At 42.2% G+C, this 288358-nt stretch overlaps 1 protein-coding gene across 50 annotated transcripts; it reads right to left on the reverse strand.

Moving 5' to 3' along the window:
• Positions 1-29920: 29920 nt before the first annotated feature.
• On the reverse strand, positions 29921-238625 carry SVIL (supervillin). Of its 50 annotated transcripts, none has more exons than XM_008162892.4 (42): positions 238400-238599; positions 180333-180433; positions 120252-120318; positions 113134-113225; positions 104511-104568; positions 104230-104381; positions 102108-102786; positions 97009-97092; positions 93951-94871; positions 93444-93614; positions 92772-92806; positions 88407-88468; positions 87915-88054; positions 86935-87030; positions 85544-85787; positions 82147-82726; positions 79710-79914; positions 77063-77195; positions 73759-73806; positions 73124-73201; positions 72419-72487; positions 62868-63018; positions 56636-56725; positions 56456-56542; positions 55101-55278; positions 54514-54686; positions 52895-53050; positions 51969-52105; positions 51317-51464; positions 51038-51183; positions 49451-49626; positions 48805-48949; positions 48123-48399; positions 45825-45976; positions 44391-44496; positions 43420-43627; positions 42614-42747; positions 41547-41702; positions 40344-40487; positions 33441-33562; positions 31752-31907; positions 29921-31597 (listed from the first exon to the last, which is right to left on the reverse strand). In XM_008162892.4, the coding sequence occupies exons 5-42, from the start codon at positions 104516-104518 to the stop codon at positions 31511-31513; spliced, it is 6834 nt and encodes a 2277-aa protein (XP_008161114.2). In that variant the 5' UTR covers positions 104519-104568; positions 113134-113225; positions 120252-120318; positions 180333-180433; positions 238400-238599; the 3' UTR covers positions 29921-31510. The 50 variants fall into 50 exon arrangements, with proteins under 50 accessions (XP_008161114.2, XP_065442902.1, XP_065442896.1 ...); XM_065586830.1 differs by lacking the exon at positions 97009-97092 and adding an exon at positions 237833-237894 and having other exon boundaries at positions 238400-238494; XM_065586824.1 differs by lacking the exon at positions 120252-120318 and adding an exon at positions 237833-237894 and having other exon boundaries at positions 238400-238479.
• Positions 238626-288358: the final 49733 nt, after the last annotated feature.

The following is a 288358-nucleotide window of genomic DNA, read 5'->3' on the forward strand; positions in this document are numbered from 1 at the left end:
TCCAGCTTCCACTGAACTAAGAAAAATGCAATTTATAATAGGACACTAAATCAATTTTGTCTTCTAAAAACAAATGATGGCAGGGTTTTTGTCCAGGGAGGCCATGAGACAGTTTTACTGCCCACCTTTCAGGGCACCTCAGGCTTCCCTTAGGATGATTTATTTTGGCTTTACTTTGCATTTCTTAAATGGTTTGTTTGATGCATTGAGAGACGTTGGAAACCAAACAGAAAAATAACCTTTTCCCATGTGCTGCAGTTCATCAAATACATGAAAAATTTGGTACAAAATATCCCTGCAGAGAGGATTATTGTCCAACACTCATTTCTTTCTTGAGTTACTTACATGGGAAGGGAAAATTTATTGAAGTGTTTGTGTGTTTATGTTGGACAGGGCAACATGAAAACTGAACTAATGCCGTTAAAGGAGTGCAATGTAACATTAGTCTGGTCACTACATCTCATTATAAATAAGATTGGGTGCTTTTTTGTACTCCCCAAATGCCCACTGCCTTCATTATTCATTGAAGTGGCAATAGGAATTTTGAGAGTGCAGCATGAAGCTCTACATTTTTATGGACCAAAGTCCTGATTTTGAGAGGTGCTGAATACCCACAGCTTCCATTAACACCTACAGATTTTTTTGCCAGTTTTGAAGTCCACTGGAGTTGAGAGTAGTCAACATCAGAGAGAATTGGGCCCCAGATACTGGGGCCATTGTTCAGGGCTTCGTTATGCACTTAGAGTGAGTAAAATGTGAGGTGTAGCTTCTGGATTTGGCCTGATATTTTGAAAATGTCTTAAATCGACTATTGCTGAATCACTAGCAGTGAAACAGGAAGCTGCCACCTTGAAGGTTTGGTTATATAGATGGTGACCCAGGAACTACAACTCAGCCATTGAATGCCAGACAAAGCAGGCAACGTCCAAGGTGGGGTATGAAAAGTTTATTTTAAAATGTGTTTAATTAATCAACCCTGGAGAATGAACCACACCTGAAACAATAGTTTTTCTACCAAAGGTTCTGCTTCTGCTCCCATTTAAATCTGTGGGAGTTTGCCCAGTGACTTCATTGGAGGTAGGATTAGTATTGATTTACGTTGGAGTTGAGGGCACACTAAGCACCTCGCAAGAAGGGCCTAGCAGCCTGCGGGATCAAGCTTTGATACAGCAAATCTGTATTTGAAATCTCATTTTTACTGAGCTGCCTCAGCTGGTGTATTCTCACGAGCGTGCTGTGCAATTCCCTGAAGAGGGATCTTTGTTTCTTGGGGGTGATGAGATTTTCCATTTGTGAAAGGTGGCTTGACAGCCCTGCAGACTGGAGCGCTCTATTTGCCACAGAAAGGCTGTGTGCTTCTCCCACACCTCCTCTCCAAGGTGGTTTCATCTTGGTTGGGGAGAAATGCACCTCTAAGAGCAGGGCAGGAGTCAGATCAGTTCGCATGGTCCATTCAATCCTTGGCTTCTTTACTGAGGCTATCAACAATGATCTTAATTCCAAGGTTTGTGATGCTGGCCTTTATGATGAGGTCTCTTATCAATTAGGGAAACTTTAGCCCACCAGTCTTATTTTGTATTTACATGGCATATGCCATGAGATAATAACAATATTTGATATATAGGGTCCTACCAAATTCACGGCCATGAAAAATGCATCACAGACCATGAAATCTGGTCTCCCCCCGTGAAATCTGGTCTTTTGTATGCTTTTACCCTATACTGTACAGATTTTACGGGGGAGAGCAGCGTTTCTCAAATTGGGGGTCCTGACCCAAAAGGGAGTTGCAGGGGGGGTCGCAGTATTGCCACACTTACTTCTGTGCTGCCTTCAGAGCTGGGTGGCCAAAGAGTGGCAGCTGTTGGCCAGGTGCCCAGCTCTGAAGGCAGCAACCCACCAGCAGCAGCACAGAAGTAAGAATGGCAATGCCATACCATGCCACCCTTACTTCTGCGCTGCTGCCTTCAGTGCTGGGCAGCCAGTGCTGACTGAGGGCCCACGTCTGCAGACAGCAGCGCAGAGTGAGAGTGACAATACCATACCATGCCATGATTACTTCTGCGCTGCTGCTGGCGGCAGCTCTGCCTTCAGAGCTGGGCTCCTGGCCAGCAGCCATTGCTCTGAGGGCACAGGCACTGTCAGCAGCAGTGCAGAAGTAAGGGTAGCTGTACTGCAATTCCTCGTACAGTAAGCGGGTGACAATCCCGAACTCCTTTTGGGGTCAGGATCCCTACAATTACAACACTGTGAAATTTCAGATTTAAATAGCTGAAATCATGAGAGTTATGATTTTAAATTTTAAATGTTTTAAAATTCTATGACCATGAAATTGACCAGAATGGACAGTAAATTTGGTAGGGCCCTGTGTGTGTGTGTCTGGGAAGTCTTGCCCACATGGTCAAGGTCTAGCTGATTCCCATGTTTGGGTTGGAATTTCCCCCCAGGTCAGATTGGCAAAGACCCTGGGGGGTTTTCACCCTTTTGTGCAGTGTGGGATCCACGTCATTTGCTGGTCTGAACTAGAGTAAATGGTGAATTCTCTGGCACTTGAAGACTTTAATTCAAGATTTGAGGACTTCACTAACTCAGCCAGAGGCTATGGGCCTATTACAGGAGTTGGTGGGTGCGGTTCTGAGGCTTGCGATGTGCAGGACTAGGTGATCATGAAAGTCCCTTCTGGCCATAAAGTCAGAGTCTGAGTGTGCTGCTGGGGTTCTACTCTGCTGTGTGCCAGTGAACCCACTTGCCGTAGTGTTTTACTCCTGGATTCTACAAGGCCATGTCAGAACTTTATCTAAACCAGTTTTACATGAGCCAAGCAAAGGGAGACTCTTCCAGAGTCTGGCGCATCACGCCATTCAGTTTGTGCACTAGGGAAAATACAGATTTACTTGTGTGTAAATTCATCCCATTCCACCAACTTTTATTCCACATGAACTGCTGTGGGTGTTTATAGCCTTCATAGACTTCAAATACTTGTAGATGGTTATCATATCCTCCTCCCTTAGTCATCATTTGGCCAAGCTACTCATATTGAATTCTTTCAGCCTTTCCTCATTTAGTCATTCCCTCCAGCCTCTTAATTATTTGTCGTTGTATTCTTTGAAATCTCTCCAATTTGTCAACATCTTTGTGGTCCTCAGAAATGAGTGCAATATTCCAGGTGCAGTCTCAGCAGCATCCTGTAACCTGGGCCTATCGCGGCCCTGCTCTGTGATGTGATACCTCTGTGTATATAGCCTCAAATCACACCAGCTTATTTTGTTTCCATGTTGCAACTCCAGGTCATATCTAACTTGTTGTCCACTATCAGTGCTCTGCTTTCCAGGTTTCTCCCTTATATTGAATAGCTGTGTTTTGGATTATTTTCCCCAGATGTATTAAATTCCATTTTCCCAGGCTCAGTCTAATTCTGTTATTTCCTGCTCATATTTCTAACCTCTCAGTCCCTCTGCATTATTTCTGTATCCTCCTCTGTTTGTTTCAAATTGTTTGGGCCAAAATCTGGAGAAAATGGAGATGAGCCAGCATGTGAATCCAGGAACTCTGCCAGCCGTTTTGCAAAGGAACCATCCAGTTCACCAGATTTCATCCCTTCACGGGCTACAACAACAAGAAGCAAGTTAACAAACCTTGCTTTCTTTTTCTAGCATAGCCGTCTGATTACCAAGAGATGTATTGTAGTGGTTTGCAGGCATGCATTTGTGATCACAGACGCTTTCAGAACTACATCTCCCAGAATAACCTGCAAAGGGTCCCATGTGTCGTAAGGGGAAAGGAGCAGACAACATTTTCAAACACAGTTGTTTAAAGTTAAACACCAAAATGAACATGTCCTGATTTTCGGAGTTGCTGAGCGCTCGTAGATCCCAGCAATAATTTTGGCTATAACGTCTACTTAAGAAGGGTTCCTCGCAGGGCATTCTGGGAGATGCGGTTCTGATTGCAATGGGTGTTAGGTGCCTAAATATCTTTGAAGCTTAGGGCCTGAGAGTCTGTGCCATTACTGCGCTTCAGGGTTCTAGCGTGAATGGTGTTACATTTTTCTCTTCAGCAATGTTCTCTACCAGCTCAAGCCCACCCAAAATACCTTCCAGTACAGCTACCGGATGTCCCAAACCTGACCATTGAGTCAGCTCTGGCTTTGCTTTTATTTTATTTCTTTTAACAAAGGTTACTCTCAGTTCTTGGATGTTATCAGCTGCTTCACGGCCTTTCATCAGTGCCTCACTCACTTCCTGAGGGCCTGTTTTCCACTCGATGACTGAGGAGTTGCCTCTGCTGCCAGGAACTGAGCATTTTTAATTTCACTGCCTTGAGGTTTGAGGAAAATGGATCTCTTACAGGAAATGGTTTCTGTTTCACCATTTCACTAGGCTGTAAAGGATTCTGCAGACTAATATTCACTGAAATCAGACTTAATCCCTAGAATGGTCTCTAATATCCCGATGTATGACACCTGGAAAGTAGGTTTCAGGCTGTGGGAGGCGGTTCGGGATCACACTGAACAAGAGCTGGGGAGTGGAGGGAGAGGATAGCCCCTGCTTTGTGGGCAGGGATCCTCTTTACAGACTCTGATGGAATGGGGTTGATCAAAACAAGAGTACGTACACTATTCAGAGGGCTCAAAACCAAGTACGCTACAAGCACATTTTCAGCTCCACAGGCAGCTTCTGCCAAGAGAAATCCTACAGTCCTAAGCCAGGACCATGGAAAACGTGAAGTGTTCGATCTTCTGTGCAGCTCTAGCAGCTGCAACGTCTCATCCAGCATAATTGTTTCTGACTGTAAAAGGAGCTTGCCAGCGCCGTGTGGCTCCAGTGGACTGCCTGGCACTGCCAGGGCTAGATCCACAAATGGATTGAACTGCCACTTCTGGCACCTAAATCCAAAATTCACACCCTCAAAACCTCCACTTGGCTGCTGCCTCACTTTGTAGGTGCCTAAATTTTTGCTGGTAAAGTTCCTTAGGTAGCTAAAAATTGGCCAGCAGAGATGTGGACAGATGCCTTGGTTTAGTTGCCCAGACCCCTAGCTCAGGCCTATGTCCCAGCAGGATCTTCAAACCCGGTGTTCTCCTGCTTATCTCACTTGCAAGCCCTGGTTTGGTGAGCATTCCCCCAGCTGCCTGATGGCTCAGGCACCACACAATACAACACAACATTGCTGCTGGTGCTGCAGCCACCCTCCTTTAGCTCAGTGATGAGAATATTCACCTGCCCTGTGGGAAACCAAGATTCAATTCCCCCCTCAGCCTGCTCTGGCGAAGGAAGCTGAAGTTGTCCCTCTCCCCTCCTGGAAGAGTGCCCTAACTGCTGGGCGATGAGGGATTCTGGGATAGGACTTCCTCCCTCTTTTCTGTTGATATGGTTCTACTTTATATAAATACTTAAATATTCATAGAGCCAGAGCATAGGAGCGTGACTCTATATCCGGTGTAGGGTGTTCACCTGAGATACAGGACAGCCACGTTCAAGTTCCCCAGTGCAATGCATATTTAATTCATTATCCACAGTGGAGCTGCTGCAACAGGACAGACTGAGCAAGGCCTGCCCCAGACTACCCTTAACCCGCTAGGATTTATGGAAGGGGGCTCAGGTACTATAATCATCTCTGTATCATTGAATACTAAATGGACTCAACCTCATTCAGTCATATCAATCCCTCCACAACTTGCCCCTCCCCCATCTCTGAGGACCATTCCTTCCATCCCTTTCTCCTCCCTACTGTTGGTCATTTCTTGCCCTGTGCCCTTCAGTTGTGTTGACTCTGCCTCCTGGCTCAGTGGCTGGGGTGAGAGCTGTTGGAAGGAAGCAGCCATATTCTGGGGCCACCCTGGTATAGGTGAGTGTTTTGGCAGCTGGGAGCTAAACCAGCTCAGCCCTTCTTTGGGGAATAGTCCCAGTCCACCCCCTCCCTTTTGGTGGAAATCCTGCCCTAACTCCAACACAAATACCACCTATTCCTCTCCTAAAACACTCCGAAATTTACCCCGTTCCCAAATATTAACAATCGACACAGGGGCTAAAAATAACACACTCCCCCACCCAGAACAAAAAGCACAAGCAATACCTGTAAATGTTGTAGAGCCCAAACAATCTACAGCTCTGGAAACACACTATGATGGTAATGTATTGTGAGATGTATAGAATTTATAAATGTAATACAATAACAAGACAGATGCTTAAAAAAAAATCCCCCATTGCACAGTATCCCGCCAAAAGTATAAGGGACTCAGCTAGGAAATACTGAAGCTGTTCAGCACAACTTTGTCTTTAAAGAAATTCAACTTTTTGCAAAATACGATGGCTGTGAGGTGACAAAGTACCTCACAAATGGAATAAAAAGAAATAACTAGTTTATCCCGCACAAGAGCTCTTGTAAAGCCAAGAGCTAAAAACTAGCAGCAGGTGTTACGTCCTCCCCCAGACTGGGCTAAATGTGGGTAACATTTCCTGACAGTTTTGAAGGCAAGAGACCACAAGGGTGACTCATGGAGAAGTAGAGGGTGGAGCTGGGCACTTGAGGGAGGAGTGAGAACTGGTGGCTCTCACTCCAGCAGGGTTTGGCAAGGTGATTCTTACTGGAATTAGTGTTAGCAGTGGACTAAAGCAGCTCTCTCTCTCTCTCTTTCTGGGCAGCACAGCAGGGTGAAAAATGTAGCAAGCTAGCAAATCCCGAATCGAACAGCTGTGGGCCAGATATCCATAGCTGATATGTGCCAGATGTATGCCACTGCTGAACTGGTCACAGAACTGCCAGTTGCTTTGCTTGGGCTTGAGAGGAAGATCGGCCGGGGAGGGGGGCGAGTCTGCAGCATAATGTTACATGTGCACACACTGCCAAGTCACACAACTCGCTTTTTTCCCTTCACTGTTCAAATTCCCTTGTGCCTTTCATTTAGGATGCCCTAAGTGAGCTTCACCAATGTGCATAACAGGGAAATTTTTCCAAGCACCACCCCCCTCTCTGAGAGCATCCATCAGGCAGCCCTTCCCTTGAGCTCACCCAGGCCTAATTACAGCTAATAACTGTAAACAGAGTAAAAGCCACATAACTGTACTGTGCTGCTAAAACACAAGCTGGCCTGCTCTTTCCCGTTACTGAGATGCCTTTAAAGTGAGAGGGCCTGATCCATGCACTCAGCCTGCTTTCGGCCCCAGTGAGTAAGCACAAGCGCTGAAATATTCAAAACAGGAATGGTGAGCAAGGGTTAAACGGCCCTGGGACATTTTTCAGCCAAGTTTAAGAGGCAAATGCCCGATAGGCCAAAGCATCTCCCACAAGCCAGAGCACACTCAGCGTCACACCAGCCTGCATAAAGACAGACATTAGCGTCAATGTTACGTGAGGAACAATGCACATTCTGTTGCTGGCAGGATGCCACAGTCTTCCCCCTCCCCGCCCCCCCAAACCTACTGGATTAGTTGAATCAATAGTTCCATTATAGAAGAAATGCCTCCCTGGTACAAATTGAAGGAGTGGTCTGTGATTTCCTTATATGTAAACCAGCCACATATTATATAATACACTGGCCTGTGTGTGTTCAACAGTGCCCTCTACTGGATGGATTATCAAGCTGCTCCAGTATTTATAAATGCTCCATTTATAAACATCTTGCTTCCCGGTGACTGACCTGAAGCCAGATAATAAGTGATAATATTACAACCAGTTACCAGAGAGTCTGTGGTTTTTGGAGCAAAAGACCATGACTAGCACAGGGTGAAGAGAGGGCGAAAATATTTGTAAATATTTTGGCAAATGAGAAGACAGAATTTGTCCGTGATAATGATCATAGAGAAAAGGACTTTGGGACTGTGGCTGTATTTCATTTAGTGACAAAATGCACTTTGGGAGGAAGAGTAGAACTGCCATCTTAGACTTTAATTTGTGGGGTGTATGAAGGAAGCTGCTGCACTTATCACGCAGATGTGCCCATTTCAGAGAAGTTGCAGGGGACAACCCCTTTGTAATTTCCATAAAAGGCAGATGAACTGATGTGCCCAGTGCCTCATCACTGGGAGTTGAGCTGTTGCCTCAACACTGATAGGAATGAAAGGTCCCGATAGGGCTTGAAACCTGGGATTTCTGAATCTAAAGGCAGGAGCCTCTACTGCTTGCCCTAAACAACCAGCTTGATTAACTTTAAGGCAGAAAAAATCTCCTACATGGTCCAGCCACTAGAGAGAAACAAAGCCCCTTGTTGCATTAGTGTGAGCTACAAGCATAGAATCCTAGACTCTCTATAGCCACTGAACACAGGCAGAAATAAACATGGTTTTAAAATCCTATTTGAAGCCTGGGTCATCTCCCTGTACAGCACAGTGTCAGCAATGGGGATAAGCTCATGTCCTAGAATGGGATTTAACCACAATCCCCTCCAAGCCTGACTTGTGAATGCTAACTGCCCCTGCGGAATTGTAAGAATGCCAGACACCTCGAGAAAGCAGCCGCTAGCAGGCTCCAGTAGTGTTGCTGAAGTATTCCCTCCAGTATCTGATTTTTTTTGGACAGTTAATTATTGATGCTGCTGCTCTGTGCTGAATCATACATCACTATGTATCATGCCATCATGACGTAATTGGCACGCTGAGCGTGTACATTTTTGGAATCCAAGTACGGTACAATAATTAAATTATAAATCTTAAACGTGAAACATTAAATTATCAGTTTTGGCAAACAAACCAGAAATGGCTGCCCATGTTCAGACCCCCCACCCCCCCCACCCCCTTGGCAATGGCAACTGTGACATGCCAACGTTGCCTAGCTAAAGCAAGACTCTTCTATGAGATCACATTTCCTTTTTCCTGAATTTCCATGCCACCCCCGTCTCTAGTAAAAGAGGGTGGCTGATTGCTACTGCAGGGACGGTGTTGTGCTGTCCTAGCTGCTCGACCCCTCTGCCGCACAGAAAACAAGCCGCTGCTCTGTGATTGTGTCCTGTTAGCAGGGGGAAGTCAGTGTGAAAGCTGGCTGCGTGCTTAGGGCTGCTGGGGTTAACATTCCTTACCAGAGTTAGTATTATATAACTCCTTTAACCCAGATTGTATAAATTAGCAATCTGGTGGTTTTACTGTATGTAATAGCCTTAACTAGCGCCAAGTAACGATCTATCTTGGCCTGGCCTAGTACAACTTGAAAGCTTAGCAGCCCATGTTAATTTGCTGTTTCTTTCCTTTTATTTTGTAGTCTTTATAACTGTTCAGCACTTTCCAGTTTACATTGCTAGTTGTACAGCACACGGTATTCACACTAAACTAGTAGCCAGCACTTTTTTTCCCCCTATGGAGAACCTGAAAATAGTTTTCTGACCAACTTTATCCTTCTACATGTTAGTACCGCTTTCGACAAAAAAAAACCCACACTCTGTTTCTTCGGGCTGCACCCTGAGTTGTTCCATAGCACTTACTAGTGCACGGAGCTCCAAACTAGCTCTCTTAATTAGCCTGAAGTGCCATCTGCTGGTTGTATGTGTCAACGTCACATTTCTCTGCCACCCCACTGCTATTTGCAAACACCCAGTGATTCTGATTTCAGCCATGAGGCTGCAACATTCAAGGTTTTAGACCTCAACTTGGAATATGCCAAACGTAATATTTTTCTGGCAATCCTCAAAATGGTGGGATAAGGACTCAAAACATTTAAGTGAAGAGGCTGTTTAGATAACTACACAGTTTTGGGCTGTAGCTTTCAAGAGAATTTATGGGATATAGAATTAAACGAAGGAAATAAATTACTTTACTAGAACTTAAATATTTGCACAACCCAAGAGATGCTGAAACCTCTGTATATTCACTCAGTCAGTGCAACCATAAGGTGGAAAAAGTGATAGCTGCCCTTGTCTTTAAGGAAGAGCTGAAGTAAGGAAGGTTTTTTTGTTTTTGTTTTAAACCTCCTGGGGTTTTGAAGCTGTTTGGTGAAAAAGCACCTTGAAAGATTTCTCCACTTTGAGCTTTTGCCTAGTCAACTCCGATGAGCAACAGGTCACATATGGACAGGCAACGGCCAAAGTAAACCAAAAAAGACCATCTGTTGCCTTTAATCTTTGGCTGGGCGGTGGGGGGACAGGAGGGGGAAGAGAGAGAGAGGATTTCCTGATGCTAACAGCAAGTGCAGTAGCAGTGAGACACTCCATTGGCTGTTAGCATCAGGAAATCCGGACTCCCAACACCATTGCATTAAAACAAGCTCCACTGCACCTAAATAACAGCCATGAACAGAAGAGCAACTTCACAGGATGTAATAAAAGAATCTGGGGGAGGGGGTGCGAGGCGCACGAGAGGTTAAAAAAAGCAGTCACTAAATCCCAGCTTACAGGAGTTATACTGAAAGCCAGGCAATGACATTCTCAGGCTGTGTTTGAGAACGCAAGTTTTTTACTCTTTGGCTGTAGTTTAATACCAGTGTTGTTAATTGCATAGATGTACTCATACATACACTTGTAATACAAAAGTCCAGTGACACATAGGCCAATACTATGAAATCTGTCTAGTTACATAAAAGTGGCCAGATTTTCAAAGATGCTGAGTACGAGCAGCTCCCAGTGACTTCAGTGGGATTTGTGGGTGCTCTGCACTTAACACCAGGCCTCTTTTATTTCAGGTGTCTAACTCTGGATTTAGTGGCCTAAGTTTAGACACTCAGATTTTAAAATTTTGGCCATTACCATCTTATGACACCGTCTGAAGTCTCCATGCTTCGATCCGCTGTAGGCTTCAGCCAATGAAGGGTGACATGACCCTTTGCAATGTCATTCTTGTAGAAGTTTTTAGCCACTCTGACATGCTCAGACACTCTTGAGCAGGTCTGACTTTCCATCCAGTACAGATGGTGATATTGTGGGAGAACTGAGACACAATCACACTCATATACATTATGTATTGCCAATGTTCCCAAAGTGGCTGGAAAGGGTATTGCCCTCGAATCAGCTATATTGTACAGTACTGTAGCTACTCATCTGTCCTCACAAGATCTCATGATCATGCATCATATGATGAGACATGAGCTATTACTGCATGAAACAGAATGCTCTCATATTAAATTCAGACAAGGATAGCACATTAGATTGGCTTCTTGACATAAAATACAAGAGTTATATATATATATAGAGAGAGAGAGTAGTAGCTTCAAGCTTTTTCTAAAACAAAACTAACAAATTCAGAAAAGAAAAATGAAGACATGGATGACACTTAGAAATGGATTGAAAACATGTACAGTAGGTAGTTCAGGGTGGTGTGTGTGTGTGTGTGTGTGTGTGTGTGTGTGTGTGTGTGTGTGTGTAAAATAACACTTGCATTAGACTTGATAGCCTTTCAATAGTATGCCAGAAGGTGGACGAGCAATATAGGTATAATTCACTGCAAATGAAATGGTTAAAGCAAAGTGACATAGCATTAGAACAAAGGTGGACAAATGTATGCCAGAGGAGTTGTCACCCAGGTGGATTGGACAATTGAATTTAGGTGCCTTATGCCATTCCTAGACAGCATGTTCTTGAGCAATGTAGTAATTAACACTGAAGGAAACTTTTCGTGACTCCTGAGGTGCTAGGAGCCAAGGATTTCACTCCGCTGGGAATGAGGAAACACAGAAAAGCAGTTCCACCACTTAGCATGCAGGTAGATGCTGACGCAATCAATATAATAAATACTGTATTAGCCAATACTCCATGTGTGACCCTAAGACTCCTCAATGAACCATGGGCAGAGGGCCCACCATACTGTAACTCTCATCAGGCCTGACATGCCCACTGCCCCTACACACTGTTGACATAAGATGTACCTAAAGGTGGCTTGTAAGGTATCGATTTAGACTGGTGATGCACTGGTCAGGAATAGCGTTGTGACACATATGTACTGGATGTATATAAAGACTTTTGAATGCGTGCTGAAAATATGTTCTTAAAATGTGATTTTTGAGGCAATGAATAGATCAAGCCGGCCTAGGCAAAGGACTGTGGCATTACATGGCTGGATTATAGACAGAGGACAATGATAGTATATTTACATATAAGGTAAACAAAGCAATCAAACTAACAAGTGGCTAAGGAAACAGCTTAGGAAGCACACCAGGGGCCAGAGTCTGAACCCCCAGGAATCCATCACTTAGGGAACAATCCCCCTCTGGGCCTGTGAACAATGGAGTCTCTTGGCCCAAAGGCTAGGAGCTGCTGATAGCTGTAAGTGAGAAACAGTTTTAGGGAAAGTTCTAGGTTGCTAGAATTAAGTTTTAGGCACAAGCAAGCGTGTTATTTTTGTTTTGTTTGTAACTCTTTTCACTCTCTTTCTTAATAATCTTTGTCTTGTTTTATTACAAAACCAGCTCAGTGCTGTTATATCAAAGTAAAAGGAGAGTCCTCAGCTAAACTAAGAGACTGGTGGTGCATGCTCTGCCTCTGTGGAGACAGCGAGCTTCATTATTCTGAGAGTGGCCAGTGAGAGGGCCTAGACACTGCAGGGAGACGTCTCTGGAGAACTCGGGAACTGGAGTTCCCTGATTGATACCCGCAAGGCAAGGTTTTGAATGGCAGCATCTCAAAGAGTTTGCTAGCAATGCTGGCAGGCTGGAGTGTTAGGGAGCTAACACAGAGGTTAGCAATAGCCAAACTGTTCACGTGCTGAGGCAGCAGGGTAACACAGCGGCTTATGGTTCTGTATCCCCTGAGCAGAACATCATATCATGATCCTCACATTAGACAGTTATCTTCAATCTATAGATGACACATTGCATGCTCTGGGCATGACCACTGCACGCTCTGGGCATGACCACTGCACTCGTGCTGGTTCCTTTGTATGAATTGTTTAATTTCTCTAAGCAATTTCCCTTTGATGCTGGATAGAGTCTTGAACACTTGTTCTAGGTACCAACACCCCACTATCATTCGGATTTAACTTGACAACAGCCCAGCTGATTTCAGTTAATTTGGCTTAACAACGAATAAATAAGTTTAATTTAAAACACGCCGCCAAGCAATGATGGAGCACACCTTTGGGACTTCAAAAATGTAAAGCTGGTGCTTGATTAACAGGCCAGGCCCACTACGAATGGTTTTAGGAAAAAAGAGTGCAAGAACTTTGGGGGCAAGATGTGTTTTGTGCTGCACAATAAAGCTCCTCTTGCAGCAGAGGAAGAGAAGTCATTAAAAACCAAGCAAAAAGAGGAAGCGCTAACAGAGGATAAATAGAGAAAATATTGAGGAAATGAGATGTGACCATGCTGTGAGCCAAGAGAGCTTAGACGAACATGCCATTGAAATCTTGATTTTTCTAATATTTGTCTTCATTTTTGTTTTGTGTCCACAAACAAAATCAAAGACAAAACATGGTGAGTGATATAGAATTGGTTTCCTGCAAGAGACCTGGTACTCCAAATTCAGTTCTGTATTTGGCCTTGTCCAACACTGTGTTTGAACCTGCTTGCAACAATCCTGTTAAAGTACTGTTGCTAGTACGATTTCCCTGATTGTCTCAAATAGGGAGTCCACGCCCCTTCCAAAGAACCGGGTGATAGATTATCAGTGTAATAGACACTCTCTTCCCCGGTTAGTCTAGCACAGCATGGTTTGCAATGTGGTGAGCTTTAGGATCCTGTGGAGTTCAGTATTTTGTTAATCCAAATTCTTATAAAATCGCAAGAGCTCTACGCCCATTGCAGATTCTCATCCCTGCCCTCACTTGTCAGGGAAACCATGGTGCCCTGGACAGTTCAATCATGTCTATGGCATAGCTTCAACTCTGATGTAGGCAGGAGTTGTGGCCTTTAGGGTGAGACAAAAAGTAGCCTCATGTTTACTTGAATGATCCAATAGAAGAGAGCCATTCCCCGTCTCTTGTTCCCCCAATAGATTTCTATGTAAGATGCTTCTGTTCTTAGCACTCTGGAACATGCTATTAAACTTCCCAATGTGCTATTCAGCCACAGGCACAAGCACCACTAAGGATTGCTCTAAAAAAACGAGGCATTCTGAACTTGTTACTGACCTGCCTAATTGTGGCTGTGTTATTCCTGATGAGGCTTGGCTTTTGTTTTCTTAGGAGTTTCCCTCAAGTCGTTCTCACTGAATACTTTTTACTGCCAGTTCTTCTTCGCTGCTGGTCTAATGGGGCAGCGGGTAGGTTGCCAAACATTTGTTGGTCTTGCTCATGGCTGGTAGAATGTTTGCATAGCTCTGTTTTCTAACTTATGATTAGTATAGTCAATAAGGAATAAAGAATTTTAAAAAACATCAGGCTGTCTATATAGGTTGCTCCCAACAATTAAACTTTTTTAACTCAAGCCACCTCCCTGGCCATTGTAAATTTCACAGCCCACCCACTGATTCAATTGCTATCACAAAATGTTATTATGACAAATACAGCAATTCCTTACATGGAACTGTTATGGGATTGTTGTTTTTTTAATGCTATTTAGTTTCTGGAACGCAGGAGGAGCTGTAGCCCATGGCTGGAGAACCATTGAAATACAAAAGGAGTACTTGTGGCACCTTAGAGACTAACAAATTTATTTGAGCATAAACTTTCGTGGGCTACAGCCCACTTCATCGGATGCATAGAATGGAACATTTAATAAGGAGATATATAGACTCATACAGAGAACATGAAAAGGTGGGAGTTGTCCTACCAACTCTAAGAGGTTAATTAATTAAGAGAAAAAACTTTTGTAGTCATAATCAAGATAGCCCATTACAGACAGTTTGACAAGTAGGTGTGAGGGCTATCTTGATAAGCAAGACACATTGCTCAGTGTCTGCCCTTCCAGACAGTGCTACCACTGGGCCTGTGGGGGCCTTGGTTTGGATTCAACCCTGTTTTACTGCTCCACCTATATTTCCCCTTGTTGTATTTCTCCTCTCATCCCTCTGTAAATAAATATTTCCCTTTCTTATATCCATTGAACGTCTCCTGTGGGTGTGGGTGTTCACTCTGTGGGGTTTGGAACAGGTGCCCCTGGGGTGGAAGGGATTTCTCCTGCTGCATTCCTGTGTGCACCTTCTCTTGGCCAGAGCTGCCTGCAGAGCAGACGCCATCTTGGCTACGAGGTCACTAAAGTTACAGGTGGATTAAGGTTTCCTGGGCCCCTGGGCCACACCAAGTGGGGGGAGCCCTCCTCACCCCTTCTGCCTGTTCGACACTGGTGAGATCACACCTGGAGTATTGCGTCCAGTTTTGGTCCCCCCACCACACCAGGGATGTGGACAAATTGGAGAGAGTCCAACAGAGGGCAACGGAAGTGATTAGGGGACTGGGGCACATGACTTACGAGGAGAGGCTGAGGGAACTGGGGTTATTTGGTCTGCAGAGGAGAAGAGTGAGGGGGGATTTGATAGCAGCCTTCAACTACCTGAAGGGGGTTCCAAAAAGGATGGAGCTCGGCTGTTCTCAGTGGTGCCAGATGACAGAACAAGAAGCTAGGGTTACTAGTCGTCTGGATTTTCCCGGACATGTCCGACTTTTTCAGTTAAAAATAGCATCCGGGGGGAATTTGTAAATAGCTACAAATGTCCGGGATTTCCCCCCCATGCAGAGCGCGGCAGGGCTGCAGGAAATTCGGCCGCTTGCATGGGGCTCCGGCAGCCAGAGCCCTTCCCCTGCAGCTTCAGATCAGCTGCCGGAGTCCAGCCCAGCCAATGTAGAGCTACTCTCCTCCCCTCTCTCCCTGCATTCTCAGATCGCCGGGCCGGGCCGTTCGCATCGGGCCTCGGCAGCTCCTCCTCCTCCTCCCCCCCGTTCCCCCTCCTCTGCTGCCCAGCGCCTCGCTCCGGCAGCACTGTGCGGGGGCAGGGACCGGGTTGTGTGTTGCGCTGGGCAGTGGCGTAGCCAGCTTCTAAGAAGAGGGGGAGCAAACATAAAAAAGGCGCCCCCCCTTGGCTGCTCCTCCGGCCGCTCCGCGTCCCCCCCCCTTAGCGCCTCCTCTGCCCGCACTGCCCTGCCGTGCCACCCCTTTGTCCCCCCCTCGCTCCTCTGGCCGCGGCTGCTGGCCGCCATGCTGCGCCCCCCCCCCCGGCCGCTTTTGGGAAGGCGCTACTTATGGAACATGTGCTGAGGGGAAGCGGCTACTGGCGCTGGGGAGCGCAACCACGTGTTGGGCTCTGCGCGGAGCCTGACATGCTGTTCTGAGCAGCAGGGTAAGGGGGCCAGAGGGCTGGAGAAGGGCAGGGAGTTTCTGGAGGGGGCAGTCAAGGGACAGAGAGTAGGGGGGATTGGATGGGTCAGGAGTTCTTGAGGGGGCTGTCGGGGCGGGGTCGAGGCAGGCAGGGAGCAGAGAGGGTTGGATGGGTCAGGAGTTCTGGGGGTCCTGTCAGGGGGTGGGGAGCAATTGGATAGGGCATGGGAGTCCCCGGGGGTCTGTCTGGGGGTGGGGGTGTGGATAAGGGTTAGGGCCGTCAGGGGACAGGTAGGGTCCTAGGGGGGCAATTAGGGTGGGGGGTTCTCAGGAGGGGGCAGTCAGGGGACAAGAAGCAGGGGGGGGGTTGGGGATTCTGAGGGGGGCAGTCAGGGGATGGGAAGTGGGAGGGAGTGGATGGGGCGGGGCTAGAGCGGGGCTTCCCCCCCCCCGTCCTCTTTTTTGATTGTGGAAATATGGTAACCCTACAAGAAGCAGTGGTCTCAAGTTGCAGTGGGGGAGGTCTAGGTTGGATATTAGGAAACACTATTTCACTAGGATGGTGGTGAAGCAGTGGAATGGGTTACCTAGGGAGGTGGTGGAATCTCCATCCTTAGAAGTTTTTAAGGTCAGGCTTGACAAAACCTTGGCTGGGATGATTTAGTTGGTGTTGGTCCTGCTTTGAGCAGGGGGTTGGACTAGATGACCTCCTGAGGTCTCTTCCAACCCTAATATTCTATGGTCCTGCCCCTGTTCCCCCCCCCCCGCATCCCCACCCTATTCTTCCCCTTCCCCCACAGCCCCACCCGTTCTACCCATTTTCCTACCCTATTCTGCCCCTCCCCCCCCCCACGGCCACACAACCCATTTGCTCCTTTCTACCACCTCCCCTGTGGTCCCAAGACCAGAGAAGCTCTGTTCCTCTGCCACCATCCTGGGGCTGCAGCAGGGAGTGAGAGGTCCCCCAGCCCTGAGGCCATGGCAGGGAGCAAGAGTGCCTTCAGTCCCAGGGCCGCAGCCAGGGTCTGGGCACTGGGGCTTGCCCGGCCTGATGCTTCTGCCAGGAACTGGGGTCAGGACGCTGAGGCTTCCCCTACCTGGTACTTCTGCTAGGGACTGGGGTTGTGGCACTGGGGCTTCCCCTACCCTGCACAGCCAGCGCTGTTGGGGTGCTGGGGCTTCCCTTGCCTGCCCTGCGGTTTCTGCCAGGGTTCCGAGCTTCCGGCGCCCTGCAGCAGATTTCTGCTGGGGAGCCCATTTTTCCAGGGGCCCCCAATTGGCCAAGATCCCTGGGCATGGGCCCCATTGGATAATCTGCCACTGGTTTAACCCTTCCATCTTTCTTCTACTTTTGCTTGAAATCACTTAAATCTATGTTCTTTGTTAATAAACTTATTCTTAGTTTTCCTACTAACCATCTCAGTGCTGTGCGTTACGGTGGAGCTTATAACCCCAGCTGAGCTCGTGAGGTGCTGTACACTGGCTCTTTGGAGAGAGCGAACTTGGTGTCACCTCTGTGAGTGACCAGTCAGAGGGACTGGACACTGCAGGAGCTATGGTTTTGGGGGGATTGTTGCGGTTACCCTGCAAAGAGTAAGTGGGCTGGTTGGAAGCCAGGGTCAGAGCAGGCTGCTGGTGTCAGGGCTCCGAGCCAAAGTGGCACAGTGCAGAGGCACCCAGGGTTACAGGACAGATGATGACAGAACTCCTAACTGGTCTTGGAGAACCCCCAAAGCATCACAGATGCGTTGTAAGGATAGACTGGAGCTCAAGATTGTGTATTCCTTCAAGTAAGTGACACGATGCTATGGGTAATTGTAATCTTTGGTTGCTTGGTAAATGACCTTTTTTACACAGCAACATGCCCCCGCCACCCCAGCCCTATCAGGATGCTACAGCTTGACCCTTGTTTTCTGTGGCCTCAAGTGAGAGTAGGGAACCACAGTGTGGGTTTGAATGTGCTGGCCCCTCACTGGCTGAAAGCCCATGATGTCACACAGGTTTAACTTGTAAATTGTGTAAAAAATAAATAAATGCCAAGAACATAAAGGTGAGCACTAACAGCCTGTGAGTTCCCATGATAATTGAACTTGTAGCTGTGTCTAGCACATCTCACTGACTCAACAGACATTCTAGACTCTGGAGTGATGGTGGTTATTGTGCATGCTGGTTGTGTTGATCTGTGTCTGGGGGCTTGTGCTGGGAGATGTCGGTTGAGTGATGCAGGTGGTAGTTAGATGCATGGATGTGGCAGTTGGGCCAAATAATCCACGACCCGTACAGTCTCCCGCCTACAACCAAAGAAATTATTGCATGCAAATTAGCCATAGAGGAAGGGTGGTGATTGGTTGAATTACCTCAGATATTACAAAGTTCTAGGATTCTTGGTATGGCATAGATATATACCTTACTGTAGCTGTACACTACACAGGGGTCATTCATAAAGTCAAAACAGCTGAGAACTTAACAATTGGACAGTGATACCCAGTGATATTCTGAACAAAAAGAGCTCTCAGCCATGTTTATAGCCTCTTCCATCACTTCATACTGACTCCGATATTCTAGGCCAGGGCCGGCTCTAGGATTTTTGCTGCCCCAAGCAAAATCAATTTTGCCCCTCCCCCCCCGTTTTTTTCTTACCCGACCCCCCGGCCCCGCCTCAACTCTGCCCCTTCCCCAAATCCCCAGCCCTGCCTCCTCCCCCCAGGCTCTCAAGCCTGGGGGGGGAGGTGGAGCAGCGGCGCGCGAATCAGCTGTTTCGCGCACCGCGGCCACTCGGGATCTCCCCCTCTCTCCCAGGTTTGAGAGCCTGGGAGGGAGGGCGAGCAGTGGCGTGTGAATCGCGAGCGGCGGCAGCAGCGGATGTGAGCTAGGGCAGCCGGGGCACATTTTTAGGGGCAGCAGGGGCGGCATTCTGGCACCGGCCATGCCGCCCCTAAAAATGTGCCGCCCCAAGCAGCAGCTCATTTTGCTGGTGCCTAGAGCCGGCCCTGTTCTAGGCTTCAGAGTGACACAGACTGCCAATCTGGAATCTTACTCTACAGCTATATTGAAGAGGAGGAAGGGCATGGTCCTTGGAGGTCTTTTTACCTGGGTTTGATTTCCTCTTGCCTTTTCCACAGCATTTGGGTGTCTGTTCCACAGTAATCATTTACAAGCAATTCCTCAAAGGCTCCAGCTCAATTTTCTAGTGGTTAGCACAAGGACTGTAAATCAGGACTCCGTTCTTTTTTAAACTCCACCACTCACTTGTATAACTTTGGGCATGTCACTGTGTGCCTCAGTCTACCTATCAGTTAAAAATATGTGAATAACAAATAGCAATGTAGTTTGCAAAGGGAGGGGGCGGGTTGTGAGGCGTAATTAGCTCACATTTGTAAAAAGTAGAGCTGGTTCGAAACATTTTGACAGAACCATATTCCAAGAGAAAATATGGTTCTGCTGAAATCAAAATTGGGTCAGATTCTTGGGTCAATCTGCTTCTAAATTGGGTCATTTTCCTGGAATTTCATTTTGGAAGAAAAATGGAAAAAAGGTCCAGCAGTGTTGCAATATCCTATCTCGCTATTCTTGGAATAAAACATTTTTATTTTTTGAAACTTTTTTTCAAATTCTATTTTTTTGTTATATATTAATATACTTTCCTTTGGAGAATTTTGAAATTTCGATTTTCATTCTGATTCAAAATGAAGTCAAAATTTTAAATCTTTTAATCCTTCCAGAAATGAAACTTCATCCTCTCCACATCTCTAATAAAATGGTTTGAGACACTTAAAAGAAAGTTGCTATAAGTGCATTATATTTATTGACCGACAGCACCAGCAGTAGTTGTGTTTCTTGAGAGAGAAATGGTAATTTCCTTTTCGTCGAGGACAGATGAACCTGAAATATTAAGGACACTGGACAAGCAACAGAAGAGTTGGAATGCTCAGCAACTCTGAGAAGTCACTAAAGTAGCAGAAACAAAAACTGTGCCACCCACTAGAATCCCTTTAGCAACCAGAAGTGCAGACTTGGTGCCCTGCTCATCAAACATAGGTAAGGACAGAACATGTGGATCATGAAAGAAAGGCCATATTTTATTCTTTAAGACTTTACATAAATGAAAGTAGTGCTCTCAGTGGGGAAAAGATGGAGAAACAAAAGGAAAAAGCAAGAGGATTTTCTTGAATTTTACATGAATAAAGAACTAATTACTTGAATGACTCTCCAGAATAACCATGATTCTTTTAGTGAAAAAATTATACAAGTAGATAAAATTTTGCATACTCAGTAAATAAAACAAGACAGATTAATTTATTTGCTCTCTCTAAGTGATGACCAATTTATCAATCACACAGAAAACAATGGTTTTCCCTGGGTTCAGGGGCACTTATAACACAGTGTTACCACTCCAGCTGCATTATAAATAACATCCAATTTATGAAGTTAGGAAGCAGATGCATTTCCTAGTAATATGTCACCATTATCTAGACTAGGCAATAAAATCTAGGATACTATATATTTCCTGGCTGCATAAAAACAATTAATATTCCCATAAAGTAAACTCAACCACAAGTGCAATTTAAAAATTAGTTGTTCAATAAGATGATTGCATGTCATAGACTGATCTCATTACAGACCAAGATATTTGACAAGGGTCACATCTTTAAGGAGCAGCTAGTGTAAGAGTCTGGAGCCCAGAGATTTAAATTGGAGGGCTTGAACAAAATACCAATTTGGGATAAGAGTAAATTTAAACTCAAAAACTAAAATACTAAGTGAAGATAATCAACATTTACCAGACAACTGTCAGGAAGGCTCTCCTGGCCTTTTTGGAAAACTGTTTCTACATTTGCTCTTCTCCAGTCTTCCTGCATGGCACCTCCTCAGCTCTCCATGGCTTTTCAAAACTAATTCAGAGATACAGTAAACGTGGTGGTTAATCCCATCAATAACTCAATGCAGCCTTGTGAAAATGCTTCAAAATGACCAAGATTAAGCCAAAAATTAACTGTCCATCTGTGCCATAATGTTAATGAAAAAAACCCTATATTTTTGCTGCTTGTCAACAACAAAAATTGCTGGGCGACTAGAATATTATGAGTATGTAAAATAAGCATGGTGGATGCATGGAGTGGCTATTCATCCATGGGAACATTTTCCATCCCTCTCCTTCCCTGTTTTGCACGAATCATTATTTGTTACGAGCTGGTTCCCTTCATTTGTTAGTGAAGTACACTTCTGCTGCCAGCCCCCTGTATTAGTTAAGCCCTATAAAAGGGCTGCATGGGGAAACCATTCATGAAGAAGAGGTTACTCATCCTGTGCAGTAACTGTGGTTCTTCAAGATGTGTGTCCCTATGAGTGCACCACTTCAGATGTGTGTGCGTTCCAGAGATTTTCATTAGCAGTGTCCATTTTGCTTGCATATGCATCCTACACAGCCTCCTACTCAGCATCAAGGCTATATAGGTCTGAGTGGGTGAACAACCGTTAGTTCTTTCTTACTTGAAAAGGCCCACAATGGAAACTCTGAAGTCGAAGGGAAGGAGGGTGGGAATGGAGCCTCCATAAGAGGACACATTACCAAGAACCACTGCACAGGGTGCACTCCGCTACAGGTTACTCCTGAAAGCCGTATCCCCAAAGGGAGAAGGGAGGCACTTTCTCACTGAGGTTTGAATAATCTTGGATAGATTTGACAACATGAATCTGCCCATGGGACGGTAGGCCCTGGCTGCCAGCGAATACAAGGATGCTGCTATGAGTTGTATTTGCTGTACAGGGGTCAAGATGGATTTTTTTTTTTTTACATTGAGTTGAAGACTCAGTTCCAGGAACAGCAAAAAGAACCTCTGCATGCCTGCCAGCCCTGCTTCGTAAGACTGACCCTGGAACAGCCAATCATTGAGGTACAGAAATAACTACAAAGGCCTCTCGACAAAAGTAAACGGCCACCACCACAAGAACCCTTGAAAACACTCTTGGAGCTGCTCAAGGGCAAGTCCCAGTCCCAGGTGCAGCAGCAAATATCCCTCTTGCTACGCACCTGCTCAACTCTGGGCCTAGTGGTAAATGAGGAGAAATCCACGTTAGTTCCTGTCCAGTGCATAGAATTCATAGGAGCGCTGCTGGATTCCCAGGCGGCCACGGCCTACCTTCCAAGGGACAGGTTCGAGGCGCTCAAAGGCCTCATCGCCTCGGTCACGGCCTTCCCGGTAACCACGGCTCGGATATACCTTCAAATCCTCGGCCACATGGCAGCATGCACCACGCCAGGCTCCGGATGAGGCCCCTCCAACTCTGGTTGGCCTCCCGCTATTCCCAGGCCAGGGACAGCCTGGACAAGGTTGTCACGGTGCCGCCAATGGTGGTTGCAGACCTCCAATGGTGGTCCCTCCCAAGCAACATGCTCCGGGGTATCTCCTTCCGATACCCCTGTCCCTCACTAGATCTAGTATCGGATGCCTCGGACCTGGGCTGGGGAGCCCACGTGGGGGACATCAGGACCCAGGGTATGTGGTCACCCGAGGAACTGACCCTGCACATAAATGTCAGGGAACTCAGGGCAGTGTGCCTGGCGTGCCTGGCTTTTCGCCAGCACTTACAAGGGAAGTTGGTCAGAGACCTCATGGACAACACCACCGCAATGTATTACATCAACAGGCAAGGGGGCAGTGCTCCAGGGCCTAATGCCAGGAAACCCAACTCCTGTTGGAGTTCTGTATAGCTCACAAACATCCTCCTCCGAGCGTTCCACCTACCCGGCGAGAGCAACACGCTTGCAGATTGCCTGAGCAGGGTGTTCTCACAACAACACGAGTGGTCCCTGCACAGGGAGGTGGCAGAATGGATTTTCCTTCAGTGGGGCACTCTCCAGGTAGACCTATTCGCCACTGCCCAGAATAGCTTGCGTCCCAGGTTCTGCTCCAGGGTGATAGAAGGCAATGGGGCCATGACAGACGCGTCCCTGCTTGATTGGTCGGGGCCCCTCATGTACACCTTCCTGCCCTTCCCCCTCATAGGCAGGGTCCTACAGAAGGTGAAGTCAGACGGGGTGAGAATTATCCTGATAGCCCCGGATTGGGCCCGTCAACATTGGTACGGGACCTTACTGCAACTCTTGGCAGCCCCCCCTCGCAGGCTGCCGCTCCGCCCGGACCTCCTCTCCCAGGAGGAAGGTCGTCTCCTCCATCCCAACCTGGCCCCGCTCCACCTGACGGCATGGCTGCTCCGTGACTAGATGCGGAGGAGGGGAAGTGTACCAAGGCTGTTAGACGGGTCCTGCGTGAAAGCAGGAAGCTGTCCACATGGAGGGCCTACTTGGCTAAGTGGTATCAGTTCTCCTCATGGGCGAGGGAGAGAGGTTCCTCCCCTGCGTCCGCTCCGTTCCAGCTGGTCCTGGACTACCTCCTGTCCCTTAGGACCCAAGGGCTAGCTCCCTCCTTGATCAGGGTGCACCTGGCAGCCATTTCGGCCTTCCACCCTCTGGTGGCGGGACAGTCAGTGTTCTCCCACCACATGACTTCCAGGTTTTTAAAGGATTTGGACAGAGCGTTCCCTTATGCTAGACCCCTGGTTCCCCCTTGGGACCTGAACCTGGTACTGTCATGCCTCACGGGACCTCCCTTTGAGCCCTTGGCCACTTATCTGAGAAAGTGGTGTTTTTGGTGGCTATCACCTCAGCCCGCAGGGTTTCGGAGCTTAGGGCGCTGACCTCGGAACCCCCGTACACTGTCTTCCATAAGGGGAAGGTCCAGCTTTGCCCGCACCTGGCCTTCCTACCGAAGGTGGTCTCGGCGTTTCATATGGACCAGGACATCTTCCTACCTGTCCCGTGTCCTAAGCCCCATTCCTCCAATGAGGAACGACACCTACACATGCTAGATGTGCGTAGGGCGCTGGCCTTTTACTTAGATCGAACAAGGCCATTCCGGACATCACCTCAGCTTTTCATTGCTACGGCCGAACACATGAGAGGGCAACCGGTTTCCACCCAGCGGATTTCCCGCTGGATCACCTCGTGCATACGCACGTGTTATGACCTGGCTGGGGTTCCCCTACGTCCTATTGTTAAGGCGCATTCGATGAGAGCCCAGGCCTCGTCAGCGGCCTATATAGCTCATGTCCCTATTCAGGACATCTGCAGGGCTGCTACGTGGTCCTCTGTCCATACTTTTGCATCACACTATGTGATCATCTCCCAAGCAAGGGACGGTGCTGGGTTTGGTAGGGTGGTGCTCCGCCTGGGTAACCCATAAACCTTTATCATTTAGAACTCCTACCCACCTCCGTCAGGTATAGCTTGGAGTCACCTACTGTGGAATACACAGGAGCAATCACTCGAAGAAGAAAAGACAGTTACTTGTTCCGTAACTGGCGTTCTTCGAGATGTGTTGCTCCTGTCTATTCCACATCCCACCCTCCTTCCCTTCTGTTGGAGTTGTCTGGCAAGAAGGAACTGGGGGGGGGGAGCACGCAGCCCCCTTTATGGCACGATATGTCGGCGCCACTCCAGGGGTTGCAGCGGTGCTCCTCCACTACAGATGCATCTAAGGGAAAAACTTCCGGCACCGGTGCACGTGGCGAGAACGCACACCTACTGGGGAATAGACAGGAGCAACACATCTTGAAGAACACCAGTTATGGAACAGGTAACTGTCCTCTCTCATAAACTAGACCTTCCATGGAGATATAGGGCTAGATAGCTGCCACCCGATTGAGGCCGCCTTGCACCATGTTGGCAGTGTAAAGGGGCTGAAACAGTCCATGGGGGAACACCCCTAGGGCAAGCGTGTTGGGGAACTGATTTGCACAGCTCTTTCCTGGTCTCAGTTTAGGGGCATGCTGAGGCAGCAGCCAAAGCATGGTCTATGCTTAGCCAATGCTGGGCTGCAGATCAACAGGTTAGCAGCCCCCGGGGCACCTCTGACTTGTGCTCGGGGTTGTTGTGCCACCTTGGGGCTGACTGTAATCAGGAGCCACAGACATGGTGTAAAGCCACCTTTGCCCTCACTTCCTGAGAGATATCCCAGAATCTGGCCTATTATCCTGGAGACGCTGCCCTGGGAGGAAAAAAAAGTCTTGTTGTGGAGCACTTTGCATGCCCAGACCATATGTTTACAGCACAGAGAACTCAGATTCCCCAAGGCCTGGGGGTGGGGGGCGACTGGAGGCAGAGCAGGGCTGTAGGAAGCCTGGAACACAAGAATCTACATCGTTTATGCAGCACAGAAGCCCCATTCCATGACTCCATTCAAATACACTGAATGGTAGCAGAAACGTTCTCCAGAGATCAAAAATTAATCTGCTACAGCACCAAGTCCACAGCTTTGCAGGCTGCTTGGGGCTAACCCTCAAGTGCTTTTACCATTATATAGAAATGTAGCAGCTAAATTGCACTGTTAGGAAGATCAGACAAATGTAAGAGGCTGTGGCCTGCTGGCTCCCAGCCCAGCATGCTTCCCTCTAGGAGACGGTGGGAGACAGTCTCTGTCTCTCCAGGACAGGGCTGCCAAAAGCATGTCATGCAGGATCCATAACACTTGTCAGGTTTCCCTCCTAAATGTCTCAAAACCTGATCATCCCACCTGGCACTGTCCCTGACAGGGGACGGAGACCTGCCAAGCAGGCAGTGGAACAATTGGTGTGATTTGATGTGTCAAGGGACTACAGGGCAAGCTGCAGGCGTTTCTTGCCAGACAGGTAATGCAACGGGTGTGAGCCATGGCCCTGGGGAATCAGCGGTCATTGCTGCCACTTCAGAACAATGGGTTTTCAGGAAAAGAGCAGTGGCGTTGGCTACTGTCCTAGAGCATGGGGAGTCAGTTCAGCAGGTTAAAATCAACAGGCACACTGATGATTATCTACCAGCATCGTCCCTGGGTTTGTGCTGGTGACTGCTGAATAGAACATTTGTTACCTAATACTCTCCATTCGTGGGCTGACCTTGCTGTCATTTGGGCTGTGCCTCTCTCTCCAGCTACTCTCAGGGGGAAGGAGCGATCAGGAGGCGGAAAGGATAGACGCGTATGGTCCCATGGCAGCGATACTGGGGAAACAGGCAGGCTCATACCCTCAAACATGAATGTGGAGAAAAAAGAAAGGAAGCCTAGGACCCCCCCTTTCAGCCTTTGCTGCAGGGCCAGGCCCCTTCACCCCTAGTCAGACACCATCCTGTAAGAACGATGCAGTTTGACATTATGAGTGTAACATTGCACCATGGCAACATTTAACCAAGCTTAGGTGGGGCCCTTGCACAAATTTAGGGGCTTGCCCACCTCCTCCCTTGGGCTTAGGTTCTGAATGTCCATTTTAACCCTCTGGTGGTCTAAAAGAGGGGAAGCTGGAGGACACAGGGGAGGGTAGGAGATGCTGGATGAGTCTCCAATTCTTGCACTATTCAAATCAAACCAGAACATTTCTGACTCATGGAGTTATTCTAGGGTTCTGGGATCACCATCATCTGCTCTGACACTGGGAAATATTATCTACAGACTTCTCGGGGCATTTATAGCACTATTATTCACAGTCAGCTCATTGGTCTGTGTGCTACTTTTACACTGCCCCATCCAACCACCCCTTCTCCCTGCCCCTGATTGCCCCCTGCGGCCCTATCCAACCCCCTCTCCTTCCTGACTGCCCCCCTGGGACCCCTGCCCCCATTCAACCCCCCCTGTTCCCCCCCAACCACCCTGCCCCCTATCCACACTCCCAGCCCCTGACCACCACCCTGAAGTCCCCTGCCCTCTATCCAACCCCCTCTGCCCCCTTACTGCGCTGGCTGAGGCACCGGTGGCTGGCGGCGCTACAGCCGCGCCACCTGGCTGGAGCCGGGCCACGCTGACGCCACCACCACGCAGCACAGAGACTGGGTCAGGCCGGGCTCTGCAGCTGTGCTGCCCCAGGAGCTCACAGCACCGCCACCCAGAGCATTGCGCCAGAGGTGGAGCGAGCTGAGGCTGCAGGGGAGGGGCTGGGGCTAGCCTCCCAGGCCAGGAGCTCGGGCAGGACGGTCCCGCAGGCGGGATGTGGCCCACGGGCTGTAGTGTGCCCACCTTTGGATTAGATACAGAGAAACAGACTATGAGAAACAATACAGTGGCAGCCACTGTCAACAATGGAAAAAGTCAAATTGGAAGGCAAATGAATATAAACATGGGGGTAGGCAAGGAAGATCTGTGCCAAAAACTACCTTCCTGTACGGCACTGTACCCAAAAAAATCCAACCCCCTAACAATGCCCAGCTTTTGGTCTGGACAAGCTGCAAAGTCAAATTTCCTCCCACAGGAGGAGACATCTTGGGCATATATGATCAATCCAGTCCCCGTCTCCTCTCCGGAGGTATGTAATGGTACCTGTACCTAGCACCGTACCAAGCAGCATGGTAGGGCTTTACTCAGTTTTAACACTGACCTCTTAGAATAGAAAAATCTGCTAAAAAGGTAAAGTATTAGCTTCCTTAGTGGCACTGGTCGTTGGCGACTGGATGTCCTTATGCACTTGAGCAGGTGGCAGCAGGTCTCCATGCTGCCTTCGCAGCCATTTCTTAGGTTGTTCGATGATATCTACCAACGCATGCCCATATGCCTCTACATAAGGGAAAGTGGTGTGCTCTCCAGCTATGTACCAGGGTTGACATACTAGTTTTAGCACTGCTCATCTGCAACCGTATACAAGTGGCAACAGAACATTTTAGGTAGAGAATGCAAGTAGTGGAGATTCTGTCCCGTTATTTCCACCCTCTCTCCAGTTCAGGCACTGGCTGAGCCGCATAGCTGGTATGTAGAGTGAAGGCGAGAGTTCAGGGAGCCAGCTCCAGACAACTATGAGGCAGGTGGTAGAGAGATGCAGGCGTTCCCAGTGGAATTTCTCTCTGCCTGCTGAAGTGCCTTTTTAAGAGTCTCCCCCTCCCCCAACATTCAGCTCATGACACCTGGAATTCAGAGAGAAGTAATCCATTAGTTCTTTTATAATATAGGAGGCACACTTCATGTAGACTGAAATGAGTGGTCCACGTAACTTACTGACCAAGGCCACTAACATAGTGTTATGGTTTCTTGTTCATGGAGTCCCGCCCACCCCATTTTGCATTACCTGTCTCCACATCATCCAGCCATCGTCAATTGATGACGCAGAGATATTAGTGCATTCTTTTGGAGGCGTTTGGATGACGCTTTTGCCTTCAGTAAGGGCCTGCCCACAATTCTTGGTACCAAATACTGAAACCAATTGGAGAAAAACAGTAATCAAAGGTAAGATTACTTGTTTCTTTTCCTTCCTATGCTTCATTAGCCTCCTCTTGTAGCTGAAACATACCAGCTGTGGGTTTTTCAAGCATAAAGTTATATTTGTTTTGGTGTGTTTGCTTCCAGCCCATTTCACACCTAACAAATCCTTACATAAACATTCTTGCACATGCAAGCAGGGGGAGAAAAAAGCAACATTGCTACAGATGTCTAGATCGCGTGTGTACTTAAAAATAAATAAATAAATAAATAAATAAATAGCTAGCCTTTGACATCAAATTCCTAATTATGACACATTTAAGTCTGCAAGCTGGAAGTTACGAGAATTTGTGAGACTATCCAGAATGCTGCTTTCATCTAATAGCTGAATAGCCAGCCAGGATGACACACTGAAGCTACAATTGTCTTTTCCACAGAGCCCAAGTGCCAGGCATTAGCTCTTGCCTTATGGAGGGCACTCCAAAGATTTAGGTGTGCTCTCACGAGACTGCTCATTGGCGCTTGCACTTCCATTTCATTGAGAGCTGCAATCACAAGAATTCAAATATTTTAAAGGCTCCTCCTCCTTCATGAAAGGACAGGCCATTTCTAACTACATCACAGTGGGCAGATCTTCTGTGAAAAACCCATATGCAACGATTCTGCTTTATAAGGGCACATGCTCAGTGATGTCAGCCTTACGTGTTCAAAAAATCTGAGTCCTCCTCCCCCCAAGTATGAGTTTTGATCAAAAATGAAAATTAAATAATAATTTATAGGTTCTTTTTATTTGCCTCCTGGTTTTTCAGCCGTCCGAGTTCACATTTTCAAACTTTTTTCCCCTGCAACCATAAGAACAAGAAATTTACCTTTTTTAAATGAAAAGCTCAGAGTCTCATACGATCACTCCAGGTACTGGGACTAAGAGACACTCCAAACAGCATAAGAAATGTCAAAAATCATGAGCGGACCACACTGCATTCCATATTATCCGCCTCTGGATTTCTGTGCCTGCTTCTCTAATTGTTTTTTTAAGACTGTAGAGCAAGGGGCGGCTATTGTCTGTGTCTTGATCAGCACCCATAACACTGTTGGTGTTTTTAAAACAAACCAACCAACCCAAAAATCTAGTGATGGTCTCCCACAGTGGGGCAAAAACAAAGTCAGACTATGCAGATTAGCTTTTTATTGTAGAGACAAAATGAAAACAGTAAAAAAAAAAGTGAATGCATGAATAAATAGAACTAATCCTTAATTCTAGCTTGATCCTATCACTGCAAAGGGTGAAAGAAAAAGTGTTTTCAGGGGTTGGAAATATTGGCAGTATTTCCCCTTGGGCTATTATTTCTAACTCTTCAAAGAGACCAGTAACAAAAGAAGAGATACTATTTGTAAAAATCCTTTTGCTGTAATAACTGCACATCTGTTGAATGCAATTTAACATGGTACTTATGCCAGAGATGGAAAAAAAATTTTTTAGACTTAAAAAAAAGGGGCGTGCTAATTTAAAACTTTTCACTGATCTGTCAAAATACTTACAAAGCCTATTCTTTTTAAAGCACATGGATAATCAGGTTTTGTATGGAGGTTTGACAAAACATACATCCCACTACACTCATGATCCACTTTATTTCCCTGTGGTCACAGTCAGGTCAAGAGCAGCAAATTATCAAAAATACAAAGTCACTTGGCACTGATAGGTAACAAAGGTGTTATAAGTAGAAAGGAGATTTCCAGTAGCCTCAGTCTACAAGGCAAGTTTTCTGGGTTTACAGGTAGTATTTGAAAGGTACAATGATATTGCAAAGGTAACAGTAGCAATCCTTACAGAAATTCAAGGTCAGAGATAACAACTACCTGAAAATAAAGTTTCAAGCAATGACAAAATCTGACATCTGATTAAACAGTTGCTTGCCCAAAACTAATGCAAATGGCCACATTTTCAGTTCTACCACTTTCTTTGAGAAGGAAAATACAGTTAATATTCAATACCATGTTAATTTTGTTTCAAGAGCTTTACTCACCATCATTCATATTCTTGGTAGGTTTTCAATTGGCCAAACATTTTACATCAAGTATAAAAAAGGGGCAATTGAAAAGAATTCAATAGTTCTATAATTGTTTCAAGAGGTAGCACTAGTTAAGACTGTTGTACAGTCTAATTTTATCTTTGTATAATCATAAAGTTCTCTGTGTTATCTGCCACTCTGAAATCATAACACTGTAAAATCCTCTAAATGCCTCAGGTTACAAATCGTTCAAATGTAAATACAGTGTTATGGAACGTTTCTCAATGATAGCATAGGGTATATGTGTAAAGAATGACTAGTCAGAGCATCACTGAGTTTATTCTGAAGCTTTTACTTTAAGCTCTTATATAATGAAAGACGTTTAATCTTTACAACATGTATTAGAAACTGAGATGTTTTTATTTCTACTATTATAAAAGTAATATAGGAGACCGTTCTAAACCATCTTCAAAATGCAGACCAATCTTTTTTGTATATAAACTGTACACAAAAACAAGGCACTATACATTTTTGGATATTGAAATATAAAGGTTGATTTGCAGAGTTTCTAAAGAAACCCATGCCATAAATACAAATGCTTTGTTCAGTTTAGCACCTGAAGCAGCATTGAGAACAATTCATTACCTATTGCAGAGAAACTTTTCAGAATGCATAAGATATATATGGGTGGTATAGCTAATTCAGTATAAGCAACTGCCATCCAACTACCTTTCTGTATAGAGAATTTTTTTTTTACATGAAAGTCTTGAAAGTGAATACATATTGCATTGTTAAATACATACTTGTTCTATGTGTTTATATAAATATAAATTCTTTGTAATCCACAAAAACAAAATAACACTTTACAAAGAGAACATCTTCAAAAAACACATGGCAAGTCCTATATATAGCCAAAGGATTGTTGCAGTAGTAGCTTGAGAAACTACTGTTTAAGTGCACAGGAGAGCAAAGTTTAAACACATTACCCTTGGAGTTGAACAAAGCTTCCAAAGAGTTCTCTTGCACATTTACAATATTACACAACTCAAGATCAGGCAGTATCTAAAAATTTAAGATCATCTCTAATTTCTTTTTTGAACACTAATCCAGAGCAATTCATTTTGCTAATTCCAAGGTGTTGAAAGTGACAATACAGATCCCTCTGGTACTATCACTAAGCGATAACATTACTTAGAAAAGTCCTTTTGCCTTTTTCACATTAACCTGCTTCCAAGAGGGCAGTGCATTGTACTCGTCTCTTGTCATCTCTAAGGCGACCTGAATTTAAGACAAAAAGACACATCGCTGTTAGGAAAGTCATTTACTAAACTCAAAGTGCTCACCAATCGAGTAGTGAAGCTATCACAAGAGAGGTTTGGAATAATTCAATACATGCACGTACACAATAATTTATCTCCCCCTCCCCCCTTACCTCAAAGTCTTCATCTGAAAGATAAATTTCAAGTTTCAGTGGATCAGCTCCCTCAGGTAGAGGCCTAGCTAAAAGATCTGCTAGTGGATACACAGTTTTGCACAGCTTGGCTAACACGTCCTCTACAAGGATTATCTGATTAGAAACTTCAGCATCCTGGAGGAGAGAAAGGAATGAAAGGAAAGAGTTTAGAAACATGCTACTGAAATCAGCAATTGCTGATTTTAAATACAGCCTACTACAGAGCTGGTACCAATTCTGCCCTAGCTGGGAATGGTTAGCCGGCCCCTGTATTTTAGAAGTAAACTATGCACATTTGGTGCTAACCCAGTTCCTTGGCTGGAACAATCTGCTGCTATAAAATATTTGTATTTAAGAACACAAGGGCACTCCTCTTCCCTAAGAAAACCCATTTCACCCATTTTTTCACTCCTGCCACCACATTTTGATTAAGGAGGAAGACTTTCAGAAAACTCCTGGAGATAGCCAGTGTCTCTTCTTGGTAATAGTTTACACTTAAGAACACCCTGCATCTGAGGATCTTAAAGTAGTCACATGGGCTGGAATTAACTTCATTTCCCTGAAGGGGAAACTGATGCAGAGGCCCAAAGAAATCCCTGTAGCATGGCAGTTTGACATGGTAGTATGGAGATTGTGATTTGAATTACATAAAAACAGGGCCGGCTCTAGGAACCAGCAAAACAAGCTGGTGCTTGGGGCGGCACATTTTTAGGGGCAGCATTCTGGTGTGGGCCATGGTGTGAATCAACTCACCTCCGCTGCTGCCGCTCGCGCGCCGCTGCTCGCCCTCCCTCCCAGGCTCTCAAACCCGGGAGGGAGGGGGAGATCCCGAGCGGCCGCGGGGCGCGAAACAGTTGATTCACGCACCGCGGCCGCTCGGGATCTCCCCCTCCCTCCTGGGTTTGAGAGCCTGGGAGGGAGGGGGAGACCCCGAGCGGCTGCGGCGCACGCTCTGCTTCTCCCTCTCCCTCCCTCCCTCCTAGGCTTGAGAGCCTGGGGGGAGGAGGCAGGGCTGGGGATTTGGGGAAGGGACGGGGTTGAGGCAGCGCCGGGGGTGGGGTAAGAAAAAAACGGGGCGGGGGGGCAAAATTGTTTTTGCTTCGGGCGGCAAAAATCCTAGAGCCGGCCCTGCATAAAAAAAAAACCATGCTGCTGCCTGTTTTGTTCAGTTACACTGAGACTTTTCCAGGTGGGTCATCCCCACCAAAGAGTATGCGATATTTTGTATGGAAACAGACAATATTCCAGTCCATACTTTCAAAGAAAACAGGAACCTACCTTGTTGGGAGACAGAGGCAGAGCTTAATCAAGGTTTTGTGCAGCTCAGAGGTGGCACCCCTATTTTATCTTACTAGTTTTTAGGTAGGATTCAATGTTAAGAGTCAAGTTAAGAATCTTTTAGTTCCACTTCTTAAATCTTCAAAGAATGAAACATTTACTAGAATGTATGAAAATCTATAACTCATTGAAAATATCTATAATGCACTTGTCAAAATTCAACCATGTAATGATATTTATTTCTTCCAGATTCCTGAAGTGCATTATTTAGGTTAATCCTCTGGAGTTCGGGACTTCCCAGCATAAAGCGTGCTGGCTGTTACTAACAATAGCAAACAGAAAAATACAAGCGCAGCAACAGGAAACAATTGCAATAGAAGGCTTGTTTACCATTTCTGTGATCTCGGCTATGTCTTCTCTGTGTTCCCAGCTAGGGAACATATTGGTGAACGTCAGGGGTTCAAGACCAGCATGAATTAGGTAGGATTTCGGAGGTTTCTTTACATTTTTTCCTACAACATCCAAAATATAAAACGAGAGGTGTTGTAAAACATGAATTATCTTGCAGGCTCTCGGTCACTCTATATTGCCGGGTAAAATTTTAGGAGGGCCTTTCATCTAGACCAGAGGTTCTCAAACTGTGGTCTGCAGACCGCCAGTGGCCCACAAGCTCCATTCAGGTGGGCCGCAGTGAGTTCCCTCTAAGGTGCATGCCTGGGAGACTTCACACAAGAAAATAAAGGGCCACACACCTAATTAGTGGAGCCATGCAGGCATGGCTCCCCAAGGCCACCACCTCACCTTACATGTGTCTCTTCTCCAGGGTCCAGGCACTTAATTAGTTTGGAATTTGGGACGTTCAGGGCCGCAGCGTCCAGAGAAAGACAACTTTCCCCAGCTCCAGGGCTGCGGCTGCTGGGGAGAGACCCCCGCTCCTTCTCAGCCCCAGCTTGGGGGCTGCCGCGGCAGGGGAGAGATGGTACATCCATCGCATTAGAAAGGTAAGACTACTGATATTAAATTATGAGCTGTGAGCTTTTATTTGTAGAACAAAAAACATTAATTATTATAAAGTTTTTTTTAATATAACACTTTTATCCAAAGCGCTTTGCAATAGTTAGCTAACGGTACAAACAACATTTGGAAAGATCATTAAGTGGTCCGCCGAGACCCTCAGCAATTTTCAAGTGGTCTGCGAAAAAAAAAGTTTGAGAACCACTGATCTAGACCAGTGTTTCTCAAATGTGGCCACCATAGGGCTTTTCTTGCTGCCACAGCCTCCTGGGCTGTGATGGGGGCGGGGAAGAAACGCAAAGCAGCAGTCCCTCCTCCAAGGCCGCCAGTGAGTTCCCCACCTTCTTGGGGGCAGAGGGATCAGGCTTCAGCCCTGGGGTGGCTAGCCACGGGGCTTCAGGCTCCATTCCCTGGCCACACAGTGACGGTCTCTGGCCCCAAGCTCATCACCCCCCATTGCCCTGGCCCCCACTGCCTCTGTACCCACCTCCTCATTCAGGGCTTAATTTGTCCCCAGGCTTGCTGGGGCTGAGTTAGTCTGTTGTGTAAAGGGGCTGAAACAGTCCCCCCCCTTCAGTTAATTCAGTATTTTAGGAAAAATTGTCAGAGCGGCCACCAGCAAGAGTTGGTGGCCGCACTCTGAGGCCACCAAAAAATGTGTTGTGAGAACCCCTGATCTAGACTGTGCTCAACAAACTTTCTTTTGCACATCAGAGCAACTTTAAAGGGTGTATTGTTCAATATTCTAAAAGTGTACCTATCATGTCATCTCTGGGCATATGTACAAATCCAAATACGTAGCTTACTACTGAAAAAGAACAAAACAAAATGGACTCCTCTCATAACATGCACAATATAAGCCTTCCCTCCCTCCCCATGCCCAATCCATCACCCTGCAAAAAAGCCTGAGTGGAAAGATGAATTTTGCATAATGTTCTGAGGTTACCAAAAGAAGGGAATTCCAGAACAGAGTGTCCGGCATTGAAAATGTCAGCAGCATGCAAAATTCAAGTTTGGAGACCCTGGTGAGAATCTCTCAGCTGCCCACAATGTCACTGCAGTATGTGGGGAATGCAAGGTGGTAATGGTGGTTAGAAGCTAAACCATACAGGCCTTTAGAAAGCAATACAAACACCTGGAATTGTACCTAGAAGTGAACAGGAAATCAGTGCAGTCTATGCAGCACTCATAATATGCTCCCGATGGCCAGCTGGACCATTGCAATTTGCTGCAGTTGGAACTTACAAAGGCGCTTCAAAGGATGCCCTGCACACCACACAGAACACTGCAATAATCCCATCTGGAGGTCAGAAAGACATGCCCATAGATAATGACTGCAGTTATTACACCAAGTGCAGACGAAAAAAGGCACTCTTGGCCAGCTCAATTCATAGCAATGAGGGACCCACGAATGCTCCTTGATGGTGAATACTCCTGAAGAAGGGTGGACAAACATCCTTAAAATGGAGACAGGCATGATTTCTCAAAACAGCCTCATACCATCTTGTCTGGAGCCTCATCCAGCTCTCTCTACCCCAAGTGCCTATCTCAGGTAGGCACTGAGAAAGATGATGACAACACGGCAACTCAGCTTGTCATTGGCATAAACCACAGGAATGAGAACACAACCTTGCAAGAGATCACACTTGAGCTGTTACCAAGCAGTCTAGGATCTCAGAGGACATACAGCACCAATCCAGGATCAAGAGTGATCCTGTCTATTGCACTCACTGTCTGGACTTAAAACTGTGTGTGGTTCATGGTCATAAAAGCAGCAGGCGGATCTAGAAGAGTCAGCATGGATACCTTACTAGAAAGTCAGTCACGAAAACTAGTGCCAGCTTCACACTATAGCTACACGTAAACCAGACAGACAGGGATCAATGAAATCTGAGGAGTCCAGACACTGCCAGAGTTCTCTTCACCACTGTGACCCAAGAACCACCTAATGCCAGTTGACAAGGGGGAGCAGAGGGGTTGCAGAAATCTCGTCAGTCTGGTGTGTACATTCTAGTCTACCAAAGAATGTCATGGGAGGTCTCAAATGAAAGCCAGTGTCAGCTGGGTCATTAATATTGTTGTGAATTCCATGTATAGATACAATGTAAGGAGTTATGTACATATACTGAAAATGTGGTTTTCATGTCTGTATCAAGGCATTAAGCAATAGTAAAGGTGCAAAACAGGTTTTCCTCCAGACAGGAGGGAAGGTGAGCAATGTCACTGTTTGGGATGTAAATCAAGCATTGTATGCTAACACAATGGATGCCCATTTACACATGAAGTCAAACTTCAGTTAAGGAAGAGATGTGAAGTCAATATGGAAGAAGCACACAGGAAAAAAAAACCCAATCCACAGGGAGGAATAGAGGGGGGGTTTACTGGCTAAGAGTAAAGAAAATGAACTTTGGGGGTATACCTAGAAGGCAAATAAGACACAGCCTCACCCTGTACCTAGGAAGTAAATGGACAGCACGTTTGCATTCATAAAAATGGGCTCTCAAGCAGCCTTGGTTGAAAACGCTGCAGAGGACTTTGGGTCAGATAAACTTCTTTAGACAGGTTAACTTGTTAGTTAAGCTAGAGTGTTATGATTTTATTTCATATGTAACCGTTTGTTTCCAGTATTCCTACTCACTATCATTTGAAGCTTTGATGATAAACTTCTCCTTGTTTACATTATAAATATATCCAAGTGTGATATTAAGCAAAATGCTAATCCTGACTTGACTCTTACAAGTTGGTGTGTTCTGATTGGGAACCTGGCAGTTCTGTGAAAAGCCAGCATGAGGGGCTGGATATCACAGAGGAACGCTTCAAAGGGACTCAGAGACTGGGGTGCACCTACTGTGACACTGCAAGGCAAAGCTAGGGCTGGCATAGCTCAGGGGATCGTGTTTGGGTGGGTAACAGGCTGGTGGTATTAGGAAGCTGACACCCAGATAGGCACAAGGAAAACTCTCTCCTCAAACTAGAGGTGGAGGGTAACAAGGTGACTCTCAGTCCGGTGTACCCAGAGAACCATCACAACCACTTTCTCAATAACTCTGCAAACTGTGAGCACTCCATGTTTTGTTTGAGGTCAAACATTTGGTAGCAAACAGATTAGAAAGAATTTAGTCGCACGAAACAGACTAATCTACAGAGCTTTAATCTCAAGTATCCCAATGAACAAATTAGCAACAAATCAGAATCCTTCAGCTACACAATTTAGACAAGGGATTTATCATCTGAATCCTCCAGTTCCACAATCGCATTGTGGAAACTGCTTGAATTTGCTATATAATACTACGACAGCGATTTGAAACTCTGCAATTTGCAAAATTTGTCAGCCTAGTCTACACAGTAAGCAACACAGATCAGTGATACTAGTGGTGGAGTATAGGAAGGATTGCTTGTGCCAGATAATGCTCTAATATCGGCTTAGCCATCTGGTAGGACAATTTAATTTTTGAATGGAGAAACATTTTCATCATTTCAGTTAATGAAGTGAACTCTGCCCTCTACTCAGGCCGGTTTGCCTTTCTTATGCAAGAATCCAAACTGCAACACACACTCTCCCTCTCTCCTATGCGGGAGCTCAGTCCTCCAAAGCAGCCTGCTGATTTAGCAGACAAAGCTTCAGAAAGTTTCAAGAAAATCTGACAGGTTAGATAAAGAGATTTGTGCGCAAAGAAGCACCGAGTGCCGCTAGGAATATTCAAGCTGTTATCCAAGGAGACAAACCAAAGTACTTCATATCATCTTGTAGTTTGAATGCTGGCTGTAAGCCAAAAAAAGTAATAAAACACACTTAAATTCTTCTGATTATCCACTTAACTAGATCCCTTCTTGCTATTCTCTTTTACTTTTAGGATAACTGCAGTATTTATATTTCTTGCTATTTAATTGTGCCATCTTATTAGGGCAATGAAAGACCAGCGCTAGTTAACCCATGAAAGATTAATTCCTGTAAAGTTTTCAGCATATCTGACAGGAGAATCACTCAACCCGCAGGCCCAAGAGGCTAAGAAACCAATAGAACATCATAGTCAAATGGTACCTGCTCCCACTGACACCGTGGCCACAAAGCTAGCTCCTTCTCCTTCACAGCGATTGAGATCATCCTGGGATTCAGATTGATTTTGGAAGGGGAAGTGCATAAGTAAAATATTAGGACTTCGATGGTGGAAAAACTTGCTACATCAACAGCACAAATAGCTCTTGCAGAACTATACCACACCTGGAAAAGGAGCAAAGGGAGCTTTCAACTCCAAAGCCACCGCAGCTGAAAAATCATAGCCAGCAGAGCCTACTGCACTTAGCGAAGCAATTAATCAGTTTGTGACACATAATCCCAAGCGCAGACCACCGAGGAGCTCTCATCCTACTTTGCATTCAAATACGGGGGAACAGAAAGGCAGAAAATCCAAACCACTGCAGACAGCATTCGCCACCCTGCTACCGTTACAGCCACTGAAATTCAAGAAATCCTGAGGCACATTCAAGTCACAACCTGCCCCCTGCTCTTTGATGAAAGCCGGGGGAAAAAAAGTTTTCATTAACATGAGGCTGTATTGTCTAGCAGCTGGAGCACTGGACTGTGTCTCAGGAGACCTGGATTCTATTCAAGGCTCTTCCATTGGCCTGCTGGTTGACCTGGGCACTGCACCTCCGTGCCTCATCTGTAAAATGGGGATAATGATACTGACCTCCTTAGTCAAGTGCTCTGAGATCTACAGATGGAAAAAGCTATGTAAGGGTTAGGTAGTATTGTCACCGTGTCCTTCAGAGTCTCAGAACTGCAATAGCCTGCCCCAGTCCTCAAAAAACCAGCATGTGGTGCAGAAGGGCCTTTCCAACTACTGCTCCATTTTTAACCTCCAATTCCTACTCCAATTAGAAACAACTCAAGGCCAACACGTGAAAAAAATCTGCCAACATCCTGGATGTACATCAGAATTCTGCACAACGAGTGCTCCAGTGACACAGGAAGAGGACCTCTGCATAGCAATGGATACACGTCATGTTTCAATGCTCAGCTTTTTGATAACTTTCCACACTCAGCCACAAGGTGTTACTGATCCATTTAGGTGACACAACAGGAGTAGATGGCACAGTAGTATAATGACAATCATTCCTCTCCTACCCGGACCCAGAGAGCAGTGATCAGTCACTGGCCCCTTCTTCCCCAAGGGCCCACACACGTGGAGTTCAACATTTATTCCTCCCGCCTCTTCAGCTCTTTCACATATATGAGAGACCACTGGAGAAGCTGGAAGGTGCCACTGACTCAGCTGTGAGTTGTACAGTTCATTTACCACAGCTGAAACCAATACCATCGAGGATGTCACAATGCCACAAGAGATCAGCTCTTTAGTTGTAACTGGAAAGGGTTGGCTCAAACCAAATTGGGGTGATGCTGGTGAGATGGAGGAAATGCTCTGAAATAACAGCTGGGTCAATGTGCTCTTCTTCCAATGAAGATATCCCATCATCCAACCCCTATTTGTCAGAGAGGTGAGACGCCTCAAGGTCCTTTTCTTCTCATCTCCAAGCTTGAGCCTTTTTCTATCTCCTTCTTCCAAGGAAACTCCATCCCTTCATCCGAGATCAGAATCCAGCCACCGCAATCCACGCATTCATCAGTCCAAGCTTGGATCACTGTATGTGGGACTAAATGTGGTAACAGTGCAGAGGCTCTCTAACTTGTGCAGATCATATCTCGTTGTCTCCTTTGTGAGGCAGGCCACTGTGAGCACATCACCCCATACTTTGCTCCCTACATGAGCTCCCAGTCAGCTTCCAGCTTGTCAGTTCAAAGCCTTGTTCCTGATTTTCAAAGCCATCAACAAATCAGAACCCAGTTACATCAGCAATTGCATCTCCAACCATTCCTTTGGGACAATACACTTTACAAAACCCAGGACGAAGCACATTAGAGCTGGAGCCACAGCATTCAGCATTAAAGGGGGTTCTGTAGTAGCATGAATTTCCAGAGATCAGACTAATCCACCATCTGCCCACTTCCCTCTTTGAGGAAGTACACTCACATTACAAGCAAGATGATTTAAATACAATAAAACATTGCTTCCCAAGAGAGGCCTCTAATCCTAATGGAAGGATTGATGGAAAGAATAGACAAATTCCTTGAAGTTTACTAGGGACCTCACCCTAGTTTACTAGGGACCCTTGCTGATTTATTTTACCTGGGGAGCACTTAAATACTCTGGTGAGTGTTACTATAGAAACCTTAAAATAGTCAGGATCAACACTGGCACAGAGTAGCTTTCTTATTACCTCTGCAGTATTGGAGTACTGTCTCCATGGCACATTTCCTGTCTGTAGCCCATCGGATTCGAGCTGATCCAGTTATTTTGTTTTCTACAGGCCACCAGCCTTGCCAAAGATACACTTCATGGTGATTGTCAACAAGGAAGAGTGCTATACAGCCAAAGAAGATCCAAAAATACCAGAGATTTAGTCAATATATGTTTTACTAGTTTTTTCCATAAGATAAACTGCATAGCCTTGATTAAATCAGCCTATTTTGGTTGGACAAATGAGACTCATCTTAGAGTCCATCAATGTCATTTGTTATCCATCCACAGAGATTTCTGTAAACCCAAGAAGCAAGGGGCTGAGCTCTGGTTCCCCACAGGAAACAGTGTGCTTTCTTTAGTAATAGTTTGGGTACAAATACTGCTATTAATTAAATCTGAACAGACCCATACTTTACTCCTGGGGGAATTCTGTGCCACTGCACAATGCAGAATTTGTGCAGAATTAATGTTCTGTGCAGAATTTCCGGCTGCCATTAGGGACAGCTGGACCAGGCAGAGCCCAGCTTCCCACCTTGCAAATACAGGACACTGCTGGGGCGGAGGGGGAGCTGGAGGTGGGCACTGGGGAGAGGAGGTGCGGATGTCTGGGCTGGGGGGTGCCCTGAGGCTGGACTCTGGGTGGGAGGGATGTGGGTGTCTGGCTTGCAGGGGCCCCATAGCTGGGCTCTGGGGGGGGGAGAGGGCATGGGAGTCTGGTCCTGCAACGGGGCTTTGTAAGGGAGGATGCAGAGAAACAGGAACTGGGTTGTCGTAGGGATTTCTTTAACTTTCTACTCCTGGGGGAATCTAGCGCTCAGAGGTACTTTGAAATAAATCACCAAAATAACTGAAACTGGTGTGATCATACGATGTTATTTTGACAAAATATGAAGAATTTTAACGTATTGCGCGCAACATTTTTAGGTGCAGAATTCCCCCAGGAGTTCTGCTTACTGCATCCCAGTGCAAAGCAGTGTGGGACTATGCCTTTTCCCTCCCTACTTGCTTGTTGCATTAATACTTTTATAGGTCACCATTGTTCAATAACTCCTGTCAGTACGTTTCTCTACTTACATGTTAGAATAACTTTATACTAGGGGTCTCTGTATTCGGGACATTTATTCCTGGATATCCTAGCTGGGATCAGTGCAGTATTTACATCAATAGTCTGCTTCTGTACCTGGCTGTGGGGCAGTGTAGAGATCCTCCTGCAGAAATGGCATGGAATTGACAACAGTGGGATCTCTTGCAGGATATATATATTCAGTGGCTGAGAAGTCTCCTGATGAACTGCTGAGGATGAACAGGCGTGGGGTGAAGTTAAACTTTCCAGGATCTAATAGAACAAAAGACAAAAATGTCTAGTACAGCAGGACAAAGTTAATTTGAAAAGCTGCATTTACGCTTGCTACATTACACTTTGACTTTTGAATAATCAGGAAAGGAGATTGGCAATGGCTGGGATAGAAAGCATTTTAGCTTTAGCCACCATTTTGAATCCAACCCTGACTAGCAGTGACCAGCCATTTGAGGTATGTCCACACTACAATTAGAGTCCCACCACCTGAGTGGGACTCATGGGGTTCGGGTGAAGGGCCTACTTAACTGGGGTGTAGACGTTCAGGCTCAGGCTGCAGTCTGAGCCCTGGGGCCCTCCCATCTTACAGGGTCCTAGAGCCCGAAATTCTACACTGCAATTAAACAGCCCTGCAAGCCCAAGTCAGCTAGTATGAGCCAGCCATGGGTTTTTAATTGCAGTTTAGACATACCCTTGGTGGCTGACTGTTCTGTGGCTTTGTGAGACAGGCTTACTTCACATATCTACTACTAAACTGACAGATTTTCATATTGTAAAAATCTGTCCCACAACTACTATCTTTGTTGGCAGTTCCAGAAGAGGGGTCAATGATTAAACACAAAACCATCATCCAATCCCTCCAGAGGAGAACTGCAACATATTTGGTGGGCTAAGAGTTAACTGCTGCTCTGTTCTGTGGGGGAGGGGGGGGGGAGGAGGAGGACACTTCACTCTCCGGCCCCTTGCATCCCCAGACACCAATAGATTCACTTGTGTGTGGCAGGAAGCATATTTTATTCTCCAGTGATTTCTTTACTTCACCTTGGCCCTGACTATTGCTAAAGTTTCACATCAACAACGGAAATGTGTTCAACTAAAAAAAAAAAATGTATTTTATAGTCCTACAACACAATAGCATGTAGGTAAAGATCACTGGACTGCAACACTACCTTGCAACATGCAATCATAGGCTTTTCGATCTCTCCTTCCTAATGCATCCCAGAATCCCAATGGCTCTGACCCTTCATCACATTCATGTATTGTCACCTTGCTGCTGCTGTGCAATCCAGCTTCCAGTGGACATCTGCAATACAAAGAAGTGATGTGAACCCAATACCCTTACTTCCAACAACATACAGCTTCATGCACTTGTCAGCAACCCAAGCCAGTCCAAAGACTGACTCTCTGGACACTGGCACTTCCTTTTTGCCAGCCTAATCCATATGAAAATCAATACAGGAAACAACAATGTAAGGTCTGATATTTCAGGAATGGTATTTATTTGTACGACTAATCATATATGCAGAGCGTGAGAGAATGCTCATGTGAGCTCTTTACCAGTTCTTCAGTTTCTCCTTTCCATCCCCCATCAGTGCCTCTTGCAAGCTTCCTTCCCTGGCCTCGTCATACCCTCTCTCTCATAAGGCTTTTTCTTATCCTATCACCTCTGTTAGGTCATAGTTGAATCTTTACTTTTAGATGCTTTTCGGTCTCCCATTCTTTTACAGTAATGGCAATTCAGTACTGCAAGAACAGTAAGTATATCTCACCCTATTGGGATTGTGTGAAAATCAGAATATGCACATAATGAACTAGGTGCCCTGTTCATTCCTCCTCTCCCAACACGCAGCCTTGCTGCAACCTCTTAACCCACTCCCGATCAGTGCTACTGGAGGGTTGCTGTTTTTTTTCTGGCAGACAGCTACATTTAATAATCCAGCTACAGAATACAAATGTCTATAAGTCAGCTACTTACTGTTCTTTTATTTTATTCGCTGCTGTTCTTCCTACATCCTTTGTGTGAGACTGTGCTTTGCAGCCATGCCACAGATAGATAAGGGCTTTATTTATATTGAGGACAATCATAGACGTCCTGGACCTTAGGCTGCTGCAGTGACATGCTACTTCAAGTAAATTTCCTTCAATGGAAACTTCTCCTCGTACACAGTACAGCCTCCAGTCACCTGGAATGGGCACAAACAGGACAAAAACTTTATTACATTCTGGCAAAGTTACTTCTAATTCAAGATCTTTTAGGATAAATGGCAAGCACTGCATTGCATTACACAATCTTAAACTGTCACAAAGTGATAAAAGGAAATTCACAGTCAGTTTTATCACTGCTCCGTAACCCTCCCCCTTTTCTATTTAGGGTGAACAAGGGACCAATATACTAATGGTACCTTATCTTTTAATGTCATCTCCACTTGGTGAACTGCAATATTTAGGCGTATCAAGTCAAGTTCAGATTTATCCCAATACAATTGCAGCCTTTCCAAGCTGCCACTGGATTGAAAAGAATTTGCCTAGTGTTCACAGAATACACAGTAGGAATTGCAGTGCATGGTAAAAAGGTCACAGCAGCTTTGTTTTGTTTGAGTAATAGAAGTCCAAAATGACAACATGCAAAACTGCAAGTTCATAATCAAATAATCATTTTTTGCCATGTAAAACAGAGAAGCATCTTAAAGCAGAGGGGACAATTTAAATGTATGTACAGCAAAATGAATTTGCTCCTGGGTTGACAAAACACATTTTAAGTTTAAGTGAGGAGTGAACTAAAATGAAAGCATGAGTATAAGCCCCGTGACAAAGATCATCTACAGAAGAAGCTCCACTATTCCCGTTGTTATAGAATGAGTACTAGTTTAGCTTTCATCTAAAATCCATTTTTTCCAGAAAAGGAGGACCATGAAGCAGAAAAAACATATCTAATAAGTGATTTACTTTGTGTATTTTCTTCTTCCTCTTCCCTTCTTCCAGCATGCACAACCATCCCTCCCTGGAAGCACTGCAGAAAGCATGGTGGTTCTTTTCCTTGAAGCACTTGTACCTAGAAATGGAGAGCACCACAATACCGAAACCACAGCAAATGAATTTAAAGATTGAGGAAAAACTGCCTCTTGGCAGAGTATTAAAAATAGTATAGTCCTGGCCACCCACAAGGGTGGTTTTTCTAATATGTTAAAACGCTGACTATTGTTTGAGCTGCCAAATACATCAACATTCAGTGGGACTCATACATGTTGTTCTGGTTAGGAACTGCATAACTAAGAGGAACCTATACCCATGTTGCAGTGTTCAGCAATCTTAAATTTCAGCGGATAATTAGCACTGACTATATTGTAATTTAAATTGGTTTATTTTCAAACAGCATTGGAGTCCATTAATGGCAGGAGTCATCTTCTCAAAGAACTGAGACATTTTGAGACAATAGTTATATGGCAGCCCTCTGAAGATTGTAAAAATCATATACAGACGCCCCCTGGGTTACGCAAACCTGACTTACGCAAATCTGCACATAGGAAAAAGTTCCGTAGAAATAGGAGGTTTTTGGGGGGGTGGGGTTGCGTAATGGTCGGGTATACGTTTCCGACTTACGGAAAATTCGAGTTACGCAAGGCATTCCAGAACAGAATGCTTGCGTAAGTCAGGAAGCGTCTGTACAAATATGCTTTAATATTGCTTAAAATGCTGGCTTCTATGAAGCCTTAAAAAGTTTTGTCATTATTGAACTGACATTGCTGCTTATTAAACGGATAGGACAGACTGGTTTACAATCACTTGCACAGAATTTGGTATGGGAGGTGTCAAATGAGATCATGTCCTTTGCTCCCCTTCACCCCATGCCTGCTCCCCAAGCTATGTCATTACAATACTTTGCAAATACAATTCAATTTTATATCTTGGCCTGGCAGAAAATGCTTCTTATGGGGCTTAGCAGAATGGCTGGAGCTCTTCAGCTACTTGTAGTGTGACAGAATATGAATTCCTTAATTGGATTCTGAACCTGAAGGCAGGGGATGTATCTACAAGTCATGCCTTTTCCTACAGCAGGGGGAAGGAGAGAAGGAACATTCTTCCTCAGACTTCCCAGAATGCAGATCTTGGAATTACATAATCCACAAAGAAGCAAATTTTTTACAATGCTGGAATGTTGTTCTGCAAGTCCAAAGGGGACTTTGGGGGGGCTGTATATGTAGTGGCAATAGGTACGACTTCTGCATTAGAAGGGAGCAAAAAAAAAAAAAAAAAAAAAAATTATCCCCAAATCTCACCACCACATTTACTCACCAAAGGTGGGCATTTGGACAGTACTAGAATTTTTTACTACCAATTTCCCATAGCAGTTTCTACATAGTGGATACGTCGACAGCTCACCTGTGCTCCTCTCTCTTCATCAAGCTCCACAGTCATCAGTGCTGATGTGCCCTTCTCGCTCACTGTGGAGTGCCTCCCTTGCCAAAAGAAGTACACACACTTCTCTTTTCCAACAGCCCTTCCTTGCTGTTCTCCCTTTTGTCTGCTTCCAACTGCAAAACAAATGGCTCACGTTGAAGGAAAACAGCTATTGCTAGCGTTGTGGAGTGCACAGCCAGCCAGCTCAGTGATGTGAAATCCAGTGCAGCACTGACTACCCGCACAATCTGAGAAACATTAAGTCAAGCAGTGCAAGATGCATGTGCCAATCCTTCACAGGGACATCATCTGGTGGAAGTAAAGCCGCACGCACAGACTCCACTGACTGGCCAAAGGCCTCCAAACCAGAAGAAGGATCATGTAATATAATTAACATCACTTGAGAGAATCAGACAACGTGGAATGGTGTAGCCAGTCATGTTACCAAACAACAACAAAAACACAGCGTCTCATTTTCCATAATACACTGTTCTTTGGCAGCAAGAGATTAGCTGGCTGCTGAATGATATTAGAAACAGCAGCAGTTGAGACAGCTACAGGCAGAACACGAACATTCTTCTTGGTATAATTATATTAAAAAAGGAAACTGCAAGAGGATTCCAAGTTATGACAATCAGAGAACACTAAGTTAATAACTTACTTTCATGAAAAGAGTCTCATGATTACTTGTAAAAGTTTCATTTTCCAATTAACTAAATGCTCCATGTTAGTCTGAGCAGAGGACTCGGAGCCAAGAATATTTTTTTTTTAGAAAGACCTTTATTCATTATCTGAATATTACAATTAGTAATCAAAAGCATGTGTGAAGAAAGACAAGTTCTACATTAAAACCCTTGATGGATAGCTTTACTTTAGTTAAAGAACACTCTGAATAACCTGACACACAATTAGGACAAGATTTTCAAAAACTGTTTAAAGTTACTCTCCGAAATCTATTTTGACACCTACCAGACATTCAGAAGTGCTGAACAATCACTCTGAAAATCCAGGCCCTCTAAAGTCATCTCAAATTGGGCACCCAAAATCACTAGTTACTTGAAAATCTTGGCCTCAGTCTCCTCCTAAACCCTTCAAAACAGTGAAAGGCGGTGCCTCCTTTGACAAAACCAGCCCAACCGAGCAGATTTGTACTTTCAAACTATTTGCAAAGTGTAAGGAAAAAAACAACAACCCCAAATTCTTCAAGGAGTGAGAAGTTGGTTTTCTCTTGTTTTGTTTACATATGGAATCAGTTCATGGTTTCATGTTTAAGTCAGATAGTTTTCTATTCAAAAGTTTCTGCAACAAAGCATACGTGTCTGGGTTTACTTCATCTACAGCTACTCTCAGATTCAAATTTCACAGCCTTTTGTCCTCTAATTGGATTCTCTAGTATCTTGACTCCACAATCACACATTAATCTGCATTTTCTCACTACTTTTAAGAGTGAAGCCATATTTGTGCTGTGGCTGATTAGGGCTTGCCCCCTTGGAACACACTTTTCATTTGTGGGGCTGTTCGTACTTTATTTACCAATGGGCCATCTCCTGTTCTGGAGTTCATTCCCCATTTTGAAAGCATGGAGTGAGGCACAGCCCTACCAGTCCCCTACCTAAACAAAGATCACCCTGAGTTGGTTGTTTGCTAGAGATCTGCCTAATCAATCAGTCTTTTAATTGGAGCACAGTTAAGAATTTTCAAATCAAGGCTGAAATGCATTGATGAGTGTTTGGAGAGCCAGCACAAAGAGATTCCTTCCCTCCTGGCACTTCGGCTTCACAGTCTAGCACAGACTTTTGCTTCCCCCTTGGTTCCTCTCTCCACTACCTGGAAAAGGCTTCACCTGGAACTAAACCTAGATCTCTTGCAAGTCAGTTCAGAGCACTGCCACTAGTCCAGCTCCCTACCTGATTCAGTTCTACGTTAAAGAAGATTACAATTACTCTTGATATCATCACTCAAGCCATTTTGCAAACCAAAACTATGCGACTGCAATTTGGATGCAAGTAAGCCAATACATGGCAAACTGCTGTATGATGGCACAGATTACATTTTGGTGTGAGGAAGAGGAAAAACAGCAATAGTTTTACCAGGAATTCTACTTCATATCTTGCTTGCAAAGTTCGTTTAATGGCCACATGCTGTAAGTGAATTCCTGTCATTTTGCCTAGTGGGGTGCATCACATGCAAAGAAATTTAGCTCTGGATTTTGCTATAACATTAGCTGTTTTAGCCACAGACATCAGTATCTAGCATGAAGAAATTCAGTTGTTCACTAACCTGCAGTGCTCACCATGTACTTCCATTTAACCACATACGTGTCTCCCTCATGGAACTGTCCAATGCTTTGTTTAGGCAGCCTACTGTAATCAAATTCCAGGATGTGCCAGACATCCACGGAGGCAGTGATAATTTCAAACTGCCTCCCATCTTCTCCTTCAATAAATCCATAGCCACGGCCAATATTTATTCCATCCAAGACTGTGCCAACCGTAGTTTGGGGCACCGGTACCATTAGCATGACATCATATGGTTTAAAGTCAGACCTGGAGTCTTCCTGTGATAAGACATGTAACAGGTTGGTTCTTTTTGGTCTACGTTTAGATTTTTTTCTTCTTACCCAATGATTTAATGATAAACATACAAGGAGCAAATGTATGCGATACTTTGTGACACAGTGGTACGGTTTTCCTTTTGTACTAAAGCCAGTTTTGAAGCATTGATCAACCCCCCAAACATTAGTCGATTAAGAGCATGTATGTGGGTTTACCATCAATGATATTGTTCTGGTTGACATTTTAAAGACAGACTGATCAAGGAAGCAGTTTAGACCACTGAATACAAAACTTACGTCTCTGCTGATGAATATCAGTCATTTATATGTTTTGAATTCAAAATTGTCTTCCCATTACAGACACACAAATCAAGTATTGAAAATACTCAGTAAGTTTATTTGCTCTACCTTCTGGTGAAGAGATTCACTCGAGTTCTTCTCATTGTGTTTCTTCAATTCTGTCCAATCAAGAAATTTTTCTTTGAACAATATGGTCTCATTATGTTCTGTGAGTCTGCCAAAGATAGCCCAGTCAGGACGCCCTTGTCCTTTTCTGTATTAGAAAAAAACAAAAAGCTGGATTAAATTACACACTGTAACATATATGCAAGAAATCAAATGGTTTAAACATCCCTGAGAAAACTCAAGTTCAATACAGGTTTCTAAGTCTTTACTCTAGTTTGCAAATTATAAAGTTTGAAACTATTCAGATATCAAACGTTTGCCAGTGACTTGATGTAGGATTTTAAAGGTGACCAGCAAAGGAAAGCAAACGGCTGTGTACCTTCTTCTTTGTACAAAGGCAGCCTGAAAGATTTCGCCTCCCCGAATGTTTATTTGCCAATACACAGCTCCCCAGCTGGCACAACTTTACATGTTATATCATGCTGGCTCATGGCAACTAAAAGCCATTGTTTCCACAAAGAAAAATGGCAGCTGGCATTTACACACTGACCCAGTCTAAGGGAATTCAGTTGCATTAACTCCCAATAATGTATATCCCCAGTATATCAATAAGAGAGCAAAAGTACTATAACAGCTGCAAGTTTGGTACCTTGGTATAAGGGGATTGCACTCTCCAGGGTCTAGAGGATTTATGTCACAATTGGCGTAGTCAAATGTTCCATTCCACAAATGTTTGGCCAGCTGGAATGCTACTTTTCTCTGTGCTAATGTGACTTCTTTCCCATGCCACACATATACTTCGCTGCCGAAATCAAAAACCAGAACCTAGAAATAATTACAGTAGTAATTTAACTGCAGGGAAAATATGCTCAGTTATACCAAAAACTCTTTAGTAGAACAATGGCCAGGTTGTGATATAATTAATGTAGCGAAACAAATACTTACAAATGTCCTATGTGACAAAAGGAGCCGACAATGAAATAGCAGCCACAGCATAGCATTTGGGTTTGACTTATGGGCCTGATTACTTGCATATTTGGTAAGCAAGTACAGTAACTCCTCACTTAACGCCCTCCCGCTTAACGTTGTTTCAAAGTTACGTCGCTGCTCAATTTAGGGAACATTCTCGTTTAAAGTTGTGCAATGCTCCCTTATAACATAATTTGGCTGCCTGCTCTGTCCACTGCTTGCAAGATTCTGTGGAAGAGCAGTGACTTTACAAGGGAGCATTGCACAAGTTCCTCTTCTCCGCCTTCCCCCCCGCCCCCAGCGCTTAGGACTTGGGGGGGGAGGGGGAAAAGAGGAGCAAGGACGCGTTGTGCTCTGGAGAGGAGGTGGAGTGGGGGTGGGAAGGGGTGGACCTGGAGTGGAGCGGGGACAGGAAGAGGCAGGCCTGGAGCATCCCCCAGCAAAGTCGGCGCCTGTTCTTCTCGGGGAAGCTGCCGCTGCTGCTGCAAAGGTGCTTCCTAGCATCCTTGCCTGCAGCGGGCTGTGCCTGTGTGGGGTAAGCCTGGGGCACTTCCCAACCACAGTACAGTACAGTACTGTACAATATATAATGCCTTTTGTCTGCCCCAAATTTTTTTCTTGGAACCTAACCCCCCGCATTTACATTAAATCTTATGGGAAAATTGGATTTGTTTAACATTGTTTCACTTAAAGTTGCATTTTTCAGGAACATAACTACAACATTAAGTGAGGAGTTACTGTACTAGGAATGCTACAGAGGAATTTGCTTACGAGGGAGGGAGTTCATAGGAGAACTGAAAGCTCTCACTGATCACAAAGCAATACTGACTTGTTCTAAGAAACTACTTTCAATTCCTCCTGGTTGGATGATGTGGCTGCAGTGAGAATTTACTGAGGGTGGAAAAGAGTTTTGGGAAGGGGAGACGAAAAAAAAGTTAGGACCATCTGGTTTAGACTTGGATGGACTGGAAGCAAAAGAACCCACCATGGACAAAAAGGGTTGGAAGTCTTTAAAAGTTGTCAGTGTTGAGATAATACATTCTAATTTTTCTTTACTTTCTTGGCACCAAGGGCTCTGCAGATGGTCAGTCTCTGGCAGCGAAGGGTTTAAAGTACCAGAAGTACAAAGGACCTGATTTTCAGTAAGTGTGCAGATGTGTATTTGCAATTGTGTGCCTACAAACTTACTGAAAATCAGACCATCAGTATTTTCCAGAGGAAGTGTTAAGTGTTCCAAATTCAAACTCCTAAATGTAACTTACTGTACCTCTTTGGATTGTAGCAGAGTACATCTTGGCATTTTCCCCCAGTAGTCATCATCAGGAATAAGTTTATCATCTACTAAACGATAGATGCAATTTGTTTCTATTATTGCAGCTTCGTACATTTCATCTTCCTCGGGGTTTCCAGCAGCTTGAAGAGAAAAAAAAAAATCAAGTACTCAATGTTCTAATATTAAATTTCTCTACATTGGAACAGTCAATTCAGCTATTTTACGATGATAAAACATCAGGGGCTGAAATAGTGAAAATATAAAATCTCTTACACTGGTAACTTGTCTGGCCACCGAGGAGTTTCCAGAAGTCTTTGGCAGCATGAGTATGGGTATTTATCCCTTCTTCTATGGTCTGTACATAAGAAGCTCTACAGCCGAGTTCCCTCTTTGTCTGAATTAAAGTTGCAAGTTCTGATGCCTAAGAGATTAACATAATTATCTGAATAGGATCGGTTAAGTCATTTGTGCACGTTCAGTCGAGGGAAAGTGCAGGAGTGAGAAAGGGGACAGCACGGTTGGTAACAGTGGTAATGGTCATTACTTCTCTTTTATTAAACACCAAGAAGCTAGAGAAAAATGACAACTACACCAGTGCTTTTATTTGTAATTCCAATGAGAACTGATCCTAATGAATGCAGAAACAGAAAGGACATCCTGCAATTCATACTATTTTTCTGTTTGAATACAAATCCCTTTCCTGAGGATTTCCTATTTTCTATTGTGGTTTTGCAACTTGCATGTCCCACGTCAGCTTCCAATAAATGCAGAGGTTAGGGGAATAAGACATATTTGCCTCCCACTGATTATCAATGATATGCTACTGTGCACATATTCCAGCACTGGACTATTCAGATAATTGGCATCAAACGTGATTATGTGAAAGGAAGAAATGGCCTGTGAGATCTCATTTTAGTGGACTAACCTTAGCTTTTTCTATGACGTTTGCAAACTCTCCTACCCAAAGGAAACAGTAATGTGGAGTTAACAACAGGAAGCAGTCACCACTGTTCAGTGATGAAGCCCTTGGTTCAACTAATCTTGTTTGAACATGTCTTCTTCCTAAAATATAAAACCAGGATAATTATATTCCTAAAAATACTGCCATCAATCTTTGAAGACCTAATTATTTTGAATGAAAGACAAACTTGATCCCATTGCACTAATAATCCATTCCCCAAAGTCTTTCATTAGAAGAATGAATAAAGAACAACACAGGGTTCATACTTGGGGAAAACAATTTGTTTTCTTCTAACAACTGATATTTCTATATTGCCACTTGTTCCTGCCTTGACAATTTTAAACTCCACTGGAGAAAAAAAGAATAATAATAAATGGCATAAAAAGCAGCCAAAATCCATAGCCTTTTCCATTTGTGAAACTACTTTATTGCCTTACTCGACAATCATATGATTTAAAGATTCTGACTTGCCAAACAAGTAGTATTTAGCAGAGATTAGGCTCAGTAACAATGTGTTGCACGAATTGAAATGGCATTATGGTATTTTTACTGCAAGTGGAAAGTGGGTAGTAATGGGTACCAGAATAGAGGCGAATATTAGGAAGATAAAGCAAAAATTTAAATAAAACCCCACAGGACAGAAAAACAGAAATCCTGAAGTTTATCCTCTCCTCTTTCCTTACCAAAGCCGTGCCAGTCATCACCATGTTCATTTACGTGGCATGTTATATCCATGACTCATAACCTTACCTTGTTCTTGAATCTTTTAGGTTGTAAACTTTCCAGGGCAGGGGGTTCTTTGTCAATATAGTGGGGCTCCAATTTCTAGAGGAGCCTTTGGACGTTACCATAATGAATACATATTGATAATATAAAACCTTCTTGCATACCTTTAATTTGCAACAGCATCAGTTTCTTGTATGGCACAGCACTGTTGTTGGAGTTTTGTTCAGTTAGATTGACACTTCGTAAACTGACGCTGCTGAAGTTTTCTTTGCTTGCTAAACCAGCAAGTGCTACTTCTGAGAAATTTGAGTTTGTAGACACTTACACACACAAAACAAAACAAAAAACCAAACAGGAGACACAAAAAGCAAAAAACAAAAACAAAAAAAAACACATTATGTTTCGTTTCTATATTTTATTAGATTTTTTTCTTGCATGGCTCATTTTCAGCTTTTTTTGTTGTTGCCACTGAAAAAGACAACAAAAAACAGGTTGAATTTAAATTTAACAGCTAGTCCAAAGACTCTGCTCGTCTTAATCATTAGGCAAGTTTCTAGATATCATCCCATAGTAAACTGTCAACGATCAGTTTACCAAACATATTTTATTTTCAGAAATTCCAACTTAAGAAATATCTTACTCAATATTTTGGGAAGTGCAGTGTACATTTGTGATGCAAATATAAATGATTAACAATGCTGAGAGAGAAGCCAAGACTAATTAGTTGCAATTCCCCGCAAATTTATCTCAGCCACTGTGATACAACAGGCATTTACACACTCCAAAGTCTCAGAGTCAGCTTATTATAAAGTTCTAAAAGAATCTCAATTCTTCACCATTAACGCCTATTTCTCAACCAAAACAAATGATTTCAGAAGTTTATAATTCAGATTAATGCTTCTCTTTACATTACATCACAATACTAGAGAGACAAGGTGGGTGAGCTAAGATCTTTCATTGGACCAACTTCTGTTGGTGAAAGAGACAAGCATCTGAGTACACAGAGCTCTTCTTCAGGTCTGGGAAAGGTACTCAGTGTCACAGCTAAATACAAGGTGGAACAGATTGTTTAGTATAACACTGCAAAGTACAATACTACACAGAATTTGTTTTAATCGATATAGGCAACATAAAGATTAGTTCTCTTCACTGCAGTGGCAAAGGGAAGCTCTTAACCAATGCACTGTAATGATAGTTTGCCAAATAAACTTTGAAGAAGCATTACACTACTGTGACTTGTTAATACTGTGGTTATCATGAGAACACAATGTCACTAATGCACTTCACTGCAAGTTCCTTCTGTAAGGAAGCTAATGGTTTGGAGTTACGAGGTCACTTTTGAATTCTTGAGGGATAATTATGGCCATGAGATTGAGGGAAATTTACAAGAATAAAAGTTGGTCAATTTCTGACAAACTAGACTTGCTCTCTTTTCCCAACAGAAGAATAATTTGTCATCATACTAAACATGCATTTTATCTGCTCCTTAGCTGCTAGTGGCATGTTCAGCCCCTCTCCTCCCAACTCGACCCAATCTCTCAAAAACTCAGTGTTGTTCTCTCCTCACTGGTTGAATAGACTGGAAAAGTTGGTATCAGAGTACTGAAGTCGGTAACCTTCCCTCAAGGTTCCCCCACTTCTTTCTTGTTCCACTGGGGTTCAATATTTTACCGATGTTCAGCCTTCTAACTGAAAACCTCTCAGAGAGTGTTATGTGTATATTTTTTTTAGCTCTTCACTACTAGAAAGATACTGGCACATAAGAGCCATGAAATTGACTTACTTTTTTCTACTTTCATTCGCTTTGACTCCATGAAGGCAATATTTAATCTTTGTTCGGTGTATTCATGAAGAATGTCCTCTCGTGCAGCCAGCAATTTCAGGGGGTTCCTTGAAGCCTGAGCTCTGCGCATAGGTCTCACGGCACGTTTGTGCTCTGCTACAGAAGAAGTTAACCTAAGCAGCAAATGAAAGTTTTATAATCTTCAGATGACATAATTGGTCTTAGTCAAAAGCCACTAATGATTACAGACTTGCTCTGTACTGGGATGATATTTAAAGCTAAAGTCAGCTCACTGATGCATGCGTAAGCGTATTCCAGAAATCCAGAGAAGAATTGGATATGGCCACTGTTAAGAGACATCTAAAAAAAAAATTTCTACAACTGAACATTTTGGCCAGCTCTGCATATCTGTGATTAAAGTTAGCCAACTCTGGGCAAAGATTTGGTTAAGTTGGAAGGTTTCTCCTATTGTGGTAAAGATGGGAGTGGAGGGGACTGGTAAAAAGGGGAGACCAACGGCCATTTGTAAAACATCATGGAAAAATTTATATTTATTCATTCAGAACAGCGAAAGAGAAGGAGCTCACTTTGGTGCATAAGGATCAAAGATGGCATCAAAGTCCTCATCAAGCTCCAAAGGCACTGTGGAAGTTGGGCAATCCATGTGACGGTAAAATTTGGAAAAGGTTTCATCATCGTCTAGCTTCATCACCTCTTTCACTGATTTTCCTGTGACCGTTAGCACGGTTTCTTGCATCCCACCAACTGCAGATACAGATAAAAGAAAGATTCTCTTAAATACTATGCTGGGTTTCTGACCTTAAAGTTGTGTGTGGCAGTCTTTTGTTTTTCTGTGCATTTTTTTTTTTTTAAACAGAGATGAAATGTAAAAGCTAGCCTAAGATGAGATAGCTTGACACAACGGTGATACGTGCAGGGCCTGTGGTGCTCAGTAGCATGGATTTCCTACACTAAAGAATGAAGGCCAAATTCTGCCATCCTCACCTAAAGTAATGTATCAGGGAAAGACACTACTCAGGGTTAATAAGAATGGCACAATCCAGATCTTATTTTAGTGCCTCATCACATTAAATTGCTCATTTTAACCTCCTCCAGTGAACAGTAAACACTCTTATTTATTTCTGACATGCTTGACAAAATGCCAAATATGAGAATAAGGTCTTGGTCCCAAAACAAAGATGGGAAAACTTGAAATGTCTAGATGTGCGGACAACTTAGTTTATAATCAAAGACACCAAGTTATAAAGTGAATTATAAAAAGACACTATAAAAAGATTTTTAAAAATTACTTCAGTGAAGAGGGTGGGGAAGATGACCAATGCACTGGTTTGGTATTAGTAAGATTAAAACAATGAACCAGCATTGGAAGCCAGATTATCATAAGTAATGATAGGTTCTTATGCAAAGTCCAAAGTGGTGATACGATTTTATAATGTTATCTGGATAATTTGCTAGAAGCAGTTCTAAAATTTGTGCCAGGGTTTGCCAGGGCTGAGCCTTGGCACCTCTAAACTTGGCAATTCAAAGCCCCGGCACCTCTGGGCTTATTGTATCAGTTATGAATGTAAAAAAATTGCTTGAGCCCTGGCATGTCTTTCATTACAAATTAAGCACTAACTAGAAGCAAGAATGTAATGGGAAAAGATGTGGGGTGTGTGTGTGGGGATGAGACAGTACTAAAAAAGAATTACTATTTTAAAAAAGACTTTTTGTTGTCTACAAAACAAATAGAAGGTGGTGACTAACAAAATTTTGCAAAGACTGAATCATGAAAAAAGTGTACAACCTTTGCTATGGTCTTGGTGAAATGAACAATACAAGTACACAAAGTTCTGCTACCAGGTACTGTAACTAAAATACATTAACTGATTTGAAAAATCAGGTAGAGAGTCTATTACATTCTTAAATTACTCTTACATACCTTTGTTATTCAGCCTTCCCAAAAATGTTTCCAGCTTGTCTAGCTTCATGTCTGATTCTAACTGCATATCAGGCCTGGCTTCTATTTCTAAGCAAAATGAAAATATTAAAAATAGTTACAGTGTGATTAAAGCACGTATAAAAGCTTCATCATAAGTTTCAGCTATTTTTGATTACCTACCTTCCAGAGGCTTTGAAACTGGAGTGGTAGACTTCAGCCTGTTACAGAAAGGGGATGCTACTGGAGTTATGGCAGTAGGTGATGCCAAGCCTGCAGAATAAGCAGAGTCTTTCAGAATGCCACATCCATTGTAAACTAGGAGGCTTTATTACTGCAAACTAATGCCTGTTAAAGTAACCTAGTGTGGGAAATGGGTTTTCTATTAAAACAACCCTTTGTGCTTATTTTAAAATTTATATGGTTTGGATTGTATGTACCATTGTGCATATCACTCAGACACTTGTAATGTTTTTGAGCAAAATAAATGATTTGCAGGGAATCTACTGAGCTCTTGCTCAGAACATTATCTATGGAAATAATCTTCACACATCTACTAAGCAAGGTAGCAAAAAGAAAGGCTTGAATTGTCAAGACAATTCCCTTCCCCATTCCCACCAGCAGCCAAAGTCCATGGGGCTCTGTGGCTTTCATATGCAAGTGTGGAGACAGGAGTTACAGGGGAAGCAAAGCAGTAGACTCAGATTCAGGAACTGCATCCTGTATATTTCAAGCCCCAGTCCCAATTCAATATGCACTTTAATAACTAGCACAAGTTTCAGAGTAGCAGCCGTGTTAGTCTGTATCCGCAAAAAGAACAGGAGTACTTGTGGCACCTTAGAGACTAACAAATTTATTAGAGCATAAGCTTTCGTGGACTACAGCATCCGAAGAAGTGGGCTGTAGTCCACGAAAGCTTATGCTCTAATAAATTTGTTAGTCTCTAAGGTGCCACAAGTACTCCTGTTCTTTTAGCACAAGTTTGACCAGAACAAATTAAACTCAGTACATAAGAACTTTTTTTTTAAATGAACATATGGAGATTCAGTAAGAAGTGATACTATTTGGGATTAAGGTTCGCCACATCAGTTGGGATAGTATATCACAACACTGAATTGTATCCCTCACTCCTTAGCTTAAACAGTGAAGAAGAAAAATCTTTATACCTTTTAAAAATGTAATGACTATTTTTCCATGTAGTAACTGGCTGTTAATTACTGAGGAGCTCAGGTTTAAGTCTTGTTTTGGAAACTTTACTGTTTTCCTCAGATAATATAAATTGAAGCTGCATCAGTTTAACAACTCTTTTCATTATCTTTATATGAAAGACACATCACCCTGGAGCAAGCCCTAGCATGCAGTAATTACCAAAACACTGAACTGAATATAGAACACAATTGGGCATCTTATTAATGAAGACACATTTTGCTACTAATTAACGAGGCCTGAGCTAGGGGCAGATTTTAAAGTAGCCAGTAAAGCCTTTGACCAATGGAGTATAGGTGAGAGAGTGCCTGGACTGATCACACAACTCCCCCTGCTGCTGGATGAACAAATCAGTGCAGAGAGGAGCTCCTGAGGGTGATAAACGTTCATTTGCCAATTTGGAGACACAAGAATCTTCAGCCACAAAGTGATTAAGACCGAAGGAAAAAAAAACAGTGATTTAATTTTGTATGTTTTGTTGCGTTTTTACCTTGCCGTTTAATTTAAATCCGATCTTTGATAATTCCTTCATCTAGGCAATACATAAATGATGCATATATGTAAATAAAATCCAGCCCAGACTACTTCTAACCAGTACAAATGTCAGTGGCTCTCCAACTTCCTCCACAACACTAACATCCACAGCAACTGAGCAGTTCCCCCTCCCCCCCCCAATTTTTTTCTTCTCTCTGTTTTTTTTTTGTTTTTGTTTTTAAAGAGCAACTGCTAGCTTCAAGCACTTAGGATGTTTGGCTCACGTTCTCAGCCTTCAATCTGTGGCCCACTGAGCATTTGCTGAAGGCCCACAGAGAAATGCTGGTTCACATGGCACTGGCTCTCCAATTACCAGCAGCTAGAAATAAATATTTTCCTAATGTTACTTCTCCATTAAACACCTAATGCAGTTCCCACAAGGATGTTACACAATCACAGATGGTAGGGTGTGTGGAGAAGGTCTGGGAGATCACAAATAGGACAAGGAAATGGCCAATGAGAAGAGCTGGGTGAAATTTTTCTGAAGAATAGTTTATTCAGCAAAAAAAATGCAGTTTTGGTTGAGCTGAAACAATTTACAAATTTGACACAAATTTGCTGAACAGTTTCAGCCAAAAAAATTTGGGGGGGGGGAGGAGAAGAGGGGGGAGAGAAGGTGTCTTAGGCACCCTTCATAAAACATAAAGGAGGTACCACCGCCTCCCCCCTAACAGCTGGAGAGTGGCGGCAGCTGGCCGGGTGCCCAGATCCTGGGGACAGTGCAGCTGCCAGCAGCAGCAGTGCAGAAGTAGGGGTGGCAATACCATACCGTGCTGCTGCTGGTGGCAATGCCACTTTTGGAGCTGGGCAGCCGGCCTGTGGCTGCTGCTCTCCGGCGGCCCAGCTCTGAAGGAACAGCTGAGAGTGGCGGCTGCTGGCCCTCTGCCTGGCTGTGAAGGCTGGTGGCTGCTGGTCGCTCAGCTGTGAGGGTAGCTCAGAGGTAGGGGTGGGAATCCTGTGACCCCCCGCTTACACAGTGGACTTGTGATCCCCTTTTGGGTTGGATTCCACAGTTTGAGAAACACTGTGTACTTTTACCCTATAGTATAAAAGTACACAAAAGACCAGATTTCACTGTTTGTGATGCAATTTTCACAGCTGCAAATTTGGTTGACACCTATCTATATCTACATCTCCAGGACCTGACTTTTCCTTTCTACTCCTGCTCACTGAAGTCTTGTTCAGGCCCTAATTCTCTCCCTGCTTGAGGCTTGCAACCTTCTCTCTGGCCTTGATGTTTACAACTTTCCCCCTTAAATACATATAGAATGCTGCTACTAAAATAATTTTCCTGGTTTGTCAAGTGTACTATGGATATAACTAAGGCTATGAGTTGGTGACAGATTCTGTGATTATACCTGACCTTCATGATTTCAGCCCTGCTAAAAGTTCTGGGTATGGTGCAGGAACTACTTGGTGAAATTTTACAGCTTGTGTGATGCAAAAAGTCAGACTAGATGATCATAATAATGGTCCCTTCTGGCTTATGAAATTAGCACTTTTTAAGATGAAGGGCAGAACTTTGAGTTTGACCCTACAAATTACTGTCAATGCCATAATTGAAACAGAAATATGAAAATATTAGAAATCTTATTCTGGTCTTCTAGCAGCTCTTCAGTGTGACAGTTTGCCTTTGCCATTGTGTGTTGAAAACCATCTGTCATGTCATTAAAGCACTAATTCTATGAATCAAGGAATTATCATTTTCAATCTTAGACCCTAGTGGAAAGAAGGAATATCATTTTATCTCCTGGTTCAAATGAATCTAAAGATTTCAGGAAGTTTGAAATGATCCCATGTAATTCAGTTATTTTTAAAATTAACATACTCTAAACGAAACTTGAGTTGTCTACACAAGGAATCTACTGTGCATGTTATTTTTTAAACATACCATCATGCAGTATTTTACTTTTGGACCTAAAGTCCCTAGTGCAGGACTGGACAATTATGTCCAAAGCTAGAGAAGTTTGGAGGTTGCACCCCATCATCAACAGGTGGAACCTTCCAACCCTGCATTGTGAGTGTACTCCATAGTTTTGCTGTCAGTTACATTTTTGGCATAGAGATGAAGAGCTTCCTCTGGCTGCTCCAGTGAGCAAAAAACCAACAATAACGTTTAGCCCAGGCATTAGGGCACTCACCGGGGATGTACGAGACCTTGGTTCAATTCCCGCTCTGTCTGATGTGGAGCAGGTCTCCCACCTCCCAGATGAGAACCCTAACCTCCAGCCTAAGGGTCACTCATGTTCTCTGGCTCAGTGACTATTCAAGTCCTTTATACCAAACAGAACTGCTTCAACAAGAGAGACTAAGGGCACGTCTTCACTACCCGCCGGATTGGCGGGTAGCAATCGATCTATTGGTGATCGACTTATCACGTCTAGTGAAGACGCGATAAAATCGATCCCCGATCACTCTGCCATCGACTCCGGAAATGCACTGCGGCTTGAGGCGGAAGCGGAGTCGACAGCAGAGCGGCAGCGGTCGACTTGCCGCTGTCCTCACCGCCAGGTAAGTCGACCTAAAATACGCAACTTCAGCTACACTATTCACATAGCTGAAGTTGCGTATCTTAGGTCGACCCACGCCCCCGTAGTGTAGACCTAGCCTAGAGTGACACCAACACAGGCTGGCTGGCCCTTAATGGTCCAGCCTGTGACAGATCAGGTTGACTGGAGAACAGGTGGCTCAACCTATTTATTGGACAAACCAGGGGATTCTCATAAAGAGCTGGGTGAGTCCAGCTGGAGGGGGGATAACCAGAGGAGAGGAGGGGGAAGTGCCTATTTTCTGGCAAAGAGCCTGAAAGGAGGCTGGGAAGCAGAGAGGGAAAAAGAGCATACAGGCTACCCCCAGGGTGAGCTGGAACCCCGAAGAGTGAAAGCCTGCTTGAACCCCTGAAAAAAGGGAAGAGCCTGCTAGCCTCTGGGGGCACAGGGGCATGGGACTAGGCGTAGGGACAAGTTACAGTGGCCAAGGCATGCCTGCAGGAAGAGGTGGCCTGCTGAGCCCAAGTGGGCTGAATATTCCATCGTTTTGAGTATTTCTCCTGGACTTCGTTAACGGGGTACAAAAACCCGCGGCTGGTCCAGGTCAGCTGACTCAGGCTCATGAAGCTCAGGCTGCGGGATTAAAAATTGCTGCGTAGACGTTCAGGCTTGGGCTGGAGCCCAAGCTCTAGGATCCTCTTATCTTCACAGGGTCCCATAGCTCAGGGTCCAGCCCAAGCCTGAACATCTACACAACAGTTTTTAGTCCCGCACCTGAAGCCCGCTGACCCAGGCTAGCCACAGCTGTGCCACGGGGCTTTTAATCCCTGTGTAGACATACCAGCTGACTCAGGCTTGGGTTGCAGGACTAGAATTGCTGTGTAGATGCACAGGCCTGGGCTGGACCCCTGTGGGGCCCTGGAAGGGATAGGACTCTATGAAGTAGTTTGGCCGAGGGCCAGGAGACTTCTACAGCTTGAGTAGGCTAAAGGACAGTAGGGAAAAACTGAAGTACAAGGTGCCACAGCTAGGCAGGAGGGGATGTACTGGAGTAGCAGCTTTGCCACAGACCCATGCTAGATGAGCCTATAGCACAGTGGTTAGGGCACTCTCCCGAAACATGGGAATGCCAAGTCCAAATCCCTCCTTTACTTTTACATTACAAAACTTCCCACAAACAGAAACAAAATGTTTCCTTTCGGGTCAAACAAAGTTTTCATTTGACCCAAACCTGAGTGTGTTGATTTTTCAGAACTGCCAATAAAAACAAACAAACAAAAAAAATCAGTTATACGCCCAGCTCTGTCCCGGAGATCAGTTCTATTTTCTATTGCGATGTGGCCCGCTCTGTAATATGGTGACACACAGGAATGCTAATAAGAGTGATATTTCTGGCCCTGGTCACACAACATAGTGAGGATGGCAGAAAGTTAGCGTGGCATGGACCAGCATCTATTGACACCAGTGGCTACCTTTCTAGGTCCACTGACTAAAGAGGGTGAGCCTTTCTTGATATTTTGACCTTTACATGGACAATCTGTACAGATCCCTATGCAATTTAGGATCAAAAACAAGGGTTTTGTGGTTGGCTGATTCTATGATGCTAAGATACCCCAATTATTTGTTCTGTGCAGAAAATCTGCTGTAAATCCTTCAGCTGATTATGGTATCTCAAGGATACCAGCATAACAGTAAAGTTACTGGTGAATTCTGTTTCATAGCCTAAATACAACTAAAAAAAAAAAAAAAAAATCAGTAGATGTACATTTGCTAAATATTTTGAGAGATTCTTGCAAAAAGAAGCCAGTTACAGGTCAATAGCTAACTCTCTCAATTCTTAATGAGACAGAGCACTTCAATTGTCAAATGAGAGTTATGTAATAAAGGGAAATCCAATTGTGCCCTCTGGGTAGGACTGGGGACAAAAATTGAACATTAGTATGAGTGTACAAACAATTTACTATTGAGCTTCATAATAACTGGATGCAACTGCAAACAATGCAGGACAAAATGACCAACAGAAGCACTCACTAGAAGTTACAACAAACAGCACAATGACATTTAGCTGAAGCTAAACAGTCCTCTCTTGCTAAACACGAATACCATTTCTGTTTAAGATTAGCCCTTTATTTTGACCAGATAGAGAAGCAGTGGCTTATTTATATGTGGATGATTTCTTTACAGACCTTTTTTTACCATTCGGCCAGCTACAGTGAATTGGGTAGAGTCATTGGCTGCTCCTTTACCCTTTGTCTTCCAGGCTTCTTCCCGAACAGTAATCAGGTGTTTTCTTTCTTCAATACTCATTTGACTCTCATGGCTATCTGCCACTTTCTGCTTTTTTGAGAAATGAAGAAATAGAGTTTAACTGCTGTAAACTCTGCAATACGTAACAATGAATAGGAGAAACATTTCAACCACTATCCTTTAAATTGAGAGAAAAGCGATACATGTTACAAAGGGACATCCATAGATGCTACAGCTCAAGGACCCTGCACCTTAAAAAGCTTTATAGTTTTGCTATCCTATTACAGTAGTAAGATGAAATTTCAGTCAATGGCATATCTTGGTTCAGGAAATTGACATCATTCACTCACTGCAAGACAATTAGCCTAGCTTTAATAAAAATAAACAAATTGATTAATAATGTTAAAACTTTAGGTGATTTAAATTTTCTAAATTATTGTACTGCTGAGATATTTTCTGCTAATCTGTTTGACTGATTTCTGTGAGAAGCTTCCAAATGTGAATTCCTAAGTAGCACAGTGGATTATAAATAGAATTTTTAACCTCCGAGTTTAATGATTTTTAATTCAGTCTCTAGCGGTACATTCTCCAAACCGGCTTAGCAGCCTTGTCTCTAGAGGCTGATCGCTTTGGGATCTGCGCCAGCTTGTTCTTTTTGAATAATTTTATTCTGTGATCATTCAAATGCCTTTTGTCTCACCCACATGGAGCTTTTGCCAGTTTGCTTTAAGAAAGACATTCAATAGTGTCAGTGATTAGAAACAGTTATGAGCAGGAACTATTTCAGTGCCCTCCATCCATACAGGAAACTGGGGAAGAAGGTACATTAAGTAGGAAAAAAAGCCACCATAAATTTCTCCCTCCTCTTAGCTGAGTCAGATCAGAGAATCAGTTCAGTTTCTACAAATCAGTTACCTTAAAAAGAAGCTAACATTTTTTGGATTTGTGTTATATAGAAATCATGAACAGGACACACCAAAGAACAGCATTGCCAACCATCAATTTTATTGCAACTCTTAAGCTATTTGGTGCTTTTCTTAGAAACCCAGCTGCTGTAATCAAACAATGGCATGAGAACATCAGCTCTCATTTAATTTTTTTTTTCTAGCCCTCACAATTACAGAGAAAAGCTTGAAAACTTGAAATGAATGCACCCTACAGGCTCTGAAACCAGAAAGAAAATAGGAAGACCCAATTTATATAGCTATATCTATATCTTTAAAAAAAAAATCACGTTTTAAAAAAGAGCCTGACTCATGATTTTTGAATGCTTGAGTTGACAATACTGAATGAATTAAACACAGTTCAATACTTTTAAGGGACCAGGAGCGTGACTATAGAGGCAAGTTGACAGGGAAGGAATTCAGTGTAACTAAGAATTTATCTGAAAAGATAAAGAATCATCCACCAGTAGCAAGAGGAATTACAGAGTAAGAAGCAGCTAACACAAGGATTGGAAGCTCCCGCTCTTTCCCCAGATGTTTGTGCCTCTTCCACAGACCTCTGCACAATTATGTTTGTTTGGAGTTCAATAGAAATGTTAACTGGCTGGGCAGCCAGACATTTTGACATCAAGAAATATGACAACTTAGATAAAATATTCAGAGTGTGGTCCAATCTTTTCAATGTTGTGGGCCAGATGCTAGTTTTGGGGATTTCAACCTGGGGGACATACGTTGGAGGTTTCATTTTTCCTCTGGTCAAATATCTTTGGAGTTTCTAAAATTATAGTTGATAATTTTCCAACACAAGAAGTATTGCAACCAACTTGGGGTAATTCCATATTCAACCTCATTCTGATGACATTTTTCTTTCTACACATTATGGATAAACGTTTAAGGAGGTGCTTATCCTGGTCCCTTGTCTGATGTGGTAGTCTAAACTCACCACTACCCACCTCTTGAAGTTTGTCAGTACACTGATCCATAAGCATTCCTGTTTCTGCCCTTCTGAATTTTCAGTGGCCAAGAAGCACAGGTGCAATCCTTCAGCCAAAATTAAATCACTTGGGGGTTTTTTGTGTTTTTTTCCCAAAAAGCCACTTGATTTTTTCCCACATAAATAAGGTTGTGTTAATGCCAGAGTTCTTGCCAAATTATAACTTCAATATTCACTTTGCATATAAAATCCCCCTTGTGGTTTCAGTAGGATCACTATTCATTTCCTGTCCACATCTCCTATGGAATGTTGCTGTGATCTAGGAAACCAACAATTCACTCCAGAGGTAGCTGCACTTCCTGTGGGGGATGAAATGTTTCTTATAGTTTGTAAAGTATACTGGCCTCTCCCGCAGCGGCAGCTGTCTGAAACAGAGCATTTGCACAGTGAGTGAAATGGTGCTCTGCAGCACAATCAACATATGGAGACAAAATGGCATCCTCCATGAAGCATGACCTCGCAAGCACTATACGGGATATGTCATGCCATGCACGGGATGCAATGTTGTAGAGACGGTCTTCCGCCAGCACACGCAGTAAAGAACAGCACTTCAGCGTAGTAGCAGAAGGTGAAGGAAGATAGCTGGTGAGCTGCAGCAGCAGGAGAGTAAAGGTAGCCGTACCCGGCCCTTCCTCCGATACCCACACCTAGAACCCAGTCTCCTGTAGCACTCAGTCTCAGATAGTGAGGACTGACCAGTTTCTCTCAAGTGGAAGGGAGCAAGTAACTGTAATGGCTTCTAGCAATAAAAGAAAAGTGAATGCAGAAAACGAAGCATTTCAAGGTAAATGGGAAGAAAACAACTTGTTCATTGAATGTAATGGATAACCACAATGTCTCATGCACTTGAAAGTGATAGCTGTGTTGAAGGAGTACAATATCAGTTGACATTACAACACACTTGGGCCAGATGCTAGTTTTGGGGCACCTTGGTGGGTCACATACAAAAATATAATTCCAGAGTTTAGAATCAGATTTTTATTAAGGTCATGATTTATTTTAGCCATAGAAAAACATTAAAATAAAATGAATCTATCAGAGAATAGCACATCTCAGTGAGAACACTGAGGAATTTTTTCCCCTGGCACTACAGTTCCAATGTCACTATCAATATTCTTAGTGGCAAGCCAGAGACAGCAGCAAGGGTGTCACTCTCCAACATCTTGTGATGTTTTGACTTCACATGTTATTTCATGACAGAATGTGCTTTTGCAAATGTCTGTGCTTCCCAATATTGAGCACAGCTTCAGCACAAGAAGCCTTTGAACTAGGGACAAGTTTCCAGAAGTTTTCACATACTCCATTCTTCTTTGAAAGAAACCAAGGATAAATCTGCCGTTCACACAGCTGTAGGTAAAGATCTTGTGGTTGCTGCTCAACTGGTACCTCCACTGGATTGTTGAACAGTTGAATGCTGGATCTCAGACTCAAAATCTGCAAATCTGGTGCTGAACTCTGCTGAGATAGCCAATATAATTGTCAAGAAGCTGTGAAAACCAGCCACAACAGTCTCAGTTGAGAGATCCTTGCGTGATGGAAAATGGGTGATGCCATTCCTCTGAAGAGTCCAAGTTTTCTGTGGAAAAATGGCCCATAAAAGTGTAGAAATATTCTGATCTCTACCTTGCTGCCAGAGACTGAGTGAATTGAGATGAGCTGGTTACATCTGTTAAGAAGGCCAGTGAGCACAGAAATGCTCAGTCTTCCAACTACTCTTGACACTGGGCAGCGTTGCTTACATTTTCTTCTTTCAGAACAGCAAGAATCTCCTTTCTGAGTGAAAAAAAAATGTTGCAGGTACTGCCCCCCACTCAACCACTGAACTTGTGACCGGAAATGCAAATCCCACATTCTGAATTCAACTCAAGGAAGCAGATACATTTCTTGTGCCTCTGTGCTCTGTTTCCTCCATGGATGATGTTGACTGTTTATATTACACTGGTCATCACACCACTAATTTTAACAGATTTCCCACAAACTGCCTTCATTTCCAATTTCATTTTCTCTCAGCAAACCTACAAATCCACTTTTACTGCCAGTTGTGGCTTGTGCACTATCTGTGACAACGCAACAGCACTGTTGGAAACCACCATATTTGCTCATAGCAGAAACAAGTAAATATCTGCCCCCTTTGTACTGCACTTGTTTGGAACTAGCTCCAGTAACTATTAATGCATGAAGAAATCCTCATAAATGCTTCAGATGAAAAGCAATAACTGTCTGGTATCACCGATGTCAGTACTCTTGTCTAGAGCTAATCTAATGAAAAGCACTTACAATTTTCACCAACTGTCTTCAATTTTGAGGACACAGGATCATTCATGTCATTTACTCTCCTAGCTACAATTTGCTGAGGCAATGACACTCAAAATTCTTTGTCATTTTTCCATTCCCAATGGATGAGCCAGCTTGATAGCATACATTTTTACCACATCACCATCCTTAAAAAGCTTTTTAGATTTCACTAGCTCAAGGCACACCTCGTAAGAGGCAGCCAGACTTGAAGTTAGTACAGCTGCAGGTTTCATCAGTATGTTTCTCTGCTTTTGAAGTTTGCTTTTCAAGTCCTTAACTAGAGCGGCAAGTGACTCTCCAGGGTACTCACATTTTGCCTTGTGAAGTGTGTTGTAATGTCAACTGATATTGTACTCCTTCAACACAGCTATCACTTTCAAGTGCATGAGACATTGTGGTTATCCATTACATTCAATGAACAAGTTGTCTTCTTCCCATTTACCTTGAAATGCTTCGTTTTCTGCATTCACTTTTCTTTTATTGCTAGAAGCCATTACAGTTACTTGCTCCCTTCCACTTGAGGGAAACTGGTCAGTCCTCACTATCTGAGACTGAGTTCTACAGGAGACTGGGTTCTAGGTGTGGGTATCGGAGGAAGGGCCGGGTACGGCTACCTTTACTCTCCTGCTGCTGCAGCTCACCAGCTCTCTTCCTTCACCTTCTGCTACTACGCTGAAGTGCTGTTCTTTACTGCGTGTGCTGGCGGAAGACCGTCTCTACAACATTGCATCCCGTGCATGGCATGACATATCCCGTATAGTGCTTGCGAGGTCATGCTTCATGGAGGATGCCATTTTGTCTCCATACGTTGATTGTGCTGCAGAGCACCATTTCACTCACTGTGCAAATGTTCTGTTTCAGACAGCTGCCGCTGCGGGAGAGGCCAGTATACTTTACAAACTATAAGAAACATTTCATCCCCCACAGGAAGTGCAGCTACCTCTGGAGTGAATTGTTGGTTTCCTAGATCACAGCAACATTCCATAGGAGATGTGGACAGGAAATGAATAGTGATCCTACTGAAACCACAAGGGGGATTTTATATGCAAAGTGAATACTGAAGTTATATTTTGGCAAGAACTCTGGCATTAACACAACCTTATTTATGTGGGAAAAAATCAAGTGGCTTTTTGGAAAAAAACACAAAAAACCCCCAAGTGATTTAATTTTGGCTGAAGGATTGCACCTGTGCTTCTTGGCTACTGAAAATTCAGAAGGGCAGAAACAGGAATGCTTATGGATCAGTGTACTGACAAACTTCAAGAGGTGGGTAGTGGTGAGTTTAGACTACCACATCAGACAAGGGACCAGGATAAGCACCTCCTTAAACGTTTATCCATAATGTGTAGAAAGAAAAATGTCATTGGGGATTTCAACTTGGGGGACATATGTTGGAGGTTTCATTTTTCCTCTGGTCAAATATCTTTGGAGTTTCTAACATTATAGTTGATAATTTTCCAACACAAGAAGTATTGCAACCAACTTGGGGTAATTCCATATTCAACCTCATTCTGATGGAGAAAGTTTAATTGATTATTGAACTAAAAACTGTTGGTTACACATATGAAATTGTTCATGATCTGATTTTATATACTATCTGCAAACAGAATATAGTATCAACCAGTAATATATACACACACACAATCTTAAAAAAAAAAAAATAAAAAAATAAAAAAAAAAAAGCCAGTTTCCCAAAGCTGAAAACTATTATATGAGTGGGAGGAAATATTTAAACATAAAAATGTGAACCATAATTGGGAATTAATGTTTTTAGAGGCCCAAATAAGACAATTCCAGGCATGGAAGACGACTTCTTTGGTTAAAAACAGCCTGGTGAAAAGGGGAGACGAAGACAGCAACAGAAAAGAAAAAAATATCTAACACATGGAAAAATGGAGAAGCTTATAGCAATGAGTACAAATCAGTATTTAGGAAATACAGACAACTGATAAGGTAAGCTAAAGATATCAATGAAAAATCTTCAGCCAGTAGGGTTAAAAACAATAAGACATTCTTTAAAATATACCTGGAACAAATTAAATTCTAGCAATGGTATAGATCCAACTGTAGATGAGGATAATAAAATTATCCATCAGGATGCAGAAAAGGTAAAATATTCAATACATATTTCTTTTTTTGTATTAAAAAAGCAGAATCATGTATTCAAATCTTCCAGTAATAATGAAACAATTTCTGTTTTATCACTAACGAGGGAGTATGTTAAACACCAACTATTAAACATTTTTTAAATTGGCATGTAGAACTTATTGTTTTTGATGAGATCACAAGTTTGCCTGATGAAGGTAATTGTGTGGACATAATATACTTAACGCTTCTGTAAGCCATTTGACATGCATGATCTTCTGAAAAAGTTAGCACTATACAAAAGTCAACGCAGCACATATTACATAGATTTAAAACTGTTTAACAGATAGATTGCAAAAAATAATTGTAAATGGGAAGTAGTTATTCAATGGCGGTATTTCTAGTGGGTTGCTGTAGGAATCTGTTCTTGGCCCATAATGAGGAGACAGGTCATTTACATTGACTGGCCTTGATTGCTTGGTAAGGAGGACTCATTTGAGTAACAGTCAAATGCAAGATCTAGGAACCAAGAACAGGATGGGGGACTGTATCCTTAAAAACAGTGTCTCTGGAAAAGACTTAGAGGTCATGGTAGATAAATAATGGAGCGTGAGTTCACAGCATGCTGCTGTACTTAAAACAGCTAACACAATCCTGGGATGTATAAATGGGGAAGTAGGAGTACCCTAATCTGTATAAGGGATTAGTGAGACCACTGCTGGAAAATTGTGTCCAGTTCTAGTGTTCACACTTCAAAAAGGATGTTGACAAATTGGAAATGGTTCATAAAAGAGCTATGAGAATTATTTGACATCTGGGAAACATGCCTTATGATGAGAGATAAAGCAGCTCAATCTATTTAGTTTATTCAAGAGACGTTTACAAGATGACTTGATCATGATATACAAGTACCTTCATGGGAAGAGACTTTAGATACCGGGGACTCTAACAGAAAAAGGCATAATGTGACCCAATGGTTGAAGCTGAAACTAGTCAAATTCTGACTTAAAAATAAGGTAAAAATTTTAACTGTGAGGGCAGTTAACTATTTGAACAACTACATGGAGATGTGGTGGATTCTCTATCACTTGAAGGTTTTAAAGCAAGACTGTATATGTTCCTAAAAGATATGCTCTAGCTCAAAATACAAGTTACAGGCTTGAAGCAGCAACTACTAAATGAGGCAGAACCTCCTGTGGAGGTTAGACTAGATGATCATGATGGTCTCTTCTGCATTAAAATCTATAGCAGCACAGTTCCAGAACATATTGTGCTTCGACATCTATTCAGTACCAATTCAGAGGAAGGAATGGCTTACAACTAAGTAAATGCGCCACTTCCTGCAACACTGGATTTTCCCATCCACATCATGTCTCTCCTTGCCTTATGAGATCACAACCCAAGGTGATACGGCTGCATGTATGTTTGAATGCAAGAGATAAGAGAATTAATGGATTGTAGTTAAAGATGGCAACCTCTAGGATTGTCTCTGTCTGAAAGGAAGAGACCGAATGAAGAGATGAGAAACATCAAAATGTAGTTTTCAAAAGAACAAGAACTTCCTTTAAACTGTATGCTGTGAATTATGCAGAGGAGTAGGAAGAAAGGTGCTAGTTTAGCTTGTAAAGCAGAGAACAGCAGGAACAGAGCTTCCAAAATACGTAGTGCACGAGAGAAAGCCAATGTATTTAAGAATTGGAGGGTGGGAGAGGATTACAATTTAGGAATTATTTTTGTTTCCTATGCGACTTTATAGTAACATAGCCCTTTTTCCTGTTCACAAATGGTCTCTGTAAACAAAAGACCATTTTTATTAGATTGTTTGCTATTTGAAGTTATTTGATTAATGTTTTGTGCAGATACCATGCAGACTGCCCTTGCAGCAGTTTGTGTATACCTTGAAAATTTAATATTACCAGTCCAATATCTGAACAGAATTACATGTACTTAAGGTGTAGCTTAGTGGTTTGAGCATTGCCCTGCTAAACTCACGGTTGTGAGTTCAATCCTTGAGGGGGCCATTTAGGGATCTGGGGTAAAAATCTGTCTGGGGATTGGTCCTGCTTTGAGCAGGGGGTTCGACTAGATGACCGCCTGAGGTCCCTTCCAACCCTGATATTCTAGGATTCTAAAGGTTAATGTATCTGTTACCTTATTAGATGACCTGTTTTTTTACAAACTATGAATTTAATGTAGTCACAAAACTAGTTTTAGCAAATTTCAGCTGCAGGCCCAAAATTAGAGGTTTTATTTTGGGTAAACCATTGGTACAGACAAAACTTCATTCATACAAATGGTCATGAAAAGCTAATAAAAGTGGTATGGGTTGTGATCAATGTGAAGCTTTATTTAGAAACTCCAGAAGTGTGTGGACAGTTTCTGATTTGTTCTATCGGTTATTACAACCCATACCACTTTTATTAGCTTTTCATGACTATTTGTATGAATGAAGTTTTGTCTGTACCAATGGTTTACCCAATATATATATAGATATATATATGTGTCTTACTCAAAGGCATGCAGCCATACTACAACCATGTATTTTAAGTATGACAATCACAGCACATGCTGCAACTAGTATATAATCTGGAGAAAAGCTCAAAGGTTTTCCTATAATGCTTCAACCATAGATCCGTGCTGGGAGGTAGAGGACAGGGTGATGATATAAAACAAGATCAGAGCTGCCAGATCGGCTCAGACCTTCAAATTAATTGTTCTTGCTCCTTCTTTCACTTTCTTTCAGATTTCTTTTAACTCTATTTTATATGTTCAGTCCTCCTTCCCCACCCTCCCACTCCCATTTTTCGCTTATCTCTTCTGAAGGAGGGCTGGTATTCTGGTTCTGCTCACTCTGACTGCTGTACTAAGCTGGTTAAATAAGAGGCTGAGAGAAAGTGAATTACTTTAAAAGCCCTCATTAACTATTAACTGCTTTTAAATTAGTTCTTTAAAACTTGTTTAGAATATGGACCTGGAATTTCTTTATATAGACATATTTTGCAATGTCACGTGACACACTCCTAACATTTACTAGAACAGCAAAAGAATGCTGTTACCAACCAAAGCATCCATTTGGTCACGCTAATTTGCTTTGGGAATGTGTCTTGAAATCATTTTATTTTCTGTCTCACTCCTCCTTCAACTAAAACAGGAAGTTTATGCAATATTTCACCTTCCATCTCCAAGGATGCCGTTCATCAAAGACCAGGGGGCTTGATTCTCTCAAACTAGAACTACTGACCTTAAAGGAAGAGAAACAGAAGAGTGAGGAAAGACAGGAGAGGCAGAAAACAGAAGCAGGATGTGCCAACCTTAACAAAATCTTTTAGAACAAAAGAGTAGTGAATGCAACGTAAGAAAAACATGTCTGGAGGAAACGAGAGCATGAAATAAAAACCATCTATGACAGACTGCTTTGTTCATTTAATGAATTGAAATGTGATCAGTTTTTTAATATTATATATTTTTTATAGAAACTTAATTCAAAGAGAGGCAGGATGCACTGCAGTTATTGTAAGAAGCAAAAATGCATAGCACTTAGGAACTACTCCATTCATAATCCTATTTAGTGAGTTTCTAATGATTCATGGTACTAGAAGTGAACACACTAACATCCTTGGGCAGATTGTATTTAGCCTGATTTAATTTATCATCTATAATCTAAAAGATAAATGCAATTTTTAGAGATGTAGTTTAATAAAAATACTAATGGAATTTAAGTTGGTGGAAAGTACGTAGTATAGGGACTTCTTATGGTACATTTCTTTAGCGAAGTATTTAGTAGGCAGAATATATAGTAGTTTCCCACATAACTAAGTACTCTTTAAGTGATCAGGAATTCCAACAACCATGTAAAAGTGTGCAAGCTTTTGCTCACCTGATGAATAGGTACAAAAGGATGAAATTTATGGGCAACAGGTATAGCAGGAGAATAAGTAGAAGCATAGACAGGTTCCTATGGTAGGGGCAAAAGCACAGCAAGAGAATTAGAGGGGGAAAGGAAATGATTTGTCAGACAATGGAGGAAAAATCAAGTGATTTCTTAAAAAATTATGTATCAATTCCAACCCTAATCTTTTAGAAACATTTTCCCTACTGAAAAGTCAGTGCAAGAAAAAGTTTCACATAACAGCATGTTTACCACAGCCATTTCATGCAGTAATTAAACCAATTAGTGACAATATTGTAGCAATTTGATGTGAAACTGAGCTGCACGCACAGGAGAAACATTTTTCACGCTCAGATGTTTTTAATGGTCTCTGCTTTCATGATCCATTAAATTACTGAAGCATGTCTATCGCAACATAGATATTTCCACTGGAAGTGCCCTCAGCCCTTACTGGAATAAGGAACCATGTATCTTCCAGATAAAATCAAGCAAAGTTTTCTAAAACTTGAATACAAATTGGAAAGATGTCTGGAGGGAAAAACTAACACCCAGCACCCAGCAAAAGCGAATTCACTACTTTAGCCAAAGTTTAGAATAACTCCTAACAGTACAGTCAGGCTTACCCAAAGCTGATTAGACACGGTATTATCATCTGTAATTCCTCCTTCTTCCTACATGTTAAAACAAACAGGAAACATTGCACAGAACGTTGGAAATGTGCAGTTCAATAGAGAGCACCTCACTCACATTCCAGTGACTAGTGCTTCAGATACAATGAGAACTATGTACATGCACATCCAGTAGATGCTATGTATACATAACTTTATCTCTTGCTACCAAAACAAGAGACAAATTATTTGTCTGGAGGCACACATGCTTTTTTATTTTATTATTATTTTTTTTAAAGGGCTTACCCCATCAGGGTTTTACAAGCATCATCCTCAGAGTAATTCTGAATCATGACAACAGTAAACAAATGCTTTTAGCAATGTAACAGATTACAGTACAAGTTTGCAGGAATGTGCTGTGGGAATGAAACATTTCAAACTTGATTCACTGTTTTAAAACTACTGCAGCATAGTTGGGGGAAAAAATCATACACTAATTTGGGACGCTAAGTAGATTTACACTTAAAATGGCTATGACATAGGAATTTTCATTCCAGTAAAATTTTGTGCTTTTGATGCTAGAAAGCGATTTGTGTTTTTATTTTTCGTGGGAAACAACCCACCAATCCCCTGAAAACCAATGACCTATTACCCAACCTGATAGACTGATACAACAACATACTAAATTCAATCTGTTACATCTCTAAATAATTTGGATTCCGTATGTCAAGGCACTTCATCTTTTTATCAGGCTGGGAACTATGCAGACAATCTACTAGTATACAGGGTACTCTATAAATTGTATGAATAGGCTCCACAGTACACATGAAGAACTAAAAATCCTCACATCAAATTTCAACATTAAATAAACATATACAGAATACACTAGGATAGTTTATTTTAAAAAAATGTTTATTTTTCTTTTTGTAAACCGTAACTCTTCCAGAGCTTATCAAGCTCCTCCATTTTATCATTTCTTCTCTATATTATTCCTTCATCTGAGGACATGAGGGCAAGTTCTTCTGGAACTGTATGTCTCTTCAAAGTTTTAAACTACATGTAAATTAGTGGAATATTTATAAGAAACTTAATTTCTGGAGTATTGGAAAGATCTGATCTGTAGGCAACTAACTGCCTATTGATAATTTAAGCATTTTGATTAAAATGTATTGACTGTACACAGTGCACCCATTCTAATTTGTGGAATTGAATCTTACTACCTGCATGGTTTATTTTTTTAAAAGGCTTTTGACAAACTCCACAACTTATACCATGCGACAATAATCAAGTCCTCTAAAGCAAGGTTAGTAAGTTGTGCCATACGCTCTTTAAAACTTCATCCAAGCATGTTAATCAATAAAATTGGACAAATTAGTAGCATTTGGAAAATCCATGTCTTATTCTGAATAAGAACAAGCATGTGCCATGAATGTAACTTATTCCCTGCTGTTGAGACATGATTCTAGTAAGCAAAGATTGTATTCTTTACTAGTTCAAAGCTTAGCGGTCAATACAACTCCTGTACTCTTGCAAATCCAACAATAGACAGACTGCACACTTTTTAAAAGGAGAATGCGAGCTATACCCAACACACAGATGTTTTGTAGAGTGAAGTACTGTTTTGTGGTCTTCCGGAATCGGGACAGTTTTACTGTAACTGCCATTTTGGCTTCAAGGCCAGTTAGTAACATTTACAGTCGATTCTAATGGAAGACAGTAAGGTTAAAAGTGATTTCAAAACTTTACAGAGTCAGACAGTATTCTAGGGATCTGTAATACCTTTAGAAACACAAACTACTTCTAGTGAAACTTTAACGTTTCAATTGCTTTGTGCACCAGCATCACTGATGTCAGTACAGTTCTAGGAATTATCAAATGCTGCAGTACAAGTAAGACTGCCACAAAGTCAGATTTTTGTACTGTGTCTTCATTCAGGTAGGCTCAGGATTCATCAGTAGCTTGGTAGGAGTGATAAACCTTCAACATAGCGCCTGCCTATTTTGAGGCTAATACCGTGCAACTCCAGAACACTCAATTTTTCCTGGGGACAAGTTGCTAGTATGATCACATCCAGGCCTAAACACACTTCAAGGCACTTCATTTTGGCCTGGTGTTGAACTAAGTCCTAGCACTAGGAATGATATGCTCATTGATAGCTGCTGGGGAGCCATCTGCAAGAATGTTCTTTTTGGATTTACATTACCTTGGCTACTTTAAGTTCATTGGTGATTCTCTTAAATTGCTTTCATCTGGAGGATGTTACTAGTGTGACCTTAAAGGTGGTGAAATGTAGACTGAACTGTTACACTGTGAGATCAAATTAAGTCTGCTTTATCAACCATGCAAAGCACTGCATGTTTTAAAAATAGTCTACCGGAGAAAAATACAGCCATGAATGGTTCTTTAATTCTTTTCTTAGTCTTATTGTGCAGGTAACAGATGTTTCAGACACATTCACTTATGATTCAGGTGCTCGTGGATACACAAAAAAGGTTATTTCAGTAAGGACAGATTGATCACCAATCCTACCCTTACTCATATACTGATGGGAATAGGACATATATTCTACTATTGGCTGGGTACCTGCATTGACTAAATAATAAAAACAACATTTTTATTATTAACTAATGAGACAAAGATTCTTGACCCAACTGATAAAGAGCATATTATAAGCAAGACAAAAAAACCCCACTAGTCTGAAGGTTACTGGTGGCCCTGGCTACCCACTAACAGCCAGGACTATATAAAGGTACTCATAAAGAGAAGTACTTCATGGGTATTCTAATATTTGTACTTTAATAACTAAACCTTGGTTCCATCAGAACTACTGAAAATGCTTTTCTGTGCATGAAGACAGCAAAAGGCCACCCAAAGATTTAAAAGTTCTCTCTCATTAGAAAATCCCTAAGCTTAAAACCATTTTATATTAAATAGCAAGAAATAATCATATACATTAAATAGTTAAGCTGAAACCTGTTCTTGATTTTGTGAACATGTGAAATCCAAATGTTTCAGAAATTATTTAACCTCCCTCAAAATCTTAAAAGCCCATTTACTTCTTGGTAATCTGCTGATGAAAATAACTCTCCCCAATGCTGAAAATACTAAGGCAGCAGACAGTCAACAAGACAACTTCTCATTTAAGAGCTCTTGTGACAGAGAAATTTTTTTAAAACAAACCCTGAAGCAAGTTAAGGATGGCTGTAATCCTACAAGCTGTAGCTATGAGCCAATGTTAGGCATGCTTGTCTAGTTTGATGCATCTCCAATGCAGTAGTGTTTCGAGAGGAATACTTTTTCCTATCATAGGAAGCTTTACCTTCTTCTTGAACAACTGCTCAGCTTCTTGCAGTTGTGTGCTACGCTCAGTGATGGACACTTTCCCATACTCCTGCTTTTTGTTAAGCCTGCTTTTCCAGCTTTCTTCACCACTCTTCTTCAACAGCGCCAGCCTAAGAAGGAAAAATATGCCAACCATGTAGATTTCAACATTACCCAGGAAAGCTGTCTGCATCATTTCAAGAATGTTTTGGTCAGAACATTTTTAAGTAAGCCTCTGACTAGGCTTCTAAATGTCTTACCATTAGTCTAGGCACGTGAAACTCAAAAAACACATATACAGGGCTTGTCTACACGCTGAGTTACTGCATGGCAAACCAAGGTGTGAATCTTCAGGATACCAACTTGCCCTACGGACACTGCTACGGTGCAGTGAAATTCCCACAGTACAGCTTAGTCCAGTAGGGCACTACGCTGCACTTCAGGACATTCGCTGTGCTGCAGCAGTGTTTACACAGGACATTAGTGAGTGGCAAACTGACGTGCTGTAGATTCACAGGTTGGCTTGCCATGTAATTGAGCCCAAAGCCTGAAGACAAAATATTAAAGATGTTATTTGGACATTTTGTATTTTACACTTGACAATGTATTAAGGAGATTTTTAGGTTCTCTGAAATGCAATAAGGAGGCAAGTTTGTCCAGCAGCCACTCAATTCCCTAGTTTTTCAGTCAGTACCTGGCCTAAGACACTGGAAATTTCAAGGTAAGCCCCTAGGAAATAGGGAGTGTTTCATATGTATCTTAGTGCTATCACAGTCGCATGTAAGCAATAGTAACTAATCATATTTCAGCAGTTGCATTTAAGTTTGTCCAGCTTTAAAAGATTCAACTGCTTTGAGAGATATTCTTTAGGCCTTGTCTACACTACAGGGAAAAGTCAATCTAAGCTACGCAATTTGAGTTACGTAAATAGCCTAACTCAAGTCAACATAGCTTAGATCTACTTACCGCAGGGGTCCACACTTCATGATGTCGATGGGAGATGCTCTCCTGTCGACCCCCCTTACTGTTCTCCATCCAGTGGAGTACAGGAGTTGACGGGAGAGTGATCTGCGGTCGGTTTAGCAGGTCTTCACTAGACCCGCTAAATCGACCACTGATGCATCGATCACTGCGCGTCGATCCTCTGTTAAGTGTAGACAAGCCCTTACATTTAAAATGGAGAACACCAGCAGAACCAGTTTTCTTTCAAACTACTATATTTACTCGTGAGCAACCACCTCTGGCTGAAGTATGAAGAGGTGCTGACTGTCACTGGAGGGCATAGGATCTAGCTCTATTCTACTGGAAGGGGAACTGCATAGAGGAATCTCTGAAGACACTGGGGGACAACGAGAAGTAAAAAGGAGGGGAAAATCCCAGATTTCTACCCTAGCTCACCAAAAGTACATTAATGTGAAGTTTGTAGCTTTCAGAAAGTAAGGATTTTATGGGACATTAAAAATATGCCATCAGTTGTGCTTATCCAAGTGCCAGGACTTGCCTTCCCCCCGGCTCCCTTCCTTCAGCACCCACTAAGTAAGTTTGGCTTTACAGATCCTTCACATGAAGGACATGCTTTTACAAATGAAGAATACAGAGGGCTCCTGATCTCTGATCATGTTACAGCAAGTTCAGCAGTTTAAACTTTTATAGTCTAATTTGAACCATAAAATGTGGTGGCTTGTTGGTTTTTAAAATGAGATGATTACGGTTACTCCCCACATCAAACTTGCCTGCCAACTACGCAGGGAAGGAAGGAAAAAGTCTGAGAATAACTGCATCGAGAGAGGAATCATTCCCACTGAAGTAGAAAACTATGCCACATATTTAGGTGCCTGAAAATGCATTTAGGAACCAAACTTTAGGTTCCCGTTTCTGAAAACCTTGACTTGGGTGTCCAGACTCGAGGGTCCACATTATTATCTGTATGACCACAGCACCTAGGAGATGTAGTCAAGGACACCATCATGCTAGGTGCTGTACAGACATAGGACAGTCCTTATGTTTTATTTCAACACAATGTCATTGGGTTTTGACAATGAGCTTATAAACACTCCTATTTCGACACAGATGCTTAAATGTTATCCCATACAGCAGTTTCCTAAATCAAAATGAACAAACTGAAGCCACGTACACATTTCTAAAGGAAAGGCCAACACTTTTTACACACAGATTCTACTGCTAAATTCTCAATATTCTGCTCATTAAAACAGATTGCTCCAGATCAAAAAGCACACGATTACTGTACAGTACAAAACAGTCATAATTTTCTACTGTAATTGTGTTGCAAATAAAAGTAGAACCTGAGAAAATTCATTAAATACACTACCACAAAAGGTACCTAAAATTTGCATTTAGAGTTACTTGCTTCCTTAATTACTTCTTGTCACTCAGTTGGCACTTTTAAAATTAGATTACCATGTTCTCTTTATGGTAACTGTGATTCACCGTTGTCTGCTTTACAAGTCTAGTGTCAGACAGATGAGCTGCATGTTTTCACTTTTAGTTGTTTGACAAGTAAAGAATCTGGTCATTAGCACATATGTAGCTTTTAAAAAACAATCCCAAATAAATGATCCTGTGTACACTATGACCTTATAAAGGAGTATATGCAGAGATCACTTCAAAAAGAGAAACCTAATTACCGTTCTTTAATTGACAGTGTTTTGCTGGGTGCGTCCAGGGTGTCCTCAGTTGTTTCTGTTTTGTTGTCTCCAGCAGCAAACAGCTCACAGGGGTTCTTATAGAATTTTTCCTCTAGTTGTTCAGAAGCCTCCTGCTGTCTATAGGATACCACCGTTACTGCCTGTGTTGCCGTCGTGCCAAGTTCAGAAGTAGGCTCAACATGGTCTGCGTATTGAGAAGTGCAGAATTAGCACTTACTGCTGTAACCAAACATTTCTTATATTATTAACCAGGAACCAGCCGATTTGCTATTTATCATTCAGATCATACATTACCTTAACTAACAAGAATTTTCTAGCTAAATTATTTTACTAGAATTAAGAATTCAAAAAGAACCATTACCCCAGGGGTAGTGTGCTCACTATAAAATCTCAGCCTTGCACTGACTAAAAAGGGCTGTAAGGTCCCCTTCATTTGAAGAAAACAGAACTCATGCTCCAGCTCCCATATCAAGAGAAACAACGGGAGGAGAGAGAAGGGACCAAGATGGGAAAGGAAGAGAGAAAACCAAGGAAGTGGAAGAGGCAATGGTAGGGAGGCAGGGGGAACAAGAAAGGGGAGAGAAAATGAATTGTAGGTAAGTGGATATGGAGTGAAAGTGCATATTAGGACATCTGTAAGAAAAAGAGGGGTTTTACAAAAGAATGCATCAACAAAATAGCTTGTGGGAAAAAAATCTCTTTACAACCATGTACAATGGGAAAACCCAGTACTGAAGAACCACCCATTAGGATGATATGGAGTACCTTCCTTTTCTTTTTGAAAACCTGACAGGCACGCTATAGCTCTGAGGTACAAAGGAACAGGAATAATTGCTCCTATTCTAGTGCTCTCTCTTCCCAATACTGTCTGGGAAATTAACTGTGCAGAATGCATGCTGGGTGTGAATAGTAAAGAGGCCCTTCCGGCATTTTTGTTTTCGGAGATGAGTTTCATTTATACTGAAGTTAAAGAACAAATTCAGAGAGAAGACAACACATTAACAATGCAGGGGCCAAATTTTCCCCATTAATAAAACAGAAGCAAATCAATTTACATCTAAGAATCTCCTACAATTCAAACAATAATATAGGCAGATTTTGTGTAATTACTAGAGTGTTATTGATTGCATTGATCATATGCCAAGAAGCCATTTAAGTAGGGACAGGCAAACTTATTTTATCTAATACTGAATCCACACAAACATCATTGGTTTAAAAGTTCTACTACTTTGAATACGACTGGTTTTACATATCACTTTGAAGAGACAAGAAGAGAGGGGCCTCAAAAATGATTAGGGGTCTGGAGCACATGACTTATGAGGAGAGGCTGAGGGAACTGGGATTGTTTAGTCTCCAGAAGAGAAGAATGAGGGGGGATTTGATAGCAGCCTTCAACTACCTGAAGGGGGGTTCCAAAGAGGATGGAGCTCGGCTGTTCTCAGTGGTGGCAGATGACAGAACAAGGAGCAATGGTCTCAAGTTGCAGTGGGGGAGGTCCAGGTTGGATATCAGGAAAAACTATTTCACTAGGAGGGTGGTGAAACACTGGAATGCGTTACCTAGGGAGGTGGTGGAGTCTCCTTCCTTGGAGGTTTTTAAGGCCCAGCTTGACAAAGCCCTGGCTGGGATGATTTAGCTGGGAATTGGTCCTGCTTTGAGCAGGGGGTTGGACTAGATGACCTCTTGAGGTCCCTTCCAACTCTGATATTCTATGATTCTATGATTCTAGGGGCAAAAGAAAATGTAAGGAAAATAAGTTATGTTTGCATATTGTACTTTGTATACGTAAAGGGAAAGTTTAGAAAAAGATTTGTCAAGGTGGGAAACTGTTTCTGTCCTTGTCTCATTTAAATTAAGATAGTTAAAAGCAACATTTTTCTTCTGCATAGTACAGTTTCAAAGTTGTATTAACTCTATGCTCAGTTGTAAACTTTTGAAAGAACAACCATAACGTTTTGTTCAGAGTGACGAACATTTCAGAGTTAGGAACAACCTTCATTCCCAAGGTGTTCATAACGCTGAGGTTCTACTGTATGTACAGATATTGAACATAGGTCACCATTTTGGGATTGCTTAGCTGTTTGCTGGGGGTGGGGAGTAAGGGGTTCTACCCCCAATACAAAGCACTATTTTTTCCTCACTAAGAGAAAGCCTTATTTGATTACTAAAATCACCTTTGAAGACCAATGAGTTTTAAAAGTTATTTTAAAAGAAAAGGGGGCCTGGATGCTGAAACTAAAGAAACCCAGATGGTTGCCAAAACCTCAAACTCCACAAGATTTGTTCATTACTTTTTTTTAAAAAGGCTTAAAGATAAACAACAAATTTTCTATTTTGGTGAATGATCACACTAGGGGGCTAGAAAAAGCTCCAGCTTATGTCAGACATCCACAATGAAAGCAACTATTTACTGTACCTCTCAGCAAGGTCTTGCTTTTCAAGACACTCTCCAACTCCATCTTTTCCTCCAAGAACAGTCCTTCTGTGACTTCCTGTTTACCCTGCAGGACAGTATCAGAAACAAATTCCTTCTGTTCCGCAGGCTGTAAAAGTCCTTGTTGGGTAAACAATTCCATACTGCTCTTTCTTGGGAAAGTGTATTTTGTCTCTTTGTGGTAGTCCTCTGTTTTACTAAGAACAGGATGTGTGGTTACTTCTTCAAAAGAACTGTACTTTTTGACATCATTATCTTCATATGCTAAGAATCTGTTTGCCTCTCCCTCTTCATGCTCTCTGGATGCTCGTTTGCTTTCCATTACTTCCACTGACGGCTGCCAATGTTCTGATTTCAGAATGCCTTTTACTGGAGTGTCTGCATTTTCTACTGAAGAGTGGACTCTCAAATCTGGTTTACTGGTAGCACTTACACTTTCATCAACTGTTGACTTCGCACGCAGATCCCCAGCATACATTGGAGAAATCACAGACGCCATAGTTGACACTGATGTTACAACAGTAGGTGACAAGGGAGTAATTTTTCCACTTTCATTTTGTACCTATATATAATAAAACCATTACTGAAAAAAATGTGACCTAAACAAAGCTTGAATAGTAATTCACAAGTACAGGTTTATAAGCAGCTTATAAGTTCTTAAGGGCAAGGAATGTGTGCCTGTGCAAGTGTATGGTTCTATCAAAATATATATAGTGGGAACAGATGATGAAGGCATGAATCGTGTCCTTACAATTTGGCTTGGGGACATAATACATAATAGCACGTAAACAAGAAACAACTCCATAGGTAATCAAAATGCTAGCATCTTCAGTAGCATGCTGTTTCTCTTCCCCTCATAATTGAGGAAAAAAGCACACGTCTTTCTCGATGCAAGTGACCACAAGACACTGACATGAGACCATTATTGGAAAACATTTGGAACATCAAAGTTTGCCTTTTGTTAGTCCCCTGTGCTACAAATCAGTGTGTTTGCATCTTCAGTAATATAAAGGTTGAACCCTCCTTCCCCCCCTTGCAAATACTTAATTTGTTCTGAAAACTGTTACATGACTTGGCCTTTATAACATAGCATGTTCTCGATCTTTTCTATCATCTAGTTTGTTATACTATTGTTTGAGAGACTAAACATTCCATGTGAAACTGAAATAAAAGGGCTTAATTGTGTCTGCCCAGAAGAGAATAAAGCTGCACAGGAGTTGACACAAGTCACTTTTATATGAGGGACATTAGTCATTTAAGGTCCGGCACTAGACCTATTAAGTGTACAGTATGCAAAGGGAGTTGTCTGGCTCCACGCAGAAGGAAGAAACTGCCTTTAAAAATATAAAATGCTTGAGCAAATTCCATAACGCCACAGAAGAAGTGGAACCCTGAGTGAGATGATTTTAGATTAAACCAGGGGTAGGCAACCTATGGCACGCGTGCCGAAGGTGGCACGCGAGCTGATTTTCAGTGGCATTCACACTGCCCAGGTCCTGGCCACCAGTCTGGGGGGCTCTGCATTTTAATTTAATTTTAAATGAAGCTTCTTAAACATTTTAAAATCCTTATTTACTTTACATACAACAATAGTTTAGTTATATAGTATAGACTTATAGAAAGAGACCTTCTAAAAACATTAAAATGTATTATTGGCACGCCACTTCTGAAAGGTTGCCGACCCCTGGATTAAACCAAAATGGAAAGCAAGGCTGATGTCACTGAACTTTCTTGGAGACTCCCAGAGAAAGGAAGAGGTTCACAGGTTCTCAAAAGCCAAACTATGCAGCGAGTCACCAGATATAGAGGCCGAGGAGAACAACAACAAGACAGGGCTTTAAGCTTTAATTGGTAGATCTTAACTACTTTGTAATTAGGTTCTCGTATGCAGCAGATTTTATTTTAGCTCCTTTTTTAGTAATGCATATGCAGTGCTTATTTTGCACAATCTTCTCTGTTGTGTGTTTTGTCCTAGTGCAACTAAATCCCAGTCCCCCGCATCTACACAGTTCACTACTGGCTCATCTGTTCAAAAGGTATTTAAACCATAGTGTGTTCATTACAGGTAAATGTGTTAGTCCTCCTTAGCTGGGATAAAGACGAGACCAAAGATCACAGCCCCAGTGCCTAAAGAGTTTCCATGTTTTAAGATCAAGTTCAGCAAGCAAAAAGTTTTGCAGATTATAATACATGGCCATCACAGACTTCCCTCCCATATGCTCCAGTCCCATTTCTATTCCTCAGATTCCCACACCATCACTGTCAGGAAAGGTGTCAGGCGGCTCTGTGTTCACATGGTGGGTCTATAACATGAATGGAAGTGGAATTCAAGCATGCAGCAGGGAAGTCTGACAGAGTTTTAAAAGCTCTCAAATTTTTGCCGTTAGTGAAAGTGTGGATAAATGAGTGAACATGGCCATTTTGTGAAGTGAGAAAAGGGGGCGTGATCAGTGAGGAAAGGGTGTAGACTTCTTAACAATCACCATGCTGTCCAAGAATCAAGAACAAGCACCTTATTTAAACTCAAATTAACGTAAAATACCTAGAAATGTACCTGGCACCCTTGAGTTGCCTGACACCTTCAAGTGATTTTATTCTCAATGTGGTAATACTAAGCAGGTGACATTTCTGCTGCCTTTCCTGCTAGCCTTCCTGGACTGCAGTGTGGCCATTCTGTACTCAAACCTCTGCAGTAAAGGGAGTTCCTCTGCAATTCAGTGGCTGGTATAAGGTCCAAGGCAGAAAATGTCCATTGCACAGCAGACAAACACCACTGCACTAATAACCCAAGACACACACTAATTTGCCATTGCTGGGAAAATCAGAGTTGATGAACACTCTGCCCTTGAAGATCTTATCAACATCTCCATATAGAGAAAAAATGCAGAAACCACCAAGAATAGTGTCCCAACAAATAAGAGGAGCACACACTGGCTGCAAAGGAGTGTAAAAAACATTAATAAAGAAATGTGCATAAACAAGAGCCCCAAAGAACTCTCAACAAATTTTAGGCGCATTGTGCTTCAGGGTTTGCTTCACTTCAGCCTGGAAAATTGTTCTGACATGATGGGCTTAGTCTAATAGAACATCTTTTCTTGTTTGCACTATGAAAGGTACAACAATGTATGAATTTTCAGGCCAGCAAGAGCTGCTATTCTTAAATTGCCAGTTAAAAGAATACAACTAGATTAAGAGTTTACAGGATGTTATTCCCTTGTGCCAGGAGCTTGCTTCCTGACAAGCTTTTTCCTGTAAGCAGAAGTACATGCCATAACCTCTGTTGTCAGTCATAGCTGACCTCTGCTCACAACTATTAAGGAAGCTCACATTGAAATTGAACTTAGCCTGTTTTATGGTGAAAAGTTAAAGTTGGAAGTACCTGCTCAACTTCTCCAAGCGTGACGGGCTGTGTCTGGTAACGCGCGTTCATTCGCCTATGTCTAATGTCCCCTCTGCTCCGTGGAGAGATGGTCTTCGATACTGGTTGAGCCAATTTATTAAACAAGGCCATCTTTTCTGCTAAGCTGAGGGTGGAGGAGTCCGGCTCGCCAGACTGATCTTGCTCGACTGCTTCTTTGATTTCTTCTTTAGCTAAAGTCTTTTGGTGCGCGGATGCCTGTAAACTGAGACAGTAGAACTAAACATTAATTAAAAAAACTCTTTGTAGGAGTTTATGGTTTAATATTTTAACTTGATATAAAGCCAAGAGAACTGCACACAAAGCATAACAGCCAATGTAAAACAGTGTGTAAAACATTGGCATCACGCATTTTGATTAAACAGCTGCAGACTTAAAAAAATTAAGAGTTAATTTCTTGATAGATTTATTTGGCTGGGGCAAAACATCTTGTTTAAAGGCAACACAAGAGTTGCAGTTTACACTTCAAAAAGTATACTTATTTCACTGAAGATTATAGGTTACCTTTATACAACTCGATAGTACTGCAATTTCTGCACACTCAGAATTTGAGCTAATATAGATCTCTAGAACTCTGCTTTGGTCATTTTGAGTGGAATTATGTATAGTAATTTTGAAGTCCATTGCAGTACTTTAATGGCAATTTGATCAACATTGACAGCATATAGGTTTATGTTTGTTCATATAGGCATAATTGTACTCGTCTCTGTATACCTCATTTCACTGAAACTAGTTACAGATCAAAGTTCTAAAGTGTTTTGATATTTAATTATTTTTCTATAATGTATTCTGTAAATACAGCTTGCTGTATTTATCTATATCAACAAAAAATCATTCTATGAACTAAATGCAATTATAGCAAACAGGAATTTATGCTTACACCTATAGATGGTGCAATTTCTTATCCTTCCATTAATTCTGCAAGCTAAAAATATATATTGAGAAAGACAAATCGGGATGTACTACTTGTGAAATCAGACACCACTAGCTTTGGTATTTTCATTTTAGAGACACAATGCACTTAAAAAAAAAATTAAAAAAGCAAGGAGGGGTTTTGCTAGGATTTCAACATGCAAGTTCATGTCTTCCATATAGGAAACATGTATGCTCTAGAACAAATAGTTAACTGTGGTTAGAAAGTTCCTAAGTCAAATGCTTAACAAGCAAAAAGATTTAACGTTTTACCATGCAGAAAACTAAATGAAGTTACATGTATCTTTAAAACATTCCTAAAATAAATGTCATTGACTTGTTTGACACATGAGGCATTCAAGGATTGTAAGATGCATCTGCTATCTAGGACCCTTGTGCTCCATGTAACATGCAGGTTTCTCCCCCCCCACCCCCAGTACCTGGTAGGTTGTACAGTGCTCTTAACTACAGTGGGACTAGGTATTCTTGTCACTACAGTGTGGGTATTCACAGTACGTGAAGCAGGGGTAGGTTCACTTTAAAAAGAATTGCCAAGGGAGGGAAAATTCACAAGGAGAGAGAAGAAAAAAGCATTAAGAAAAGCATTGTATGAAGTGTTAACAGAAACAATATCAAACAGCAATGTTTAACAACTACAAGTTATCTGCTGTGATCTTTAAAAAGCATTAAGAAAAGCATTGTATGAAGTGTTAACAGAAACAATATCAAACAGCAATGTTTAACAACTACAAGTTATCTGCTGTGATCTTTAAAAAGCATTAAGAAAAGCATTGTATGAAGTGTTAACAGAAACAATATCAAACAGCAATGTTTAACAACTACAAAGTTATCTGCTGTGATCTTTTGCAAAATAATGCCAGGAACTAAAACCTTAAGATACAGATTCTCTCTCTAGAGTTTGCTGGTTTCTCACAAGATAAACCAGTTTTCAAATTCTAGTAATTAGCTATGTTCATGTATTCTTTTCTGACAACTGGCTTGCTCTTGCATTTTTCAGAGGGGTTACAGGATGCGTGAATAGAGAGGATAAGAAATTTATTTTCAAAACATACATATGAGATTTATTGAGTTTGTAGGTTTTCTCCAATACAAATATGCTCCATAACATATTGTGTGGACCTCCTCAAGGCAGAAATCTGTTTCACTTGGCTTACAAACCAATGTTGTAATTAATTTCTCCCCTCAAATATATTACTTATCAAGCCTTTCGCCAGATTATAGTTCATGCTGCTCTGCAACCCCTGCCCCCGAAAACAATCTCTATGTGGCCACTCCCCATACGTTTCTCAAGGAAGTTGGTTCCGAACAACCTTTTTCCTGACTACCAAGCTGTAAACACCACATGTATGAAATTTAATCTCTGAACTAATGCCAAGGCTAACACATAAGTGGAACTTACGTAGCCGCAATGACCACCTCTTCGGTAGTAACTGGTTGGGTGCGTGATCTATCCTGCATACGCCGCAATCTTCTCTCTATTGCTGAATTTCTTGAACGTGGTTTAGGAATATTTTTTCCTTCAAATGATTTTTCCATTTCCTAGGATCAGATACATGTCAGTATCAATAACTCAGAGGAAGAAATTACTGAAGCAAATGTTTGTTTGGCTTTCCTTGATGCCAGGTGTCAAGATTTTTGGATGGACTTCTCTGAATTGGCAGTCAGATGTACTATGACAACCAGTACCATGAGATAAAAATACATACACCAGATTAGTGTCCTGAGAACTATGTAAACAATGTCTAGCACTCATAAAGGGAGAACAGGGCATTGACCTGTATTGGGATACGAATGCTAATACGGCTACAGATTAAGCATACTAAGGTAGTATTATGGTTTTTGACATTACCCTTCTGCAAAAATATTTCTATTGAGAAAACATGACATTTACCCTGAAAAGCAGCCTCTTTGCAGCAACACTCAGCTTGGCTCGTTCATCCAGTTTTTCTTCATCTACAGAAATCAAACAACATGATATAGCAGGAATCTGAAATGTTACACTCTAAATGTAAGCGTTTCAGAGACCAAGTCAAGAAATCCTTTTACCTTCAAGAACAAGCTTATTTAATAGCATCGGAATCACCAAAAGAATGACCAACAGTAAAATGTAAGAGCAATTTAGTGTCTGTTTAGCTCAACAAAAGTAATGTGACCATGCATATGCATGAAAGTAGTGTAAAATTGACTTTTAAAATCATAATCATTCTTAGGGGCAGCATATTATAACATGATTTAAGAATGGAAAATGATTTTTCTTCTGGACATTTACTTTATGTACTAGCATTAATTTGATATGTCATTCCAATAAGCATATAAAATCAAATCAAAATTATATTGGCTCATGTTTAGATTTTGTATTAAGCCCTGGTCATGCATCAGGAGAACACTGCTAGATAGAAGGACCAGTAATCATTTTAAGGCTCAATATCTCACCTCACTGTGGCCTAGAAACAAATGCTTTATACTAGGGCTGTCGATTAATCACATCACAGTTAACTCATGCGATTAACTCAAAAAAATGAATTGCGATTAAAAAAGTAAATTGCAATTGCACTGTTAAACAATAGAATACCAATTGAAACGTATTAAATATCTTTGGATATTTTTCTATTTTTCAAATACATTGATTGCTATTACAGCATGGAATACAAAGTGTACAGTGCTCACTTTATTATTTTTGATTCAAATATGTGCACTGTAAAAATGATAAACAAAAGAAATAGTATTTTTCAATGTACCTCATACAAGTACTGTAGTGCAATCTCTTTATCATAAGAGTGTAACTTACAAATATAGACTTTTTTATTACATAACTGCACACAAAAACAAAACAATGTAAAACTTTAGAGCCTACTAGTCCACTCAGTCCTACTTCTTGTTCAGCCAATCGCTAAGACAAACAACTTTGTTTACATTTACAGGAGATAATGCTGCCTGATTCTTATTTACAATGTCACCTGAAAGTGAGAACAGGCATTCACATGGCACTTTTGTAGTCAGCGTTGAAAGGTATTTATGTGCCAGATATGCTAAACATTCATATGCCCCTTCATGCTTCTGCCACCATTCCAGAGGACATGCTTCCATGCTGATGATGCTCGTTAAAAAAACTAATGTGTTAATTATATTTGTGACTGAGCTCATTGGGGGAGAATTGTACGTCTCCTGTTCTGTTTTACCCACATTCTGTCATATGTTTCATGTTATAGCAGTCTCAGATGATGACACAGCATGTTTGTTTTATGAACACTTTCACTGCAGATTTGACAAAACGTAAAGAAGGTACTAATGTGAGATTTCTAAAAATATCTACAGCATTTGACGCAAGGTTTAAGAATCTGAAGTGCCTTTCAAAATCTGAGTGGGACAAGGTGTGGAACTTTCAGAAGTCTTAAAAGAGCAACACTCCAATGTGGAAACTAAAGAACCCAACCACTAAAAATGAAAATCAACCCTCTGCTGGTGGAATCTGACGCAGATGATGAAAGTGACATGCATCAGTCCGCATTGCTTTGGATCGTTATCGAGCAGAACCCATCATCAGCATTTACACATGTCCTCTGGAATAGTGTTTGAAGCATGAAGGGGCATATGAATCTTTAGCGCATCTGGCACGTAAATATCTTGTGACACTGTCTACAACAGTGTCATGGGAACACCTGTTCTCACTTTCAGGTGACATCGTAAACAAGAAACGGGCAGCAGCATCTCCTGCAAATGGTAACCAAACTTGTTTGTCTGAGCGATTGGCTGAAGTAGGATCGAGTGGACGTGTAGGCTCTAAAGTTTTACATTGTTTTATTTTTGAATACAGTTTGTTTTTGTACATAATTATACATTTGTAAGTTCAACTTTCAAGAGATCGCATTACAGTACTTGTAGGTGAATTGAAAAATATTATTTCTTTTGTTTTTTACAGTGCAAATATTTGTAATTAAAAATAAATGTAAAGTGAGCACTATACACTTTATATTCTATGTTGTAATTGAAAGCAATACATTTGAAAATCAAGTATCAGAGGGGTAGCCATGTTAGTCTGAATCTGTAAAAAGCAACAGAGGGTCCTGTGGCACCTTTAAGACTAACAGAAGTATTGGGAGCATAAGCTTTCATGGGTAAGAACCTCACTTCTTCAGATGCAAGAAGTGAGGTTCTTACCCACGAAAGCTTATGCTCCCAATACTTCTGTTAGTCTTAAAGGTGCCACAGGACCCTCTGTTGCTTTTTACATTTGAAAATGTAGAAAACATCAAAAAAAATTAAATAAATGGTATTCTATTAATCTTTTTAATTGCATGCATAATCGTGATTAATTTTTTTAATCGCTTGACAGCCCTACTTTATGCCAATACCACCGTATAACCTGTTCCATATCAGACCTTAAGACTAAGACATTCTGATTATTATCTTGCTTCCTGCTTCAAAAAGTTCAGCTGGTATGCTTAGCAGATACCATTGTCCACCACCAGCTCTGAAAACCTGTGCTATATGCGTCTTGAAAGCTGCAGGGAATATCAGCTTTCAAATAGCATAAGACATCTGTCATGGATCCATAGGATCGGTGCTATGGCCCCAGCTTTGGAACAGTCTCTAGGAGGAACCCCTTCGGTGTGCCAGACACCCTAGGGATCTCACACTTCCTCCAGGGTAAGCCACGTGGCTTCATCATCTCCTTAGACTGGATCTCTGGGCCTTCAGCACTCCTGCTTCACACCGTGAGCACCGTTCAGTGAGTCCAACTGAAACAGACTCCAATGGAGACCTGTACAATCTTCATGGATTAATGCACCTGGCCAAGCATTTGCAGACACACCCGCACTGTGTTGTCAAAACAGTAGGATTTATTTGTTACTAGAACACAGCATAGGAAGTCCTTGAGGTAGCAGAGAGAAATGGTTAAAGCATAGACCATTCTGGTTAGCCCAGAGCCCAGCCAAGTTGTAGTGAACTACTTGGTTCAAGCTCCGTCTGTCTACCTCCATCTGATTTTCTTCATCAAACTCCCAGTGGGAGCCCCAACTCCTTCCAGCAATGAAATCTTATTCCCCACCTCAAACCTCTCTAGTCCTTTTTTCTCAAACTGGGGAAATACTGTTCAGCCTCCATGAGGAGAGGTGAGAAGTCCATATCCCTCTAGGTCGTTGGTTGCTAAGTGTCAATGTCCAGGCAATTGGATTTCCTATTGTCTTCTCCCATTGTTTGCTCCACTGATATGGGGCCTATGGCCCAGACAGTTAGATGCTATTAACCTGTGTCTTAGCCTCCCCCAAGAGCAAACAGATATGTTCTACCCACACAGGCGCCGACTTTCCGAAGTGCCGAGGGGTGCTCGATCCCTGGCTCTGCCCCAAGATCCGCCCCCACTCCAACCCTTTCCCAGAGGCCCCACCTCTTCCAGACCCCTCCCTCGAGCTCCTCCCCCTTCCCACCCAGCCTCCCGTACTCTGTAAAACAGCTGATTGCGCCGGGCAGGAGGCATGGGGAGGGAGGAGGAGGCGCTTATCCGCGGGGCCCACCGGCAGGCAATAGGCACGGTGGGAGTTTGGGGGAAGCTGATGGGGGGCTGCCGGTGGGTGTTCAGCACCCACCATTTTTCCCCCGTGGGTGCCCCAGAGCACCCACGGAGTCAGTGCCTATGACAGGACAGCATATAGGGGAAACTGAGGCACAAACGGGACTCAAAATTATAATAAAATATTCCAACTTTATCACACCATCAAACTCTTACATTTAGCCATTCATGAGATCAGACATGAAACTAGCTTCTTAATTTGTGTCAGTCAGAATTGAAGTATGTGTATGGGGCAAAGAGATTAGCAAAATGGTAGTCAAAATTATGCAGCTTTAAGATCCAATAGCTTGCAATTTTCTTGGATAGAACATTTTGTTAGACCAGTGCAAGTGTTTCCATCAGCAGTAAAGCTTTTCCAAGCATGGGTCCCAGACCACTGGTTTGAAGTAATAGATTTTTATTCCTGGTATAAACTCATCTGTACTTTTGGTCAGATACAACTGATTACATAAAGCAAACTGTAGTTTGGCTTAATTCCTTTTTTGTAATATAATGTTCATTAGGAAGTCGCAGAAGCAACTTTTTGGGCTTAACACTGAATGGCAAATCAACCCTTCTAGATACAGCTCAAGGAACAATGGCATATTTTAGTTATTCATATTTATATTGACATAACTCCCATTTCAAAAAAACTAAGTTCACAGTTACCCAAGAGGGAATGGGGGTGAAGAGACAGAGACTTACCCTCAGCAGCTGGCATTTCTGGACTCAGAGTGGACCTAGTAAAAATCAGCAAATAAAAAAAAAAAGTCAGCTGGAAAGAAAATCTACAAACATAAATCTTCCACTCAAATTGTCAGATGGGACACCAAATGTCTTATGAATGAGGAAAATCATGGATGCTGTCCAAGTTTCAATAATTTTCATTTAGGACAACCTCTAACGAAGCAGAAAGGCGAGCAATTCCAGCCAAATTTAAATCTAGTAAAGAAAGATTATTTCAAGTACAACTCATAGAAAATCATAGTTTAAGATTTTCTGCCAGTTCCTCTAACACAACATTGAGTTTTGGTTTATTTTTTAAAAAGACCTAACTTTACACAGACACACAAATCATGTATTATTACCGAGAACCAAATCACATAGCCGCACTTCAGTGTTTTACAACAATTCATTACCTAGTCCTATAACTAGATACCTAGAGAAAGTCCTATTTTTTAAAGAAACGAAACTGTCAGGCATCAGAAAAACTACATTTCTCATCTTAAAATGAAGACTTGACTATTTTTACTTTTATAGTGAAACAAAACCCTTTGTACAATGGTTTTGCTAACATTACTGTGAGAAAATTCTCTTCTTAAACTCCTTCATATTTACCGGGACCAGAACACTACATACAGTCTCGCACGTGCCTACCTATCAGTTTCCTTTCGCTCTGCTGAAGTGATTGGTTGAGTTCTAAATCTCTCAGAAGTTTTCCTACTTTCACCAGGAGAAAAATAGCGCCTTGGCCTTCGTGACACTCTTTCAGGTTCAGTATTGGCAGACAAATCAGTACCTGATGTTGACATCTCAAATCGAGATTCACTTTTAATCATATGATAGAAAGTGCAAAGAAAAGAGAATAGAAGAGAAAAGTGAAGCACAGATATAGGCATCCCATCAAAACAATCCACTAAAGATCACTCTGCATGCTCCTACAGTAACATGCACAGAAGTATAGCAAGCATTCCAGCTACCCAACATCATAACTTGCAGTAGCAAGCAGAAGCATAAGAGCAGATTCAGGCTGACTCAGCCTCCAGTACACACTGGTGAGAGCTAAGCTGTGTGGTTTAATGCAGAACACTACTGATGTTGAGTTTGTCATTTTGCCAAGGGCGTGCAAGTGTCACACAAAAATATTTCTGAAATGTCACCTACAGTTCAGTTTTCTTGTGGACATTGATAGTTTCCAGAAAGGCATTACGGAGTTGAGCAACAGAGACTTTTGTGTCAACCATGCCAATCTCACCATTGGGCACATTTGCTTCAGCACTCTGGAACGCCATCTCCTTTCTCGTAACAGTTTCCTTATTTTTTAAAGCCTCTGGCTTAGGAGAACCAGTATAATCAGACATTGAGCGAGTCAGGAGTTTATGCTTCATCGTAGACACTTCCTGAGCTTGACCTTTCGCCTTAGCAGAATGTGATATGGATCCACTTTGTATGTACATAACTGTCTCACTTCTTTCAGTGTTCTCACGAGTCTTAAACAGGGGTTCAGGCTCCTGGTGCTTAGTGCACTCTAGCTCTTTCTGAAGCTCTGATGAGTTAGCCTTTGGCTTGCTTATAAGAGATGAGGGAACAGTAGCCTTGTCAAATTCACTTGCTCTAAAATGGTCTTCATTGCTCTTCCCTTGTCTGAGAACCTCAGATGGCAAAATTGGTTTTCTGTTTTTCAAAAGCTGTTCTGTCCCCAAAGGACATTCGTCAGGCTTTGAGCCATAATTTTGAAGCATGTTACTTTTTTCCTTTTCCAGTGTAGTGGCTGGTGGGGATTTTGTCATGACGCCGGCATTGTCTGATATTAAGAGGCTGCTAATTGAGATATTTTCTGGGTCTTCTGTTGCCATCAGTTTGGCAGTATGAGCAACACCAGCAGGCTGAATATATCCATGTATCGGTTGGCGGACTGAACTGAGTGTCTGGCTGGCAACCCTATCAAAGGAAGTAGTTTCTGACTGAAGAGGCATGTAATCAACTGGCAGTGGATGAGATTTTTTCTGAGATACAGGGTCTGTGACAAGTTCAGGGCTTCCATGAGCACTTTCCTCTTTCACCAGTTTCTCTCTAACTTTTACTCTTTAAGAAAGAAAAAGGATTAAAGCTGTGACCAGCAATAATTAGTTTTGGGAAAAACATGTATCAATTGTGGGACCAGAGAGCAACATCGTATAGTAAAACAAAATAAAAAGATAAGCATCTAAGTATTTTAAGGATATACTTTGAAACAACCTCCCCATCTTAAAATCTTGGCATTAACACCAGCCTTAAGGACATTTTAAATTATTTATAGGCACCTAGTACACGTGTGACCTTTCAGAAAGATAACTGAGCAAGGAATCACATTTAGAGCAGGTTCCTAGTAATCACAATTCCACTCCTTTGTAGAACATAATACATTTTCATATTTTTCAAAACAGAGAATTAGGAGTTGCTTTCTAAAAAAAATATAGCTTTTTGAAGAGTGTCTTTAGTGTGAAATTCTGACCTCCTTTTGCTATATTTACTGTTAAACTGCCAATATACTGATCCTTGCTTACTTTGAAACAAATTAGTCAAATATCTTGGTATGTCCCCATATCCCTTCCCAAAAAAGTTGCAGAAGAATATGTTGTATAGACAAGTCAAAATCTCCATGCAAACCTCAGAAACGGGAGCATTTCAAGTGTTGCACACAACTTTATCTATCTTGATAAATGAAACCAAATAATGTTAAGGAGCCTCTCTAAAAATGAAAAACATGTCGGTAATAAATGGAAGCCCAGTATGGTTGTCACTCTTTGTGGGCTTGCACAAAAACTTGCATTGTATGAACATTTAGGAAAAGTTTCACCACATCCCAATATGCTAAATTTCTGAGAATGTACTGAAACTTATCCCACCTTGGTTTATTTTCTAGCAATTCTGTTCAACCGTTACGATGTACATGCACAAATACAAGCCATATTCTGCCTTTGGATGCCTGCTGCTGGCTCCCACTGACATCAACAGGAGCTAAGCATAATAAGCACCTGAGGGCAGTATTTGTCCTACACGTAACCACATAATTGTAACATATCTCTAGCATAATTTTTAGAGCCACAAAAAGTGCACAGTCAGGGAGACAGTTGAATAACATTTTAAAATGTCATATAAAAAATTAAAATTGAAAGCTATTTCCCCACACCCACCATGCAACTAGTAATCAGTAAGGTGGTTTTTTGCCCTAAGGTTGGGAAAAGCTCATATACAGTACCAAGCTAACTATTTAGTGGCAATTAAGATATTCCAACCCTCAAGTAAGTGCAATTCAAGGCTTGCTACCAACAGACTTTTCCTACTTGCAGAATTTATTTTACATAAAAACAAGATTTTAAAAAAATAAACTAATGCTTTTGAGCACTAGTATAATCCACTATACCCCCAACTACCTGACACATCACCCTTTCCATCGGGTTAATATTTTCTCTCTCTTATGAGGATTGGTCCATTTTAAAATGAAGGACCTCACAGTGACTTACTTCAAAACACGAATAAGAGTGCTCATTCGCAAAGTTTAAAAAAATGCCTTTTCAGGGTATTATGCACCCACCAATTACCCAGAACAGTCACTGGTGAGGTTTTCAGAGTCAGATAATTAGTTCAATCAACAGTCTGAAATGCAATGAAGAGTTCTCCCCGGAATGCATGCTTCCAGTTGTGGACTCTTTTGATGTTCTGTCAAACTGGAGAGTAGCAGCTATTTGTAGCTCTGAATTTGGTTGTTTTGTCTTCCCAGTGACTTAATTCTTATTCCTCCTCCCCCACTCCATCCTTAAAAAATAAAACGATCAAGTCTTATTTTTAGTCACATCCTGCATTCAGGGCATAAAGCATTTTGTAATACAAAAATCTGTTGGCTTGCAGAGTGCAAGGGGGGGAAAATGGTTAAGAACAGGCTGGAGATAAGATAAGAAGTTAGCCAAAGACCAATATCATAATAGCTGTGAAGAAAACATTAGGGGCATGTCTAGTTCTTCATGAAAACATAAATTAGTTATAAGTGACAAAAAGCAGATGCTCCAGAAACAAGTTTCTGCAGCAGTTTATTGAACAGAAATAGTATTTTCTGATTCACTGCTGTTAAAGGATATAAAAGACAAATATTAAATGAGGGCAGGGGAAAGGAGAAGGAGAGGGAAGTCAGTAACAATAGGTATAATCCGATTATTAGCCACACAGCTACATTCTAGGATACCTGGAGGGCCAGCTGATAAGTGAAGGTGTGTCCCCTTCTGAATCTTTCTGAAGAAACCATTCAGGTTTTGCTTTCCCTGTACTACTATAGAAAACAGAATTTCAGATAACTTTCTGGTAAGACAATACATGCACACTCAGTCCCTCCCCACCTTAATCTTAAAACTGTTTTCAAATTTCTCAATTATAAGGTCTTGGTTTCTGAAGTACTGGCACTGCACACTTCTAACTTTAACAAATTTGCATGATAATTTATCAAATAACCACCTTCACATACAAAAGAATACATAAGAACAGCCATGCTGGTCAGACCAAAGGTCCAGCTAGCCCAGTATTCTATCTTCCGACAGCGGCCAATGCCAGGTGCTTCAGAGGGAATGAACCGAACAGGTAATCGCCAAGTGATCCATCCCCTCTGAAGACACACAGAACCCTAAACATTTTGCCAAGACATTTAACTAACCATGCCCAAATTGTCAGGAACCTGGACATCCACATCTAAATCATCGTTAGGAAGCTACATAGAAAATAATTTTATTTGCAATCTAAAGAGCTAAAGTCTACCAAAAGATCTTTAGCCCAAATAAACAGATGACACAAGTTTAATGACGCTAGGAGAATGTATTACCATAGCTTACATGAAATTCTTGCATAAAGAGAATGAACATCAGAAACTCCCCTCCTCTGAGAGCAATATGCCGGGTTTCAGGAATTCAGATCCAGTAACTCCCAGCACACTGAGTGGGGAGTATGCGGTCTTTTAGGATAAAGTGGGAAGAGTTAAAATACTCTAAATGAGCAAAGAAACACATTCTTGGCCTGATTCCATTTTGGAGTCTGATGCAAAAAGTAACAATATATGAGTGCCTACTGAAATTTGAAAGCACTGAAGGCTACAAAAGCCCTTCATGAAACAACTGATATACCATTGCACTCTTTCACAGATGCATTCAATATTTGTAATATCCACAACAAAGAGTCCCACCTCCATAGAAGATCATATACATTTTTAGACAATGATGAAGTTTACGTACAAAATGTAATGTAAAGGTATAATGGACCAAATTCTGCTCAGTTACACTTGTGTAAAGCTGGAGTAGCTCTTTATAATTTAGTAGAGTTACTCTGGATTTACATACTGCTTTAACAGCTGAATTTGGCAAAAGGATCTTTATTAAACTGAAAAGAATTTAGAGTAAGCCTTAAACTCATTAAAAACTCTCTCATTCTGCCTTCCTATTAGGGTCAGATAAAAGATCCCAGGGAAATCATATATAGGTACTGTAAATAAATCTGCCTATTTATAATATTCAGTCTGAAACCTCAACCATAATTACGACTTTTTCCACATCTATCATTTGAAATCTACCCCTTACTGTTAAAACAATTTTTGTTTTTCAGCTTAGTAAGATCACCAAAGAGTTTTTCACACAAAAGGGTGGGAAAAGCCTTTCAAAGCACTCCATGGGGCGTTGACCCAGCAGAGATTTGGTTGCTTTGAAACAACAACTTCCTCTTAGCTTGTTAGTATGTATTCTGGCATTCATCACAATAGGCCTGAGCAATAAGCATTTGTGTTCAATCTCCTGTCCTTTGAAAAGAGCAGTCAAACGTAGGTAAAACTATGTTAAAAATGTGAGGTTAATCTGACACTATTTATTTATTTTTTTTAAATGCAGACTATCAAAGAATATCTTTGTGGAGGTTTTGCCTTCTCAATGATGGAAATAGAATTCAAAATCAAACCTTCTTAACACAGGAAGTCACAAGCTGTATTTGTTTTTAAATTTTAAGTCAGCTGAACACAAAAGTTAAAAGAATCTAACACTGACATTTTAAACTCTGATTTTCAAAGCTCTACACCAGGCAAGCTGATTTTTATTCATACCTTGCATAATCAAACTTGATGGAGAATACAACATTGCAACATTAGTAGAACAGACTGCATGAGACAACAGCTCATTTAGCCTCCTGAAACAACTAGAAGTATTTCTGAAAAATAGTTCTGATTTCTTTAAAGCCGATTATGATGAACTGGAAGACATTCACATTAGTTTTCTGAATATTGTGTGCGTTAGGCCATGTCTAAGGTGTAACAGTATAGTTGCGCCGCTGCAATACAGGTGTTGAGAGTGCTGCCGCACCCCCTGGCTTGAAGTGGTTTCCATAATATACAAGGTTTAGAGTTTGGTTCAATGGCTCTCAGCACCCCCACTATACAAATTGTTCCAGCACTCCTGTGCTGCAGCCTGTGTGGTGAAGATGCCCTATGCTGAAGGGCTCCCGTTGGGATAAAAAACCCACGTCCGCGAGCAGCAGAAGTGATGTCGGCGGAAGAAGCTCTCCCACCAACATAGCGCCGCGCATATCTGTGCTTATGTCAGCGTAACTTATGTAGTTCGGGGGAAGAGGGGGGGTGAAATACTCAACCCCGAGCAACATAAGTTTTGCGGACATAGGCTGTAGTGTAGACGTAGCCTTAGTGTTCCTGTTCAATTTTGTATTGCTGCCTATTTAAACTCAAAGGATTAAGTCAGACCAGAGTAGGGCGAAACCCACAGGAAACAAAACAATAACAAGATAAGACAACCTCAGGTAAATACAGATAATTTGCTTTTTAGGGGCAGTTTTCTACTCTCAAACGGTCACAAAGATCTTTATACTGTTTTACCAGGAACATAGCCTGGTCTTCCCACCATCCTACAGTGGTGGAAAAGTCCAAATAACATGTTCTGGAGCTGGAAAGTGGTAAAAAACATGGAAGAGAGGGTTATTCTAAAAGTGTCTCCTCATGGCTATATGCACTCGGGGTGTTTGCTGTGGTTTATTACAGGGGAGAACAAGAACCTCAAATTGAAGTGGACAGGTTCTTGGCTTTGAAGAGTAACAGTCTAATCTCTGTGCCTTTTTTAAGGCTAGAATTTGGTCCACTCCTTTAGCTTCAGGGATTTATAAACCAGAGAAGGAAGAGTCGTGGGGGCTCACACTTTAATTGTTCCTATTAGTAATAGGATTAGTCAGGAGTGATTTATCTTTAGATTAACTGAATAAAGCTTGAGATAGAGGTGTGCAGTGCTCAGCTGAGACCTTCTGTTGGACTAGGCTCCCTGAAACATTTCAGTAGAATGGAATAGCTGGTCAAAAGCCTGCAGTGCAGTTATTTGCATATATAATAACGCAGTCTCAGTCTTGTCAACTTTCTCCTGATAGCTCCCTTAGATGAGCACTTTTCCTCTCAGACTTTTGTTTAAGTGGAGTGTCCAAAGACAGCTGTATGCAGATGCATAAAGGAAGTTGAATTTTCAAGACTCTAAAATAGTAGAAGTACAGGCAGTCCTCGGACTTGCAACGCAATTGGTTCCTGAAAATTGCATCGGAAGTCGAAACGTTACAACTCAGAACCACAGTCTACTCCACTGCGGGACTGAGCATCGTAAAGTTGAAACCAATTGTCATAAGACAAATCAGGGTGTCAATTCAGAGACATCGTAAGTGCCATTCATTGTAAGTTGAACGTTGTAAAGTCAAGGACTGCCTGTACTATCATCAGTCCTGTCCTATGTGAAACAGAAAGGGGAAATAAGCAAAATTGCACAAGTTTACTGAATATGGGTAATGGATAGCTGGCTGCATCCATCTACTGGCAGGAAAAGGAAAACCCCAAAAGAGACATTCATACTACAGGTATTAGCCTTTCACTTGGAGGGGATAGGGGAGACTTTCCTTACACTACTTGAAAGGTGTATAAATACCATGAAATGAGGAACTTAGGAATAATTTAAAGACTTTCGGGAGTTTTACTTCTCTCATTTTAATTTAATAACTTAATTAAGAAAATACGATATACTAAATCAAAGTAACTTGATTTTAATAATCTTTTCCCATCGCTGGTTAAATTTACATAATCCTCACAAATCGTTTCACTTATATTAGTTCTTGTAAATTATTCTGAAATAGTCAAGATTACCTAGCACAGCTAAATCTTACTGACAACAGCTTACTGTCCATTTTTTAGATGGTACACTGTCAAACTACTGTTACAGGATGTCTCCATTTCATCTTGTTTCTTTACAGCCTGTGATACCTTCACTTACATTAACCTTCAGGGAGCCAAACAACTAAAGCTGCATATTTTTAGGAGGAGAAGTTGTTCGAAGATGAAGTATTTAGAGAATTACTAGTCAGACTTTGTTTTCATTTGCTACAATAAAGCATTTGATGGCTCTCAGACCTCAAAGTAACATGAGCACTCTTATGCTGCTGCTCTCAAATGAAGACTGGGAAATCAGTTTGAATCTCCGATCCACCAGATATCAGACTTCTCGAGTCATAAGTGTATGTGAAAACTTATCACTTATGTGGGGAGGACAGAGTGGAAAAGTTTACATCTCAAGTGTTCTGGAACTTAACATATGCAGGATCTCATAAAAGAATATTTATATGATGTATGGGACTACCAACAGAATCAGAATTTGCTTAAATCCCATGGCCCTAATTTTTTACAATGGTCAGACAATTCTTTTCAACCTATCCAACGTACATTTTAGCTCAAGACTTTCATTTGCAGGCTATGGAAACAGGCTACTTCTATTTAATATTGGTAAAACACTACATAGAGAGAAAAATAATAATATAGAAAATTTGCTTTTACTAAAAAAAAAAAAAAATACTGAATTTGAAGTAAATACACTTAAATTGAAAGTGTTTTCTAGATCAAACAGTAAATGCACATTTTCAAAATGCAGCAAATGTAGTACTGTAACCATCCCCATTCTTAATTTCTCCAGAAATCTCTTTAAAAAGGATAGTTTCTTTTCATAAAAGGACCTTCTTGATACAATAGCTTCAATCTAATAAACACTCAGCAAACACACAATGGACGTGTAAAACCTTATTGCATGTAAGCATAGTAATCCAGCTTTATAAGATATGACAATGAGTATCTAAATATCAAAAAAAAAAGAACTCAGCTCAAGGCACAGAAGACATTAGCACTAGTGGAGAATTTGTTTATTCAGGTACACCATCTTTAAGTCTTGTCTGTATTGTAGAGATTTTTATAAAGGTCAAAGGATACCAATATAGAAAAAGCATACTTACCCGTGTCTGGTGTCACTATACAAGGGCTGGTCATTGTGTGAATGACTTGGTGAAACTGGCTGCTTTGGTGAGGAAAGGGATACCCTGCAAGTTTGCTTTGGTGACACTGGCACTTCCTTAAAGGAGGATTCTTGTTCAGAATATGAAAAGGATGCAGAACCATCCACTTCTGATGACAAGTCCTGAGCCTGTCCAGGAGCACTAACATCCTGTGCTCTTTTATTCTCCAAGTTTGAAAGCTCCTCTCTATCTGGAATGCTGTCTTTTTCATGGAAGGAATATTCCTTTGATTCAGAAGCAGTAGTCCATGACTCCTTATTCTCAGACATAGAGGAGTACAGGGAACTATACTCCTTGCTTTCATCCTCCTGCTTGTCGCTCTTTACTTCTTTTTTTTCCCCAGCATCAGGATCTTTTCTTGCCCTGGTATATCTGGATAAATATTCAGAATCTCCCTCAGATTCTAAAGGCAATCCATATTTTTCTGCTAGCTGGCGTCTCCTCTCTGCCTTGTACCTAGCTATTCTTTCTGCTTTTGACTCAAGTCCCTGGGTATCCATGGCTCCTGTGCTATATGTAGGCTCTGAATGTGCTCCTGTAGGTTCTGCTCGATACCTGGATGACCTAGGTTGTTTTTCTACAGAAGAATCTGAAGTTTCCTCTTCTTCATTTGATCTTCCTACAAAAAGTATGTATGTAGAATAATTAAGAGGGATTAGTGACTTGTCCTGAATTCACACTTTATTAAAAATATTATTCAAATCTCTTTGGAGCATCACACCTGCCATTCAGTAAGCAGGCTTCAACCGTATATAGCGACACTTTTTAGTTATTATAGGTTTTTGCAATTCAAATGAACTAGCAAAACTGTTTATGGATACTCCCATGAACTACTCCGAAATAACCCTCTACTACTTGACTGACATCTCCAAAACACCTACAAATGAACAAGGAACGTGCAATAAATGCTCCTGAATGTTGAGTATGTATTTCACCTTCAAAAGGAAGTTAGAATTCTTATAATAACCTACAAGTTTTAAAAATAAAACCAGTGCCTCTTTCTAAAATAGTGGAAGAACAGAGATACTGTACAAAAATCAATCAAAGCCAAACAGAAAACTGAAAAGCAATTTAAATATATGCTCGATCATAAGCCGGTTCGTTTATAAGGCGACCCTCCCCCCCCAAGATGGATAAGTAAAAATGGAAAATTTTTATAACTCATTCATAAGCCGACCCTGTAATTCAGGGGTCAGCAAACTTTGGCTCCTGGGCCATCAGGATAAGCCGCTGGGGGGGGGGGCGGGCGAGATGATTTGTTTACCTTGAGCGTCTGCAGGCACAGAGGTAAACCTAAGTAAACAAAGTGTCTCAGCGCGCCAGCTGCTTACCCTGACGGGCCGGGACAGCAACTGGTGGGGAAATTTTTTGTGGGGGAGAAGCTGTGAGTCAGGGGAGTAACCCCTGTGACCACCCCCCTAGCCCGGGACACCCACACTCTCCCCATCCTTTCCCACCTTATCTGGGGAGGGCCAGGGGAGGATATCTCTGACCTGGCTGGAGCTGCTCCGGCAGGCTGGGCAGTGCGGCCGCAGCCTGCTCCAGCGGGCCAGACCGAGCAGCGCGGCCGCAGCACATTCCAGTCGGCTGGGCCGGGCGGCATGGCCGCAGCATCCTCCAGTGGGCCGGGTGGCGCGGCCACAGCCTGCTCTGGGGGGCGGGGCCGAGCGGCACGGCTGCAGCTTGCCAGCCCCAGAGCTGCAGCTGCTTTAGAGGCTGGGAGGAGAGCAGCATGGCCAGAAGCGGAGAGACTCTGACCCCACCTCTTCCCTTCTGGCTCTGCTGGCTGGGCTGCCTCTCCTTGCTCCCTCTGTTGGGGGGAGGGGCTGTGTCCCACCTCTCCCTCTCTATACCGACCCCATTCTCTGGTGCTTCCCTTTTTTACTAAAAAAATTTGGCTTATGAACGAGCATATACAGTATCTTGTGACAGCGTTCTCTCTGAAAGTAAACCATTACGTGTGAGAACTGTGTATCTGCTACTGCAAGTCCGATAACATAGCAAGCATGAAGTACTTCAGCAATGTTAGTTTGAGATATATATATGTAAACGTATTTCTTACCAAAGTGGGGACTATATGGGTCTGTTGCACGCATATATCTTGGTGTATCTTCTTCTAGTAAACGGTGGGTAACTAATCCAGGACAATTTTGTAGGAGGATGGGCTGTGTATCATTTTCAATTCCCTCTAAACGTCTGGCGATCCTCTCTTTCCTGCAAAAGATGGAAGAAAATGTGCAAATGTTACCTAAGGATTTGGAGATAGTTTCTAGCGGAGGTCACAAAATAATTCTATTACGAAATTATTTGTATTTACAGCAGTTAGACAAAAGGCTGTTTTACCTTTTCATTTCCAAAATATTTTGCTTGTTTGATTCAAAGAGTTTTCTTAATTCTGAAACTAAAAAGAAAAAAGAAAAGATGCAGTGTATCTTTTATACATTAGGAATTCTCAGGCATCACAGCAGGATGTCTATATGCTTCTGTTTTAAGCAAGGGATGGTCTAGAAAAGTAGGTTTTCACATAACCAGTCACATATAGGTAAACATTTCCTATTTGGGTTCCTCGCTTACTAACCTCCTTAAAACACAATTTTGCCAATACTGTAGTAAATACAAGGGAGTCCTCTAAAAAATTATCTAGACTAGGGTTAAAACATGGTATTTTAAGAACATGTTAAAATACAATTTACCCTGTCAACGTGTTTTAAAACACTAGTGTAAACACTTTAGTTGGTTGAGGTTAATCTTGGCGGGTAGTTTAGGTGACATCACAACCAGTTAATATATTAATACAGGTTGGTCTGTCTACACTTGTATTTTTACTATTAACTAAATGTGTTGGCTAATAAGTTTTTAAAAACACACCAAGTTAACCCCTTTAATCCTAGTCTAGACAAGCCCTAAGAATCCTGATGACTTGTGGCCAAAGACCACATAGTACTTTTCACCAACTGTTCCCAGAGTTAACCCCAGTACCTTGATTATTTTCCTACTTTGTTAGTTACAGTCTGCTTAAATAATTTCCCCCTGTAGTTTTAACTGCATAAATATTTACTTCTTATCCTAAACTGTTCAATAGTGTTACCTGCTGTTAGACAACTATCACATTTCATCTCCTATCATTTCACTAGCATTTCAGTGATGGGTGAAGTAATCCCTACATATACAGTGTCAGTTGACATTTGTAAACCCCTTTGAACAAAAAGATGCTATATAAATAAATATGGCACAATTTCTTTTCACCAGGCAACAAACTCCATGTATGCGTCCACAGGGGCTGGGGAGTGAGAAGCTAGAAGCCTGATTTCCTTGCAATAGTATACGACTAAAAGCTGAGTCACTATGCAGACCTTTGATTGGGTTTTAATATAGAATGGTTTGACCGTCCCTCTGATATTTAAAAGACTTGCTGCTTCTTTATGTAAAGGTTAGGTTTTTGTTTTACATAAAACTGGTAATTTACTTCTTTTCACATGACTTCAGTTTAGGTGCTGCAACTGTATTCCATAAATATACAGACTGACGTATTATAGAAATGTGGTCTGGTTAGTAACATAGCAGTGTCAACCCACGGTCTTGCCCATAGCAAGTATGATCAACAAATCAGCATAAAAATAAACATTCAGTTTATGGAAGGACAAGATTAACCATATTTTAAAATATTTACTTCCAGGATAAAGGCTGGCATTCAACCAAGAGCTCAATTTTATTGCAGCATTAAGTCCCTGAAGAGGTTTTAGAACATACTACCAGTATTTAGTAACATGAATGCACATTTGGACTTAACTTGCATGGCACAATATGGGTGATGAACATACCTATCAGCATACCTGAACTATCTCTGCAAGTGAAAGGCAACTGTATTAAAGCATTCCACCACCTCTTGCCCCTTTAGCCTTTATTCTGAGCTCATTTAGACAGGGATTGAAAATTAAAGCGGGCCAAAATGAGACTTGCTCTATTTAGTCCTGAACCAGTGGGGGAGGCCTGACATCTTGTGAACTGCTAGAACAGGAAGAGAATGTTCTACACTGCTGCAAAGGTAAGCTTACCAGATTTCTAGCTTTAGTCCTTGTAGCTAAGGCGGCACATAAGAACAGTCATTACAATATGCACTATTCAAATTGCACGGGGCTTCTTCTCCCTCACTTCCTTCCTTTCCACTGGATTTTCTCAACCAGTTTTTTGGTCAACCGCTAGTGCTAGAAACCAGATGCCTTTCCACCCCCTGTAAGTTTGGAAATGTCGCTCTCAAGGGGAACAAGATGTGAATTTATGATCCTAGTGGTGCATGAGTTATCAGTGGTTGCTAAAATGGTGTGGAAGACTGTTGCACAGGAACTTCCAGAACATGGTCCAAGCACTTGTTCTGTAGTGTTCAGATTGACCTTGACATATATCACAGCTATACATAAAACGATATGTTACAGTTGTGTGTCTTTTGTGCTTTTCAGGGTTTATGCTGATAGTTTTTTGGTGTGCAGGTTTGTTTTTTGTTTTAAATAGAAGACTCTCGTGTGAGGCTATCAATATAATAGATTGTCATTTGTGATAGCATCACAGAGAGAAGTTGTATGATTCAACTGTAACTCACGGAAACAAGCAACTTCAAAATAAAAAAGGAAATCCCTGGAAAATGGAAAAGTCAGTTGCTGGATTCCCATTCCACCATTAAAAATCATTGTTGTGGTTTGCCACAGCATGCATATTCTTCAAGATTAGGTAGATTTCCCCAGTTATCTCCAATATTAGCCTCCCTGGTCAAATTCAATATGAAGAGTGCAGAGTTTAAATATTGGTCCAGAGTAATCTAATCAGACCAGGATCAAAGCACATATGCAGGGCACTCCAGGCAATTTGTACAAGAAGGCACCTGTTTGAAGGACAGATCTCTCAGCCCTCAGTGCTCTTAATAGAGCTTCCCTCAAGCACCAAAATTCACTTTAAAATTAAACTAAAATGGATGAAATGTAATGCATATGGAATACTGTACTATTAACTAACAAAATACTGTAACTTTATCGACAGTATATCCTGGATATCACTGGTCAGGATGATCTGATACCAACTAGTGTAAAAATGTTACAGCAGTAATAGTGTGGGATTCAATCCCATCAATTTTTTTAAAAAGAAAAATATATTAATCACTGTGTACTAGACTGATCACAAAGTCTTAGATTGGTCGCAGGATTTCTGTATGAAAGCATGAGTAGGACTAACACTTATCAGTGTACACTATCATCAATCTTTGGTTTAAATATTGGACTTTGGAACAGTCTCATGGGCAGCCATGTATAGTTTGCTTCAAAAAAATTTTAGTTTATTTTCAGAGAGCGGCAGGGAGTGTTAGGGGAACATGTTGACATGTTGAACCTTTAAATATTCTACAGAATAGCTTTGTATAATAGGCAATGTGGGTTGCAACGTAAGTGGAATGTGTTAACTTTCCTTTTCTGTGGCCATAAAGAAATGGATAGTGTTTAAACACAGGATCATGAGGTTCAATAAAATAAATCAACTTTTTTTTTTTTCCAACTGTTTTGTAGTAGTGCCTATGAGTCCCGGTCCTGGATCACTGTCCCATTGTTCTAGGTGCTGTACAAAACACAAGCAGCGTACAATCTAAGTAGATGACAAGAGACAACAGGTGGATACTGACAGAGAAAGCAAATAGAAACAATGACACAATAATCAGCATGAGAGGCAGTGGTCTCAACATACCAGCTGATTATCAGTTGTCAAGTTTTCTGTAGGCATCACAGCTTAAGTTACATTGACTATGAAAGGATGAACCCTAGCAAAGTTGAATTCTTTTGTTTTCGATCACTGCATGTTAAACACAAGGCCACGACAGCTGGATAACGAGTGTGGAAGTTTTATGGGCTGTCTTCTCTCAAAGTTAGCATGGAGAAAAATTGATTATTTTTAAAAAGACTTTTTAAAATCTGACTTTATTTAAATTAAATTCAGGTTTATTTTTATGTAAAATTATTTTTTAATTTTAAAATTAAATTTAAAATTACGACAACCTATATTGAGACCTAAATTTACTAAATCTATTAAATTGTTTAAAAATATTAAGCAGTACATGTGTGTTCCCAAGTTTTAAAGAAAGTCAAATCACCGAATGGCATGAAGGTAGGTAACTGGAATCAGAGTTTGCTTAAGTGCTAAACCTGCTTTTGACAGCAGTAGCCTCTTCTGTAGCTGCAGAGAATTTTTTTCCATTTCAGTTTATTCATCTAGTTCAGTTCAATGACTAGTTCATTCAACATTTAGAAAATGATAGGAGTTGAAAAAGCAGAGACGTTCCCCCCCCCACCTTCCAAACTATGAATAAAAATTAGGCTGAAGAAGATGAGATCTACTAGATCTAAAATCCTGGAGGACCAGAAATAATCAGTTCTATTCACTAATTACAGAGAATACTTCCTTTTTTAAAAAAATAAATCAGTTTTAAATGCAAAACATGTTAGATCAAATTTCTGATGAACTTTTTTCTCCTTCATCAGCACATTTAAGAGAGTTTAAATAAAACTAATAAAATTTAAAATACTGGTTTTGTGCAATGTTTAATTGAATTTGAATTTCCAGCCAAAGAGAGCTTTATACAAATCACAAATACAAAATTAATCTAGTAAATAAAAACTAATCATTCAACGTTTTCTATCATAAAAATTGAAAAATTAAGACTCTAAATAGATGCAAGTTATATATATGCTTAAATAAATGTGTATAGATACAATGCATCTTCCTTGTCAGTAAAATAAAGCACCAAAATTTACTGTAAAGACTATATTAAGTTGCAAATCAATGTGTTTTAATTGTGCTCAACCCTTGGGAAAAAAAATCCATATTTCTTTGGGAAAATAACTAAGTAGCACCAAACTGATTATTTAAATTAAGGTTTCCTGCTTGCTGATTTAAGTCATAGTTAAAATCAGTGATTTTAATTAATCCATTCCTCACCTACACCCACATTATTTTGTTTTTTTTTTAAAGCATTCATTCAGTATTTGTTGCTCAGGTATGTAGAACAACATCTGAATAGCACTTTCCCAAAAAAGATTTCAGATTACGCACACACTCATACTCTCTATTTGGGAAATATTTAAAAATAGGCAGGTAGTCTGCTACTGCAAGGTTTTGTTATTTGCTGGATAAAACGTTGAAGCTCATACATTTTTCTTCTAAAGACGCTGGTTGACTCTTGCAACCTTATCCAATTGGGTTTCTCTTTTTACTATGGTCTGCAATTCTATGTGCACTGATGCCAAGGCCCTGCCTGTTCACTAATTTGTTGTTCTGTGACCAAACAGAATTACACCGTCGCACATAGTCACAGACATGGCAGGTTTGGGGGTAATATTGCTTTCAACCAATTAGTAACTCAGTAGTGGTGGGGAACTTATCCCTGCATGACTCAAAAAATGTGCAACACTTGGGAAAGGGGGAAAAAGAGAAACATCTGTAAAGTGTAAAATGTTTAATTTACTTTGTTTTGGCATAAAGTACATAAATAGTTATGGTGGTCTGTGTTGTAGCTAAGCGGGACAGTCATTATGCCCTCAGCAACAGCTCAAGCCTTTGACATTAGAACCTATTTTAGAATCTTGGTTAGGACATTAAATGGGTTATTCTCTATTGAAGACTCTCAGAAGTTATCTTCGTTTTGATAGCTATCAATCTTCCAAGCAGGATTTACCCTGTGATACCAAACTGACCATTTCAGCAGATGCAGTACCCATCTTCCAAGGCAGCTACATGTCATTCAAGGACAAAAAATAATAGGCCAAATAAAAAATAAAATAAAAAAATTAATTCTTATTGGATGCTTTTCGAAAATCCTAAAAAATTCAGGAAGGAACAAGCTTCCTGCTAAGGTAGCAGCACCTTCATGTTTTGGCTATAAATCTCTTAGATATGAGAGGATCCAATCATGTAAGATTTAAAGTCACATGGCATTTTTACAGCTCTGTTTTAAGAGTAAAAATAATTAAACCTTTCATAGTTCCCTCAGAGGATGAGCATATGGACTTGGTTGGTCAGACTGGTAGATCAAAATTCACCCGCCAGAGCATCACTCCTCATTTACAGTTAATAGATGTCATAATATAATCCTAAAATCATGCATTAAACCTCTTTGTTTTGAGGAAAATCCAATAAACTAATAAATGTTTTTGGTTTTATGGTGCTCTACAGGCCAAATTATACCAGACATAACTAGGAAACTCCCATCATCTTCAGATTATGCCATCAAGGACATGTGCTGACCCACTTATGGATAACAGGGTTGCACATGTGTCCCAGAGCCTAATTCCTACTGAAGACCTTTTAATTAGAGGTAGTATAAAAGATTCCAGACTTGACTCTTAGAGTGTCAAATGAGTTTGCTGAGCTGGCAGTTAGAAACCTCCCTTCCCCCCATCTTTTCATTTGAAAATTGAACAAATCTGATATTGAAAAGTCAGTGATACCTAGAGCTAGACTGTCCAAAAAGATACTTAGTACTACCCTGTTTCCCCGAAAATAAGACATCCTCCGAAAATAAGGCCTACTTACAGTTTTGCCTCTCGTTGTAATATAAGGCATCCCCCCGATAATAAGACCTCCCCGATAATAAGGCAAAAAAATGTGTACCGTATTCTTCTTCATTGAAAAATAAGACATCCCCTGAAAATAAGACCTAGCGCATCTTTGGGAGCAAAAATTAATATAAGACACTGTCTTATTTTCGGGGAAACAGGGTAAGTACACCTTTACCCCGATAGAATGCGACCTTATATAACACGAATTCGGATATAATGCGGTAAAGCAGTGCTCCGGGGGGGGGGGGGGGGGGGCAAGTTCGATATAACGTGGTTTCACCTATAATGCGGTAAGATTTTTTGGCTCCCGAGGACAGCGTTATATCAGGGTAGAGGTGTAGTTTCTATGCAATTTAAAAAGAGCTGGTGGTAGCTGAGCCCTATTGAAAACCTAGTGCATAGCGAGAATGGAACCTCAATGCCATTGTTACGTCATAACTTTTTAGGATAAAATGACATTTAAACTACACATTTATGATCAGAAGAGTTTCTTGGGCTGGAGGGTTCAATCAGTTTAAGTACAAGGCAGTTGCTGACACAGTGTTTTTAATAAAGGCCCTTTCACTCCAAACTTGTTTCCCTTCTTGGTCAGCCAGAGTCCAATCCACTAAGCTTCCAAGCATGTTTTTTCCCTCCTTGGAGAGTAAAGATTAAGGTACAGTATATGAAGAGGCTGAGGGGGTATTGATTGCTACAGCTCAGTAGTATTACGGATAGCTTATATTCTATATTTGAGGAATACCTTTTTCTATTATATTACTCAATTATTGCAAAAAGTGCCCAGTTCAATGAATGTGTGCTTTTTTCCCACATCAAAAAATGCATATTGATTTTACACCACAAAGGTGATTACAGAAAGAGTGCAGGATCAGCCACGTTATTTGACAATGACATGCTGGGAAACAGTGTTCCGTTCTAAAATGTATTGCCACCAACTGTATGCATGGAGGAACGCAGGCATCATCATGATGCAACAAACCAGTCTACCATGCTATCTTGTCTCACCATGGCAAGTGCAGTTATCTTTAGAAAGAGGAATGAATGCAGCGTACCAACATCCTGAGCCCTGCAATATTATGCTTTGGAGTGTGGGTGACTTCCTGATTCCTGCTACATACTATTATTCTCAAGTCACTGGTTTACTTAATGAAGTTAGCCCTTGAACAGAAAAGGGCTATTTGTGAGCAGACAGACATTTCCATTTATCTGGATTTTTCCTAGTTTCTTCCACAGTAAAATGTGTTAGGTGTCACATGGCATTTTTACGGCTCCCTAATTGATTAAGTAACTTGTGATCAGGATTGAAGAAGCTAGTGGTGTTTTAAATCTCTTAGGCCTTGGCTACACTGGCAATTCACAGCGCTGCACTTGCTGCGCTCAGGGGTGTGAAAAAACACCCCCCCTGAGCGCAGCGAGTGCAGCGCTGTAAAGCGCCAGTGTAATCAGCGCCTGCAGCGCTGCACGCTCGCTTGCAGCGCTGCAAGCTATTCCCCTCGGAGAGGTGGAGTACTTGCAGTGCTGCGAGAGAGCTCTAGCAGCGCTGGCGGCGCGACTACACTCGCGCTTCACAGCGCTGCCGCGGCAGCGCTGTGCATCCGCGAGTGTAGCCAAGGCCTAAGGTAGAATGGCTAAAGGAGCAGGAAATGTAACCATTTCCCTTGCTAGAAAGCACAGGCGTTGCCAGAGGCAACATTCCTAGGGTAATTAGGCTTAGATGGCATTTATTGGCTAGTTGCAAAGTTTAGGTTTACTTTTTTTCTCTCATCACATTCAAATAATTGCTTGGGTGGTTCTAGGCACAAAGATTGCCATCACATGCTTATCTGGATTGTTTAACTGCATGAGATAGGGACTTGGGGAACACTGTCCCACTCCTGCCCGCCCCCATAGGCTCTCATCTGAAATAAGATGTACTGGGCCCTGTGCAGATATTCTAGTACATAAGCTTAAAATTCACTGAGTATTTATACAAGGAAACTCGCGACCTGGATATTTGCTAAAGATGAACAGAAAAAGGCTGCAAACACAACCAAAGAAAGTTCTTTTGTAAATTTAAGCAAGTTCTTTTCCTGTACTAAGTATTCATCTAGCTCTACTAATTTCTTTTGGAAGTTTTGAATTTCAGCTTCTGTCTGATCTTTTTGAAGTTAGGTAAACAAAATTGAACTCCACAGGCAACGATTTAACAAATGACTTATATAAAAGAGCATCTAATTTCTATATCATTCTCCTCCCTTATTAATACCGCCTCCACAGGGAGGTGAAAACTAATTTACAAGCCCTGTGTGCCTATTATTAGTTTCAACTGTGCCTTGCATTTGTCTATATTAAGTTTTGTTACCCAATGTGCATACACACACACTCTCTTTACCTACCTTTTGGAAGCACTGCTAAAAGATTAGCATCAATGTCCTTTGTGCTATTAGCAAGTTCTTCTTTATCCTCAAATGAAAATTCTTTCTGAAAACTGAAAACAATATCTGGTTTACTGAGCTGTGAACACTTCAGCTACAGATCAAATTAAGCCAAGATATATAGAGATTTACTTCATGATACCTTAACATACAGACACAAAGAAGCGTATTTGCCATGATTTCAGGAGACACAGAAACAAGGCCAGACTCCCATTAATGGGACAATTAATGGAAGCAGTACAGTAAACAAAATCAATATAAGTGCTACAATAGGTTTAACGTAATATAAGTAGTACACCTCTGAAAGGGTAAAGAAACTGAAACCAAAGCCAGGCTTTGGCAAGTGTACAGTGCTCACTTTATAGGATTATTTTTTATTACAAATATTTACACAGTAAAAATGATAAACAAAGGAAATAGTATTTTTCAATTCACCTCATTACAAGTACTGTAGTCCAATCTCTTTATTGTGAAAGTGCAACTTACAAATGTAGATTTTTTTAAAAACACAAATGCACTCAAAAACAAAACAAAGTAAAAATTTAGAGCCAACAAGTCCACTCAGTCCTACTTCTCGTTCAGCCAATCGCTAAGACAAACAAGTTTGTTTACATTTATGGGAGATAATGCTGAGCACTTCTCACTTTCTGGTGACGTTGTAAATAAGAACAGGCATTCGCATGGGACTTTTGTAGCCGGCATTGCAAGGTATCTACATGCCAGATGTGCTAAACATTTGTATGCCCTTCCTGCTTCAGCCACTATTCCAGAGGACATGCTTCCATGCAGATGACGCTGGTTAAAAAAACTAATATGTTAATTAAATTTGTGACTGAACTCCTTGGGGAAGAATTGTATGTCTCCGGCTCTATTTTACCTGCATTCTGCCATATATTTCATGTTGCAGTCATCTCGGATGAGGACTCAGCACATGTTCATTTTAAGAACACTTTCACTGCAGATTTGACAAAATGCAAAGAAGGTACCAATGTGAGATTTCTGAAGATAGCTACAGCACTCAACCCAAGGTTTAAGAATCTGAAGTGCCTTCCAAAATCTGGAGCATGCTTTCAGAAGTCTTAAAAGTGCAACACTCCAATGTGGAAACTACAGAACCTGAACCACCAAAAAAGAAAATCGACCTTCTGCTGCTGGCATCTGACTCAGATGATGAAAATGAACATGCATCGGTCCACACTGCTTTAGATTGTTATCAAGCAGAACCCATCATCAGCATGGATGTATATCCTCTGGAATGGTGGTTGAAGCATGAAGGGACACATGAATCTTTAGTGCATCTGGCATTAGGGTGACCAGACAGCAAGTGTGAAAAATCGAGACGGGGTGGGGGGTAATAGGCACCTATATAAGAAAAAGCCCCGAATTTAAGGAGATATTGGGATATCTGGTCATCCTATCGGGCATGTAAATACCTTGAGACGCTGGCTATAACGGTGCCACGAACACCTGTTCTCACTTTCAAGTGACATTGTGAACAAAAAGTGGGCAGCATTATCTCTTGCAATTGTAAACAAACTTGTTTGAGTGACTGGCTGACCAAGAAGTAGAACTGAATGGACTTATAGGTTCTAAAGTTTTGCATTGTTTTATTTTTGAACGCACGTTTTTTTGGTACATAATTCTACATTTGTAAGTTCAACTTGCATGATAAAGAGACTGCACTACAGTACTTGTATTAGGTGAATTGAAAAATACTATTTCTTTTTTTTTATATAGTGCAAATATTTGTAATCAGAAATAAAGTGAGCACTGTATACTTTGTATACTGTGCTGTAATTGATATCAATATATCTGAAAATGTTGAAAACATCCAAAAATATCTAAATAAATAGTATTCTATTATTTATTCTATTATTTAACTGCAATTAATCACAATTACATTTTTTTTAATCGCACGATTAATCAAGGTTAATTTTTTTTAATTGCTTGACAGCCTTAATTTATATCTGAAACAGTCTTGGTAAAACCACTCCTTATAAATAACTTTAATGTTAACATTTCATACAATGTGGCAGGTTATATTTATCTTTTCGGTACTATATGACACATTCTAAACAGAACACCTTTGGTACAATTAATATGACATTTATGAGATACACACGCATACATCTATAGATCTAACATGGCTTTTAGAACACAGGCCATCCAGCATCTTTTCTTGTTTAAAAAAATTTAAAAAGGCTCGATTGTCCACTTACGTGAGAAAAATATTTCTTGAAATACAGATATTTAGCATTATTTGACATTTTTATGTAAAATAAAGGTGTTCTACCATCTAGACATCTTCAGTTGGCACTGAGATCCCTTATGTTAAGTTAGGAAGGTCTATTGAGAGAATCAGGGTATGTCTACACTAGAAACGCTACAGCAGCACAGCTGTAACATAGTCACTTACTTCAGTGATGGAGGGGGTTCTTCCATCACTGTACTAACTCCACCTCTCTGAGAAGTGGCAGCTGGGTCGACAGAAGATCTTGCAGTACACTGTGGTTTAGGTTGGCTTAATTACATTGCACATGGCCAAGCCTCAGAAGACTCGGAGAAGAAAGTCAGGAGAAGATGCCGGGGCTGGGCCTGGCCATTCCTGGGCCAACGAAGTGATCACGAGATGTGTGCACGAGAGGCAAAGTCTCCCACAATGCCACAGCTAGGCACGAGGGGTTGCCCTACAAGTGAGGATGAAATTACTATATGGGCTGGCTGGACAAGTTGCATTAATTGCTAATGAAAGCTAATAGCAAGTTGAATGCTCAGATTCCCATTATCTCGTTGATAACAGAAATCTGTACCTCAGCATGGAGTAAAACAATTTAATGCCTCAAAAAACATACTGTGGCCATCAGCAAATGGGGTAAGTCTGGCTTTCATTTTAGGCTGCCAGAAGCTAAGAAAAGCTCACTGTATATTTCCATGTATCCAGTGTAGACAAACTCTCCTGATTTTATTGTGAGTCTCATGATGTGCCATTTTCTTTAAGCCACAGTTCCTAGCATTGTTTGATTACAAGAGAATCCCAGCTTTCATTTAAAAAGTTCATAGCCCTCATGATTGTGGGGAAAACCTTGAAAACGTGAACAATATTGACTCAAAATTCATAAAGGTAAATAAACTCAAAATCTGTTTACTTAAACTAATCTTTGGGTGTCAGCCTGACTCATGACTTTTGAATCCCTAGGTCAGTGATTCTCAACCAGGAGTACACGTACCCCTGGGGGTACACAGAGTCTTCCAGGGGGTACATCAACTCATCTAGGTATTAGCCTAGTTTTAGAACAGGCTATATAAAAACACTAGCAAAGTCAGTACAAACTAAAATTTCATATAGACAATGACTTGTTTATACTGCTCTACACTGTATACCATATACAGAAATGTAAGTACAATATTTATATTCCAATTGATTTATTTTATAATCATATGGCAAAAATGAGAAAATAAGCAATATTTCAGTAAATAGTGTGCTGTGACACTTTTGTATTTTTACATCTGATTTTGTAAGCAAGTAGTTGTTAAGTGAGGTGTAACTTGGGGTACACAAGACAAATCACACTCCTGAAAGGGATACAGTAGTCTAGAAAGGTTGAGAGTCACGGCCATAGGGCTAGTAGTATCATGGACAACACTGATTATGCTGCCATAGTGCATGTGAAATAAGATAATACTTTGAGTTTAGTTCTATATAGACTCCTGACACAGGAAAGCATTAAAGCACATTTCAATTAAGCATGTGCTTACATCCCCCTTTGACTCAAGGGGCTTAAGCCCTTGCCTATACTGGACACTATACCTTCTGTGGGTTTTCTGCTTTTCCTCAGCCCGTCTCAAGGCCTGAAGTTTTTTGTTGTTGTTTTAAAGATCTTCTACATAGGACCATGTGTGCTGTAAGCTGGTGTGGCAGCATGCCAGTTAGGTAGCTTCAGCTCACATAAAGAATTTTAAGGCAGGTTTAGTAGTAAGTTGCCGAGGGAGCTCTGGGAACATGTGTCCCTTATTCATCATGCTGCCATCTGACTAGTTCAAAAACATTTACTTAATCAAATCAATGCCCCTTACTGCTTTACCCAGACAGCACGTCTATACCAATAGTAAAAGGCAAAAAGGAAGATATTGTTTTTAAAGAGCAATACAATTTATCCAAAGAATGTGGCATAAAGAAATACAGTAGTCCTGAAAAAGTAGAGATGCATTTACGACTTATCACTACGCGAGAGACCTCTGACTGAAATCTGTGGGGGGATTTTTGGTTGTCCCTTTTCCAATTCCAGGAGAAAGGAAAATGGCCAAAGAGGACTCGGGATCCTGAAATTGACAGTCCCCAGGGCTAATGGGGGAGGCCAGCGCTCCACACCAATTGGATCAGCGTGGGGCAGGGGGGAGGTCAATGAGGGAGTCAAGAACCCTCGGCCTTCCTCAGCGTGAGCTGGGGCTGCCAGGGCAGAATGATAGATAGATAAGATAAGATAGGGCTCAGAACACAGCTGGGGAGAGAGCAGCAACAGACTGGAGAGAGAGCGCACTGGGGCAGGTCTCCTGCTCACGCAGCAGAGTCATGAGTGCTGGTTTAGGAAGAGATGGAGGGCATCAAGTGCCAGAGGGGGACGTGGCCTGACAGGAGGGCAGAACGGGTTCTGTCACAGAGGCCAATCCTGGGGGCAGTGCCACACCAGCAGCCTCACAGCAGCGCATCCAGGTCCAGGAAGATTTTGCCGGACTCGTAAATTTGTTGTTACTGTAAAATTTATTGCATGTTAGAGACTGCTTGACCCTTACCCAAGCCATCTCCTCACAGTGCTTCCAGGGTGTTCTTTAATTGCCAAAGAAACAGCGTGGTGTAAATAAACTGTATATGTGTTTAAGTGAATGGCAGTGATTATGGGTTAAAAGGGTAACAAGGGAGTTAGGAGTATCCTGGAGTGGGGGCACCCTCATCCCCGCGCAGAGTTTAGGGTTGCCAACAGTCCCTTATTTCTTCATCTCCGTACAGCAAAATTGGGAGTTGCTGAGTGCTGCAAAAACAGCAAGAAATCGTCCTAGGGAATGTAGGTGAGTACTGGTTATTAATTCTTAACAATAATATCGGGAGATGGGGTGAGGGTGCTAAGAAAACAGTCCCTTATTTTTGAACTACGTTGGCAATCTTGCCCATAGAGAGACTGAGGTAAACGTGAAGGAACCCCTGAGCTCAGTCCTCTCTGCATAGTGTGAGTCCTGCTCATGCATGGCTGGGAGGGAAAGTCGAGGTGGGCAGGTACCGGATGAAGTGAGTCGGGGAGGGACTGAGATCCTTTTGTTGCTTGGTTCAGCTGGTGAACTGCATACATACAGAAATTCCCCTACTACAGTGGGACAAATCCCCCCCTTATAACAACATTAAACACAAATGTTTATTTGCAAGCTCAATTGAACTCAAATTAGTGAGATCATGGTAACTAAGAACTATGGTTTCAGTACTACAGGTCATTAGATGCAAAGGTTTTAATAAGATGCTGACAACTCATTTATTTCTCACTGATTTTCTCTTTTTGTAGATGGGGAAAACATTTAGAGATTCCCTTCTTTGCTCCATTAGTTATTTTCTGCTGGAAGAGCTGTTGCAGCCCCAACGTTAGCTGCTTCTGTTGGGTCAGATAATCTGTGGTCTCTTGATTTATACGTAATCTAGTATTTAAAAGACATCTTTAAATTCCCTCCCCCTACTCCCACATTCTAGCAATATTCATTCCCCATTCCAAAAGCTTAAAAAGCTAAAAAAGTAACTTAATATGATTAGGTGCTGATTCTGGGCAGCTGCACTACAAACTTTCGTGTTGGTGTACTTTACTGTTAAACACTTCAGTTTTTAGTATTAAAATGATTTATGGCACAGACTCAGGATTTTTACGTTTTGCCTTTCTTAACTTTTTCAATTTCAGCCAGAAAAATGTATTTTATCACCTTCTCTTCTGTTTTCTCCTTAACAAATCCACTGTTATATCTGGATTCTGCGCAGGATTCAGAAAAAAGAAATGCATCCAACGTCCTTGGCTGGAAGATGTCTTGTAATTATATTTCATGAAGCCTGATCAAGATCATGGGGTGCCCCAAGCTCCTGTTTATTTCCAGACATGATAAAAATTGTTGGAGTATTTTCCCCAGTGAAAAGTTTAATAAAAAAATAATCTTCAGGAATCCACACGAATCGTGTCAAATGTGTCTGGTAGCATTTCCTAGTCTCCATATTTTAGTTTATTCCTTTAAATGCAATCACTTTTTTGTGCTGCATAAGGAGAGAATTTAATAATCAAACTAGCTGTACTGCTCTCCTCTGACAATTTTTGGGCAGGCAGTTGTTTTTAGACAACCGAGATTAACATTTGAAAACTTTACCTGCCATTGTAGCATGTAATGTTTGAATTAGCTGCTCCATTAACCTAGTTACATATCCAGAAGCAAACAGCAATTTGACTCAAATCCCATCGGCAACAGTGTTCAGCCATTGCTTCCTCCCATCTACTATGCGATATTTTTCTTCGGGATTTAATATTACAACAAAAATACACCATCATAAAATAGGTTTGCCACCCTACAAATTGGGCATATGGTTCTTGTTTCTCATTCTCTCCTTACATCATTTCCTCCACTTGCTCTTTGATAGGGAAAGATTTTGATGTCACAGTTACGTCCCTCTTCTCTAAGGTGTTCATTTTGATTTCTCCTATGTCGCCCACTTTAAGGTCTTCCTATTCCCTTTCCCCTTTTTCTCTACAATGCACAAAGAATGAGGGGGCATGGAACAATAAAGGTGGAGAGAAAGAGCCAAGAAAAAAAAAAAAAGAGGTACTTGATGTAGTAGAGTCTTGTTGAGCAAATGCTTAAATAAGTTACTCCAAAACACCTAACTAACAGGCATTTAGAGCTTTGAATACCCAGTTCAGATACATAGCTTTTTGTCAAGTTGTTATAGGGCAAAGAATAATTTTCAAAAACATCAGAAGCAACACAGATTCAAATGGTTATTACAGGTTATTATCTTACTATCAAGAAACTGGACAGATAAAAGGAATTTTACAATGTTTTACCTTAATGCTCTCCTTCTTTGGAGTAGTTTTGAGGTTTTAAATCTGACTGAATTCTCTTTGTCAAAATCTATGAGAGAAGAAAAGCACAGTAAAGAGGCCATGTATTAATATTTAACATTTAAATGGCTGTATCATTATCGCAACTCTTTGATGTTGAAAATGGTAGTGTCTTAGATTCTATAGTTGAATGAATATGTACAGCTGCATGCCTAAAATGGTGCCAACTTAAAGTCTTGAGAAAAAGTACAGAGATCATATGTTCCAATAAGTTTTTAATATTCTTTGTGACAACTAAATATATGTGGTTCAAGTGGTTTAAACACAGGAGACTGAGCCAGGAACTACTAAATTCTAACCCTGACTATGGCTGCATCTTCTTCTGTGACCTTGGGCAAGTTACTCAAGCTCTTTGCCTCTGTTTCCCTGATTGTAGAATGGACCTATTTACCTGCTTAACAGGGGAGTATGGAGTTTAACATTTATAAAGTACCTTATAAAGAGGAAAAGGGTTACAAAAACATATTGTAACAAACATGGGTTGGACCTTAGCGTTATTATAAAAACTGCACATTCACTGCAAAAGTCAGACATACCTAAGTAAATGTTTGGTGGAGCAATATATTCTGATGTCAGTGACAAACAGTAGTAAAGGTTCCCCTAGTATCTGGCAAAAACCAAATCTTCCTGAATAAACCGTGGGTGTAAAGGTGTGTTAGATACAATCCCATTTAAACATTTATAGCAGGCAGGGTTCTAGCACAGAACCCCAAATATTGAAGAACCATACTATGCACTAGGGAGGTAAGCAGTCAATAGTGCAGTAAGGTTAGGAGACTGAGAAACAACCCTATCAGGGAAGTTGTGCTAGAAACCAGCTAGTAGCTATTTAAACACAGATGAAGCTACCATGATTTGCTCCTAGTGGGGAAACAGCCTTCGGTCCCATCTGCACTGAAGTGAGTTGTCTCAGGGGACCAAGATACAGAATGGGTGTTCCTTAACATAACTGAGGGATTGTTGCATCTTGCAATGTAGACTGATACATGACCAACACTTTAACATGATTCAAGGACATGGTTAAAAGCTGGTATGTGCCATCTACACTGAGATGGTACTGTGGTGTAACCATGTTGAGGGACAACAGGTTTATAACCAGTACCCGACACAGCTATTTTGAATTGCTTCAGCTATCTTGATGGAACCTATGATGTAACCAAGGGATACTGGTAGAATAATGGTGTAATTAGGTTTAATGTAGCTGGTTACCAAGAGCTACATTGTCAACGGGTCTTATGTCTGTACAACCTTTAAAAATTTGCTCGCTCATTCTCTCTTCCCATGCCTCAGAGATACATAGATTTAAATGGAGACCATTTAAATAGGATTATAAAAAGGCTAGAAAATATGTAAACCAATGACCTTTTTCTAGAACACTGGAATACACTGAAACAATTCAATATTTAAAGCAATCTTGCTAACAAGTAAACAGCATCCTTCTAGTTTATATAGGCATTATCATCTTTCCTGTTTTTTCTTGCCATTTTGTTTCTCTTTCCAACTAACTACATGGAAAATAAAGCTCATTAATCATACAGCAGAGACATTTTGTAAGACCAGCTACAAAGTGTTATAAGCAAAGATTTATGAATGGTTTACTAATCATTACACTAATAATTTAAAAAAAATATTCCATAAACATTTTCTAGAAAGGCCAGATTTATAATACTGTAAAAGCACAGCAGATAAAAATTCTCCACAAAAAAACCAACACAGTATGAGTTTGGTTAATCAAAACCAGGCATGCATAAAATTTATAACCATTCAGATAGTATATAACCCATCTTATACTATTTGGTACAAAAACAGCTGTCCACTACGAAAACCACATGTAGGCCACAGAAAAATTCCTCCCCACTGCAGCAAAAAAGAGAGAGAGGAGCTCTCATCATCTGAAATTTGAAGAAGGGGGAACGGGCAGTGGCTCGCAGAGGGGCATAGATTCATAGACTCTAGGACTGGAAGGGACCTCGAGAGGTCATCGAGTCCAGTCCCCTGCCCTCATGGCATGACGGACTCTGTTACCCAGGAAACACATTTAACAACATTTAACATTTTTAAATTGCTGTGCACTTTATAGGGCAAATTCATCTGCTCCCACAAAAACTTGTTTCTGGTATACAGCTATATTTTATGGGTCCCCTTGCCTGATTCGTTCACATGTTGAAGACTTGTTACAGTGTAATAAAGTAACTTACTGTCACAATCTACTAAACCTTAAAATTTAGTTAATAAAAACATTGAAAGAATGGCAAAAAAGGCTCCTTTCAGGAGAACTTAACAGGTCCAAAGAACAATCATTTTAAGGTGGCTCTGTTTCAATGGTTAACCTAAAAACATACACAGTCCAGTATGCTAAAGAGAAATCACTGCAAATGTAACAATATTGTGTTCCCTCAACAGTGACAAGAAGATTATAAACACACTTATAATCCTATCAGAAATAATTTTAAGTATTTGTATTTACAATTCAGAGTATGTTTACTTCAGTGTTAAATTATGAACTTGCTTGTGCGTTTAACCATTCAATATATTTCCACTCAATCTACAAAATAGTGGTTAAAAACAAAAGCAGTTAAAATATAAGCAGTTAGAATATTAATTTAGGAAACCTGGACATTCCATTGTTACTCAGTACATTTAAAGGCCTTAATTCAACTGCAAGCTAAGCTAATTAGAAGATCCATCTAATCGGATTTTTGAAAAGTGACCTTTGAGGAAATTATAAAATAGACTAGATGCCAAACTGAGTACTAATTACTAAAGTACCAAATGCTTCTATGTAAGGACAAATAGTATGCATATACATTTAAAAAAAAAAGGGGGGGGGAGGGAGAGAAATCAATTGCATTCTTCTCTATCCACTTTGAACTCTTACCTTGTTCCTCAGAGTATTTAACATTTCCCAAATAGCTGGAGATCCAAGGATTTCTGAACATGGTTGCACAAACAAAGGATTCAGCAATGAGAAACTACAATGGGAGCTAATTCTCAACCAGCCACAGCCCTAGGCCTGTCTAAGCAATACTGTGTAGAGATTTTTCATAGCACAGGACTGAAGCTGTCAGGCTATCGCGTCCCAGGGAGTACAGTAAATGCATAGCAATAGGCTGCAAAGTAGAGCAGCTCAAGCCCAGTAATCAGATTACAAGCAGAAATTAGGCACATGAATGCTAAAACAAATTGGACAATGGTGATTGGAAGCTTTATAATATTACTACTTCAAAGCTCTAGCCAAATCACAAATTATATTCTAGCAAGAAGATATTGCAGAAACCCAATATTCTTTACAGGAAAATAAATTTCTCTCCAAGAGGAGTAATTCCTTCTTATCTCTAATCAGAATAAACTGCAAAGAATGCTTAAACACAAAGTAAAGCACAGCAACTGGGCTGTCAGAAGACTGACGTTTAATCATATCATTATGCTTAACATTTTGCCCATTCGATAGGCCAAAAAGGAATGTTTAAGCAGCGAAGATTTATGGGTAACATATGAACAAAATTACTGGTGGGAGAAGGGGAGTTAAGAACAGATACCCAGACACTTATTTTAATTTGAGACAGAAGGTGCAGAACTGTAAGACAATTTATCTAATAAGTACAGCATAGCTGCCACATTTATCTTAAACTAGATTTTATAGGTTTTGGATTCATTGTGGACTTCAATAATGAGACTTCAGGATCCTTTATATTCCATTCTAAAAATCTGGAAGCACTTCTTCAGAAGGGTGCAATAACTGTTTTACAAAGCAGACCTGTTTGATCATCTCAGGAGTAAAATGAAATAACCAACCAACCAAAGAGGTGTTAAAAATGGCTGAGACAAAAATTCACACACACACAAACCCAAAACAGCCAAAGGCAATTATTGAATAACTCGTACTCTCCTTCCCCCCTCCTCCTCCACTCCGAACCACTTAAATGATTAAATACCAATGGAAGACTGAATAGCAGTCAGGAATGTTAGACTTACAAAATGTTAGTTTATGGGTGTGCAGGCGTAGAGCCACTGTCTACTTAGACTGTATGTTCCTTGGGGCAGGAACTGTGCTAAATTATGTACCTGCATGGTGTCTAGTACAATGGGGACCTAATCCATCTCTATACACTACCACAATACAAACATAGGAAAGATGCTATTTTGGATTTAACGTTAGGAGACAGCTAAGTTCAAACATATGGTCCAGTCAAAAGAAAATAAAATGTTAATTTCAGCCAGTTTACCAGGAAGCAGTATGTATGCCTGCCAGGTTGTTTGAAGTGGTTTGCTTTTATTTTCTTTGGTGTTTATGAGTAATTTCTGACTCAATTCGGGGTGCGGGGGACACTATTACTTCTTCCAGTTTCTTTAAACAGCCTGTAGCATGTTTAATATAGAAGACAGGATCTGGGTTCCAGAAGTATAGCCAGACATCTCCTGGTTACCAGGTCTACTTGTTGCAATTTTGGGGGAACAGTGGGGTGGGGAGGGAGGTTATGGCCATTATCTCTAAAATGGACCCACCTTCTTTGTGATGGGCCCAATTGCCTAATCCCTATAAGCTGAAGGCATCTTGTACTCCTTCACTCACCTTCTATGTAAGGGCACGTCTTCACTACCCGCCGGATCGGTGGGTAGCAATTGATCTATTGGGGATCGACTCATCGCGTCTAGTGAAGATGTGATAAAATCGATCCCTGATCGCTCTGCCGTCGACTCCAGAAATCCGCCACGGCAAGAGGCGGAAGCGGAGTTGACAGCAGCGCGGCAGCGGTTGACTCACCGCCGTCCTCACAGCCAGGTAAGTCGATCTAAAATACGCAACTTCAGCTACGCTATTCACGCAGCTGAAGTTGCGTATCTTAGGTCGACCCCCCCTCCCCCCGTAGTGTAGACCAAGCCTTAGTCTCCTCTGGGACTTTAGCCATCATCTTGCTTGTGATAGAGATTCAATGAGCAAGAAAAAAGTATATGTAGTCTTGGAAGGTCATCATAACTTCAAACACCCCTCTAGGAACTTGGTAATTTTAAATGAATTCTTACTCATGGTGTTCAAATGCTACTTATAGGATGTGTAAATAAGCCTGAGTTTCCAGAACAGCTGCCAATTCCACTGTGAAAGCAGAACTTATGACAGACACTACTGTGGGTAGGACTTCCTCTCCTAGCGTTCAGGGCTGACAGTTCAAGAATGCAGGGGGTAGCTCATGGGTGTAAAGATAACTACTACTATGGAGGGCTTAAGGTCGGGGGAGGGAATAGATGAACTGCAACAGAGAATATCCATATCTGATTTTTCCCAAATGATCATTTGGTCTAGAGCTCAGCATCAAGCTCTCTTCACCTGAAACTGGAATTATTCACCAAGTGCTACTCTGTGCAGGATATCCATGAATACACCCCCCTGATCTTAGCACTGAATACTACTTCTAACATAGCATTCTGTGACCCTACATTACTGGCACTCAGTTAATGGGTCTGTTCCGGTCCTTCAGAATTAGTTCTGTTGGAGGCAGAGGATTAAAATACAACAGCAGTGTGGCGCCATGCAGAGACAGGGGGAATTTGGACACATACTTCAGTCTTCAAGAGTTTCTCCATCCTCTATATAATGAGCAAGTCCACCCTCCCCTCCCCCCCACACACACAATTTGACCTGACCTCCTTTGTGGCAAAACCTAGTTTCATAGGGCCCATGGGGTCAGCACAGTTATGAGACTGCTGTTACACTAAAACCAGTCCCGTGAGAAGACCCATCAATTTGGCATTAAAAAACAAAAACGGGGGGGGGGGGGATCTTTCCATGAAGAGGGAGATCTCCAAATATTTCAAGGTGGCCATTCTGTCCTTTAAAATGATCAAGTGATCAAGAGCAGAAGCATGTCCATCTCAGTGATATAGCAAGGCTATGTTATAGATCTGCTGTTCTTTCCTTGCCCATCCCATCCCCCAGACCAATTTTTAAATGTCAGATGCCTCTAATATATGAGCACAGCTGGAAGTTAAAATTGCAGTTAATGAAAAAATTAGGTTAAGCATACATTGCTAATCAAAAACAGACTGCCCACGAAAGATCTGTTGGCAACTGAAGATTGTTCTGTAACTTCCCTCAGGAACTGCGGCAAAACGTCATCATTTTGTTTGGGTACACGGATTGTTGTAATCAAAGCTGGAGCTGAGACTGCTTGTAAGCTGCCTTCAACTTACAGTACAACTTTATCCAGGAGTCAGCCCACCCCCACCCCCACCCCCAATCACAACATTTTTAAAAATATTAAAAATTTTGAGTTTTAGTTCTTGGGAGTTTGTTCTCAAGCCTCTCTCTGCAATCACGAGGGCTAGATGCTACATTGTAAAATGGCATCTTAGATTGTGCCACAATCACAAGACTCTGGGGACTGTGGCCACATGCAACAAGAACAAAACAAAACCACGACAAATTCAGGACAAAATTGGCATTTTTTCCTAATGTTTCCAGAAAGAAAGAAAGAAAAACAACCACAACACAGCTATCAGCCCCCAAAATAAAGTTATAAAAAATTGAAGTATTTGTCCTGTGGTACGTTAAACAGAAAATGATTATCCATACTATATTCAAGAAAGACTGCACACAGGTTTTTTAAATAAAATAGATTTTAAAATAGATCATATACACCTCATCACTCCCTGCCCCCATATATATTGGCAAGTGGTCTTCTCATTTTCCTTAGTGAAGGTAATTTATACAGGATTTCTAATCCGGGATAAAATCTCCTGACATGAGATCATCCCTTGAGTGGGAAGTATGATTAATCCTTTTCGCTTTCCTTTTATCACTTCTATTGTTATGCAATAAGTTCCAGAATCCTATGTTTCTGCCTAATTATTACGTAATTACAGTAACTCCTCACTAACGTTGTAGTTATGTTCCTGAAAAATGCAACTTTAAGCGAAACGATGTTAAGTGAATCCAATTTCCCCATAAGAATTCATGTAAATAGGGGACGTTAGATTCCAGGGAAATTTTTTTTTGCCAGACAAAAAGGCATTATATACATTTTAAACAATTTTAAACAAGCAATTTAATACAGGTATTAAACAGGCTGGCAGCCCCCCCCATCAGCTCCCCTATGCCCCCCTCCCAGCGTCTCCCGCCCACCGGCAGATCCCGCGGATCAGTGCCTTTCTGCTGTTCCCCCCCGCCACCTCCTGCCTGCAGCAATCAGCTGTCTTGCGGCATTCAGGAGGCTGGGGGGAGGAGCAAGAACGCGGCTGCACGCTGCGTCCTCGCTCCTCCCCCGAGCCTCCTGAATGCCGCAAAACAGCTCTTTGGTTAGTATTGCTATTTTGGACAAGTCTTCAGATAAATAGAACTCTGCATTGCATCACCTGCGTCAGGTAGTTTAAAACAGGTCACATGTAAAGAAATCAAAAACAAAGTTAATGGTCATAACACAAGAACTAGGGGCCACCAAATGAAATTAATAGGCAGCAGGTTTAAAACAAACAAAAGGAAGTATTTTTTCGACACAACACACAGTCAAACACACTGTGGAACTCCTTGCCAGAGGATGTTGTGAAGGCCAAGACTATAACAGGGTTCAAAAAAGAATTAGATAAATTCACGGAGGATAGATCCATCAATGGCCATTAACCAGGATGGGCAGGGATGGTGTCCCTAGCCTCTGTTTGCCAGAAGCTGGGAATGGGCGACAGGGGATGGATCACTTTATGATTGCCTGTTCTGTTCATTTCCCCCTGGGGCATCTGGTATTGGCCACTGTCGGAAGACAGGATCCTGGGCTAGATGAACCTTTGGTCTGACCCTGTATGGCTGGTCTTATGTTCTTATGGTCAGTAAAATGGCACTCTGAGTACCGAGCTATCTGATGTAAAATGCCAGATGTGTTGAAAGGACATGGCCCATCCACCTGTTCTATATACTTACACATGAATTCTCACTTGGAAAAAAGAACCAATACTTTTGTATGCACCCCAAGAATCTAGATACTCTTTGCATTACTGTTTCAGTAAGCATTTTCCTCACTGAACAAAAGAAGTGAGATTTTTTGAAAGAGGCACCAATTTCAACAAGTCTCCTGCAAAAGATTATCAATTGCTTCCAAGAGCAGTAAGTTTTAAGAAAGATGGAGGCATGGAGGGATTTATTCCAGCATTCACGTAATGCATGTCAATATTCATTAGCCTATATATCAAGCCTATAGGATGATTTAAGATCAATACTTTTTTAAAAAATAAGTATTACGCATCCATTTAAGTTCTGGCTCATGTCCGAGAAGCCCATTCCCCAACCCAGTGATCTACTGTAGTGTATGTGGGTATCAGCAGGACACAGAATTGACCAAAATAAATCAGACTTACCCTGAAATGCTCCTGAATCTATAATGCAGCTTTGGAGTTCATAAATAATTATTTTAAGTTTAAAATACTGTTAGAATTATTAACACAGGAACTGTATCAATACACGGTAAAATCAATTCAAGTCCTATTACATTCCTTTCTGTGCTAGTGTTAGGTCTCTTGTTCTAGAAGTATACAGTACATCTTTTCTAGACCCTTCTCTGTTAGGCATCCCCAGGAAAATAATCTCCTGTTTAGTTTCTCAAAGACTGCCGTATATTTGGAACTGATTTTTTAATTATGTACATCACTGTTTGAAAATGAACACATTGAAATATGCATTATAGACAGATTTGCACATACATTGGGTACGGTTTCATTCATTTAAACCTAGCACCGTTTGTTAATAGAGCAGTCAATACTTAGTGTAGTCCTAACAGAATCTATGTATTCTATTATACCAAGAACCCCTTAACCTTCTGAAAGCTGATATGGACAAACTGCAAGGAATTTGCAGCGTCTAGACACCATCTTTGATTCCCTCTGTGAGTGAATGAATGAAAATCAGAAGTCTGTATGCAGTGTGATGGTCTCAGGATATTCGAGAGACAAGGTGGATGAGGTAATATTCTTTTATTGGGCCAACTTCTCTTGGTGAAAGAGACAGCAGGAGTTGGTCCAATAAGAGATATTACTTCCTCTACCTTGTCTCTCTAATCAGAAGTCTGAGGCTTTTAAAGCAAAGATGGCTTGTAGAATCTTTGAAGTAAGTCGACATGTAACTCATTACAATACTGATTTACTGCAATCCATTAAATTAACAATCTTGCCAAAAACCTTCACACCCACTTCGAATTTTTGCTATGCATAATATTAAAGAATTTAAAAAATAGGAGATAAAGCCATGCCTAAGTTTAAATTAAAATCTTGTGCGGTTTTGGATATCAGTAGTTCAGGAAGCATGAAGTCAAAACCAGGTTAAAGACAAATCAACATGAGAAATCACCAGTGGCTGAAATGTATTAAAAACACATTTCTCCTGTTACAGTATACAAACCTGAGGCATTTGTGAACCAGAGTTTTGCCTTGTCCATGAAATTCCAGAATGCTATTTCTGGATGTGGTTCACAATAAAGTGCTTGTGCTTCAGAGGCTTTTAATTTTTTTGTTCAAACAGGTTAAGTAATTTAAACCCACCTCCAATTCAAAATCCTCCTCCTTCTCTAAACAGCTACGTTCACAGACGCTCTCAGCCTCCTGTCAAATAATTGCTTGTGCAGGCAGGTCTGCCACATTTAGCCATGGCATTGTAGAAACATCTGTTTTCCCCCTACTTGCTCAACAAGAAGCTTCACCTCTTTCTTAACTCTGAAGTGAACTGCATCTCTTCTCTTAGGGTTGTTCTGGAGTTTCCAGAAATTAAAGATTAAGTCATGTGATGATCCTCCAGGAACAGGCAATCCTACTTTTCCTGGGATTGAACAAGGACTTGTCTAGTCAGTATTCAGAGGCATTGCTTGCAAATGCCCTGCCATTCTGACAAGCTTTGTCAGCGAGGCAGTGCCAACCTCCTTCCTAGAAACTATTTCCTCCCCACCTTCCCATACTTATATTTCACTTCAGTCTCCTCCCAAATACAAGATGATCCCCAAGAGTGGAATTCTGTTAACTCTGGGCAGTCTGCTTGGAAGACAATTGGAAAATGGCCCTGCACAGCTAAGCCAGGATAAAGAGCTCAGTTAGATGACTCTACAATGCAAGAGTGTATTCTAATGCAAAGATTAGTACTCTCCAAACACACGTCTAAGCCCAAGGAAGAGTAGACCAGCTGCAAAAAAGCCTTTAAAACAAAGAGATTTGATTTCTAAAGGAAAACATCAATTCTGTTTACCACTGCAGCATTGCACCCATTTCACAAGCTACACCGTGACTAGTTACCTAGAAATATAACAGACATTTCCAAGTCTTGAGATGAGGCAGACACTAAATCAGAAGGGAGCCTATAACACTATAAAAAGCTGTAATGTTTAAACAAAATATTTAACATTAAATGCTATTTTTTCTTAGTGCTGGCTTCACACAACATTCTGGCCTTTCTCTGGGTTGTCACATTGTTGGGGTGACATCTCAGGAGTTTTGGGGGGAAGAGATAGCTCAGTGGTTTGAGCATTGGCCTGCTAAACCCAGGGTTGTGAGTTCAATCCTTGAGGGGGCCACTTGGGGTTCTGGGGCAAAAATCAGTACTTGGTCCTGCTAGTGAAGGTAGGGGGCTGGACTCTATGACCTTTCAAGGTCCCTTCCCGTTCTAGGAGATGGGATATCTCCATTAATTATTATAATTATTATTATAACTGTCTAGAACGCTAGCCCTAGGGCAGCCCAATTGTAAATGTTCTGGTAAATTATTGCTCATTCATGGTGACAAGTGTATTTCAGTCTGACGTTACATTCTGCAGTTCTGAGCAAAATGCATTAAGAACATATGAAAAGGGAACTGGTCAGCACAGTGACCAGAGGGGAAGCTGCCGTTGTGACCTGGGTTGAATGGCTGAAAGCAAGATCGCTCCTCTTAGTCCCCTTTAGTGCATGTTGCAAATATACCAGACAGTCTCCAGTGTGTTCAAGAGAGGAACAAGCTACTAATAGTGGGGCTGACAAGTGGGGAGGAAAGGGGGAGGGGGCGTAAATTGTGCCAGGGGCTCAGCAAACATGATATACTGGGGCTTCAAATTTCTCTTGACGGGTCGGAGCAAGAAAGTTATAGGTCCGGATTGAACTGTATTAGCAGAGCTATGTAGGGAAGCACCTGGCTGCACTATGCTTGGCTGAGTCTATGGGCACTCAATATCAATGGTAAGGAATAACACTTGCAAATATACGTATATTTTACTTAAAAGCCTCTCTCAGTGTGAAAGCCAGTCATTGCGATGGGTAAGTGAAACGATTCAGTCAGTGCTATCCAACACATGAAAAACTGTGAAAGAGAGGGAATATCAAAACCAAAGGATAAATTCACTCTTTCAGCGAGTAAACCGTCTGAGAAGGGAAATGAAACTGCATGTCTGCTGTGCTAAAAGAATGTTACCTGAAGAAACAGAACGTCACAAATCGTTTTTCTAAAACTGGTTCTCTGTTAATAGGATATTCAGACAGCAAAGCACTTGACACAACCAGGCTCTACAAAGAAATATATCTCATAAAGCCCCGGCAAGATTATCAGAGAGAGTGGTGAGCTAATGCATATTATAATCATCAAGTGCTCACTGTGCAGGCAAAGAGCGATACTGAAGCCCCCTTTTCTAAATCACAGCCTTTACAAAGAGCTTCACATCCTCTTTAGCCTCCTTTGCGACACCTGCAAACTGAAGTTTTATCTTTTATGAAAAATGAACTGAAATGCAATGCATTATCCGTACGATAGTACTGGGCCACATCACATAGATCTGGGCTGTATCTAACTCTAAGCTGAACGCTCAGTTAGATGCCATCCAGCATATTCTGACCCCAGACACCATTCTCAGCTGCTTACCTAATAAGGCAACGTGCAAGTTGACTGGCTGGCTTATAGGTCATCCAGTGTTTACCTTGCAAGCTTACAGCATGCAAGCAACTGACAGAGGGTGCTCAGCTATCCCTTGTCAACAGCAGGAAAAAAGTTTCACTATATTAACACAGCAATAGGAACCATTGTGTAGGAGACTATTATATGCAAAGTTATGAAGATGCCGAATCTCATTTGCAGAGGCTGGAACATATTGCATTTGCCGTTTCATGATACTAGCAGCTTACAGCTTTGTTAATTTATTTTACGGACATGAACATAAAGCCCCAGATGGTAAGTGCAATTATTTTTCATTCAACACATTTTAGGACAATTTGCTATTTCAAAGTCAATTAGTTTCCAAATAAATGCATTTGCTGCTTGCTTAAAAATGGGCCACTACATCAGTTGCAAACAGCTACTTTCCAATGTTCTAGACAGCAAGGAACCTAACTGTCCAATACATGTATTTTCTCCTGAACTAGATGAAAGCAAAATAGAAACATTCATTTGAAACACTTTTTAATTTTGATACTCTTCCGTGGCGAGAGACTTCCGTTGTACAACGGTACAGAAGAGTTCTGCAGTGGAGTACTCACACCAAAACTATCATTTGGTAATTTTTTAGCTTTTGATGCCCATAGCTCCTACTGTTATTCACAAAAGTTTTCATGCAGCTCCCAACAGAATTTTCACATGCTACACTGCCATTGTGTTATGTTTACTAGTGATGCTTCTAAGAGAAGAGCAGCAAGACCGTTCCCTAGGCTTACGGCACAGGAAAAAAATCAGGGAGGGTAGAGGGCAGTACAAATCCCACTCTAGGTATAGCAGAAGGGAGCTCTCTCCACATGCTCCCTCTTCTTGTATGGTGCAGTGAGCGCTCCCCCTCACGTTGCAATTGGCTTTTTCACCAGGCCTCCCACACAAACAGTTTAAGTGCATGACCACTTCCAACATCTGAGTCAGTATTATTTTTTAAGACCCTGAAGGCACAATTTAGGAACTAACTTCCTTCCAGAGGACTGGAGACTTCCCCCTCTTTCTTTTATAATCTTTCCTTCCCTCACCCCCAATATCTGCTGAAAAGGGGTAGTCACCAGGTCACTAGACACCAACAAAAAGATGCTGTCTGACAACTTGGAAATATTTCCTCACTTTTTGGATTTCGACACTGTATACATTGGTTTGAAATAGTGAAAAATACTGACACAGCATAAAACCAAAATAACTATCCCGTGTTATTGGGCACAACAGCCACAGATTTGCCAAGTGACTTCCATTATTAGAAAATCTTTAGTCCACAATGACTAAATAAAGCTGTGTTTGGGAACCAAATCTGCCATCATGGGGGTGGGGTGCGGGGGAACTACTGCAACAACTGTGCAGTTACACTTGGAATGAATCTCTTCTCATACAATCATGGTTAAAAAGTACTAGTGTATATGGCTGAATTGCTCTTATAAATAGAATGTGTTAAAAACACTACAGGGAATCATGTTGACAGTTGGTAAACTTAGCTTCTATCATCATTTACTGTCCAAGTTGTGCCAAAGTATAACAGCAGATCTTGGATCAAACCTGCCTATTATTCTTTTCCATTAAAAATGCTATTTTCCCACCAAACTATATTATGCTCTCCCAATGCAAAATGAAGAAATACTTCTAAAAGCCACTTTAGTGCAGCTATATTTTGAAGTGTGACTATGTAAGAACGGCACGTTACTCAGCAGATCTGCTGCCTGTGTGTATTCATGGTGCAACTTGCTCAATTTAACAAGGATGTTCCTACTGCTTTTTATTCCCTCCAACACTGCAGGAGCAAACAACTAAGCAGCAGTGAGCTGGATTCTATTGCTTATTGCACATTAACAGAATTATTAACTAAGTTTTAATCAGCTGTAGCGGCAATAAGCTACTGAAGGCAGTGGGATTTACAGATGTCATGGAGGTCAATTTGAAGATCATCTGTAGCAAATCCAATTTGGCCTACAAAATTTTTATTGCAGGGAGTGATCTGCAAGAACCCCCCAGTCTGATTCAGAGTGCAGACTGATTTTGCAAGTCTGAAAAAATCAGAACATTTCTTCAGTTTACATGTAAAATTAAATACAGAAATCACAGACAAAATCCCAATTTATTTTACAAATATCTCTGAGTATTCCACACTCAATTTCACCAATGAATTTAAGAAGACCTACAAAACTACACACTAGCAGATGCTAAAAGTCTCAATGCATGTAAAATATTGTAAAATTTGAATTTAAGCAGGAGTGAATGCGACTGCTGCACTGGTTGTACAGGATGCATAACTGGTTCCATTCTAATCACTCATTTTCTACCATTCACAGATTTCTGAAATGCTCAAACTTTCAGGGTGAAGTTTTCCAGAAATGTACCTTCTTGAATGTGTGCTTTTCTGGACAGTTTGATAAAGAGTTCATTTTTTAGCACAATGGGGAAAAACACTTCCACACTTTCTTTGTTGCACCTTATTTTGAACAGATCAAAGAGTGCAGTGGCAAGAAGTAGTAGGAAATCATCCTCATTAAGAAGCAATGCTCTACCTTGTTTTGAAGGGAACTGATTTTGCTTTGACTCATTTCTAAGGCTATGTCTACACTTAACATTTAAAGCGCAAAAAGTCCCTTTTGTGCACTAAAACCGCGGGAGCATCTAAACTTAATTACTTTTTGCGGTGAAACTCAGAAGTTTCACAGCAAAAAGAAAACCACCTTCACAAGAGACATATAGCTCTTACCGCTGTTCTTTTTGCGCTGTTGTGGAAGTGAAGAGACGTTTTACCAGCGTAAACCCCTTTTGGCCTCGGAAGGATATCCCACAGTTCCAAAAGTGACCACTCTGGCCAGCATCTCCACTGCTCTGACGCCAAGTAAATGGACGTCCACCCCTCCCCGTGTAAGCCCCGGGAAGTTTGAAACTCCCTTTCCCTTTGCTTGTAGATATGGCAGGGAAAGCAGCCAGACAGCAGGGGTTTTTAAAAAAAATGCCACGAAAGAAACAAGGAAGTAATGGGGCTGCTGGGACATGAAGCAGGGCAGCACAGGGCACTGAGCAGGGACCCAGAATGCCTTCCGCTCACCCTCCCCTTCCCCCCAAGATCTATTGAGAGAGCTACACTGTGGGATAGCTGCCGTACAGCGCTGCTCTCATCCTGCTCTCAGCCGCGATGGAAGTATAAACACTCTCTGATGCCTGAGGAATTGAGTACACAAACCAGCACTTCACTTTCACCAGTTCCCTACCACCAGTGAAACTTACAGTGCAAAAACTCTAAGTGTAGACATACCCTAAGAGTATTCTGAAAGCTGTGTACTTAACCTAGGGTGACCAGATGTCCCGAATTTATAGGGAGAGTCACGATTTTTGGGTCTTTTTCTTATATAGGTTCCTATTACTCCCCACCCCCTGACCCGATTTTTCACACTTGCTGTCTGGTCACCCTAATTTAACCTGTGTGGTAGCTTTTCACTACAAAAGCCTACTGGGCATGCCTACAGAGGTGCTTTAGCTGTACAGGGAAAAGTCTAGTTAAATACACTGCTGCACATTGGTGGGGACACCTAAGGATGGAGAAAAGGCCCATGTGTATCTTGTAAGATTAAAATGAATTGAGAGGGCACCCTTGTGAGCTTTGCAAAGACATACACAAGCTGAATCATGAGAAGGCCCTTGTATATGCGGTGATCCTATGCCATTTCTGAAATATAATATTCAAATGTATATAAATTAGTGGAAGAAAATGTATCTTGCAGTATAGTGCATTACTGCATACCCCAGTCGATGAAACCCATTCACATGAAGAGTGAACTGTTAACTGTACTTACGCAGCAGATTACTGTCTACCACCACTTACTACAGATAAGTCTACCACCACAGAGCGATAATGGAAGTATGCTGGTATACAGGCCACTTATGCTGGCAGCTAAATTTGCTTTTGAGTTAACTAGTTCATCCCATGAATAGCAGCAAAAGAATGCCTCTCTTCAACCAACTCAGCAATGTAGATGGATGATGACATTCCTCAGAGAAGTTGGGTGTATCTCTAACTAGGACAGAATAAAGTAGTAAAGAATGAAGGATTCCAAGATTTCTCTGTTTGCATTACAGTGACCCAGAGGTACGAGTTAGGGAAGAGGCCGCAATTGTGATGGTAATGGACAAACTCTTTGTAAGAGACAGACTTTGCAATCCAGGTTTTTAATCCAAATATGTAATAATTAAATGTTTATTTAAAGCGACAGAAAAAAGTATATTCTCATAATAGTCTATGATCATATAATTAAAGACTATTATACAGTGCAGCATTTATCAGCCTGTGGGGCACAAACATCCGGTGGGTCATAAGGGAGCACTGGGTGGGTTACCATATATTGCGGGGGGTTGCACAGGGAGTCATAAAACCCACAGTGGTCACTAAGGGTATTTCTACAGAACAACTAGACACTTGCGTCCGGCCCATACCAGCCGACTCTGGCTTGCTGGGCTTGGGCTGTGGGGCTGTTTCATTGCTGTGAAGACTTCCGGGCTCAGTTTGGAGCACGAGCTCTGGGACCTTCCCACCGTGCAGGGTCCTAGAGTCAAGACTCTAGCCCGAGCCCAGATGTTTTACCTGGCTCCTGTTGTAACGTGCTCTCTTCTCCATCTCCTACCACCCCGACTCCTGCTGCAGTTGCAAGCCCCCCATCACCCCTCCATCACAGTGGAGGTTTCTCCCCCTCCTTCACAGTAGGGTGAATAAAAATTGATTTAAAAATATCAGATAAAAAAAAACACATTTTACATTAAATTTGAAATTATGACAACCTATATTAAGGTCTAAAGTTACTATAATCTAATAAAATCATTTAAATAAAAGAACATTAAGTAGTACATGTTTGCTGCCAAGTTATAAAGAAACTCAAGCCACTGAACTGGGGAAGTCACTGGTAAGCATGTGAACCATAGAATCTGTTGAAGTGCTAAACCAGCTTTTGACAACAGTAGCCTCTTCTATAGGTGCAACGAGAATATTTTCTTTTCAGTTTATTTGAACTAGCTCATTTAAAGATGAGAAACCAATTGGGAGCTGAAGAAGCAGAAACGATTTTGTTCCTCTTCCAATCTATGAATAAAAACTAGGTGAGAGATGATGAGATCTATTACTTTCAAATCTTGAAGGGCCATCAGTTCAATTCACTAACTATAGGTAATACTTCCTTGATTTAATAAATCAGTTTTAAATGCAAAACGTATTTTTTTACATATTCAGCACATTTAGCGTTGTTTTATTTATCTAATAAAAACATTTTAAAATGTTTTTGTGCAACTTTTTTGAATTTTAATTTCCATCCGAGTAGAACTTGATACAAAAAATCGTAAGTAAAAAGTTAGTAATCTATTGACTAAAAAGACAACATAAAAACTGTAAAAATTGAGAATATGAATAGTTAAGCTACATAATACCCTAAATAAATATGTATAGCTATACTATATTCTCCTAGTTAGTATAAAGCAGTATCAATTTTAGTTTAGAGGCTATATTTCATTGCAAATCAATATGTTTTAATCATTACCAACCAATGAGAATCAACCTTTCTTTAACAACAGAACTAGAAAGTAAAGTACAAAGGCAAAACAAGATTAAAATGGATTTAAATCAAGGTTTCCTGCTTGATGATTTAAATCATGATTAAAATTGGTGATTTATATCAACCCATAGTCACAAGCAGGGCCAGTGCAACCTATTAGGCGACCTAGGCGATTGCCTAGGGTGCTAGGATTTGGGGGGCGGCATTTTCTTTGGCAGCAACCGCAGCGGCCAGATCTTTGGCCGCCCGGCATTTAGCCGGAGGGAGCTGGGACGCGGGGAGGGCCGCCTGCAGCAAGTAAGTGGGGGGGGCGGCACGCACGGCTCTGCTCCGCCTTATCCCTTGAGCACACCGCCCTGCTCTGCTTCTCTCCCTCCTAGGCTTGCAGCGCCAATCAGCTGATTGGCGCCGCTGGGAGGCGGGAGAAGTGCAGCAGCAATGGTGTGCTCGGGGAGGAAGCGGAGCAGAGGTGAGCTGGGGTGGGGAGCTGCCGCATGGCTCCCCAGGCGGGGGGCTGCCACGGGGGAGGCGCCTCAGGGCGGGGGGGTGGGGTGGAGAGCTGCCGTGGGGGTGGTGCCTCAGGGCGGGGGAGGGGGGTGGTGGAGCAGAGGTGAGCTGGGATGGGGAGCTGCCGCATGGCTCCCCGGGCCAGGGAAGGGGAGCTGCTACAGGGGTGGGGGTGCCTGGGGGGGGGGGGTGAGCTGCCACAGGGCTCGGGGAGGGGGGCGCAAGGTGGAAGTTTTGCCTAGGGCGCGAAACATCCTTGCACCGCCCTGGTCACAAGTGCTCAGGTCCAGGACAGAGGAACCAGTGTTTCAAAGGACTGTGGAGCCGACGTCACAGTCTCTGGAAGCAGCACTAGCCTGGAGAAGAGTGCCATGTAGGTGAGTAGATGAGGGTGGCACGTTCCATCTAGTATCCCCATTGTGTCTTCCTGTTAACCAAACCACACAATCCTTTACAGCTAAAAAGGGATGATGGGATACGGTAGCTCATAGGACAACTAGTTGGGGTACAGACTCAGAAAAGTTGAGAAGCAGTGGTATAAAAACCACAAGCACTGTAGCTAGAGTTAAACATGCAAGTTCTGACTCCAGTGCTTAATCATGCAACCTTAAAATATGCATCCTCTAAGTCAACGCTTTTTAAAGTAGGGGTCACAACCCAGTACTGGGTTGCAGAATGTCAGGCACTGGGTCGCCTTGCTGATTCAAATTATAACCATCATTGCCGCGCAGCAGCTCTAAAGGGCCGCACAGCAGGGACCTGGAGAGGATAGAAGAGAGGTGGGGGTGGGTGGGAACTGGGGAAGGGAGCAAGCTGGGGCTTGCAGGGCTGTTGCGGGCCTCTCCCCCGGCCCCAGAGCTCCCTGCTGCTGGCGGGGAGAGAGGGACCCTTCCCTCGGAGCTCCGTGCTGCCTGCCAGCAGGGAGAGAGATGGGCTACGGTAGCTGCTGCCAGTGGGAGAGGGCTGGGGGGAGTCCTCTGGTGCCAGCACTGGGGCAGCCTGCCTGCACCCCCAACTCCTCATCCCTGGCCCCACCCCAGAGCCTGCACCCCCAGCCAGAGCTCTCACTCCCTCCCCACATCCCAACCCTCTGCTGCCGCCCTGAGCTCCTTCCTGCATCCTGAACCCCTCATCCCCGGCCTCACCCCACAGCCCTCACCCCCGCATCCCAACCCTCTGCCCCAGCCCTGAGCCCCCTCCAGCACCCTGAACCCCTCATTCCCAGCTCCACCCTAGAGCCCTCACCCCCACACTGCACCCTCTGCCCTACCCTGGGCCACCTCCCACTCCTCTTACCATAGGTTTACTAAGGCTAGTGTCTAGTGTTAGTTATGTAAAGTGGGTTAAGCTGGAACGTATTGCAATATTATGATTTTATGAAAACTCTAGTCAAAAGATATAATTATGTTGGGTCACGGGCATCAACAATTTTCTTCAACTGGGTCACGAGGAAAAAAGTTTGAAAACCACTGCTCTAAGTAGACGTAAAACATGAATACAACAGATAGAAAACTTTACACAGTATATCTATTAAAAAGGGTTAGCCAAAACTACTGGAGATTACAAGGTTTACACTGCTAGCAAGTGTCACATTGAAAGGGCCTCTGGAAAGATATTCAAGATTCTTACAATGTGTGTGAGAACAGCTCTTCCTCTGACTGTGGTCCCAATGTAAATGCCATTAGTGAATATTCTTTCAGCACTAAGTGTATTTGGTGCTCTGCAAACCAATTAAGACATGATCCCCACAGCAAACCCCCCCCCCCCCCCCGAAATAAAAAAGTCAGATCAGGCTGAATAAGTAAGTGGAAATAGCAGAAAAGTTGGGTAGTAACAGAGCTTCTCTAGATAAACTCTAAACCAAAAAGTTGCTGCAAAGCATACACTGAAGTGTTCTCACTTTGACCTCAAAATCTAATTCTCAAGTAGCCAACTAAACAGAAACAAAGCTGAGTCCATTTTGTGATTTAAGTAATTTAATCTTTCTTGTAAGTGGACCTACTGCCAATGGCTTCAAGTCAAACCACAGTAGTATTTTGAACTCTATTGGACAGTATCGCTAAATTAAAATTCAGTACAAGAAATTTAAAATCATTCTAATAGCATGTGGGAACAAGGGGGATCATTGTGCAAGGCTGCAACATTTTCTTTAGCTCAATTCTGGTTTCTGACTTCCTAAGAAACAAAAATAATCAGCTTAAACCCGAAGTCTAGATTTAGTACAAAAGAGGTTGGAGTTGATCCAGTACTTGCATTAGCTTACAATGCCACACTAGTGTGCTGTAAAAGAAGGAAAGCATATCCAAGCAAATTTGGGGCACTAGAACATATTTTATAAGACTGATCCAAACTAGTGGATGGCTGCTAAGGAAGCCATTACATGGGGATTTTATTGGACAGTACCGCTTCATTGTAATAGTCAACTTGGGACAATAAAAGGACATTTCATTAAGTGACTTGCCATTTGTGAGCACTCCCCTTTTTTCTTTTTTTTTGCCAAAAGCTATTCTAATTTATTGTAAGTTATCATGAGGAAGAAGATGCTAAAAGCCTCCATGGATGCAGGCTGGAGCTTTCAAAGTTTTGAAGTGGGTAAATAACCTGAGGAGAACGAATTTATTATGGAGGAAGCATGGTCTGTAGGAGAAAGGATGACTTTGTGCTTAAGACACTTGCCTGAAGCTAATGAGATCTAGGTTCATTTCTCAGCTCTACCACATAGTCTCTTTGTGCACAAGGTCCCCATCTGTAAAATGAGGATACTACTGCCCTACCTCATATGTGTTCTGTAAAAAATGTGTTAATGGTCATGAGACAGACACTGTGTCAATGAGGGCTAGCTGAGCACCAAGATGGGGCAGGGGTCCCGGGGGGGCAGTCAGGAAGGAGGAGGGGTTGGATGGGGCGGCAGGGGGCAGTCAGGGGCAGGGGTTCCGGGAGCAGTCAAGGGACAGGGAGAAGGCGTGGTTGGATGGGGCAGCGGTCCAGGGGGGGGAGGGGGGCAGTCAGGAAGGAGAGGAGGGATTGTATGGGGCGGCGCAGGACAGTCAGGGGTGGGAGTTCCAGGGTGTGTGTGTCAGGGGACAGGGAGCAGGGAAGGTGGATGGGGCAGGGGTCCCAAGGGGGCCGTCAGGGAACAGGGGTGTTTGGATGGGCCAGGAGACCGGGGCAAGGGCCGTCAGGGGACCAGAAGCAGGGGTGGAGGAATGGGGGGGGGGGGGGGGGCACGGGCCACACCCCCTCCCCAAACCAGCCCTCCATACAATTTCCAAAACCCGATGCGGCCCTCGGGCCAAAAAGTTTGCCCGCCGTTGGTTTAGCTCCTCCTTCCTGTTGGATGAGGCCATCTGCCACCACCTTAAGTGCTCACAATCAGATTGTACGCTCCATGGGGCAGGTTCCATACTAGGCACCATGCATACCTTTAGAGCTGTATTCGAACATACAACATTTTTGTTAAACAATGAAGCAATTCTTACAAATTCAAACAAGTATGAATGTGTGTAGGTTTGTCACAGTTTCCAACACTGTGGAGCATGGTGGAGACCGGGGGGGGGGGGGGGGCTGGAGGAGGGGAGGAGGGAGGGAGGAGAGAGAGAAAGGGGCAGAGCAGGGATGATGACTCTCACCAAGTTTATAAACTCAACAAAAATGTGTCTAATTGTATTGTTTGAGATAATCAAAAATGAATAGTTTTATATATATGGCTTGATCCTGAGAGAGCTGCTGGGAGAATTCAGGTCTCAGAGAGGCAAAGAAAAATCTTGATCCTACAGTGACAAGGCAGAATAAAGGGGTGCATAGTCAGTCACTCTCCCTAACAGGGCTCACGTCCCATTTGGGAGCTCCACAAGTACTTCCTTCCACTTTAGGAGCTCTCTGGTTCAGCAGGAGGGAAGAATATGACTTCTGGTAAAGAGACAAATGCTACTAACAGAACTAAACTCTTTTTCTAGGAAGCAGTTTATCTAAATCAGGTTCAGCTCTTCTGACCTCCCACAGAACCAGAGTTTAGGTTAAACTCAAGCGCTAATTACTCAGCTCCCTCACTGCTAACAAGAAACAGCTGAACAAAAAGAGACTTTCCCATTTCACACACAGCCCTACGGCTCAAGGGAAGAACCAACTGCACCCATTTCACTGGTTGTTGCAGTGTCTGTCATTTTAAATATTGAACTAATATTAAAATCAGTTCAGGATGTTAAGGTCAGAGCATCTTTTTTTGTGGGATGTTTTAGTCTGTACGCAGTTGAAAATCCAAGGGCATTTGTACGATAAGAGTCAAACAGCGCAAAGAAAGCTGCCTACAAAGTTGTAAGCTAATGGTTCCCACTTCAAAATGTTTAGTCCAGGGTAGTTTTAGGTACAACATTAATAACTAGAGAATACAGCAATACAGAAGGGAAGTGAAAAAAACTTTGGGAAAGTATATTTAGTGGTCCCGCCGCACCCAGGATATAATCCAAAACACATTGGAAATGCACTGTCAGTCATAATTTATATTCAAGCAACATCCTTGATAAAAGATCCTCCTAATTCAAAACATAACACCACCAAACTGCCAGCTACACTCCTAGAACAACCACAGAGTTCATTCTAGTGCAAAGGCACGAACATTTTAGCCAAAGCTTCACTCCTGGATCCTGTTCCAGTCTTCTTACATTACATCTCTAATGTTATTCAGAATCCCTATTATTGATTAACAGGGCTCCTCCCAGAAGGTATGTATGTATCTGCCTTTGGAAGGCAGTGGTGGGGATCATTTGCTTTTGTGAAGAAAATTAGTTGAAATAAACACACAACTATTTAACCACTCACTATCTTTACAGCTACAAATTGTCCTACTAAGCAATTTTATAAACCATCCCTACAAAGGAAGGGGAAAATTTAACCCATGAACCATGTTGGGAATTAATATAAATAATATGCAAAACTAAGTTCTTTTTAGAACTGGGTCTAAAAATAGCTGGGTCAGACTTAGGAAGGAGAGTATCCCTTCTCAACCAGCCCTAAAGAACTTACACCCCTTTAAAACCATGTGAACCCAACTGAAATGCACTTTATCTGAAAAATTCAAGTCTTTTAAACTACCACATATTCCTTATAAAGCCACCACAACCTTTCTGAACAACTTATAGTAAAAACTACTTTCATATTAAGAGGAGAAAATCATCATTACCCTTTCAACACAACCCACAGCAGAAGACTACATCAAAGGCTTACCTTAGGTTCCATGCTGCAGTATGCCTTCCAGGACCCATATACAGCTCTACAATATGTGGCACATCCTTGTCTACACCATGCTTCTGTGTAACAACCAGAGCTCATATGCAAGCGAAGGCTCACTTTTGCATTCCTTTACTGTTAACAGTAAATATTCTGTTTAACTACCTGAGATAATTCTTAGATTAGGCATTTTAGTAGTCTATTCAAGCAACTGCAGGGCTAAGCCCCAGGCCTGAAAGTTAGGCTCCACAGCAAAATATATTTTAAGCATATAAGCATGCTTTTAAAATGTATAAGCTTTCAAGTTTGCATAACTGAAAGCTTAAATCAACTTTTTGGGAAACACTTTGCTACAGCGAAATCACTTCTATTCAGTTCATAGTAAAGGTCCTTTCCCTCAAGGTCTGATAGTCAGAGGCTTAACTCCTCTCTTGTCAGATGTGCCTTTATTTGGAGACAAAGCAAGAGCAGGCCGTGCATAACTGTTTTCATAAATGGTATTCAGCCACATGTAACTAGCAACAACTTGGCAAAATGAGTGACAGCTTGGCACAATCAATTCAGCTGTGTGCTGCCTCTGTTACTCTAGCCACTCAAAAACGTGCTGAATTTCAGGGTTTATTTTCAAAAAGCTAGACTCTTCTACAAAAGCTTTATGGTTTCTAACAAAATGATTAATTCCATTCACAATAATCCCTTTATTTAGCAATCTCTTAAGTGTGGAGGGGAGAAATCTTCTCTCTATCTGTAGTTAGAGAAGTGAATTGCTTAAACTGACTGGTTTAAGATTGATGCTATTGTGCTTTTAAAATTCTTTACTATTTGTATTAACCATGGCACCCTCAAGGCCAAATTATAAATATGTCTCTATTGGGCTAGACATTGTACCCACTTCTAGCAAGCGACAGTCCCTGTCCTGAAGAATTTACAGTTTCATTTGAGACAAGACACAACAAGCAAGGATGACAAACAAAAGGATAGAAGATGGGCAACTGTTACAAAAATATTCTGTGGTTACATAAATCACCCATTCAAAAACGTTAATGTTCTTGACAGTTCCCAATGTTGGTTTTCTTAAGCCATGCAATACTGTGATAAAGACAAGCCCCAAAAACCAATATATGAATGTACAAAGTTAGAGGTCTTGAAGTGAATAGACTTAGGACATTAAGTCATTTCCATTGACTGCTTCAACTCCACCAGAGGTCTTGAGAAGATCAAGACAACATTTGCACAGTGGCCAGCCTATCCTTCCTGGAGAAAATATATGGCTTAGTCTATTTTTGGTTCTATATGGTGCCTTTTACTCTTGATTTCCAGAAATCTCAGCTATGCCAGCAGTGGAAGAGACAAAGAGGACACACCTCAGCACCCAGCTGGTCTTGAGTTTGACAGCTCACTCAGGCCATTTGGTATTTCCATTACCCCCTCGTCTCCTCCCATTGGAGAGTATTTGGTCTATTTCTTGCTGAATGGTGTGGAATTACAACAGATTGCCAGGTGTTGGAAAGAATCCAAGTGAGAGAAGTGATCCAGTTCCACACTGTGCTACTTCCCATCCCTTTTTAGGGATCTCTCTGACAAGACAATGCTCAAAGCAGAGACAAGGGACACAGACAAAGGTGTTAAAGCAGAACTGGGAGGTGAGTGGGGGAAGAGGGGAGAGAGAGGGTTTCTACTCAAGGTACTTCATCTTCCCCAAAACCAAAAAAGAACTGAAACAAAATACTATATCAAAGTTTAAATTCTTCACACGTCCTTTAGCTTGTACAATCCCTACACTTCCCCTGGAAGACTGATTCAGGGCTCTTGACCTAAACAATTTATACTTTCACAATCGCTATCAAAGCTGACTCACTAGAAGTATTTTTGTGTTGTAAAACCACCACCAAGTCTCGCTCTTCTATCTAACCACAGCAGACAGCGTTCACCAGGTGCCTAGCCCTCATAGCAACATACCAGGCTTCAAGAAACAAACACCGTTTCTCCACACTTCCATGGATTTGGGTTTGTCTTCAACTAGCTGTAGATGAAACCCCAGAAAGAATGAGCTGTCTATCTCAGTCCCCAGGCCTGTGAATATTATCTGTATTGTGGTAGCACTTAAGGGGAGAGAATTTCCTCTGCTAGGCACTGTACTTCACATAACAATGGCGTGGTCCTGGCCCTTAAAATTCAAGGGAAAGCTAAGACACAACAGGTGGATGTAGACAGAACAGGGATGCACAAGATGACAGTGAGATAATTATGAACAGACACTTGGGGGGTTGGGGGGGTAGAAGAGATATCTAGTCAAGAAACATCATTCATTTGGGATATCTTGGACTGAAAACAAGAACAAGCCAGGGCTTTCCTTCCAGAGGAAATATTTCTGGACATTTAGGCTGGCTGTGGCTTGGCAAATGAGAACCCTCAAAGAGGAGCGTGGTACTTTTCTCAGGAAGATGGCTTTGTGGTCTCCCTACACGATACCTTATGCCCAACTGCAGATGTGACCAATAGGGTTTGTGGTGGCAGTAAGTTGTACTCTGAAAGGTACTCTCAGTGGGCACCATTTGTCGAGAAGTATCTTGAAGCACAATTCCACCAAGAAGTGCATATGGCAAGTGAGAGTTTGGCTTTGTCCTGCCTGATTTTTTCCCCCAGTATTTGTCAAAGAGGGAGAAAAGGGCCATGTAGGTTGTAGCCTATAGAGGTGATGCTTGCTTACATTTATATAGAAATGAAGTGAGAAAATTCAACAGCAAGCTGAAAATAAGGTCATGTAGTAAACATGTTTTGCTCCTAACTGGTTTTTACAAGTGTTTTACATGAAGTGTTAATGTTTTGGAAAATGCTACCTATATTGATAGTTATTAGTATGGCATTTATGCAAATATTAATTAAATATGAGTTTAATGTTATTAAATATTTTCTATTTTCTCACAGACTTTTTATGGTAAAAAAGGTGGATTTAATGCTAATTACTTAAGGTGCATTATTATAATTGATTCTAAAAAGGGTAGCGTGCTAATTTAAGATTAGGCATGCCCATCCACCATCAAGGTACTAATACCCATTCTCCTCATTTAGGGACTGATCATCCCTAAATGCATCATTTCATTTTAGAATGTGGGTGTCAATGCAGTGTATGGTTATATTGTAATAACTATTTTATATTAAATAAACAGATAAGCAAAGTTTTTAATTTTAATCACTCATTGTGCCAGTCACAGTACTCCACTAAACTAAATTATCTGTAACTGCTCTGGAGGCTTGAACCTTAAAGCCTGTGTGACCCCATTTTGAGACTTCCTCTTTCCTGTGATCCCAGACAGCAACAAAGTGGCCAAGAAACCCACATGTTAAGTATATTTAATGCTTTCTAATGTGAAACTACATAACACCATGTGACACGGGCATTTTGGCCTTTCTTCATTCTTGACCAAAACACTGCTGATGCCATAATCCAAGAAAGCCTGGCCACACGTGAGCATGTTTCTTGTTTTTCATTCGTTCCTGCATCACTAGACTCACCGCTGGAAGCCGAAGTGGATACTCTGCCTAAAAATGAGTCAGTTGTGCCTCTTATCGCAAATCAGAAAGAGGAATTCACTGTTACGTAAATGAGGCTAAGATTTAGAAAGGCCCTATGTGGTGATACTAAGACAGCACAGAAACAGTCTTGCAATTATTTTTTTTTAATCCATCGGCAAGGTACTCAGGGTGGCATAAAAGAAGATATAGACCCTGCCTTAAGGAGCTTACAAGCCCTGCAGATTCCCATCTCAGAAAAAGCTAGCACGGGCTCTTACCAGCTCCAGCAGAGAAGATGCTCTGTTAATGAGGTGGCTGCCAGAGAAAAGGATCTTCTGCACTCAAGTCCCTCACCTGGATGCTTCCACAGAAGGTGGTGCAAATAGCCAAACTGACATCTGCACGCCATCTCCGTACAGCCAACATGTCCATACCTGCTCCACACACGCCACACCAGGGAGCCGCCATTTTGAACTACTACAAATTGGCAGCATCCACACATGACCTCGCACTCACTTATGTGTGAGGTTACACCACCAGGAAGCCACCATTTTATTGATCAAGACAGTGCCCTCCTGATGCAACATTTGTGGAGCTGGTCTGGACACATCTGGTTACAGATGGCATCATCTCAAGCTGAATCTGGGCCATTGGACCTGCAGCCCCATATGCTGATGGCACAACCCCAAACCACAGTTGGAGACCCTATTCCTTAAAGAATTCAATTTGGTTTTATTCCTTATTTTTAAAATTAGGAATTGGAAACACATAAATCAAAGGTTATAAAGGTAAGTGCCCTCTGGGGTAAGAAGCATCAAACAAGGTGAATAGTTTCTATGGGTAATTACTAGTGATTGACCTAACTCTTCTGAAGATTGATTTGATGAACAGGGAGGCAGGACCACACACTTCTCACCTAGTTAAGCACTTTCTGGGATAGCCCCCACTGCTGTGCACAACCAGATTATTTCTAAGCAGCCTTCCACATGAATGGTCTTCAGAATTGGCAGACCACTGCTCTGGAACTCATTGCATACTTGCCTCAGGACATCTCCCTAATAAGCAGGCCTACCCTCTTTGGTCTCCTGCTGCCTCAGTGCCCTGGTGCTGACAGAGCTGAACTAATGTCTTCTCCCTTCCCCCAACACTGCAGTAGAACTGACCAGCTGGCAGTAGGTTTCAGTTGCAGGTTACCAGCTGGTGGGAGAGTTCCTGTGATGGTTATTTTCTCTTTTGGTTTATATTAATACTTCATATGCTAAATTAACAGAGCACTTTTAAATCTTCATGGGTATGTAGCTTATCTGTTGAAGTCAGTGGCTGAAGAGTCATTTCTAAAACTGTTGTTTTCAATTTGAAATCAAGTTGGAAGAACAGTTTAAATACCTCCAAGCCTTCAGGGTCCTTTTGGCTCATTTTTAATTTTACAGGGTTTTTTTCAGACCATACTATTTCCCCCCCCCAGGATTTCAGAGGCATTTCATCATCATTATAAAGCTATAACATATGATATCTAATTTTTGAGTGTCAAAATGGTGTGTTCCTTCCTTACTCCCACCCTTAAAACCTGTGGAAATTTATAAACTGATTGGCAACAGCTCAGTGCTAACAAACTTTAAAGGTTCGTTACATTTTGGCCTTCACCTACTCAAGAATGTTCAAATGTTTCATGTTTACCCACATTTCAAATGCTAGTCTTACCAGTGGGGATTTGCTTCAGCATTTGTTCCAAAATTAAGTTTCCCTTTATATTTATTCTATAAAAAAAGAAATACAAGCATATGTGACCCCGTCACACCGTACACACTATTATGAAATATGCCTTGTGAGGTATCAGCTGAAAGCTAATAAGATGCTGGTTATTAATATTGCACAATGAATGTGTTAACATTATAAATGAAGTTATAAATTGCCTCTGTATGATGTTACTAGAACACGTTTAAGACCAGACAGCCTAGCCTGGGTAAAGGTTATAAACAGGTCTGTTCTGAACAAAGGAATACGAGTTTACCTCAATGTACATATTATCAGTAAACAAAGCCATTGAGCTAAACTAGTGGGGTTATCCTGATCCCAAACTCAAGAGAGAGAATTAATATGGCTTCTGCTTCTCAGAGAGAGACTCAGCAGACTGAATGCCCAGTAGGGCTTCAGACAAAGACATCCCTTTAGGGATATAAGGCACAGAGAGAGATTCTATCTTTATCCTTCACCTTAGGGGACAAAAAACAAACAAACAAACACCCAAGCGATTTGATCTCTGTGATGTGTCCTGGCCAGTAAATGATGGAAAGGAGACTCAGGGACAGAAACCATCTTGAACAAAGACTGTATCTTGCTAGATTAAGTTTTAGAATTTTAGATGGATGTTTTCACTTTTATTTGCTTGTAACCATCTTTACCTTTATCTCTTTACGTGGTATCACTTAATCCACTTTTGTTAATAAACTTATTTTGCTTTCATTATAAAATCATCAGTGCTGTGTAAGTTCAGTAAAGTATGTGCTTCTTGAAAGCTAACAGGTTGGAGTGTATTACTGCCTCGGTAAAGGCTGCAAATCTAAACACTGTCTCTGTGAGGGTCCAGTGAAAGGGACTGTCCCTGCAGTACGATGATTTGGGGGCAAATTCAGGGCCAGAAGGGTACTAAGGTCAGCCTGCAAGGAATAATCACCTTGGGCAAAGCTAGGGTGAGGCCTGTGGGGTGCTGGCAAGCTGTTGGGGTCCATGCCTCCACCGAAGCGGCACAGCCACCAGACACCTAGGGTTACAAGGCAGATGATGACCAATCCCTTAATGGCCTGGATGAACCCAAACATCAAAACATATTATACCCAAGTTATAGAAGTTTCTATTAACTTTTATTTGCCACAGGATGGATACAAACTGTGAATGTGTAGTTCTCCTTAGACTCCATACAGTTTTTATTTTAAAGGAACATTTAATATTGTTAACAAGCAAAGTATTGGTAACTTCATCTCTTCGAAAGGGAATCAGTCCTTTATATGCTGTGGCCATCCTTCAAATGTACAATTTTAGCCTTTATATTTATCCAAGGTTACCCTAATATTTGCAGTAAAGTAAAATAAATAGACCTCAGTGTCTGTGGTAATCAGTAGGGTAAGGGAAATCCCTTACCCTACTGATTACCACAGACACGGAGGTCTATTTATTTAACACAACTGAGGGTTTTTCACGAGGGTAACCACTCTATGTCCCTTCCCTCATCCAAAGATACACTGTGCCAGCAAACCAGCAGTTGTGATCTACACAAAAACTGAACAAAAGAAAGGTCAGTCTCAGCACTTGAAATGGAGGTCTGTTTACTTAATAGATGGAAGTAAGCATGTACTTTTAATTCAGGGATCCATTTATAAAATGCAAAGAACAGATAACGTCCCAGTAAGGCTTTCCCACACAGCATAATCTCATCATGGTTTCCTAGACAAGGTAATTATTAAACTAGATAGCCTAATATTTTGCCATCTCTATAATTACCTCTGGAGTTTTCATCACTACCCCTCAAGATTCTTCTAATTTTAATGGCCTATTCATTAATACTAATTTGCGAACATTATACTTCCAGGGATTTTTACAAACCCAGTGACAATGCCGCTTCCAATCCTTTGCATTATACTTGCTGTTTGCTTTGTGTGCTTTTTACAAACCCAGTTTTATGCGGTCAGAAAATTTATCTAGCCTGTAGTTGGTCCTTCCATCTAGGTCATTTACACAGATTAGCAGAAGCAGCAGACATCTCAGTACCACACATTAATCTCCTTCCTGGACATCATGCCTCTTTCACATGGGTTAATCTGTTATAGGCTTTTAAAACTAGTTTTTTCCCCCTTATTTCCTATTTCACTTCCTTTACATTAAAATACATTTTCAAGGCTGTTTCCACATATGGGAGCAGATTTCACCCTTCTGAAGTCCAAATAATTCACATAAGAATTCTGAGAGATTTGTTCAGACAGTTGTTTTACATACCCAGCTTACTCCAATACATGCTACAAGCCTGCTGGAAACTGGTACATTACAGAAGCTAAATAAAGTTTGTGACACATTCCATGAAGTTCAATACCAAGAAGATTTATGGGAGTCTGAATAGTTTTTGCTTGCATATCAAGAGGACTGAAATGATAACTCATATGGCAGTCATTTATTTCTCACTGCCCACAATAGTAGCATCCAGTACTGCACTTAGAACAAGTTTAAAATTAAGTTACACAACATGTCACCCATGATCTAATTCACAAAAAGCTGCTTTACAGGCTCGGGATTCAAAGCAGCTCCTAACTTCTAAGCCAGCTCTGCTGCTCTTTTGAATGTAATGGCATGGACTATTCACATTTATGCAAGCTTCTGATTTGCATAGGGCAGCTATCTGCAGTATGGGACAGAAAAAAAAACAGCATAGTTGTCACTTGATATAAGAGGCCGCTCAAATAACAAAGGATTTGCCCTTGATATCTATCAGTAACAAGAAGCCAAGTTTGTGAACCCAGTGAAATTTAAACTACACTTGAAGTGCTAATCCAGAGATTTTTAAAATTAAACTTTCAGTAGCCATCCTCCTAATGTCACTGCAAAGTTGACATGAAAAAAATGTTGAAAGCTAAGTAGCATACCATTTCTACTGCACAGACGTTTGGCTATAATTCTTACCTGCCAACAGATGGGCAGTCCAAGGCAGTGTAGAATTGTGATCCTCATTTCCCTGCCCTGAGTTTACTAGCTCAGTCACCTTTGAAAGCTAATTTAAAACAATGTATAGACAATGCAAGTTTGTTCAGCTTCTGTGCAAACAAATATGGCCAAAATTTGGCCTGGCATAGAAGTCGTCCAAAAACAGGTATTAAAGTCAGCATTCATTTTTCTATAATGGAGATACTTGAGATATTTCCAAAGCAGTAATGAGGCCTGGACTCGGAAGGGTCCAATTTCCCACTGCTGCCCAAATGTCTTCTTGGTAAAGGTAATATTTAAAGTGGCCTCCATATCTAACCGGTAGAATATTCACATTGTGTGAGGGAGGAGGGGGAACCCTCAGATGAGAGGCCAGCAGGATAGGACAGGGGTCTGGGGGACTGACCTGACAAGGTCTATGGTGAAGATCTCAAGTGTAAATGGGAGTTAGTTTGAAAGGAAGGGGTATCAGTTGTGACTGATACATCAGTAGTCTACTAGTCAAACCAGAAAGTCCAAGACATGTACTACTATGATACAGGACCATCAATTATGTTAAGTTATAACAAATGTTATGAAATTCTGCAAGTCACTTGGCCAATTTCAAATAGGTATGATTCACCTCTGCAGCCACCAGACCAGTTATCTTGCTGTAGGATCTGGTTGTAGAGAGACAAAGTTTCAGAGAGAACTTTAAGAACAAGGTCTTTTTACTCAGCTTCTAGACCAGGGATTCTCAAACTTGGTTCGCGGCTTGTTCAGGGGTAAGCCCCTGGCAGGTTGTGAGACACTTTGTTTACCTGAGCCTCCGCAGGTACGGCCGTTTGTAACAGAGCTGCCGGGCCACCGCTTCCCGCATCTCCTATTGGCCAGGAACGCCGAACCGCGGCCACTGGGAGCTGCGAGCGGCCATACCTGCAGACGCTCAGGTAAACAAAGCATCTCACGGCCCGCCAGGGGCTTACCCTGAACAAGCCGCAAACCAAGTTTGGGAACTCCTGTTCTAGACAATCCTCACTGATGCAGTCTAGATAAGTCTCTGGTAAATTACAGTATTTCCAATTTACCCTTGTGGGAGACCAACCTACTTGGCAAGGAATTGTTCTGCCTTTTCCAGTGTAAGGTCCGAGGCCTTTTTCTGCAGCCACATTAGGACAGTAGCAGCCTTGAGCTAAGCAGCAGAAAGTCACATCCTCACATTCAATTGCATCAAAACAAAGAGTGTTATATCAGGCTGTTAAGAAGCCCCTCCTGTCCTAATAGTACCCACCATCATCAGATAAAGAAACAGATCTTGAGATGTTTAGGAAAAACTTTGTTTTATAGCATTCGGTCTGGCAAGGAATGACTTATCAACAGGTGTGTTTGTGAAATCTAGACATCTATTGTTTTGCCTTTATGGTCCCTACTTCTCTATTGTTTATCTATATGGTCTCTCTCTCTGATTCTTTAATTGTTTCTGTCTGTTGCATAACTAATTTTGCAAGATTTAAATCAACTAAGGTCGTGAGGTAGGAACGCTTAAAGAGTTGTTTCATAATGGGCTAGGATTGGTGAAAAATACTGTTTTTTAGTACTTTACGATAGAGCTAAGCAGGACTCAAGTTTAACTCTATAAACTGGGGTCCAAAAGGAAGTTCTTTGGAATCTAACTTCAGAACACAGCCCAAGATCAGAGCTGCCAGACCTCAACACCCTGCCAGCTACATCATGCAGAAGCTGGAGTCCCTGGACGACCTGATCCTGAATGGTCACCAGGAAAATTTGTCTGCCTTATTGGGAGTGGTGAGCATTGTATGGTTAGCGTGTGTATTCTGTTTTGGTAACTGTTAATAAATAGAGGTTAAGGATATTCCTGTGTAAGGCTCTTTCACTGGTAAAAAGACCTTGCAAGCCCGCAGAAAATTACGTCCTGAACCCTAGGAACTGGGAAAGGGTGGGGGCGCCTAAATTGACTGGTTACGCCTCGAGCCCACAGAAGGGTGAAGGTGGGGTGCCCTAGAGAATGTGGGTAACACTAGTGCCTCCCCCCTCCCCGTAAAAGCCCATCCCCATTGTCTTTTCCAGAACACAGGAGACCTAAAAAAATCACAAGCAGCCTGTGGGCTTCCATAAGGAATGTAATCCTTAGGAAGCTGGGGTTGATCCTTCTCCAAATATAAGGTCTGCTTTAAATTGAAGTGCAGCTTCCATAGGCCCTGGAAACAAGCCTAGCCTAATTTACTCCTCCCGAGATCATGAAGTAAAAGCTGAATTTGCTGCTCCCATTGCAAGAGCTCAAGAATAAGCTTTGCTTTGCAGAACTGTTTTTCTAGCCCTTAGAACCTAGAGAGCCAAAACCTAAGCTGCAAATAGGGCCAAATTTTAGTTCAGTTGTCAGTCCTTAGAGATGAAAGGACCATGACACTTCAGAGGGTTCAGGGAGGCACTCTAGCTAAATGGAAGAGCGAGATGTTGGCCTCAGTTTTGGGGGGTCTGGTCCCTGTGAGGCAGGTCATCCCACAGCATACAGAATGATGCAGCCACATTGGCCTGGGTCAGGTACCTAAATTATGTAAGCATTTTCTCATGTTTACAGCTTAATTTCTGAGCCGGTCTGCCCTGTTGGACCATCTACAGATAGTATGGTCAGAAGGTCACAGGAACAGAATCTCTACCAATTAGACTGTACTTAGCTGAACATATTAAAGCCCAGTTGAACTGGTAATGTACCCCTTGGAATCAGAAGCCCGCTCAATCTGAGCAGAACACAGGCTTGCCTTCAGGGCAGCTAATTCTAGTCATCGCAAGTGTTCTCACTTCGAGGGCTGTTAGCCAGTCAGCACCTTGATAAAGAAGAAAAGCCAGCCAGCACCTTGATAAAGAAGGATGCAATTGTAAACTATAATCACACTCAATGTAAGGATCTGGATTAGCAGGACCAACCATAAATATTGCATAGATGCCAGTCTCCTATTGTACATTAAAGTAATTGTCCCCAAAAAAATTTCAGGGAAGAGAGTAGTTAAGAGTGTTAATCAAATGTTTACATTTTTCTACATCAGTGTAGAATGAACAAAAAGGAATCTCAAGCTATTGAGTAAGAAAGTTGTCACAGTCACAGGGCTAGCTGCGCCTCTGACCCCTTGTCTGGGGTCACTGAGAACACCCCCTTCAGATGGCAGGCCTCATGCCTTTACCTCTCCTGGGATAGAATTCATGATTCCCCCACTCTCAGACTGGGTCCTAGGTTATAGTAACTTATTTACCAAGAGTTCTTATCCTGCACATCCAACTCTGTTTCAGTATCTGTGGTTCTTTCCTTTGGGAGCCTGGGGCAAGTGGGGAATACAGTGACCCAAAACAATTAAACTGTTTAATCTTAAAAGTAGGAACAAAGCATAACATAATAGAAAGGATTTTAAAAAGACAAAAAGGGCTACTTGCATATCTATCTTACCTAGAATCTAACTATTCTCATGGAGACCCTGGAAGGACTAAACTCCCTCAGACCTTCTCACAGCTGATTTTAGGGTACAGTCCCAAAAGCTTGTCTTCCACTCAAGAAACAAAGGATCTTTAAAATCTCCTGGATCCCTTGACCAACCTCCTCCACAGGGAGCAAGTCATTCCTGAAGAAGCCAGTCTGGCAAGCCCAGGAGGGAGCTGAGCAAGAGCATAAAAATGAATGGCCTCTTGCATTGTCTCAAGTGTTTGCTAAGAGGCCCACCTCCCCTCTTCCTAGGTGCATTTGAATTGGTATATGCACACAGTGAACGTCAAGATACAGCATCCATAAATTACAGGCAGCTCCAAATTCATTACAGAAGTCTAATAAAACACTTAATTGCCTTTGGTATGATTTAGAAGTACCTAGTCATTTAAATGTTTCTGCAGAGACCAATTGCTTTTGTTTGGTGAACCTGGTAAGTTCCCATGAGCCAAAATATATATGTTACCTACACTAGGACCTCCAATTCATGCCCAATATATAATATATCTTATATTTTATATATACACATTAATCTAGCCTGAATTGTAGGTCCAGAGGTAGCTAGTTATTCACAAAGTAGCCACCATTAACCCTCAGAATTCTAGACAAAGTTTTGTCCCCAGACTGAAGATGTTCTTCTAACTGGTTGTAAAGGGTCACTTGAAATGAAGTGGACAATTAAGGGTTAGATTGTATTCATAAAGGATTAATAGGGGCAATTAAGGGTAATAGGCAGTGTGGAGTGTTACAAATCGTTGTAATGAACCACAAAACCAGTGGTTTGTGTATGTCTACACCACAAGTAATACAGTGGCACTGCTGCAGCTATGCTGCTGTAGTGTAGATACTGGCTACAGCGACAGAAATGGATTTTCCATCTCCGTAGTAAATCTATCCCCTCAAGAAGCAGTAGCTAGGTCAATGGAAGCATTCTTCCATCAACCTAGCAGTGTGGACACCAGGATTTAGGTCATCTTAAACTAGGTCTCTCAGGGGTTTGAATTTTGCACCTGTGAATGACATAGCTAGTTTACTCTAAGTTCTGGGTGTAGATCAGATCTTTATTATGAGCTGTAGTTTACCAACAGTAACCAAAACATACATCAGTGTTTTCTTTCTTCCTAATCTGGAATTTGATTTTGCATTTCCAGTAGCTCTACAATTAACAGTGCTCTGTCAATCCCCAGTTAGTACATAAGAACAGACATAATGGGTCATACCAGTGGTCCATCTAGCCCAGTATCCGGTCTTCCAACAGTGATCAATGCCAGGTGCTTCAGAGGGAATGAACCAAACAGGTAATCATCAAGTGATCCATCCCATCACCCATCAGAAACCAAATCAGTCATGAGGAAAGTCCTGGTTGAAATGCTAATCAAACACCTTTGTGTGTTGTGCAACTTCCAAATACCTTCCTCTGATCCGACCCAAATTAGTGATTTCAGGAACCCTCCCCACAGATAATGTTACATGATAGGTATTGTCCTCTGAAACCTTTATTTACTAAAATAAGGTAAGCCAATATTGGGGACTTCATGTGCCAACAATAATGTGACAAAAAGGATGCTAAGATGACGCTGTCCTCTTTTTCAAGCCAGAAGAGTCAAACTATCGAGTTAGAGGTTAAAAGCTATGTGTAATCTTTACTTGTATAAAATTATATTGTCATGTTGTATTTCTTCATGTCCTTTTACCTTTTGGACTTTTAAAGATGTGTGATGCATCAAGTTTGGAATCCAATTATCCATTTCCAGTATTATAACAGATGCCATACAATAACCTGGAAAATTTGAAGGCAACATTCTATTTACTTCGGAACCTCACTTCAGCAAGTGACTTTCATTTAAAAGCTACAGGATAATGCTGTAAAATCAGATAAAAGTGTTTACTACATTCCCCCTAATTTTACTGAAGTAAAAAATATAATAGCAATAAGCAATAGCAAGATAGTTTGGTAGATAATGTCAATATGTACCCCCTCTTTACTCTGACGATTTCAGGCTCCTGACACAGGACTGCAGTGTACTACATTAAAAAATAAATCAAATAGCAAAAAGCAAGGAAAGATTAAAATTAGAAAAGCAAACCTTTGACTGCATTGAATGAGGGACGTGTCAGTGTAGTTAATTTTAGTTGGGGCCACTGTGACAGAGTGCTGGAAGCTAACAGGAGAGCCAGCACTCTGATCACTTAGACACCAACCAGTTCCCTTGGAGAAGGCTGATTGGAGATATGCAGCTAATTAGCTGATCCATCTGGGAGAGCTGATGAATCAATTAGCTATTAGCTCAGGGGCATAAAAGAGGACACCAGAAGGAAGTGAGGAGGGAGGACCTGGGCTAACTGAGCTCAGTATGATCTGACATTTTAAGGAAGGGAGACCTCTGTTCCTCCCTAGCCCTTGGGAAAGGAACAAAATATTTTGCTACATGAGTCTGTACTGGTACTGGTGATGAGAATATAAATCAATTCACATGAACTTTCCACCTACTGATGGAGTCTGAGAGGTTTCCAGGGCATCATAGGACGGGGACAGAGTGCACCCCATTACAGCCACCTTAATTTGAATTATTGTGCATTAAAATGTTATGAGTTCACCTAGCAGGCAATATCACGACTAATCAGGGACGTGATCATAGGGTTTAAAGGCAAACAGGGCTTCCTGCTACATGAACATAACAGAGTTTATGTGAGATCATAATGGCAAATAGGCTGAAATAAAATTTCATATGAATACTTTTTCATTAAAAAAAGCAGCATGAGTGCTGCTCAGAACCCAGGAAGCAGCGAAGGCTAAATTTAATTCAAAAATGTCAATTTGCATCATCCAAATGGGAGACTTCATCTGAGACACTTTTTAGGCTGTGATTTTTCAATGGGGCCAAGGAGCTGGGTGCTGAAATCCCAATGGTTTGCAAAGGAAATAGGCTGCGCTTAGCCCTTTTGAAAAATCCCAGCGTCTGGTGTTTCCAATTGCTCCCCCAAACTGTCAGTTTGAATGCTATGTGCTCTTGAAGAAGGAACACATACTTAGCTAATTTACTTCAAAATTACTTCAAGGCAATGTAGAAACAGGATTCTGAAAATGTGCAGTGTATTGCATTTGCCTTAGCTTAAGAAGTTCGTTACACCGCTTAGAGTTGCTCCACTGAGTTTCTGGGCCAGCATCTCTACATGTCTTCTAAATAGTGTGGATATAAACACACATTGGAGTACTGTTCGATGTCATCCTTTTCCTGCAAACCACCCCCCTCCCCGCAACCATCTATCTTTTCAGCATGTGTGTATTGTATGTGGCTAGAGGCAACTCAAACCAATAGAGATATTGCAAGTGTAATCAAAACTTGAAGCATGACTCTCCATCCCTCACTAAAAGCCAGATCACGGAGATTTGTAAATTTGTTACTGGCTTTGAGACCAAACGCCTGGGCCTTAGCTGAGGCAGTACCGGTTAGATCTAGAGGTCTGTGGTTCAACGACTGCTGATGATGCACCTAGGGAAGTGGTGTTACAGAGTTAACAGATTAAGGGTACACCCAGACTACCCGCCAAATTGGCGGATAGTAATCTATCCCCAAACGCGCTTCCGTCGACTCCGGAACTCCACCAGGGTGAGCGGCGGTAACGGAGTCGACGGGGGGAGCTGCGGCCATTGATCCTGTGCCGTGAGGACCCGAGGTAAATCGAAATAAGATACGTCGACTTCAGCTACGCTATTCCCATAGCTGAAGTTGTGTATCTTACATCGACCCCCCCAGTGTAGACCAGCCCTAAGTGTACAAACTGAAGATGTTATTCATTAGCAAACTTCTATAGCAGCCTCCAAACAAAGGTACTCAGCCTTGTAGCACACATTAGGGGTTAGGTAATAGTTACTTGTTTGAACCTTCTTTTTCCCCCTCTGTAAAAATTGAAACAATTTAAGTGACTTTGTCACCAAAAGTGACAAGAATTGAACCTAGATGTCCCTACTGCCAGTCCCATGTTGTAAGCATGAGACCACCATTTCAGTGCCCCAGTGAACACTAGCCTCGGCGCCTAGGTTTCTTATTTCAGTACAATAGAATGGTTGAGGTTATTTTTTTTTTAGTTAATTAAGAGTATACACAGTACTATTTGAGGTTTTCCCTGGCGGCTTAATGGAACAGATTGCCATAAGTGAGAGACCTTGAAATGAAAACTCATGTAAAGCACATGAAATCTGAACGTACTTTAGAGCACTTCTTGTGTGTTTAATCTCATTTTGAAATACTACACCTCATACCCCATTTCCACCACAATGGAAAATAGACCTTAAATTATCTAGTGCATCCTTCAAAAAAGTTATTACATTTGAGACCAATATGATTAAACAAAAAATGAGATCCTACAGCTGTCAGCTGAATGCCAGTAGTTTTCTAACAGTAGATTTTGCAGGTATAATCACAATGAACATCTGGTAATAATTAACTCCATACAAATAATACGGTTAACTCCCCACTGCTCTTTGGCATGCATGGTTTTCTCTGATCTACCGAGAGTCTACACAGCACTTCTCCAAATACCTGAATAAAGTCTGTTAAAAAGTATTAGAAACTGAAATCTCATTCAATCTGGATATGTAATGTCTTTTCTTTCATTTAAGTTTTAAAAAATTGATTTGATACAACAATTCAAGCTTACAAAGAAAAAAATGTCTTCCATTAACAAATCGAAGCCCATCAGTAAAGGCTTAGTATATAATTTTCCTGTTTTCTCTACTGGAAGACTCCATTGAACAAAGCATTTTTATCAGTTACCCAATGCATCCTTATCTGCTTAAGGCAGATTCCAACTGGAACAGGCTTTGCTCACTAAAACCAGAGACCTTCAAGCGTTTCAGTTACTTCAAATAGATAGTTTAGAGTTAACACAAAGATAAGAATGTGTCATTAAAAAGCGGAAGAAAAACTTGCCTACTACTTCTTTAAGAGGAAATTATGCCCTTCAGTTCTGGCTAGAGGGCAGAGTCCTTCCCAGTGGAGAAAGGCAGTCTGAATAAAAACCCTCCATCACAAGCAATGCCTATGGAAAGTGAGATGTCTCAGGTAGCCAGCTACACCTTTGCATTCCAAAGCTACAAATCACAATTATAATTAGTGACAACCATGCTATATACAACCTGACATTAATTGACAAACTGGGGAAGGAGGACAAGTAGGTTGACAATGGCAGTATTTTTTTCATTTCTTTAGCTACATTCTTCATATTAAAATTCACCTGGATGAACTGGTCTGGTGGACCTGTTCTATAAGAAAAAAATGAAGGTAGTGAGTTTTCCTATGTCAAAACATAAATTCCACACATCAGTGAGAACACAAATGTGCATAAGCAAATGTCCTGGGTTTTTAAAAAAAAGCCTTCACACCCCCACTTGGAGAACATGCATCTCCAGAGGAAAACAACTTCAGCTCATGATGCTTAATGATGTGTATGCTGGACCAATTTGCTTTTACAACATACCGTATGCTCTCTCTTTAAATGATACACAGATTCTTTCCCCTCACAAATAAAGCCACTGTGATTGCAGAATGCACCTTAATTCTCTGTGGTGGCAAGTGACTCTTAACCTATGACTCAACCATAGCATCTTTGACATCTCACTACAACAGACTGGGTTCATCATACTTTTGGAATAAGTAAAACAAAGGAGAAATGCCATTTCACTTTTTCTTAGCAAGAATCCCAGAGGCTCAGTGTATATCAAGTTCATACTGTAATGTTTCCTTTCTGCATAATGAATTGAAGATAGAATTCTTTGGACATCTTTAATGAATTAAAGATAAGGAAGTTACCTCCCTCTCTTCCCTCCAAATAGCACCAGGATTAGGAGTTTTGCATGAACGCCAGAGCTACACACCTGTAGTCCTAACTGAATAATGCAGCCCCTAATTCAAAATACTCGTACACAGACTTAGTCTCTGCTAGGAATGTGACAGAGGGAAAAGAGTACTTCTAAAAAGCAGAATTATTAATGCTTGACAGAATGACTATTGTCCTGGTTATCTGTGGTGGGGATTGGTTAATTGCCAAATCTTAGTAATTTGAGAATTCGTTGTATGAAGAGGGGCTGATAATGTTACTTTTCATTAACCAAAATGCTTCCTAAAATATCCAGCTACATCTTTAGTGCATTTGAGCTTAAATCCAAGGTTAAGGATTCTAGCACAGTCCTCCTGTTCTTACAGGATGGTAACCCTGGATTTGAACTGATACATAAGATTTACCACATCCGCATGTATGTTTGAATGTTGCAGTAGCCCTGTAAATTCCTAATTCATAGAAGGGTTAGTCCCAATTCTCCTGCCCAAAACCACCACGTAGGGGTCAGGTTCAGAAGCAGACGACACATTTTCCAAAAGAAATTCTTCACCCGTCAATGAGTGGTTATAAGTGCACAGTACAGGTTAATATAGTGATAGGATTTATTACCAACGATCTTTCTCAGTGGCAGGTGACAAGGAGTAATTGACTTATGTGAAGAGGTAAAGTTTTAGAATATGCTGCTATTAAAATCCAAAGCTAGTCAACCAACTGATAAGGGGAGGAATTATTTTATAAAAGAGTTATAAGAGTTTTAGTGAGATAAGATAGTAAAGACATTGAGAACACACTTGTTCTTTTTGCGGATACAGACTAACATAGCTGCTACTCTGAAAACTAACTTCTGTTTGTCAGAGACCGAGCTGACATGGTGTCTGAAGGATGATTTCGGTTGATACAGCATGTGACTAAGGCCACAGCTTCGGTACTGGGGAGGATCCATCTTTTTGTAATATATTGGACAGATTTAGACTGCGTGCAAAGGTTTCAATGGGCATTCAAGCAGTATTTACCAAAATTCAAGTGCATACAAAAAACAAAATTTTTTTTTTATAAAAATGTCTTACCTCCACTCACCAACGGATGAAAGAGGACTGTTAACAGTTTAATACATAAAAGCTAGCTGTCTGGTCCATTTGATGCTGTATAGTGAAACACCTGAAGAGAACACAAGCTCATGAAGGGATAGTGGGTATATTATGGGAACAAGTTTTTAGAGCTGTTTGAGGAAAGGTTATGGTCTTGCAGTTCAAGTACAGAACTGAGAGATGTACTCATGATCACTAGCTCCTGGGAAACTACTTGCCTCCGTTCCTCCATCTTTAAAATGGGGATAAGTATTTATATTTCCTTCACAGTCAGAGCCGGCTCCAGGCACCAGCTTGGCAAGCAGGTGCTTGGGGCGGCCACTCCGGAGAGGGGTGGCAGGTCCAGCTATTTGGCAGCAATTCGGTGGACGGTCCTTCACTCCTGCTCGGAGCGAAGGACCTTCCATCGAATTGCCGCCTCAGATCGCGACCGCGGCTTTTTTTTGGCTGCTTGGGGCGGCCAAAACCCTGGAGCCGGCCCTGTTCACAGGATGTTTTGTAAATTAGTGTCTCTAAACCAGTTAAGGTAGAACATCAGGGGGCATATTGGGAGCAAGGAAAGAAAAACCCTAAAGATTCAGCAGCTAATAATGCTGTGCTGGTGGTCAAGAATGAATGCACAACCAGTTTTCTGCCAAGGTATGTTAATGGAGAAAGCCAGAGAACATGTGAAAAAAGAGTGGAAACTGGAGAGTTGGAGATGAGTATTCCGAGTAAACTTCCAAGTCTAGCAATTGTTAAAATGCAGCTGTTGTATCTCATGTAAAACTACTGTAAGACTTCTGTCAGATTCAAATCATACATTTAAGTACACTTCTACCCCGATATAACGCGACCTGATATAACATGAATTCAGATATAACGCGGTAAAGTAGTGCTCGGGGGGGGGGGGGGGAGGGGCGCTGTACACTCCGGCGGATCAAAGCAGGTTCGATATAACACAGTTTCACCTATAACGCGGTAAGATTTTTTGGTTCCCGAGGACAGTGTTATATTGGAGTAGAGGTGTACTGGTTTTACAACACCTCCCCCAAAATATTGCGGGGAGCGGGAGGGGGAAAAACACACTGAAATAGCTTTTACTTAAATAATATTCCTAACCCAATTTGAGATATTGGTATGATAGGTTAATACACTCTAAAAGTGTCACACTTCACACACAATCCAGTCAGTGACAGACTTTCCATCCATAGTGAAATGAACTCTTCGTTTAAACAAAACCACGAGAATAAAAATGCCTCAAAGGAAGACTGAATGACTGGCATGCACAGGCTGGAAAAAACTACTCACACTTCAACCTGACAAAGCTTCAAACACTCTCAAAACAACTGACTTTTAAACATCTGCTTTCAAGCTTTTAGAAAGAGGTGTTACTTACTTCAAAATCCAGTGGTTTTTTTTTTTAAAAACTGCTTGTCTGGTTTTATATAGGAAAAAAGAAAAAAAGTCTTCACAGAATAGTCACAGAACTATTGCAACTCCTTCTAGCCAACAGTAAGAGTTAGACTTCCATAGCACTATTTTGGAGAAGTTTCTCACTTCAGCTAAAAATTTCTTTTCAAAGCATATAAAACATTCAGGTGCTAAGAAAACAAAAATGACACCTCACTCAAGTTACCAAATATCAACATGCAAGTTTGGCAAGAACATCTGCAGCCAAGATGATTCAGAGACCGATAAATTTAGAACGGTGCTTTCCTATGGCATGTGGGTGCCAAATAGAGTAAATATGCAAAAGCTATATTCCAAGTGCTGCTTCTGAAATATTTGGGAAGAAAGTTATTAGCAAAACTCTTCTTTCAAATGTCCTCAGCCGTCTAAAGTCCTCAACAATGTAGTTCCCTGATCTGCCTTTAGTGTTTCCATCCATCACTTGATTTATCCACATAAAACTACAGGCTCTCCAACCTCCGAGGACTAAGCCAAATGCAGTGTGGCAACTTCACATGGGACCAACCATTTATGGGCTGAACAGTAGAGCTTTGATACCAGCTAATCTACCATAAATAGCTCTTGAAACTCAGAAGGATCAGATCAGCTGTTGCAACACTCCTAGCCTGTAGTTACTTCAAATCCAATTATATTATCAACTATGTCCTGCAGCTTTCATTTTACATCCTCTCACCAAACCAAGAAATTAAAAGCAGCAAAAACTACAGAGCAATAAAACAAAGAAAGCCAATTACAGATATGAGGCAGGCCTGGGAATGGAATGGAAAGTAAGTAGAGAGAGAGAGTAAAGATTTTTATTAAAATAGTATCTCTTAAAATCCTTTTAAAAACCAGCAGTTTTAGTGGGTAAGAAAGCAGTTTAACAATCTGATGTCCAAGACAAAATAATAGCCCAGACTTGCAAAGCAAATGATATGAAATAAGTAAATAGTAGAACGAACAACAAATTGAGTTTTAAATGCAAGTGAAATTGAGCAGATAGTAACGCTGTAACAACTCGAGTGTTATTAGAGTGAGAGGATTGAACTGCCTAGATATCTTTCCATGACTTTTAAAAACAAAAACCAAATGTTCAAATATTATCCTTGGAGCAAATCTTAGACCTTCATTTTATACATGATTAAAGTACCATGTTTCCTTTGAAGTATTTAGAAGTGTTTTCCATCACCAAAAAACAAAGAACTACCATTTAAAAACCTGAACATTTTGAAGCCACTGGCAATTTTTATGTTTTACCAATGTAAGGCAATGTAACTTTCTAAAAATATTAACTGCACTACTGAAGCACAGTGACGCCTGGAAAAGTGTAAAATAGTGACATTGTCCTGAGGAAAATTTAAGAGCGAGGACTTAAAAATAATGGTGCCCGAACAGCATTTCATTTTAAGTTACTCATCATCACAGGGAAAGAACATGCCAATTAAAGTAAATTTTCTTAAACTGAAAGTATAAAATTAGATGTAATCTTTAAGATTAAATTATATGCTTCCACATTTTCGCTCAGGTTCATCCTTACAAAGGAAACAAACAAGCCCACAACTGCTTCCATAAAGCCTACAAACTTCAGTGCTTGGAAGAAGGATAGTCTTGCAGAAGACCCTGGATTAGGTCTTGAGAGAGCTATGTTTAAGTCCCAGCTCTGAGAGAGCCTCTCTCTCTGCAACCTCAGACAGGTCACTTAGCCTGTGACCCAGTTCCTCTTCTGGAAAATGGGAATACTACTCCCCGTTACCATGAGTTTGCACAGCGCTTCGCATAATGAGGACCTGAATTTTGGTTGGGACCTCTAGGTGCTGCTGTAATGAAAATGAAGCAATGTTTGAAAATCCCCAAAACCTAGAAGGAAAATCATGGATAAACCTACCAGTTAGCTTTGTGTTGCATTTCATCACCTTCCTCATTCTGCACATTGTCAACTTGCACAGTGGCAAGGTCCTGGTTTCAACCTTGTCTGCAAAGGGCTTAGCACGCTGTGAGCACCACATCTGAGTCACTGGTTTTAATCGTAACCAGGTTACTAGTTTCAAAATAGTTTCAGGAAAACGCTGGTGACTTAAGTAAAGGTGTTTGTAATCTTTGCTCAGTTTCTGGTGAAGAAATGTCCATCAACAAATCACCTCAGCTGGCCTGCTTTTGAAGTCTGATCAGAAAGGCCAAGAACTGAAAGAGGGCATGAAAACAGCTTTTTCCTCAAGCCCTAGAGAATAAATATTAATCCAAATGGAGCCAGATGCACATTACTGGAGAAAGGCACTGGGCTGACAAGTATTCAGAACTTTGTCTTACCCATTTTGTTTTTCCGTTTGAACATTATTCTAAAAAGTAATTTATTTGTAAATAAAACGATTTCTAAGATCTGTAGCCTCCCCTTTCCCACCACAACTGAGTATACTGTGACTGGTAACAGAAGGGATTCAAAATAATTCTTACATTACTATACTCATTAAATTGGAGTAAATAATCTGCTTGTGATGGGAATCAGACAGAAAGCAGCAACAAACAATTTATTCACAGGTACAGCAGAAGTTCTGGGAATTGGTGCTCTCTCCATATCCATTTAAATCCTGGCTCTCTTATCTGAAGACTTCTAAAAATGACTGACCCTTATGACACAGACACCACTCCCATGAATAAGAAACTGGACTGAGATTACCAATTCATTTCACACAAACCACTACACAGCCAAACAGTAAGTTTATTGTCACTACCAACACAGGTGGTTCCCACCCTCCTGAACTGTTCCTTTTTAAAAAAACAACAACGTTAAGATCCTATTTTCACACAAGCTGCCTTAGTAGTACAAATCACGGGAAGAGGTTCTGAATCTTGTAAAAGTGCTCCGACCCCATCACACACAGTACAAGTTTTGTAGGGTCCCAAAGACCCTGAGGAGTTACAGCTAACAAATTTTAGCGTCTCCATTAGTTTTTGCTTACTGTCATAGGTTTCCTTCCATGATACCTCATAGTATAGATGTGATTCAGCCTACACCTTTCATGGACAGTTATCTTGGCTTCTCTAGAAGTGAGACACTGGGGCTGTAATTCAGACCCATGATGACTGTCCCTTTAATGAAGTCAGAAGGGCTCATATTAACATGCTCATTGTGGTATCATGGACTCATATTTCCAGAGAGGATCCACGTTTCAATGCGTAACAGTCATGGAATAATTATAGTATAATACACACACTATGCCAAGTTTATTGCAGGCTTTGTAAGAAACTGCATTACTTACAAAAAAGTTAGCTACTGGCTTTGCTCCTTCCTGTGAAAAGCTATGTTATACAGAGAAAGGCAAACTTAATGCAACTTACCAGCGTCCATTGTTAGAATCATGACCCCACTTCTGTGTCTCAGGAGCAGAAAGCCTTACCATCCAGTGTTATGTGAATAACTCAAAGGGACACAGCATGGCTTTGTTTCAGCTTTTATCTTCTGGCTCATACACTCCTCCTCCCTCTTGTGGGATAAAAGCACTGCCTGTACCCTCTGTCTAGCTATCCCTATTGGTCCATTCAAAATACCTCATTTATTTAGCATATTCATGTTTCTGTGCAAGCCTAAAATGACCCACATAGTTTTTGTCCAGCCTTGTTTTTCCTCCCTCCGGGAGAGGGAAAAGTTCACTCTTTCAGTGACTCAATAGTCCCAATTGGTTTCATTTTAATAGGGCCAAAATACTTTCCCCAGCACACTGCCTGAGAAACACACTGCCTGTATGCTGGTGAGAGGCAAAACAAAACACCACCCCCGCACGCTGCAGTAACCCCAAATTCTACCGTGCTTCTCATCCACAGGGTGAGTGGCTGACTGATCCACATAGTTTGGGGGCCCATCTCAAGAGCTACCATCCAATCCTGCTGCAGTGATATACCATGATGAGGCAGGATTTACCCTCTTAGGGTTTTTCTTCGCAGTGTAGACATACCTGTGACTGGCCAACCAACTCAGGCTCATGGGGCTTGAGCTACAGGACTGTTTCGTTGCTGTGTAGACTTCCGGGCTCCGGCTGGAACCTGAGCTATGGGACCCTCCCACCCTGCCCAAGCCCAAGCCGGCTGGCACAGGCTAGTTGCAGGGTTTTCTTTGCTGTGTAGACATACCCTTAGACAATTTGAAGGTTGTTAGGAAGTGATCTGACTGCATGAAAAGCACATGTGAATACCACCAAGAACTCTAAGGGCTGGGAGACTACTTGTTCCTCACGGGGGGGATATAAAAGTAGCAACTGGTTTCGTGGCTCCTACAATGTATGGTCTGTGTGAAATACTCAGAGGTTTTAAACCCATTTAAGAAACAACATTCCAGCTAAGCATGGGGAAGGGGAAATACACAAACCACAACAAAAAACGTCATGGAATTTCCATTTGATAGGGAGATTCTCAATTACAATGGAGTTGAAGGAAGGCCCTAAAAAAAAATAAAGGTTGCTTTTGTATCGTGAAATCCTTAAGATCTCAAGTTTGACTTTGGAAGTTAAGGTCGTCTCTCTTATAGCTTGAATGGTCAACAGAATTTATGTCTATACACGTGCTTCAAACACCGAGTGAATGAAATGCCTCTGTTCCTTATCGGTCTTCTGATAAGTACCAGCTAAGCATCACTTTTTCTAAATTAAGAGTGTATACTTGCTAAGCTGTAACCTCAGCACACTAGTTATGTTAGGACTCATAACTCAGTGATAAAGCCACAAGTATATTTTGAAATTATTTCCTATCCAAGCAAAGAGTTCTCCCTTCTTTTTAAGGATGTGAACAGCATGTTATAAACACTGAATTTAAGACTATCCAAACAAATTGGAACCCACAATTAGGAGGATTAGCATAAGCAACATTGCTGAATCACCATCCCTCATATATTTTTTGCATCTACTCTGGCTTTAAGTGGCATTGGGCCAGGATACAGGCTCTGATTCAGTCTGTTAACCACATTGGAAAAATAATACATGCAGAAGGAAGACAACTTATTCCTGGCATCCAGAGTTACAATAATAGGACACCAAAACAAGAGTTTGGGAAGAAATATAAACTCTCATGCTTCAAAACATAAGCTAACCCTTAATTAATGGGAGCAAGGAAGAAACTTTCCATGTCAGAAAGTTATTCCCTAACTGCCTACTCCACCATTCCATGCATTTTTCTTTGAAGTATCTGGTACTTAGTCCCTATCTGATATAAGACACAGGTCTAAATGGGCCACTGGTATCATCCCATACTGCAGTTCCTAGAATACAGAAGATGAGCCTCTCTATCACCCAAAAGTCTGTCATCTCAGGTGACACAATTCAGTCCCCAGTCTTACAATTGGCAGGAACAGTCATTTCCACTTTTAGAAGAAAATTTGGAACTTGTCTGCCCTTAAAGCTTCCCAAGCATTTAAACCTGCTTTAATCACATTTCTGAAACTAAAGCATCAAATATTTGTTCTGGGGAATGCAGATAGAACCTGGTTTGGCAAGTCAGTGTATAGCAACTACTGCAATCTAATCACAGAGTGGCAAAAGCACAAATCATTTCAACATTAAAGAAAGATAAATGGATACAAATGTGGTAGTACTTCTCAACCTGTGCACATGTTAAACACAGTTTAAATGGTTCTCAGAAAGGAGTTGACTCCAAACTAATAAAGATGAAGTAGGAACAGTTTGATTGGTATCAATGGAAATGAGAAAATAAAAGTAGCCCTATAGGCATGTAGAGCCAGAGTATGTTTCTAGCTTACCTAAATTAGATTTAGTGATGATGTTCAACCTCTGACATTAACAGCGTAAATGCTATTGCACTGTATCAAAACATGGGACTTATAAAAATTAGGTATCACTGGTGTTTCAGTTATAACCCAGCGAGGAGAAGTGAAAATTTCACTAGGTCACAAATTGCACTATGGCTGAACTTTTATAAAAGAGAAGGATTAGAGGATGCCAAGTGTAGTTATTTATTTGATTTCATGAAGCTACACCAAATGGACATTTTGCAGCCCTACCAAGATGACAGCCAGGAAGTAAAAGAATTAAGATTTGCACATGGAGCCTTCACTCTGCTCCCTTTTGTGTATGCCTCATGATACAATCCACCTGCCTGGTCACATGCTATTTCACACATCTGTATCAGACAATTTACTGCCTTTGATACAAGACAATTTTTGTTGCTGCTGCTGCTACTGTTTTCATTGGTGTTATGGTCCGGAATATACACTGATTTAGACTTTTCAAGTAAGTCCTCCCTTAGGTATGTATTTTAACAGTTAGCCGCTAATAGAGTTTCTGTGACAGTTTGGGAGGATTTTTAAAAATTTCTTTCTTCCTTTTTCTCTGGGAATAGGTAGTGAGAAGAGAAGACAAGGATGGCTCCTGAGGCACCACTAGCAAGGACCCAAGCAGGAGAGGAGACAGAAGATGGTTGGATGTGGAAGCTGCACGAAGTGCCACATCCTTGAGTGGGTATCTAACGGAAGCCCCTACGCATGAAATGTTGCCTGATATAGCTCACGGCAGAGATGATCCAAAGATAAAGATAAGCAGCCGGAGACTAATGACACCAGATCAACAAAAGAACCTGGAGGGAAAACTGCAAGAAGAGGAGGGTGATCCATGGTAGAATGTGACCACCAGACAAAGCAGAGGAAGAGATTGTCTAATATAGGTGAAAAAAAATTGAGTTACAGGTTTGGTGCATTGGAAAAAGAAGAGGAGGAACAGGCAGATGGAGGGGTAGGACAGGGGAGAAAAGAAGGAAAACCAGTCCCTACAGAAGAGACAACGGAGATGGCTAGGGACCGATTCTAAGTAAAAATGAGGATAATCCTGGCCGCTGCTTCCCACCACTCCCATTGGCCGGGAACGGCGAAAAGCAGCCACTGGGAGCTACAGGGGGCCGTGCCAGCAGACTGTCAATGTAAACAAAATGTCTTGCGGCCCGCCAGTGGATTACCCTGATGGACTGTGTGCCCAAGGTTGCTGACCCCTGATCTAACCTCAATAGTCAGACTTTGGAACAAAATTATGAAAGAAAGAATAATTAAATCCATAGAGAAAACAGAAGAAGGGATATAATTCAACATGGGTTTACCAAATTGTGCCAGATAATTTTATTTCCTTCTTTAAGCAAATAACTGACTTTAGTGAAGAGAAATGCAGTAGAACTAATATACAGACTTCAACATAATACCACATGGGAAATTATTGGTTAAATTAGGGAAGATGGGTATCAGTATAAGCACTGTAAAGTGAACAAGGAACTGGCTAAAGGGGAGAATGTAACAGGCTGTGTGAAGGTGAATTATCAGACTGGAGGGAGGTTACTAGTGGAGTTCCTCAAGGATCAGTCTTGGGACTAATCTTTAATATTTTTATTAAATGACCTTAGCACATAAGTAGGAGTGTGCTAATTAAATCTGTTGATGATACAAAGTTGAGAGGCAATGTCAATACAGAGGAAAATCGATATATTATACAGGAAGATCTGGATGACCTTAAAGACTGGAAAAAGAAGAACAGGAGGACTTGTGGCACCTTAGAGACTAACAAATTTATTAGAGCATAAGCTTTCGTGGACTATAGCCCACTTCTTCGGATGCAATGCGGTTCTGGCGGAACCCAACTGAGAGTGCCAACTCAGGACAAATTGCTCGAATAGGGCAGTTACAGCCCAAGGCTGGGGTTTTTTCCACCTCTAAGGCAAACCAAACCAGCCAGACTAAGAGGACTTCAGTCTCACCCCACTGGCTAACTGCAAGTCTCACAAGCAATCTCCTTAGACACTCCAGTTTCCCAGTATTACCACCAGTACCACTCGTTATGGGGACAAATGGTTATGAAAACCAATACCCCAGTAAAAGAAAAAGGTTCTCCTGATCCCAAAGGACCAAGCCCCAGACCCAGGTCGATATACAAATCAGATCTTACCCACAAATCACGCTGTTGCCAATCCTTTAGAATCTAAAATCTAAAGGTTTATTCATAAAAGGAAAAAGATAGAGATGAGAGTTAGAATTGGTTAAATGGAATCAATTACATACAGTAATGGCAAAGTTCTTGGTTCAGGCTTGCAGCAGCGATGGAATAAACTGCAGGTTCAAATCAAGTCTCTGGAATACATCCCCAGCTGGGATGGGTCCTCAGTCCTTTGTTCAAAGCTTCAGCTTGTAGCAAAGTTCCTCCAGAGGTATGAAGCAGGATTGAAGACCAGATGGAGAGGAGGCATCAGCCTTATGTAGTCTTTTCCAGGTGTAAGCACACCTCTTTGTTCTTACTGTGGAAAATTACAGCAACATGGAGTCTGGAGTCACATGGGCCAGTCCCTGCATACTTTGCTGAGTTACAAGGCGTATCTGCCTTCTCTCAATGGGTCCATTGTATAGCTGATGGTCCTTAATGGGCCATCAAGCAGGCTAGGCAGAGCTAACACCAGTTTGTCTGGGATGTCAACCAGAAGCATAGCATAAGTTTGAAATACAGACAGTATAGAGCCGATATTCATAACTTCAACTACAAAAGTGATACACACATATAGACAGCATAATCATAACCAGCCAACCATAACCTTGTTTTAGACACCCCATTTGACCCCCTTTATACAAGATTTGCGTGCCACTACAGGACCTTGGTTGCAACAATGATCTATATGGTCCCAGATTATATCAATAACGTCACACCCCCAACGCAAAATTGATGCAGGAAGGGATGACACAAACATCACTGACTGCATCCCAAGAGCTCCCCATCCTTGGGTTTATCTCACTGTGGCTAGTATCGGGGTTAGGCACTATGGCTTAGCTGGCTAAAGAACAACCGAAATGGTTTATCAAAATTGTGTTCAACAACATGATTGAACCTCTTTACAAACAAGGTAAAACTTGGTTAGAACAATAGTGGATTGGATCTGCTCTTGCAGCATGGTTCCTGTATGTCTCATGTGACCTTGCCAAGAGCTAAAGAAAACAGCTACTTTATCCATACAAGCTCGGGCAAATGTTTGGAACCCAATTAACATCAAATAAATGCAGATATTAATGATGTTCATAGTACAGGAATCTTGGCATTTAGCCATGAAGGCAATATGGTAGTGTGCCTTAGTTTCCCTTCTCATACAGTACATTAGGTCTGGAATGTCTTTTCTCCTGTGAAAAGTTCCAATACTGTTTACAGGCATCAACTGTGAAACATTAGTATAGCAAAGCCTTTTAACATAAAGTGTGTTTTCATGTATTCCTTTTAACATGTTCAAGGGATTTTCCAACAGATTAGGAACATTGTACATTCTTACAGTTCTTGGTAATAGCAACACATCAGTTACAAAATTACCATTAGCATTAACAACAAATCCATTGCAAGTGTCCATCTACAATCATGGTTGTCATGCCACACCTTTGGCTCAATACCATTGGAGTTTGGGCATTTTAGGGTTAACCTGTGGCTTTCCTTTGCAAAATTCAGTTTTCTCTTTCCTCCTTGTCCTGCAGGATCACACCCTGATTTTTCTTGCTTAACAGAATTTACTGGCTGATGGGGTGGGCTCTCTGTGCTAACAGCTATTAGCAAGTCCTTCCCCTCCCAGCCAGACAAGTAATTTGCATTACCACAGACAGAAGCCAGTCCACCAGTTTTCATATCCTTAACTGTTATCATTTCCAAGGCTGGACTCTGTCTTAAAGAGATACCACACAAATCCAAAGAGTCTGAGGGTGAGAGTTTGCTTGCTCTCCCCTGCATCCTCAAGCATTTAGCCATAAAACTGTTCTGCTTTGAAACACCAGTAACCAACTCTGTCCTCAGACCCTGAAGCACAGACTGCTCACTTAAAGAATTAGAATGGAGACATTCCTGTTCCAACACCATTGTCTTCCCAACAAGCTGGCCACACACAGCCACTGGGTTATAGGGCTGCTCAACTTTCTTAACAGCTCTTACTCCATCTGAGACCTTCTCAAAGCTACCCACACTGGATCTTTCGAAAGGAAAGTCAGTGGATCCATTCACAACAGAGAATTTCTGGCTGTTAGGAACTGAAACTTCCTTGATTAAATTACTCTCACACCCTTCATTTGCAGGGAACTGCTTGCACCAATTACCATGAGGATTCCTTTCCCCAGGAGCTTTTTTAAGCAGCAAATCACCCCTCACAGAAATTCTGCCCTTACCCTCTTCACCTAGGGCTTGCTCTAAAGGAACACTTTCCTGAGCAACAACAGACTTTTTCTGGGTCTTACTTACATCCAGGATCTCCTTTGGCCCATCAGGCAGATTTCTACACAATCCCCTTTCAGGCAAACCCATAGACTTCCTAGATGAAAGGTTAGAAACATTTTCCTTTCCTTTGCCACACACAAGTTTAGGAATCCTTTCCTTCTTGCTACAAGTTTCCACACCATCAGTAGGTAACACAACCAAATCACCTGCATGCTCTCCGTGTGCCCCGGCTAGGGTATTACCCTGATTAGACAGTGTTGCTACACCCTTTACCAACCACACACTAGCAATAGGCAAAATACAAGCACCAGAATTGTCTGGTCTCTGGGATTTTGCTAAGACACTAACTGGATGCAACTTAGTTACAGTGCCATTCTCCCCAGCAGACACAGACTTAGGACCATTCCCTTCCTGGGCTTTAGTTGAATTCAGAACCAACTTTGAGACAACTGCACTAACCTCAACCATCACAGGCCGAAAGGCACCTTCTGTCTGCTCCACAGACAAAGAAGAAGAGCTGGAGACACCTTTTTTACCAGACACATAGCTCGGGATTTCATTTCCCTTGTCCCAGCACACAGGGCTGTTCACAGACAACTGCTTGGAGACTGAGGTAGCTTCCTCCATAGGCAAGTCAATACCCCTGACAGACACAGGCACATTTCCTTCACTGTCACTATTCTCCACACAGGAAACAGGTAAGGTATAGGGACATTCATCTTCCACTATCCCTGCCTTCCCAAACTGCTGACTAGACAAAGCCATCAGCTCACAAGGCTGCCCAGGCTCCTCCAAACTTTTCCTGCCTTCCTCTCCTTTGTCCCAGCACACAGGGCTGATTACAGACAAAGACTGGGAGAGTGGGGCAGCTTCCTTACCAGGCACCTTGCCACTCCCAGCCGATAAACTGCTCTTCTTACTACACTGAGCCACTGCCAGCAAATCACAGTTACCCTTTTCAGATTCACTTTTACAAGCTGTACTAGCCACCAAAGCATCACCCATCAAAAATCCACCCTTTCCTTCCTCAGTTAGGGCTTCCACCTGACCATCCTCTTTAGTCTGCTCCAGAGAAACATTTTCCTGCCCAATAAGATTTTGCTGCTCTTGATTTAACTCCAGATTCACTTCTGAGACACTAGACTGACATTCAGAAACTTCATTTACAGAAGTGGGCTATAGTCCACGAAAGCTTATGCTCTAATAAATTTGTTAGTCTCTAAGGTGCCACAAGTCCTCCTGTTCTTCTTTTTGCGGATACAGACTAACACGGCTGCTACTCTGAAACCTTAAAGACTGGAGTAACAGAAATGGGATGAAATTCAACAGTACAAAATGCAAAGTCATGCACATAGGGTCTCATAATAAGAATTTCTGCTACAAGCTGGGGGGTCATCAGTTGGAACAGAGGAAGAGAGAGAGCTGGGTGTATGGGTTAATCACAGGATGATTACAAGCCACTACTGTGCTGTGGCTGTGAAAAAAAGCAAATGCGATCTAGGATGTAACTGGTGAAACATTTCCAGTAGAGATACAGTGACATTAATCCTATTGTAAAAGGCACTGTTAAGCCCTCAACTGGAATACTGTGTACAATTCTGGTCACTCGTGGTCAATTCCCAATAGGAGTTGGGGGTGGGAGGGAAGACAAACAACTTAATTAGCTTTGAGAGAGAGCTGGACAAATTTATGATTACATGATGGAGTTGCCCATGATATTAGGGGGCAGTTCTCAGCAGCCCTGGAGTTCTCCTTCCAGTTTATGTCTTATGTTCCTAAAGCTCATCTTTCATGGCTTCAGCCAATCACCTGCAGGGGTCAGGAAGGGATTTCCCTCCGTATGTATTCTGTGTGGGGTTTTCTTTGGTCTTCTTTCGCTGAAGCATCAGAAATAGCCACAGCTGGAGATGGGACCCTGGACGGGGTGGGCTAGTGATCTGAGGTGGCATCGAGCATTCACGCTCTCTCATACTTAGTTGGCTGGTGCTTGCTCAGAGGCTCAGGGTCTGACCGATCACCACATGTGGAGTCAGGAAACAATTCCCCCCCCAACTCAGATTGGCTGATACCATTGGGGTTTTTCCATCTTCCTCTGGAGTGTGTGGGTGCAGCTCACTTGCTAGAATTATCTGCATATCTCTCTCAATCAATCCTCTGACACTGTTGGAGGCCTCAGGCATTGGTGAACCTTGGTCCCTCATATTTTCTGCCTGTGGCACATAATTGTTTAGTCTCCTGTGGACTGTAATATTTTGGTCTAATTTCGGTTATTGGTTTTAGAGTGCATGTGTTGGCAGCCTGTAATATACAGGAGATCAGAATAGATGATGGTGGTCCCTTCTGGCCTTAAATTTGATGACTAATAAATTTAGTCAGTATTCAGGTACCATAGTCCACACCCCACAAAACCAGCAGCACAGCCTTCCTCAAGTCCAATTCAATGGATGTGGATAAAGCTGAGCTACAAAATTAAGTGGCCTACAGAGGCCAGCAATTTTTTAAATTATTCTCTGTTCTACTACTCTATAGTGTGTAGTGTGTAATATATAGTGTATAACTCTCTCTATATAAACTCTATAGTGTGTAATATAAAAATACACAGCAATTGTATCAAAATGTTTTATCACATTGAGAATTACACCTTGCTTCAAATCATTATATGGTATGCATATCTCCAATGTTGTGAAAAACTAAATTAATATGCCTGAGAAGTTGTTCACTTTGTGTAATTAGACTAGTTTGGATTAGGGCTGTCAATTAATCGCAGGTAACTCATGTAATTAACTAAAAAATAATCACGATTAATAACAATTGTAATTGTACTGTTAAACAACAGAATACCAATTGAAATTTATTAAATATTTTTGGGTGTTTTTCTACATTTTTCAAATATATTGATTTCTATTACAACACAGAATACAAAGGGTACACTGCTCACTTTATATTATTTTTATTACAAATGTTTACAATGTAAAAATGATAAAAAATAGTATTTTTCAATTCACCTCATACTGTAGTGCATTCTCTTTCAAAGTGCAATTTACAAATGTAGATTTTTTTGTTACATAACTGCACTCAAAAACAAAACAATGTAAAATTTTAGAGCCTACAAGTCCACTCAGTCCTACTTCTTGTTCAGCCAATCACTAAGACAAACAACTTTGTTTACATTTACGGGAGAGAATGCTGCCCACTTCTTATTTACAATGTCACCTGAAAGTGAGAAGTGTTCACATGGCACTTTTGTAGCCAGCATTGCAAGGTATTTATGTGCCAGACATGCTAAACATTTGTATGCCCCTTCATGCTTCAGCCACCATTCCAAAGGACATGCTTCCATGCTGATGATACTCATTTAAAAAAAATAATGCATTAATTAAATTTGTGAGTGAACTCCTTGGGGTGAATTGTATGTCCCCTGCTCTGTTTTATCCACATTCTGCCATAAATTTCAGTCTTGGATGACGACCCAGCACATGTGGTTTGTTTTAAGAACACTTTCACTGTAGATTTGACAAAATGCAAAGAAGTTACCAATGTGAAATTTCTAAAGATACAACACTCGACCTGGGGTTTAAGAATCTGAAGTGCCTTCCAAAATCAGAGGGCCGAGATGTGGAGCATGCTTTCAGAAGTCTAAAAAGACCAACACTCTGATGCGGAAACTACAGAACCCAAACCACCAAAAAAGAAAATCAACCGTCTGCTGGTGGCATCTGACTCAGATGATGAAAATGAACATGCATCGGTCCGCTCTGCTTTGGATCATTATTGAGGAGAACCCATTTTCAGCATTTATACATGTCCTCTGGTGATTGAAGCATGAAGGGACATATGAATCTTTAGCACATCTGGCACGTAAATATCTTGTGACGCCGACTACAACAGTACCACGCGAACGCCTGTTCTCACTTTCAAGTGACATTGTAAACAAGAAGCGGGCAGCAACCTCTGGCATGCGGCTCACCAGGGTAAGCACCCTGGCGGGCCGGGCCAGTTTGTTTACCTGCTGTGTCAGCAGGTTTGGCCAATCGCGGCTCCCACTGGCCACGATTCGCTGCTCCAGGCCAATGGGGGCTGCGGGAAGCAGCGCGGGTTAGGGATGTGCTGGCCGCGGCTTCCTGCCGTCCCCATTGGCCTGGAGCGGCGAACCGCGGCCAGTGGGAGCCGCGATCGCCCAAACCTGCCGACACAGCAGGTAAACTGGCCCGGCCCGCCAGGGTGCTTACCCTGGCGAGCCGAATGCCAGAGGTTGCTGACCCCTGACGTAAAACTTTCAACAGGTTGCCGACCCGTTTTACATTGTTTTGTTTTTGAAAGCAATTATTTTTGTACACAATTTTATATTTGTAAGTTCAACTTTCATGATAAAGAGATTGCACTATAGTACTTGTATGAGGTATTTTTTACAGTGCAAATATTTGTAATAAAAAATAAATATAAGCACTGTACACTTTGTTTTCTGTGTTGTAATTTAAATCAATATATTTGAAAATGTAGAAAACATCCAAAATAATTTAAATAAATGGTATTCTATTATTAACAGCATGATCAATCATGATTAATTTTTTTAATCACTTGACAGCCCTAGTTAAGATTATACACGCAACCTTACCTTTGTCATTTATTGACTTGACTGCTTAGTTGTGCAGCCTTAATATTCATGGTTTGTTTGTTTTTTTAAAGAAGTTAAGTTTCATTCAATGAATAAAGTTTTAAAATGAGTCATAACAGTTAAATTGAATCCAGTTTTCACAACAGTAGTGAAGAGACCTTGCTCAATGAATCCATGCCAATTTTCACTTTTCTATCCCAAGTCCTTTTGGCTCTTCAGGCTCTTAAGAGGGAAAAAAACACACACACACACACACACACACCCCATCTCTCTCCCACCGCACCCCCCACCAAACTCTTTGTCCTGAAGAACAAGTGAATAATTTTTACTTAAACTTTCCAAGCCCAGGGAATCTGAGCTTGAAGAGTAAAAGTTAAGGAAAGTTATAAGCAACTGAAAACAAAGGATGCAAACTGAAATTCTTATATAATCCTCACCATTAGCAGTCACTGCCACTCTCATAACAGTAGTAACATTATAACCTCAGCAGACACAATCACTACACATGATGAAGGACAGTTTGGCCACAACTTCTCCAACATAGCTCAATAGTAGGGTAGTTATACTACTAAAATACAGCTGGTTCACGGGAAGAGTATTTACCTACTACAAATCCATATTTTGCGGCCTGAAATAAGATGATCCTCTTGGACTTCAGTTTGAGTCAAGTTTATTTCTCCATTTGTAATAAATGTGAGCAGAAAGCCCAAGCAGAGAGACTGACCAAGTTTAAGAGATGAAATGGGAGAGAAACATTGGTCAAAAGTGCTACATTAGTTTTCTGGGTTAGCCAGAGTTCTAAACTGCTAAGATCAATAGAAGTAAGAAGCTTACACACAAGACAGTTTGAGATGCTCATAAGATAATATTGGTCAACAGCTCAACATTTTCACAGTGCTTTAGAAACAAAGAAATGTTTATTTGAATTCTGTTGGTGTGTCTGAACAGCTGTTAAATATGCAGTAAGATCTAATGCTATAAGCTAAGAAATGCATTTCTGTGACAGGAAAAGGAAAACAATGAATTAAATCAGTAGGGAGAAAGATTCTTTATAAGTGCTTAAGGATCATGAGGTTTGTTTCCAAACAATGACTGCATGGGAAACTATGGGCCTATTTGTAACGTTAGCTTTCAAAAGGGATTGATTCCTCTGTATAAAAAAGCAGGGCTAGCATGACAAGGATACTAAATGAAGCTAGCAAAGAAGTGTTTTGCTAGCTAAGTTCAGATAGTTGAACTTTGAGGTCTAGCAGTACAAATGTAAGTTGCATAGCAGCAGTCCACACAACACTTTGAGTAGTCACAAAACATACATTAGAACCATTATCAATTACACAAAAGAAGCCTAGAAAGTTATTTCAGTTACAGAAAATAAAGATACAAATTATGAGACTAGACAGAATGGGTCCAGGCACAACCATCTTGACACAGCTCAAAACTAAAAAAAAATCATACATCTAAGCTTCAAATATTCAAAAAGCCCATAAAATCAGAAGCATTCAAGGTTTTAAAAGGTGAAATAGATATCCATGTCTTTAGTTTTATTATCTGCTCTTCAACTAAAAAAAAAAAAGTGTACTTTTAGGAGATAACAGCTTCACAACATATAGGGTAGGTACAGCACCTGTGCTATTAAATATCTTTTATCCCAACATTTTCCTCGTTTTGCTGTTCTGTTCAATAAAATTGCTATGTGGAAAAGCATTTCTCCACTAAGAGGGGTCAGTATACATTTTCCCTAATATTTATCATCTCTCTAATCCCTTTGCCTCCCAGAGAGGCTACCATTGATTTTCATCCTCACCCTGTATTGTCAGCAATAGTAGTGGAATGTCCATGTCAGAGTTGAGGTAAACAGTGCCTCATTTTAAACACTCAGTCATGCACAAAGCAGCTGGGCAACCTCTCAAAGAGGGAAAGCAGTTACAAATGAAAGTCAAATTTTACAAATCCACAGTTTTTCTATACAGGGCTTACCTCAAATGCTAATCATTAGGCCATATGGCTTCACAAGTGGAACGGCGTCAAAATGTTCACTTCTCAAAACGGGATGGGCTTTGAGCTGTAGGCACTGCACCCTAGAGAAAACAAGAAGTATAGGTAAGACTATTGATGACTATACAGATTCAAGCAAGAGTCTCTACACCAGTAGTGGGCAACCTATGGTCTGTCAGGGTAATCCGCTGGTGGGCCACAAGAGAGTGCTAACATTGACTTCCACAGGCACGGCTGCCCACAGCTCTCAGTGGATTATCCTGACAGGCCGCAGGTTGCCCACCACTGCTTTACACTATTATTGGCGGGTTGAATCTGAGGAGAAATCCTCAATTTAACCTGGCTCTGATGATGAATAAATTCCAATACCAGAAAGCACCATTGTGATCATTTAGTCTAATCACTTGCATAACACAGGCCATAGAACTTCCCCAAATAATTCCTATAGCATATCTTTTAAAATCAAAGCTAGATGTTTTTCTAAAATTGTCAATGATGGAGAATCTACCAAACTGTTTCAATGGTTAATTACTCTCACTGTTAAAAATCTGTGCCATATTTCCTATATGAATTTGGATAGCTTCAACTTGCAGCCATTAGATTCTGTTACAGCTTTCTCTGTTAGATTGAAGAGCCCATTATTAAATATTTGTTCCCCATGTCGATACTTATAGACTAATCAAGCCATCCCGTAAGCTTCCCTTTGCTAAACTACATGGATCGAGCACATTCAATCTACAACTATAACTAAGGCATGTTTTCTAGTCCTCTTCTCTGAACCCTCTCCAATTTTTCAATGTTCTTCTTGAATTGTGGGCACCAGAACTGGACACGATATTCAAGAAGCGGTCACATCAGTACCAAATAGAGGTAAAATAGCCTCTACTCCTACTCAGGATGCCCGTTTATTCATCCAAGGATCGCATTAGCCCTTAGCTCCCAGTGTGACACTGTAGCCCAGTTCAGCTAATTATCTACAACAACCCCTAAATCTTTTGGGGAGTCATTGCTTTCCAGGGTAGAGTCCCCCATCCTGTAATTATGGCCTATGTTCTTTGTCCCCAGAATGTATACATTTAGACATATTAAAAGTGCATATTGTTTGCTTGCACCCAGTTTACCAAGTGAACCAGATTGCTCTGTATCAGCAACCTGTCCTCTTCATTATTTACCATTCCCTTAATTTGGGTATCATCAGCAATCTGTCAGTGATGATTTTGTGTTTTGTTCCAGGTATTGATAAAAATGTTAAATAATGTAAGGCCAAGAACAGACCCCTGCAGTACCGTACAGAGCATATGTTTCTCTAATGATGATTGCCTGTTTATAATTACATTTTGACACCTATCAATCCATTTAACATGTGCTATGTTAATTTTATGTTTGCAGTGTTGTTGTAGCCGTGTTGGTCCCATGATAGGAGAGAGAAAAAAAGTTCATCTCTTTCCCCAAAAGAAGTTGGCCCCATACAAGATATTATCTCACCCATCTTGTCTGACTCACGTTACACTTTATATTATTCTAGTTTTTTAATCAAAATGTCATGTCGTAACAAGTAAAACACCTTCCAGGAGTTTAAGCGTACGATGTCAGTGCTATCACATTTATATATAAAGTTAGATTCTGTCAAACTATTTTATATAAACCCATATTGATTGCCATTAATTATATTACCCTCCTTTAATTCTTTACTAATCAAGACAGGTCCATTATCTTGCTGACGACTGATGTCAGAGTGACAGGCCTATAATTACCCAAGTCATCCCATTTACCCTTTTTAAACACTGGCAAATTACTTTTCTTCCAGTCGTCTGGAACTTCACAGTGTTCCAACAGTTATTGAAAGATCAACATTAACGGTCCAGAAAGCTTCTCAGCCAGCAATTTTAAAACTATCGGATGCAAGTTCTCCGGACCTGCTGATTTAAAAATGTCTATCTTTAGTAGCATGCAGTGTAGTTGTAGCCATGTTGGTCTCAGGATATTAGAAAGACAAGGTGGGTGAGATAATATATTTTATTGGACCAACTTCTGTTGGTGAGAGAGACAAGCTTTCGAAGCACAGAAGAGCTGTGTTTGGCTCAAAAGCTCATCTCTCTCACCAACAGAAGTTGGTCCAATAAAGGATATTACCCCATCCACCTTGTCTCCCTAATATCTTTAGTAGCTGCTTTTTAACATCCTCCTGAGATATTGGTGGAATGGAGAGTGTGTCATGAGACTACATCATCTGTTTTTTCCCATTGCAGAAGTGTTCAATAAATATTTTTGTGTTTTCTGCATCATTATTGATAATTCTACCATTTCCAGCTGGTAATGAACCAATACTGTTATCAGGATTCTTTTTGTTCCTAATATACTTTAACCCCTTATTGTCCTTAACAATGTTGGCCATAAATTTCTCTTTGTGTCCCTTTGCTTCCCTTCCCAATTTTCTACAATTCCTAGCTTCTAATTTATATTCCCCTTTCTTCCATTTATTTTTATATTTATTTTATAGCTGCCTTCGCTCGCCTTCTAAATCAATGAGTCTTTTTAACCAATACAGCCTTCTTCCTTGATTGTGAGGGGACTTTTTGGGCATCTAGTAAATTATTATTCACATTTTCTGATTACATTCTTCCTCACAGCTGATGTGGCTTGTGACTGTTTTCAGTTTTGTGCAATTGGCTCCTTTAAAGCCCCAAGTAGTATATTTTACTGATTTGGACTTCATTCAGTTTGCACATTACAAAGGTGATCAAGTTATGATCATTTCTACCCAAGATACCATTAATTTTAGTTCTATGATCAGTTCTTTTTTGTCAGTCAAGACGAGGTCTAATATAGAATTCTCCAGTGTTGATTGAGTTAGAAAATTGTCATCTATAATGTTTAGAAATTCCAAGGATGTTTTAGTACTGGCAGCATGAAACGGCCAGCATATGTCACTCAAATTGAAGTCCCCTGTGATCATGCAGCTTCCCCCTCAGCCAAACATGGAATTGTGGAAGTGCTGTTATCTTTAAATTTTACCCGAGAAAGGTAAGAAATACTAAACACACATGAAGAAAAGTATGACCAAGTGTTAAAGTCTGACCTGCTTCCTTCTTTTTCAAATTTCCATTACTAAAATGTGACACTTGTGTACAGTTCATTAAAAAAATATGTTCCCAGTACATTTATCTGTAACTATCATTACTTTACTTATGATCCAAAAAAAACAAGGCTTTGGTTCACTAGATTTACCAGTTGAAACAGCTCTTGTTCTAACCTGGCAGGTGGAACAATTATACTTGGCAATTTTTGGCACAATTCTCTTTCACATTCTATTCCTAACTTCAAACCTCTGCCTTATAAGCGAGCAGATTTACCTTCACCACCACCAAACATTACTTAAGGTACAGTAGTCACTCCAGAGTTACTGGAGAATGAAATAGGTTTACTATGTCCAATCATGTTGGAGGCTTCCCTAATGGAGCAATTTATAAGTCAGGAGCAAGTTTTCTTATGTGCTCATTAGACTGAGCCCAGATGTATGGATTGACGTAGAATGCTAGAAAATTGCTATAAACAGAATCCCAAATGGGACCTCATTAATGTTTTGAATAGCACTGAATAGCCTGTCAGATGCTACGCCGAAGGCTCCACTTTGTAACTTACAAAGCATTGTAAAAACAATGGACAGACTGTACCTCTCATGCAAATCTCTGCAGAATGGAGATACGGCTGATGCCCAGCAAAATGTCATGGCTCTAGTGGAATAGGCTTTTACAAACCTGCCTCTCTTAGAAGACTCAAACACAAGAGGTAATCCAAATTACAGGATCATGTCTGACGCCTTGGGATCTGAATAAAGGTAGGGGGAGGGAAGCAAACTTCTCAAATTCATTAGAGCAGAATTTGCTCTTGCTGCATTTTTAGAAAGTAGGGGATGGCTGAAAGACAAGCAGACATTCCGCTTCACATGGAATAAGGAAGCAACTTTAGGAATGAGAACGAGGGGGCTGAGCTGATCACAAGGCTGTGGGGAGAAAGGGAAACCTACAGGAAGAAGTTATCTCCCTCCATTTTCACGGGCAAAGTGTTCGGCACTTGGAAATCTACTTTCCAAGAATCTGACAATCCACTCTGGCTAGATATTCATATGGCAGGACAGTGAGATATTTTGCAGAGTTTAATTAAAAGTCCAAGAAAGTGTGGCCTTTTAAACTACAGGCTCAATCCCAGATCCTGTTACTGGAAAACACTAAGTACCTAGAAGAAATCCTACTTAATCCTTTCTATAAACATTCCGGTTTCTCCAATAGATTTTAGATGGAAAAATTGGATTTCCACAGTGTTCAAGGCTGGACATTATCTATTTCCTCAGTTCCAGTTGGGCTACTTGCAAGAAGTTTTGAAGTAGGGGAAAAGCTAGTGAGACAGATGCAGCATCTAGTGAAAGCTACTAACTAAAACCACAACAAGCTTTAACTTTAAAGTCTTTTGATTGTGTGGAGGAGCTGGCAGTCTTCCCAGCACTGGACCAAGCACCTGACAGAACTGAGGACTGTCCTAGTTGAACATGTCTGTATCTCAGCAAACTTGCTTGCGTTCAGAAAGTCTGCCAGATGGTCTGCTTTTTGATCACTGCCTCTAACCAGGTTTGCCTTTATTTACTTCCTAAACTCTGGGTGCCAAGTTGCCTATTTCTTAAATTAAACAAAGTAAGACTCGTTGATTAGCAAGGTACTTCAGATTCATTTATATACACCCAACCACTGATGCAGTTGTTTGTTATTAGGACTGCCATGGGATACAATGAAATTCAATAACAGAACTAATTCTAAGAAAAAAAAAAAGAAGTGTCTTGTTAAAGAGGCAATTGCCCCTGTACAGCTGCTGATAGGAGACCAAAGACATTTGTGCAGTGATGCACTATTGCCTAGTCCAGCTCTTTCAAGGATAAGCCTTATTACATTCTGAAAATACTATAAAACCAAGTCATGGATTTCCTGACTTATTGGAACAACAACTGTTGTGGCTAGCAGATTACTGCTCTGCTTCCACAGCCACTGCTAAACACATTTTGGGGAGAAGAGAAAAGTTGAGCACAAGGAACAATATCTAGACAAGAGGTCAGTCCTATCTAAACTGGTGTTTCCCTTGCTACTGGCCAGAGATTTAAAACAAACAAACACACACTTCCATTCTTTTTAAAAATGGAATCCAGCACTACCTAAAATCAAACAATTCCTTTAAAAAACCCAAAGCATGGAATGTCTAGAAACGAACAGGAAAGGGATCTAGCCTGTTACCAATGTTACATATAGTTGGTTCATAGCTCACTTTCACCCACACCATTTACATTGCCCACTTACATTTATTTTTCCATATTCTCAGGCAAAATTATGTACTGGAATCAAAACAAGACACTAGAAAAGGAAATGCAACCTTAAAAGTGCCCGCTTCCCCTCCCCCTGCCCCACCGTTGTTTAGTCTCAAGTATTTCGACATGAATTTTCCTCTGCCCTTTTTTAATGTACAGGGCATCAAGACTGGGGTTCTCTTCACTCTGGCCCCCAAAACAGCAAGCAAGAGAAGCTTAAGCTCAGAAGAAAATAAACCAAAATCAAATCCTTAACTGACAGTTTCTTAAACAGTATATTATCCCTCCATCTCCTGGTCCCTCCTTGCTTTTTGACCCTACGGCTCAGCTACGCAGGTACCACCTCCTTTTCTATCCTCAAGAGTTGTCCTCTTTACATTCAACTAGTTTATTTTTATTTTCCAGCTTTAATAGTCCTAATAAACCTACTCCCCCTCTACCTTTGTACGAGCATTACAAGCTATTCTTTTTTTAAGTACATCTTTGTAATGATCTTTCCTTCTCCCCCTCCAAAAAAAATTACATTTTACACACACGCACAAAAGCGCTTTTCAGCCAGGCCAAATCCACAAGTTCAGAGATGAGCCAAAAATATAAACATTTTCAAAAGGTGAGCTTCAAATGAAATTTAACTTTAAACCCCATTTTCTGATTTTTAGCAAATTACCCAAAGCCTATCCTGAGATCAGATGCAGCATGTGAAGCTTCATGAAAGTCAGTTTCTTTTAGGAGGGGGAGGAATAAGTTGAAGAGACAGGACTTAGTGTGAAGCTTGCTTCAACCATACCTATTGCTATCAACACTCCATAATTGTACCAACTTACTTGGCTACTCTTTCTGCTGCAGGACATGCTAGATGCTCTTTGCCCATCAGTGCCAGTGAAAGAAAGCTGGAGCCTATGTAATGGAATTCTCTCTTTAAAACTTCAAAATCCAGCCTCTGAAAGGCCTCTAAAATTTGAGGGAGTGTTGTTTCTTTAGCTGGTTGTCTAGGTATGGGGCTTTCCATACATTCTTAAAGGCATTTGACACTAACAAGAAAATTTTGGCAAGAACTTGTAGTAAATAGATTGGTGATGAGCATGAGGCCTAAAAGAGAATACTGAAAGAGACTGCCTCTCCCAGGAAATGTTTGATGGATGGTGGAAATCTGAATGCATGAAGCTGAAACAGAGGTCTACAGTCACTAAAATATTCTCGACTTTGGCTGCAATTATTGCCTGTACTACCCCCATATTTAATCTCTTACAATTTTCTTTACTAAGACGCTTGGAGTCCAGAACTAGTGACTCAAATTTTTAGAAGTTAGAAAAATGGGTAGAGAAACTATAGAGTATCATTCAGATACTGGCTTTTATATTTTGATAGGATGTTGTATTTCATACCAGTAAAGCAGTGTTTAGATCTTTACAGCAGAGTAATGATTTAGGCAAGGAGGAAGATCCAAATATCCTTGGACACTTGCAATTACCCATTCACTCTGTTTTCTAGTTTGTAAGTATTTCAACCTGGCCCCAAATAGAAAATAGTGTTTAAGACATTCATCAGAACTGAAGTTCAGGCCTAGAGTAAAATCAAAGCTTCTGCTTCCCTGTTTGCCTGGATCATACAATCATTATTTGTATTGCATTAATGCCTAGAATCAGGCCCCAACCATGATCAGAGAATCATTGCATTAAGCACCATGCATACAATGAAGAGACAGTCCCTGTCCCAGAATGTTGACAAAAGTGCATCACAGCTACCTTGGGGCAGTCTGTCCCATTCTTTAGCCATTGTGACTATCTACTACAATATGTTTAAGAACAGCAGTTCTCTAAGTTATCTGATCAATGATGGGTACAACTACTTTACGTATTTCAGAAACAAAGTTGTCCTATGCTGGATTAATTCAGACAGCTGTTCTGAATAGCTAGAGTTTTTTTAAGGCTGTATTTTATTTGAAGAGAATGTCCAAAGATGCCTCAGAAATAAGAGACTGATGGAATCTTGGATTTTTGTATTATTTAAAAAAAAAAGAAAAGAAAAGCCAAACCTTTTCTGGAACCTTTATAGTTTTACTAACATTCCTTCAAATTACAAAATTTCCCTCAAGGCATACATGTATGCATGTACGTCCGAGGAGTTTTTACTGAGCTTACATTACCTTACATTAAGGTAGCATCTCTTTTCCTGTCAATAAGTTCTACATAAACCCTCTAAGAAGGGGCTGAAATTATCTTGGTACATCAAGTTTGAGCAAGAAAGTTTTAGGGACAGAAACCACTTTCAGAAACATGCTTTATAAATATTTGCTTTATACATATATGCTTTATACAATTTGACCTTCTTTGGAGCATTAGGAGTATAACAGGAACAGGCATCAGGTAAAGGAAACTTTTCTGCTAATATTTTTGTGACTTATATTATGCGTCATCTATTTAGGACGGATTTTCCTCTATAGTGAGAGGTCATCTGTGCAAACATCTGACTAAAATTCTACCTTTGTCCAATGTTGGCCCGTGGGTGCCAACTCTTGACTTATTTGCCAGTTTTAAACAGCAAGCATCAACTGAAACTGAAGCCAAAATGGGTTCAAATTTTGTGTTTGGAGAACCATGTGGTTTATTAGTACCACAAGTACTTCTTTCTCAGCAGTGCATGAGGGAGGTGCCACTACCCCAGCTACCAAGTGAGGCAGTTGTTACTCTGTGCAGTATATCAGGTGTCCTTGTCACACACAGGGAAGAGGACCCCATTAGGAAGTAAAGTTAAGCTGACTGAACACAGTGTGCATGTGCCCTGTAGCAGTAATAGCTATTGTAAGGCTACAAAGCCTCAATTAGCATATTTAACATTTATAAGCATAAGGAGCAGAATGGTGACTAGAAGTCAGTAAAACAGTCATGTGAGCAAGACTGATGCCAAAAGCCCACGAACACCAGCTGATTAGAATATATACTTGAGTGGCAAACCAACTGCCCAGGTTTTAACATGTATGATAAGCTGAAACACAGACTTAATTAAAAGATCATGGAAATTTGCTTATAATAGATTCCTTTAATATCAGGTTGCAGGTAGTGCTGGGCGGGAAACTGGTTAGTCCTGTGACTATTTTAACTGACATTTATGTTTTTTAAAAATCATCCCTGAAAAGACTACAAATGCCTTTACTCATCATTTTCTGCCCATATCCAGAAGTATGGTTCGTGCTAATGCATATATTTGCCTTAAAACCAAAGGAATTAAAAGCTAAGGAAAGAACACACTTCCAAGCTATGCCTGCTGCTACAGATACAGTCTGCTCACAGCAGTACAGGATGTAAACTTAGAGATAATAGAGAAACTCGTCAGAAGAAAAGGATAGACTTCCAGATATTTAAAGAGAAAGTCGAACTTAGGATGCTAAGTGTTTTAGCTTACATAGTGTTTGGCTGAACGTTAGACACTTTCTTTAGCAAATAAATTTAAAAGCTTTATTTTTAGAAGAAAGTTAAACTCACCTACCATTATATCAATCCCCCTCGCAATCTTAAAGTGACATTGGTTATAGCAGTCTCCTTCAGTTAAATTTTTTCAGTATTGCCTCCCATAATGTTATTATGGGCTGTCAATCTGTCATAGCCCTTTGGCCAACAATTCTTTCACACATTCTTTGCTGTTTCCCCCTCCCCATTAGTTTAGAGACTGATTTTCTATGAAGAGCTGAGGAGACTGGCTAGATAGAATGACAGTGACTGTATCATGACAGAAGTATGTATGACAACACCTCCCTCTCTGCCCATTGATCTTTTTTTTTTTTAAATTAAAGTTATCACTTATATGCTCAGGGAATTGTGAGTGCTATACTAAAAATAGAGGTGCATATGTAATTCCTTCCACTGTACCAAGATTAGGTTTATATAGCACATACGGTAAGGATGATTCCTGTAAATAGCACAGTGTATAGGATATTGGACCCAAAAAAATCATGTCACTGCAACACAAAATGAATGTTTGAGATGCATGCTGGAGAAGCTGTCTATGTATTAAAAACAGCAGAGTGTTAGGACTGAATAGCGTGTTCAACTTCTTCTGCTACTTGCCAAGTACCTCCCCTTAATTAGGAAACATTAAAAGCAGAAAGCTCAAATACGAGCGTTAGCCAAGAAAGTTATAAGACACATTATTTGAAGTTTTTTTCCATAGTGCTGGAGTATAGCTTCTCATAGAATCTTGTTTCAGGATCTGATGGAATAGGATTCTGAGAGAAACTTTACACTACCTCGTAGAAGTTCCCATCACACACTGACCTCTAGTGTAGTAAATAAAACTTAAGACATCAGGAATTGTTTCAAAGCTTTATGAAACGTTTACGTTATTTCCACCATGATCTGCCTTTCAGACAATAAAAAGAGACTGAGGTCAGATGGATCTCATAGGATTACTCACATTTTAAAAAAAATTGAGAGAAAAAATATCAAAATAAACTATAAGATTTGGAATGCTTTAATGATTTAAACTGCTGCTGTGTTTATATAATGCTCTCCACATCAAAGCCGCACTGGGCTACTTTGAACGCCAGCTTCATTTATTTATTTTTAACTCCTACAGATTCTGTGAAGTACAGCAGGCTTAATGAACTTTGTAAAACAGTCAAATAAAATCACCAAAAGCCAGATTGGGATGGCTCAAACACCACTGAGTCCAGTAATTTCACAATGGATTCTACAAAATAAAAATAAACAAGTCTGGGTTTTGCCTCATAGCAGCTTCTGCATGCTCCAAAAGCATTAGTTGAGTTAAATGCACATGTTATACAAGAAATTTGGAACACAAGAAATTTTCATTAGGAATGAGGGGCCCACCTAGGATATCACCCCACTTCCTTCAAACTTTAAGGGAGACAAGGCTCCATGGAGAAGCATTCCATGCCCACACGAGTCAGTAAGGATCCTGTGATTCTTCTTAGGGACTGATGCAGATCTATTTTTGAGGTTGCCAGGAAATTTGTTTTGAAGCTTTTTTTGAACCCAAGACTGAATTTTTTAAATTAGTATTTAGTTTGAAGATACAAACCTGCTTTGCAATGCTTCAGAAGGAGGGCCCGACGCTCACTGGGCACAATGGAATCTGGATTTTGTCCTGTGAGGCTGGTTTTGTTTTAAATACATTTTACTTTTCAGTAGAGATCCTTTATCGTAGCAGTAACAAGTTGAAAACAAGTCCAACAGGATGGTCTTAAGATTCAATGGCTGTGCTGAATCCATGATTATTCACCTTCATATTTCTTTTGTGGGTGTTCCATAAGACACTGGCCATAAGATTACAGATACTAAGGGCATAGCTACACTAGAGAGTTTGCAGCGATGCCGCTGTAAGCTGTCTAATGTAGCCGCTCGAAGCCGACAGGAGAGAGCTCTCCCATCCGCTTAACTACTTCAGTCCCCACAAGCAGCAGAAGCTATGTTGGCGAGAGAAGCTCTCCAACGGATAATAGTGCTGTCCACACCAGCGCTTATGTTGGTGTAATTTATGTTGCTCAGAGGAGCAACATTAAATTATGCCAATATAAACTGTAGTGCAGACATAGACTGAATCCCATAAGACATACTGGTTTTTATCTTCGATTTGGTTCTCAGCCCTCCCTTTAAAGTAGGGAAGTTATTCAAGAACTGCTTCTGAATCGAGTGACCTTTTCAAAAGTTTTTAAGTGTTCAGATTTCCTTGCTCACTTCCTCTGGAATTCATGGACACGCACAGCTATGGTTGTGCCAAGTGCTTTGTCTACTCTGGACAGTAGAAGCACTTATAAACTCAACTATCACTTCCCAAGCAGTTATTTAACTTTTAGTCAAAGTTCCTAAGTTATTCCCCCATTCTTACCCCAAAAAGCTGTGCAATTTTAATGTTGTGCACCTGTTCTCAGTTAAGATTAACAAAAGAATGCTAAATTGTCAACAGGCAATTCTAAATTCACTCAAACAGAGAACCTTAACTGCCAAAAAAAGCCATTGCAGTTTCTCAGTACAGTAGAACCTCAGAGTTACGAATTGACCAGTCAACCACTCACCTCATTTGGAACTGGAAGTACACAATCAGGCAGCAGGAGAGATACACAAAAAAAGGCAAACAGAACAGTGCGGTGTTAAACGTAAACTACTAAAAAAATTAAGGGAAAGCAGCATTTTTCTTCTGCATAGTAAAGTTTCAAAGCTGTATGAAGCCAATGTTCAGTTGTAAATTTTTTAAACCACCACCATAACTCTGTTTTGTTCAGTTACAAACGACCTCCATTCCAGAGGTGTTTGTATCTCTGAGATTCTACTGTAGTCAGAAAAAAATATTTCAAGATTCCAAAAGACAGTCATTAACAGGGACTTTTTTAATTAAATAAATACCTGGGCAAAATTCAACATGCTCTCAGTTTCAAGCAGTCTAGTTCACACTGACTATAGACTGTCTAGAACAGTGGTGGGCTGCGGGCACTGGGAGCTGCGGGCAGCCATACCTGTGGACGGTCAATGTAAACAAACTGTCTCGCAGCCTGCCAATGGATTACCCTGACAGGCCACGTGCAGCCCGCAGGTTGCCCACCACGGTCTAGAAGTATAGGTCCTCTAATGACGGGTGCCCAGTGTTAGACATGTAAAACCTGCCCTTCCAGTGGCACTGAGCACAGGTAAGTCAAACTCAGCAGGTGCTCAGTTCTTTTGAAAAAAATATGTAGTCAAGTGTCTAAAATTGGGCACCCAAAATTAGAGGTTACTTCTAAAATTCTATGCCCAAAAGGAGATAGTTGGAAGACAAAAATCTGGTCATTGCTGAAGAATATGGGCGCAGTATTAAATTATTTATAGCTTATACCAGATACACGAATTCCCATAGGGGCCTAAAACCAAAACCCAGAATCTGAGCAGTCCCAAACCAGACCTCAAATATAATTGATTTTGCAGGACTCTGCATTTTGATCAAAGCTGGCTGCCTGCTTTACTGCATCACAAAAGCAGGCAGTGTTCTATAGACACACAAGTGTGAAAAAAAGTCCATCCCTCCTGCTCCTCCTCACCAAATAACCTATAGTCCGGGAGAAAGAGTACTGAGCTGGAAGCCAGAACACCAAATTCAAATCTCACTTCTACCAATTGTTATTTCTTTCCATGTGCTTTACAGCCCTTCATTAATAACTAAGCCTCACACTCCAATTGTAATATGTAGTCAAGTATTACCACCCCAGTTTTACAAAACATAATGCAGGTTGCACAAGGTTACTTCAGGCAGAGTTGTAAATAGAATCCAGGTGTCTAATATGGCAGACTCAGGTCTTATCCACACAACCACATTTCATTCCTGATTTGAGTGTGTGCCAAACATATGTCCTTTGATTATCCTATGGATAACCCAGGAGTGGGCAAACTTTTTGGCCTGAGGGCCACATCGGGGTTCCGAAACTGTATGGAGGGACAGATTTAATGTATTAAATTGCTCCCTGTAGGAATGTGCTAGTTATGGTGTACTACTTATGGCTGCCATTCCTGGTGCTCTGAGCAGCATGGTAAGGGGGCAGGGGGCGTTGGATAGGGGGTGGAGTTGCAGGGGGCAGTTAGGGGTGGGGATCCTGGGAGGGGGCGGTCAGGGAACAAGGAGCAGGGGGGGTTGGATTGGTCTGGGGCTCTGAGGGGGGCAGTCAGGAGTGGGAAGTGGGAGGGGGTGGATAGGGAGTGGGGGCCAGGCTGTTTGGGGAGGCACAGCCTTCCCTATCTGGGGTGTAATGTATTAAATTGCTCCCCGTAGGAATGTGCTACTTACGGTGTACTACTTATGGCTGCCAGTCCTGGTGCTACAGGTAGCACATTCCTAGGGGGAGCAATTTAATACACTACACCCAGCGGCTCTCACAGCTGTGCTGCCCAGGAGGAGCTCGCAGCCCCACCACCCAGAGCGCTGGCGGCACAGTGAGCTGAGGCTGCGGGGGAGTGAGGACAGCCTTCCCAGCTGGGAGCTCAAGGGCCGGGCAGGACAGTCCCACGGGCTGTAGTTTGCCCACCTCTGGGATAACCAGTACTCAACCCACAGTTAGGTATACAACTTAGGGGTCCTGATTGCTAATATTCTACTTTTGTTTAGCAAACAGTTACGCAACCTACTGACACAGTGTTTATCAAGGATATCTCTGGGGCTCCACACAGCTGATAGGAACTGTTCCTGTAGCTCAAGTGGTTTAGGTCTATGCAGGTATTTGAAGGCCCAAGGCGTTCATACTTTGCTGATGATCCTTGTAGGAGATGCTTATGGTTGCATGCAACAGAATTTGCATTTCCATTTTTTAAAAGTGGTATATTTAATTCACAGGGAGAAAATATTCTTTGGATGCATTATATAAATATATATTTATTTTCCATCACTAATGATCCAACCAGCAGACCAAATTTGGTGATGAATCCTGGTCACGTGCCACCTGAGGCACGTTGCACATACACTAAGAAGAATGATGATATAACGTGAAGCAAAAACCAGGTGTTCCACATTGCAGTCATTTATTACATATTTATTGTTGGTATCAGACTTACAGGTTCGAAGGGTGAGAGGTATATTCCAAACTTTGTAACTAAGGTCGAGTCTCTAATTACAACTTAACCTGAAAAACCTGCTATGTAAGAATCCACACAATAATGCGTTTGTTTCCAGAAGACTTATGATTTGTGTAAACACACAGATTTTGATGCTATTTTAGGAAAAAAGCTAGACAAAGAATAGAACAAAAGAACTCATTATTAGACATTTCAAAAAGTTAAGAGTGCAAAAATATTCTAAGAGTTAGCTTGAAAATTTATGACAGACTTTTTGAACAACAATGGTCTACAATTTATTCTAGTTAAAAATTGGACTAACATATGTCTACCCTTCAAAAAAAGCATATTACCTAGAACATTTCTAGTCTTCTCTGAAATGTTCAGTTGTTTTTTATTTTAAAAGATAAAAAGACATTTTTCCTGTGCAATTGGAAAAGCAGATAATTGAGGTAGGTCAACCATTCTTACTGCCAGCATACAAACATTAAGAAAATGGACATGGGAATATTAGACACAAGTTGCCCAATTTATCCCCCTTTTCCCCCTCACCACTACCTCCCCCCCTAGGATGAATGCAACAATCAAAAAATTTAAAAAAAAAAATCATAAACAGGGCATGTAGAATACACCAGTTTTTCCTCTAAGATTTGTGCTCAAAGCCTTAGGCTAAATATGATTTTAGCCACAACAAACATGGCTCAAAATACATTGTGTATTTTGTTAGTGACTAATCATGTAATCCCAGTGCAGGATTTCTAAGCAGGATTTCATATTTTGCCACTGATAGCATGATTACACTGTAAAATATACAATGTGAGTTGTCAGTAAATAGAATATATTGACCCAGTTTAATTTAATCAGTCTTCCAGTTCCATATAAGGGATTTGGTACAGACACAAGAGTTTGTCCTATCAGCTACCTTGCTTAAAAAGTAGTGGTCCTTAACATAAACGGGACCGTCACTGATTAGGTCACTGTCTGTATGCACTGTAATCCAATAAACAAGATTCCTACAGGAGTGTCAGAAGTTAATTGTGTATTCTTGGTCAGAAGTACACAGTTAACTTGTGAAACATTGAATTAAATTCAGTCTTATATGGAGGTCCTCAAACCAGCTTGGCATACTTGATTATTAGGCTTTGTCTATATCAGGTCTAGATCAGTTGAACTACAGTCAGAGGACCAACGTTCCCTGGAGGGACTATTATTGATAGGACAAGAGTGAAACAGTGAAGTTAGGCTTGAAGAAACTCAGCCACATAGACCGAGCAGTGCACAGGGATTAATAAAGCTCCACTTGTTCAAGTTAACCAGCATTCAGCATCACTCTTTGTGAGTGAAATATGGTGGCAATCTATGTTCCCTGTAAGCTGCATGGCCGCGCTGCAGGCTCTCAAGGGCCGCGCAGGCAGGCGGGGAGAGGCGCCACTCCCCTGGCCCAGGCCCGCCAGAGCTGCCAGGGAGAGGAGCCCCTCCCTCGGCCTGGCCCAGGCCTGCTGTAGCCAGGAGAGGGCTGGAGGGAGTCCCCTCTCCCCACTGTAGCCCCAAGGGAAGCCTGCCTGCAAATCCCTCATCCCTGACCCTACCCCAGAGCCCGCACCCTCCCGCTCCCCAACCCTGTGTCCCAGCCCTGAGCCCCCACCCACACCCCCGGCTAGGGTGACCAGACAACAAGTATGAAAAACCGGGACAGGGGTAGGGGGTAATAGGAGCCTATATAAGAAAAAGACCCCAAAATTGGGACTGTCCCTATAAAAATCGGGTCATTTGGTCACCCTATCCCTGGCCCCCACCCCAAAGCCTTCACACCTAGCCAGAGCCCTCACACCCTGCTCCAGCCCTGAGTCCCCTCCCGCACCCCAAATCCCTCATCCCCAGCCGCACCTCCAGCCAGAGGTCTCATCCCCCTCACATCCTAACCCTCTGCCCTAGTCCTGAGCCCCCTCCCACAACCCAATCCCCTCACCGCCACCCACACCCCAACTCTCTGCCCCAGCCCTGAGCCCCCTACCACACTCTGAACCCCTCAGTCCCACCTCCACCACATGAATTTTCTTATGTGCACCATTATGAAGGTGATGTGACACATCGCCTCCATATTGGTGCACATAACTAAATTCATTCCGCACATGGATGTAAAAAGTTAGAGGGAACACTGGTGGCAATGTCTGAGTTGTGGGTTCTCTGCAATGTAGCAGCCGGCAGCATGAGCCATGGAACTCTGTCTGAAGCTCTCCAGAGCTCTGGATCTTGCAGACACCAACCTAGCCCAATAATGGACCAGGTGGAAGGAGGCATTTGAGCTGCACAGAGACTTGGCCCTGCAGGAGGACAGCAGCAACAGGAAAGTAAAACTGTTACTTTACCTTAATTACTCCAGGGGGAATTCTGCACCAAAATATTAAAAATTCTGTGTACAATATTTCAAAATTCTGCAAAATTCTGCAGCAAAAAAGATTCAGGAAATGTTTTTTGACAAATAGATTCCTTACTAGTATATTAATACAGAATTCTGAGTAATAATTCATTTAAACTACAAAGTTTCCCTCACCCCTCAGAAGCAGTGCAAAGGCTTGGGGGAGTCAAGGGTAACAGAGGAGCTGAAGTAATTGCTGGGAAGGAGCCTGGGTGTGAACTTGGAGGGTTGTTGGGTATGGGTGGGAAAAATACGGAACAAATATGGGGAGGGATTGTTAGGGAGCCTCCCCAGGCAGACCCTGGCTGACCCCTAGCCTCTCCCATTCAGTCAGGCACATCTGCCCATTCCCATGTGTCCCTGCACCCCTGTCCACATGTGTTCCCCCCCCCCAGACACCCCTCCCCCATCTCCATCACTACTTCCCCATGTGTCTCTGTGCCCTCACTCAGTCACCCCCAGTCACTGCGGGCTCTCTCTTCCTTAGCTGGCCAGGTGCAGCTGCTCTGTTCTATTGCCATAGTACCTTCTTGTGGGCAAAAGGCGGAACTGCAGGAACTTTCTGGCAGAAGCTATTTTCTGCGCAAAAAAATAAAAATATGCACAGCTCATTAATTATGCGTCCATGCATTCCCCCAGGAGCAAACTTAATGGGGAACAAGACAGATAGATCTGTACCACTCTGAAGCTCACCAGTGCCTCAAGACTCTCAGCAGTCGTGGGAGCCCTTGGGACTTATTGCACCTCAGGGCAGAATGAAACTGTGGAGCCACACAGGTTTTTCACTTGAGACCAATCTGAAGGGGAAGGGACAGACCTATGTTTCTGCCTTATGCATGCTGGCTGTTGCTTGCAATTTCAGGGACCTGAGAGACTCCCTGCTTTGGGACAGAATAATCTGTGGCACCTGAGATCAAACACCTGCAGGAGTGGCTGCTCCAGGAAAGCGATCTTACAAATGGTGCATACAGGAGAAGCCTCAGAGAACGGATGAAAGCTCTAGGAGGCACAACACACTCAGACATCACACATGCAACGAGACAACAGCAAAGGAGAGCAGTTGGCCAGAGTTCCATACTCATAGTGAGGTGCATTTACTGTGGGAGACATCATGAGCAGATAAAGGAGAAGTGCCCTGACCTAGGACAGCATTGAAAAGGAATGTGGCAAGATGAACCATTTCAGCAGTGTGTGCAAGAGCAGAGGAAGGTCTCAGAAAGATTTGGTCAAACTTATGAAAGAGGAAGACACTATCAGACAGTGGTGATGACATCTTGACTCTCTTCTTGAGTATGAAGAAGAACAGGAGGACTTGTGGCACCTTAGAGACTAACAAATTTATTAGAGCATAAGCTTTCGTGGACTATAGCCCACTTCTTCGGATGAAAGCTTATGCTCTAATAAATTTGTTAGTCTCTAAGGTGCCACAAGTCCTCCTGTTCTTCTTTTTGCGGATACAGACTAACACGGCTGCTACTCTGAAACCTTTCTTGAGTATGAGAGCATATCAAATCAGGTTGTCAGGACAGGAAAGCAACAAGGGATAATACAAACCTTTATGCCAACAACAATGTTAACAGGGAAACACCATATGAGATTTCAGCTGAATAGTGGGGCCTCCTGCAATGTGATTCTTTGGGTGTGTTAGACTCTACTTCATCCCATTACAAAGAGGAGGAGCAACCTAATAACGTACAAGAGTACATTAACAGTAATAATGCAGCCTGTAAGAAAAAGTGTGGCCTCATAGTAACTAATCTGAAAAATAACAAATGGTACCAACTGAAGTTTGTGGTGGTGGATGGTATTCCATCTTGTAGAAATACAACAATACAAGTCATGGATCTGATCAGATCAGCGCTGGGGAAGCAGAATTTTATAGCTGCAGTGCAAGAAGCAGGAGTGCCATGGACAGTGGAGACAATTATAAAAGCATATGGGGATGTTTTCAAAGGTGACAGGTTCCTCGAAGAAAAGCTACAACTGGAAATAGACCCCACAGTGGAACCTGAAGAGAGTGATACTGACAGGGTGGCAAGTAGACAAAAGCCAAGTAGTGGTAGGAGAAAATTAAAGATGGACTGAATGTGCAGGATGGAGTCATATTAGAGAACTCAGAGCTGTTGTCCCTGCCTCTTTATGTGAGGATGTTCTGGAAAAAACACCACCACACAAAGACACCTCTCCTCTCCTCCCTTTCCCACACCACACATAGGTGAGCCTCACACCTGGGCTATGACACCTGTCTTAGATGGGCTCACAAGAATGTTTACCAAGCCAGGAACGAATACAGAACTCGGCTCCTTGATAAAAGACTGACATCTGCAGTCATGTGATAACTGCCAGAAGAATGATTGTTACTGCATGAACTGCCCATCTAGACATGGGAAAAGGTGGGAGCACACCTACCTACCTTCAAGAAAAGCAATATTTGACTACAGTGGATTATGATTCACATTTTTGGGAGGTCAGCCAAGGACCACTGGCCCTGGAGACAGGCATTCTTGTGAGGATCCAGCCATTAGAGAAATACCATAAAGCATTAACTAATGGAGTCATGAGGGGTGCAGTGTCACCCAGCTCATAAAATGTCTACACGAGAGGGACAAGTGATCCATAGGAACAGGAGGCATTTGTGAGCCAGAAGACAACACCCAGAGAGCACACAGAGGACATCACAGAATGGAGGCCGAGAACCAACCTCACAGGGAAGGAGGAAGAGATGCCACAGAGAAATAATTTGCTAACTTGACTCAGATGGAGATAGGTCACCTTCTGGGTGTGGTTGCCTTCTGAAGAACTAAACTATCTCAAAGACTATGTAACCACTTGAGTCTGTGGCAAAACAACTTAGCTATGTGCTAGCAATCTTTGGTCAAGGGGACACAAGGTGAGGGTCTGGGAATCAATCATTTGTTTTAAACGTTTATATTAAAATATTTGTAAAATAGGGAAGATATATTATGATCAGTGCAACTGGAGTCAAAGGGCCAATGTTCCCTGGAAAGACTGTTATTGACAGAACTCCAGTGGAACAGAGAACATGTGGGTTAGTCTGGAAGCAACTCAGCCACATGGACAGAGCCGTGCACAAGATTTAATAAAAACAACAAGGAGTCCCATGGCACCTTAAAGATTAACAGGTTTATTTGGGCATAAGCTTTCATGGGTAAAAGAACACTTTATCTATGAAAGCTTATGCCCAAATAAACCTGTTAGTCTTTAAGGTGCCACTGGACTCCTCGTTGTTTTTGTGGATACAGACTAACACGGCTACCCCTCTGATACAGAATTTAATAAAGTTCCAGTTGTTCAACTGAACCTACATTCAGCAACACTCTCAATGAAACATGGTCTATCTACACTACAAAGTTTTGATAGCATAACTATCTGGGCTAGGAGTGTGGAAAAACCACACCTCCTACACCTGACATAACTATGCTGACAAAACCCCCATGTAGATGCTTCTTTGCCAACAGAAGAGTGGTTCTGACGGCATAGCTAATGTCATTTTGGAGGAGGTGTGGCTACACTGCCAAGAGAGCTTCTTCTACCAGCTTATGCTGTGTCTCCACTGTGGTTATGCTGGCAAGGCTCTTTAATAACGACACACCCCAAGTATATAGTATAAGGAATGGATTAGTTCAACCTTTAAGAATACCATCCAATCAGAAGCCAGACTCACAGGAAGTGCTTGTTAATCCTGTGCGCTCTCTTTTCCAAGGCTTCTTGTAACCGTTCCTTACAGGAAAACTCCCTGGTCCAAGTTTTAAGCTTGTATGACACATAAGCAACTGGAGTAATTTTTAACAATGCCATAAAACCAGTCTGTCTCCATTATCAAGAGGACATAGGTCAGGATTTCATGAAGCAAAGAAAGTTTGCAGAGCATTCTGTCAAGACAAGAGGGGACCACATGAATGATTTGTGGCTGTCTAGACTAAGTATATAAAGAAGTCCAAATGCAACAGAAGCAAATGGAAATAAACATAAAAGCATTTTGGTTTCCAAGATCTGGGTACAAACTACAAAAATAGTACTATAAAGCAGAAATTTGCATCACCACCACCACAAGTTTGCTTCCTAATTCATGATTCCTTATTCACCTGTTGCTTTTACGTTTGTTTGTAAAAATACTGCAGAAAGAGAAAGCTGAAGAAGGTTCATGCAGATATACATTTGTACACCAAAAGGGTTCATGCAGCTTTGCAAGTCCTCTAAACAAGGAAATCAATCATGTGACACATGTACCACTGATGCCTTCACAAGCTGGCTACTTAGGGGCAGGGGAAGAAGGGTATAATAGTTAAGGCAGAACTCTGCTTGTCAGCTGTCGCTCTCCTCTGCCTTCAGACAAGAGAAGAAGCTGTTTTTTAGCCATCTGGAGGGGGTGGGGGGGAAGGATACGCTCTTCCTTACTCTCACCTCCTCAATTATCTAGCCAGTATTAGTCAACCTCAAACTGATAAATGCATTTGAGGTTATATTCAGACTAGAGAATTAAACAGCCCCAAAGCAGTAACATGAAGAAAAAAAATTGTCATTTTGTTAGCAGAACTAGAACATAAGGCAGGAAACATTTGACAGCAAGATGTATTAGCCTGTGGAACAAGGAAATGCTGGAAACCCCAGTCACTTGACTTTTAAAGTTAAAACTAGTCAGAACAGTGGGAAGCATCCTGTAGGGAACAATTTTGCTTGAGTGGGGGAATGGAGTGAGTCTTCTAATGAGGCTTTTCCTTCTCTAACTTACCTAGCCATTACCTGGAGAAATTACACAATTCTAAAGCTTCAGAGGGGTAGCCGTGTTAGTCTGAATCTGTAAAAAGCAACAGAGGGTCCTGTGGCACCTTTAAGACTAACAGAAGTATTGGGAGCATAAGCTTTCGTGAGTAAGAACCTCACTTCTTCAGATGCAAGTAATGGAAATCTCCAGAGGCAGGTATAAATCAGTATGGAGATAACGAGGTTAATTCAATCAGAGAGGGTGAGGTGCTCTGCTAGCAGTAGAGGTGTGAACACCAAGGGAGGAGAAACTGCTTCTGTAGTTGGATAGCCATTCACAGTCTTTATTTAATCCTGATCTGATGGTGTCAAATTTGCAAATGAACTGGAGCTCAGCAGTTTCTCTTTGGAGTCTGGTCCTGAACTTTTTTTGCTGTAAGATGGCTACCTTTACATCTGCTATTGTGTGGCCAGGGAGGTTGAAGTGTTCTCCTACAGGTTTTTGTATATTGCCATTCCTGATATCTGACTTGTGTCCATTTATCCTCTTGCGTAGTGACTGTCCAGTTTGGCCAATGTACATAGCAGAGGGGCATTGCTGGCATATGATGGCATATATAACATTGGTGGACGTGCAGGTGAATGAGCCGGTGATGTTGTAGCTGATCTGGTTAGGTCCTGTGATGGTGTTGCTGGTGTAGATATGTGGGCAGAGTTGGCATCGAGGTTTGTTGCATGGGTTGGTTCCTGAGTTAGAGTTGTTATGGTGCAGTGCGTGGTTGCTGGTGAGAATATGCTTAAGGTTGGCAGGTTGTCTGTCCACAGGACAATGGCAATTTAAAAACAAAGCTTTGGATAATTCACCCAAGTAGATCAAACAATTGCAGTATATACCATCTAGTTAATTAGATTTCATAGCACTGTGTGCCTCTCTTACCCCTTGTTATGCCCACTCTTACTGTCTCTACTCAAGGGCAATATGTGCTATTGTGCCTACAGTCTGTCTGGTCACCTTACGACAGACCTACCTTATGGAAGATAAAAACCTACGTTCTACTTTAGATATAAAATCAAAAAGTTTTGATGGTGTATTTATTATAATCCACGTTCTTGTAAACCAGCAACAGGACGATGTTCTGTATTTAGAAGACAGCACTTCTATTATATTTAATTATTTCAATGTCACTACCGTACAAAGCTGGTGAATAACAGAGATGAATTCTAAACAAAGATTAAAGCTTCAGGACAGACGATTGAAAAAGCAATGAAAAGGAATTACAAGTGCATGAGCATACATAAGCTCTTGTTAAAGAGGCAAATTATGTTGTCTCTACTGTACAAAAGTCACTTGAGATGGGACTTTACAGTTTCTGATCAACTAAGTGAAAAAACTGACCAGCACAGCATTATGGTAAAGTCTATTTTAAAATATTTAAAAGAAAAGCTTTGTAACCAGGCATACACGTAAGAGCAGAGTGAGGAGACTGAGTAGTTCACGTCATTTACAGCTACAGGAGCATCAGGCTGTGAGAAACCCAGTACCGCCCCTTACAACTGCTGGGATCCCAACAGGATGCTCATCCTAAACATTGCCTGGAGGCTCTATCTTTCATATCAGGCTTTGTTAAGAAGTGTCTTAAGTCTGGATCACTGATCAAATGGGAAGCCCCTGACCCCATGTTCCCTCACTCACCTCCCCCCCACCTTCACTACACTGCTGGCACTTGGAATTCTATGAGCAACAGCAGGCATGGACTCCATCCTCCACTGCTTGGACATTGGGTCTAGAAGGTAACAAAAAGAATGCCCTCTCTTTACTATTCCCATTGCTTAGCAGGAGCATCTGGAAGAGCACTAACAACCAAGTTATTTAGCACCTGGCTGCCATCAAGCTCATCTACCACAAAAATGTTCTACTCATCAACAGTGTGTGAGCAAGTGCATTTTTCAAGACCTGGGAATACTTTAGAGTCAATTACCCAGTGATCTCCTGTTTACACAGCATATCTTGGTACTGTATGTAAGCTACTAGTGCTCCAAGTTTTTAAACCAGGCAACTATCCAAAGAAATTACATGGATACAGTCAATTTGAAATTCACTCAGCTTTAAAAAAAACCACCAACCCAAAAAACTGAACAGTTTCAGGTACCACACTGGCTATGGGGCAGTCTATAAATGTTCAGATTGACAATGTCTGTTTGAACAAGTTAGCCAAGTCTTATGAAAGCCAATGCCCTCAGGAGCACAGCAATGCTATGCTAGGCATAATAAGAGAGGAACCTCAGTCTGCTAGGGGTGAGTGAGTCAGTGAGTAATTTTCATGATCCTTAATGGCACAGCTGTAGCAAGTTCAAGGGGAATTGCAAGTTTTGGAATGTCCCTACCAGTAAGCTGAACTGGGGAGAAGGAGCAGAGAAGAGGTCCAAAAACTGGATATTTCCAGGATGGGTCAGCAAGTGTGGGACTTGACTATAGCCTCCTCCAAACAGTCCAAAAAGGAGTTCAGGATGAAGTGATTGCTGCTGTGTGGAACCTTTCACATCAGCCATTTGAAGCTAGTCCTCAGGATCCACCCATCCGGGCTACTGGAATTAGATTTGGCCTCTACACCAAACAGCTACTTTCACAATTAGAGTTCCAAATCAAATAATCCAGTCTGCAACATGCGCTCTTCCAGAGTGCACTATCTTGTTAGTTCCAGGGCATGTAGCATACTTAAGATGCTATTTTGACTGCAGTCTCCTCAAGGCAGAGGCGGATCTTCTTCAGTGTTTAGTACGCTGCCAGGACTTCAATCATCTATTAAATCTGTCTTGACTTTTAAGGAGTTCTTGCGTCTGAGACACCCACTCCAGGGAAGTTGATTCCAACCCTAATTTTCAATTTAAGTTCACTCCATCATCCTTGATTATCTTGGCAAAAATTATTTTTGGTAACTTGAAACATATAAGCCTCTTTTCTCATTCCAGCTCCAAAATTCAATTAATAAAAGCTAGTTTGTGTGCAGAAACATAGTACATGTGCCAGGAGTAGAAATGTCACTAGAATCCAAAGCTCTTCTCATTTCATTACTTCATTTTAAGCTTTTATATATCATATCATGGTAAATCGCTAAACAGGAGTTTTGATGTATAGATTTCATATTTTTGCAGTGAAATAGAACATTATGCTTAATGAGGTAATAGCTGCGTAATTTAAATATCTGCATTAATTTAGAGAAACTACATGGAGCTCAATTTGTCAGGTTTCTTTTGTAATTGTATTTCAGTGACTCAGCTAATCTGCACAATACAGCAGTTTACAAATTTAAGATGAGCTGCTACAGGAGAGTGAATATGAATGCCAAGTGTCACTTGCCATTATAAATAAGGCTACAAATCTATCAGAGAAGTCACAGATTCTGTGATTTTACGAGACCACAGTGGCTTCTTGAAAATTCCAGTAATTTAGCCCCGGGCAGCAGGGTTTGGGCTTCAGAACTGATGTAGTGAAAACTGCATTAGTGTGTACATTTCAGTGATTTATTGTTTATTGCCCACATCCTGTCTGTTTATTTTTATAAAAATACACATGCCAAAATCTTAGCTTTAATTATAAACCATCAGGTTAAACTGAGAGAAATATTAAATATTTTACAGTTTCAAGAAGTTCTCACAGATGCTTGAAGGAAATATAAAAATTCTCTTCAGTTATGGAATGCCTATCTCAGCTTAAACAAGCTATAAAGAATTCTTCAGTGTAGACGTTCTGTGATCAAACAATACTTGTACACAGCTGAAGCATGACACTGTACCTGTTTTCTCCAGCCCCTAATTGTTTAGGGAAAGTTTCATTATAAGGGCTGCAAAACAGGTTTAATAATTGTATAATTCAGTTCAAGTAGTAATGCTTGTATTCCTTAGACTGGCTTCTTAGCATTCAGAGGGATTTTTTTGAGTAACATTCTTCCATGCTTGGAGACTTGAGTGTTCTGGCTTTCATATCTATGGTAATTCCCTTTCCGCCACCCCCTACCGCCAACATACTTGTTTAAGCATTCTGAAATTCAGCATAATATTGCTTTCTCAAAAAGGTAAGTGCAAGATGGGACTGCCATGAGCTAACCTTTGTTTTGTTTGCCTAGCTTGGTATTTCCCAGTTTACAAGCACTTATGATAGAATATGAAATCACAATAGGAAGGATGCCTAACTATTCTAAGCTTTTAATGTAGATGCCTGGTATAAAAAAATTAGAGCACTCATTCACAAAAGCCTGAGTTATTCCATCCGATATCTGATGAAGGTCATCTTGTATGGTCTTCACTATCAGCTTTTGTTTTATCCTTGGTCTCTTACTTTCCACAGCACTTTAATTTGGGTAGAAGTACTGAAAATCTGAAACAGTTTCCATTTCTAAGCTGGATTCAGAAGCAAAATGCCTCACAAATGAACATCATTTAATTTGGACATTAATGTCAGATAATTGAGTACGAATTTTTTAGATCAGGTAGTCATTCCTATACCCCAGCAGAGTCAGAATGCTGCTAATATTGAGCTCAAGTCAATTTCCAATGTACAACTCTACCTCAATAGAACGCTGTCCTCGGGAGCCAAAAAAAAAAAGCTTACCACGTTATATCGAACTTGCTTTGATCCACCGAGTGCGCAACCCCACCCCCTGGAGCACCGCTTTACATCCGAATTTGTGTTATATTGGGTCGCATTATATCGGGATAGAGGTGTATTACCAAAATCTTGTTCCTTTACCTACTTCCATTTGAAGTTAAAGATTTATTTATTTTATAAATGTTATATATTTATTTTCAGGTCTAGTGTACAGTTCTACAGAATCTTTGCAATGCACCCAGAAGCAGGTTTGAACCAAAGGATGGAATTATTTTTGCATGCTAAAATACAGCACCTAGCAACTGGTGCATGCAGAAGAGACAGGTCTATTAAAAATGAGATTGTAGCCTCCCAGTACAGCAGATCTGTGATCAGCAAGATTGCAACTCACTTTCTGGAGACAAAGTACTAGTGGGTCATAATTCCACATAACTGTAATGTACCCACAGCGTTTCGCATATGTGGCCACCGTGTCCGCACGTGGCCCCCAGGGGGTTTCCCTGCGGCCACAACAGCTTCCTGAGCCATGGGGGAGGGGCGCGAAGCATTGGCCCCTCCCCTCTCCCTCCCTGTTCCACCTGGATGTGCAGCGCTGCACGGTCCCTGGAGAAAGGTGGGCACAATGCTCCAGGAGCACGATGAGTTCTCAACCTGGGGAGAGAAATGAGGCTTGGGCTTCAGCCCTGGGGTGGCTGGGAGGCAGGCTCCAGTGGCAGGACTTAGGAGCCTGGCTGCACGGACCAGGGGTCCAACCATGGGGCTTCAGCTCCGGCTGCAGGGTTTTGGGCGCTGACCCCCCAGCTCTGGCCACGTGGCCCTGGCATTCGGCCATGGGGCTTCAGTTCAGGCTCCAACCCCTGGCCACACAGCGGCAGGCTCCAGTCCCTGTCTCTGGCCCCAGGCACCAACCCCTGACCCTGGCAGCTGCCGCTGGCCCCAGGCACCGATCCCCCACCCCCAGTGGCAGCCGCTGGCTCAAGGCACCGACCACCAGCTGAGTGCTCCAACCCCCAGTCCAGGTTGCTGGCCCACTGATCCCCAGCCAGGTACCAATTCCCAGGCCCGGGTGGGCGCCGATCCCCAGGCGCGCGGCAGTGGGTGCTGGCTTCAGCCCCATGACACTGACCCCCAGATACGGCCATGCAGTCCCAGGCTCCAGCATCCAGCTCTGGCCGCATGGCAACGGGCACTGGCCCTGGGGACAAACTCCCTGCCCCGGCTGTGCAGCTCCTGCTCTGGGTGTGGGCACTTACCCTGTCCCTGGCCGTGCAGCACTGATCCCCGCCACATGGCAGTGGGCACCAAACCCTCAGCTCCAGCCACGCAGCTGCAGGGGCTCACCACCCACCCTCCTGTCTCTTGGCCCCACATCCACACACCCCTCCCCATTGTCCCTGGACCCTGACTCCGCATCCACCCCTCCATCGCCCCGAGCCCGCACTGCCTCCTTTTTGGGAGGCCCACATCCATCCCACCATGTCCCCCACTTACTGAGAAAAGTGATATTAACGAACATGCAAGTATCACTTTTCACAACCTTCCAGACAGCTACTAAGTGTCCTGTGAAAAGTGATTGATATTAATATACAAATATTACTGTGAAAAGTAATATTTGTATTACTGAGTCTGCAAAAAAAAAAAAAAAAAACCTACATAAATTACAGTGATGTGGATGTGCTATTTATTTGTTCTTCCTAAAGTTAATCAAGTATTTTAGGAAAAAGTGTCAGGGCTGCCACCAGCAAGAGTTGGTGGCTGAGCTCTGAGGCTACCAAAAAATGTGTTGCGAGAACCCCTGCCCTAGGCCCACTTCCAGAATTAACTAGACTTGTACCCCTATATGAAAATAGCAAAGAGTTTTTCATACTGTGAAAAGCTCTTAAGGCATAAGCTGTACACAGATGTTGAGCTACACTGGATGTTGTAATGTACCCAACCATGGCAACATACTATATTAGAGAAGTTCAAAAAGGGAATGGTGCCTGCAGTAAATAAACTAGCAAGTAAATAGAGCAATCAAATGCTTGCTACAACACTAAGGCTTTTGAGTTCAGACCAATTTTTAGTGAAGAGTTATTCTATACGCCCCCTTTCCCCCAGGCACTGTTTTAAGAGCAAGAGTCTGCTACACTGTCAGTTTTCTCTTAAGTGCCAGCACTGTAAACCTTAATAACAAGCAACCTCTATGGTAAAGTGACTCTACCACGGATAACAATAGTCTGAACCACTCCAGCACTTATTTTTTCAACAGCAGCACAGAGGTTTGCATTTCCACTATAGAAATATTCCACATTCATTTTACTGGGTCAGCCTAAAAGTGTTTGCAACGAAACACTTTTCGCCACTTACAGTATTTTACATTTAAATTTGTTATAACTGGCATTTCACATGCTACTGCTTCTCAGCATCTGGTTTAACAGCAGCAATATTTGCGATACTGGGAATAGAAAGCTGTAAACCAGTATTGTAAGCAGCAAGGGAGCTGGTTATAATCTTACTAGTAGAATGGAAATCCATTGCATCACATGTCACCTTTTCGTCATAATTTTCATCCCCAACAGAAGGCTCAAATGCCATTTAAAAATAAGTGTCCATTTCTGCACAGCAAGAATTAAGGAGAGAACTAGCAGCATACCAAAATGTGTGCATTTTAATTTTTAAGCTTATTCAGTTAATGTCTGCCCAGTTTTTGGCCACATAACTTTTACATCTTTTGTCCTAGTTACTTTTCTTGTTTTTTAAGATGGTAATATCTTCCTTCCTACTATCTTGCCAGGGGGAGGAGCTCTGCCTTCATACTGCTAGCCCATTCTTGTATCATTGCCAATTAGGTGGAGCATGGGTCAGAGGAAAGGAGGAGTGGATGAAGAACAGAATTATCATGCTGTCTTCTGGAACAGGGAGACAGGAGAGTTTGGAAATGGGGAAAGTGAGAGAAAAGGTGGTGGGTATTATAGAAGGGTAAGACATCCGGGTTAAGAGACAACAGTGGAGAGTCCAGGACCTACAGTGGTCCCAAAAACAAGAGCCAACAAAAGGGACAAAAGTGGGGCTTCGATCTTCACCCTGCTGAAATGCGGCAGCCTCATTTACCAGCCAAAGTCTCAATTCCACTCAAATTAACTCTTGAGCAAGAAGACAGACTAAGTTTCCACTTGGTCAGTTTTCATTACTGGATCAGTCACATACTCACAGCTGGTACTGGCTATTAAAGTTGGAAGGTAATTTTGACCTTTTCATTAAGTACATTCAGCTGTACAGTAAATCTGTTTGGGTTATGTGGAGCAGTGATTAATTCACAGTCTTTTTATCTCTAAAGAGCCAGACTTAAATCTAGGTTTGGCCAAGACAACATTAATGAGTTGGTCATGTCCCACTGAAGTTTCATTAGCATAACAACCACAATTCTGTATCTTGGACAACAACATCTGTCAAAATCAGCACAGCACTGCAACAATAAAAGTTTTGCATATATTTGGCTAAAACCAGAGGCAGGGTGGATTTTATTTAAATCACTAGTCAGGAAGACTCAATTTAATCATGGTTTTCTACGTAAAAATGCATTCTTGCTGGTTGTTATAACCTTAATACATATTCTTCACAACTCAGAGATAGATGTAGGTTTTGTTTTTAGAAAGTACACACTATACATTTTTAAACAGTGATTTATTTTGAAAACGTTTCAGATTCGTTTTACAGCTATATCAGAAAATGAATGATTGCTTGGTTATTTCATTTACCAAAGGTAATTGAAGCAGATATTTGGAGGTGAACTACCTCCAATTCAACAGGTTAGTCATTAATATTTGGAGGATTTTCTTGCCGTGTTGTATTAGGAGGAGAACATCACCAGACATACATTTAAATTGTTTTATTTAACTAAAACAACAACGTTAAGTATTCTGTTTTTTTTTTTCTTCAACAGCAAACATATAATATTTTAACAAACAAGCATATGTCCCTCGCTTCTTACATTTATCTCCAGACTTTTTCTCCTTGTCCAGATCTATTCGACCCCCAACAATCTTCTATTCATTGAACTTTTTGAAACTTTGCACTTCTAGAGAGAGGTAAGGGATTGATTCTGTGTACACACATTTGCAAAGGGACAACAGAGTTGAGGTCTGTTATTTCTCACCTCTATATATTATTTATTTAAAACATTTTTGCTGTTAACAAGCATGTTACCTCTGGAGACACAAATCCAGTTTGAGAATTACAAAACTAAGCATCTCTGATGGTATCTTCTAGACGGAGCACTGAGTCCCATTGGGTAGATGGAAAGATTAACTTAAATAATCTATACAGAAGCCCCTGAAACCCCATAAGATTGGGTCCCTAATCCATGAACTATTGGAACTCATTTACAAAACTTTTCTTAAACATTACATGAATATATTGTCTCATACTATAGAATTAGAATTTATAATCCCTATTCCATGATGAGATAGTTTTAATTAAGATACATTATAGCTCAAAGATATCTTTAGATAAAATGTTTTTTGAGAAAAAAACCTATAAAAAAATCCAATTTAAATCCAAAAAGTCCTTTTTTTAAAAAAAATTAATTGATTTTTATCCACCCTGACCAGAGGTTACGTTTAGATGCAACAAAGTCATTCATAGAATTTTAAATGAGGATCAGAAGTAAAAATCTTTATTAGGGCTTTCCTAACAGAAATGCTCATTTAGACATATACCTATTCTTCTGCAGCAAATCTCTCCCTACCCCTCAAACAGCGTCTCATTTCCCTCCTCTTCCTCTCCTTTGAACAATAATGCCTCCTAATAGAGGCAGGGGGGTTCTTCTCAGGGTGCATGGAAGCACCACAGTCACATCATCCCAGTCCAATAGTGCATGATTTTTATGCAGTTAGGACATCATGGCAATCCCTATCATCAAGGAGCCCTTGATGATAGGGATTGCCATCATCAACAGCACTACTTGCATCATGGTTAGCTCCAGTACCAGTATCTAATACCAAAATTACCTGGAGCAGGTTGGGAAAGAATGTGTGGCCAAGAACCAGACATGAAAACGGAAGAAGGGAAAAACAACAGAAGATATTGAGGAAAGGAATATGACAGAATACAAAACTCAGGAATCAGAATATAAGGAAAGTGAAACTTATTCTACCAAACACTATTCAGTCACAAACAAGGCCTGGCTCCAGAAAAGGCTAGATCAGGAAATGGAAGGAACGTTAGGCATTTGACTGTCCCTTACCTAAGGAAAGAGTATTGGACCATAATCCTCTGCTCCATAATCCTCTGTTGGTGCAACTCCTTGTTGTAGCACTTCAGTGAAGATACTACCTATGCCGATGGGCGGGCTTCTCCCATCAGCATAGATACCTCTCGGGGAGGTGGAGTAATAGCTACATCGGCAGGAGAAGCCCTCCCATCAACATAGCGCTGTCTATACTGGAAGTTTGGTCGGTATAACAGCATTGCTCAGGGATGTGGATTTTCCACACCCCTGAGCGACGTAGTTATAACGACATAAATTGCTAGTCTAGACCATGCCTGAGGGAAAAGTGTCTGAAAGACTTATTTTGTGGGCTCAGGCATCAAGACACCGCAGATCTACTTGTCATTTTTAAAACATATGGGAAGAAAAACTTTCACAAATATATTAATTGAATTCAGTTCACAAAGGAAGAAGTGTATTAGTGTATTAGTCTAGGAGGGAGATTTTCTAGGGAAGCCATAGTAATTATGACTAAACTGGACTTAATAGGCTGTCTCTCTCATTCCTATTTACTTTGGCAGAAATTTTCAAAAATACTTCATCTATAAACAATACTGAGTTCACACTAGAGTCTGAGAGCACAAAAACTCTGACCAGAGGGAGACATAGTTTTATCAGTGCCTGCTTTAAAGCACCTCCCTCCCTCTTCCTATAATTCCACATCTGGCTCGTTCCCCTCTGAACAACTCTGCAGAATCAGGCTGAAGAGTATTATTTTGCATCAAGGAGCAGCAGGAACCAGTTTTATAAGATAATTTCTCCTTAGCCCTTACAATACATAGTATACACTCCATTGTCCCCACTCCAGTTGAGGAATTTAGGGGTGGTATACTTACCACCTTGTGTATACGCTAACTTTTGTGTGGCATACTTCACACAAATTCATGTTTTACTCTACAAAGTACTTTGGGGTACAACCAGGGAGAAACACAGTTGCAGAAAGAGAAAAAATTCAGAGCTGTAGGCAAGGGAGAAAGGCTTTCAACTGACATTAAAAGTCAGATATGACAATACAGGAAGGGAGCAGAGACAAGAGCTACAAAACAGGTTGGAGCAAGTCTAGGAAGTATTTTAGAAAACAAAGGACAACTTTAAGACTTCTGCAAATAAATCCTCTAGTCTGCATATTTACGGGGACCTCATTTCCTCAGCCAATAACATTAGAATCCAATACTGGGTGCAGAGGGGCTATAGAGATTTTTTTTTTTTTTCTTTTTCGAAAAAATAAAGATACTTTTGTTGCATTCCACAACCAGATGAAATACCAATATTTTCAACAGTGAATCAGATATTAGAGATGGAAGAGTTAGATCAGTCCTTCCCCTTCCATTAGTGCAGGAGATAGTATGTCTTGATAAGATTAATTAATCTGATGCTACAATTGATGCTTGAGAAAAGTAAGGTAAGAATTGTCACTATAATCCAACACGTCACTTTTGAGCTCTAAGGAATTATTTGGCAGGCAATGGTCTTGCACTTCAAGCTTACAAACTTAAACAAGCCCTAACGTAGTCTAACCCTCTTGGAGTTGTAGTGTGTAATATTTTGGTTAGTAAAATAGCCACATGGTTAAAGGAAAAGTTAAAAAGTAAAGATGTCTTTTGATCTGAGGATAGACTATTACTGAGTTTTGCTTTTATATGGAAAATTCAATGCAACAGAGCAGCTGCACTCAAGTAAAGTGTGGATAGTTTCCAAGCTTTAATCTACCCACCTGCCACCCTTTCCTCTTCCCCCCACCCCCAAAAGGCCTTTGCATAGTTGTCAGTCTCTTTACCTATGGGCCAAGGTTTATATCTGGACTATTGGTTAGTCTACACTTAAAAGTTTTACCAGTATAACTGTCATTATTTTGCTGACAGTTATACCAATAAAACATCTAGTGTAGACACATTTATACTGGCACAAAGGTGCCTTTTACCAGTATAGCTTATTTCAGTTCCCGATCAGAGTAAGCTATACCAGTGTAGCTGAGTCCACACTGGGGGAGGGAGTGCTGCTTTAACTACACTGGTATAGTTAAAATGGCAAAACTTTCTAGTGCAGCCAAGCCATAGCTCTCAGCCACTCATCACCATGGAAACATCACAGATATCTCAGAATTCAATCCAAGTGTTATATTTGATCTTCTAGACAAAAATTGGAAGTCTGGGGTATTGCAGGTCATGAGAAAACTCATAGTTAAAGGAGTAAGCTTGTACAGTGGCTGCACCTGCTTTTGGCTACACGCACAGCAGCAGTCCAACTTCAAGGAATTCTACAATTAAATTTCCAAATTGAAGTTTAATGATAATGGCAGGACATAAAGTAATACAGAATTAGGGCTGGAAACTGATTTGATTCCCACACAGAAAGAACAATTAAATTCATCAGATTAAAATAGCCCACTGTTTGGAAAAACTCCATACTACTACTTATGACACACTAAATTAAATAAAAAGTCTGGTGTATATTTGAATGTCCCTGCTTTTTGTTTTAAAGTTCAGCATAATTTACTACAGAGTTTGTATATTATGAATTAACACGTAATTCTTGGTAAAAAGTGTTGAAAGAGAAGTGGTCATGCAACAGTTACTTTACATTATCTTGACCTCTCTTGAATCACCTGTGGTATCTCCATTTGTATCATGGATTGTAAATAAGGGTAAATAGAAAAATTGTAATTATAAATTTTAAAGGGAAGTTATAGCACAATATTGCAGGGGTGGTCAATCTGAGCCTGAGAAGGAGCCAGAATTTACCGATGTTCATTGCCAAAGAGCCACAATAATAAGTCAGCAGCCCCGCATCAGCTCCCCCCCCCCCACCCCACTCCCAGTGCCTCCTGCCCCTGGCAGCCCCGCCAATCAGCGCCTCCCCCTTCCTCCCCGCACCTCCTGATCAGCTATTTCGTCGCATGCAGGAGGCTCTGCAGGGGGAGGGGGAGGAGTGAGGGCACGGAAGACTCAGGGGAGGGGGTAGGAAGGGCCTGTGGCAGAGCCAGGGGTTGAGCAGTGAGCACCCCCCGGCACATTGGAAAGTTGGCGCCTGTAGCTCCAGCCGCAGAGTCGGTGCCTATACAAGGAGCCACATATTAACTTCTGAAGAGCCGCATGTGGCTCCGGTGCCACAGGTTGGCCACCTCTGCAATATTGCAATTAATGTTTGTCATGAGAAATTAGAAGTCAAACGTAATCAATTTTACAATAAAAACGCATTTTTAAAGTTATATGGAGCTAATAGTTTAAGAAAATATCTGTTATAGGACATATGTAACAAACTGAATTTTAAAAAATAATGGAGGAGTCTTGCTCTTCAAAGGGCACGCTGGGGCGACAGAAACCAGGACTTTTAATTAAAAAACAACAACAACCCCCTACTCAGTCACTTCTCTCACAGAAGGTCTGGCCATTATTTAATAGCCATCTCCAAAATAATCTATGTACCTTCAGGAGCCTGAAATAGTGGACAGTGCTTGGCAGGTACAGTAGAAGCCACCTGGAAAAACCCAGGAAGTTCTCGGACAGCCTCACACTAATCCTACAAAGACAGGACCAATAGTATTGAGGATGTGCTGGCTCCTGGAAGAAAATTAATTACTTCCTTCCACCTATACAGCAGATACAGTTAATGTATTTGTTTTAGAGGTTAATTTTCCAAGCTGCACCCCAGATGCCACAGATTCCCAGAACTATGAAGTCAGGGTCCAGGAGAAGTAGCTACAGTAGATTGCTACCCATTTTGTTTGAAGGCAGCAGATTTATTGGATTTTTTAAAAGTTGCTTTTAAGACATCATTTAATACTGTTATGCATGATGTTCACATACACAGCAGTTTATAGAGTTTTTTCATAACTCCTTTGTAGCCAAATATGCACTGGTGGCAGTATTTAGTGGTTACAGCAAATGGCTAGGAACCAAATCAGTTCCAGGATCATATCAACCAGACACTTGCATTATGCTAACTCAAGCAAGCCATTTGACCCCTTTCAGTCAAAGTAAATCCCAATTGTTAAGTTTGTTGAAAAATTAGGCCTTATTGACAAGCATATGCTGCAGCCCATCGCCATCTTAGCTAACGTATGTGTCTCCAATAACCTGTGTAGATGCCCCAAGAGTCTGTACAGGCTGTTAAAGACAAAATAGGTCTCAAAGCCTTAACTTTTTTTTTCCCCCTCCATCAGCTTGAGTGACCCAGAATATGTTCCAATCCTGACCACATTCAATGAAACCATCGCTCCTCCCTAACCTCTCCTTTCCCTCCTCCCCCCATTATCCCCCTCCCACTTTTAAAGTCTGGAAGAGATGCATCGTGGTAGTGACAAAATCAATTCCAGAATTTCAGTGACAGCTCATGCTATCTCATGCCAATGTGTCTCCACTTCCATCACTAAATTTCCCTTACAGTCTGCAGTGATAAGTACATGTTACAGGGTGCCCAAACTATGGCATGTGGTCTGTATACAGCCCACCAGAGCATTTCATAAGGCCTGCGGCCTGCTTCAACACAATATACTAATGGCTATCATTAGTATTTTGTCATCAGGTTTACATCGTTTTAGTTTACACAAGTGTGTAAATAGACAATACTATACATAGAAACAAGCTATGAAAAAAGCTGAACTTAAAATATAAATCAATACAGGTAACTTTCAATCTTATTAAAAAACGTAGAATCTGTTTGGACCACACAAGGTTGTACGTTATGTGGCCCTCCTGTGTACTAAGGTTGTACACCACTGTATTAGAATAAAGATTGGGATGCCAATTATCCAAAGCCACAATCCAATTGGGCCCAACTGTGACACACTGCTGTACCAACTCTCAATACCTCACAGCTGGACTTCACTGAAAAAAGTGCTCATGTTCACTGAATGAAGCAGCTCAGGAAAACAGAGGCGAAAAAAGTGATAATTTTTTTTTTCCTTTTTCCCTGTTTCAAGTGTGAAAGGAAACTAACTTATCCAATGGAACATTGGATGATTTTTTTTTTTTAAACCTAGTAACTGAAAAACTAGATGAGGAAAAAACCCTTTTTTAAAAAAGTTTATTTTGCTATCAGATACACACTGTATAGTCAATTTTGCTGTTTCTTTCGTAGACTCAGTTTCCCATTTATGTGGAAAATTCACACAGCAACAAGAGAACAAAAGACATTATAAACTAGGACAATGTTACTGTAAAAATCATAAAAGTTAGTATGGGAATCAGGGCAGACGTTGTACCTGAAACTCATTTTTTAATGAAATTCTGTTTTGTTCTTTAAAGAGTGCCTCTTTAAACAAAGTTTACAGGGTATAATTTCAAAGGTAACGAAGATTAAGGAAAGTAAGAAGTGACTATTTTAAATTACCTCCTTCCCCTAAACTGCCAAATTGCCCCTTCCAGCAGCAATTTCTGAACCTGCAGATAGTTAACCCACATGTATGAGTAGGGAGTGAGCTGGGAACAGTTGGCTATAGTCCAATATTGGCTTTTAAAATAGGGTGCAATTTTAACGGCTGTCAGGCCACAAACTGCTACTGAAAGAGCAGTCACTTTTTCAAACAAAAGCAAGGAAAGAGAGGTCCAAATAGTCCAAAGAACTTAATATATGAGCCATACCTTGAAAGCAACAGGCTATGTCAAGATGTGCATTAGCAAGCTCTAAGTTATTAGGGCCAGAGAAGGCCCATTGACTTCAATAGGACTGATTTGCTTCATCATGCCTTTTTCAGGTGGGACAAGACATTTGGCCATAATACAGAGACCAACAGTGTATTGGGGTATACCTTTTGTACTTATTAGCTATAATTTAAAAACCTACATTTTAAGAGATTTGACAGTATGCTTAACATATTTTGGTTTTGTTTTCAGTTAGTGTGCCCCTTCCAATACTTGAGGTATTAGAATACAAAGAATACTTAGCTATTTCAATACAGAACATGATTTTAAGTATTTTGATCTTGCTAGGGCAATCTAGTGTTTAAAGCAGATGAACCCAGACATTTTGAATTCTCATTAACTCCCTGCTTTGGGATGCTACCCCCTTAGACCTTTAACTTCACCTCTTTGTGGCTCTACTTATCTGTAATATCCGTGTCACAGGGCTGAGGTCAGACATAACACTTGCAAAGAACCCGAGAAACTCAGATAAATAAGCTACACAAAGGTAAGTAGGATATAAAAGTAAAACATTTGTTGGAGAAAAGAGAAATCAAACTTCAGACGTCATGACAGATGAATGTCCTGAAACAGACATGACATTCAAGTACGTTAGAGTCCAGCAACCCCCACCCCCAAAAAACAGTATTACATCATCTTTAGTAAAGAGTTATACTTTACAGAAGTCCCAAACATCGTTTTCAGATTAAAGTTTGAATAGTTAAAGGATCCAGCCAGCTCTGCACAGCAATATAATCCTTCATCAGTATCAGTTTATGCAACTTACATCAAACTTTACTAGTTTTGTAATGGAACTATATTGTTCAAGGAATACTCTTATTAGTAGAAAATGTGTAGAAAAGCTTTTGAAGTGAATATAATTGCAGGGTGCATTAAATTACACTTCTGTAAATTCTCATTATTAAGGCTAAGATTTAGTCATGGTTTTGTTTTGTTTTTTAAGTCATGAATAGGTCATGGGCAATAAACAAAAATTCATGGCCCGTGACCTGTCCATAACTTTTACTATCTAAATACCTCTGTCTAAATCTTAGCAGCTCCAGCGTGGTTACTGAAGTCTGTGGACAGAGAACTCCATTGCCATTGCCACTTCTCATACCTTTCCAATATCGCACCAGAGTAAAAACAGACCAAAATCTTGTTTTCATTGTTGCTACTGAGGTGGGTATGGGCAGCTATGAAATTGATACGGTCCATTTCACTCCCTGGCTACCTGGGGAAGCTAATAGCTGTAACAGAGATAGGGAATAGTTTTAGTGCCTGAGGACAACCACCCAAAAATCAGAGGCTGCAGAGGAGTATGTTATCAGAAAGGTGCATGATTTCTAGCCTCACAGCACCCAGGAGGCTCTGGCGTAGTAGGGGAAAACACCACTCCTCCCTTCTGACTGATAGGGGCGTTGGTAGACTCCACATTGATCAAACTCCCACAGCATGCAGTTAGTAAAAGATGGAACCACTGAGTAAGATCCAGGAACAGAACCCTGGGAGCAATCCCAACATGCTCCCTTCCCCAGTAACTAAGGGAGTTGCTGGGCATTACCCCTCAACAGTGGAGAGCCTCATCTTAGTTCATCCTTGAGGTGTTTTGTCTCAATCTCATATATTAATCTTGAGAAAATGGCCAGAGAGGCAGGTGGCAGTCATGGAATCAGCAGCAGGTATAGGAGATGCAGGGTGGTGGGTGGGTGGAGTGGTGGGAAATATTAAGCTGGATGTTGTAGAAGTGTGGTTTGGAAAGAGGTTGATTACCAGCTATTTTATAGCCCCCACAAGCGTGGTAGGTGCTTCACAGAAAATGTTCAAAGAGCTTTTCAATCTAAAATGAGCTCACAAGTTACAAACAAAGATCTGGGCTGCAGAGAGGAAAGGAATATTGGTTGATTTTGGAAGATTGGGGTAGATTTTTAAAAACAGAAGATGTAGAGAATAATGTAACAACAGATACATAAGAGTGCAAGAGAAAAGGAAATAGACATTGAAAACAAAGATATATCCCGCGATCAGTGAGGAAAAAAGGCAGAAAGGGCAACGAGGGGTAACAAAAGCAATTGATGCAGCTGGATACTGTCTATTTAGCTTTTAAAAAGGTAATTCCAGCATATAATCAACTAAGACACTATACTGAATGAACATAGCCAACTGTTTTATATTTAGATTGTATAAAAGTCATGGCTTTGGTGGATACATGGTGACACGGATTTTGGTGGGAGAGGAGGGCGGGGGGCAGGCAGTTGAACTCCTGACTAGACTCAGCCCTCAGGATAGTAAGTATTGGGTAAGTTTCTGAAGCCCCGGTAATGTGCAAAGTGAACATTAGGGACTAGGCAGCTTTGAGGAAGTGAGTTTTCACTTATTACCAAACAGTAAAATTTCTTATAGTAGCTCTCTAGAGGTTAGTCCAAATAAGCTAAACATTCTCAACACCTAACACAAAACCAGTGACTGTTTCACAAAAGTAACAGAAGTTTGACACAATAAGAACTTGTGGTTTCCTGCAAGAGGAAGGATACCTAGTCTTCTAGAATGGAACTAATTCGTTCATGGAAACTTTTCTAGGGGGTTGCATAAAACAACTAATTTCTGTAATGCCAAGACATCGTGACTTAGTTCAGGAAAAACTGGTACGGTTACGAGTTCCTATGCAAACTTGTGACAAAAGGGATATATTTGCTTAACAAATGTGGCATTTGTATGAGCTACAGGGACACCGTCAACCACTGCACTCAATAAATTCAGTTTTCTCAGAGCAATTTAATCATTGCCAGCGTTGTTGTATTTGAGTTTATGTTAAATTTTTAAAAATATGTCCAAGTTTGGGGTTGTTTGTTTGTTTGTTTGTTTTTTAAATACTCGCTTGTGTTTGGAAAGGTCTTTTACACAGGCTGAGGAGCAACACCACACATATTCAAACCCAAACCCCTCCCCTCTCTCTATCACTATACTTGCCTATTCAGTTTCAGATTTTCTGTTACTGGTAGATGCATTCTTGCAGAGCCTGCACAACATAATGTGTTTAAGAGTAGTGTCACAACATGTCAATAAGAAATAGACTGCAGGGCAGGTAAAAATAACTCATCAATTACTCTTACCCCAGTTGCCTAATGGAAAAGGCACTGGGATCCCAAACCAGGGACTGTGGATTCATGTCTCACCTGGGATGCTCACTTCCCCACTCTCCACCAGCACATCCCCTTTTCTTTTTAAGATTGTAAAAGGACTGTGCCTTCTGAGATTTGCACAGTGCCTAGAACATTTGGGGCATTATTGTAATATAATAAAATTGTACCTTAGCTGAGCTATAGTGATCTCGTCCAGAGCTGAAATGTTAAGAATTCATAGCACACTCAATACCCTGCAGCAATAAAAGTTAAATACAGCATATCTGATTAATGTAACAAGTCTCAAGAAGTTATTTTTGCTTGTTTAGACTGGTTCCACATCACTTATTTAACAGCTCCTCCCCCCAGCACATTTTATTCAAAGTAGTTTCACTCCAAACCTAGAAGAGTTATTTCAATTTGAATCCTATACACATACCTGGACTCCCTACAAATATTTCTATATGCAGATTTACTATACTTCATACTGTAGTGTTTTACCTAAAATATTAAATTAGAATACCTTCTCTTCCAACCCTCAAAAAGATAAAGAAAAACACAGTGTGGAAAAGACATTTTACATGCCAAATATAGTGTCATGCATGCACCAGATATTATGCTGTTCAGGTATTATGTAAAAACAACTCTGTACCAGTCTTCTGCATTCTATGAGGTAACATATAGCCACCAAGTAAAGAAATGCTTATTTCTGGATTCCCTCTAGGAAGGATCACAAATAGACTTATTCTTGCTGATGGTGAGTTCATACCACCAGTCATTACTTCAAGGAAATTAGGAGCTGTGTTTTGGAAAGAGAACAGTTCAGATTGGTGACCCCATACGATAGGTCAAGGAGTAGGACATGTAAGATTAATAAAACATAAGAAGTTATATCCAGAAAACTGTATGCCTGTGTTTAAAGGCGTGATTGTAAATATGTTAATTATGTATGTTCTAGTATGGTCAGAGACCCCAGTCAGGATCAAAACCGCAGTGTTAGGTGCTACACTAACGTAAGACGACATGATACCTAACGTGAAGAGTTAATCCAGCTTGAGGCAACAAGTCAATGGCAGATGACAGGAGGGAGGACAAAGGTAACAGTCATAAGATTACACAATGAATGTGCAAGTAATATGCACTATTAGAAAGTTCAAACCAGTTTTTACTTTAGTCTCTTCCTATTTTTAATTTTTAAACACCACACAGACATCCTGGGAGGCTTTAAGTTATAGCAGACAATGGAAGAGGCAGGGGATGGGGAAGGAAGATGAAAAGGAAGATTCAAGTAAGATGCATGGTGACTGAACAAGCAGACACCATTAATGCCCACAAGAAATCCACTGACTACAGCTGGAGGAGTCAACGAATGAAGTGCTGAATTCCAGAAGTCTCTGAGGTCAGAGGACTGCAAAAATCCTCTCTGCCCTGCTGGTCTCCTTGTCTCCAGAGGTGTTCGGGGCTTTAAAGCTTTGCCCCATGGAACCTGCTCAGCTGCCAGTCTTATTGAGGGCAGAAGATGTTGCAGGGTGAAGAGCCATTAGCCTTTAAAAGGGTGGTGAAATTGACGAAAGGGAATTTTACTCCATTTCCATAGGAAAAAGAATGAGGAGTACTTGTGGCACCTTAGAGACTAACAAATTTATTTGGGCATAAGCTTTCATGGGCTACAGCCCACTTCATCAGATGCATGCAGTGGAAAATATACTAGGAAGATTATATACCATATATACTTGTTCATTAGCCTGTTTGGTTATAAGCCGACCCCCCAAGATGGTTAAGTAAAAATAGCAAAAACTGTATGATCCTTTCATAAGCCGAACCTATATTTCAGGGGTTGGCAAACTTTGGCTCCCGGCCATCAGGGTAAGCCGCTAGTGGGTCGGGACATTTTGTTTACTTGGAGCTTCCCGCAGCTCCCATTGGCTGGGAACAGCGAACTGCGGCCACAGGGAGCTGAGGGGCTCCATGCCTGCAGACGCTCCAGGTAAAGAAAAAGACAATGTATTAGATATTCAATTCAATGATTCCGTAGAGTTTAAAATCATCAAATTTTGTTGTAGACCCGTTTATAAGCTGACCCCCACTCTTTGATGCATCACTTTTTTACCAAAAATATTCGGCTTATGAACAAGTATATACGGTGCGCGCGCACACACACAGACACACACGAAAAAATGGGGGTTGCCATACCAACTCTAGGACTTGATTACTATAAACTTAATCAGTTAACAGGGAGGAAAAAGTGTGTGAATTTAAGGAAAGCTGATTGAAATCCACTCTTCATCTACATTTACAAACATGCCATTATCTCTCCTCACCACCACCACTCCCCTGCTGCCACTTTGAAACACATCTTGATTTCCACCATGAAAAGCTTTTAATGTCTTACGTCTTCAACTAATGCAACCGCCTCCTCTTACTTTCCTGGCACTAGCCTCATCCCCTTCTAGTCCAAAATTCCCCTGAAAAAGGCTACCTTTCTGATTATTTGGCCATATTCAGCCCCACTTCAGATCCTTTAGTTGGCTCCCTATTGCCTCCCAAGTTCAAGATCCTTGTTCTCTTTTTTTACCTCTCAATTAGTCTCCTCTCCCTCTGCTCAGCCCAAGCCACTCACTCCACTGCTTCCTTTGTCCCCTTTCCGCCCCCCCCCCCCCACCCCACTCCCCAATACCTACCTCTGTTCTTAGCAACCTGGAAATCCTTTCCTGATCATACCTTTCCCCACCATCCTCAACTCCACTTTCCTTTAAATCCCTTCCCAACACTCACTGCAGAGAGATCCATAAATTAGTCATTTAAAAAAATAAAGTCTCAAAATGCATCCATTGGCCCACCAACAATGGGAGATTACGATCTTTTTACTCATCTTCCCCTACCCTCACCTATTCTTGACTGAATTTAAGTTGTCAGTTCTGTGTCTGTCCGTTTTCATGAAGAGCTATGCATATCTATAGATCTATCAGAGTTAGCACAGGGGTTAGTTTCTTAAATACTTTTTCCAAATTAACTAATTATACATTTCAAGCGAGTACTTTAGGACTCTAGAACACAGTTACACTAATTTGAGTGCACAAAACACAGTAATTGTTTCAACTGGCAGATCAATATTTTTGCTATAACTTTCAAGACAAAAATAAATCTGAATATTAGTGCTCTGATATTACTCCTGACAGAATAGTTTTCCACATTGCAAAAGTAAGTGTTTCATTTTATTTTAAGACCACTAGCAATTTGAGGGAAATGTATTTCAGCTATTTGGAAATATATAAAAAACAGATCCTTAAATATGCTACATTAAATTGAAAACATCAAATAAAATTTCAATTTGCTTTTTCAAAGCAGTGCACTATTATTAAACCAAAGAAATCCTCCTATTACTGTAACCTAGGTAGTACGGTCGTTGCTGAATACAGTCATTAAAACAAGAATTGGCTAGAGTCAACTGGAACTGGTAATGGACACAGGACCAAAAAAAATTATCTGGAAGTTTCTTCTCACGGTAATAAGGTCCATGTCAATGGGTATTTCAACCTGCTTGCAGCTTTGTGGAAGAATCAGACATCTCAGCAACTGGTAGTAGGGGGAATGCCCCACCTACTGAAGTTCCCTTCAGTTGAGACTAAATTCCACAGCCAGGATAATTCAAATCTACTTTCCTACGGGAATGTCTACACTGCAATTAAAAACCTGTGGCTAGCCAGTGTCAGCTGACTCAGGCTCGCAGGGCTCAGGCTAAGGGGACTGTTTAATTGTGGTGTAGATGTTTGGGCTTGGCTGGAGCCCAGGCTCGAGGACCCTACGAGGTGGGAGGGTCCCATAGCTAGGGCAGCCCGAGCCCAAATGTGTACACCACAATTAAACAGCCCCTTAGCTCAAGCCCAAGTCAGCTGGCATGAGCTAGCCGTGGGTGTCTAATTGCAATGTAAACATACCCATAATTACAGATTGTTAAATATACTTTGAAGAAAAAGGCACAATTTTTCCTAGCGCAAAGGGTAGGAAAGTCCTCTTAATGAAATAAACCCAGATCTTTGGATGTCAATTTCTACTTTTCTGCAGGGTGAGCTGGATCTATGGATCTTATTATTTGAAAAAGAAATTGTTCAGGTATGCACAGATAAATTTTCCTATTTTTCATTGTGCTAAAGTTCACAGATCAGTTGCAAAGGAATTTTTGCAGCAGTGTCTCCCCTGATTGGAAAGCAAGATCATCCTTTAAATATGGATATCAAAAATGAAATAAGTTATATAATAATGTCTCTCTTCTCTGGGTTTAAGACATGCTGAAGTCTTCTGCCAAAAAAGGCATTGGCTGAAGATGAGATAACTAATATATTGAATTTGATGAATTTACATATTGGTGACCAAATTAGCAGATCTCAATACAGGAGACAAGATTTCTCTACCCTGAAATTATCAGTGCTCCCAAACATCAAAGTCTAGTTTTTAACATAAGAAAAAACTAGGGCTGTCAAGCGATTAAAAAAATTAATTGTGATTAATTGTGTGATTAATTTCACTGTTAAACAATAACAGAATACCATTTATTTAAATATTTTGGATGTTTTCTACATTTTCAAATATATTGATTTCAATTACAACCCGGAATACAAAGTGTACAGCGCTCACTTTATATTTATTTTTGATTATAAGTATTTGCACTGTAAAAAACAAAAGAAAGTACTGTAGTACAATCTCTTTATGATGAAAGTTGAACTTACAAATGTAAAATTATGTAAAAAAAAATTGCATTCAAAAAATAAACGAATGTAAAACTTTAGTGCCTGTAAGTCCACTCAGTCCTACTTCTTGTTCAGCCACTCACTCAGACAAACAAGTTTGTTTACATTTTGCAGGAGATAATGCTGCCTGCTTCTTTTTTACAATGTCACCTGAAAGTGAGAACAGGCATTCTCATCACACTGTTGTAGCCAGCGTTGCAAGATATTTACGTGCCAGATGCGCTAAAGATTCATGTGTCCCTACATGCTTCAACCACCATTCCAGGGGACATGCTGATGACGGGTTCTGCTTGATAACGATCCAAAGCAGTGCCGACTGACACATGTTCATTTTCATTATCTGAGTCAGATGCCACTAGCAGAAGGATGATTTTCATTTTTGGTGGTTCAGGTTCTTTAGTTTCCACATTGGAGTGTTGCACTTTTAAGACTTCTAAACGCATGCTGCACACCTTATCCCTCTCAGATATTGGATGGCACTTCAGATTCTTTAGTCTTGGGTCGAGTGCTGTAGCTATCTTTAGAAATCTCACATTGGTACCTTGCGTTTTGTCAAATCTGCAGTGAAAGTGTTCTTAAAATGAACAACATGTGCTGGGTCATCATGCGAGACTGCTACAACATCAAATATATGGCAGAATGTGGGTAAAACAGAACAGGCGACATACAATGCTCCCCCAAGGAGTTCACTCACAAATTTAATTACGGCATTATTTTTTTAACGAGCATCATTAGTATGGAAGCATGTCCGCTGGAATGGTGGCCGAAGCGTGAAGGGGCATACAAATGTTTAACATATCTGGCACATAAATACCTTGCAATTCCAGCTACAAAAGTGCCATGCAAATGCCTGTTCTCACTTTCAGGTGACACTGTAAATAAGAAGAGGGCAGCATTATCTCCTGTAAATGTAAACAAACTTGTTTGTCAGAGTGACTGGCTGACAAGAACTAGGACTGAGTGGATTTGCAGGCTCTAAAAGTTTACATTGTTTTATCTTTAAGTGCAGTTATGTAACAAAACAAAAAAAACTACATTTGTAAGTTGCACTTTCACAACAAAGATTTCACTACAGTACTTGTATGAGATGAATTGAAAAATACTATTTCTTTTGTTTACAAATATTTGCAATGTAAAAATGATAATCAAAATAATATACACTTTGATTTCAATTACACAAAATACAATATATTTGAAAATGTAGAAAAACACCCAAAATATTTAATAAATTTCAATTGGTGTTCTATTGTTTAACAGTGCGATTAATCACGATTAATTTTTTTTAGTTAATCGCGTGAGTTAACTGCGATTAAAATCGATAGCCCTAGAAAAATCATCAATTTATTTTGGAAATGAATGCTATGACAATAGCGAGAATTTCCACTTGTCTCTATTAAAAGTACAATACTGAGTCTCATCTGAGATCCCCCCTCTCCCCAATTCCAAACTCATCCGAATAGAGACGGTAGCTATTGGGAGCTCATTTTAACGGACAGGAAATATTAATGACATCTCTTGCAGGGAAGTCAATCTGGATAGTGCTGCAAGAAGCAGAATGAGGTTCCAAGATTGGGCTCTATGACCTTATGCGGCTGGAATAAGGGTTGTTACCTTAAGGAAGCATTTAGTGTTGGGATTTGTACAACACTGTCTTTTCTTAAACATTATCAATAACGTTTTAGAGACAGAAGTTTCAGACACAAAATCCCAGAAGCTAATGGATAAATATCACGAGCAGTATAGCAAGGCACACCAGGAGGTCAAACGCCTTACGAGAGCAGACAAATGACATTATATTGATAATCTGGCCACAGAAGCAGAGGATGCAGCTGCTCATGGTGAACAAGGAACTGTCTAGAAAATGACACAGCTTATCAGTGGTAAACCGCAGACACTAAAACACTCATCAGGGATAAACAAGGCCACCTACTAACAACAGAAAGAACAAGAAATGTGCTGGACAGAGCATTTTAAAGAAGATCTTGATATCCACACAGACACCCCAACTAAGGGGGAGATCATTCAAGCCATCAAATCCTTAAAAAATGGGAAAGCTCCTGGCAAAGATAACTTGAATGCAGAATTATTCAAGGTAAATTCTGAGTTAGCAGCATCTATCCTGGCCCCTCTATTTACATCAGTCTGGGAAAAGGAAAAAGTGCCAGATGAGTGGACCAACGGGGTTATAGTGAAGATACCAAAGAAAGGAACGATCAGTGATTGTAATAACTGGCATGGTATCAAACTTTAATCTGTGCCAAGCCAAGTATTGTGTAAGATCATAGTCCAATATATATCAGAGGCAGTTGATAACATTCTCAGAAAAGAGCAATCCAGTTTTCGGAAAGGGCGTGGATGCACAGACCAGATCTTTACTCTACGAAACAGAATAGTACAATGCTTAGAATGGCAACGGCAATCCTACATAAACTTCATAGGCTTTGAGAAGGCTTTTGATAGCATTCACAAGACCAGCCTATGGCTCATTCTGCGGGACTATGGAATCCCTCCCCGTACAATCATCATCATCATCATCAAAAGCTTTTATTTCAACTTTACATGCAGTGTTGATCACAGTGACCTCAGTTCTGAAGTCAAAACAGGAGTATGTCAGGGGTGTGTCATGTCTGCAATCCTCTTCAACATTGCCATCAACTCGGTAATACAACATACAACAGAAGACATGCCAAAAGGCATTAAATGTACACCCTTCTCATCCCTTGAAGACCTGTGATCTTGCTCTCCTATCACATTCCCAACATCATATACAAGAAAAAACAACTCGACTCAATGCATTCAGCCAGCAAATTGGACAACCACAATAAGACAGATATCAAGACCTTTAATATTGCCTCACCATCACCAATACAGATAGAGGATTATGTTCTCACCAAAGTAGAAACATTCAGATACTTGGGCAGCATCATCAGCCAGGATGGTGAAACAAGCCAGGATGTCCGGAACAAAATCATTAAAGCCAGGAACACCTTAAGGAGCTTAAATACAGTCTGGAAATCATCAATATATAACACCAAAACCAAACTCAAGATTTATCAGAGCTGCATACTTTCAACATTACGTTATAGTGCAGAATGCTGGGGAATGAGAAAGTATGACATGTTCAAACTGTCTTCATTCCATACAACCTGCCTCAGAAAAATCCTCCGTATCTTTTGGGCCAGAACAATCTCAAACCAAGATCTACTGACACATTGCAGCCAAGAGGATCTGAGCACCATCATTGCCAGGAGGCATTGGAGATGGATTGGCCATGTACTTCGGATAGAAATGGATCCCATCATCAACAGAGTAGCAATAAGCTGGACACCTGAAGGCAAGCGAAAACGAAGTCGCCTGAAAACAACATCAGGTAGAGCTGTGGAAGCTGAGCTGAAAAACCTGGGGCACAGCTGGGGAACCATTGAAAGACTTTCCAAAAACAGACAGAAGTGGAGGAGCTTCATTGCTGCCCTAAACGTCAGAGGCGTAATGGGAACATGATGATAATGACATAGTCTTGACTTTTGCTTGGAGACACATATATCCACATCAAGACTCTCTTGGGGGAAACTCAAGGCTATGTCTCATTTGTTTCGCATGGTAGTTACACTATGGGCTTTGCACCAGCCAGTAGAATATGTTCCATTTGTTGACTTCTCTTTAGGGGGTCTATGAGAATGATCACTTCACCCAAACCAAATGTGTCTGGTCTAGGGTGACCAGACAGCAAGTGTGAAAAATCGGGATGGGGGTGGGAGGTAATAGGCACCTATATAACAAAAAGCGCCGAATATCGGGACTGCCCCTATAAAATCAGGACATCTGGTCACCCTAGCCACAGCCTCTTCAGCCAGAAAGACAAACAGTATAACCGCAGCTCTCACCTTCCTACCTTTTTTGTGGTCCTGGAGAACAATGGAAATGGTGGGAAAGCATATTGCCCGGCTTTGCAAGAAGTCATTCCTCACATGGAGAGACCACCAGCCCACCAAACTGCCTTATAATGAGTGAGGGTATGATCAGATGCAGGTTCCTCTCTGTTTAATCCAGGTTCTCCAGTGGAAGGCTTGGAGTTCATCTCCCTTGACGGGCAGCACACAGAGAGATAGGAAACTTTGGTTTGCCAAGATAAACAAGTTCTTTCTAGTTTAATTATGCAATCCTGACTGGGGCCTTTAGGTGTTACCATAACAGATAAATAACCAGCTAGTGACAATTCCAGATATGTCTTGTTGCAATAGAAAGAGGAAAACATACAGACTATAGACAAAAACCATCATTGGCTTGGATGTCACAAATAAAGATCATGAACGTTCCCGCCTGACAACAGCCAGCTTCAGTCCTTTACTATGCAGCACTTGACAGCTTGTTCTGAGAAATGTTTAAAAATGATAATGAGCTTAGAGCAAGTTAAAGTAAATGGCCCCCTGCTATCAAAGTCGCTCCACAATGCAGTAAAGTTTTGAATTGAACTTGCTACGCAAATGGATTCTGTCTGCCTTTAAATACAAGATATACATAATATACTAATAAATTTGTTAGTCTCTAAGGGGCCACAAGTACTCCTGTTCTTTTTGCGGATACAGACTAACACGGCTGCTACTCTGAAAGATATACATAAAACACTCTCACCTAAACCACAGGCAGCAGCCCTACCTAATCCATCGGAAAATGTTGACAGAGCTATTTATTCCTAACCATCTGATCCTAACAGTATCACCAGCGAAACAAAAACATTTGGTCAAACCCTCTGAGTTATTTGGTCTTGCATTTTATTTAAGGTAGCAGAAGACTACCACTTAAGAGTAGGCATCCCTCAATGAAATGGGGAAGAAAGGAAAATAGATTAATAATATGATTTCAAGAGGTGACTCCTCCTCAAACCACAGGGGCTTTTTAGATTAGTTTTCTATAAAGGCCACTAAAATATACCCACAGCAAAAACAAGTGCTGTTGAATATATTTTTAGTTAAGTAACTCTGAACCTTTCCATTTTATACCTAAAACGAAATGTCTAAGATGTTTTATGTGCAAATCATTCACTCTAACAGACTGTAGATACATTTTCTTCTAAGACCTTGGTTTATTCACATAAAAAAATGTAAACACAAATACAGATTGTCTCTTTAGTAACCAACCTATTAGGAATAACACAGTTAGTTACAATTACTAGTATTTAACAAAAGGTAAAAAAAATTATCTTCTCTAGTACTTACACAAAAGCAACACATGTAGCTACAGTTGCCTGTTCTAGGCAGCTGGCAAGCTCAGAGATGGAAAAGTTGCGGAACAGCTGGGGAATGCAAGACACTTTTGAACAGGCTATGTGATCCAAAATAATGGTACATGTTTATACACAACACAATGGCAGCAACAGCCAAATGCAGGTCTGGCACATGCACTACAGCTGCTCCTTTCTTCATAGACAAAGCACAGCAAGTGGATACAAATGGCGTTCACATTTACAAAATATGACTTTCATCCTAAAAGCAGCAGCTTGATCACCAAAATAGAAAGCCTATTTTCCAACTGGACAAAAAGGTACAAGATTCTAAATCACAAGTTAACCTCAAAAACAGAAAGTCCCTTTGTGTCACTAAAAATGTTCTGAATTAACGTTTGCTTTCCACCAGTGGTTGCCAGAACAAGTTTGTTCAGTTCTACAGTACTGTGTAAGTTGCCATCTGCAATACACAAAGGTTCCTTCTTACCACTGTAGTTTGAGGTAGTATGAAGGAAGGAAAGAAAACCAAAGTACGTAAACTTTCTAAGATAAAGCCTGCCTGCATAAAAGTTAGCTAGTTTACAAAGAAATCTAGCATTTTGGAAGATTATTTTTTTGAGAAGAGAGGCCATCTCATGTGACCTACTTTTGTGAAAATACAAGCTTACTTCCTAAAACAGCAAGACAATACTCTCCCCTCAGTTTGCATTTTACACATGAGGGTGTCATCATTTGTTAGTTGTTATGCAATCACTGGTAACATATTGCAAGCAGTGTTTAGCTATGTCCTAACGTAATGCAACGGAGACAAATTCCAAATACTGTACTTAAATAAGGACTTGCGCGAAAGTTTTGTCTCCCTGGTCCCCAACTGATCTTCCGACTTCCAAGTCATGAACTCTTATTAGGGTTGGTCTGTATACTACAAAGTTAAGCTGACTTAACTACATTGCTCAGGACCGTGAAAAATGTCATACCCTGGGTGATGTAATTAAGCAGCTCTACCACTGGTATAGACACCACTAGAATAATGGAAGAATTCTTCTGTCGACCTAGTTACTGCCTCTCGGAGAGATGGACTTACTACAGAGACAGAAGAACCCCTTCCATCATGGCAAGGGCCTGTCTACACTTAAAATGCTGCAGTGGCACAGCTGTAACCCCGCTGTAACGCTTCAGTGAAGACACTACTTATGCCATTGGGAGGGGTTCTCCCATTGGCATAGTTACTCCACTTCCCCGAGAGCAGTAGCTAGGTTGATAGGAGAATTGTCCCATCAACCTAGCGCTGTCTACAACAGGGGTTAGGTTGGTTTAACTGTGTTGCTTATGGGGTATGGATTTTATAGACCTCTATCATATCCCCCCTTAGTCGTCTCTTTTCCAAGCTGAAAAGTCCCAGTCTTATTAATCTCTCCTCATATGGAAGCCGTTCAATACCCCTAATCATTTTTGTTGCCCTTTTCTGAACCTTTTCCAATGCCAATATATCTTTTTTGAGATGGGGCGACCACATCTGCACACAATATTCAAGATGTGGGCGTCCCATGGATTTATATAGAGGCAATGAGATATTTTCTGTCTTATTATCTATCCCTTTCTTAATGGTTCCCAACATTGTTTGCTTTTTTGACTGCTGCTGCACACTGAGTGGATGTTTTCAGAGAACTGTCCACAATGACTCCAAGATCTCTTTCTTGAGTGATAACAGCTAGTTGGGATGTTTTCCAATATGCATTACTTTGCATTTATCAACAATGAATATCATTTGCCATTTTGTTGCCCAGTCACCCAGTTTTGTGAGATCCTTTTGTAGCTCTTGGCAGTCTGCTTGGGACTTAACTATCTGGAGTAGTTTTGTATCATCTGCATATTTTGCCACCTCATGGTTTACCGCTTTTTCCAGATCATTTATGAATTATGTTGAATAGGACTGAGCCCAATACAGACCCCTGGGGGACACCACTATTTACCTCTCTCCATTCTATAAACTGACCATTTATTCCTACCCTTTGTTTCCTATCTTTTAACCAGTTACCAATCCATGACAGGACCTTCCTTCTTATCCCATGACAGCTTATTTTGGTGAGGGATCTCGCCAAAAGACTTTCTGAAAATCTAAGTACACAATACCCAATGGATCACCCTTGTCCACATGCTTGTTGACCCACTCAAAGAATTCTAGTAGATTGGTGAGGCATCGTTTTCCTTTACAAAAAACTCTTCCACAACAAATTATGTTCATCTATGTGTCTGACAATTTTGTTCTTCGCTATATTTTCAACCAGTTTGCCCGGTACTGAAGTCAGGCTTACCAGTCTGTAATTGCCAGGATCACCTCTGGAAACCTCTTTAATAATTGGCGTCACATTAGCTATCCTCCAGTCATTTAGTACAGAAGCTGATTTAAATGATAGGTTACAAACTACAGTTAGTAGTTCTGCAATTTGACATTTGAGCTCCTTCCGAATTCGTGCGTGAATACCATCTGGTCCTGGTGACTTATTACAGTTTAGTTTATCAATTTGTTCCAAAACCTCCTCTAATGATACCTCAATCTGGGACAGTTCTTCAGATTTGTCACCTAAAAAGAATGGCTCAGGTTTGGGAATCTCCCTCACATCCTCAGCCATGAAGACCAATGCAAAGAATTCATTTAGTTTCTCCGCAATGGCCTTATTGTCCTTGAGTGCTCCTTTAGCATCTCAATCATTATTTAACAGGTTTTCTGCTTCTAATGTACTTTAAAAAAAATTGCTATTACTTTTTGAGTCTTTGGTTAGCTGTTTTTCAAAATCTTTTTACACTTCATTTGCCAGCGTTTATGCTCTTTTCTATTTTCCTCACTAGGATTTACCTTCCACTTTTTAAACGAAGCCTTTTTGTCTCTCACTGTTTCTTTTACTTTGTTGTTTAGCCATGGTGGCACTTTTTTGGTTCTCTTACAATGTTTTTTAATTTGGGGTATACATTTAAGTTGATGAGGATAAGACAAGACTGAGTGGTGTTGACAAACTGATCGATGTTTAGCAATATGAAGGAGACTTCCATTTCTTCCAGCTGTGCTGGACCCCAAAACACAAGCTAGGTAATGAAACTTCATAGCTTACCTTGGTTAAACGCACATAATTCAGAATTTATCATCTAATGGGAGTTACACATTCATCATTGGAGAGGGGAGGAGAAGTGACATTTCTGTACCATCTGTGTGACAGTTATTGCAACCGCATACAATATCTTTGGCAACCATATTGTACTAAGTTTATATATCACTGTGAGCAAGGGACTGTATACAACTCCAGGGGAAGAGGAGCTGTGATACCCCTTGTGACAAGACCCTCACGGTACAGCCTGGAAATGGGGTACTGCTGTGCCCCCTTAACTCTCCAGTCTGGGCTGTCTCTCAAAATGCTTTGCTAGTGACAAACAGCAAACCACTCCAACACACTGTTATCACTCAGTAGAACTGCATGTGGAGCCGCACATCCAGCTAAATCCCTGAGCCACTCACAAATCACACAGAGAAAGGCACCAGAAAAATCTCCCAAGCCCCCAGCTTTGCACCCCAGAGCAGTACCATCTTGCCCTGGTCAGAAGCCTGGCCAGTGTAAGTTCACTACCAGTCCGCACCCCCCCCCCCCCCCCAATGTGGAGAGGACACACTCTAGTCTTTGTAAACCGAGCTGAGATTTCCCAAGCACTTCAAGCAGAACACACTTGTTTTAAGTAAAATATAAACCAGCTTTATTAACTACAGAAAGATATATTTTAAGTGATTATAAGTGGTAGTCACAAATGTCAGGGATAGTTACCAAAGAAAATAAAAGGTAAGCACACAGTCTAAATCTTAAACCTTATTAGACTAAGCAGTATAGAAGCTCCCTGACTTACGCAAGCGTTCTGTTCCGGAACGCCTTGTGTAAGTCGAATTTTGCGTAAGTCGGGAACATATCTCCAACAATAACACGCACACACACAAAAAAAAGATTAAGGAACTTTTCCCGTAAGTCAGGATTTCCATAAGTCGGGTTTGCGTAACCCAGGGAGCGTCTGTATTTCAATCAAGCAATTTTTCTCACCCCACTCTATGTTGCAGGTAGGTTACAACTGTTAATACACAGGCTTCCCTTCTAAATCTGGGATCAGTCTCATCAGTTCAAGTCTTTGTCTTCTCAGTGTTCTTGTTGCTGCCAATGTAGGTGGGGGACGAGAAAGGTAAAAGCATGATGCCACTGTCCCTTATTTTATACAAGCAGTCCATGTGCCTGGAAAACACTAGCCCAGACAGGTCCTGGTGGGCTTTGCTGAGTCACAGAGCTGAGCAATATCCCTCAGTGTGATGCTTTCACAACCCTCTTACAGAATTGTAAATCCCTTGTTTACAACTCCCCAGGTGATTAATGACCGTCCTCTTTATGATAAGTCTTCCACTATATTAAGGGCTATCAGCTCACCTCCTCAGTCTTCTTTTCTCAAAACTAAACATGCCCAGTTTTTCAACCTTTTCTCATAGGTCAGGTTTTCTAAACCTTTTATCATTTCTGTTGCTCTCCTCTTGACTCTTTCAAATTTGTCCACATACTTTCTAAACTGTGGTGCCCAGAATTTGACACAGTACTCCAGCTGGGGCCTCATCTAGTGCCACTGTAATCCCCAGATCCTCTTCAGCTGTATTACTGCCTAGACAGTTATTCCCATTTTATAGTTATACATTTGATTTTTCCTTCCTAAGTGAAGTACTTTGCACTTGGTCTTTATTTCATTTCATTTTGTTGAATTCAGACCAGTCCTCCAGTTTGTCAGTCATTTTGAATTTTAAACCTGACCTCCAAAGTGCTTGCAATCCCTCCCAGCTTGGTGTCACCTGCAAATTTTATAGGCACACTCAATTACATTAATTGGATAATGAAAACATTGACTAGTACTGGACCCAGGACTGACCCCTGTGGGACCCCACTAAATACACCCTCCCAATTTACAGCAAACCATTGATAACTACTATTTGAGTGCGGTCTTTCAACCAGTTATGCACCCATCTTACAGTAAACTGTCTGAGAGACTCTACAGACAGCTGGAAATAATAACTCTGACAGGAGTGAACTACCGCATGCATGTCAATGGGGTGTTAGCTACGCCTGGAAGCAGCCAGCACTATCCTAGCAGGACTATGCAATAGACCCAAGCAGATATCCCAGCAGACAAGGTAACAGGAGATTCCCCCCCCATTGCCAATCCTGCCTCTTGGGATGGGAAAGGGAACCCCTGCTGCCCCTCCTAGATGAGTGAGGACCATATGCCACTGCTCCTGTATCTATGGAAGGTGAGTGGGACTCCTGTCACTGCCATTCCTAAGTGCAGGGGCAGGCCCACAGTATATGGGTAGGGCTGGGGCATGGAGCCATAATAGGGTCCCCTGTGTGGTTGTATACCTCAGGCCCTGAATAATATCCCAATAGTTACAATATGGTTTAGTCTTACTACTGTGAACAGCACCAACCAAGCTACAGATTTACTGGGAACAGCTGGTCAAAAGAGTTTTCCATTATATTTTCAAACGGCTATTATTTTTTAATTTGTATGAAACTTCAAAATATTGAAAGACGTTGGTCAGCATTTAACAAAAAAAAAAATGATTTTTTAGAAAGCCCACCATTTGTATTAAACCAGACTGTACTACTTAGCTGCTATACTTCATTTTGAGTATATGTGAACTACCCCTCCAAAAACGATAGTTAACCAATATAAAAGCCCTGCCCTTTAGTACCAGGGGCATTAACACGGGACTATTTAGTTCAGATGACACTAACAGCTGTTGAAGCTCAAGCACAACATCAAGAATAAACTGATAATGTCTCTACTCTTGTTTGCTTTCCAACCTCTGCCTTATTGCCCCCTGCCACGCTCTAAATCCATATGTAATCAGTCTGCTGCAAGACCCCTTCAAGCTCTCATGAGAATCATAATCCACAACCACATGCCCGAACTAAGGAGCATTGTTAAGCAGAGCAGTTCCAAAGCAGCCTTTAAACAGTCAGCTATAGTGCCGTGCCTCTGCACCGCAGGCAGTATCCTGCAAAACATTATAGAGTTTATAAACATTAGCATCTACTCATCTACTTTTTTTTCCTGTCTACCTAAACATATTTGTTTCCCCTTCTATTCATACTTCTGCAAAAAAGACAGTGACAATAGGAAAGGGCAGGCCAAAATCCCACTGCAGACCTCCTACAGGAGGAGGCAGCTAATCAACCTCATCTTTTGGTTTTGGGCTGTGGGCCAAATCAAGAGTTTATGCATAACAGTAACCAGATATTGTGCTGATTCTTTCCCCTTCGCACTCTTCCAACTAAACCAAAATCAGAAGATCTCTCTCACACATACACGCCTCTGACAACTTTTTCCAGTAAAGAGAAATGACACTTCCTTCATATTTTTAAACTTCATTCCTTACTTGCCTGTGCAATAATGAGTGAGTGCAATAATGGAAGAGCACCCTCTGCTGCACTATAGACAACACTGCTACCAGCTCCGAGTCCGGGGAGGATGTCAAGATAAAGGAAAGTTCCATTTTAGTGAAAGTTGTCCTTGTCTTAATAATACAGTTCGATGGTGTCTGCACTAAACATTTTCCTATATGCTCTAGTCACTGTAAAAGACAGACATTTTGTGGACAACTGTTTTATCATAGCTCTGCTTCACTATGGATAACTATAGGCAGGTACTTCAACACCTTGATCTAGTATTAAAATAAGCAATTTACAACAAAAAATTATGACGCTACGCAGGCAAATTACCAGCCAACAGCCCTGCCTGCAAGATTTTTTTCTGCATTGAAGAGAGCTGAATTTTTTTTTTTTTTAAAAGGACAAACTTTAGGTAAGTTTTTGAGGGGGAGAAAAGCTTTTGCAAAACATAAATCCAACATAAGTTTTTCTTAAATTTTTAAACAAAAACATTGCCTTGAAGTATTTAGAAACTAAATATTTCAAATTAAGGCCCTGAAAGTGAAACTCACTATACACAATGGTTAAATTGACCTTTGAATCGTTGCTCACGTGGAAAGTAAGGCAAAATGTAAGTAGCCGGTATAAATAGTGATAAGTAAACAAGATATTAGAACTTAGATGAAACTGATACTGTCCATTTAAAATCATGTGATATCTGTTTACAGTGCATGATTTAAAGAGGGCAGTACAAAGCTGTCACTTGGCTGTTAAGGGGATTCTTGAAAAGGGTATGTTACCATATTCATTTATTTACTATATTGCCAGCAGTCCTTTTTGTGAGGTGGGGAGAAGTCAATCTCCCTCTGGGCTCAACAAGAGACTTAACACTGGCTTGCACAACGTCCTACAATGCTTGTCTGATTAGCTGTTTGTTATGTACTAGGCGTTATCCAAATTTAAAAAAAAATTAGAAGTCTGTACGTGAGGGGGGGCAAGGGGGAGTGAGGATATTTGGAGAAAAAGTCCGTCACCCCTCTCAGTCTCACCACGCACCCAAATAGGGTGACCAAATAACAAGTGTGAAAAATTGGGACATGGGGTGGGGGGTGATAGGATATATAAAGCAAAGCCCCAAATATCGGGGCTGTCCCTATAAAAACAGGACATCTGGTCACCCTACGCCCAAAGATTGCCATGGGCAGACTTTCACCTGGGCAAACGGCCCTTGAGCCATGCAATCACCCCGGCAGGCAGGTAACACACGCTTTACCTGAAGCAAGCCCCTCTCAAGGCAAATGCTGCCTCCTGGCCCCAGGCTACAGCTGAGAGCGGGGCCCCTTGGTCACAGGGGATGGTCACTAGCCTGCAGACCGCTCAGGACACGGAGCGCATGGGGGTCCCTGCTCGGCACGCGCAGGGGCAAAGGAAGGATCCCCCCTTACCTCGCTGCAGGCGGGTGTCTCCAGCGAAGGCCCCGCAGCACAGCCACCTGCTCCGCGCCGCCCTACGCCCGCGGCACCGCCAGGAGAAAGGAGAGTTACCAACAAAGGGAAACTTCCCCGAGCGAGTGAGCGAGCGCGGCAGGCGGCTCCCAGCCCGGCGGGGGGCGTGCGCACGGCCAAGGCACGCAGCGCAGCGCAGCGCTGCTCAGTGCCCCACAGCAGCCCGGCTGCGAGTGACTCTGGGGCAGGGACACCGCTCGGCGAGCCGGGGGGAGGCGGCCGTACCGCGCACCCTCCCCAGCTGCACGGGGAGGGACCCAGGCTGCCGGCCGGGGAGACAGAGCAGAGCGACCTCGTGCCCCGCGGCCCCCCGCCCCAGGAGCAGAGTCTGCCCGGGGGGAGGGGATCCCCGGCGCCCACACCCGGAAAGAGCGGTGCCCGGGGGTGGAGAGGCGTGCCTAGCGGGGGCGGGGGTGTAGTTCCCTGCCCACCCCCCGGACCAGAGCCGTGCCCCGGGGGGAGGCGGTGCCTGGCCCGCCCTGCCCGGAGCTGAGCTGAGCGACTTACCCTGTTGCGTCCCGTGTCCCCGGCGGCGGCTCCCTAACTATCTAGGGAGCCCGGCAGCAACTGCCCCGCCGCCAGCCTGCAGGGATCCGGCCCGTTCGTCGGAGTGGCTGCTCCGCTGTCCCAGAGCCGGCGCGGCGCACCCCGCCTCCTGCCCCTGCCGGGCGCTGCGCTGCCCTGCGGGTCTCACCCAGGCACCGGCCGCTTCCGCGCTGCTCTCGCAGATACTTCTTAAAGGAGCCGCGCCGCCAGCAGGAGTGTCCCGGGGGCGGGCTGTGTGGTGGGGGTAGGGGGTCGCTGGGGGGGTGGAGCTGTGTGGTGGGGGTCCAGGGGATGACTAGGGGGGCTGGAGCTGTGTGGTGGGGGTAGGGGATGACTAGGGGGGCTGGAGCTGTGTGGTGGGGGTCCAGGGGATGACTGGGGGGCTGGAGCTGTGTGGTGGGGGTCCAGGGGATGACTGGGGGGCTGGAGCTGTGTGGTGGGGGTGCAGGGGGTGACTAGGGGGGCTGGAGCTGTGTGGTGGGGGTAGGAGGTGACTGGGGGGCTGGAGCTGTGTGGTGAGGGTCCAGGGGATGACTAGGGGGGCTGGAGCTGTGTGGTGGGGGTAGGGGATGACTAGGGGGGCTGGAGCTGTGTGGTGGGGGTAGGAGGTGACTGGGGGGCTGGAGCTGTGTGGTGAGGGTCCAGGGGGTGACGGGGGGGGCTGGAGCTCTGTGGGGGGGTAGGGGGTGACGGGGGGCTGGAGCTCTGTGGGGGGGTGACTAGGGGGGCTGGAGCTCTGTGGGGGGGTGACTAGGGGGCTGGAGCTCTGTGGTGAGGGTCCAGGGGGTGACTGGGGGGGGCTGGAGCTCTGCGGTGGGGATAGGGGGTGACAGGGAGAGGTGTGTCTATATGCAGAGGAGCTGGGAGTTGACTGGTGGGGGAGCTGGAACTGTATTGTGGGAGCCAGGAGGGTTGGGACTGTCACAGGACTGGAGCTGTATGTGTAACTTGATAGGGAGCCAGGCAGGGATCTGGATCCTAGGGCTGTGGGCTTTAACTGTATGGGGGGGCATGGGCTGTAGCTGTTTCCTGGGGGCTGCCAGCAGGGCTGGCTCTGGCTTTTTTGCCACCCCAGGCAAAAAAGCCTCCCACCCCCGCACTCACCCCCGAGGGCGCCAAGTCCGCCGCGGCTCCGCTGGCAGCCGGAGCGCCGGGAGGAGGGCGGAGAGCCCAGCCAGGGCCCCGCTCTCCCCGGCGGCCGGAGCGCCGGGGGAGGAGGGCAGCGAGCCCAGTTGTGGCCCCGCTCTCGGGCCGGAGCGCCGCGCCGTCCCCCTCCAGGTTCCGCCCCAAGCACATGCTTGGTGGGCTGGTGCCTGGAGCCGGCCCTGGCTGCCAGGAGCAGTCAGTTAAGTCCTTGTGCCAAAATGTAAAATCAGTCAGTGGGGCAAGAATGAAAATGCTTTAGTCTGGCAGCTGCCGGTTCAAGGGGGGGTTACCTGCCCACCCGCCTCCAAAGAGTTGCTGTGCCTAGCTTGCAAAGGCAGCCAGCTCTGCATAGTGCCTAGGTGCAGTTGCTTTGTTAAATGTATTCTATTATACATTTACACTGCCCAAGTGTTTTACTAGCATTAACTAATTAGGCCCCTCACAGCACCCTAGGAGTTAGAGCAGTAATTTTAATACATTTATAAAGGCAGCTTATTGATGAACAGCTAAGTTTTTATCTTCACCTGCCAAAACGTGTATGTCAGGGGGTGTTACAGCAAGATAGAGAACATACTGGCTCACTCTGAAATCCTAGTGAAGACAAGGCATGGGCAGTTTTTACCCTGATGTAACTAGGCAAGGTGACACCTTGATGGGGAGTATAGTGTTAAGCTCACCTAGCTTTTAGCTCATGCCACTCCAAATATTAGTGTAAGATGAATGGCTCCAGCCGCAGCAGTTGTCGATGGGGTTTGTCTATAGTCTACACACAGAAACCACACTTTCTTTACCTTTTTTGCTTGATTTCCACAAATTTTCCAGGCAGTGCAGATCCGTGCTGGAAAATCTGCTCTCCTTGGGAATAGAGTGGAGTTGGGTGTGGTGCTGGAATGAGAAGCCCTAAGGGAGCAACTTTCAAGAGAAACAGTTCACTTCAGTGAATGTGCTGCCTGCTTCCTCTCTGCCACTGGGCCACTATTACAAGCTGGAGGAAGCAGACATTCCTTGTTACTTTTTATTAAAATAGTGAGATTTTCTTCTCAAACTTGCTCATTGTAGAGGCAAGGTGTCATTGAGATGGAGGAAATATAGCATTGTAGGTCTCACCATTAGTAACTGGGGCAGCAAATAAATTTGTCCACATAGGGTGAAGGGTAAACTTAAAACTATCCTGGCATGTCATTTTAAAGGCTGGAGAAGGGAGAGTTGTATATTTTTTCCTTTTTAACCCTATTTGCTACTCAGAGAATTGCGTTGATAAAGAACCCTAATCCTACGTAACTCCATCAAATTAAAAAAAGCAACCTAAACATGATCATAGCACGCACTACATAAAGAAATCCAACAAAGGGAATCATCTGATGACTCTGCTAAAGAGGAGAGCCGTTGTAATGAAAACGTTGTTAAAAAGGGAGATTCTGTTCTGTCCTATATAGGTTGTTACTTTTTGCACTGTGTCCCTAGATCACCAGTCTTCAGTGCAATCACATAAAATCATAAGATGTTGAAGCACATTAAATAGAGATAACTGAAGCAGAACCCCAGATCTGAACATCCTTGAATTTTAGGGGAATGAATCTGTTTTTGAATATTTGAACTGGGATAGTTCAAAAAAAACAAAACAGCTAAATTTCTCTCTCTCTCACACACACACACACACACACACACACACACACCCTGCCTGAACGTGGCTCAGGTTACCTCTACTGTTAATGTTGCCCTTTTGCTGAGCATTGGTAGATTTTTTAGGACCTTGTAGGTCAGTTTCCTGTTTGGAGCAAAATAGGTGACCTTTTCTTCATGTAATTTGTTCATTTTCAAAATGTACATAAATCCAATTGGCTTGAACAGAGGTGGTAACAAACTGCACACACGCAACTCACTCTTGCACAGACCTCATGTCAGGCATCTCTACTGATCCCCGGAAGCAGCTGTCTTATTCCTTTGTGTCTGTCCAGGGCCTACACCGCAATAAAAGACTCACAGGGCCGAGTCTCAGAGCCTGTCTCCATTGACTCAGGCTTGTGGGGCTCAAAATAGCAATTTAGACAAGGGAGGAGGGTCTCAGAGGCTGGGCTTGGGCAGCCTGCGCCCAAACATCTACACGCAGGTTTTTCTTTGCAGTGTAGACTGCAAGGGAATACCCTTAGAAATCTCTCTGCTTCACAAACAGCCTTTTCTTCCTGCCCCAGTGCCTAAACTTTACACCTAGGAACTACCTAGTCTAAAGGTGCTCACCAAGACCACATGGCCTGGAAAGGTAAGCCCAGGCATCTGCCTTTCTTTGTTGCAACAGCTCTGCAAGACAACTGCCAGACAAAACAGGGTGCTTTAATAGGGTTACCATATTTTGAGCCTCCAAAAGGAGGACACTCCACGGGGCCCCGCCCACGCCCCAACTCCGCCTCTTCCCCAAAGTCCCCGCCCCAACTCCGCCCCCTCCCCTGCTTCCCGCGAACATTTGATTCGCGGGAAGCCTGAAGCAGGTAAGAGGGGTGTGGGGGGAGGAGGCGCGGCCCAGTCTGGGCCCCCCGGCGTCTCCAGCCTGGGTCGGCTCGGGCCCTGGGGTGCCGGCCCCAGGCTGAGCACCCCTGGCCTGCCCAGCACTGCCAGTCCCCGGCCTGGCCCCCGGACCCCCGGCCGAGCACCCCCGGCCTGCTCAGCACCCCCCGGCCCCCGGGCCCCCGGCCGAGCACCCCCGGCCCGCCCAGCACTGCCCGGCCGAGCACCCCCGGCCTGCTCAGCACCCCCTGGCCCGGCCCCCGGGCCCCCGGCCCGCCCAGCACTGCCGGTCCCCGGCCCGGCCCCCCAGCTGAGCACCCCTGGCCCGCTCAGCACCCCCCGGCCCAGCCCCCGGGCCCCTGGCCGAGCACCCCCGGCCACTCGGCACCGCCGGCCCCCGGCCCAGCCCCCGGCCCAGCACTGCCGGCCCCGCATGTCCCGATTTTCCCGGACATGTCCGGCTTTTGGGGATTTCCCCCCGGACGGGGATTTGAAGCCCAAAAAGCCGGACATGTCCGGGAAAATCCGGACGTATGGTAACCCTAGCTTTAACCTGACCGATACCCTTACCAAAGCTCAGTACAGGTACTGCATGGCCTCTCTAACTCTTTCTGTGGAGAGTTTCATGTTATATACTAATGATGGCTAATGTGCAAGTAATTCACACCTTTCACAACAACATGATCAGACCACACATTGACTGAAGAAGGAAGGAAATGAGGGTAACAAAAAAGAGGGGAAGCATAAACCACAGAAAAGAGAAAAACCTTGGACCAATTAGTGGCCTTGAAAATATCCCTCACTCTTTATCTCACATGCATTAGGGGAATCTATCAACAAAAATTGTGTTGCAGTCACAGGCTTCTATTTGATAACACAGCAGTTTGTCACTTCCCTTTACAGAAAAAATGGGGACCAGGATCTCTAAATCCTGAGAGATTGAGTTTGTCCCTCTGAAGAACACTCTAATAAGATGGGCCTAAGAAAGCTGCCTGAAAGAAAGACAGTAATTGAACTGCTAAACTTGCTTTTTTCATGATTGACATAACATTCTCCTTATTTGTTTTCAAATAATGAAAAAGTTTGATAATGGAAGTTTTAAAATTGAAAAATTGCACTCTTCTTACTGAAAACCCTATTATCTGAGCAGGATACAAAATTGATGTGTCTGGTCTTAGTATATGCTTTAACAGTCTATAGCAGGACATAAATCACCTGCCATATTCTGTCATAGATTCTTGTTCTGAATACTCATGAGGAGGACCAGCTATACCAGTATCAGATGGGTAGCCATGTTAGTCTGTATTCACAAAAACAACGAGGAGTCCAGTGGCACCTTAAAGACTAACAGATTTATTTGGGCATAAGCTTTTGTGGGTAAAAAAACACTTCTTCAGATGCATGGAGTGCATTTTCAGGAGGGGTAATTTACTTTAATGGGAGCTCAGGGCTGTCAGCCCCAGAGAGCTGACAGCTCGTAACCCCCATGTAACCACCTTGCAACACCCTAAACGGGTGACCCCCCCAGTTTGAGAACTCCTGAGCTATACAGTCTACTTTATTTTAAGTTATCATTGGTTTAAACAGCTTTAAAACGCAGTAAGGAACTAGGAATGAATTGGGATTATAAAAAAATATATTTTGGGTGAGTAGAAACCATCTAGACCTATGTGGTTTATAAAGATGAATTCCTTCCTTTTTAAAATGTCTTTAAGTTACAAACTTCTTTGATTTATTCAGGGGCCAAAAAAAAAAATAATCTGCCCTTTGGGACACAAGGAAATGCTTGTTTAAACAATGGCTCTGCCTAGGGGAGATCTAAAAAAATAATATTCTGTTGCAGCAGACAATTCAGTTCTTTTTACTTCAGAAAATGTCTTGCTTTGTTTTCAAAAGTACTCTGCAGAGGACACAATGATGCTATCAGTTGCTGTGAAATGCTGATCCTTTCATCTCTATGTAACTTGTATGAATTTGAACCAGGTTGATAGTGGTCAAACATTATTACCAATTGATTGTGCTTAAGTGGGCTATTGAAAGGAGTTGTTGATCTCAGTCTTATTTGTAAGATACAAGTATTTACATCACAAACAACATCACTACATTTGGAACCTGTTGGCAAATTGAGACCTGGTCTACACATGGGATCAGCCCTGATTTCAGCCATTGGTGCATTTGCATTGGTGTAAACGTGGGTAGCGCGTGAACCGTTCGGAGAGGCTAGTCCCCGGCCCCGCCCCTTCTGCCCAAAGCCCTGCCCTATAGCCCCCCTGCCTGAGCCCTCCACCGCGGCTGCCGGGCTCCCCGAGCACCCCCAGTCCCGGAGCGCCAGGCAGAGTGGCCCTAGTGCCCCCAGTCCCGGAGTGCCAGGCCACGCAGCCCCAGCGCCAGGCAGACAGCCCTAGTATTGGGCAGCCTGAGCACCAGCACCAGCTGCCTCGAGTCCCAGGCCGCATGCCCTAGCAGGGAGCAGGAAGAAGGAAGGGGCCTCAGGGTGGAGCATGGGCAGGGCCACACCTCACTGTTTGGGAAGGCTCAGCCTCCCCTGGCATGTGATACCTGCCACCCATGGGTGTAAACCAGGAAAGTTGTGGCTTGCATAAATGGAATTTACCTTGGTTTCAAGAGCAGTGGCATAAGTAAACTGATGGCTGAAATTGGGGATAATTGCAAGTGTAGATAAAACCTTAGGAAGAAGATACTAAAACCCAGATCCTCAAAGATATTTAGGCACCTAAATCCTGGCAGGAATTACCTTTGACGATCTGGGTTCAAGTTATAAATGGGCACGTAACCTTAAAAATCCTTTTTGCCTGCCTTAGAGAGACATCTGGAAGTGGTTTCTGCAGGTCTGAGGTAAGGCACCTTGGCTGGAGTAGTGGGAGAAAGCTGCGGTACTATTATTCATACTGATTCTGTGACTAAACAGCAGGGCCGGCTCCAGGCACCAGCTGAGCAAGCTGGTGCTTGGGGCGGCAGATTGTTGGAGGAGGCATTCTGCCCAATCCTAGGGCGGCACGGACGCTTTTTGTTTGTTTGTTTTTGTTTTTTGTTCTTGTTTCGCTCCGGCCACCCAGAACTTTCAGGAAGTTCAGATCCAGATGGGTATTATCTCTAAATGTGATGAGTGCCATAGAACACAGTATATACTTCTAATGTATGTGAACAGGCCAAGGTAGATACAGGAATATCTCTCTCCTGTGATGTTTCCAGACTTTGAAAATGTTTTCCACTGCCTCAACAATAAAGTGTGGTTAATAGCTTTCTTTTCCTATGCATGACTACCCCAGGGGAGGAATGAGAAAGCCTGCGGTCTTTTAAAAGGAGGTGTAAAAAACTCAGGGGCTAATGCAGAACTTTAGAAAACTGCCAGGGCCTCTGTCCACCTTCAGAAGAGCAGAACTAGAGGGAGAGCTGGCAGCCAAAGCAATCTCCACCGATTTATTTATGAGTTACTGGAGGGATTATGGGTCTGAACTCCGGATCAGATTCACTTGACATATAAAAAAGTCTATGGAAAAACAGTGATAATAACCTAATGATAACAGTTTGTCTCATAAGCAGCAAAGAATAAAGGGAATACAGAGGGCAGGTGGGAAGAGAGGAAAATGACATTATCCCCAAATGAGCCTCTGATTGCCTGGAGATGTTTTCAATATGCATCTATTTATTGTTAAGAAGTGACCTGCAGTTAATTCTGGAATAAGTTCTGACTCATTTCAGTGCAGTAGCAATTACAGCACTGGAAAAAGTGAAAACTCTGGGGGTGCAAAAGAATCTGAACTAAGATTGGGGCAGCAGTGTCTTTTGGGTGGAGTAGATAGTTTGTTGCCCACAGGGCATCTATCCAAACATGCTCATCATGTACATAATATTTTCAAGAAGCAGTTGGCTTTTGAACAAGCTGGAGAAGCATTAGTGTACATATGGTTTATTTTAAAGTTTACATATTGAACAAAAATAAACATTTGAGAAGTTGTGCATGCTCCCATTTGGGGTCTCTGATTCTTCTAGGTCACATCAGGTGTTGGGTGTACCACATGAATATCAGGGCAAGTGTAATCTATGGTTAAAACAACTGCAGCTCTACATCAGGATTTATATCGTGGGATCAAATCCTGCCCTTCTTACTCTGCTGAATAGTCCCAATGGTTTACATTTACACAGGTAAGCAGGGGTTTGCCTGTATTGTTTTGTTCTGATATAGATTTTCTATTTTCTGCTGTTATTTGTTAGTGTTTGTGTCTGTTAATGATGAGGCTATTGTGCACTCAATTGATATATGGTATCTGTTTTTGAAAAAATACAAACAATATTTTTCTAAATTGTTTTTTCCAGACTGCTTAATTTACATCATGATCATAATCTGTTAATCTTTGTCCTGCAGCATTACGATAGAAATAACTATATGTAATTTGAAAAAAAACTGGATTTAAATGTTCCCCTTAGAGCTCCTTCCCTCCAAAAATCCAAAACACCCACCCATAACCCCCCCTTCTCTCTTTGTCACATGCATGCACACAAGTCCCCTGCAACTTGTGTTTGTCTGAAAATTTGATAGCTAATCACTATGGTATCTACATTTAAATATAAGAGCTTATCCATTAAAAATCACCTTTTATATGAATACACTCTAGTGCAGGTTCATTGTTACAAGTTATTTTGTTAATAAAAACTCATTTGAAAATGGGTGAATTGAAACATAATATGTTTATAGTTTATAGCCAGACACCCTCAGTGGATTTCCTTATGTTAATTACCTTGCTCTGATCCCACTGGTGGGCAGCATGTTCTACCCCATCCCGCCCCACAGTGCTGGGCTGGCACCAGAGAGCAAGGAGTTTAGGCAAGATGCAAAAGCCTTACAGGTTAATGTATATTGTGCATCTGGTGACTCTTGAGCAAAATACTGGTTTAGGAACCACATGTGCCTGTGGATTTGTGAAAGGGAGCATGTGCCTAAAAGTCTTGGCTGGGGGGGACTGGGGAAAGTGCAAGAGGAGAGGGCTATCCAGGAAAGACCAGAGGCCATGAGTTCTGGGCACTGTACAAAAACAAAGGACCTCCTGATGACTTCTCCATTTAATTAGAATTCCCTTATAAAAGGCTCCCTATTGTCCCTATAAATCTGATCGAATTTAATAGATAAAACCAATAGGGCTAGACAGAAATGTGAGTGTGTTTTATAGAAGTTACTCTAAAACATATTAAATGCTCTTGCAAATTACATCCTACGTATAGGTGTTTTTAACCACCCTAAATAGTTCTCTATTGAATTCTTATGTGATGGCTCAAAAAAAGTCTCTAGGACTTTCCCATAAGGGACTTCAAACATAATCCATGTACTTTGGTAGGAGAACAGTCCCAATATGTAAATTGAAAGACGGCATGGTCTGTAACAGCTGAGAAACACAACAGTGCCACAGGAAAAGCCCTCCTCAACCCATATAGCATCCGTCTGCACAACCCACATCTCAACTTTGTGATATTAGGCCCTCAATTCCATGAATACTAAATTTGCTAACAGTTTTTGTTTTTTTTAAGTAAAATAATGTTGATATAATTCTGTTGAATGGAAAACAGGCATCTTCTCTGACTGGAAAGAATTACTGACATTTGCTTTACCATCATGTCTTTAAGTATTACATATGAGCTGATGGAGGTCAAATTGCAAGTTATAAGTGAGCTTTTAATAAAATCGAAGTGGGTACTTACAGTTATATAACTAGACAGCATGCTATGCGTGTCTGTCAGCAAAGTTTCATTAAATATCAGCTGCTTAGCAGTATCCCATGTACAGGCACAAAATCACATATGCATGTAAATTGCTTTTCCCAAAGGAAAGATTTTAACTGGGTCAGAGGAGTCTTCAACAAACAAACAAAAACAAATACTGGGAGTCAATACCTACCATGGTAATACCATAGAGGGTGGAACACTGAGGGTGCTAGATGAACTAATGGAGTCATTGACACTGAGGCTACGTCTACACTATGGTGGGGGGATCAATTTCAGATACGCAAATTCAGATATGGGAATAGCATAGCTGAATTCGACATATCTGATTCGACTTACCCCACTGTGAGGACGGCTCCCCCGTCGACGGCGCTTACTCCTTCCTGAGCTGGTGGAGTACGCGCGTCGATTCGGGGATCGATTATCGCGACCCGACAAGACGCGATAAATCGATCCCCGATAGATCTATTTCTACCCGACGATCCGAGCGGGTAGTGAAGACAAGCCCTGAGATGACAGCATAGTTTTAAGTGCTCAATTTTACCTTGCTCAAAGGCAGTAAGTCTAATTGTGAAAGAGAGGATATATTTAAAAGCACATTAACAAGATGGTACACAGAGCAAACTCAATTCTCAGCTATCCAGTGTATACACCTCTTGGTTAACCAAAGGGGTTTTACTGTAGTTAAAAAAAATCCTTACCTGAGGTACTAATACCACCTTGGGTTATTATATAACTTATCTATACTTCATTATCTCCATCTATGAAAGGGAATAATTTATACATGCCAATCCCACAGGGTGTTGAGAAGATCAGTTAATTGTTTGTTAAAGTGCTTTCGGGTTCTAAAATAAAGGGCAGTAATAGAGGTATAAAATATAATTACACCTCTACCCTGATATAATGCTGTTCTCAGGCGCCAAAAACTCTTACCATGTTATAGGTGAAACCGCGTTATATCGAACTTGCTTTGATCTGCTGGAGTGCGCAGCCCCGCCCCCTGGAGCGCTGCTTTACTGCGTTATATCGGAATTCGTGTTATATCGGGTCACATTATATTGGGTAGAGGTTGGATCACAGAAACCCCCTTGGGAGCTGCCACCCGATGTGCAAAGACTACCCCTGACGGGTTGGATCACAGAAACCCCCTTGGGAGCTGCCACCCGATGTGCAAAGACTACCCCTGCTTCTGTTTTCCCTGCCAGCTCAGGATTCCAGCACCCTGTCTTGCTGAGCCAGACACTCCCGTCTGCTCCAACACAGACCCAGGGTCTGAATTACTTGCCCCAAAGCTGCAAGTTTACCTGAAAACAGCTCACAGAAGTGTGCTTGTCTTTAGCACTCAGATGCCCAACTCCCAATGGGGTCTAAACCCAAATAAATCCGTTTACTCTGCATAAAGCTTATGCAGGGCAAACTCATAAATTGTTCGCCCTCTATAACACTGATAGAGAGATATGCACAGTTGTTTGCTCCCCCAGGTATTAATACATACTCTGAGTAAATTACTAAATAAAAAGTGATTTTATTAAATACAGACAGTAGGATTTAAGTGGTTCCAAGTAGTAACAGACAGAACAAAGTAAGTCACCAAGCAAAATAAAAAAAAATGCGCAAATCTATGCCTAATCAAACTGAATACAGATAATCTCACCCTCAAAGATGCTTCAGTAAGTTTTTCTCAGACTGGACGCCTTCCAGGCCTGGGCACAATTCTTTCCCCTGGTACAACTCTTGTTACAGCTCAGGTGATAGCTAGGGGATTCTTCATGATGGCTCCTCTCCTCCTTTGTTCTCTTCCACCCCTTTATATATCTTTTGCATAAGGCAGGAACCCTTTGTCCCTCTGGGTTTCCACCCCCCCCTCACTGGAAAAGCACCAGGTTAAAGATGGATTCCAGTTCAGGTGACATGATCACATGTCACTGCAAGACTTCATTACTCACTTGCCAGCACACACATATACAGGAAGACTCACAGGTAAACACAGCCATCTGCAGACAATGGGAGTCATCAAGATTCCAAACCATCATTAATGGCCACACTTTACATAATTACAATAGGCCCTCAGAGTTATATTTTATATTTCTAGTTTTAGATACAAGAGTGGTACATTTATACAAATTGGATGATCACACTCAGTAGATTATAAGCTTTGTAATGATACCTTACAAGAGACCTTTTGCATGAAGCATATCCCAGTTACGTTATATTAACTTATTACCACATTTTTCTAAAACTATCCCAGTTACATTATATTCACTTATTATCATGTTTTTATAAAACCATATAGACTGCACAACATCACAAGGTGTATTTATAATAAAAGACTTTTTTAAAATTTATTTTACTTTACACCATTTATGCTTTTTGGTTACTTGTTTGTATCTCTCTCAATGACAAAACTCCCACTAATTCAATAAAGGGGCAGGATCAGGCAAAAAGATCAGGCAAATCTCGGATTGGACTATTCAGTCACATGAGACATTGCAAACCATCTACATCATAGGCTGCAATTCCCGCCATCTCTTGTAGATGAAAGGAAGCCAATTAAATAACTGCAAAGAAATAGAGTGGGGTTGTTTGAACAGGGAAGCCCTAATTTAAACAAGTAAGACGCTGTATGATTCAGAGAGCATTTTGAACAAACTAACTTCTAGAAGGCAAATTAGGGGCTAAATAGAGATGTATTGTCTTGTATTGAAAAAACTTCAGTGATTACAGAATAAAAAACTTTTAAGCCAGGGATGTAATATAAAGATGAGTTTTAGGAAACAAATTCTTGCTAAGCAGGTGAGTATCTTGGTAAACAAGAAATTATTCTTGGCTGTACAGTTGTTACATGTTAATTTCGATATGGAAAAAATATTCAGTCAATCTGTTGAATATTGACAATTTGCCACTATTGTAAAGTATTTTGCTAATATATTTCCAAATGCATCAGATATTTACAAAATGTCACTGAATCACAGATAGCTGGGTTAGAAAACATGGCTTGGGCCATCCACTCTGATCACCTTGCATTTTATACCCACAAAAAAACGGAGGCTGGGTTGACATGACGCTGAAAATCAAACTCCTAGAAGGCATGTGGTTCCATATGCATGAGAATAACTGTAGTCTCTACACGAGCTCATATTATTGAAAGAGTCTGAAATGTTGCTAATCTTATCAGGAAAGATGTATCCAAGGGACTCAGAAAGATAAAATAAATCAAGGCACACTTACAAATTCATAGAAAACATTGATATAGTGCCACTTCATCTATAGAACAAAAAACCCATTATCGTTTGTGTCCAGTGGAAGAAACCATGGAGCATGATATTTAGAAAAAGTAATAACCAGTATTCTGAGATTTTAACAAGGAGAAACTCCTCCAGCACCAAGGATCATCACGTAACTGATCAGTCCTTATCTGATGATGAAAAGTATGTTTTACAAGCTACTTAGTGAAAGAACCTGGACATAACAGAGACTCTCTATTGCCTTGCACCTGGGCTAAGAAGATAATGTGCTTAAAGTTAAGCATGTGCTTAAGAGATTTGCAGGGTTGGAGCTTTGCACATGTGCAGAGGGAGTGAAAAATATTACTAAATCAGAATATCTGGGACTGAGTCACCAAGCTGTGCTTGACACAAGAGCAGGATAGAGTGCATAGGTGGCTTTAAGATAATTTTGTATGTCCCAGATTCTCGAGCTGACTGGGAGCCTACCAGGGACTATTTCAGCAGCTGAGAATAGCTGGTGTGCAGAATACTTTAGGTGCAAATCTCCCTTCCTTGATAGGCTCCCTGCATGAGGGACGGCTGTTGGGGAATGAGATGTGGAGCTATTTTATGCTGAGCAAAAGAGCCCCTTATGCTGAAGGAATACCCTGTGGCCAGTTCCACGAGCTCTGAGGCCCCACTGTCAGAGCAGCATAAAGGGAACCAGGACAGAATGCAGAATGTGTCACATAGGGAGAGATTTTCAAAGTCAGTAGAGTTGGGTGCCTTACTGTGCCTTGGGAAGTCTCCTCCCAGTGTAATGTTTTGTACCCACTTTGCAAAGATATAAATGACTATGCAAGGTACAAGGCAGAGGAAAATCAGGTCCCCAAAGTCTCTTCCATTAAAACCAAAATATTCACCTTTCAGCCAAGTAAAACATTTTACAATGTTTAAATAATCTGTCAATCTGAGATTCTGGAGTAAATCCAAAAGAAATTTAAAAACTCCAGTACCTGGGACAGGCTTGTCAAATTGGAGAAAGTTTGAATGTGCATTATGGGTCTATATGGTGAACAAAATTAGCATATTTGGCACTTAGCTTACTACATTGGGAGTTGCAACTGTTACTATAGCGTTGAATCTGGTCCTGTTTTTTTTTTTTTTACATTAGATTTATTGTCAATCTTTGCAGCCAGATCCAGCTTTTTATATTCTTCTCAAATATTTGACTGTTGGGAAAATGAAACCTTCCAATAGATAATAAGAACAGAATTATATTTCATCACATTACAGCTGGGCCATGAAAGATATAAAAGGTGTTACATTTCACCCAGAAAGCAGCAGGGTAAATAGTGGGCTAATCTCACTTCTTCCTGACACTTCTGGATCTATGAATGAACATAGTACCAGAGTCATGGGGGATTTGATGCTGCATGGCATGGATACAGAACGTTGCATATAGAAGCATAAGGTGAAAGAGATTTGCAGGACAGAAAGAGCACAGGGAAAATCGATCCTGCATAATGAGAGCTGCTGCAGGGCCACCAAATTACTCTTGGCCAGGAGCAGGAATAACACCAAAGAGGAAAGTGTGTAACTAAATCCCTCATTAGCATGATAAGGATTGTGTTAAAGCCCATGCCTCAGACACATCTGCCCTTTTTTCACACACACACCCCGCCCCCACTCCTTTATTAACATGCAGTCTTGAAAGAAAATATGCAGGCTTGAACAGGACTTGAGACTTAGGGCCCAATTCTATTTTACAGTAAGGCCCCTTCATGATTCTCTGGTGGCATTTCTGCCTCTATGTCCCCTGGAGAATACCCCTCATATTGGAAGTTTCTAATGCCAGCTCAGAGGTGGCTTTAAGACCCTACAGCAGCCTTGCTCCCAGCCCTGGATGCAGGGGGAATGCTGAAGGGGGAGCGGAAGGGTGGAGCGCATTGTGCAACTGCTATTCTCTGCTTCTCAGTGCTCTTAGGGGGCAATGGGAATCAGGGCATAAGTTAGAGCCACCCTGTGGCTGTTGTAATTTAAACAGGGGGCCCAGGTATGCTCCCTGCTGCTGCCGAACATGGGGAATGCAACAGTAATGTAAACTACCTTGTGCATTCTCCGTGTCTAGAAACAGATGAACTGAGAATCAGAGCCTAAGTGTAGAGAGCTATATCTCGTGTTGCATATTATGTGCAGCCACATTTGGCATCCACTCACTTGCAATGGAGTGCAGCAGTTTTGCCCTCCCTGCTGTGCGTAGTTCTTTGCATGAAGACATGAAGAGTTTGTATATAACAGTTACATTATTTGTATTTAAACAGGGTAGCACACAATAACCAGAGCCTACTGTCTGCAGCAATCTATAGCTCCCTCGTCTGTCCCTAAGCTGATCAAAAATTTTCTGACAGACTTTTTCCCCATCAGAAAATGCTGTTTTGTTGAAACGGAAGCTCCATGTGGGAACATGTAAATTTTGATGAAATGTCATTTATCAATCAATCAATAAATAGAAATGAATGCTGTGATAAGGTCAAAACATTCAGGGTTTGTCTACACTGAGATCAAAAACCTGCTGCATGGCCACGGCTGGCCCGGGTCAGCTGACTTGGGCTCACAGGACTTGGGCTGTGGGGCTATAAAACTGCAGTGTAAATGTTCGGGCTTGGGCTGGAGCCCAGGTGTTGAGACCCCGTAAAGGGGGAGGATCTCAGAGCTCGAGTCAAAGCCCAAACGTCTACACTGCAGTTTGAGTAGGGTTACCATCCGTCCGGGTTTCTCCGGACATGTCTGGCTTTTTCAGCGTTAAATGGCCGTCCGGGGGGAGATTTCTAATCAAGTAGAAATGTCCGGGATTTCCCCCTTTCCCTCATGCGGAGTGCGGCGCGGCTGATTGGACGCCTGGCCTGATTGAAAGCCGCTCGCAGCCACTAGGGCCTCTAGCAGCCAGAGTCCCTCCCCCTCCCCCGCTCCCTGCTCCCCCACAGAGCAGTGCGGCTGTGTTTGATTCCACGTGGAGCCTGCATTTCTCCCTCTGCTGGGTGAGCGGGGGGAGCAGGGCAGGTGGCGGGGTGTGTGTGTAGAGGCTGCAGGGGCAGGGCAGGCAGGGGGCGCAGAGGCTGCAGGGCGAGTGGGGAGCAGGGGGCACAGAGGCTGCAGGGGCGGGGGGGTGCAGAGGCTGCAGGGGCAGGGCAGGCAGGGGGCGCAGAGGCTGCAGGGCGAGGAGGAGCAGGGGGCACAGAGGCTGCAGGGGCAGGGGGGTGCAGAGGCTGCAGGGGGAGGGCAGGCAGGGGGCGCAGAGGCTGCAGGGCGAGTGGGGAGCAGGGGGCACAGAGGCTGCAGGGGTGGGGCGGGGCGCAGAGGCTGCAGGGGCAGGGCAGGCAGGGGGCGCAGAGGCTGCAGGGGCGGGGGGGCGCAGAGGCTGCAGGGGCAGGGCAGGCAGGGGGCGCAGAGGCTGCAGGGCGAGTGGGGAGCAGGGGGCACAGAGGCTGCAGGGGCAGGGGGGTGCAGAGGCTGCAGGGTGAGGAGAAGCAGGGCAGGCATGGGCATAGAGGCTGCAGGGGCTGCGGGGTGAGTGGGGAGCAGGGAAGCACTTAGCAACCCCCAACCAAGATCAGAGCGGGAGGGAGGAGGGGGAATGCAGGGTGCTCAGAGGAGGGGGCAGAGTTGGGGCAGGGACTTTAGGGAAAGGGTTGGAATGGGGGCAGAGAAGGGGTGGGGTTGGGGCAGGGCCGAGGGCGGGACCGGGGCCCCGTGGAGTGTCCTATTTTTTAAATGTTTGAATATGGTAACCCTAAGTTTGAGCCCCAGAGTCTGAGTCAGTTGACTCAGGCTCTGAGACTCAGTGCCATGGATTATTTATTGCAGTGGTGACATACCCTCCGTTTCTACATTTTTGGAATGGAGCATTTTGATTTTTTGTTTCAAAATGACTTTGCTGGAAATGTTTTTTATTTTATATTTTGAAAAAATTGAAAACATTTAAATGTTGGCTTTTAAATTGAAATGTCATCCCTTGTTACATTCAGAGACTTAAATCTGAGGTAATTCCAAAATCTTAATTGCACATACATCCGTTCTATGGTCTGATTGGATTAAAGAAAGGTTTTTGAGCATAAACCATATAACTGAAAGTGACTCTTTTGTGTTCTTTCCTCGCCTTAGGGATCAACTCACCACCCAAAGGAGGAATGTCAGTACCTTCAACTTAAACATGCTCTGCCACACCAGTTTATTCCAGATATCTTTACTGCACCAGACCCACAGGCCCTTGGGACGTTCTGAAAAAGTTACACTGTCTACCTAGGCCAGTGGTTCCCAAACGGGTTCGTGAACCCCTGGGGGTTCGTGAAATGTTACAGGGGGTTCTCGGGGAAAAATTCCCTAATGGCGGACAGAGCTGGGCCCTGTCCTAGGGACCCTGGGCAGCACGGGTCAGCAGCCCAGATCTCCTGGACTTCCAAGAGCTAAGCAGATCAAAGCAAGCATCTCTATCACACTGAGGAGATTTAAACTTCAAGATTCCTTATAAGAAACGGAAAGGGAGGTGGATATTTTGCTGTTTTTAAAATTAAATAGGCAGCTGGTATTGTTTTTAAAATTATTATGAAGAACAAGTTTAAGCTTTGTTGTAATGCGCATTGTTTGCCTGGACTGCTCAAGACCTGAATGCTTGTGTAGGAGGAACCCTTTGAGTTGGCTTCTTAAATACCTTCCTGCTGTTTCACATCTGATACTCCTAGATGAAACCTAGGAGCCTTGTCTTATAACAGGCTTATTCAAAGTGATACAAGCTACGAAAGTGAGAGCTTGGAAGTGTGTTGCCATTTTCATAATGTAATAAAAATATTGTCACGATAAATGATAATTAATAATAAATAATGTGTAATAAGCATGTCATAAAAACAAATTTTATGTTTCCAAGATCACTGCTTTTATAATTTATACTCAGGTCAAGGAGAATATCCCTGGAAATATTAATTTTTAGGAGGAGGTTCGTGAGACTTGACATTTTAGTGAAAGGGGTTCACAGGTTGTTAAAGTTTGGGAACCACTGACCTACACCATTGTCTTGTATGTATTCCTGCCTCAGCTCCCCAAGGACCTGTACTGGACTTGTCCTGCTCAACATATTCATAAATGATCTGGAAAATGTGGTAAGCAGTGAAGTGGCAAAGTTTGAAGACAATATTAAATTACTCAAGATGGTTAAAAAGCTGACTGTTTAGAGTTACAAAATTGGATGACTGGGCAACAAAATGGCAGATGAAATTTAGTGTTGGTAAGCACAAAATAATGCACATTGGAAAACAGAATCCCAACTATACATACAAAATGATGGGGTCCAAATTAGCTGTTACCATTCAAGAAAGAGATCTTGGGGACATTGCAGATAGTTGTCTGAAAACATCCACTCAATGTGCAGCAGCAGTAAAAAAGCTAACAATGTGAGCTGCCATTAGAAAAGGGATAGATAATAAGACAGAAAATCTCAGAATGCCACTATATAAATCCATGGTACATCTGCACCTTGCATAGTGTGTGCAGTTCTGGTCACTCCATCTCAAAAAAGTTATATTAGAAATGTAAAAGATATAGAGAATGGCCACAAAAATAATTCGGGGCATGGAACAACCTTCATATGAGGAGATATTAAAAAGACTGGGACTGTTCAGCTTAGAAAAGAAACAGCTAATGGGGGATATGATGGAGGTCTATAAATTCATGAATGGTGTGGAGAAAGCAGATAGAGAAATGTTATTTACCCCTCCACATAACACAAGAACCAGGGATCACACAATGAAATTAATAGGCAGCAGGTTTAAAACAAACAAAAGGAAGAATTTCTTCACACAATGCACAGTCAACCCGTGGAACTCACTGCCAAGGGATATTGTGAAGGCCAAAAGTCTAATCGGTTCAAAAAAGAATTAGTTAAGTTCATGGAGGCTAGATCCATCAATGGCTATTAGCCAAGATGATCAGGGACACAACTCCATGCTCTGGGTGTCCCTAAACCTCTAACTGCCAGAAGCTGGGACTGGATGACAGAGGATGGATCACTTGATAATTGACCTGACTTTTGACCTTCACAACAGAACAGCCATGTCAGACAAATTCTGGTGCTGCAGTGCAGCAGGAACTAATTTATACCATATGCTTTGGGATTGCTCTGTGACTAGGGTGACCAGTTGTCCCAATTTTATAGGGACAGTCCTGATATTTGGGGCTTTTTCTTATATAGGCTCCTATTACCCCTCACCCCTGATTTTTCACACTTGCTATCTGGTCACCCTATCTGTGACAGAGGTAAATATTCAGGCCAAATTTCTTTCTGTCCATCAAGGTGGGTTTGCAGGCTCACTCTGCCACTTTAGGCCTAACCAATCCATCTTGGAAACTGAAATCTTTTGAAAAACTATGGTTGGGTAGAGCTCTGATCATAGCCAAATGTCTAATTCTGCAATGGTGGAAGTCTCAAGTGGGTCCAACTATCAAAGGATGGTGCTCTGATTTGCGCACTTTGGAGGCAGTGGAATGACTAATGTTTCACAACAGAAACAACTGAGAAGTTTATAGATATATGGTCCCCATTTTTGGAAATATCAGAATAATGAGTTAAATTCCCCATCAGGTAACCTTTTCTGGGGTAACCCCCCACAGACCCATTGTGTGGTGCCCTTCCAACCCCTCCCTCCCTCTCCTTTTTCCCCTCTCCTCTCAGTCTTATCATTCCTCTCCTATTCTTTTTTGCTTACCTCTCAGGCTTTTCGTTGGTCCTATTTTTACTCTCCATACTCCTTTTTCTCTTCTGCTCATCTTTGTCTGAAAGGGAATAATTCTGGAGATTATTCATGATCTTATTTTACAAAGAACCCCAAACTGGGACTGAATAACCAAATGACCATTATTACACAATTGTATAAGCATATCTCTCTATCCAGTCCAAAATTTTCATTATATTATTTTTTGCCCTTAGTAACAAGGAGTTTGGTCTTATCTACCTTGAGTAAAACATTATCTAAAATCTAATTTTGGCTCTCTATTCCGGGTTAGCTACCTGTCTTTTCTTTGTTGCTTATTTTAGCACAGCTAACATAAATAAAATAGAAAACTGAAATGTCAAAATCAAAATGAAACATTTCAATTGACCTAAAACCATTTTATGGGGTGGGGGGATTTCATTTAATGGGAAATTTGAAAATTCTTGGTTTTGTTCCAATTTGGAACTAAATAAACTTATTTCCACAAATCAGAAATTCTGGGTCCAGCACAACTTTATCTGTCCCTGCAGTTCATATACTTGACATTCAAAATAGAGGATGACCTCTGGTGTATGCCACCATACACCACATTCTGACTCAACAACAGCAGCTCTATATACTGCAAAGACTTGCAAGATAGAGACCAAAGTGCAAAAAAATAGTGATTTGAAATCATCTATGCAGCTATTTAAATTACTATATCCTCATGGGCTCCAGCAATCCCTTGTCACCCCCCCCCCCCAAATAGAACATACACAGTTGTCTCTGTGATAGGACTACTACTACTTACAGTGAAGTAAATGGGACTTTTCCACCAACCTCAGTGGGCCATTTGACTACACTCCAAAAGAAATACAGTGTTATCAGACAAAGGAGAAATCCATGTGAGTAGAACAAATCAAACCTCCAATAATCCTTTTCTGCAGGCTTGGTCTAAATCTGTGGCAGATATGATCTCTAATAAAATTAAGGACTTTAAATGTAACCATGACTTAAAAGGCCCCTTTTCAGCTCCATTAAGCTAGTTCAACTACTCTTTATTGGCATACTTAATTATTCAGCTGCAAACTAGGAAATGCCAATCCTCCTTCTCATCTGTGTGTCTGTAATTTATTCACCCAAAGTCTGATCCTTTTTTTTCCCAAGTAAATTTAACAAATGCTTTCTCTATCTCTCTCAAATCCCTTTTCAGAAGATTAAAAAAAGGACATCTAAAGAGGATGTAATACACTGAGGCATCCACTATGTTAATGAGATTGATCCCATGTTCGAAAGCTAAGGGTAATTCATGCCATCTGACCAGATCATTTTTAATTTCTGACAATGCCTCAACCAGCTTCAGTTTATTTGCAGTAATCTGGCCAAAGGGACAGAAATAAGGAGTTCCTAATAATTAAAATAGTTGAACTGCTAGTAAACTAAGAATCACAATGACACAAGGCAAGGATGGTCTGTTATAGTTTTTTTTTAATTAGTTTTTAAATCCTAATGAAACTAGAACAAAATTTATAACTTTAATAATTCCAAGCATTGACAGATCTAGGTGGACAAAGTAGTAACATGTTGCTCACATAAAATGTAACTCCTCCCACTTGCACTTACTGAGACTTGGTCTACACTACAGACTTCCCTCGGTATAACTATGTTGCTCAGAGGTGTGGATTTTCCACAGCCCCGAGTGATGCAGTTATACCGACCAAACTTCTGGTGTAGACAGTGCTATGTTGATGGAAGAGATTCTCCCATTGACATAGCTACCACCTCTCCAGGAAGTAGGGTGACCAGATGTCCCGATTTTATAGGGACAGTCCCAATTTTGGGGGGCTTTGTCTTATATTGGTGCCCATTACCCCCCACCCCCGTCCCGATTTTTCACACTTGCTGTTTGGTCACCCTACCAGGAAGCAGAGTACCTACATTGACAGGAGAAGCTCTCTCGGTGTAGGTAGCTTCTTAACTAAGCACTGCAGAGGCGGAGCTGCATTGGTGCAGCTTTGCTGCTGCAGCACTATATGTGTAGACAAGCCCTGAATATCAGTTAACAAGCTATAGCTGCCAAATTTCTCTTCTGATATAAAATCCATTTGAGCAGAATATAATATTGGCAATGGAGATTTAGAGACACGCATGAAAAATTAAAGACATGCAACAATCCAAACAAAATGCATCCTGCAATCCAGTCAAGGGCCCTTTTAATGTCAAGTCCCACAATGAGTGTATCCGAACCAGTTCAGATTATAACTGGTTGAACTACTTGTTATGAATTAAGATCTGTTTCTGGTTAAGGAATCATTCATGAACTGAGCCTGTTTTTTTTAATGCATTGTTTATTCCCAAGCAGTCCCTGAATACTTTGCACGAATATTTTTCAACTTATGGGTTGTTTGTGAACTGTTTACGTTGACCATTTCGCTGTGTTCGTTGCGTTATTGTGACCCTATCCTTAAGAAAGTTTGGTGATTCATAAACAGTATTTGGGAATGCTCGATGATTATCCACACACTCGCAGGTGATAACTAATATGAGTTTGTATCACAGCAAATCAAACTCAGCACCTTTATTCACAAACCTATTTTTGCATCAGGTGGTTTTTGTTTTGCTTTTTGTCTTATAATACTGAACCAGCTCTAGCTGAGACAATGCTACTAAACCTGGGGTGTGGGGGAAGGCATCGGGAAGGGTAAGATTTTGTCACGGGTATTTTTAGTAAAAGTCATGGGCAGGTTGCAGGCAATAAACAATAAATCACAGAAGCCTGATCTCTGCAGTGTGGGGCTGACAGCTGGAGCCCCGCCTCCCAGGACTGAGAGCTGAGCCCGGGGCTGAAGTCACGGAGGTCACCTAAAATCACAGAAGCCGTGACCAACTCGTAGCCTTAGGCATAGGTCATAAGTCCCACCACAGAGACAGCTGGAAATGCTCTAGGGATAGTCACTACTCATTCAATGGAGATCATAATTTGAGCCCCAAGGTGGATTAGTATGTCTCCCCTTTTATCACAGCTCATGGGTGTGTGCTAGATTTTCCCTACTCCTCCCTGTTTAACAGAAAGACCCTATTTATTATCCCTCTAACTTGCACCACAATATAACTCACCTGTCCCTGGCACAGACAGGTAGCATTTTGCTCTCTCTCATTCCCATACCACTTCAGCTGACATAGAAAGCAGCACTGTGAATCTTGAGCCTGGCAGCAGGTGGGTCCAGTTAAATAGAGAGCCTCTGGTTTGCTCGACTGGGCCCTGCTTCCTACAGTCTAAAAGATGAAGGACATGCAAACACATGTGTTACAGGAGCGTCTTCCACAATCGTCTTTAGTAGGATCAATTGCAATAGTCAAAGACCTACAAGCAGCTCCTATTTGGCTGGCCAGGGCTTTAGCAAATATCTTGGAGTCAACGTGAACCAAATGAACCTCTGTAGCCCATATGCACGAGGACTCATGCTTTCACATACAGTATGCCAGATATTAATTGTCAGGAAGGTAAAGATACTTTTCTAACAAACATATAACCTGTAGGCTATTTTCATATTATTGACAATAATATTTCCTGAAAAAATGAAAAATAATTTCTTTAATATTTCTTATTTCTTGTGCAAATTAATGTATACTTGTCATCTAGTGTCTGGCCTGACAGCCAGTTGTAGAATTTTAAATGTACTATAATTTTTCATGTTTGTTGCAATTTCTCTGAATTTCTGCTCTCTTAGCTTTTCAGCCCCTTGAAGTTAAACTACTTTTTAATCTGGAAAATTGGCGATATAATTTCTGTAACTTGATCATCCCAAAAGAAAACATTTAACTGCTTCAAAAATTTAACCAGCTTTTCTAGTCATCTGGTCCATGGAACGGTGGATTACTCCGTCAAGCCAGCCAAATTTAACCTGGAAAAGAACCAGATTTAGCAACCATATCAAAAGCAGACATTGTCCCAAGAGGCTTAAAACTCATATTCTATTCAAATACAAGCCAAAGTGGATATCACAAACAAGTTCAAGACATCCTATTTTAAAAGTGAATGGAAAATCTATTTCTTTTTAAAGCAGTTTAAAATCCCAAATTAGTAGTAGATACGTACGCAGAGTTAAACATCACAAATACAGTTCAAAGATATTGGTTGAAAAACCAGTCTCTTTTTTTGCTTATTTTATTAGACCTATGCTCTGTTTCTATTCCCTCTTAAATCAGTGCAAAATTAGAGTCATTTCACTGAAGTCAGTGGAATTACACCAGTGTAAGAACTGTGTGGGGAGATAAGAATCATGCCCTGGAAGAAGTTCTGCCTTCCTTCAGCAGCTGATGACATTGCTAATGATTTAACGTAGAGCAGGGAAAGAACAATGGAAACAAAGGGCCAATTCTCTGATTTTCACAGAGCTGCACCAATTTACTCCAACAGAGAGTTTAAAAAGAATCCGGAATTTACATTTAGCCAGGAAATAATTCTTTGTCTCTAGTCCTGCTTGCATTGTCCAGGGGACTATTGCTGTTTACTTCAGTGGAAGCTGGGCCAGGAGTCTTCAGTTTACCTATGAATATTTCCAAAATACCGAAGCACAAGACGTTATGCCAATGTCAAACAGTGACTTCACTTTAGAATACACTGTATTTGAAAAGAAAGAGAGGAGTAACACGATTAATGCCAAACTGAGCTCTAGCATGTGCAGCACACATTTACATCAGGTTTGAAATTAGCTGACAGTCACAGTGAAAAGTAGAGAAAATAAGTAGTTCAACAAAAAAAACCCATTAGGAGCCAAGTACTGCTGTCTATTACAACCAACATTGACTTCAGTATGACTTCGTGGTAACTGAGAACAGAATATAGCCTAATATCAAGCAAACCCCATGTATGTATCTTTACCAAGCTGCAAACTCCATTTTGAAGATCCTTCTTGGTAACCTTATCTGTTGTCCTTTGCCTCCATATTCAGCCAAAGCCCCAACATGTAGAGATACAGGGTTGACAAAGGGTAGTTGACTTTAGGTACCCAAGCACTGGAAATTTATTCACTCTAGACAAAAGATGGGTCCCTAGCAGGGCCGGCTCCAGGCACCAGCGCAGCAAGCAGGTGCTTGGGGCAGCCAACGGAAAGGGGGTCCAGATCTTCGGCGGCAATTCGGTGGTGGGTCCCTTGGTCCCTCTTGGAGGGAAGGACCTGCTGCCAAATTGCCACCTAAGAATGAAGTGCCGCCGATCGCAGCCTTTCCCCCCCCCCCCCCCCGCCATTTGGGGTGGCAAGAATGTTGGAGCTGGCCCTGGTCCCTAGCCAGAAGAACTAGTTTTGTAGTGGGGAGGCTGCCTTGGCAAAGAAGTCACATAACTAGGGCCAGTGACCTGGCAGGAGGCTGAACTAGAAGTCACTTTACAGGGGCCTGAAGGTCATCAGAAGGGCAGAAACAGTTCTGCTTCGATGCCACTTTCTCCAGTCCACGAGGCAGAAGTAATCCAGCACATAAGAGCCTGCATGAGGCTGCCTGCCTTCCTGGATACTGAGCGTCCCCAAGGACTCCCAAGAAAAGGGTTAGCTAGTGAGGGGAACTGCAGTTAAGATGTTTATTGTTGTTCTGTAGGAGCTGTCCTCTTTTGTGCTTTATATGATTGGGTATAAAAGAGCAAATGCATTAGACCCTAGGCAAAGTGTCTCTCTATGTGTTAAATGATTCACAATTACCACCTGTCTCTGGAGAGAGGTAAACTGGAAACCAGAAGCATCACACCTTTGGGGTGGAATTCTGGGAGTGGGTGTGTCACCATTGCACCCAAAGGGGTAAAGCAACTGGACAGCTGGCTCCAGCTCTCAGAAGGAGGTGCCAGATAGAAGTCCTATGCCCTGAGAGCGTGCCTTGGGACCCCAGATTGAGGCAGTGGCTGGATTCAGCTCAGGCTCTGGATGGAAATGTAGAACACCTGGAGATTCAAGGACCCAGAGACTTGGTTTCCCCTCACAGAAGTCCAGTGGGTGGCTGGAAGGGAGCACCAGGCCAGATTGGTGACAACACGCAATAGCACCTACTGCCTGGGAAGACACAGTTGCTTTGTGGCCAGGTATCAAGGGCAATACTAATTCAGGGACTAAGGCAAATACTACTGAACTTTATTATGACCAAGTGGTAAGCAAAGTAATATATTGTTATTCACCCACCTGTGAAACGTCAAAGGACCTCTTAGAAAAGTAGAAAAAACAAAAGGAATAGGGAAAATAACAGCAGCCCTATGGGTGTAGGGAAGCTTTAACTAAATACGGCATACAATGGGTTATCAGAGAAAGAGATGGATTAAATCCCTTAAAGCCCTGCACACAAATTAATGGCACAAGGCTAATGCCTTTCTGGCTAGCAAGGTAAGAAGGACACATCAAAAGAACTAGGGAGTATACATAGTATGACAGAAATGTTAAGTTAAAAAAAAAAGGGGCAGATGCACTCACAGACATCAGGGAGCTGGCGCTCTGAGAGGCTGGAACGTTGACAGACAGAAGCCTTGAGCGGTGGGTGGGTGAAACACTGCGCCTGTAAAGAGGTAAGACTTTGGTTCTCTCACTGTCTCTTTTCAAATTAAGAAGATTTAGGCTTACGCATAGGGTTGCCAACTGTCTAATGGAACAAACCCAAACATCCTTGCCCTGCTCCTTCCCCAAGGCCCCGCCCCTTCTCCAAGGCCCCACTCCCACTAACTCCAGCCCCCCTCCCTCCATCGCTCACTCTCCCCCACCTCACTCACTTTCACCGGCTGGGGCAGGGGATTGAGGTGTGGGATGGGGTGCGGGCTCTGTACTGGGGAGTGGGGCCACGAGGTTCGGAGTGTAGGAGGTGGTTCTGGGCTGAGCCTGGGGTAGGGGGTTGGGGTGCAGGAGGTGTGGATGTGGGAAGGGGTGCAGGCTCTGGGAGGGAGTTTGGGTGCAGGGTGCGGGCTCTGGGAGGGAGTTTGGGTGCAGGAGGGGTGCAGGGTGTAGGTTCTGGGAGGGAGTTTGGGTGTGGGCTCCGGGAGGGAGTTTGAGTGTGGCAGGCCAGCTCTGGGCTGGGGCAGGAGTTTGGGGTGCAGGAGGGGGTGTGGGCTCTGGGAGGGAGTTTAGGTGCGGGAGGGGGCTCAGGGCTGAGCCAGGGGTTGGGTGTAGGCGGGAGTGTGGGGTGTAAGCTCTGGGAGGGAGTTTGGGTGCAGGAGAGGGTGTGGGCTCTCTGGGCTGGGACAGGGTTTGGGGTGCAGGAGGGACTGCGGGCTGTGGCAGGGAGTTTGGGTGCGGGTTCTGGGCTGGGGCAAGGGTTTGGGGTGCAGGATGGGATGCGGGCTCTAGGAGGGAGTTTGGGTGTGGGGTGCAGGCTCTGGGCTGCGGCAGAGGGGGTACGGGAGGGGGCGAGGGGTGCAGCACTTACCTCGGACGGCTCCCGAAAGTGACCAGCACATACCTCTGGCAGCGGCTCCTAGGCGGGGGGCGGAGCCAGGGAGCTCCACACGCAGCCCCTGCCTGCAGGCACCACAGTTCCTGGCCAATGGGAGCTGTGGAGTCGGGGCTCGAGGTGGGGACAGTGCGCGCAGACCCCCTGCCCCCTCCAGGCGCCACGGGGAGCAGCACGGAGCGAGGGCAGGCAGGAAGCCTGCCTTAGCCCTGCTGCACTGCTGGACTGTTAGCACCCAAAATCTCCCAGTTTGGCTGCAGTAGCGTCCAAGAGATAGGGCCTGATTCCAGGAGACTCCCGGCAAAACCGGGAGGGTTGGCAACCCTACTTATGCAGGCAAGCCTGGCTGCAGGTTTAGAGCTAGGTCTGGCTTCTGTATTTGGAGATGATTTGATCTTTGATTTTCTAACAAGCTTTGATTCGTTTAAGACACTTTGGGATCTTATTTCTGGGAGAAGTCCATGCTGAGGAGAGGAATGGCCCACAAGCCTCTGAGGAACAGTAATGAAGAGGAGCCCTGCATCATGCTTGGATTCTCCTTGGGGATCCTTCCCCAAAGCAGCCAGCACACGCAATAGCCAGTGTATCAGCTTCCCTGTCTCCAGACCCAAAAGAATTGGCCAAGGGCACCAGGCCCAGCAGCCTCGCCCTCCCCTCCTCTGCACGGGAAACAGTAGCAGCTGGGAGGAACCTGTGTAGCTTCCTAACATCTTTCACTCCGCTCTGAAATCTGGGCCCAGATTCTCAATTCCTCCTTTACTAACCAGGCACAGGAAGTGGTAAGAGGGCCAAGGGAAGCTTTGAGACACCTTGGGCTCTTCGCATTCTTGGGGCAACTAAGGCAAGCCTGTATCTCAGATCATCAGAGCTTCTTCAAGACTACTTTAATTTATGCTCAGACTCCCAACAGCTCCCTAAGGGCCACCAGCAGCTAAGAGTAACCGGGTCACAGAGAGCGCTGGCTGCGCCTCCTCCCTCCCCACCAAGGGCCAGGAGAAAAGCCAGCGTAGGTCCATTCTTGAATAAACCCCTGGAGCCATTTCAGCCTGGCTTAGGGCCCCTTTATATCTCCAGAGCAGTGTAAAGGGCCCTTAGCAAGAGAAAGAATTGAGCCCTTAGAGGCCAGCAGTTTCCGGCTCTATTACTATTAGTTGTTGATCTCCCTCAGCCTCATGCGACCAGTTCATTATGCTTTTTACCCTTCTCTTCTCCCCTTCCCTATTTCTCCCTCCTTCCCTTCCCCCACACCCCCTATTCCAACAGTCCCTGATCACTTTGCTCATAGTTTATGGTATACCCCCTTCCTCCCTCACTTCACCTCTGTTTGCCCTTTTAGATTGCAAGTTCTTTGGGACAGAAACTGTGTCTTCCCCTGTGTTTGTACCACACATACCTCAGTGGGGACCCGGCTCCTGATTGCAGCCTTTGGGCACGGCTGTAATATTAATAGCAACAACTGATAGCATTGGCTGTGCTCTGGCTGCAGTTGCACCAGGCACAAAATGTGCCTGAAAACCATGGATGCAGTGCGAGTTTGAAGAGCCATGGTAATGTGCTGTCTGTTATTGCTGCCAAAGGTTATATAAAGTTTTGTGGTTTTCTTTATTAAAGAAGGATATTCTTTTGCAGCAGGCCCGAACGGAATTTTTGCTGATTATGAAAGCCTAGCCTCAAAAGCAGAGGCTGGCCTAGGGTTTTAGGCAAAGAACAACTCCTTATGTCAGGCTCTGTTGTTGATTAGTGCACCTATTGCTCTGTTGGCCAGTTATCTCCAGTCTGCACCTTGCAGCCTAAGATATATGGTCAACATTTACCTTTGTCTGCAGCAGGTCTGGGATTTCTATCCCTAAATACATCACAGTGGGGGGAGGTGGCAGGTCCATTTTTAGTGTGATGGTAGGGAAGCAGTTTAAAATTTGTCAAACACCCACTGTCACCAGCTCTACTTGGCTTCCAGCTTGTGTCTGTCAAGGGATCACAATGCAGCAGAGGGCACCAAAATCGACAGTTAAGACAACTGGGGATGAATAAACAGAACTAGCAAGATCATTAACTGGTAGACACTAGCTGGAAAGGCAGCTTGGGCAAATGAATAGGGCAGTGGACCAACACTTAGAAGACCAGGATCATTCCCATTTCTCTGCCAGTGACCTTCTCTGTGACCTTGGGCAAGTCACTTCACCTCTCTCTGACTCTGTTCCTCCCCAACCCTTTGTCTTGTCTGTAAGTTCTTTGGGGCAGGAACTCTCTCACTGTATGGTGGTATAGCACCTAGCAAAATGGGGTCTTTGTCTCTGTTGTGGCCTCTAGGTGCTACTACAATACAAATAACATGGAAGGGGCCAGGTAATAAGTAGCATCTATGGTTAAAATCCTATTGTGGGGGATTGGGAGGTGGCACAGAATCAGGTGCTTGCTTAGGTTGGCTGGCATCTGTTGTTGAACTAGTAATGATAGCGTTAATTGTGTTTCTTTTTTGTTATTAATAACACTACTTAGCACTCAGAGAGCACTTTTCATCTTCAAAGCACTTACAAACTAAGGCTATATCTATGCTTGGAGCTGGGGGTATGATTCCCAGCTCGCATACACGTACTCACACTAGCTCTCATCAAGCTAGTGCACTAAACATAGTAGTGTGGCCATGGTAGCACAGGCAGAGGCAGCACCAGCTAGCGACCCCATGCGGGCAGGCAGGTAGGTTTGTATTCGGGGAAGCTAGGCCATGCTGCCACTCGCCACTGCTTGTGCTACTATTTTTAGTGTGCTAGCTGAATGAGAGCTACAGTGAGTATGTCTACATGAGCTGGGAATCCCACCCCTCGTTCCAAGTGTAGACATAGCCACAGAGCCTGATTCTGATCTCGTGCAGTATACAGCCGAAGTAAGCATCCTAAATTAATGGAGATAGACCAGCATAAACCTGATGTGAGTGGAGAATCAGGCCCTAACTGTTTAATCCTTACAACTCTTCTGTGAGGCAACTGTCATCATCTTCATTTTTCAGATAGAAAAAACCATTCACAGGGAGGGTAAGGGGCAGATTCTGATTTCAGCTACAGCAGTGGAAATCTGGAGTAACTGTCTTTACTTTAATGAAAATACTCTAGAATGACTGACAACAGAACCTGGCCCCGACAGACTTACCCAAGACTTACTATATTGTAAATCAGTCTCAAGGCCAGGATTAGAAAGCATGTGGTTTTGGTTCCCAGTTCTGTGCTCAGAAAAGCAGGCCATGGACCTCACTCCAGTGCCATAGATAGGATTTACATGGTGTGGGAAGCCGGGGAAACAGAACCATAGAGAAGAGGGAACTGAGGGGCAGATGGGGGTGAAGCAGAGCTCAGCCTCTCTTTGGTTTGACCTCACTGCAATTCTGTTTGTTTCCCCAGTACAACATGATAGGTTAGAAGTAGGGTTGGGTGCACCTCAGATTTTCAATGTCTGGGTTCAGTTCAGGCAAGTCTCTCAAAGTTTAGATGCTTATTCAAAGTACATATAAACCTCATCAGTCAAAAGAGGAGGACTGGAAATCTCAGCAGAATGGGCTTCCTTAAACTGGTCAGAACTTCCTCAGTTCTTCCACTTCTGGTCCTGACCAGCAATACTGCAAAATCAGCTTGTCTTGTGATATTTCAGCCCTTCTGATGCTGGTCACAGCAGAAAGCTGGAAGTAGAACTCCAAAACAAAACACAACTTATGGGAACATTTCAAGTAGTGATGTGCTGCCAAAACTGTAACCAGGGGCTTCCTCAAAAATTCTTCGTCAGCTGGTAATGCATGCACAATGCTCTGGTGAAATACCCCCCCGCCTCCAATAACCAAATGGTTCTCGGAGTCAGTTGCCCCTTGTACCAGAATCCAGTGGTTGACTCAGGCCTCCCTGATGATAGGTCCTCTATCTTTGATGGTGAAATCTTAGTTCTTTTCTATCCGTCTCCTGGAAAATCAGGTTGAATTTGGTTTTAAAAATTCTTTTATTCAACCTATTTTGTTTGTTCACCCATAGCTACAATCTGCAAATCCACATTAGTCAAGTGTGTTTTCTCTTTTTACTTAAATTTTTCAGTGAATATTTTACTGAAGACAGTGGAAGGAAAATCATGGCCTATTTTCATATCTCAGTTCATCTACAGCCTTTGTATAATATCCCAGGACATTGATTGCACTGTATGACCTTTCCATACTACTGTCTACAAACACAGATGACATTTATTGCTGTTTTATAACAGCAGTTCAGTTTACTGACAGGGATTGAGATGGATTATCCTTGTTTATGAATCTCAGTGTACAGACTGTGCTTTTGCCTTAGGAACATAGGTTGTGCTGACAGAAGAGTGAGGGTCGACTGTGTTAGGGCCAATATTGTTAACTATTTTCCATTAATCCAGATATTTCTTGTGTGGTGTTTAGAAAGGGAGCTTACAGCAGGGACTATGTGTAAGGTTTTGTCCTCTCCTTTTATCTGACTTAAAGGGTAGCCCCCCACCAAGCTATCCATACTGAAATCTGCATTCAAAGACACATTTGGCTAACGTTTTTTCTTCCAGGATCTAGTGCAGATCCAAACTCAGCCTGGTTGGGCCGAGGACACACTCAGCACAGCAGAGGAGGCTCTCAGCTGGCTGTATATCTCCTTTGATTCTGGGGCCAGCTGGGCACTAAACCAATGCCAGATTAAGTTAGAACAACTCTAATAGCTGTAACTTTATGCCTGTTGGAGCGGCTCCTCTAGGAATCGTTTTGTTGGCCCAGAATCAATGGCATGCTCCCTCCTGATCCTGTGTCCTCCTCCACCCTGCCTGCCTCCTGAGTCAAGAGTAGGTGGGGTAAAGTGTCTGGGAGAATCCTCAGCTCCCTGTCTGGCTTTCAGAAGGACCATGGAGATACAGAAGGTAGCAGGTCTGCTGCACTGGTTTTTAACATTTAATATGAAGGATCTATCCATTTGTTTTTCTTACTCGGTATTTACATTTTTTCAGCTGCCTACAAGCCCTTTGGTAGGGGATGGAAAGATTTCCAGATTCACTGTAGCTTCAATAAGTATCTTTCGCTGAAATGTTGGTTAGTAATGTGTAGAACTGTATTGTTCAATGAACCCCAATCACTCTCTTAGGCCTGGTCTACACTGGGGGGGGAATCAACCTAAGATATGCAACTTCAGCTACGAGAATAGCGTAGCTGAAGTCGGCGTACCTTGGGTCAACTTACCTCGCGTCCTCATGGCGCGGGGTCGACTGCCGCCACTCTCCCGTCGACTCCGCTTCCGTCTCTCGCCGCAGTGGAGTACAGGAGTCGACAGCAGAGCGATCGGGGATCGATTTATTGCGTCTACACTAGACGCAATAAATAGTTCTCTGATAGATCGATCACTACCCACCGATCCGGCGGGTAGTGTAGACGAACCCTTAGACTTGCTTTACTCAGGGTACACCAATGTAAGACTGCTTTCCCTTTTCCTCCCGCTGTGGAAGTACCCCATTATGACAAAAGGTGGAACTAAAGGAGGACACATCCACACTGAGAACTGAGTTCTTGCACTTTGAGGCCAATATTTGCGCTTAAAGTTGAGTAGCATAAATCCATGTTAGGTACCTAAATAAGTGGCTTGGTTTTCAGCAGCACTGAGCATGCAGTTCCACAAGAAACCCTCCTCCAAGGAAATGGCAGGACTCAGGACGTCTGAAGAATTAAAACACCTTTTTAAGCCCCTAAATGGGGATTTAACTGCCTAGCTTTTAGGCACTGAACGTTGCAAATTTTGGCCTAAGGGCAGACCTTAAAAAGAGACAAAAGCTCAGCACAAAGCCAGCCCAGGCTTCTGAGAATTCATTTACTCCTACAGGTTCCTTTGGTTGCAGTAGCCTTGTTGGTCCCAGAATATGAGGGACAAATTAGGTGACGTAATAGCATTTATTGGACCAACTTCTGTTGGCGAAAGAGAGAGCGCAAAGCTTTCAAGCTCCAGAGAGCTCTTTTTCAGGTCTGTGGAGCTTGAAAGCTTCTCTCTCTCTCCAACAGAAGTTGGTCCAATAGACAGTATTACATAGGGTGACCAGATGTCCCGATTTTATAGGGACAGTCCCGATGTTTGGGGCTTTTTCTTATATAGGCTCCTATTACCCCCCACCACCTGTCCCGATTTTTCACACTTTCTATCTGGTCACCCTAGTATTACATCACCACCTTCTCCCTCTCAGGTTCCCTTGTTATTCAGCTTTATATTACCCCCCCACACACACACACCTTCCCTCAAAATACAATCTATGTAACTAAAAAAGCGGTGCCATTTCCGTACGAGGTTGGGTTGCTCGTACATTGTATTCTCATCCCCCATCCTTCATCTGTTTATCCTTAGAAGCTCTTCAGTGCAGGGATGGTCTCTCTATGATTGTACAGCTTCCAGCACAATCCTGAGCACAGCCTTAAGGTGCTACCATAATAAGTATTCAATAACTAGGGTGACCAGATGTCCCGATTTTATAGGGGCAGTCCAGATTTTTGAGTCTTTTTCTTATATAGGCTCCTATTACCCCTCACCCCCTGTCTGGATTTTTCACATTTGCTGTCTGGTCACCCTATCAATTGTTCTCTTCGTTGTTGCACTAATGTGGGGTCAGGTTATTTCCTGGGGACAGGTTATTTATTTCCTGCCATCTGAAGCAGAATGTCCAAAATCAAAGAAGTTTTCGATTGCTGGAAAGTCAGTATTTTCTTATATGAGGGCCTAATGCCACTTTCACCAAAGTCAGCTGGAGTTTTACCACCGATTTTGATGGGAGCAAGAACAGACCCAGGCTGGTATGTCATGTTTTGGTGTGCATTTCTCAAAGTCTCTTGTTGCTATTATTTTTGCCTTAGAAAATGTGTCACTCACCTAGGGTTGCCAACTTGGTAATATTTTAAAAACCGGACACTCCAACAGGAGTGCCGGAATCTCCCCAGCCCTGCCTCTTATCCCAAGGCCCCGCTCCTGCCCCACCTCTTCCCCCAAGCCCCCGGCCCCTTCTCCTGAGCCCCGCTCTCATTCATTCCTCTTCCCTCCCCCCTGGGTCAGGAGGGACTTGCCTGCGGAGCCAGGGCTGGAAGCTGCAGCCGCCCAACGAAGGTAGGAAGCGGCCCTGGCTGAGCAGGGGCTGGAGTAGGTGATGACCTGTCACCTCCTTGCCTCCCCCACTCACAGTAATTGGACTTTGGATGTCCGGTCAGTAGATCGGATCGGACACTGTCAGGTCCCCTTTTCGACTGGAATTTCCACTCAAAAACCGGGCACCTGGCCACCCTACTCACTAATGCCATATTGTACTGTAGGAGGTTATTTACTAGTCTTCTCTTTCTTTCTCAAAGTATTTTTTAAACTGTTTTTTTTTTTGTGACAAACATCCCACAACTCGGGCAAAATCATAAATAGGCACATGGCAATACACTTTCCTAATAAGGCTGTCCACACAGGCTGAAGCTGCATATGAAATTCATGTCCTTGGCATCGGGAATGCAATGCAATCAGACAGACATCTATTTATAAGTTCAGTGATAAGTGTGTTTGTCTAATATTTAATCATTTGCACTAAGTATTACAAATAAATAAGCCTCTTGGATATTGTTGTAGTATGAAGAATTTCAGTGTAAAAATACAAAGCAGTAAGTTACAGGCAGTGTAGAATGATGTAAATGGAGCATATTTGGATGTTGCATATTTTGTGTTATTTTGGGGACTAAAGACAAAAGCTGGTTTATGGTGTTACTATATGCTCTGGATGAGGGTTGGCCACCCCAAGAGCAATGCAGGGGAGGAATCACGCCTTTCTGTTCCCCCTTGTTCCATGGGGATAGTAATGTGCTACTGACTAGCACACAATGCAGAGCAGGTAACCCAGCCACTGCTCTGTACACCCAAGCCCTACTTCCAGTGCAAGGATGGGCAGACATCTTACTCCCCTGTACAGATCAGACTGCAGTCTGGCTTGAGATGTTTTAGCAACAATAGTTTATGAATGAGCCAGAATCTTGAAATGGCTTCAGAATGAACTGAGGGTCAAATACCTTTCCTCTTTTCATTGCAAGGTGGCATTTTGTTATTTGACACTATTAATTATTTAGGGATTTTTTTTAAACAAACACTACACCAATTGTCTTCAGGTTTCTGTCTGAAGTAAAGAATGCAGTTCCCAGTACAGCTTTTGAACACGCGCACCTAAAACTGCATCTAAGCAGCTAAAAATTAGTATTTCAGTACCTACCATACATTACCTAGTTCTGTGTCCAGAGACAGTTTCAGACACCTAGTTTCAGGCATTCACATTTGAAAATTGAGCCCCCACTTTTATGGGAAAAGTCAGGCATGTAATTAAGAAAACAGTATTGTCATTTTCTACATTACCATGTGCTATGTCACACAATTCTCAACACAAGCTAATGCTCAAAGCTGTTTTGGGGTGTAATCATAGGCGCCGACTCTGGGGCTGGGGCACCCATAGGGAAAAAAATCGTGGGTGCAGAGCATCCACCGGCAGCCCCCCATCAGTGCCCCCCTCTCCACCTCCCCCAGTGCCTTCTGCCCACCAGTGGGCCCCGCAGATCAGCGCCTCCCCCGCCCTCCCTGTGCCTCCTGTCCACTGCAAACAGCTGTTTTGCAGTGCACAGAAGGCTGGGGCAGAGTGGGGAGAAGCGAGGATGCGACATGCTGGGGGGTGGAACTTGGTGGGAAGAGGCGGGGCGGGGCCTTGGGGAAGGGGTGGAATGGGGGTGGGGCCTGGGGCAGAGCCAGGGGTCGAGCACCTCCTGGTACTTTGAAAAGTCAGCGCCTGTGGGTGTAAGTTATCCTCTGAATTCCATCTTCTTTCCTTTTCCCCCTCTCTCCCCAAGACAATCAATCGGTCTCTGAAAAGTCCCTGTTCATGACCAGAAAAAAATAGAAAGGATTCAGAAGAAGAAAAAATATAATGCTCTCTTTTCTGAGCGAACAGAACTTTGTGTAGCACTGGATCCTACAGACACTGGTTACAATTTCAGTGCAATAATTGCAATTCTCTTGGTATCAACAATGTAAAGTAAATAGATTGTATTTGTCTTCACAGTATCCATGTAGGTGGCATGTGTGTGCTCAGATTGCTGGTCATACATTCAGAGCCAGTTTCCATCACCTTTACGTACACCGAGCAGTACCTTACTCCTTGAGTAATCCCACTGTAGTATCATGGGTGGCTGACCCCAGTTCCCAGTGAGCTAGTGGTTCTCCATCAGGGGTATGCGTACCTCTGGGGATATGCAGAGGTCTTGCAGGGGAAACATCAACTCATCTAGATATTTGCCTAGATTTACAAAAGGCTACATAAAAAGCACTAGCGAAGCCAGTACAAATTAAAATTTCATACAGACAATGACTTGTTTATACTTTTCTATGTACTATACACTGAAATGTAAGGACAATATTTATATTCCAATTGATTTATTTTATAATTATATGGTGAAAATGAGAAAGTAAGCAATTTTTCAGTAATAGCGTGCTTTGACATGTTTGTATTTTATGTCTGATTTTGTAAGCGAGTAGTTTTTAAGTGAGGTGAAACTTGGGGGAACACAAGACAAATCAGACTCTTGAAAGGGGTACAGTAATCTGGAAAGGTTGAGGGCCACTGACATACCACAAAAGAAAAAAACTAGACAAAAAGCCAACATATGTTATTTTAAATGAATGTAATTAATCCCTCTCTTAATTGCAAAACCTAAAACAAAAACAACATTTTGCTGCAAGAGTGCCATTACTTTAGATCTCTTTGATGCTCTGAACTATTGCAGGGGGTAAAGCATATATATATATATATATATATATATATATATATATATATATATATATATATATATATATATATATATATATATATATTCTTAAATGCAAGATGGTGACACTGGAGATTTCTACCAACAACAAGAAAAAGCTTTCATAATCCACTACTCAACATTATTTAAAAAGTTATCCCACGTGGAATGTTCTTTTGGAGGAAGCTTTCTATAAGCTAGGGTTACCATACGTCCTCTTTTTCCCGGACATGTCCGGCTTTTCGGCACTCAAACCCCCGTCCGGGGGGAATTGCCAAAAAGCTGAACATGTCCAGGAAAATGGTGGCTCTGCTCCTCCCCTGACTCTTCGGCTCTGTTTAAGAGCTGAGCTGCCCGAGTGCTACTGGCTTCGGGCAGCCCCCTTGCCTCTGGACCCCAGCCGCCGGCCAGGCACTTCCCCTCCCGGGCTCCGGCGGCGCAGGGTCCGGAGGCAAGGGGGCTGCCCGAAGCCCAAGCGCTACCGGCTTCACGGTTTGCCGGGCAGCCTCCAGACCCTGCGCCTCCGGCTGGGCGCTTCCCCTCCCGGGCTCCAGCTGCGCTGGGGAAGCGCCGGCCGGGGGCGCAGGGTCTGGGGGCTGCCCGGCAAACCGTGAAGCCGGTAGCGCTCGGGCAGCCCTTTCCTCGTGGCTGGGAGTGGGAGGGAGGAGGGGGCGGAGTTAGGGCAGGGAAGGGGTGGAGTTGGGGTGGGGCTGGGGGTGGGGAAATGGGCAGGGCCAGGGCCCGTGGAGGGTCCTCTTTTTTTATTTGCTGGATATGGTAACTCTATATAAGCGAGAAATTCCAATAAAAGGAACCAGTATCTCTCTCATTAATGACAGTGTTAGCTTGAGGGGACATATTTCACTGACAAGAAGTGATTTAAGAAGTTCTCAGAGTTTCACAGCTATAGCTTGCAGAGCTGCAGTCCTGGAGCCTGAAGGCCAGTTAAGCATTGTGTTGTACATACTTGAGAGCTGCTTGATGAAGATCAAGAGCAAGCCCTATAGGATTAGACTTGGAGCCAGATCTACTACTACAATAAGTAGCTACAAACCTGTTGATTAGCCCACCATGGTGATGCAGTGGATGCTAAATTCACCAACTATGCCATAAACGTTCCACCACAGCAGCAGTCATGTAAGAGCCATGAAGTTTCCACAGAGTCCTGACGAGGGCTCAAGACTAGTTTCACTTGCTCAAGATCATGTGTGAAATTCCTCCCAACAGCCACCATGATTAGCTCCAAATATGTGACCTTTTGGTATCTGACCACCAGCCCTGGGATATACGGCGTCATTGTAATCTTGCTTTTATAGTTCTAGGAAAAGTTTCAAACAGTCAGACTTTGATCTAGATTAGAAAAACACATATAAACTTTTAGAACAAACCAGAAATGAACCCTTTTTGATTTGGCCCAGAATGAACTCTGATCTTCTTTCTTTCTTTCTTTCTTTCTTTCTTTCTTTCTTTATAGGGAAAGCACAAAATACAAGATCAGAGTTTTTAACAGCACACATAGATACTGTATTCTTAAGTAATGGCTCAAATCAGCAGAGAGCTGCAGCTAAAATACAGGGTGAGGGACGGTCACTTAAAGTTGTTTAGGACAATTATCCCAAACTACACCAATGAAATAAAAACCCTTAGGAGCTGCCAACTTTACAGGCCTCATTCACGAGCTCCACATTGTTGCTGGATATCTGTCACCACGGCAGGATGTGTCAGAGGCAGAAGCCAGAGCGGTGCTAAATTGCTTTCAACTGTTCACTGCATGACCACTCCTGTTGCCATTGGTAACTATGGTTGGAATTAGAGGCTGCACCCAAAGATTTCTCCCACAGTTGAAAAGAGGAGAAAGCAATCCTGACACTGTCCTCCATGCAGTGCTTCGAACACACAGGGCAGGAAGGGAAGTTATATGGTAAATAACAGAAGTACTGGGAGCATAAGCTTTCGTGGGTCAGAACCTCACTTCTTCAGATGCAAGTAATGGAAATCTCCAGAGGCAGGTATATATCAGTGTGGAGATAACGAGGTTAGTTCAATCAGGGAGGGTGAGGTGCTCTGCTAGCAGTTGAGGTGTGAACACCAAGGGAGGAGAAACTGTTTCTGTAGTTGGATAGCCATTCACAGTCTTTGTTTAATCCTGATCTGATGGTGTCAAATTTGCAGATGAACTGAAGCTCAGCAGTTTCTCTTTGGAGTCTGGTCCTGAAGTTTTTTTGCTGTAAGATGGCTACCTTAACATCTGCTATTGTGTGGCCAGGGAGGTTGAAGTGTTCTCCTACAGGTTTTTGTATATTGCCATTCCTGATATCTGACTTGTGTCCATTTATCCTCTTGCGTAGTGACTGTCCAGTTTGGCCAATGTACATAGCAGAGGGGCATTGCTGGCATATGATGGCATATATAACATTGGTGGACGTGCAGGTGAATGAGCCGGTGATGTTGTAGCTGATCTGGTTAGGTCCAGTGATGGTGTTGCTGGTGTAGATATGTGGGCAGAGTTGGCATCGAGGTCAAGACAGGCCCAGAAGAGAAACCAACAGAACTCCACTGGCCATCACCTACAGTCCTCAGCTTAAACCTCTCCAACGCATCATCAGTGATCTACAACCCATCCTGGACAATGATCCCTCACTTTCACAGACCTTGGGAGGCAGGCCAGTCCTCGCCCACAGACAACCTGCCAACCTTAAGCATATTCTCACCAGCAACCACGCATCGCACCATAACAACTCTAACTCAGGAACCAACCCATGCAACAAACCTCGATGCCAACTCTGCCCACATATCTACACCAGCAACACCATCACTGGACCTAACCTAACTGGAGGCAAATTCAGGGCATGAGATGCCATGGAAGGATTTCATAAACTGGAAATAATGGACATGCTAAATACAGAACCCCAGAATGCTATTTTTACAGAGTCACCTGGTGGATTAAAGATTAGAACCATACTTCAGTGTTTCTGAATACCTGAAATTTGGTTATAGTTCTAAAGTATAACTACATAAGAAATAAACAGGAAAAAGCTAACTCGCCTTTCTGAAATGTCTTAACTCCAACTTGATTTTTCACTGTAGGCCTCAACCCTTTTCATCTTCGGAAACAAATCTAGGGGTCTTTTGAACTTATTTGCAAACAAAAATCTTCATTAATGGAGTAAACATTGAAAGTATTTCAATGGAGTCTAGTTAACAACAAACATTTTATCAAAATTCTACATCATTTAGAAAACTCAAACAATATCTGAAAACTAACATCCAGGGGCCCCAGCCTGGTCTCCTATCTGCAAAATAGGGATAATTATAACGCACTTTGAGAGCTACCGATGAAAAGTGCTATCCAAGAGCTAGGAATTCCTATTATTCCATTTCCTTGCTTCCTGACCCTGTAGCTGGCAGACACATCATCTTTCTTTTCCCTTCAGGGCTCGTTCCTTAGCAATCCATTGGCTCCATTTTAATAACCTGCTTTAATGAACCCCAGTTAACACACCACATTTTCCATTATGGAGCCGATGAGCCATAAAACATTAGAAAACTGTTTTAAAAGCGTGAACTAGAGGTGAAATCTCAGAACGCTGTAACTCTAAAGCTCATGCTCTGTTTTTTACCAAACTTCCCAGGAAAACTCTAACCTGGTAGTATGGCATGCAGTACTGAGCCATTAGCGTCTATGGCTGAAATATTTACTTAGTCCTTACTCAGGAAAAAATAAAATCCCATTGAAGCTCTGAGGAGTTTTGCCTGTGTAAGGACTTCAGGATTTGGCCTTTCTGACCCTGGAGCAATCCCCACCTTTCCTCTGTGTAATAAAGTATATCTGACTATCAATATCCCTTTCATAATTCTGAAAGCTTCTATTTGGGTCACCTTCTCTCATCACAAATGACAATAAGTCTCTCTCTCTCTAACCCTTTCCTCCTAATAACTGTGGTATCCTCGTGTTGGCTCATGCTGCACCCTCCTGAGATATTAATATCCTTCTTATGGTTTGGTGATCAGAACAGATGGGGGCCTAACAAATACCTTATATAGTCTTACCCCTTGTTTTATATTATTTTCTACTTTATGACAGACTTTATTACTGCAGCTGTGCATTGGCTTGATTATTTCAATAATTTTTCCATAATACCCTCAATCCCTTCCCTGCTCAGTGTGCTGGGTGATTGGTTCCTTGCTCTCATATTAAATTATGGTACATTTTTCTGCAATGAAGTGCATTTATACTGTCTACAGTCTTGTACTTACCATCTGCTGGACCAATCACTTTTACAATCCAAATCCTTTTGAATCTGGATGCATTTTTCCTCATAATTTGTGCCGCTTCCAATTTCATTATCCTCTGCAGACCTGAAGCTCTTCTGGTCAAATACTCAACTAATTATTTAGGGCTTGATCCTGCAAATGGATCCAAGTGTGTGCCCGGGCATCCTGCAGGGGTGCATCTCTGCAAAGGCATTTGCAGAATCTAGCCTTTCTGGTATATCATAGAATCATAGAATATCAGGGTTGGAAGGGACCTCAGGAGGTCATCTAGTCCAACCCCCTGCTCAAAGCAGGACCAATCCCCAACTAAATCATCCCAGCCAGGGCTTTGTCAAGCCGGGCCTTAAAAACCTCCAAGGAAGGAGACTCCAGCACCTCCCTAGGTAACGCATTCCAGTGCTTTACCACCCTCCTAGTGAAATAGTGTTTCCTAATATCCAACCTGGACCTCCCCCACTGCAACTTGAGACCATTGCTCCTTGTCCTGTCATCTGCCACCACTGAGAACAGCCGAGCTCCATCCTCTTTGGAACCCCCCTTCAGGTAGTTGAAGGCTGCTATCAAATCCCCCCTCATTCTTCTCTTCTGGAGACTAAACAATCCCAGTTCCCTTAGCCTCTCCTCATAAGTCATGTGCTCCAGACCCCTAATCATTTTTGTTGCCCTCCGCTGGACTCTTTCCAATTTTTCCACATCCTTCTTGTAGTGTGGGGCCCAAAACTGGACACAGTACTCCAGATGAGGCCTCACCAATGTCGAATAAAGGGGAACGATCACGTTCCTCGATCTGCTGGCAATGCCCCTATTTATACAGCCCAAAATGCCATTAGCCTTCTTGGCAACAAGAGCACACTGTTGACTCATATCCAGCTTCTCTTCGACTGTGACCCCTAGTTCCTTTTCTGCAGAACTGCTACCTAGCCATTCGGTCCCTAGTCCGTAGCAGTGCATGGGATTCTTCCGTCCTAAGTGCAGAACTCTGCACTTGTCCTTGTTGAACCTCATCAGGTTTTTTTTGACCCAATCCTCTAATTTGTCTAGGTCCCTCTGTATCCGATCCCTACCCTCTAGTGTATCTACCACGCTTCCTAGTTTGGTGTCATCTGCAAACTTGCTGAGAGTGCGGTCCACACCATCCTCCAGATCATTAATAAATGCAGGTATTATGACTGATTAAAGCAGACCCACTGCGAGCCATTTGCAGGTTGTAAAGTTTCCATTTATAACAACCCTTTTGTCTCCTGCTCTTAAGCCAGTTTTCTATCTAGCATCCTATGTGACCAGTTTTGTAAACCAATTAGTCACAGGCTTTCATTCAGCACATCACTAGACTCACTATTTGCTGAGCGCCTTATATCCATTGAACCATTACGCTTATTTTATTTATTTAAGTTTCAAAAATGAGCCCATCCCAGTCTCTGGGGGGACCTACAAATATTGCATAATTGAAACAACCCTTCAAACAACAGAGTCCAGACAACAATAATCCTCCAAAGCCCAAGGAACCCACCAGCTTTCCCGCTATCTCCACCATAAAAAGACTAGAAGAATAAATAGGCCTTGCATCTTGACCTGAAGGTCAATGGATGCAGGCTATGGCGAACCAAGACAGGAAGAGATTTCCACAGTTGAACACTCTCATTGATTAAAGAAGGGGGTGTTTGCTTGAGCACTGTGGGTGATCTCACCTGTTGTGGGATGACAACTGCAGGCCACTAATGTCAGTGCTCTGCACTGCCGTGCAGGAATCCTAGCACTGCATCTTTGGTTGATTTTTGCACTGAATCTATTTTGATTGATTGGTTGATTTTGGCACCATATATTTAACTTACATCAAGAGGTCACAGAGCGTTGCGTGGGCATCCTTGATTAGTAGGGCCCTACCAAATTCATGGTCCATTTTGCTCAATTTCATGGACATAGGATTTAAAAAAAATCATAAATTTCATGATTTCAGCTATTTAAATCTGAAATTTCACAGTGTTGTAATTGTAGGGATCCTGACCCAAAAAGCGGGGGGGGGGGGGGGTTTTCTAGGTGTGGCTGTGGTACTGCTATGCTTACTTCTGCGCTGCTGCTGGCGGCGATGTTGCCTTCAGAGCTGGGCATCTGGAGGGGCAATGTTCCCTCTAATATTTTACGTCCATGTGCGGAATGAATTTTGTTATGTGCACCAATATGCAGGTGGTTTATAGTGGAGGTGGGGGCAAAGGGTTTGGAGTGTGGGAAGGGCCTCAGGGCTGGGGCAGTGGGTTGGGGTGTGGGAGGATGAGGGCTCTGGTTGGGGGTGCAGGCTCTGGGGTGGGGCTGGGGATGAGGGGTTTGGGAGGGGGCTCAGGACTTGGGCAGAGGGTTGGGTGCAGGGGATGAGGGCTCTGGCTAGGGATGAAGGCTCTGGGGTGAGGCCAGGGATGAGGGGTTCGGGGTGAGAGAGGGAGCTTAGGGCTGGGGCAGAAGGTTTGGGAGGTGCAAGCTCTGGGGTGGGCCGGGGATGAGGGGTTTGGGGTGCAGGCTGCCCTAGGGGTGCAGCGGGGAAAGAGGACTCCTCCCAGCTCTCTCTTGCCACAGCAGCTTGGGGCTGAGTGAGAGGCGCCTCTCCCAGGCTGCTCCGGCTGAGCTGGGCCCGGCCGGGGGAGGGGCACTTCTCCCTGCCTGCGCAGCCCTTGATAGCCTGCCGCATAGCTTACAGGAAACTTAGCTGGAGAGCGGCAGCGGCTGGCTGGGATCCCAGCTCTGAAGGCAGAGTCGCCGCCAGCAGCAGAAGTAAGGATGGCATGGTATGATATTACCACCCTTACTTCTATGCTGCTGCTGGTGTGGCACTGCCTTCAGAGCTGGGCGCCGGCCAACAGCCGCCAGTCTCCGGCCCCCCAGCTCTGAAATCAGTGCAGAAGTAAGGGTGGCAATACCGCGATCTCCCTAAAATAACCTTGCAACCCCCCTGCAACTCCCTTTTGGGTCAGGACCCCCAATTCAAGAAACGCTGGTCTCCCCCATGAAATCTACATAGTATAGGCTAAAAGACCAGATTTCATGGTCCATGATGCGTTTTTCATGGCCATGAATTTGATAGGGCCCTATTGATGATGCATTTAAGGTTGAATCCAAAATAAAATCCCATGTTCAATCCTTGGGTATGGGATCAGACGAGGAGGAGAGGTACCTGATGTTGCTCAGCAGTGAGCCCTAGTATGCAGGAAGAAGCCCTGAGGAGTTCTGGAGGAATCCAATTATTTTTGCCTGGAATGAGGCTGCTATTCATGTAGGGCCTTAGAGCGAATGGAGAAAGGGTAAGGTGGCTCCAGGCTGGAAAGACAGGGTGTATCAGAGAGTGGGGTGGATATTTGAGGCCTTTATCAGGAATTCACCTCCATGCATCCCCCTAATGAAAGACACCTTAATTTTAAAATGCTTACAACTGTATTTAACTCTCAGGACGGTGTTGCTGGAACAACTTGTACAGGGGGGTAAACCCTGTATATGATGGAAATCACTTCAAGCCAGGGGGTGCTGCCACACTCCCAGCACCACTAGTTCCAGCACCTATGTCTCGGGAATATAATATTTTTGATGTTATGTGCAGATAGTCCATGTATGCTCCCATGTTTAGGGAGACAGAACCTTTGATCTCTGCAAGTCTCTCACCAAAGGGGCTACCCTTAAACCAGGAAAGTACTTGCATCTGTGCACAGAAACATCTGTTCGAGACTCAAACTTGGCCAACTTCTTCTCTTTCACTCTACTTTGTACTTCAAATTCTAAACCTTTTAAAATTTGCACTGCAAGCACATTTAAATTGCTGGAAATGTTATTTAAACAGGGCTTGTAAGGAAGGAAACAGCTTCCATAGACTTCGAAATATGGAGTCAGCAAAAGAAAACTATGAAGTGCCTTTGTTTACCAGAAGCTTAACTGTAAGCAAGAAAGGGTTTCTTATAAAATCTTCTGAGCCACAAACAAGATAAACTGTCGTGCTTTCATATGTATTTGATACATTATGCTATTTTGTGATATGGTTCTGTGTTCTAGTCCAGTGTTTCCATTGGTTGGCAATGAAAGAAAACAAAGACTTTTATTTATACAGTACGAGTGGATCATACAATACATGCTTCTGTTCAAACACATAGGTTCAACCTTCCAAAACAAATACAAGAAGTGGCTTTTGATGAGCCACACACATAGGATTTAAAGAACTGAGAGGGAGGGATGAAGAGACGTGGGAAATACAAGCCTAGTTGGAGCTCCAGGACTCACAGAGGGTGCAGAGGTTTAAGTCACCCATATATAACATATTGGACAATACTGATTTAAGAACATTACAGTATTTGATTAAATAAAAATCCCCTAGAAAGAGGAAGACAAACAGGAGTAATTGCACGTGGAGCACCACAGCTCTGACAGACATAACCAAGCAGACTGTGTCCAATGCAAAAGAAGAGCTAGATTTCCTCTCATACACAGCCCAGAAATCCAACTCACTTCTATATGGTTTCCAGAGGTATAATGGAGGGCAACATTTGGTCCCATATCATTAGCAGTTTACAAAGAAATTGTAGTTTCAGATTAGCTTTCTAGTAGCTTACAGTGTTGAAAATTATAAAGAGACTGGAAATTACAGTAACATTAGACCTCTTTAAATACAAAGAAAAGATGCGATCACCTTTAGGGAGGACAACAGTAGTTACAGAAGACCTTTTGGGTTTTTTATTAGATGTTTAAATCTATCCCCCTGCAAGGGCAAGGCATATGGTAGACCCCAATAGATATACTGGCTTGACCTATACATTAAACTGATATTACTTTTGAACTTAGACATAAATAATAAAAGATCATGGTTAGAACTAACTAGAATGCAGGTATGGATTCAGAGGATTCAGATGCTGGTAGACAGTTAATTGCTATCAACTGAATCACATATTCCAGGTTAACATTTTGCTTTTGGTAATAACTACTAGCTGGCTCCAGGGCAGGAATCCATTCTAAACATGTGCTCTAGGCTCCAAGCTGTTCTGTCTGTCAAGCAATATTGTTAAATTAGCAGACTCCTCTCTTGTGAACTGTGTGGTACATTGTGTGGTTTCTTTGAGTCCCTGCCATTGGAATAATAGTGTCCAGCATTTTTATATGGGTGGTCATCATTCTGGGTATGTAACTTTCCTGACTCGAGACCATACATGGTTGGGATTTATGTATATTTATTTTAAAGGGTTTGTCAGCTAACTCTGCAAGACTTTGCATGCAATGTAATGTTACCCAGAACTGATTTATCCTACATGAGGGGCGACGGGGAAGAGGAAGAAAGATTTAAGCTCAAATGGTTGAGACTGATATTAAGAATAATTTTATAACATTATTTTGAATTAATGTTTTTACGATTTATTTGCCTCTTACAATTTATTTGTCAAGCAAAGTCCCAGTGTTGTAAAAAGATATATAATTGGTATTAAAATAGCCCTGAGTTATTGCCTCACTGATGTAATTGCTGCCCAAATATTTGGAAAGGGTGAAAAACCCAGGCCTGATAGCTGCATTTGGGGTGTGCTGACATCCATTTGTGATGCACAGGGCGTAGAGACACTAAGGTTATGTCTACACTAGCACTTTTCTCAATAAAACTTCTGTTGCTCAGGGTCTACGACCGACGTAAGTTTGACTGACAGAATCGCCGGTGTGGACAGCGCTATGTCGGCGGAGGAACAAAAATACAAAAGCACTGCCAGCCAAAACTAGACTAGACTAATATTTGCCCAGAAAAAGAATAACCTTCACATCTGTCACCCTCGTCTTACCCTCTTATTAAAAGGTTGGGGGAAGACCTTGTCCGCTCGCCCAAAGTTAAAATGTAGGCTCTGTCATTCAGAGGGAAAAACAGAGGGTGAGATCCACCTGCCCTCTCTGGCTTTGGTTAGCAGTGCTCCCACTCCTTCATTGGTGGGATAGCAAGAGGAAGGATGGTCAAGGGTTCTAGCCTTGCATTCAAGAGACCCAGGTTCAATTCTGTGCTTCACCACAGACTTCTGGCACGACATTGGGCAAGTCACTTAGCCTCTTTGCGCTTCAGATCCCCACCTTTCAAATGGGGTAATAGCACTTACCTTACCTCACAGGGGCTTGGGAAGGATAAATCCATTAAAGATTGTGATGGGCTCAGTAATGGAGGCCATGTAAGTACCTATGATAGACAGAGCTCCCTTAGATATTACAGCCTGCTTTTAGCCAGTGAAAGGAAGGCTCACTCCCTTTAAAGCTAGGAGGCTGTTAGCTATGGTGGTCTGAGGTAAGAAGGCAGGCATTTTCAGCCTAAACCAGTTAGAGCTTTCTAGATCAAAATCAAAGCCTGGAAATTAATAGTCAGCCCTGATGTCCCATGCTTGCTATGTGACACACCATTTAATAAGTGGACAACCAAATCCTACACAAACTTCACTATCCTAAAGGTCTCAAGTAGTAGCCCTCATAGAGAGAGCATTACAGTAGCCTCGTCTCCTGGATAATGATTGCAAGGTCTACGTCTAAACACAAAGCCATGCTCCTTGCCAGGCACAGATGAAAAAAATTAGCCACAGAAGATACACTTGGCACCGGATGACTCCAGAGCAGGACCAGTCCAGAATCTAACAACCCACCAGACTGGGAGCCTAGTTGACAAACAGCAAGCTCACCCCTCCACAGAATCCTTGCCAACTCTTCTACTTGCTTCTTTCAACCTACTCATGTTACCTCAGCTTTTTCTGCACTGAGCCTCACTCAACTAACAGTCATCCAAGCCCCATTCTCATGCCGATACTGGGCCATTTGTTCCACTGCATTGTCCACATGCCAGTCTTGAGAATAAAATCAGGACTGTCTCCTTGAACAGGTGGAGACCAGACAATTTAGCATCTGAGATGCTCTAGATCATGGGTGTTGCTCACTACAGAAGTAGTCTCCCCACCACTTACTTGAATGCTAATGAAACAAGGTTGGTGAGGTAATATCTTCTATTGGACCAACTTCTGTTGGTGAGAGACAATGACTACAGAAGTCATTCCAATACAAGATATTACTTCACCCACCTTGTCTCTCTAATATCCTGGGACTGACACAGCTACAACTGCACTGCATACAACAATTGATTGTTAATGGGCAGACACACACAGTTGCCTGGGAAAACTTCTGCCATCACAAACAAACAATTTTTTTTGTCTTTAATCATGTTATCACCATGAACTAACAGTAGAGAGTGAATGATGAAATCCTGCCCTGAGCATTTAAAACAAGATACAGTGGTGATGACAGAACTAATTTACTGTTTGCTCTTGGGCTCCTCTCTCAAGTGTGCTCCAAGACAACAGTCAGCCATCTGGAGCGTGCTGGAGTTACAGAAAAAAATCCACTGGCGGGTGAATGTAACCAATCACAATTGAACTGAGAACATGCCTTGTTCCTACTTGAATGTATGAAGAGATGTATCAGTAGGCACTACCAAATTCACAGTCCATTTTGATAAATTTCACAGTCATAGGATTTTAAAAATTGTAAATTTCATTATTTCAGCTATTTAAATCTGAAATTTCACAGTGTTGTAATTGTAGGGGTCCTGACCCAGAAAGGATTGTGGGGTGGTCACAAGGTTATTGTAGGAGGGGTTGCGGTACTGCTACCCTTACTTCTGCTCTGCTGCTGGCAGCATCTCTGACTTGGGAGCTGGGCAGCTGGAGAGTGGCGGTGGCTGTCTGGCAGCCCAGCTCTGAAGGCAGAGCTGCTGCCAGTAGCAGCACAGGACTAAGGATGGCATTGTATGTGTGATGGGTTATTGCCCCCCCCATCCAAGATGCCACCTGATGTGCTCGGGTCCCACTCAGTCCTCCGGCCATGCCAGCCTGGGTTTGCCTTGCACTGGGTTGCTGTGCCAGACTCTCAAGCCCCTTTCCAGCACACACCCAGGCAAGACCACATGCAGCTGCAGACACAGACTGCAGTCAGATCTGTGTGAGAGGATTCATCCAGCACTCACGTGCACACCCCCTGTGGAGAGGTAAACCCCAGATAATATTGTCTTGTGCTGTACAGAAAGAGTCACACAGTGCAAGCTCATAAAAATTCACCCTCTCCCTCAATGTGGAGAGAGATATGCACAACTTCTTACCCCCACCCACCCTGCTTGAATTACACAATCTGGGTTATGTTATAAACAAGAAATAAATGTATTAACTATAAAAGGTAGATTTTAAGTGATTATAAAAGATAGCAAACAGAACAAAGCAGATTACCAAGCAAATAAAACAAAACACACATACCAAGCTTAAGATCTTAAAGAGACTGGTTTCAAGAAGTAATTTCTCACCCTAAATGTTGTTTCAGGCAAGTGCAAAGTTTCTGTAGCTTAGAGTTCATTATTTCTCTTTACAGACTAGACTAGTCTGGACTCAGCCCTTGCCTTTCCCTCAGCTCAGTTCCTTTGTCTCTTCAGGTACTTTCAGCAGTCTTTCTTCTTGGGCAGGAAGGCAATGGAGAAGAGTCCTGTTTGCCTTGCTCCCTAGCCTTAAATAGATTTACATAAGGTGGGAATCTTTTGTTTCCCAGTCTTGACGTCCCCTTCCTTGTAAAAAATTACTAGAAGTCTAAGATAGTGTTTAGTACCAGGTGACAGGACCACTTGATGGAGTAGTGTCACAGCTGCATCCCAGGATGCCTCTCAGGAAGGAGAGAGATTAGTATCTTCAAAGTCTTATTGTTTCTTCCTAATGGCCCTTCAAAGCTGAAGGCCTGTTGTCTGGTGGGTGTCTCCCAAATATACACAGTTGTAATGGTTGCATAGTCAATATTCCTAAGTTTAGATTCAGAAATGATACATACATACAAATTGGATAATCACATTCAGTAAATCATAACCTTTCCAATGATACCTTACAAGGCCCATCTTGTATAAAATATATCTGTTATCCCATATCCATATCATAAACGTATTTCCATAAAGAATATGCCATGTAACGTTACAGTATGGTATTCCCAACCTTAGTTCTGTGCTGCTCCTGCAGAGCTGGGCCCTCAGTCACCAGCCACCATGCTCTGACTGCCCAGCTCTGTA

This window comes from Chrysemys picta, chromosome 2 (assembly GCF_011386835.1).
Source record: "Chrysemys picta bellii isolate R12L10 chromosome 2, ASM1138683v2, whole genome shotgun sequence".
Classification (NCBI taxonomy): Eukaryota; Metazoa; Chordata; order Testudines; family Emydidae; genus Chrysemys; species Chrysemys picta.

What these genes read in the sequence shown, in the direction of transcription:
- SVIL (XM_042858344.2), bottom strand. Translation starts at nt 123,247, where the DNA reads ATGTTCAGAAATCCTTGGATCTCCAGCTATTTGGGAAATGTTAAATAC. An exon ending in AGCACTGTACAACCTACCAG is followed by an intron (nt 85,788 to 86,934) that starts GTACTGGGGGTG and finishes CTACTGTCTCAG; the next exon opens with TTTACAGGCATCCGCGCACC. An exon ending in GCGAATGAAAGTAGAAAAAA is followed by an intron (nt 53,051 to 54,513) that starts GTAAGTCAATTT and finishes TGTGTGTGTAAG; the next exon opens with TGTCTACAAACTCAAATTTC.